The 288,358-nt window shown below is 36.5% G+C and overlaps 3 protein-coding genes, 1 long non-coding RNA gene, 1 other non-coding gene and 5 pseudogenes across 13 annotated transcripts in view; 1 reads left to right on the top strand and 9 right to left on the bottom strand.

Annotated features, from left to right (window-relative positions):
• Positions 1-6,793: 6,793 nt before the first annotated feature.
• LOC109269537 (uncharacterized) lies at positions 6,794-15,589 on the bottom strand. Its single transcript, XR_002081131.2, has 3 exons — positions 15,234-15,589; positions 11,499-11,550; positions 6,794-7,038 (listed from the first exon to the last, which is right to left on the bottom strand). It is a non-coding gene; the product is annotated as an uncharacterized LOC109269537 (long non-coding RNA).
• Positions 15,590-16,466: 877 nt separating this feature from the next.
• Positions 16,467-28,891, bottom strand: SLC7A13 (solute carrier family 7 member 13). The gene is given in 5 exon segments (XM_019453391.2): positions 16,467-17,046; positions 19,365-19,726; positions 23,770-23,901; positions 28,203-28,728; positions 28,730-28,891. Coding segments are annotated over 5 exon segments (1,440 nt in total). The 3' UTR covers positions 16,467-16,788.
• A 56,978-nt stretch (positions 28,892-85,869) lies between these two features.
• On the bottom strand, positions 85,870-87,251 carry LOC109269286 (40S ribosomal protein SA-like; annotated as a pseudogene).
• Positions 87,252-107,240: 19,989 nt separating this feature from the next.
• WWP1 (WW domain containing E3 ubiquitin protein ligase 1) lies at positions 107,241-240,907 on the top strand. 6 transcript variants are annotated; one of them, XM_019453394.2, is made up of 25 exons: positions 107,337-107,353; positions 130,902-130,997; positions 140,764-140,854; positions 151,758-151,896; positions 152,520-152,644; positions 166,631-166,768; positions 166,861-166,927; positions 172,009-172,193; positions 192,427-192,763; positions 202,352-202,447; positions 204,024-204,198; positions 206,439-206,493; positions 206,578-206,662; positions 206,792-206,920; positions 209,755-209,830; positions 209,938-210,009; positions 211,912-212,000; positions 215,485-215,644; positions 219,170-219,303; positions 219,392-219,532; positions 223,862-223,982; positions 230,299-230,403; positions 233,257-233,353; positions 233,787-233,859; positions 239,336-240,907. In XM_019453394.2, exons 3-25 carry the CDS (start codon positions 140,785-140,787, stop codon positions 239,433-239,435), a joined length of 2,769 nt encoding a protein of 922 aa, XP_019308939.1. In that variant the 5' UTR covers positions 107,337-107,353; positions 130,902-130,997; positions 140,764-140,784; the 3' UTR covers positions 239,436-240,907. The 6 variants fall into 6 exon arrangements, with proteins under 6 accessions (XP_019308940.1, XP_019308937.2, XP_019308938.2 ...); XM_019453396.2 differs by lacking the exon at positions 107,337-107,353 and adding an exon at positions 132,770-132,872 and having other exon boundaries at positions 130,914-130,997; XM_019453395.2 differs by lacking the exon at positions 130,902-130,997 and having other exon boundaries at positions 107,241-107,353.
• LOC109269272 (eukaryotic translation initiation factor 4B-like) lies at positions 135,601-137,222 on the bottom strand (annotated as a pseudogene).
• On the bottom strand, positions 186,674-190,780 carry LOC128775348 (60S ribosomal protein L6-like; annotated as a pseudogene).
• On the bottom strand, positions 200,819-201,254 carry LOC128775321 (60S ribosomal protein L26-like; annotated as a pseudogene).
• On the bottom strand, positions 238,103-238,206 carry LOC128775411 (U6 spliceosomal RNA). Its single transcript, XR_008420132.1, has one exon. It is a non-coding gene; the product is annotated as a U6 spliceosomal RNA (small nuclear RNA).
• Positions 240,908-245,186: 4,279 nt separating the features above from the next.
• Positions 245,187-288,358, bottom strand: part of RMDN1 (regulator of microtubule dynamics 1) — a 56,360-nt gene continuing 13,188 nt past the window's right edge. For 2 of the 4 annotated variants that reach the window (XM_019453399.2, XM_053896390.1), the window contains exons 2-10: positions 282,532-282,649; positions 274,239-274,335; positions 272,029-272,188; positions 254,863-254,952; positions 251,183-251,238; positions 249,590-249,677; positions 248,329-248,359; positions 246,573-246,706; positions 245,187-246,131 (exon numbers count right to left, since the gene is read on the bottom strand). In XM_019453399.2, the coding sequence (XP_019308944.1) occupies positions 246,081-246,131; positions 246,573-246,706; positions 248,329-248,359; positions 249,590-249,677; positions 251,183-251,238; positions 254,863-254,952; positions 272,029-272,188; positions 274,239-274,335; positions 282,532-282,649 (825 nt within the window). In that variant the 3' untranslated portion in view covers positions 245,187-246,080. Of the gene's footprint in view, positions 246,132-246,572; positions 246,707-248,328; positions 248,360-249,426; positions 249,678-251,182; positions 251,239-254,862; positions 254,953-272,028; positions 272,189-274,238; positions 274,336-282,531; positions 282,650-288,358 lie in introns of those variants that run through there. The other 2 variants (XM_019453400.2, XR_008419968.1) reach the window with 2 other exon arrangements.
• Positions 278,362-280,561, bottom strand: LOC109269444 (L-lactate dehydrogenase A-like 6A; annotated as a pseudogene).

Raw genomic sequence — 288,358 nt, forward strand, 5'->3', positions numbered from 1 at the left:
AATATTTCTTAAATGAAAGAATCATCTTTTTTTTATATTTTATAGGATAAAAATTTTTTCATTTATTATTTTATACATAGGTTTTCCAAATTGTGTACTCTTTTGCTTTAATAAGTAGGACAATTAAAGGGCTTCAAGAAGCTGCAAGTAGGGTAATGTTAGAAAAGTTTATTTATTGAATCATTTGGGAGAACTGGATTGTTTAATTTATAATAATCAAAATAAGGTATTTTGCAAATGTCCACGATATGATTTATTTTATTCCCAAAAATTCAGTGTTAATTTTTCATTGACCATCATAATTCAATATGTCCTGGCTAAGCTAATTAAAACCAGATAATCTGGGTTTCCAACTACTAGGTTTCAAACCAAGAGTTTTCAAATATGACTAAAAATCATTCTAAAGTTAAAGACCTGATAAGTTAAACTTTAAATCATTCTAAAATTAAAGGCCTGATGAGTTAAAGTAGCCTAGATTTATTAGAAAATATAATAAATGTACCTCTAGGAGTTATCTAATTGTGGGTTTTCTTTTTCCAGATTTCTAATTTGTTTTATATTTTCTACACAGCAGTAATCATATTTATTCAATGATATACTGTTTTCTAGTATGATATTTGCAAGGCACTGGTTCTTGGTATTTTATAAGAAATGAAGATGGCTAATATGAGGAAAATTTATCAAAGACCTGGAGATGGCCAGGAGGTACTACTGGTGTCTTTTGAGTGGAGACATTGGTATTAACAGGAAGACTCTCTAGGGATTATCTGATTGTATAGAGGTGTGACCTTTGACTCTGTTTGGTTGACTAATGTTTTGCAACTCTGTGAAGACAGAGTGGAGATGTAGAAAACTGATTACAATGTAAATAATTTATGTTCTTGCCAATGCAAATTAGTTTTGTCCTGTAAAAATGTAAATCTCTGCAAACCAAATTCTTATTTGAAACAGTTTTAACATCTTAGTGGTTCATTAATGACTTAAGTAATTTTTGATACATGTTCAGTTTTCATTGGTATAGGGTCAGTGATTTCACTATTTTAAAAATTATACCTTAACAATTAAATACATCCCTGCCCTTTAGAAGTTTATAATCTGAAGTGAGGAAATATATATATGTATCATATCTATAACATACATGTCAAATATTGGTAAATTCCCTGTAAGAATTGTGTGTTCAGTAGAGAGATTATTTTTACTTGGAGAACAGAGATTTCAAGCAAAGATTCAGGCTGGTATATTCTGATGACAAAGATAGAAATAGAGGAAAACATTTCAGGTAACAATACTATAAACAAATACACAAAGATAGACAAAATGAAGGTAATGTTGAAGTAACAGTAACCAGGTCAGTTTAATTAGAGCATGACTGTATATAAGGAAGTTGTAAAATTAAAGGCAGTAAAGGGGAGATGGCTATTTATCGGAAGAAGAGGCAGGAGGGAAAGAGCAACTGTTTTGGGGGGACATTCCTCTACAGTCATACTATTTTACAGTGTTTAAGGTAACAGGTTCACATGATGACTTTTAAGATTGAGATAAAAATACATTAGAGGGAGAAATGTGAAAGCAGTAGCGGTATGGGACACTTAAAAGTCCAAAGTGTTGCCATTTTTATATACAACCCATCCGCTTACTTGTGCCCTTGACCTGCCCCCCACTGGCAGTGCAGCCTCTTTCTCCTGGCCCAGGCTCTCCCTCTCTGATGTTAGAATGTGGCCATTTCAAGGTAAAAGTAACACTGTGATAGCAAATTCTTGGCGCCCAGGAAAACACAAGCGACAAGCGACAAACACTCAGGGAATCAGAAAAGACTGTTTATTTCGCACTGGTGCCTGCCCAGTGGAGTCCCCTCCAAAGACTGAGCATCTGACTCAGGCTTTACTGGTCTTTTATACATTTGTGCTTCTGCGATGGGCGGGGCTAGTACAGTCAAGCTTCTGGTTCCTGGCTACAGGCTGATAAAAGAGGCAAGCAAGATTTGAAGAAGCCAAAAGCATGCAAGGGGAGTATCTGGCATCAGACATCTGGCTGCCCCTTTTTATCTGCTTTTTTACCAGCTTTCCTTCTCAACACCATGATGGAAATATTATGAGTGTTGACACAGATAGATTTAGGTTCAACTCTTGACTCTGCCACTTAGTAACTCTGGTGTTGAGAGCTTCAGGATCTTCTGTAAAATAGTTGCATCTGAGTCTTAAGGTCAATACCTCTGGCCTTAGGGTGGGAAGTCTGAGGGATAGGGGGGTTAGGGAACGAGAAGATGTAAAGACATTTGGCATTATTTTTCTCCTAGCTCAGCTTTCTCACACAAAAACTGAAAGAGTCTCAGTAACCTGCTATTGAATTGGCCCATAGGTGAGGAGTTTTGTTACTCTACACAGAAAATTCCAAGCCAAGTTCCAGAAGCCCTATCTATGCTCAAGGTTCTAAAGATAAAATCCAAATGACACAGACTTAGGGAGAGGGGGTGGCATTTCACACTCTATTCTAGTTATTAAAGAAATAAGGAGTTGACCAAATGTCCATCCATAAATGAATGGATAAACAAAGCATGGCATATACATACAAGAGAATATTATTCAGTCCTAAAAAGAAAAGAAATTCTAGCGGACCTGGATGGCTCAGTCAGTTAAGCATCTGATTTGATTTTAGCTCAGGTCGTGATCTCTCAGTTCATGAGATCGAGCCCCATGTTGGGCTCTCTGCTGACAGCATGGAGCCTGCTTGGAATTCTCTCTCTCCCTCTCTCTCTCTGCCCCTCCCCTGCTCTACTCTCTCTCTTTCAAAATAAATACATAAGCTTAAAAAAAAAAAAGAAAAGAAAAAAGAAAGAAATTCTAACATAGGCTACAACATGGATGAACCTTGAAGACGTTATGCTAAGTGAAATAAGCCAGTCACAAAAGGACAAATATTGTGTGATTCCACTTACATGAGGTAACTAGAAAAATCTAGAGGTGGATGGTGGTAATAATGGTTGCACAACAATGTGAAATGTACTTAATGCCTCAGAACTATACATTTTTAAAATGGTTAAAATGGTAAATTTTATGTTATGTAGATTTTACCACAGTAAATAGAAAACAGTATAGAGTTGAGCTGCCCAGTTCTTCAGGATGCCCTCAAATGCATACTTCCTAAGTTAGAGATCATTCTATAGTAACCCTCTCTCTGTTTCTAATGCTCCTATCATCTCTCCACCAAAGTCTCCAGTTTCTTCATCATGTTGCTCTTCCCCCCTCCCCACTTCCTGGGTACTGCAATTTCCCCAGCAGCTAGCTGTTCATAAGCTTTCTTTAGCACCTGGGAAATTTTGTTTTCTTCCAGCATTAGTTGTGAATCATAGTCATTTCCTTCCTTCTCCCGGTTTTCACTGCCGGGTACTGAAGAAGAGGAAGCTTCAAGCTTCAGGATGGGGGAGGAAAGGAAAATAATCCTCCAGTGTGAACCAGAGTTTGGGTCTTTGGTTTGTTTTTCTTTGGTTGTCCCAAAGAACATGAAACAAGTTAGATAGCCTCCCTGAAGCTACATAAGAGATTCATATCTCTCCTACTAGCACAACTTCAAACCCTTGTGTTAAAAGAAGAGCTTCATCTTTCCTTGGTTGCATTTCAAAAGTCTCTTCCATTGATTCAGCATGGGAGGACTCCATGACCAACTGTACCTTCCCAATAACTATAAAACACCCACCCACCCCACCCAAGTCAAGGGATAAGGGATTTTTGGTAGTGTCTTACCACACTGACCTAAGAATGAGAATAAAAGATAACACAGGTGAAGTCTCCACCTGTTCTTAACATGGAAGCTCAATAAATGATACATATTTTAAAGACCAGAACCACATGTAAGTATCATGGAAGAACTTTAAACATTACCTGAATCTTTTTAGGATCAATGAAGTTGGATGAACAAGGGAATGACATGTTCGTAGCTGTCCTTCAGGAAGATGAAATTAGCACCAGTGAGGAAGGTGGGTTGGAAAAGAATGCAACTAGATGCTGAAAAAGTAATTGGAAGGTAAGGGGTTTTTCATGTAACACTTCTGACACTAATGCTAGAATGTTTTCCAAAACATGAAGCAGCCAATTCTCAGATTCTCTGGACACCAACTGGATGTTCAACAATTCAATTCAATACTGATATGTGACCAAAGTTCGTGCAGCCTCCACAGGTTAAGGGTTCAGTACCATAAGGCTGTCCCCTACTTCAGATGCTAATCACAAATCCTGAGCCTCCCCCCATACTTGTGACCAACAGGCTACGAAACCATCGTTGCCACTATACCTCTTCAGGTTTGATAATTTGCTAGAACAGCTCACAGAACTCAGAACACACCTTACTTATATTTACTGGTATATTACAAAGGACATTTTAAAAGATACAAATGAATAACCAGATAAAGAGGCACATAGGGCAAGATCTGGAAGGGTCCTGCCCAGGAGTTTCTGTCAACCCTAGAGATGCAGCGTTCCATTCTCCTGGCATGTGGATGTGTTTCGCAACCTAGAAATTCTCTGAACTCCATCATGCAGGGGTTTTTACGGAGGTTTTATTACATAGATACAGTTGAGAAAATCATTGGCCATTAGTGATTAATTCAATCTCCAGCCACCCTCCCCTTACCAGATTGGAAAGGTGAGGCTGAAAAGTATAAGCTTCCAAGTAAGGCTTGATGTTTCCAGTGACCAGCCCCCATCCTGAAGCTACCTAGGGTCTCACCAAGAGTCACCTTTTTAGAACAAAAGAAGCTCCTATCACCTTATCACTCAGGAAATTCCAAGGGTTTAGGAAGAATGCCAAGAATGGGGGACAAAGACCAAATATCTTTCTATGATACCAAAGGAGAGTATTGCAGAAGCTTCTAGGGAAAAAAAAAAAAAGAACTTTGGTTGTTGGTGTTGGAAAATACCGCAGCACTGATGGTTAGAAGTTAAGGACTTGTCCTAAAAAAGTAGATGCAGTAATGGAAAGGAGAAAAGCAATGTGAGAAACACTGTCAAGGTAGCATTAATAGAATGAGATTGCCCATTAAATATGAGGAAGTGGGGGACTCAAAGATGACCCTTAAGTATGAGTCTACATTGCTAGGAAGATATTAATGCTGCCTACTGAGAGGTAAAAATAGAGTAGACTACTCTAAAGATATTCAATTTTATACATGCTGAGTTTGAAATATCAGTAAAAGATTCTAGTGCAACAGCTCAAGTTGGGAAATGAAAATATTAGGGTACAGTTAAGTAACAATTTTATACTGTATTGAAAGAACTGCTTCTTTGAGATTGGATCAACCCAGATAAAACTTTGGGACATGTTGATATTTTTTCCTCTCCATGTGATATCCTCTCCATCTTCAACTTTTGAAAGAAACGCACACATTTGGAAATAATTTTCACTACTAAGTTGAGAAACAGGCATACCCCAAATAAGAAGAAAATATAAAATATAAATGAATCCTTAAAACACTTACCTTTAGACACTTTCCAGAGAAATGTCTATCACTGACCTAGGGGCTGGAGAATGCTTTTGTCTGTGCGGTATGCTAATTATAGTCATGTTTCTGAAGATGGGTTCATATTTACCTTTGCCCTTTCATTTAGTTTTGAGAGGTTTTCTTTTCTTTCTGATTTTCTGTATTCTGAAATGTACCCCTTCAAAACTTGAAAAGAACACGTAGCTTGGCCATGTTCTTTAGTATACTTAACTTTTTGAGTTGTCAACCATTTCTAATAGAAATAGAAAGTTGGCAGTAGAGAGCTGGCAAGATGTAGTGGGAAGGGGAGAGAGGAGAGGAGAGGAGAGGTTTTGAGGCACACGAGGCTGGTGGGTAACTTCTGCACAATCTCAGACATACTATTTGGCAACAAGCTCTGGTTCTAGTAATTAGCATTAATGTTTTCAACTTTGCTGAACATTATCTAAGGCTGTTTAAGAAGCCTTGACAGTTGTGGAATGAAAGGTAATTCTCTCCTAACATGTCAGAAATTCTTTCATCCATTCTATCTTGTTATAAAAATAAGAATCAGTAAAGCATGGATCCCTGAGATTGAATGGCTGACTTGCTCATTTCATAGTTGCCTGATTTAGAGTAGCATCCAAAAATAATCTAAATAATTTGCCTCTGTAGAACAGCTATTTTTACTGCACATATATAACAATTGCTGGGTACTTATTCTAGGCTCCACAACTTACATGCACAATTTTGTGTAGGCCTCACAACAATCCTATGAGAATGGGATATTGTCATGCACACCTCCATCGTCAGTGTTAACCTGAAAACGAAATCTCCAGAGACTGATAATTGTCACTCTCAAACTTTCTCTATACCCTAATTTAGAAACTCTGGCTGGATATTCTCTCACACTTGAGCTTGAGCCCTCATTTTACTAGTTTTACCACAGTTAAAATCTCCTTGATGTAGTCAGTCCCTAAATCTGCCATTCTGTCCCTCTGTCATTACTGATACACAAGTTTGTGAATGAATATTTTCCCTCATCAGACCAGAGGCTAAGTCTTCCACTGACTGGGGATTGAAGACTACTAATCCCATGAGACTCAACAAAGGCCATTTTTCAACTCATATATAAGATGAAGAAAGCATATGGCACTGCCCCATTAGTGGCTTTTTTCCCTCAACCACAGATGCATGCCCATAATCTTTCAGTGGCTTTCTAGAAGAGCAACAAAAGAAACTACAGCATTGATTCTTCGATGACTTTGGCTTTTCAAAACCGTATGTCTCAGATTCAGCCTTTAGGCTCATAAAATATTTAGACATAAATCATTGACTTGTTTCCAGTGGACTTTACACAAATTTAATCATTGGTTTAAGTCATTTCCTTTATATTGACCTAAAGTAACTTGGATTCTGTTGAACCAGCATCAAAACATCACAAAGTTTTGAGTTCTTATGATTTCTGCAGAACTTGCAATCAGGCTTTTAAAAAATTCCAAAACAAGAATGAGTTTTGAGTTCAGTTGTGACATCAAGAATTATGTGAGCCAGAATTTTTCAGTGAAAAACACAATTCGTGTTTCCTGTAAGCAAAAGAAAATAATATTATCTTTCAATTTTATGTATGTCTTTTAAAAGTACAAAATGCTATGGTAAGATTGAGACCAACAGATGATGAAATTCAAGTAGAAACTCTGGTTGCTGACCAGAATGAACCCATCAATTCAGAAAGGGAAGAGAATTATAGAGGCCACAGGCTTTTATAAGGAACACCTTGTTCTGTAGAAACCTCTCTGCTGCACTCAATTTGTTTTAATTAGTTCTGTTTATGGCAAAACACTAAATGCATATAATATAAATTGAAATTTGATACTTCAGGAGCCTGTAAGATTTTCAGATAAAATCCCAGACAGAATGAGAGACAAGGTCTGTCCTTAACACAGTTCAAAGAGATTTCTCATGAGGAACTCCAGGATAATTTCCCATGATGAGATGGGCTACTTTATTAGCGGTAAGTAGCACAACACAATGTTCTATGGAGAGTTCATATTTTTCCATGTAGCATGTTGTCATAAGTTCTCTAGAAGAACTATATCTACTAAGTTTTTTTTCTACTAAGATTTTTACAGAATTTGTTTAAATACTATTTTACCATTTCTAGCAATTTAGAGTCAACAACAGTCACTAGAAACTCATTTGTACACTTATTTATTCCTCTAATAAAAATGTATTACATACCTACTATGTTTAGTTGTTTTATAAATTTTATGGATTATTTACCATGTGTCACATGTTGAACATAAAATATATGTGTGTGTGTGTGTGTGTGTGTGTGTGTGTGTGTGTGTATACATATATATATATGGCTATATATAAGGCTGTGCCCGCCTCCAATTTACATAGTCTCATTAGGCCAAATCATGAGTGTTATTAAGACAGTTTTTAAAATAAAAGAAGGTAGGAGTGCCTGGGTGGCTCAGTCGGTTAACTGTCTGACTTCGGCTCAGGTCATGATCTCACAGTTTGTGGGTTTGAGCCCTCATCAGGCTCTGTGCTGGCAGCTTAGAGTCTGGACCGTGCTTCGAATTCTGTGTCTCCCTCTCTCTCTGTTCCTCCCCTGCTCATTCTCTGTCTCTCTCTCCTTCAAAAATAAATAAAAACATTAATAAAAATTTTTTTAATAAAAGAAGGTAGAGGTCTTAATTTAAAATAATGTTAACTACTATTTATTTAGATTTTGTCATATGCCAGTCACTGAGAAAAATATCTTGTTTTTTTTAAAATACAATTTATTGTCAAGTTGGCTAATATATAGTGTATACAAGTGTGCTCTTGGTTTTGGGGGTAAATTCCCATGGTTCATCGCTTATGTACAACACCCAGTGCTCATCCCAACAAGTGCCCTCCTCAGTGCCCATTACCCATTTTCCCCTCTTCCCCCACCCCCAACCCTCAGTTTATTCTCTGTATTTAAGAGCTTATGGTTTGCCTCCCTTCCTCCCTGTTTGTAACTATTTTTCCCCTTCCCCTCCCCCAAGGTCTTCTGTTAATTCTCTCATGTTCCACATATGAGCAAAACATATGATATCTGTCTTTCTCTCACTGACTTATTTCACTTAGCATAATACCCTCCAGTTCCATCCACATGGCTGCAGATGGCAGGATTTCATTCTTTCTCATTGCCAAGTAGTATTCCATTTTATATATAAACCACAGTATTCATCAGTTGATGGACATTTAGGCTCTTTCCATAATTTGGCTATTGTTGAAAGGACTGCAATAAACATTGGGGGTACATGTGCCCCTATGAATCAGCACTCCTATATCCTTTGTATATAAATTCCTAGTAGTGCTATTGTTGGGTCATAGGATAGTTTTTATTTTTAATTTTTTAAGGAACCTCCACACTGTTTTCCAGAGCATCTGCACCATTTTAATATGACTTCCATACAAACTTAAGTGGTAAGTTTAACTCTAGTTTGTAAATGATAAAACAGATTTAAACAGATTTATTACCATCTTTCTTCACTTAGTGACCACCACCAAGCACCCTGCATTTTACCACTTTTGCCAGTTAAAATATTTTTAGCTTAAAGTAGAATAACTGGTAAAAGTGTCTTAAATCATAAGCATGTTCAATTAAAGTCTGGAGACAAGCAGTTGCAGGGGAGGTTAAATTTTCAGCTTAACAACATGAGGGTTCTGTCTGTTTCTCCATGGTTCTCCTACCTTTCACCTCAAGCCCACAAGATGGCTGGAACAGGTTCAAGTATCACATCTTTACAGGACAAAATCCATGAAAGGAAAGGATGGAAAAATTTTTCTGGTTTCTGGTTTCGCTTTTTTTTTTTTTTTAATGTTTATTTTTTAGTGTGGGGGAGGGCCAGAGAGAAGGAGTCACAGAATCCCAAGCAGGTTTCGTGCTGTCAGTACAGAGCCAATCTCCAGGTGAGATCATGTGAGATCATGACCTGAGCTGAAATCAAGAGCTCAAACTCATGAATTGTGAGATCATGACCAGAGCCCAAATCAAAAGTTGGTCACTTAACCAACTGAGCCACCCCGGCACCCTTGGTTTCTGTCTTTTAACTGAGGAGAACAATCTTTCTTAGAAACTCTACACCAGATTTTCCCTTACATTTCATTGGCAAAAACTAGATCACATGCCCACCCCTAGGTTAATCACAGCCAAGAAGCATAGGATTACAGTGATTAGCTAAGATCAATTATGATTCATCCCCTGAAGTTGGAAATGATTTTGCTTTTTACTTAAAATTGGTTTTTGCTTAGCAAGGGAGAAGGGAACAAGCAATAGGATCTCCCTTGTGCTGAAGTGCCCATAGATTCTATGTAATGAAGACTTTTCTAGCTTGCCACAACACATATCTTCCTCCATAGGACTAACACAGACAGGAATTTTGAATGACCAATTAACCTAAAAATGTAGGACTGGAGAGTAATAAAGATATAGGGCATCTTTGTAGATTTTAAGTTGTGAATGGGGTCAGCCATTGAAAAAGAAGATTTCGCATTATACCATGAAACACAATGAAATGTCACATTTTTGTTTTAAAACAATTTATGTCATTAAGACAAAGATTTATAAGTCAATCTCTTTCCACACCTTTCCTTTAAATTTTTTAAAAGTAAACAGTCTTATCAATTCAGATTTTTTTTTTCTTGCCTGCCACTGGCTCCAATTCAGATTTCTTGACTGACATAGTATTTATTTTTAAAAATCTTTGCAACATATATTTTAAAATTCTTAAATGTATTGGGGTGCCTGGGTGGCTCAATCGATTAAGTATCCAACTTTGGCTCAGGTCATGGTTCATGAGTTCGAGCCCCATATCGGGCTCTGTTCTGACAGCTCAGCCTGCTTCAGATTCTGTATCTCCCTCTCTCTCTGCTCCTCTCCTGTTCGTACTCTGTGTCTCTCTCAGAAATAAAAATAAACATTAAAAAATAAAAATAAGTAAAAATAAGTTCTTAAATGTATTGAAACTTAAGCTTCTAAGATAAGATGCCAGACTGAACAAAGCCCCTCTATTTAAGCCCCTCTTCTGGAATCCAACTAAAACTATCGCAGAGGAAATTTTTACATAAATAACTCCATAAGGAAGGAGGGAAAGAGGAAAGCAATAAAATATTAGAAACTGGAAAGTGAATTCATGAAAGGTAACTGATTAGCACACTCAAGAGAGTGGGTCCCTAAACTAAAAGTGGAAAAGCTGAGAAGCAATCTGGCTTCTAACGCAGACTGCTCAGAGCATCACATAAAGTCATGGAATTACACAGGCCTGGAGAAGGGGGCGGAAGTTGCAGCACTTTAATAGGGAGGATAAGTGAAAATAATGTCTAGCTTCCCCATTCTACTCTTCACCCATAGTAACTGCTCCTATCCTATGCTACTACTGATTTCTGGGAGACATCAGCACAGTTGGGATTCTACGCACCATGTGAAAATAAGAGATTTAAATGTAATTATATGTACCTATTACTAAGTGCTGAGACTGTGCTTTCTAGTCCTTTTCCAGCTCAGCTCCCAGTAACCAGCAGTCAGAACCTTGCCCTGAGAAGATTAGATTTCCTTGGGGAACCTGACCAGCCCAAGATGACAGATACACAGATTTTAACTTTGGGAAGTCCTCAACAAGTAGCCCACCCATATCACCATATATAGTAATCCCCCCTAATCCATAAGGTATTCATTCCAAGACCCCCACTGGCTGCCTGAAACCACAGATAGTACTAAACCTTACATATACGATTTTTTTCCTATATGCACACACCGATGATAAAGTTTAATTTATAAATAAGACACCTTAAGGTATTAACAACAATATCTAAGAAAATGGAATAATTTTAACAACATACTGTAATAAAAGCAATGTGAATGTGGTCCCCCTTTCTCTCTTAAAATCTCTTATTGTACTGTATCCACCCTTCTTCTTGTGATGTGAGATGATAAAATGCCTATGTGATGAGATGAAACTAGGTGAGTGACATAGGCATTGTGACTTAGTGTTAGGCTACTACTGACCTTCTGTCAACATGCAGGAGGTTGCTTCCAGACTGTGGTTGACTGCAGGTAACTGAAAACATAGAAATTGAAACTATAGATAAGAGGGACTACTCTAGTCAGTTTTCAATTTCATAAACCTCATGCACACATTCAGAATTCCCATCAACTTTTTGATTCATTAATCATAAGCAGACAGTGAAGGCTTACAAAACATCTGAGAAAAGCCCTACTTCAACATGGACAACAGAAATACAAGTATAGATATTGAATCTATGAGCCAAAGAACATGTTACTAAAAAGTAATGCAAATAAGACCTTGGAAATTAAAAATATAATAATTAAAATGAAAGAAGAGGGAGGCATGAGGAAATCTCCAGAGTGTAGATTAAAAATAGGGAAGAAAGAATAGACTCAGAAGACCAGTCCAGGAGGTCCAACACCAAAATAATAAAAACTCTAGAAAAAGAAAACAACAGAAACAGAGAGTAAGAACTTACCAATGTAATGATCCAGAAAAATTTCCCCAAACCAAAAAAAAATATTTTCTATAGTGAAAAGGCTCATTGAAGTTCCAACACCATAAGTGAAAATAAAGGGAAGCTTAATTTTTTCCCTCATCTTAACGTTTCAGAAGTGCCTTACTTAGAAATATAATGCTGAAGCTTTATTCTCTACAAACTTATTGTGTGACTTTTCTACATTCAAGTAGTTTGTTTCTCATGCTTCTAAATGAGCCCTTAACTATAAGCTGGGAAACATCCCAACATGCCTAAGGCATTGGCATAGAGCTGACACTTAAGCAAAATGACTTTTCTTACCTTCCTACTAGCTTCACATACAAGAAATTGAACAAGGCAACTGAGAGGGATATCATCTCCAAAAACCCCGTCTTTTAAGCCTAATGGAAAGACACAAACAGAGCCACTGCAGCACAATTATTTCCTTCACAACCACATCATTAGCTTAGACAACAAAACATGGCATAAATAGCAACATCAAGGCTCTTGCTTGTCCGGACATCTGGTGGCTCTCAGGTCATGATCTCACAGTTCGTGAATTTGAGCCCCACATTGGGCTCGCTGCTGTCAGCCTGTCAGCACAGAGCCCACTTTGGATCTTCTGTCCCCCTCTCCCTACCCTTCCTCCTCACGTGCTCTCCCCAAAATAAATAAATATTTAAGGGAAAAAAAAAGATTCTTGCTTGTCAAGAATTCCCAGGGCTTTCTTTGTCTGCTAGGGTCTCTGACATCAGGATCATAATAATCCAGCTCTGGAGATTACCTGGCTACGTCTAGTTTATGGTCTCTTGTGAAATACTGATCCTGTCCTTTCAGGACAAGTTGCTAATATGGAGGCTCACAGTATGACATCCTGGGATAGAGTTTGAGATCCTTCCAGATTGCACATTTTAGCTCCAATTCTAGCATGGAGATGAGTTGATACCCACAGAAAGAAGTAAAAAAGGGTGGCCTTCATGAATGGGCCTGCATGGCTTTAAGAGATTACCACACAAACCAGGAATTGAATTTATTAACTAGGAAGACCTAGCTTCGTGGGTTGAATATTAGCTCCCCTAAAGAATATCTACTTGGAACACTAGAATGAGATCTTATTTGGAATAAGGGTCTTTGTGATGTAATTAAGGATCTCAAGATGAAATTGTCCTGGATTTAAGGTGAGTTTCCTTTTAAAAGAGAGGAGAAGGAGATTTGACATACAGAGAGATAAGGGGAAGAAGACAGAGGCCAATACCAGAGTGATGCAGCTACAAGCCAAGCAAAGTCAAGGATTTCAGCCATCACTAGATCACATCCTCCCCAGAAAGAACCAATCTTGCCCATACCTTGATTTCGGACTTCTATCCCCAAAGCTGTGAGAGAATAAATTTCTATTTTTTTTAAGCTACCAAATTTGTGATAATTTGTTATGGCAACCAACCCTAGGAAGCTAATACACCCTCTCAGAGATATTCTGAACCTGCTCTGGCTAGAGAGAAAGTGAAAGTTCCTCAGGTGTCATCTGCTGGGCTGATTTCATGAAACAAGAGTTAATATCTCTAAGGCCCTATTTATACAATAGAGATGGATTACTTTTAAACTTCAAAGTACAGTCATACCAACTAATTAATTTCCATAATTCACTTGGGTCAAATAGGCAGGTGTCATTAACTGCACTTCAGAGTATAGCAAATAAGCCCCTTGCATAACATCATCAAAGGAATTCTTGACAGATGACTTCAAAACAGACACTACCTAAAGTAAATATTATAGGAAAGTAAAGCACTCATGGTCAGGAGTGGTACAAAAAGAATTGAAAAGCAGAAGATTTGCTATACACACATTCTAGAAGACCTTATTTCCATATATGTATATGTATATACATACATATATATGTATGTATATATAATGTTAATACATATAATAGGAAAAAAATATATATCATAGAAAAAAAATATATATATATATATTACAGAAAATTCATGCTGCAATTTTCCCTTGAAAGACAAATGTTAAAATCCTGGCTTTTGCTACCATCAGCCTGTTGTGGAACAAATGTCAAAAGTTTCCCTGAGAAGTTTTATTGACCTGACAGACTTGTAGAGGGGATATCTATCCCACATTGTCTTAGAGTAGGCATGTCTCAAGCCATAATTTATAGGAAAGACTTAGGAGGTTGAATTGTGCTATGGTTCCAAAACAACAAACAAAACTATAATATTTAGAATAAGGGACATGATAGCTGGGTTCTACTCTGCCACAATCAGACCATATCTGGAAAGTCTACATTGTCTACAGCATAAAAATCGGGGGTTTCTTAACATAAAAAGATCCTAGTGAGGGGTTAAGGAATCAAGGTTTTCAAAAGTAGCAACTCCTGAATACTGGGCAGGGCAGCACATGGGGGGTGAGGGCAGCAGTGTGTAAATCTGGAGAAGTGAAGACTCAGAACCATGAGATGGCTATCACCAAAAATCTGAAAGGATGTAATGTGAAGAGAAGTTTACTTGATAGGTAGAAATCACATTTCATCTTCTTGTTAAGAAATGTTTTTGAAAGGCAAAACTCTCCAAAGATAAGACCAATGTCTTTAACGAATAGTGACCCCCTACCCTTGGGACTATACAAGCATAGGCAGGTGAGTTACTTTATGGGAGTGCTGTAGACATTTAAGCTTTTCTCTAATTCTAATATTAATCAATTCTCTAAATCTAATATTAATCTAAATCTAATATTAATATTAATTAATCTAATATTAATCTAATCTCTAATTCTAATTATTAATCAAATCTGTGGTCTTCTCATCTACAATTTAAATATCTACTAGGTCCCCAGAATCTGAAGTTCTGATGCTGAATCTGAAAAATGTAAATGACTCCTATGGAAATAAATCCAGGAATTACTTTGCCACATACTGTGTTGCTGTACCTATCCTGCTAAGTTGAATATGTTATTGTGTAAGTGTGAATAATGTTTAACAATATGCCAAAATGAGATGGAACATGAAGACCTGCAAGGGGTGGTCCTTAGTTGACAAGAATAGGGTATATGAGTTGGCTGAGAAAAATCGGAGTTCTACAGAGAAACAGAACCAATAGGACATATATATATATACGTATATATATATATATATATATACGTATATATATATATCATATAGGAAGACGAATAGAGGAGAGAGAGATGGGGGCGGGAGAGAGAGAGAGAGAGAGAGAGAGAGAGAGATTGATTGATTTACTTTAAGGAATTGGCTCACATGATTATGGGGGCTGGTGAGTCCAAATTCTTCTGTGGACTGGCAGGCTAGAGAGTCACTGTTGCAGTTCAAGTCCAAAGGCCATCTGCTGACAGAATTCCTTCTTGCTCAGAAGAAGTCAGTGTTTCTATTAAAGTCTTCAACTAATTGGATGAGGTCTAAACACATTATGGAAGGGTACATGCTTTATTCAAAGTCCACTGATTTTAATGTTAATCTCATCCAAGGAACACTTTCACAGAAACTTCCAGAATAATGTTTGGCCAAATATCTGGGCATCATGACTCAGCTAAATTGACACATAAAATTAGTCATCACATCAGGGGATGGATCCTCACAAGTGGGAAGTCCTTTGATGTATATGGGTATCAACTTGGAAGGATGAGGAGAGATGGGGAGAAGAGTTGGCTAACAAATGTCACTAAACACCTTCCCACATTGCCCCTATGCTTTCTGAAAGGACATCTCCAAACCCAGGTCCTTTAAAAGTCTAAGTTAAATAGACATATTTTGTATATTGATTGATAGTGGGTGGGTGCCATAACTGGGATACAGTCCACTCTGCCACCTGTTACCCACACTTTATACACACAATTACGTAGTTACAGATAAGTCACATTTTTTAAAGTTTATTTAATTATTTTGAGAGACAGAGAGAGAGAGCAGGGAAGGGGCAGAGAGAGAGAGAGAGAGGGAGAGAGAGAATACCAAGCAGGCTCCTCGCTGATAGCACAGGGCTCGATCCCACCAACCATGAGATCATGACTCTGTGAGACCATGACCTCAGCTGAAACCAAGATTCAGATGCCTAACCCACTGAGCCACCCAGGTGCCTTGGTAAGTCACATTAAAAAAAAAAAAATTTATCATTTATTTATTTATTTTTGAGATATATAGCACGAATTGGGGAAGGGGGGGGGGCTCTGTCAGCACAAAGCCCGATGTGGGGCGTGAACTCACGAACAGTGTGATCATGACCTGAACCAAAGTTGGATGCTCAACTGACTGAGCCACTCAGGCGTCCCTTGATAAGTCACATTTTAATCAAATGAAAACATAGTAAACTTGTTCTTCGAAAGCATCTCAGAATTTAGAAGAAGGAGTACAAAAGAAAATAAACTAAAAACTCATGCTTCAAATAGCTTTTAGGTTGAAAAAATACAAATAGGGAAAAGCTAATCAGACAAATGGGGTTATTCTTTTATCTTCAGCACCAATGTAAGGACTCAGGAATGAAGACGAGAACGCTTTTTTATTTTAATTGTTAACTTTTATCACAAAATCACCACAAATTCAGCAGTAAAGGGTGGGTGCAGAAAAAAATGGAAGAAAGGGGGAAATATCATCAATGTATCAAACCATGCAAACCAAAACAGAGCTTTGGCTTTACACAACAATTTTTGTGTGATTTTTAAAACTAAGTACTATCATGGGCACTTATTTATACACTATCTCATTCAAGAAAGAAAGTTACCATGGGCATTTCATCATTAATGTTCCATAATGTGCTTGATTTTTTTTTTTTAATTTGGGAGTGCTTTTAAAAGGCTACTTTTTAAAAAGTTTGTACTTCTGACATCTGTTCTTCAGCCACATCAGGGATGCAAATATTAAACAGCAATTGTAAATGACATGTCATTTTCTCAAACCAAACCAACCTCAATTTGAGATATATTAAAGGTATGTAAAATAGAAGTCCACTGAGAACAAAGAGGCACACATAAATATAATGCATATGTGGAGACTTCACCAAAGGGACCAAAACCAAGTATAGGCTGATGGCCATTGTTACCAAAGGTAATGGAAAAAACACCTGAAAAAAAAATTCAAAAAATAAAATTAGATGTGAAAACCTATATAAAGTACTGCATATTTATATAAACAAAAATAAGATATAAGTGAATGAAAGAAAATGGGTTAAATTATCTGAGTTTAGAATGTTGAAGACTCTCAACGTCAAGGCAATGGTTGAAGGGAATGAACATCTAGTGTTTGCCTGTTCATGAGTGGAAATAATCATGATCATTGGCTAGTAAGATAACCATCTTCTGATCTAGGCAGCATGAATTCATTAAAAGGGAGTTCCTAAAGCTCAGAAAGTCACAATTTTCCCAAGAAAATATCTCAAGGCAATAAGAAAGTCATATCAAAAACACAGAATATCCCTAGGCACTCTGTTATTCAGGCAGATATTAACAGGTAAATATTATGACTTTGTAGGCTCAGTACATTAAAAAAAATTCAAAACAAAAACTTTGGCCAAGACAATTCTACTTTTGGTGGGTTTTTGTTTTTGTTTTTGTTTTAGCCAAAAAACTTGAAGCCCTATTCTTGGTACCTGCTTTGCATTAGGATTGTTAAGGGTCCTGCACCAATATTACCCAACCTAGGGAGCAAATTCAATAGGCAGTCACTTTTGATATATATCTTTAATAAATAGATATGAATCTATATCCCCAAAATATAACATAGCTATATTCATATTTATGAAACCCTTTAATTAAAAGATCATTCCCTTAGGGACTTAATTAAAAATTGCTTCTTGGGGCACCTGGCTGCCTCCGTCAGTAGAGCATGCAACACTTGATCTCACGGTGGTAAGTTCAAGCCCCAAGTTGGGCATAGAGCTTACATTAAAAAAATAAATAAATAAAAAAATTTAAAAAAAAAAGAATCTCCTCCTAATTTGTAAAACACCCCTAGGAAAGATGAAAGATAATTTGTCATCTCACAACTCAGTATCAATTATCAGATAACTGAGGGAAAAGAGCATTCATGTGGCATTCAAGACAAATGTTAATTACTTATACTTGTGGTTGCCCTTGCCTTCTTTTTAATGCAAACATGTATCAAATAATGATATAAACCATAATAACTATCAATGTCAGACTCTGGATTGTTTGCATGTCTTAGCTCATTTAATATATTCCACATTCCTAGGAGGTAGGCGTTATTTATTCCCATTTGAGACCTGAAGACACTGAGGATCAGAGATTAAAGAACAAAATGATCCCTCCTTCCCCATGTATTTTTTTTTTGAACACCTTCTGGAGGCCACCATATGGCAATAATCATACTATGAATTTTGGTTCACCTGACTGTTCAGATAGATTATACCCTGCCTAAGGGCAGAAGCCAAGTCTTACTCCTTTTTGCACCCAGAATACTTAGTAAGGTGCTTAAAATATAGTTGCTTTCAATAACTGATACTCAAATACGCAACAGTTAGGGGATGGCTGGATGGAAGAAGTAGAAGGGAGGATGGAAAAGGAAGGTTGGTTGTAAGTCATTGGAACATTGCTTTCTTTCTCCCTGTGTTCTTTATTAAATTGTTTATAGTATATATTTCTTATATTTATTTGTATGTTCTAAAAGGCAAACACTCCAAAGGGACTGCCTAGATTTCAATCTTGACTCTACCACGCAGTGTGAGGTTGGGCAAGTAACAACTTTTCTAAACCTGTTTCCTCATCTGTAAAATGGGGATAAGAGTAGTATCTGCCTTTGGTATTACTGAGAGGATTAAATGTGATAATCCAAGAAAAGCTTTTAACATGAAGCCTAGCTCACCAAGACTATTCTGATAATCAGAGCATCAAGGTCACTTTTCTCCAATAGTATCACTACACTGCCAAGTTTTTGTTTATTTTCTTTCCTACCATTAAAGGGCTCTCCTGTAAAACTCCTCCTCATCCAAAATGAAAGTAAGTTTAAAAGAAGTAAAGTGGAACAGATGGAATTTGTTGGTGATCAAATTAAGTTAGGTCGATGTTTCAGGACAGGAGATGTTATCACTTGCCTCTTCTATTTCCCACCTGCTAAATCTGACCCTGACTGTACAAGATACCAGTGTGCATAGGTAGCTACATTAGTAAATTAAATAGTCTCTGGTCAAAAGACTCATAATGATCTGCCTCACCACCCAGAGGTTTATCTTTCTCTCTAGTAAACCTAATGGAACCCAAGAGATTTTAAACTGAGTAAAATCTACCCAATAAAAACTAAGACCAGATTACCTTTATGGGCTTCACAATTTGTTACTAATAAAAAGACCTACCCATATATGTTCTGAATATAGTCTTGAAACATGGTTACACCCAGTATATTTTATTTCACATGGAAAAAAATTACCTTGTAAGGTCTAGGTAGATTTGGCTCCTGGTATCTCAGTTTTAGTATTCCTATCATTGATAATACAGACCAAATAAAAACTACAAAATAAAGATAGTTTATCAGGTCAGTGAGGTTTGTTGAGACAATGGCAATTGATGCCATGGTGACAAGTACTAGCACAGATATAAATGGAGAGGAGTGAATATTAAGCATATTAAATAGCAAAGGCAGTTGGCCCTCTTGGCCAGCCATATATGTTACTCTTGATGATTCAAGTACATTAGCCAGAAGGTTGCTAAATATTGAGGCAGAAACACCAAAAGGAATAACCCATGTTAATGAGGGGATTACTCTATCAGTCCACGTGATAGCCACAGCATCTGCAGAAAAATAAGAACACACAAAAGACAATGTATTAAAAATAAGAAATTAATGATAAACCTTTAAAGATTATCTCTAAATGAAAGCAGGAAATTCAAAAGGGAATTAAGAAAGTTAAATTTTGTTTAATTTCATTATTTACTTTACATGTACCTAACACCATTTGCATGTGTCCATTTTAGCCCTATCACACTGTATCATAAATGGTTACCATCTCATGCATCATCCCCAAGAGACCAGAAACTTCACTTCTTGAGGTCAAGTATCATTCATTTCTTTACTAGAAAGGCTTGTACTTCAATAAGTCTCAGAAATGTTTAAGTTTTCAATAATAATTGTGAAATGAAAGGTTGAATTGATGATTGCATGCTTATTTTCTAAAACTACAGAGTGCTAAGAGTTGCAATCAGAGTAAAAAAAAAAAAAAAAAGCAACATTGCTGACACAGGAATGAGCCTTACAAAGCCCCCATGTTGTGGTGCAATTTTAAATACTTAATAGGAATTTAAAAATCAACCCTGTAGACAGAGAAAACAAATTACACACAGATTAAAACACTCAAGACATTTGGGTGCTTGTCTAAACTATAGACCAGTGGTTCGCAATGGGAAGTGATTTTGCTCCTCAGGGATCTTTTGGCAATATCTGGAGGCATATTTTGGTTGTCACAACTGAAGAGGTTGTGAAGAGATCTTCTATTATAAACACTAACTCGTTACAAGTCAGTAGATTAAAAAAGGTGCCAGTGAAGAAATGCACCCACTGCCTATGAGAAACTGAGTCCAATTCATATTATGTAGACATAAGGTAGGACAGATCATTTAGACACAGAGAACAAAGGTCTCAGTCTTTCAGTGGAATGAGCACACGAAGACCTAGTGTCCTTGGCAGTCATGCTCTGGGGCGTTGCTCTGGGGCAGATGTTGCCTCTATGGCATCAACATAATGGCTTATAACAAATAGTAAAACTTGTTCAAAATGACAAAATTAAATTATCATCAATGGTCCTTGTTCTTAAAAATATTTATTTTTGAACCCATTTTAAACAGCCTTAAGTGCGTGCCTACTTCAGCAGCACATATATTAAACAGCCTTAAATGCTATTGTCACTTCTCTCTTTAGTGCTATTCTACAATGTTGGGTCTTGTTTTAAAGTATTTCCTGTCTCACGTATTGTTCATTTCAAATAAAGTATTATTAGTTGTTCCTCCTGGACACCCACACCTCCACACATTTTCCATTTTCAAACACATATCAGAAATACTTATTTCTGGTAGTAAAGTCCTCATTTCCTGGTCTTTATTTCCTGTCATGCATTCTACAAACCCGGTTATAATTAGAGGAGGTTCTAGTTCAACTCTGCTACATAATCTTTATCTTTATTCCACAACTAATTTTTTTCTTTTTTTATTCTCTTCTTCATGTCATTTATTTTCTTTTATAATTGTATTATATATGCTTTTGGTAAGAAGTAAAATAAATAGCACTGAAGCACATAAAGTAAAAAGTAAATGTCCCTCTCCTCACCAATCCTTCATTCATGCACCCCAGATGTAACTACTGTTAGTATCTTTTTGGATATGCCTTCAGAAAGTTTCTATGCCTATATAAGCATTCATGCAAGGGGTGTGTGTGTGTGTGTGTGTGTGTGTGTGTGTGTAGGCACACTTAGGCTTGATTTTTTTACTTTCCAATATATCTTGATCATATTGGTACATATGCATCCATCTAGCTATTTTAAAGAATGCTCAATATTCTATTATATAACTGTAAGTTAAATTAGTTACCAATTGGTGGATTTTTTAAATTTATTTAACATTTATTTATTTTTGAGAGATAGAGAGACAGAGCATGAGTGGGGGATGGGCAGAGATCGAGGGAGACACAGAATCTGAAACAGTCTTCAGGCTCTGAGCTGTCAGCACAGAGCTGGATGCAGGGCTTGAACCCACAAACCACGAGATCATGACCTGAGCCAAAGTCGAACGTGTAACTGACTGAGCCACCCAGGTGCCCCTGCACACACCTCATTCTAGAAACATCCTTCCCACTGTGTTGTAAAACTTATTTAAAATTATGCCCATTTTTTTTCTAAGAGAACAATCAGCAAAGAAGCAGGTCAGAGCTCTAACACTGATCAAAAAAAAAACAATACATGATTAATAGCACTGGTTCTTTCTCCATATAAACCACAGAATCTAATATGTATCACAGCTTGGTATAATTTTTTTCAGTGTTCATCAAAGAAAATGTAGCATCCAATTCACACCACATCTTAGATACTCTATATTCCTCTGGAACTTTTCATGTCTTTTAAACACACTCATTTGATTGAAAACACTCCTTAATCCTTACATTTCCTTAATTTAGAAATCTATTTCTTTCACTTATAATTTATTTATTTCACTATATAAATTATACAGTTCATTAAAGAAAAATTGGGAAATCCAGGAAAGAACCAAGCAAAAATCACCCACAATATCATTCCAACAGATCTCCACCATTAACTATATACTTTCTGTTTTATATCATAATATAGATCCTGCTTTTCCATCACTGTTACATTATAAACATTGTCCCTTTACTTTAAGTATTTACAACAATATGGTCTTTGAAAAAACTCAGAATGGGCCTATTATTTGGATTTCGCTAAATTTTTTATTTATTTCAAATTTATTGGATACTTTGGTGATCTTTAATTTTTTGCCCTCATATGTAATGCTATGATGGTCGTTCCTATACATACGTTTTTAATGTATAGCTCTAATTATTTTCTTAACTTAAATTCCTAATACAATAGAAGATAGATATTTGAATTCCAGAAAATTATTACAGGATCTAAACAAGGTCTGAGGATTATACGCCTAGAAGAGTAAGCATTAAAAACCAAATTACAAGTAACTATAGTCAAAACACTTCATTGGTCTTCCTTCATGGGACTTCCACACGTGTGGAACAATTGTGCCACCCATAAAATTGCTGCAACTATTAGGACACCTCAGAGAAGATAATCATAATTTTTTAACAATGAGTGTGACCAGAGAAATGATAGTCATAACCAATGCCAGATTCAATGAACCATAACATCTGGGTCACCTGGGCAACACCTGACCACACCCTAATTAATTTTATAAATTTATTCTCTGCATAATCAAAGTAGTTAATAAATCACTACTTGTTCTTATCTAACTTAGCCTTTGGTTTGTTCCCACAAATACTCAAAATCTTGATCATATCTAGTTTACATGTCCCTAAGACAACTAGAGCATTGTGAATCAATACTGATACCATTCAGGCAGATTCCTGAATGGCAGTAACACAAGAATCAAGGCAAAGTGTGTTAAGACTTTTTATTAAACCTCTCTTAGATTTACCTCCAGTGCCTCAAAGATTTATCAAACAGTAATAGCTACTCAAAAGAGATTATTCCTAAAGGTACTGGATGATAGTTTATATCGGAAGTTTATGTCATATTTCCAATATGTTCAGGACCCCTTTGCCACCATAAACTTTAGAGTAATTTATAATAAACATTATTATATTACATATTAATACTATTAATTATATCCAGTAATTGACCCTAACTTCTACCCTTTTAACTGCTAATGTCCCACATTTCAAGTTTATCATTCTTTATATCACCTAGAAGAATATTTAGAAAATCATTGTTGTAAAAGTTACGGGCTTTTTTGTAAAAGTTTTAACAGACCTAAGCACTGATTGTATGGTGTCACTCTGGTGAGGAAAGATCATGAAAGGGATACAGATATTTTGAACCTAGTCTGCATCATATATCAGCATTATGGATATTTTTCCATATCATCAGAAACATGGTTTTCCATAGTATCATGCTTAAATCTAAAACTCTTTCCTAAGCCAAATCATATTCTTTGGCCCCTTCAATATTTTGAAAATTACAAGGTGACTCTATATAAAATAATGAAAAGCAAACAGTAGTCTGACTGGTAAAGTGATACTTACTTATACTAAATGGACTAGAACTGTCATTATTATTTATTGCCTTAGTCACTTGCATACAAACCTGAAGAAAGAATTTCCCTGGGTGTCAGAACAGTCAGGTAGGAAATGTTAACCAGCAGATAAATGATAGTTACCAGAGGTAACGCAGTAAATATGCATCTTGGGATTGTCTTTCTGGGTTTCTTCAGCTCCCCTATAACATATAAAAGAGAAAAATAACAAGTGGTAAAAAATTATGTCTTAAATTTATCTTTAAAACTGCTTCCTGCATTACCAATGGGGCTGAATTCTTCCTATCCACTCTGGCGACTATCACACTTATTCATACACATAGGCACAAACACATTGATGAACTGCTACACACCTATCTCCTTTCTTGGATGATCTTGGTGTTAAGTGTAAAAAGGGGGAAATTTTCTTCCTTTTCCTTATAGATGATAACATTTCTGAAGAAAGTCACAAGAATGAAAATCAAAGATGAGTCCATAAGACCCTGTATAGGTTTGGAGACTACCTGTGTCTTCAGCCTTATCTGTTAGGTACAAGGCACTTAATCTGGGTAGTGGAATACGATAGTGAGCAAAAACAAACATAAAGTCTAACCTCAAGAAGAGCTATATACAAATTAAATAATCATATAAATAAAAGTTATAATAGTGACTGTGGTAACTGTCCATATGAAAAGAAATACAGGGCTATGAAAATATATAACATGATAATTTGATGGTGCCCTGTGCTATCTGTGTCATAGGCCTACAGGTTTCAGTTTTTCAAAAATGTCATGCCCCCTATACCCATACTCTCATGTGGAATGTTCTTTCCTTTCCTAGTTGCCTGGTTTACCCTTACTCTTATTTTAGATTTCAGCAAAATTATAACTTGGGAACATAGGAGAGGAAGCTCTCCTCGGCTGGCAAAATTGTCCTATTATACATTCTCACAGCAGGGCGCCTGGGTGACTCAGTCAGTTAAGCGTCCAACTGTGGCTCAGGTCATGATCTCATGGCTCTTGTGAGTTTGAGCCCTGCATTGGGGTCTCTGCTGTCACCACAGGAGCCTACTTTGGATCCTCTGTCCCCCTCTCTCTCTGGCCCTCCCCTGCTTGCTCTCTCTCTCTCTCTCTCAAACAATAAACATTAAAAAAAAAGAAAATGGACATTCTCATAGCATATATGTAAAAAGTAAAAGAGTAAATCATAAATTCTCTTTCCCTGTAGGATCTTTGCCTTCCCTTTATGTCAGTATTAAGTGCAAAAAAGAAAAGGTCATGATTTAGCATCATAGATAATGGATTTTCTAAGACAATCTTATTCTCAAATATTGTTCCATTTGTCACATTGTTTTCCCAAATTTTGCCATTCTCTGAGAATTATCCCTGACATAAATAATTGAGCATTATAGTTCTGTGTATATAATGTGACCCTATGTCCTGGCTGCTGGTGAGAGAACCAAGTAAGACCTCTGACTCACTGGAAGCCAATCGTTGTCACTACACAAGAAGATTCCTCTCAAGAATTTGAGCCAAATGTTGACAAAACTGAGAGAATCAGGAAAAAAAGCATCATAATGGTGGCAAAAAGAAGAAAGGTGACTGATAGATCTAGTTTTTAAGTCCTAGAGCTTCCCTATCTCCTGTTGCTCCTGAAGATTGATTACTCAGGTCTTCCTTAAAATACAGCATTATTCTTCCAGCAGGTTCCTCTTTTATTGTTTAAGCCACTGTGTGTGGGTTTCTGTTACTCAAAGCCAAATCCCTCTGGTTAATAACTATCTATCCTTCAATATATGTCAAATCTGTTTCATCTGTATCTGCCCAGGGGTGGAATATAATGCCCATGATATATAATAATATGAACTGCTTAAGCACTTAAAGAGTAAAGAATTAGAAAGTTCTCATTTAAATGCTGCCTGAACCATTTACTAGGTGTGGCCTTCTGGACAATTTATTGACTGCTAAGTTTTCAATTTCCTGACCTGTATTTTGGGGAGAATGGAAAATATAGAGACAATAAAATTCCAATCAAATGCCTAGCACTCAATAAGTTATTAATGACTATGGTTATTAGTCAAAGATTTTGAACAAGCAAAAAGGCAACTTTTAGGATTAACTATACTTTCCTCTGGGCCTTTTACTCTTTCTTATTGTGTATCAGATTTATAGAGAGAAGGTAAGGAATATAACATAACATAACATAACATAACATAACATAACATAACATAATTCAAAGTTATTATGGCCAGACAGTGAATATCCTTAGTCTTGAACTTAGAAGTAGATGTTCCTACAGTGTGCTAAGTCAGCTGCCTATGTATCATCTTTTTACAGGTAAAAGAGTTACTTAGAGCTTAGCTGTATTTAAAGTTTATTAAGTGAATTAACATCCCAGCATACACTGAAATTCCTTCACCTTTGTTTACTGCCAGCTGCTTGTGAAGAATTCTATAATAGTTTATAGGTAAGTAAATTTTGTGAATCATTTTCAGCAGAGAAAAATTATCCAGCAGTGAAACATCTCTGGCAATGGAACAAGATGAATAAAATCAAAACCAGAGATATCTCTTCTATCCTTATAAGAGAGAGAAAGATGAAGTGAGACACAGAAAGGGAAAGTTGAGCTAATTATCCTAGTCTTTTCAATTGCAGTGGCACATTTAATCACAAACTGCTTAAGACAGTAATCTCATCCCATAGCTTCCTTTTCTCAATACTTCACATTTTAACTCAATGCAGACTGACTTTCCTCTTGTATCCAAAGTTCACCAATGATTTCTTAGTGAAATGGCTTCTGCTCAATCCTCATACTCCTCAACTTCTGGAAGCACTTCACCATGTTGATTACACCCTCTTCCTGGAACATGTAGTGATTTTCTTTTATAATTCTCTAAACCTCCTCTGACTTCTTCATTGCATCTTCTTTCTCCACCTACCCTCTAAATTTGGACTTCTCCAGTCATCTGTCTCCACTCCTATGTCATTTTGTTCTACTTCTCTTTATATGCTTCCCTTAGTAATCATATCTATTATCCAGCCCATCAGATGGAAACCATTTTTAAGTCACCCAAAGTTACGTGCTCTGTCTTATACGCACCTTCATACTTCTGGTCTCCACAGCCTCACTCATTTATTTTTACTGGTGGACTTTTTTGAGTTCAGTGAAAGTTGCCACCTTTTTGATGACACAGCTAAAGGTGATTTTACCATCTACTGAATTCTCATAGTAGTCATACTGTTCCCCCTTAAAACCACTTATTAAATACTATCATGCTGTTACTTATAAGCACAAAATCATAGTGATTTTAAGTCATAATGACCATTTTTTGGATGGAGAAAAAAAAAAAAAGTAAGTCCAGACAGGTAAAGATACCTGCCACAGTTCATAAGTGCTACAGGTCAGACCAAAATCTAGATTTTACCTCTTCCATTAGACTTTAGCCTCTTTAGGATAAAGCGTCCATATTACTCATCTTAAGGCACTACTACAGGGCTTCAAAAATAGTCAGTGTTTAATAAGATATTTGCTGACCAAATTATTTAATGAGTAATGGACACATTAGTGACTCGGGGTCCTAAGATTAAAGGAAATATCACATGTGTTTTAAGAGTAGAACCCACTTCACATTGAAAGGTTAAGGAAAAGAACTGGTAAAAAGGTTGAAGTTGAAAAAAATTAATAAATGGGGAAGATCCCTTAGGAGGTGAGAGGGAAAGGATAGAATTCAAGGGAAGAGACTGATTTTATTTTATTTTTTATTTTTTATTTTGTAATGTTTATTTATTTTTGAGAGAGAGAGAAACAGTCCAAATACAGAGGGGCAGAGAGAGAGGGAGACACAGATTCTGAAGCAGGCTCCAGGCTCCAAGCGGTCAGCACAGAGCCCAACGCAGGGCTCAAACTCTGAACTGAACTGCGAGATGACCTGAGCCTAAGTCAGACACTCAAACAACCGAGCGACCCAGTCACCCTGAGACTGCATTTTAAAAATGCAGAGAGAAATCTTCTGTCTTGACACTGAAGGAAAGAGCATTAAATCCAGCCTCAGAGTAATTTAGTCCATCTATGATTCTCTTCTCTTTAAAAGTACTTCAGAGCATAAGTATGTCACACCCACTCACAACACAAACACAGTCTGGCATTGGATCATTTCTGGATTCACAGTTTCATGGGAGGGGACTATTTCCACAATCCCAGAATTCATCCGTTAACAGAAAGGAAACTAGATTGACATGGAGATCCCATATTTATGGCCCCAGAAAAGAAAGTGGAAAAAAAGAAGTCATTCAATAAAATAAGCACCTTTGAATGAAGGGGGGAAAACATTAAGACTGGGTGATAAGTGCAAGACTGCCATATTCTGACTCAATTTAGTAAGAATAAACATTGAATCATCATGTATTTAAAGTAAAACTCAAAATATACAAAAAGAAAGTACATTTCACATTGCATGCAGTAAGTCATGACTTGAGATTTTCTTTCTCAATGAATTGTTAATTACCTGCTATATATGTAAAACATCCCCCGCCTGAAAACGCAAAATATCCTTGGAAAATGGCTTCTATAAACTCAGAAGCTTCTGGAAAATCAGTATCAAAAGAGTTCTGGAATCTTTCTACATTCTCCTTCCTTCCTCTCACCAGCAGCATGACTCCACTCAGGGAAATAAGGCCGAGTATAGCCATTTTCAGCACTAGACTGGCTGTCTGAAGCCAAGTCACCTCTTTCACACCACGAGAATTCAGAATTCCCACGGTCCACAATACGGCTAGCGCCAGACATTTCTTTGGCAGCTTTGGAGCAGAGCAGCTGGGATAAAAAGGCTCGATGCTGTACTCGGCGAGGAGTAAGGCTTGGCTGGCAGCTAACCCTGGTCCCAGAAACAAGCTTGTCCAGAGATTCAGGAAAGAGATTAAGTTGCCGAAACATCTTTTGAGAAAATAGTAGTGAGCTCCACTGCGTGGGAAGGTTATATCTATCTCTGCTGAGCAGAGAGTGGTCATCATGGACAACAGGGCACAGGGCACAGACAGTCCAAATACACAGGGAGAGCCCCACATTCATGCAAGAGTATTTCAGTACCCCTTTGGGGGCCACAAAAATTCCTGTCCCAATTACATTAGTGATTAAAAAACTTGTGCCCCAGCAATATCCAAATATTCTCTTGAGTTGTATCTTCTCTTTATCCATTGTAATTGAGGTATTTTTTTAAATATAAAAATGTATATAAATTATAATTTCTGAATTTTCCTGCCCATCGTGCTGAAAAGGATATTCATGGATTCTCTGAATTAAAACAGTCCTGTCCTTTTTGTTCCACCTTGTTAAATAGAGCCTATTTTCAATCATTAACAAAATATATGCGATGCATCCAAGTAAAATAGTGTGAAGTTACTTGGAAGTGTTTACTTTGACTTCCTTCTTAATTATTATCAAAATAATACATTCAGATGGAAAAAAAGGAATTTCAAAAAACAGGGTATTACAAAAACAAAAACAAAAACAAAAAAAAACCAAAACAGGGTTTCTTGCTCTACTTCACTCTTTCCCAAATACATTTCCAGTTCTTCCCTCTGGAAACAATAATTCATGTATGGTTTTAGTTCTTTTTGGTAGTTACATCCATAACTCTAAATAATATGAGAAGACTTTTATTCTTAAATAACTCAACTTTAGAAAGCATCTAATGATTTCCTCCCAGAAACATGGAGGAATTAGCTCACTTACTTTCCTATTACTTAATCTATTTCCTCTTCCTCCCATTTTTAATCATCAGGCTCTCAAGATACAAAGTATTTACCTTTCATCAGGCTCATGGAAGCCAATTAACAAGGTAGGAAAGTGAAATACCCTGCAAGACAAGACTGTCCTTTAAACAGCCGTCATTCTGGTAGCCTGGGTCATATTCAGAACAATGTGAACAGGAAATACAGGAGAAAGCCTGACCCCACAAACAGAAGGATGGAAATTTCTGAATATCTGAGCAAGGCCTGGGCCTTAGTAGCTCTTAAGTATATTGACAATGCAAAGCATTGTTCTGAGTATCTCCAAAGTCTTATGAGCTTGGGGCACACCCCCAGCCTTGGAAGTAAATTATTTCCCAATTATCCTTTAAGAGTAAATGAAAATGAAATTGTTTATGTTTTTGCTTTGGTTGTAGCTATTTTCTGGCAGATTGCATCCAAGAAAATCCACTGATAACACTGTACAGATCTCAATAAACATGACCAGGTCCCCTCCCAAATGAAACCATGCCTCTAATCCCATATAAGAGAGCAAAGACCTGGGAGTGAGGGAAGGAGACCAGAAAGTTTACCCTAAGAGAGAAGCAAAGAATGAGAAGTAAACCAGACACAGAGAGACAAGTACTACATGATTTCACTTATATAAGGTATCTAAAATAGCCAAATTTGTAAAACCAAAGACTGGAATGGTGGTTACCAGAGGCTGAGGGAGAAATGCAGAGTTATTAAGCAATAGTCAATGTTTAAGCTAAATAAAATGAATAAACTCTAAAGATCTGCTGTACCACTATGGTCAACAATAATGTACACTGAAAATTTGTTAAGGGGATAGATCCCATATTAATTGCTCTTATCATAATAAACTATTTTTTTAAGTAAAATACAATTTAACTCATGGGGGGAAAAACACAAAGTAGAAATAGGAGGCAGAGTTAGCCAATGTCCTGCCCATCAATATCCCACCTACCTATTGTTTTAAGAAGAGGCAGTGAGGGAATCCATTACCCATGACCTGAATCTCACAGCAGGAAAATAAGATCCAAGGAAGAACCATGGCCTCCAAATAGGAGTGTGGTAGCTCTGCAGTATGTCACTTTGGCTAACCTGAACTACATTTCCCAAATTTCTCAGTTAGAATAGACCATCGGGACAATTCTTCTATGAGATTTGAAGTACACAAGTGTAATAGCAGTTATTTTGATAGTTCATATTGACAAGGAACCCCTCCTTGACCAAACTTTAATCAGGCTCTGTTGAGCCCTCTTCTCAACTAAGCTGCCTCCCTGGCCTGTTCAGCATAGTTTAGAAGAATGCCCACACCCTTGATATCTAATCAAGTTCCTCTTAGTTATCTTCCATCCACTGACACCCTCATTCTGCCTATAGGCAGAATCCTCAGCTGTCTTTGCTATATTTGGAGTTAGGCTCAGTTCTAGACTGAAGTCTCTCTTTTCCCTATATAATCTTGAATATAATCTGTCCTGCCATTTTTTAAAAAATTTTATTTTTAAGTAATCTCTACATCCAATGTGGGTCTCGAACTCACAACCCTGAGGTCAAGAGTTGCATGTTCCATGGACGGACCCAGCCAGGTGGCCCTGTCCTGCCATTTTTAATAAGCATTTTGTGCAATTTTTCTGTTACCACTTACATTGTCTTCTATACAATGGCCTACCCCTTTACTGTAATTATAATGTAACTGCTGGCTTACTTCATTGGTGAGATGATGACCAAGCCTTCAAGGGCTCCACCTTCACCAAGATCTTCTTTCAGCTTCACCACCTTCAGGTGTGTGTTTAGCTCCGTGATGAAGGACCCCAACTTCTGCAGTATAGCCACACCATCAAGGTTAGTGGTAATGAGAACTGACACAGATTTCAGTCTGTTCTCGTGGGCTCCAACTCATGCCTGTACATTCCCGCCTGTCCTTGTTTTCCTCTACTTTTACACTCATTATTCCTTTTGGATTACTTGAACTTTAACTTTCCCAGCAGCTCCCACAACTGCATAAAGTCAGATCTCCATAACAAATAAATCCTTGTAATTATATGGATATGTGATTAGATAGAGATAGAGATTCAGATATAGACACAGCTAAAGATAGAGAGATAAATAGATACAGATGTACATGTAGATAAACAAAGATATAGATATAGATGTTCTAGTGATTCTGTTGCTTTGATTGATACAAAGAGCAAAAGCTATGCTATCTCATGCATTCCTGGAGTCCTACAGTATTCAGGTATGTTTGTGATTCTAAAAATGAGGAATGTAAAACAAGAGACTTGGTCTGGGTCTCTTTTGGTTTTCTCAGGACTATCAGAGATTCTCCAAACTCAAGAGAAGCACTCTCTAAACAGTACCCCTGGTCTGGGGGGGTGGGGTTGGGGGGGTGGATGCACTTGAAAATTCTATGTGGAGCTACTACATCAAAAGGGAAAATGTGCACATCATCCAATATTAGGCTCACTGACATCACTCTTGCAGTGCCCAAAGGAGTGTCTTACACACACACACACACACACTATATATATATATATATATATATATATATATATATATATATATAAGCTCAGCCATTGAATAGAAACTCTAGAAGGCTAATGAGAAACTGCCATGCTTGTGCCCTCTTACACATAACTTAAGAAACAGGAGACTGAGAACAGCAGAGGAGACATTTTGAAGAACATTCAATTTTACAGTGACATGCCACCCTGAATGACTTACAGCTTGTCTTTATTGTTCTTTCTCTATAATTGATCCACTAAGAGAAGATCTGTCATATGACAGATCAAAAGGTGTCAGTCTTATTGAGTGTATATCATTAACTCAATTGTACAGATATGCAAAAAAAAGGCTTATAGAAGTTAAGGAATATGTCCAATTCATGTGCTTCCAGTCCTATCTTATTCCACAGTTCATGATAGTAATGTCTAAAGTATACTTTTTGTAGTCCTGACTTAAATATAAATATGATATTGGGGTGTCTGCATGGCTCAGTCGGTTAAGCTTCCGACTTCGGCTCACATCATAATCTCATGGCTCACGAGTTTGAGTCCCGTGTCTGGCTCCATGCTGACAGCCACACAGCCTGCTTTGGATCTTCTGTCTCCCTCTCACTTCCCTTCCCCACTCATTCTCAATCTCTCTCTCTCTCTCAAATAAATAAATATGATATAACATATATTTTATATATATAATAAAAATGATATATATATATGTATATATATTTGTCAAAATCAACCTTTTCTTTAGTTTAGAAACTAATCCAAGATTTGTAACAATCTGAGGAGAATTTATTCAGGAAAAACATCTGAACTTTGTGGATTTTTTAACTTGGCCTACTCCCATCCTATGGAGGCCAGAAGCAATGGGATGACATATTTGAAGTACCAGGGGTTTGAGGGGAAGACCATCAACCAAGAATTCTACATCCAGCAAAATATTCTGCAAAATTGTGGGAAAAATTAAGATACTCCACTGTAAACAAAAGCTAAAGGAATTCACAACCATCACTTCTGTCCTAATGGGAGTCTTTTCAGTCTAAAATGAAAAAACACTACAGGGTAATTGAAATCCACATAAAGAAATAGAGTATCAGTAAGGTAACTACATAGATAAATATAAAAAAAATACAAATGAAATTTTTGTAGCTTTTTTCTTCTCCTGTCTGATTTAGAAGACACCTGTATAAAGCAATTAATATAAACCTGTGTTGACGGTCCTATAATGTATAAAGATATAATTTGTATAATGATAATATCACATAGAAGGGAGGGAATGGAGCTGTATTAAAGCAAATTTCTGTATACTATTGAAATTAAGTTAATATTAATCTAAGCTAGATTACTTTAAATTGGGAGGCTAGCTATAATGCCCCAGGTAACCACTAAGAAAATAACTTTAAGAAAAGAGTAAAAGAAGCACGGTGTGACCCTGGTATCTGAGCAAGGGTGGAGTAGGGTGAACTGACCTCACAGTTTCCTTCTCTCCTCTTCTCGTGGGGCCAGCTTGAGCTTCATCACTTTCAAAGGTCCGGTGAATGGAGCCTAAATCATGGAGCCCAGGAGAGCAACAATGGAGCAAAGACCATGGGAGAGGTTGTAGGGTAGCAAGTGTTCAGTATCCCCATGTCCAAGCCCACCACAGGTCTTCCAAGCATATAGCTCTGGCTATTTCCCAGTGCCAGGGACCTTTGCAGGGCACTGACCCAGAGGATGGTTGTGACTCGCCTGATGTGCTACACCCACAGATGCCTGGTAAAATATTTTTTAAAAAGGTGGGAGGAGGGAATTTAAATCGTACACTTGAAAATAGCTATTTAACACAACAAAAGGCAGTAATGGAGGAACATAGGGATAAAAAAGACATACAGAAAACAAAACAAGGGGTGCCTGGGTGGCTCAGTCGGTTAAGCATCTGACTTCACCTCAGGTCATGATCTTACAGTTTGTTAGTTTGAGCCCCGCGTGGGGCTCTGTGTTGACAGCTCAGAGCCTGGAGCCTTCTTCGGATTCTGTGTCTCCTTCTCTCTCTGCCCCTCCACAACTTGTGCTCTGTCTCTCTATGTCTCTCTATAAATAAATAAATGTAAGAAAAACATTTTTTAAAATACAAAACAAAACAAATAATGAAATGGAGGGCATAGATCCTACATTATGGGTAGTACATTAAATGTAAAGAATTAAATGCCCTGATCCAAAATGCAGAAACAAGTAGAATGGATTAATAATAATTAAAAAAAAACCCATGATCCAATTATATATAAAAAACACCTTATATTAAAAAAAATAGGTTAAAAGTAAAAAGATAGAAAAAAACCATGTAATAGTAACAGTACCCAAAATAAGAGGTGAAGAGCTATAATAATAAACAGATGTTGAGAAAAAGTTGTTACTAGACAGAAAAGACATTTTACAATGATAGATGAATCCACTTAGTAGAAACAAATAATAAACTATATACACCTAACAACTGAGTCGCAAATATATGAAACTAAAATTGACAGAATTAGAGGTAGAAACAGAAAATTCACTGATAGTTGTAGCGTTCAATACTCTGCTTTCAAAAATTGATAGAAAAACTAGGAAGAAAATCAGCAAGAGTATATACAGCTTAAAAAATATCAAGCCACTTGACTTAACACCATTAACAACAGATACAAATTCTTTTCAACCACACTTGGAGCATTCTCTAGAATAAATCATATGTTAAGCAATGAAATAAGTATTAATAAATTTAAAAGGATTTAAGTCATACAAATGGAGTTAAATTAGAAATCAAAAACAGAAGGAAGCTACAGTAATCAAGACTGTGTGGTATTGGCAAAAGAATAGACAAATAGATCAAAGGAGCAGAATAGAGAGTCCAGAAATAGACCCACACAAATATAATCAGCTGATATTTGACAAAGAAACAAAAGCAATTCAATGAAGAAAATAGAATTTTCAACAAATAGTGCTGGAACAACTAGACATCCAAATGCAAAATAAAATAAAATAAAATAAAATAAAATAAAATAAAATAAAATAAAATAAAATAAAACAAGCCAAAATATCCAGACAGAGACTATACATCTTTCACAAAAATTAACCTCAGGAGAAAATATCTGTAGATCACATATCTGATAAGGAACTTCTATCTAAAATACACAAAGAACTCTTTAAACTCATCGATAAGAAAACAAACAACCCAATTAAAAAGTGAGAAAAGAGGGGTGCCTGGCTCTCTCCTTTGAGGAGCATGTAAGTCTTGATCTCAGGGTTGTGAATTCCAGCCCCATAATGGATGTAGAGATTACTTAAAAATATAAATCTTAAAAGGAAAAAAGTGAAAAAAGAACTGATCAGATACCTTATCAAATAAGATTTACAGATGGCAAATAAGCATATGAAAAGATGTCCACATCATAAATCATTTGGGAATTGCAAATTAAGGTAATACTACACACTTATTGGAATGGCAAAAATCCAGAGCACTGACAACACCAAATGCTGGTAAGGATATGGTGCAACAGGAACTCTCATTCATTACTGGTGGAAATTAAAAAACTGGTATAGCCACACTGGAGACTGATAGCTTGACAGTTTCTTAAAAAACTAAATATTGGCCTACCATATGATCCAGGAATTGCACTCCTTGATATTTACCCAAATGAGTTGGAATCTTACCTCCACGCAAAAACCTATACATGAAGCTTTATTCATAACTTATGTAACTTGGAAGCAACCAAAATATCCTTCAATAGGTGAAAGAATAAACAAACTGTATATATTAGTACAATGGAATATTATCCAGTGGTTAAAAGAAATAAGACATGGAGAAACCTTACACGCATAATACTAAGTGAAAGGAGCCAATCTAAAAAGACTGCATAGTGCATGATTCCAACTATATGACTGTTGAGAATTTAACTAAGTTATTCCATGGTATTGCTGGCTCAGCATCCATTCTGTTTGTCAAGTGACCTTCAGGGGATTTAAACTGACATTAGACCCTCATGCAAGCTCATGCCCCATATAACAATCTGCAAAGTCACAAGTAAATTTAAGTTCCTGATACGATTCCCCAACAGCTCTTGTCATAAAGTCTCCCCTACACCTTGTGCACCCTTTAGATAAGACACTGTGTATCTTATCAAAACCCTGTTGTTTTAGTGTGAATGACCAATCTGGCCATAGCCTAGGAACCCCAAAGTACTCCACCCCTGGGCCTTAATAAAGGTATGTGCACCAGATCCTGCCACTCTCTTTCTACACTCTGCCTTGACTGCTTCAGGTAGTCCCACAAGGTATGCTGTGTACTTTCTCCATAACCTATGAGTAATAAACTTTTCTATTTGTCTTTTTCTTCACACCCAGTGTGGAGCCCAGTGTGGGGCCTGAACTCACGACCTTGAGATCAAGGCCTGAGCTGAGATCATGAGTTGGATACTTAACTGACTGAGTGACCCAGATATCCCTAAACTTCTCAATTTGAATTCTCTCGTGGTCTTTTGTTGAACCAGGTCTCACCATTCAACACCACAAGACTCTATGTAACAAATGCTCATTTTACAAAGCTACAACAAACGTTCCAGAAAAGGCAAAATTACTGAGACAGTAAAAAAGAAAAGTGTCTCAGGACTTTGGAGGGAGAAAGCTGTAGCAGGGGGGATTTTAGAACAGTGAAACTATTTGTATGATACTATAATGGTAACTGTATTTGTAAAAACCCCAAAGATAGCTGAAACTAATGTAATACTGTGTGTCAATGAAATTAATAAATTAAATTTAAAAAAGGAAGGGGCACCTGGGTGGGTCAGTCGGTTGAGTGACCAACTCTTGATATCAGCTCAGGTCATGATCTTACAGTCATGAGACCAAGCCCTGCATCTAGCTCTGCACTGAGCTTGGAGTCTGCTTGGGATTCTCCCCCTCCCTCTCTCTCTCTGCCCCCTGTCCCCTTCTTAGTCCTCATACTGTCTCTGAAAATAAATAAATAAACTTAAAAAAAAAATAGGATGTACAACACAAAGTGAACCCTAATATAAACTATGGACCTTAGTCAATAATAATGCATCGATATTGGCTTATCAAATATAACAAATGTATCACACTAATACAAGTTGTTAATAATAGGGAAAACTGTAGGAAGGGTGGGGAGGTGATAGGTAGACGAGGTACATGGGAACTGTATTTTCTGCTCAATTTCCTGTAAACCTAAAACTACTCTAAAAAATAAACTCTATTAATTAAAAATAAAGTACAGCATCAGGCACCTGGGTAGCTCAGTCGGTTAAGCACCTGACTTCAGCTTAGGTCATGATATCACAGTTCATGAGTTCAAGTCCCACATTGGGCTCTGTGTTGACAGCCCAAAGCCTAGAGCCTGCTTCAGATTCTCTCTCTCTCTCTCTCTCTCTCTCTCTCCTCTGCTCACGCTCTGTCTCAATCTCTCAAAAATAAAAGTAAACTTAAAAAAATTTTTTTTAAAAGTACAGCAAAGTTGCTAGACAGAAGATCAAAATACAAAAATCAATTGTATTCCTATATATGAACAAAATTAAGAATATAATTTCATTCACAACAGTACTAAAAAAAATAAAATATTTAAGAATAAATTTTACAAAATAAATTCAAAACATACACTGAAAATTATGAAACTTTGCTGAAGTAAATTTAAGAAGACCTAAATCAATAGAGAGAGGCATTTTGTGTTTATGAATTAGAAGAGTCAATATTGTTAAGATGACAATTCTCTCCCAAATTTATCTATATATTCAACACAATCCCTATCAAAATTCAATAATGTGATAGAGATGCTAATTATGACTACAATTGCAGTCCTATTAAAATATATAAATGAATCAAATTAACATGTTGAACACCTTAAATTTACACAATATTACATGTCAAATATATATCAATAAGAAAAACTTCTGGCAGCATTTTTTTTTTTTTTTAGAAATTGACAAGCAAATCCTAAAATTTGTATGAAAATGCAAAACACCTAAAATAGTCAAAGTAATTTTGAAAAATAAGAACAAATGGGGCACCTGGGTGGCTGAGTTGATTGAGCATTCATCTCTTGATTTTGGCTCAGGTCATGATCTCATGGTTCAAGAGATTGAGCCCTGCATCAGGCTTCATACTGACAGCATGGAGCCTGCTTGGGATTCTCTCTCCTTCCCTCTCTGCCCCTCCCCTGCTCATGTGCTCTGCCTCTCTCTCTCTCTCTCTCTCAAAATAAATTAACTTTTAAAAAAAGGACAAAGTTAAAAACAACAACAAAGTTTGAAGACTTCTACTTTCTAAGTTCAAAACTTATTATAAAAGATAGAATAGGGGTGCCTGGGTGGCTCAATCAGTTAAGTGTCCAACTCTTGATTTCAGCTCAGATCATGATCTCATTGTTCTGTGAGTTCAAGCCCTGCGTAGAGCTCTGCACTAACAGCACAGAGCCTGCTTTGGATTCCCTCTCTCTCTCTCTCTCTGCCCCCAGGCTGCTTGTGCTCTCTCTCTCTCTCTTTCTCTCTCTCTCTCTCTCTCTCAAAATAAATAAACTTGAAACAAATAAAAAGATAGTGTAATCAAGACAGTCTGATACTGGTATACAGACATGTAATTATATAGATTTTTAGAATAGAATTGAGGACTGCAAAATAAAGCTTTCTATTTTAGTCAGCGATTTTTTTTTACAAAGATGCCAAAGCAATTCATTTAGTGAAAGGATAGTCTATTCAATGAATGGTGCTGGGACCATTAGATATCCACATATGAAAAGATTGACTTATATCTTCATCTCAGACCATAAACAAAAATTAACTCAAAATGGATCATATACTTGAATGTAGGAGTCAAAATAATAAAACATTTAGAAGAATATGTAGAAGAGAACTTTCAAGAACTTGTGTTAGACAAAGACCAAAAGCATAGGTCATAATAGAAAAAATTGTTAAAATGGACCTCACCAAAGATTAAACCTTTTGCACTTCAAAGACACCATTAACAAAATGAAAAGACAAGCAATAAATAGGAAGTAAATATTATCAAAACACATACCCAACAAAGGACTTATACCCAGAATTTACAAAGAATGCTTACAACTCAATAATATGAAGATAGCCCATCAAAAATAGGCAAACATGTGTACAGATATTTAGAAAAGAAGATACATGAATGGTTAATGCAAAAATGGCACAAGAAAAGATACTGAATAATATTAATTGTTAGGGAAATGCAAATTAAAACCAGAATAAGATATCATTTCACACCTACCAGAATGGCTATAAGTCAGGCAGGCAATAACAAGCATTGGCAAGGATGTGGATAAACAGGAACCTTCCTACATTGCTGATGGAAATGTAAAATAATGTAGTCATTTTGGAAAACAGTTTGGTCATTTCTCAAAATATTAAACATTAAACTACCATTTAACCCAGAATTCTACTCCTAAACCCAAGAGAAATGAAAATACATATCAGCACAAAGACTTGCACAAAAATGCTTATAGCAACATTTATAATAACCAAAACTTGGGATGCCTAGATGGCTCAGTCAGTTCAGCCTCCAACTTCAGCTCAGGTCATGATCTCATGGTTCATGACAACTCAGGTGAGTTCAAGCCCCACATCAGGCTCCCTGCTGTCAACACAGAGCCTGCTTTGGATCCTCTGTACCCCCCACCGCCCTTCCCTGCTTGCACTCTCTCTCTCTCTCTCTCAAAAATAAATAAACATTTAAAAAAATAACCAATCAGTTGCATTTCTATAGGCCAATAATGAAACAGCAGAAAGAGAAATCAAGGAATTAATTCCACTTACAATTGCACCAAAAACCATAAAATACCTAGGTGAAAAATCTATACAATGAAAACCACAGAAAGCTTATGAAAGAAATTGAAGACACAAAGAAATGGAAAAACATTCCATGCTCAGGCGTTGGAAGAACAAATATTGTTAATATGTCGATACTACCCAAAGCAATCTACATATTTCGTGCAATCTCTGTCAAAATAACACCAGTATTCTTCACAGAGCTATAACAGACAGTCCTAAAATTTGTATGGAACCAGAAAACACCCCAAATAGCCAAAGAAATCTTGAAAAAGAAAACCAAAGCTGGAGGCATCACAATTCCAGACTTCAAGCTATATTACAAAGCTGTAATCATCAAGACAGCATGGTACTGGCACAAAAACAGACACTCACATCAATGGAACAGAATAGAGAACCCAGAAATGGACCCACAGACCTATGGCCAACTAATCTTTGACAAAGCAAGAAAGAATATCCAATGGAAGAAAGACAGTCTCTTCAGCAAGTGGTGCTGGGAAAATGGACAGCAACATGCAGAAGAATGAACCTGGACCACCTTCTTATACCATACACAAAAGTAAATTCAAAATGGATGAAAGATCTATGTAATACAGGAAGCCATCAAAATCCTAAAGGAGAAAATAGGCAAAAACCTCTTTGACCTTGGCTTCAGCAACTTCTTACTTGACATGTCTCCAGAGGCAAGGGAAACAAATGCAAAAAATGAACCATTGGGACCTCATCAAGATAAAAAGTCTCTCTACAGCAAAGGAAACAATCACCAAAACTAAAAGGCAACTGACAGAATGGGAGAAAGATATTTGTAAATGACATATCAGATAAAAGGTTAGTATCCAAAATCTATAAAGAACTTATCAAACTCAACATCCAAAAAACAAATAATCCAATTAAAAATGGGCAGAAGACATGAAAAGACACTTTTCCAAAGAAGACATCCAGATGGCTAACAGACACGTGAAAAGATGCTCAACATCACTTGTCATCAGCAAAATACAAATCAAAACCACAATAAGATACCACCTCACACCTGTCAGAATGGCTAACATTAACAACTCAGGCAACAACCGATGTTGGCAAGGATGTGGAGAAAGAGGATCTCTTTTGCACTGCCGGTGGGAACACAAACTGGTGTGGCCATTCTGGAAAACAGGATGGAGGTTCCTCAAAAAATTAAAAATAAAACTACCCTATGACCCAGCAATTGCACTACTAGGTATCTGTCCAACGGATACAGGTGTGCTGTTTCAAAGGGACACATGCACCCCAGTGTTTATAGCAGCACTATCAACAATAGCCAAAGTATTGAAAGAACCCAAATGTCCATCGATGGATGAATGGATAAGGAAGAGGTGGTATATATATACAATGGACTATTACTCGGCAATCAAAAAGAATGAAATCTTTCCATTTGCAACTACACGGATGGAACTAGAGGGTATTATGCCAAGCGAAATTAGTCAGTCAGAGAAACACAAATATCATATGCCTTCACTCATATGAGGACTTTAAGATACAAAACAGATGAGTATAAGGGAAGGGAAGCAAAAATAATATAAAAACAGGGAGGGAGACAAACCATAAGAGACTCTTAAATACAGAGAACAAACTGAGGGTGCTGGAGAGGTTTTGGGTGGGGGGATTCGCTAAATGGGCAAGGGACATTTAGGAGGGCACTTTTTGGGATAAGCACTGGGTGTTATATGAAAGTGATGAATCACTAAATTCTATTCCTGAAATCATTATTACACTATATGTTAACTAACTTGGATGTAAAGTAAAAGCAATAATAATACAAATAAATAAATAAATAAAAATAAAAAAATAAGTACAATTATCCTATTTGAAAATAAAAATAAAAAATAATAAAAAATAAATAAAATAAAAATTTCAGACAAGCAATAAAAAAATAACAAAAGTTGGAAACAACTTAAGTGTCCATCAGCTGGTATGTAGATAGGGAAAAAGGTGGTATATCCATACAATGAAATACTATTCAGCAATAAGGAGGACAACCTACTGATACATGATCTGTCATGCATGAACCTCAAATACATTATGCTATATGAAAGAAGCTAACCAAAGAGAGCACGTATCATATGATATGAGTGTTTAGAATGTCTTTGTTTATACGAAATGTCTAGAAAAGAGAAATTTAAAGAGATAAAGAGTAGATTAGTGGTTTTCTGGGGCTAAGGGTGGGAAAAAGAACAAACTATATATAAGCATGAAGGATCTTATTGGGGAAAAGGAACATGTTCTGTAACTATTTTATGGGAATGGTAACACTACTTGATAAAATTGCTAAAAACCATTGAATTGTACACTTGAAATAGATGAATTTTATGATAAGTAACACACACCTCAATAAAGTTGAAAAAAAGAACAAAGTATGGTAATGTGACATGTGAAGTATTAATTGGTATTTTCCCTTATCCTTCCTGGTTTCCTATTGATCCTTCCAAATATAACTACATGTGGAAAAAAGTGTGTATTTCAAGAGATTTTGGAGGTGAAAGGGAAAAAAATGGATGTCAAATTCTCATTTCTAAGCTGCAAAGACCATTTCCAGACAGAAAATATTTTAAAGGAGAAAAAGTGATCTGAACAAGCCCTCATTAGATACAGAATCTTCTGAGCAAGAAGTAGGAGACTTTGGACAGGAAAAAGAGAATTACACTGAGAAAAAGAGAATTACACTGTCTACAGAGTGTCTACAGTGACCATCTCCAGGACTTTCTGTATTTTCAAACTGAAACTCCTGCATCCTGGGAACCCTTTCATTCTCATCCAAATCCGGAGATTTAGTCACGCTACTTTTAGTTCATACCTTCTGAGTCAAGTCCTGGGGGATTGGTGTTGGGGTGTTGGTGGGAAGCCAAGAATGAAAGAAACTTATGTTCTGGTCTCTACTTGGGATCTCTGAAAGTCAGGAGCTTATTACACCCTCAAGGACATAGAAAAACGATGGGGAACTAGACATGGTAGTGTGGCACACTTAGGTATGAAAGAGACATACACACCATCCCAAGATACCTATGGCAACTGTGGGGTGCAGAAGGGGTTCCAAAAGTTCCTTTTGGCCCTGCACATGGCATGGAAGCTAACTCATTGTTACCCTTGCAGATGTCCTACAACTGGGATGAAGAAGAGGTGTATCCAACGGGGCCTATGGGAGCCACCCTCAAAAGAGAAGTGATAAGAATGGGCTCAGGGAGTCACCAGTGGTATGAAGCAGAGGAGATGCCAGGATAGTGCTGCATTCTACCCAGGTTGCCATTTGAGAAAGGATCATACTTAGCTTTTGCCATGAATCTGATAGGATAAATTATTATGTAGAAAGTAAAGATCCAATTTGGGACTGAGCAAATCAAGACCTGGATGAAATCAATCCTCTCTCACACCACCCAGAATGGCATATGCATAAGCCCTTAAAATTGAAAAATCCACCCAGGGTAAAGGATAACAAGAAAAAACTGAAGGCAGGGGAGGGGAACATCCTAAATATAATTAAATTTCAAAATTCAATGACTAAAAAACGTCTGAATTTATTTTTACTTCAAAATGACTAACCTAACATTTCTGCCTCAGGCAAAATAAGGACTTTGAGACAAAAACCAAAGTGAATTATACAGACAATAAAAGAATGGACATTTGAGAAGCTTCTAAAGTAAGAACTCTGCCCTCCACTGAGGTTCTCAAACTTTAACTTTTAGAGAACGTGGCAGAACAGTTGGCTTGTCATTTGCATGAAGACAAGTTCTGGCAGTCATTGAATCCCTGTGTATCCTTTGCAAATAAATCTCAAAGTGCCAGCACCATCGCTAGTAATGAGGTACCAGAGAGTGAAATACACCGGGAAACAGCTCATTGCATGTACGAGAAGATTTAATGAGGAGACCTGGGAACTCATTATATACTCATTTTAATAATTTACAGACTGGGAACAAAGGTTTACTTCTACAAACAGTGATTTTAGAATTAGAGATCTTTCAACAATCTTGCCCCTGAACTTTGGATTCTGGTTAAATAATGTCTGTTCGGGTTTTCAAATTAATATGAGCAGAGAAACATTGTTTTCATGCATTATTCTAAGCTTTCTTGAATTTAGTGAAAACTGGAAAATATGTTCTGTTTCTCTTATTAATATACTAAGTGACTGTTCTTGTGCAATGAAATGGTATGGGCTTGCTTTCAATATGTTTTATTGAGTATTAAGCATTTTTTTCTGATCCTTTTCGGTTTAAAACATTTAAACATACCAAATTATGTTGCTAAATCCTATCTTGTTTCTCAGACACCGATGGAGTTATATCTTTTAGCCAGTATGTATAACATTAAAATACATGGTATTTTTGTACATGTGAGTGGAAAAATTTTGGCAAATAATCCAATATAATTATCATTTGTGATCTCATATTTTGGCTTGGATCAAAAATCCACAACTGTCACATAATGGTATGTACTTCAAACAAGGATTGTGTTTCTACAGAAAAAAAAATGGGGGAAATTATTTGAAACTAAAAAATTTTCAAACTTTTCCATTACTGGTTCTTTTGTATAACATGTTGGCAAAATCCCCACAAAATGCATAAGAAAAAATGTCTGCCACAAAGGGACATAAGTACTAAGAAAAATATTGATATTCTTTATGAAAAATATATCACATTACACTGGTAATCAAAGAAAGATAGAAAGGTGGAGAGTGAGAAGATTAAATAAAGAAACCACTGAGAGAGGAAGGAAAGAGTTGAAGAAAAAGAAATTAAAAAGAAAGAATGGGGAAAGGAAGGAGATCTAATTTATCCTTTTGCTATTAATTACATTTTACTATTCAAATCTCAGGAGTTCTTTCAAAGTTTCTTTCATTTTATATTGATTTATAATAATGTTTTGAGGGAAATGGCCAATTTATAAAAAACCACTGCCTATAAAACAAATACAATTTGCCCAGTTCATATAGGTGGTACTTACAATTAGACTTAAAAAGACAAAAATGGTAAATGGAGGGGTGCCTGAGTGGCTCAGCTGGTTGAGCATCTGACTTTAGCTCAGGTCAGGATTTCACGGTTCATGAATTTGAGCCCTGCATCGGGCTTTCCGTCAGCACAGAGCCTACTTCAGATCATCTGTCCCCCTCTCTCTCTGCTCCTCCCCCCCTCATGCTCTCTCTTTCTCTCTCTCAAAAATAAACATTTTTGAAAAATAGTAAATAGAAAGGGGAAATGGCAAACTAGTAAATGCACTTTTCAATTTTGACACTGGTATAGAAATGTTTCATTGCATTGAAAAAAATGGGACAATATCATCATGCTTTAAGTCTTTGGTATATCATCATGCTTCAATATCATCATGCTTTAAGTCTTTGGTATAGTGATATTTGGTATAATTATATTTTATTGTATGAGTTAGGAGTATATACAAATCAAATTCTAGGAAATCTGAGTGGCTTTTAAAAATATAGTCTTCTTTCTGCTGGCATCAGAGGAAAACTGAGGTAGACATCAATTTAGTGGCTTACCTCCGTCAAGTTTCCTAATGGTCACAAGATGGCTGCTAGAGCTTGGGCGCAGTGCCAGCAACAAGGGCAAGAGGAAGAGGAGAGTAGCAGTGCTCCCTCACATGTTTCTTTCGCCAGAGAATCAAGAAAATTCATGAAAATTCTCCAACTCCAGGGGTAGGAAGAACTGTTGGATCAGCCAACCAACAGTTGTCAGCAATAGTTTTTTAAGATCTGTTTTTAATTCTTTGTGCTAAGATCCTAACTGTGAAGCAAATCAAGTTCAAGAGCTCCACAATAAATTATAAGAAATCTATTTCAAAAGAAGTAAATATTCTAGGAAGTAAGTTAACCTTTAGGTTCCCTAAATGCCAATTATACCTAGTGTTGCAAACCTCTTTCTATGAGAACTCGCTTTCCCTCAACATCTGTGTCTACTAGGAAAATACCTATCAGCAGAATAAATAGTGTTAAATTCCAACCAACTCACCTAGAAAATTAAACCAAGTCCCTTGTTGATTAACAATGGTATTAAGAAGATCAAGGCCCAGTATTTCATATGAATATACCAAGTTCTACCAGGTGGGAACTTAAAAAATCCTTTTATGGAAAAGAACATTGAAACGTATTTTTTTCTGGACCAAAGTAGTATTAATTTTTTAAGTAGAGAATAATGCCAAAGTTTGGCTCCCTAAGTATTTTGAATATTTATCCTTAGTTTTATTTCATTTCTTTTTCATGTTTTACAATATTTCCACATGATTAGCATTCTAGAAAATATCTCAGCATTGCAATCATTTTTCTTCTTCTCCACTAGTTTCACATACACATATTGGTCAGAACTGTTCTCAGGGGGAAAGTTCATAAAATAGATTTAGAAATGCTGGAACCTATCTTCCAGACCTACCAAGAAGTGAGCAGAGCCATTGGATTGTATTGGTACTTCTTCCAGTAAACTATTAGACAAGTTAGGTAAAACAAGTTAATGAACAATATCAAAGTTTCTTAAGTTGTCTATAGAGGAGTCCTCAGGCCTCTCTCCATGGCTGTCTCTGATTCTGGCTAAATATTCTAATGGAGGCAGGACTTGGCCACTGAGGCCCCGGCCCTATTCCTCATCTTAGAAGTATTTTGTAGAAAGAGTGATTCCACTGAATTCAGGGAAATCCATGGGCCTCACAGGGTTGTATACTAACCCTATGTTATTTAGATTTTTAAAGTGTAGTTCATATTTGAACAAATCATGAGTTTTGCTCTTGTCTCCAGAGACAGGCAAAGGCAGAATAGTCTTTATGGCTCAGTTTCTGTGGCCAGGGAAGGTCACACACATAAACTAGGAAACTATTTTTGATAACTTGGACTTGGAAAGACCAGCTGAGCTCTCTGTAAGCTATTTAAAACCTGCTCTGGATTCTCAGGCAGCACCAGATCTTCTGATTACATGTTTACAAGCCAGTCCTTAAAGATCTGTGTGGCTCTCCAGTCCACAGCCAGGACACCTAATGCTATTCACCTTTAAAGTGAAATCCAGATACTAATGGAATAATCTCCATAAATATCTATGTATGTAAATGAGTGCACTATTTTAGAGACCAGCCAATAAGCTCTTCGTCTAGTGTTACCAGGAGGATCCACATTAAATCTGAGTTCAAATCTTACACTTTTCCAACTTAGTCAAAATGCTCAGCATGAACTTGATGTCCTGGAAATAAAATATTTGAAGAAATATAAGATAGATCCTGAGGAGCATGAGAAGGTGGTAGTTAAGTTCATAGACTCCAGAATCAGACTGACTGTGACCATTGGCAGTTTGCTTGCTCTTCCTTTGACTTAGTTTCCCCATTTTTAAATGGGACAGATGGTAATAAGCATGCAATAAATTTGTTGTTAGAACAGAATGAGTTTAATGTTTGTAAAATGGTAAGAACAACTCCCTGGAACGTTGTGACTGCATCACAAGTATTAGCCATCATTAGCACAAAGCAAGAGATCTTGTTCTCAAAAATTACTTATTTCCCAAAAATAATTTAGTTACATATTCTCTCTGAACAAAGAGAGAATTGCTTTTCTGTGACACCGATGATCTATTTCTTTTATCTTGCTCTGGAATAAAGATGTTCCTATCAATTGTGAAATAGTGGGTGTGAAGATTTGTAACTACAAATATTTCAAAAGTCTATAAATAACATTTACTTCTCCACAACTGAAATTAATTTTACTCTCAAGCCCTAATTTGCATCTGTGGTAGAAAGTTCATTCTTGTCCATTCAAGGTAACTTTAATCACTTTTAGTTTAAAACTCAGTCTCTTATGACTATCTCATCTTTCTCTTCTCCTTTGCCCCCCTTACCCCTGTGTAAAGTTTCGAAGATTTTTTAAGTTCCTGAGATATTTGTCTGCGCTTGTGGGAGAGGAAGGGTGTTCTGAGCTCTCTCTGGTGTGACTTCAGTGAGGGTAAAGCTTGGGCTACTTTACCTTGGGCATTGCTTTTGTCTCACTTTTTTCCATACTGTCCTCATCTGGTGTAACATGCAGCCCGTTGCCTTGGCACAGCTAGTCCATCCTGCGGACCCTGTTACAGGCTCCATAACTCCCGCCCTGGATTCCTCTCTCAGATCTTAGTGCTTAACCAAAAAGCACTAAAGGGTGGGGATGAACTAGCTCATGCTGTTTTCGCTCAAGCATGCCACATCACCATTTCTGTTGAAACCATCTCTTGTTGGTGCGACACTACATTAGTCGTCTATGGCTGCATAACTCATTATCCCAACACTTAGTGGTTTCAAACAACAAATACATATTATCTCACTTTCTGTTGGTCAGGAATTCAAGAGCAACTTAGCTGGATGGTTGTTGTTCAGGGTCTCTCACGAAGCTGCAGTGAAGAGGTCAGTAGGGCTGCAGTTATCTGAAAGTTTGGCTGAGGTTAGAGGACCCATTTCCAAGGTCACTCATGTCATTGTTGGCAGGAGGCCTCAGTCCTCACTGACTATTGGCTAAAAACCTCAGTTCCTCTGAAGATTCCCTAGGACATGGCAGTCAGCTTATCCCAGAGCAAGTGATGTGAGAGACACAACAACAATCTTAAAAGACTAACATGTTTTACTTGTAAAATAATGTTACACAGGACTCAATGGTTTATGTGGCTTCCAAAGCTTTTAAGGGAAGTTTGATATCTAGAATTAAAGAGATGATAACCCTGCTCTATGATTAGTCTCATTTGTTATTTACTTATTTATTTATTAAAGTTTATTTTGAGAGAAAGAGACAGCACAAGTGGGGGAGGGGCAGAGAGAGAGACTCCCAAGCAGGCTCTGCACTGCCAGCATGGAGCCCAACAGAGGCTCGAACCCACAAAGAAGCGATGAGATCATGACCTAAGCCAAAACCAAGAGTCAGAAGCTCAATCCATTGAACCACCTAGGCGCCCCTCCATTCATTATTTAAATAACTGCCAGACATTGTGAATTTGAAGCTGTAAGACTGAATCTGCAAAAATGGGGATAATAATGACAAACTTTAAATCACAAAAATCAAATTTTGCCGTATAATTATGGTACTTGAGCAGGAAATTGAGATGAGTATTATTTTAAACTGAATATATACACAAAATAACATTGTTTCTATAAGGCATTTGAAATTTTTTTTTTTTAATGCACACACAAAAAAATAGAGATAAATATCCTAACATATCAGCCTTCTTCCAGGAATGAAGTAAGGGGAAAATGTTGATTGGGCATGGCATTACCCTCATCCTAGTATCAGTAGAACCATTCAGGAAACCTGAGAGAACATTTCATTTTTTTGTAATTATTTTCTTTTAATCAAGCATAATTGAATTTACAAATTCAACAGAGAAAATACAGGAAGAGAGAGCTGAATATGAGCAACTCTTATTTAACAAAATAATCTTGCAGATCAATATTAAAGAGATACATATTGCTTAAAATAATATGAATCTACAATAGAGGTATGAATTTAGGTCTCATTATACTATTTTCACCATTATTGATTTAGCACACACTTAATCTTTCTTAGGAATTTGGACCATCCTCACAAAGCTGTGTTGTTGTTTTTTTACAGCTTTCTGTTCTGGTAGCAATTTATCAGCTACATCAGATAAAGAAGCATTTGAAAGCAATTATAAATCAATGATTTTCATCAAAACAAAATGAAATAGAGTTTAAATATACTAAAAGTAAATAAAACATATCCCACAGAGAAAATATTACACATAGATCATCTGGAGACGTGATCATTGGTATCCAAAACAAAATAGGTGAACAGCTTAAATAGGAAAGCCCATAGAAAAATATCTGCATATTTCTCTGATGATACAGAAAATGGCATCTGGGTTAATGACCTAAAGCAACTGAAGCCATGTCTGAAGTTGTGCAATGAAACTGAATAGAAGGAGATGATTTCAGAGGGCATCTTTGTCAGAATTTTGGTTAAAAGGAAGGAGCACTCCTAAGTCATTAAACCCCATGCATGTGTCAGGATTATGACCACTTGCTGCCCTCGCCAGCTTGTGCTTAAGGAGATTTTCTTCAAGGCAGCACAAGCAATCAAATCTCATGCTAGAAAAAGTTCAGGTTATAAACCCATAGACATCATCCTGCTGTGTGACAGTCCGGATGTAGCAGGTTATTGGTGTGATTTAAGAGGCGTGTGGTGGGAGGTGGAGAATACAAAGAGGTGCTTGGACCAACAATTCGCTGAGTCAGTTCTGAGCTTCATTAATTCCCCTCCCCCAAACACCTCCACTGCTGGTGCCACTGTTTCAGCTGCTAATCTCAAACGACACAATTAAGGATTTATCCTTCTGGTGTTGAGTCATTCTGCATGCAGGCATTTTCTCTTCATTTTGAAATAACAGTGTGAAAGGTAAACCTTTCACCTAATAACTTTTAGGGGAGTCCAAAACTGAGAATAACAAAGAAACAGGAATGGACAGACGATAACTAAATAAGGGTGCACAAGACAAAGGTTAGCTAATTTTCTCTTATAACTAAGGCTAGCTTTGCCACTTAAAAAATTTTTTTTAATGTTTATTTATTTTGGGGGGCGGAGGGCGGAGAGAGAGGAAGACACTGAATCTGAAGCAGGCTCCAGGTTCTGAGCTGTCAGCACAGAGCCAGACTTGGGGCTCAAAGCCATGGATTGCGAGATCATGACATGAGCCAAAGTTGGATGCTTAACTGACTGAGCTACCTAGGCACCCTGCTTTGCCACTTTCAAAATGCAAATGTATGTCAGGTAATAATCATAATCATAAAAATTCATCTTTATTGAATGTATACAATGAGCACTATACTAAGTGCTTTGTTGTTATTTATTTATTTATTTATTTATTCAATTACTAAGTGCCAAACACTATTCTTCGTACATGGGTTATAGTAATGAAGAAAGCAGATACTATCCCTGTTTTCCCAGAATGTAGAGGAAGACAGACAAGCTGATAAACCATGTATCAATAGGTGGTAAAGGCTATGTTGAAAATAAAGGGAAAGATGGTTACAAAACAATGTCATTATCTCATTTAATATTCACAGCAAACCTAAGAAGTACAAATGAGAAAACATGAGGTTCTGAGAGGTTAAGCAACTATACCAAAGTCACAAAATATTTTTTTGACAGTGGTTTAACAAAATTCTTTAATAAAATTTATAAAAATGAATATTTAAGAATTTTCTCAGCTTGAATCATTTTGCTTTCCCACCCCCAAAGAAAATACAAAAGTATTGGCACCCACACACATATACACTCAAAGGACAGTGAGTGACATTCCCTACACAGGAGTCTAAATTGCTGAAAAGCCAAAACAATTCCAAGAAGTGATTAAAGGAATTTTTTTTTCTTTGAAAAACAGCTGACAGTAAAGCTATTTACATAAAATTATTTTCTGTGGTTTTCAAGTTTCCTAAAGGTTACATTTCAACCAAAATTAAATCCAAATCAAAATTCTCCCTCCCCTCCCCTTGTTAACACCCTTTAGGGCTATATTTTCTTCCTACTTCTAAGGGAAAATAATTGGATTTCCTCATATTTTCAGTTCTCTATGCACATATGAAATTTGGGGCAGATGTGTCCCAGATCAATGTGAACTTGACTCTTAACCATTGTATGGCTTTCATGGTTATTGTTATGTAATTATGTTCACTATTTGATGAAGAAATGGGACGAAGAATAGCGAAGAAAGGGAGGGACAATACTGTACCTCTTAGAATTTCTAAAGAAGGATAAATGATAGTGTAGTGTCCCCACTGCCAGTGATAAAAACTTCTCCACTGCTAGATGTGGGGTACCTAGCACTCTTTGCTTGTCCCTAGATGGTCCTTACCATGCTATATTTTCAATTCTTTATTTTCTAACGGTTCATTGAAGTACTTGATGGAAGGGATTATTTTTCATTCATGTTTATATTCACAATATCTAACCAAGACCAAATTTGGTGGCCAGTAAATAACTGTTGGATGAATAAATTAGCAATTAAGTTAGAATTTGAGAGAAACCATTTTTGAAGCAGATAATCTACAAAATCTTTGTTCCAGCTCTTCTTTCCTGCAGCCCAGAATACTTACAGAGATTAGGTTAAGAGCTCTGACAACAAAGTCAGAAATCCAAGGTTAGATTCTCGGCCACAGGACTTGTTAGTTGTATGCCCATGGCTCTTTACTCAATTTCTCTAAGCCTCAGTTTCTTTATCTGCAAAATATAGATAATAAAAGCATCTAACTTTTTGCTGATGTATTAGATATAATAGTTCATCTTAAATTCTTAGCAATGTATCTGATATTTTGTAACTGCTTCATACATATTTCTTGTTATTTTAGGTACTTGACACAAGCTTATAATTAGAGCATCTTGTCCTAACTAGTTTAAGTCAAGAACTTTTTAAGCAATAATTCTCCATAATAAAACCATTGTTACCCACTCGTTCTTTCTGTTGAAATCCTCCTATCTTTGAAGCACTAAAGACCAGATAGTTTTCCAGGCCCTATGGAAGAAGACTAAGATGGAAACTGTAAGTTGGCAGGTTGACATTTTGGGGTAGTTCTCAGAGCACCACTACGATTCTACTTGCTATATGATGAAGAAGAAACACAGGGTGCTAATTCATGAGTGACCCATTAGTGCTTTTCAAACTTCTATACATGACTAGCTGCATAACTGTTCTTCAGAAATAGAGTTAGACCCTAGGTTACAGAGTTTCCCCGGGGGTGTTTTGGCTCTGTATGGTCCTCTGAGGAATTCAGAGGCCCTAGTTTGTCTTTGATGGCATCAACATATTGGCCGCTAATAAAAATATAAAAATTTTAGCATGATGAAATTTAAATGACATCATATAGCTCAGACACTTTAATAGCTTCATTGAGTTCAATTCTTAAAAGCTTATGAGTTATTTTTGTTCTCTTTCTAATGCAGTATACAATAGTCGCATTCTTATTTAGGATTTTCTCCTTTCTTACTTGTTCATGTCCAATAATGATATCAATGCTGGCTGCTCCTGGATATCTTTATTTCTACACTTTGCCCTTCTACACTTTTCTACAAGATCATTGTCTACAAAGAATTTTGAAACAAAACAAAGTGACTTCAAAACTGTGTCTCTACAACATTTAACTACTTGAACCCCCCAAAAAAGGAACACAATTAAACCAGACAATGAAACAGATCCCATCTAATATTCTGTTCTTAACAAAAATGATGAGAAAAAAAAAATCACAAGATACTGAAGCAAAATTGGGCAATGCACTGTGGTAAGCCTCATAACCCTCCTGTTCTAACCATTTCCTATTCATTTCCTTGGTAAAGGAGGGATCCTTTAACCCAAATAGTATGATATGGGGGTGCATGAGTGGCTCAGTTGGCTAAGCATCCAGTTCTTGGTCTCAACTTGGGTCATGATCTCACAGTTTGTGAGATCAAGCCCCATGTCAGGCTCTGCACTAACAGTGCATAGCCTGCTTGGGATTCTCTCTCTCCCTCTCTCTCTCTACCCCACCCCACTCACTCTTTATCTCTCAAAATGAATACATTTAAAAAAATAATTTAAATAGTATGAGATGGCTAAACACATGACACCTAAGACTGGACAGATGTGATTGACAGCAGTTATCGGTCATGTAACTCACACCCCAGGGGAGGGGGACACCATATGCCCTGCAGGGCCACAGGGATTGCACTCAGGAACAGAGTGAACCAACAAGAGCTGTGGGAGTCAGGTTCTATAATAACAAGTGGATGAGGTACCATCTGTTTTCCACTGGAGGATGTGATTGTCTTGTTGGAAAAATTTTGCAGGCTGACATGAAAGTAAAATCATTAAGTTGATGACTAGGTGTGGCACCACTGGTCCAGTTGGAAGGGGGACTAGTCAAGTTGGAAGCCTCTCCTGTTAGATGGGAGACCTATCTAATGAGAACAGGAGAACTCACAGTAAGGCCTTTGGGGTTCATTGATGTCATGAAAGCACTTGAAATTTTATGTCTTACCCCTCTATACTACTAAGTCAACAAATCCCTTAGAATTCTCTCTAACACTCCAATACTTAACTTTTGGAGTAAAACTAAGTGAGTCATCTTGTTTTGTCATAGAAATGAGTGATGGCAGAAACAGGTTCAGTAGGGGAAACCATCCATGGTGAATCACATTGGATTGAAGAACTGATCAGCAGCCTGATGGTACTCACTCTTCACAATTATTTTGTGATCACCAAAGCAGGGGGTGAACCCACGTTCACCAAAACCATCTAATGCTCCTCTGGAGCACACATTTTCTCTGCATCTTCAAGCCACTCTGCAACTACCTTGGGGTCATGAAACTGAGATTCAGCCAATGGAATGTGGGCAAAAGTTACAAATGCCACTTCCAGACCTGTATTTTCTCTTCCCTTTCCATAATGACCATAAAAGTCACAGGTTGAAGATCACAGTCTCACAAGATAAGAGGAGTTTAGTCCCTGAACAACTATGATTCTCTTCTCCCACAATATCCTCATTGGACTAGGACATACTGAACTATCATCACAAACTTTTATTGTATTAAATCTCCAAGGTTTGAGAGTTGCTTGTTACAGCAGATAGTTTATCCTAATAGATAAGCCCAGTACAGAACATGAAGAAAACAAAAGATATAAGAGCACAGCCTAGGTATTGTTGCAAATACTGGATACCATTTCTTCTGATACTGATACCATTTTCTCCCACCATGCTTTGTGCTATACAAAGCATCTCTAACCAGTATCACAGAAAAGAAAGTCAATTCCTCATAGGGAAAGTGGAAAGAGAATCAAGAATTAAATATAATACAGCAAAGATAAGTTCTGAACAATACTACCCAAACAAGAATAAGGTGAAAAGATATGGGAAGACAGTCTACTATATTAATAAACAAAATAAGAACTAAAAACCAAATGATAGGAAAAGGACCGGAGAATAAAGAAGAGATTATAAGAATTTAACTGAGGGTCAAAATAGCATGATTATAGATAAAGCAAATAAATTAGAAACAGAATAGACAGAGACGAAAATTGAATTACTGAGACAAAAGATTTGAGCAAATCACCAGTAAAATCAATCACCAGATAAAAAAATAAGAGAGGGGAGATGGGTATTAAAACAGTCAAATGTAAACAAATAGATAAGGAGCATACATATCCACAATTCAACAGAAGGCTCCTGAAAGTAGAGAACTTAACAAACACGACCAAAAAGCCTCCAAAGAAGTACTACCAGCAAATAACCCTCAAAAAAAGAAAGAATGATTCCAGCACACTGAACACACATAATCGACACTAATCAAGCCATAGCTTAGTACAATCACCATATTTTAAAGATTAAAAACCAAAAAAAACAAAAAACAAACAAAAAAAACAGATAAAAAGGCGGGGAGGAAGAGGTAGAGAAAGAGAGGAACAAAGAAAGGAAAATTTTGGAAAAGAAGAAATTCTTCAGGCATCAGGCAGAAAACAAAAAAAATCTCTGAAAAGAAAAAACAAAATGAGGGACAACATGACCCAAGCCAAAATATAGGGGGGAAACATATGAAAACAATTTCTAAAGAAAAAACAAAACAAAACAAAACATATAGCCCAAGGAGATTATACTTAACCAAGATGTCAGAATATCAAACAGACAGTACAAATTTGAAGGAATTCTAGGAATATAGGACTCCCAGGCTCTTACTGGAAGGGAAGAAAAAAGAAAGAAACAGTAAAAAAACAAAATCGAATTACTGAACTCAGAAATGGAAAATCCATATAAAGGGCCGTCGGATGGGATGAAATTCACCTAATCATGGAATAAATACTAAAGTAGTGTGGTCAAAAAACAATGGCATGTAAAACAGTATAAGTAATATACATTCTGACCGTAGGAAACAAAAGAGTTGCACGAACGAGTGGGGATGCAGGCACCAATGTGGAAGGAAGCAGTGGGAGTTAGCACCCAGGGCTCTGGGCCCAGATCTGAATTCTCACCCTGCTGCTTTCTTTGTTGTGTGGCCCGGGGCAATTATGTGAATCTTCCTTACCATAGTTTTCTCATCTAAAAATGAGGATGATATGTCTACCTCATGGGGCTGTTTTAGGGATGACATGATTTAATACACTTAAGGTGTTCAGAATAGTGCTTGGCACATTGTAATCACTCAGTAAGTGTTAGCTATTGTTAGTAATGACCTCATTTCCCATAGCAGGGACTGCAATCGATACTGTTTAAAATGGAAATAAGTAATTTTTAAGAATGACTCTGACTTCTTAATGTGTTTTATTATCTCTTTTGAGCTTAGAGAAATCTTAGAATATAATATTCCAGCAATTTGATTTCTCTTAAACTCAAATTTAAATTTAATATTTTAATTTAGACTATAATCTCATTACAAAATTACTTCCATCAATTTATATACCTATGCTTCCCTCTGTATATATATGTACAAAGACCTCTGGGGTAGTTATTTTTATATAGCAGGATTGGTAGTAATTTTTTTTTCTAATTTTTTTTTTTTTTTGAGAGAGAGAGGGAGTGCACTTGTGGGTGCGTGAGTTGGGGAGGGGCAGAGGGAGAGAGAGAATCTTAAGCAGGCTCCATACCTAGTGCAGAGCCCACATGGGCTCAGTCTCACCACAGTGAGATCCTGACCTGAGCTGAAATCAAGAGTCAGAGGCTTGACCGAATCAGCCACCCAGGGCGCCTCAGTAGTAATTTTTGTTAAGCTTTTTTCATTATCTAACTTCTTTATATTAACCCCGTGTTATTAAAATAAAAATAATATTACAATGAGAATAAGAAAAGCTGTTTGTTGCACTCCTTAGATTATGTATCTTTGGGTATTATATACCTAGGTATGTTTAGTGTTGAAATATTAAGGGATTTATGCAATCAAACACTATGCCCTTGGCAATATTACTTGGTTTATAGTCAATAGATCTTTTGTTCACCTCTTTATCCTAGTAGCTCCTTCCCTTCAGGAGCTTCTTATCACATTTGTTTTTGTCTTTTAAAGAAATCTTTTTAAAAGTGCTTTACTAGAAAGTAATGTAAACTCTTGGAAAATTTCAAAGAAAAGAAAACGTATTGAGAAAAGTAAATCCTATCCCTGACAATCCTCTTATTCTCATTTCTATCACAACAAGTTCTTACTATATCATTTCAGAAGTTTTCTAGGCATGTACAAGTACGCAAATGTGTGTGTAGAAAACATATGTTGGTTCACCACTATTTACATATATAAGATAAAACTACACATATGGTTTGCTGCCTTAAGATCACAGAGGAGTGGGGCGCCTGGGTGGCGCAGTCGGCTAGGCGTCCGACTTCAGCCAGGTCACGATCTCGCGGTCCGTGAGTTCGAGCCCCGCGTCAGGCTCTGGGCTGATGGCTCAGAGCCTGGAGCCTGTTTCCGATTCTGTGTCTCCCTCTCTCTCTGCCCCTCCCCCATTCATGCTCTGTCTCTCTCTGTGCCAAAAATAAATAAAAAACGTTGAAAAAAAAAAAAAAAAAAAAGATCACAGAGGAGTGATCTCAGGAACACCTGTGGGAGGATAACGGAAACAGATTGACCAGAGTGGGGAGTTGAACTCTGATACTGAAAGCATTGGCATACAAGCCACTCTTGGCAACCACAATGATTCTACACAATTTTATCCTGACCTAACCTATACCACCGTTGCTACCAGAATTTACTTGTGCATTAGATTAATATTCGATTCCATTAACGAAGCAATGTGTGAACAAACAGGTCACAGTTCAGATCCTGTGCCATATAAAAATCCACAAGAATGACCTTGTATCTTTTCTTTTCAATCTTGTTTATTTATTATAGCTTTAGATAAGCTGATCAAGAGAAACACACTATGTATTAGTTATTGCTACTATAACAATATATAACAAATCAAACCAAATTCAATGGCTTACAAAAAGAGGCACTTACTCTCATGTCCAAAGATTTACTAAAGATCAACTACAATTCATCTGTTTAAACTGGACTCCACTGGGTGGCTCTACTCCTGGCTTGGGTTCAGGCTGTAGGATAAGTTCAGGTTTGTCCTATATGTTTGTTCTACCTGAGGTGTCCTCCCCTCATGGCATGTAACTGTAATGTCAGGACAAAGACATTTAAAGCTTTTACTCACATCATGACTGCTAGCATTCTATTGGTCAAAGCAAATCACAAGGCCGAGCCCAACATCGTGAGACGAGTGAAATATACTCCACCCACAGTGTGAGGGGGAGGAGAGTGAACACTTGCTGAACAACTATTCAAATCACCACAGACTATTTCACTCAACATTATAGATGCCACCTCACAGTTCTTTGATGTCATTGGTTGTTTGAAAACATTCACTCCAGCATTTTTTTAAATTTGAGGAAAAACTGGATTGGAAATACCTTTTCCAAAATAAGAAAATAATGTATGAATAATTTAAAATTATAGTATATGGACACCTGGGTGGCTTAGTTGGTTAAGCATCCAACTTTGGGTCACGTCATGAACTTACAGTTTGTGGGTTTGAGCCCCACATCAGGCTCTGTGCTGACAGCTCAGAGTCTGGAGCCTGTTTTACATTCTCCCTCTCTCTCTGCCCCTCCCCTGCTCATGTTCTGTCTCTGTCTCTCTCAAAAATAAATAAACATTAAAAACATTTTTTTAATAAAAATAAAAATACAGCAGAAATAAAAATTGCCCATAATAACATGAACAACAGGTCATTACTCTTAAGTTTGGTAAATCTATTCTATATCTTTGTTTATATATTTTATGGCACATCTCAGTTATCATTATGACTATTTTATTAGATCATTAAATATTTTTCATTAACATGGGCTGTATAATATTCCATCACATGTTGATCCCTAATGTCTTCAATAATTCCCATTATTGGACATCAATGTGCATAAATTGTGCACCTTTCATTTTTTTTTTTTTTTTTTTTTTTTACTACCTATTGCCTTCTCACTCCTTACTCTCTTTGCTCCAGCCACACTTGTCTCCTTGCTTTTCCTCAAAATTCCGGGCACATTCCAGCCTGAAGTACACTGCATTGGCTGTTTTCTACATCTGGAATACTCTTCCCTGAGATACCTCACATGACTTCATCTCTTACTTCATTAAAGCTTTTTCTCAAATGTCAGCTTCCCTATAAAGCCTCTTGTTACACCCCTTCCATTTGAAACTGTAACCCAAGCTTTGTCATTTTCCCCATTTCTTCTATCTTGCTCTTTTTAAAAAAAATAATACTTAATATATCCTAATCCCATAAATAATGTATTTATTTGCTATATTGACTATATGTCTCTTTCAGCTAAAATGTAAGTTCCACATGGGGCACCTAGGTAGCTCAGTTGGTGGAGCAATCCGACTTCAGCTCAGGTCACAATCTCACAGTTTGTGGGTTTGAGCCCCCCGTTGGGCTCTGTGCTGACAGCTCGGACCTTGAAACCTGCTTCGGATTCTGTGTCTCCCTCTCTCTGACCCTCCCCCACTCATGCTCTGCCTCTCAAAAATAAATTAAAATGTTAAAAAAATTTTTTTTAATGTAAGTTCCATGAAAACAAATATTTTAATCTATTTTTATCACTTATTGATCCCCAGTGCCTAGGAAAGAGTCTAGCATACAGTAGGCACTCAATAAAGATTATGAATTAATAAACATCCAGAAGTAGAATCAAAGACTATACTTTAAACTTCTAAAAATTTAATTATGGCCAAACTTGGTCATTAGGCATTTTAAATAAAAGTAAGCTAGGTCACATTTTATTCACTATACTTTATAGTGTTTCTATATCCAAATAAAACTCTTGTACTATATAAAAATTATTTTCTATTCACAATTCATTCTTCTTGGAAGTTAGTTGATCATTATTCATACATAAATGCTTTCAAATTTTGTTACCAGAAAAATCGATCCAGCTTTTATCTTGTTGAACATGTTCCTAGCATGGCCAAATTATTAAAATCCAACATCTTCTACTCTTCACATAATTTAAGAACAGAGATAAAACAAAGCCATTATTAAAGTCTCACATAAACTTTCTCAAACCTCTTAAACATTCACTGAAGAAGTAACAGTCATGTATTAAAAGGAATTTGCTTTCACTGTTCATAGCAGATAAGTAAATGAGATTTAGTGTTTTATTTAGGAAATTACTAATTTCCTACTTCCTTAGTTCTCTCTCTTTTCCAAATTTCCTTATCTTCCTTGGATGTGTTACTCCTACTTTTTTTTTTTTTTTTAATGTTTATTTTTGGGAGAGAGGAGACTGAGTACGAGTGGGGGAGGGGCAGACAGAGAGGGCAACACGGATCCCAAAGCAGGTTCCAGGCTCTGAGCTGTCAGCACGGAGCCCCATGTAATGTTCCAACTCGTGAACCACGATCATGACCTGAGACAAAGTCAGATGCTCGCTTAAGCGACTGAGCCACCCAGGCGTTCCACTCTTATTCCTTTTTTTTTTAATTTTTAAATTTTATTTATTCTGAGGGAGAGATAGAGGGCATGAGCCAGGGAGGGGCAGAGAGAGGGAGAGAGAGAATCCCAAGCAAGTTCCACACTGATAGCCCAGAGCCCTATTCGGGCCTCAAACTCATGAACTGTGAGATCATGACCTGAGCTGAAATCAAGAGTCAGACGCCTAATTGACTGAGCCATCTAGGTGCCCCACCCCACTCCCATTCTTAATATATGTTCTTACCTTTGAAATTTTTGTGGTGCACATTCTTATTTTTTGCTCATTTTCTATACTTAACAGGGACTCAAATACTGCTCTGATTGTCCTTATTTTAAAGACTCATTGTCAAACTGAGTTTACATTAAATACCCACAAAAATATCAGGAATTATTGATTGTTTACATGTGTTTCTATTAGTCTTCAGTATACACTCTTTCAAAAGCAAACTTTTAAGAAGTAATAACTTAGAGCTGTTGTTAATAATGGATAATAAAACAGTTTCATATATCCTTGGAGCTTGAACCTAAGGGACAATAGAATAAATGCTTTTTTTTTCTTTCTTTTTTTTTTTTTTTGTATCTCAAAAACTACCTTTAAATTATCTTTGTACAGGAAACATTTTATTTCAAATGAAAAATGCCACCCATGCCAACAGTGAACACAGACATTTTTCCAACTGCAGGTCTCTGACAGGTTCATTCTCACTGAAACAGCAGTAGTGGGGAACAGACTAGAGGAAAACTTGTCTGTTAATAACTTTTCTAAAACGGTCTTTAGGGAAAGTGATGTTGACTTCCATTCTGCCCCATCTAGCAGTGGAACTAGAAGAAATTGGCTCTGATTGTAGCCCAAAAGATTTACTGTTATTATGGAAGTTTTCTTCATTCTGCTCTCCCCTCAAATTACCATCCTATCATGCCTTTCTTTCATCACAAATGTCACAAAAATAACTCCCTCTTTACACCATGTAATCCATGCAATGTGGCTTCCTTCTCCTTCATTCTCAGAGATCACTAGAATCTCAAAACAGTCCCAAATGCCCTTCTCCTATTTCAACCTCTTTAATTTCTCTGTGGCATGTGACTCATTTGACCTTCCTTCATGGAACTAGACTAGTTCTCTCTGAACATAATTGTCTACTGTCTTGACTGGATCTGTGTCTTAAGAGTAGGCATTCCCTAACCTATGTCATCTTCCCTTTGTCTCCTTCATCATACACTTCCTTCAGGACTTTAGTCATTTCCATGGCATTATAGATGCCCTATATTATAGCCAGCTTGGTTATATGACAATTTCAGTACACATCCTGTTGTTGTTTTTTCTTGTTTCCACAGCCTCACTTCTATTGTTTGTTCTGGCTCAAAAGATCTCTTTAAGATTATTTTTCAAAACTCAGCTTAAGTAGGCACCTTCTCCACGAAGCCTTCTCCAAATGAAAGTGAACATTCCTTTCCACGAATGTCCATAGTAATTTCTTCCACTTTTTTATTTTTTATTTATTTATTTATTTATTTATTTTATTTTTTTTTTTAGTGAGAACATGTAAGTTCTGTCTTAAAAACTTTCTATTACAGGGCCTCTGGGTGACTCAGTCACTCAAGCCTTTGACTCTTGATTTTGGCTCAGGTCATGATCATGCAGTCACAGGTTCAGACCTCAGGTGAGCTCTGGAACCTGCTTGGGATTCTCTCTTGCCCTCTCTCTCTCTGCCCCTCTCCTGCATGCACACACACACACACTCTCTCTCTCAGCATAATAAATAAACTTTTAAAAAAAGAAAATTTTCTATTATACAATACAGTATTATCAACTATGTTCACCATATTATACATTAGATCATCAGACCTTATGTGAACCATTACAAATTGGGCATGCTGGGACCTGAACATCATCGCTGCTTGCAAGTTTTTTCTGAGCAAGGCTTTCTCAAATCAGGGAACTCCATTATGAGAAAGTGCCCAAAATACAGATGGCAAAGTGAAAATATCACCTGGCTCTCTCCAGAGACTTGGGCAGCCACAGAGGCAAGCAGGAGATGGTGGAGATGGAAAGCTGGGTCTCCCTTTCCACGGTGGGAGCAGGGCAAGAAGGCAAAAATGTGTGAGGCCCATCTGAGCCCTCAGGGGGTGCAGCCAGGATTTCTTTCTATTTTAAGGTTAAAGAATATTCCATTGCACATATACCACATTTTCTTTATTCATTCATCTGTGAGCGAAAGCTTAGATTGTTCCCCTGGCTATTGTGAAAATTCTACAATGAACATGAGAATACAGATAATTCTTCAAGATAACAGCTTCATTTCCTTCGGATACATACCCAGAAGTGGGATTGCTGGATCATAAGGAAGTTTTACTTTTGATTTCTTGAATATCCTTTGCACTATTTTCCATAGTAGTTGTACCAATTTACATTCTTACCACCAATGTACAAGAGGTGCTTTTTCTCCACATCCTTGCCAGCATTTGTTATAATTTGTCTTTTTCATACTAGATATCCTAAAAGGTATGATGTGATATCTCACTGTGGTTTTGATTTGCATTCTTCTGGAGATTAATGATGTTGAACACATTTTCATGTACTTTTGGCTAATGGAAAAATGTCCATTCCATTCCTTTGCCCCCCCATTTTAAAATTGGATTATTTGTTTTTGGTGTTGAATTACATGATTTCCTTATATATTTTGGATATTAACCCCCTTATTAGTGGTTTCTAAATATTTTCTCCCATTACATAGACGTCTTTTCATCTTGTTGCTGGTTTCCTTTTCTGTACAGAAGATATGTAATCTGAAGCAGTCCTATTTGTTTATTTTCACTTTTGTTGCCTTTGTTTTTGGTGTCAAATCCAAAAAAAAAACATTGCCTAGACCAATGTCAAGGATCTGAACCTCTATATTTTCTTCTAAAACTTTTATGGTTTCAGGTCTTACATTAAAGTCTTTAATACATTTTGAGTTAATTTTTGTGTATAAGATAGGAGTCCAATTTCATTATTCTTGCATGTGGCTATCCAGTTTTTCCAACACTATTTATTGAGGACAATCTTTCCCCATTGTGTATGCATGGGTTTATTTCTGGACTCTCTCTTCTGTTCCACTGATTTATATGTCTTTTTTTAAATGCCAATATCACAACGTTTGATTACTGTAGCTTTGTAGTATAGTTTGAAATCAAGAGATATGCCTCAAGCTTTATTCTTCTTTCTCAGTATTGCTTTGGCTTTTCAGGGTCTTTTTAAGCTGCATACAAATTATAGGGTTATTTGTTCTGTTACTATGAAAAATGTCATTGGAATTTTGATATAGATTGCATTTAATGTAGTACTGACATTTTAACAATCTGTTAGCATGGAATATATTTACATTTATTTGTGTCTTCTTCAATTTTTTCCATCAACATTTTATAGTTCTCAGGGTAGAGACTCATTACTTCCTTGATTAAATTTATTTCCATTTTCCAGCAACCCAATCTGTGGTAGTTTGTTATGGCAGACTAGCAAATTAGTACAGTACCATGGTATTAAAATAGAAGGTACCAATATTATTTAATTACAGAAAAAAATGCCTAAATGATAAAAGTTAATTATTTTTTCTTATCCCTTCCTTTTGACTTAGACTAAAAATTTATAATTGTAATAGCCAACATATGCTCCAAAAAAGAATTCATTTTCTCCAGGAGAGATATTCAAAGAAAGTGGGTAGAAGTTGGAAATCTGGAAATTCTTCTGCTATTGCATCTGCTTCATAGTATGCTGGTAAGAGCTCCTAAACCATCAGAGAAATACCTGTCTGATAAAAAGACAGATGGTGTCAGAGAAAAAAGCTGGGGGAAAACATATATACATATACATATATATGTATATGTATATATATGTATACATACATATATATATATGGAAAATAGTCACAATGTATCATAGAATGAGCCAAATAAAAGCAAGACTAAAAGTTGGAGCTTAAGATAGAAGAATAAAGGAAAGAAGGAAGGAAGAAAAGGAAAAAAGAGAGTGAAAGGAAAGGGAAAAAAGAAAAGGGAGAAGAGAGAGAGGAAAAAAAGAAGAAAAGAGCAGGTTAGGAAAGTGAGAGAGAAAAAGTCTATTAAATAATTTTTCTTCTTCATTTAATGTTACTAATAAAATGCCATGGAGTTCTTCCAGAGTGGAAGTGTTTGTATGGGTTGATAACACTGTTTTGGAGAAAGTGGCCAATGTGCAAAAAAATAATTTTGTGAATGTTTATAAAATAACACATCTAGTTTGCTCAGTTTTTTTGCAGAGGTATTCATAACAGCGATAAAGGGTGGGAAAAAATTGTGAGTGGAGAAGCAGAAGGTCTCAAATATGATGATTTTCCAAAAAATTATAATGCATAGAAAACCAGAGAGGGGTTTATCCTGTCATTAATTGGTTTCCGCAGTATTGTGCCTTCCAAGCACTTGTTAATACTGTTGCCAATACTGTTTAAATTTTTGTTACTGGATGATAACAACTCATGGATGTCTCCTTTTCCAGAGTGTTGCCCTCAGCCAAACAAGAGCCACCTTGCCTAGAAAGATATAAAAAAGGAGACATTAATTATAACACAATTTCTGCTCGAGAGCTCCCCTAGGGGAGACTGAAGTTGAGACCATAATTTTGCTTAGCTTTTTATCCTCTGCCCTATCCTGCTTCCTTCCTTCCCCTTATCCTGAGCATATTCCTGCAGTAAATCACTTCAGTAAGATCCTCAGTCTCAGGTTCTGTTTGTGTTTTAAGATATGGTCCTAAGAAGCAGCCTCTAAGGATGAGATGCTGGAGTTGGACCATTGCTGAAAGGCAATGAGGACACATCATGGGTAAGATGTAAAATACTCATAGTCACGGGCTTGCTATAGCTGTGCCATTGTTAAATTTCACTTTTGGTAAACTGTAAAGATTTGTAAGGGCATACAAAAGCTGATGCTATGTTTTGAGCAGTTGAGAAGCATTAGAGAAACAGCAGATAAAAAGACTGGAATGAATTGCTAAGTGCTATTGATTCATTGAAAAGAAAAACTAACAGTCTTAGATTTATTAATCAACAACTTAAAGCAAAACAAGAAAGTCAAAGGACTTCCTTGGACGTCTTTAAAGAGAACTTCATTTCCTGTTGCTGAAACACTGAAAATTGGGTACAAGATTCGATTATAAAGTGTCAGGGCTAAAGGGAAGGCTAAATTCTCATTCTGGCAAATCCCCTATGAGCAAGTCTGGGTCTGTTGGGGAAGTAGAATCAAAATTTGGGATGGGTATATCTGGGTAGATGCACTTCAGAACCTTCTGCCTCTAAATTCCCCTGAACCCTTTGGGCGCACAGAATTGACCTATGTTCTCTTATCTGAAAGATAGATCCACCTTCAGTTCCTTGCTTGAAGCCTATGTGGAAGACTCATTTGAGGCTGAAGGCTTAGACGACCATATTGCCGTCCTCAAGATCTGCTTCCACCTCCCTAGCTACAGACACATAACTAGGGTCAAATCTCTATATAACCAGACTGGAGATATAGAGGACCTGCTGAGGGAGGAGAGAGAGTATATGTTGAAGGGGCTCTATAGGACCTGACTAATATGTTCCAGCAGGAACTGAAAAAGTGAGTGTATCTGGAGAGGGTTGAATCAAGAGAGATGGAATATAAAACTGGATATGGGTGTTTGTCAACATGGAGGACATTCTCCTGCAAGGCAGAACTGATTATCTTGGTCAGGGCTATGTGTGGCTCCTCCAATATGCTACTGGGATAGTTCCTGGAAGCTTAGAAAAAATAATGGCCCATATTAAACAAAGTAAAGATGTCAGATCTGCCATGTCATTTTAATAGAGGAAGAGACTGAAAGGCTCAGAGAAGTGGGCACACTAGAATGGGCTCACTATATAAGACTGAAAAACCCACCATGTGACCATGTTCAATTCTAGGTACTTCTGATTTTAAAAGAAGTAAATTCAGAATTTAATCTCAGCCATTGCAAGACTCTCAGTTTCCCTTTGATCTTGCATTGTTCCCAGTAACAGTGTGAGAGAGATGGCAATGCATAAAAGGGGGATACTTTTTATAGCTTTATATAGAAGGGGCATGAGGAGCAGGTGTCCCATCCCAATGCCTTCTTCTGGTCCTTAAATGTGTCCACTGCAATATAGCTTCACTAGATTGCTCTTCAGGTTTTCAGATTACTGTCTGAAAAAAAAATCTATTTTTTCCCCCCACAATTAACTGGAAAAGGCTTTAAAAATACTCCTCTATTATCTGTTTGTGTAAAACCAAATTTTCTTTATATACTTCAACTGAAACAATATACTGCAAAAGCTTGAATACAGAATAGATATGAGAATTATCTGTCTTCTATCAATCCAAACATGAAAGATATTTATAAAAATATAAATACTATTATTTTTGTTTGGGACAAAATAGTTGTTTTTCATAAGAGTATGCTATCTATGTTAACATGTAATAAGCCTATTATTGATATTTTAAAATAAATTAATAAACAAATGTTTTTAAATGTGTCACTTTTAGCTTATAATACAGTAAATACAAATGGATATAACCCATATTAACAAAAGTTCTTTGGAGTCCTCATAATCTTTAAGAATGTAAAGAGTTCTTAAGAACAAAAAGCTTGAGAACCATTGATCTATAGGATAGTGATCAGGGTCCTCCTTCTTCCATAAACAAGCTGAACCAAACAGAACCTTGAGCAGAGGATCATAGATTCTGAAAATGAAGAGCATGCATCCCGTTGGATCAATAGCATCCTGACAAGACAATTCCTGCCATGAGCCCATTAACGTGTGGCCTCACTTCTTGCCCATTCTCAAGTCCAGTTATTCAGAATAATGTCCCATATCTTTCCAAAAAGTTGACTTTGCTTAAGTTAGCAGGGGTTAATTTCTCTTTTTTTAATTTTATTTTTTAAATTTACATCCAAATTAGTTAGCATATAGTGCAACAATGATTTCAGGAGATTTCTTAATGTCCCTTACCCATTTAGCCCATCCTCCCCCCCCCCACAACCCCTCCAGTAACCCTCTGTTTGTTATCCATATTTATGAGTTTCTTATGTTTTGTCCCACTCCCTGCTTTTATATTATTTTTGCTTCCTTTCCCTTACGTTCATCTGTTCTGTGTCTTAAGTCCTCATATGAGTGAAGTCATATGATATTTGTCTTCCTCTCACTGACTAATTTCACTTAGCGTAATACCCTCTAGTTCCATCCACATAGTCACAAATGGCAAGATTTCATTCTTTTTGATTGCCGAGTAATACTCCGTTACATATATATATATATATATATATATATATATATATATATATATATATATATAAAACTTCTTCTTCATCCATTCATCCATCAATGGACATTTGGGCTCTTTCCATACTTTGACTATTGTTGATAATGCTGCCATAAATATTGGGGTGCACGTGCCCCTTTGAAACAGCACACCTGTATCTGTTGGACAAATACCTAGTAGTGCAATTGCTGGGTCATAGAGTAGTTCTATTTTTAATTTTTTGAGGAACCTCCATCCTGTTTTCCCAAGTGGCTGCACCAGTTTGCATTCCCACCAGCAGTGCAAAAGAGATCCTCTTTCTCCACATCCTCGCCAACATCTGTTGTTGCCTAAGTTGTTAATGTTAGCCATTCTGACAGGTGTGAGGTGGTATCTCATTGTGGTTTTGATTTGTATTTCCCTGATGATGAGTGATGTTGAGCATCTTTTCATGTGTCGGTTGGCCATCTGGATGTCTTCTTTGGAAAAGTGTCTATTCATGTCCTCTGCCCATTTCTTCACTGGATTGTTTTTTGGGTGTTGAGTTTGATAAGTTCTTTATAGATTTTGGATACTAACCCTTTATCTGATATGTCATTTGCAAATATCTTCTCCCATTCTGTTGGTTGCCTTTTAGTTTTGCTGATTGTTTCCTTCGCTGTGCAGAAGCTTTTTATTTTGATGAGGTCCCAGTAGTTCATTTTTTGCTTTTGTTTCCCTTGCCTCTGGAGACATGTTGAGTAAGAAGCTGCTGCAGCCAAGATCAAAGAGGTTTTTGCCTGCTTTCTCCTCGAGGATTTTGATGGCTTCCTGTCTTACATTTAGGTCTTTCATCCATTTTGAGTTTGTTTTTGTGTTTGGTATAAGAACGTGGTCCAGGTTCATTCTTCTGCATTTTGCTGTCCATTTTTCCCAGCACCACTTGCTGAAGAGACTGCCTTTATTCCATTGGATAGTCTTTCCTGCTTTGTTAAGATGAGTTGGCCATAGGTTTGTGGGTCTATTTCTGGGTTCTCTATTCTGTTCCATTGATCTGAGTGTCTGTTTTTGTGCCATTAGCAGGGGTTAATTTCTGTTAGCTGCAATCAACTCGCGCTAACAGATAAAGTGTCTAATAATACTCCTTTATTAGGTTCTGAGTCTAAAATCTTTCAGTTATAGTTCAAACTCTATTGTGTCAATGAGTTTCTGCCTATGGAGGCAAGCATCTGTGACACCAGGGGATCCAAACAACAAATGAGGGATTTAATTGAAAAACTTGGAAAACCCAATTTTGTTCTCCCTGGACTATTTTAAACCAATAATGAACTGTAAGCTCACAAGACCTTACCTTTTTTTTAATTATTATTATTACATGTTGACAAACCAGTGATTAAATATCTACTTAGCCCTTTACCCCAGAGTTAGGGTGTCTGTTACATTTTATCTTCAAAGCCTGGTATACACATCAGTGGAATAATCTACACAACAAATATGGGTATTGCTGGAAATGCTATTAGCCCCATTTTGGAAAGTGTAGCAATTAAATCTTTTCCCTCAGGTCCTCAAGAGGATTCATATTTAAAAACTCTGGCTGCAAAGCCCACATCACTCAACATAATCGTGGCTCCCTGAACAAACATGAATGTTCAGTATCTGTACAGAAAGAATTTGAAGACAACAATTTTTCTGAACAAATTTTCTGTAAGGTCTTATTTTAAAATACAATGGGCAATTCATATTGCAAATTTGCTCCAAGACCAATTTTATATTGCTATTTTCTAACATCGTCATCTAATTTCTATATTTTTCTGAAAGCAGTTGTTTCATGGGAGAACTTATTTACTAATTTTGGCTAACTTAACAATCATGCTATAGATTTGGTAAAAGATTTGTAAAGTCTATAAACCTATACATGATCTAAGGATCAAAACACTTAATATAAAGAATTAGCAAGATATAATCTTGCTGTAAACCCCCTTTGTCAGACTATGTATAAAGAAATTGCATTCATTCTTAGGCAAGACACATTTAAAAAGTGTATAAAGAAAATTGAACAGGTTGATAAATCAGACCAAAAGTAGATATTTACAGAGAAATTTGGAATGATTAGCCTAGAGAAATGTGGACTAAGGAGCATGATAATGATTGCCTTAAGCTAATTAAATGAAAAAGTCATTAGAGCTCACAAATTCATCACCAATTTATGAAAGCTACAAGCTTTCACAACTTTCTGAAAATAGAGAATTCCTCATCACTGGGAATATACAAGCTGGTCATGCTATAGAAATGTAAGAATCCTTCCAATTCTCAGATGCTTTTACTCTAATTCTTCTTGTTTGTTGTTTAAATGCCTTCCACATCTGGGGGTGCCTGGGTAGCTCAGTTGGTTGAGTGCCCAATTCTGGCTCAGGTCCATATCTCATGGTTCATGAGTTCAAGCCCCACTTCAGGCTCTCTGCTGTCAGCACAGAAGCCTCATCGGATCCTCTGTCTCCCTCTCTCTCTGCCCCTCCCCCGCTCTCGCTCTCTTTTTCTCTCTCTCTCTCTCAAAAATAAAAATAAACATTTAAAACAAATAAATACCTTCCACATCTGAATCCTAAACAAACTGATGTTGAGTTAATGGGAGCAACTATCCAACTTACATCACACAAAATAATTTGGGGCTTAAAGTTAGTAATCTATAAGAATAAAATAGCTCTAAGTATATATCTTATTTGTAATTGTATAAAAATATAGTAATGCTTTTCTCAGACATTTAATACAAGGAAATACACCCAGAACAAATAAATTAAGGTTTAAGGTGGTGGTACTAGAAATTTAACAAGCCAACAGAGCAACTGAAGTTGCCCTCTTAACTTGAAATCAGAGCCCAAAATAGGTTTTCAGAAAGAGAAAAAGATTTTATTTTCAGTAATTTTTAGTAAGAGTGTTGTATAGATTTAATAGAGACAGGAAAGAGAACAGAAGGAACAAATGAGTGGAAGAGGCAGGATATAATTTATTAAGATATGAAAATGGAAGGTCTATGCCATTAAAAAAGGCACCCTTTCTGGGCAGGTGCAGCCTCTACTTGTGGTCAACAAAGCAAATGTGCATGCCAGCTGTTTGGATTGCTGCCCCCAGTAACCTGCACATCCTTAAGAAGTAGTCCTGTGAATAAAGGCATTCGATTTTCATTTTAACGAAAGAAAGTGCTCTCTAAGTATAGATTCTGTGCAGTGCTTAAAAATATACCTGTTACCATATGCTTGACAGCACATATTGTTAAAACAACAAAAAGAAGGACAACAGGCCCAAAATGGAGTCACTTGTACTAAGCCCCATGTCAGCAAACCTTGAATTAATACTTAACTTCATTGAGTTTCAGCCTTTCCCAAGAATGTAACCTTTACCAGTCAGTCTGGTATTACCTGGTCGGCACTAGTGAGGTAATACACTGGATAGTCTGCTCCTGTCCCCAGTAGGAATGTGACTTTGCCTGAAATAATCAATCCACTCTGGGCCAGGAACTCCCTTTTCCCACCCGCTTCTGCCTATAAAAGCCTTCCATCTTGTATAGATCCTTGGATCTCCTTTCTATTTGTTAGATGATATGCTGCCCAACTCATGAATCGTTGAGTTAATTAGATCTTCAAATTTACTCAGTTGAATTTTATTGTTTAACAACATTTAGGTATATAATACACCTAATATAAAATTATAAAATACCTATATATAAAATTACAATATTTAGGTATATCTATAATCTCACTCTTTAAAAAAAAATGTATAGAACTTTCACACCAGTGGTTTCACCAAGGATTTATCTTTATGTAGAATTGGAGAATCCATTTCCAGATACTTCAGAGAGGAAAGCATTCACTAGGAATTTTAAATATTAAGTGGATTTTCCAAACTAAGTGGAATAAAATTGAAAACACTTTAAGTTAATTACAATAAAAATTCTTCTAGGGGCGCCTGGGTGGCTCAGTCGGTTAAGCATCCAACTTCAGCTCAGGTCGTGATCTCGAGGTCTGTGAGTTCAAGCCCTGCATCAGGCTCTGTGCTGACAGCTCAAAGCCTGGAGCCTGTTTCAGATTCTGTGTGTGTGTGTCTCTCTCTCTCTGACCCTCCCCCGTTCATGCTCTGTCTCTGTCTCAAAAATAAATAAACGTTAAAAAAAAATTTTTTTTTAATTCTTCTAGAAAAAGGAGAAAAGCAAAGATTAAAATATATCTAGGAGACCTGATCATTAGGATCAAAGCCAAGAAGAAATTAAGGCATTCTGGCCAATAGAATAAAAACAGTTTGTTTGGTTTTTTTAAATGCTATTTATCCAAATCCAGACATCATTTTATGTATCCCCTCCTGAAGATATAGGAAACAGCAAATGATTTAATAGCTCATTTAATAAAATGAGCTAATATTAAGTTGTCAGCTAAGACTAATTTTCAAAGAGATATTATAGGTTATTTTTTTAAAGAATGTTGGTCCAAACATAACATTTAAGAATCAGATTCATGAAGCAGCATCTCTCTTTTGGAACTAAACATTTTACCGACCAAAGTAGAATGATCATTTATGAGAGTTCCTGTGGAGCCTGTATACTAAGTATCAATATGTTTCATAGGACAAATCTCAAGGCAGGAAAACATCAATGATGAAAAACACAAGTAATATATTTGTGTCTATTATCATTCACAGTTGAAAAAGATCAACAGCAAGTGGTATAATTTCAGGCCTGTGAAAAGATGGACTGTAGAGAGGAAATTTGGAAACCTGGCCAAAATAACTTTCCCTAATACGCTGCCTATAAAAGTCCCTAAAGTCTGTCTGCAGAAGCATAAATCTCCACTATTACTCTCGCCTTTGATTTTGCACTTAGAGAATCTTGCATTAAACTGTGCAGCCTGGGAAAAAAAACAATGTAGGCAGATACTCCCACATATAATTTGAGAAAAGCAAGCCCTCTCCTCTACCCCAAAATATCTCCACAGTTAGTCTCAGATTTTGTACCCCATAATTAGATGTGCATTCTTTCTGGGTCCTGAAGGGCTTTTGTGTTTTGTTGTCTTGTGCAACTGGAAAATATTACTGGGAAGAGTAAATCAATTAACACTTTAGAGAGAATTAGTTACTAAATAAGGGAGTGAGAGGTCTGAAGCAACACAAAAGGAAGGCGCTAAGCAGGAGACACCTGAGCCAGATTTCAAATCCTTCTCAGTTGTTTCCAAGGCTTTGTAAATTTATGTGCATAATATGGTTAGTAACAATAAATAATGCTAATTGAACACATTCTATGTGGCAATGTACCAACCCCTCACGTGGGTAGCAGATTTGAAATTCACCAGTTGCAATGACCTCAGATGCTCCAAAAATGCTTCATTAATTTTTCTAGAATTAAATACAAACTAGTCCGTAAGTACCTATGTCCACTAATTGAGGAAAAATATAAACATTCCCAATCAAAGTAATTCTAGGCACTTCTAATTTTAAAAGAAGTAAATTCAGAATTTAATCTCAGTTGGTATAAACTTTCATCCTCCCCTTTGATCTCATCTTTTCTCTATTAATGGTGTGAGACGAAGATGGGCTCAACCCAATGCTTTGAGCCATATGGGGCTCAAAAGCCTCCACTATGAAAGTACAGTTTCTCTGGCCTAGTTTTCAGGTTCTCAGGTTATTGTCTCTATTATAGACACTAACTTGCCATTTGGAAACTTGAAGAAAAGCAATACTCTTTAAATCTTGACTGAATCCTCCATCTCTACAACTTCAAGGGTGAAGCCCAGACCAAGTAGGTAAATACCAGGAAATACCAGGAATGCAGAATGTCTCTGTCAGTACTTCACAAGGATTCTTCCATTGCACATGCATTATTTTACTTAAAATTGTCCATGGCTTGGGGCACCTTGGTGGCTCAGTCAGTTGAATGCCTGACTCTATATTTCATCTCAGGTCATGATCCCAGGATCATGGAATCCAGCATGGACCCTGCTTGGGACTCTCTCTCTCTCCCTGTCCTTCTCCCCCATTTGTGTGCTCTCCCTCTCTCTGTAAAATAAAATTTAAAAATTTTTTTTAAATAAATAAATAAAATAAAATTTTCCATGATCACGGGTAGTGAGTGAAAATCTGGGATTTTCCTCACGTAGGACTGACAGCAAAGTCTGAGCAGTTACCTAGCCCTATTTATATTGTCACTTAGAGGAACAACAAAACCACCATCCACTATTAACACCTCAATTTTTATTTCACTAAGTTCAATGGCTGGTTAAGTTTGATGATCTAACAAAGGTCTAGGACACAGAAAAGCAAAAAAAAAAAAGGGGGGGGGAATATTATGTGTTACTCTTAAAGAGAGACCCTAGAAATACACTAAAATGGGGGAGCATGAAAACCTTCCTGTCAAGATTAGGTGCTCTTCAGGGACTGTATCCATTTGGGGAGACAATTCTCTAAGGGTCTCTCATAATTCTGCACTTGTGTACAGAACCACTGATGGCCTTTTTTCTGGTTTGTTTTTCAAGAATTTTGCATAGTAAACAGCCTAGGAAGATAGAAATGGTGTCTTCCTCTACAGAGGGCAGGTTTGTTTGTTGTCAAATACAATGAAGATAATGTCTCCCCTCAGGGTGAAAGTTGGAGAGATTTGCTTGCAGTGCATTAACAAAGTTTTCTTAGCTTGAGTTTCCTTAGCAGTGACACAAACTCATTGTATGTGCAGCATCTACCTGGGCTGTTCCACTTCCCTTGTGACTTTGGGAACAAGAGTAACATATATGAACATGAAGCTTATGCTGCATTTTGTGCTGTGAGTTAGTCCATTGTCTCTGATGCAGGAATCTCATGTCCTCTGCCAACATCCACGAAATTGGCAGGCTAATCTGTTAGCTTGCAAGAAGGGTAAAATCTCAGAACATCCACAGTCCCTAACACCCATAAAATCTTGCTCTTGCCTTAAGGTAGCCTCTACTATAGTGTTATTCTGTTTTAGCCTATTAATATCTACCATGGGTTATAAACTGTTTGAGAATAGTGTATCAGACAGCTTAGGCAAAGTTGTGAAATGGTAACAAACAACCTAAACTCTTAGTGACTTTAAACACTGGAGTATTGGGAAACCTGGGTAACTCAGTCAGTTTCCGACTCTTGATTTCAGCTCAGCTCATGATCTCACGATTCATGAGTTTGAGCCCTGAGCCAGGCTCTGTGTTGATAGTGCAGGGCCTGCTTGGGACTCTCTGTCTCCTCTCTCTCTGCCCCTCCCCTGCTTGTTCTCTCTCTATCCCTCTCTCTCAAAATAAATAAATATTTTAAAAAATAAAAGAAATAAACATTGGAGTATTGATATATATTTAACAATAAGCTTTCCAGGAATAAAGTCTTGATTTGTAGTATTTGGCAATTTCCATAATGTAAATACTCCTACCTTGGCCAATTTTAAGCTGCTAATATGGCATCCTAATGCAGAATTGTGAGGAGATGAGTACAATCATTTTCCACAAGCCAGTGCAAGCCAACTCTAGTACACTACTGGCTTTATTAACAAAGGCTTATTTCTTACTCATGGTACATACTTTTTGCAGTTCAGCTTCAATTCTGCCTAAGGTCATTTTCATTCCAAGATATAGGCTGAAAGAGCTGCCTTTATTTGGGATAGGCCAATTAGTGGTAGAGGAAAAAGAGTAAGAGTGGAGCTGTAGGATGACTCAATGAATCTGCTGGGAATTGATGTAAGTCACTGCTACTCACATTTTATTGGCCAAAGCACATCATGAGGTCAGTGGGCTGGGAAGTATACTCTTCCTGTCAAGATAGATCCAGTAAGGAGGGACAGCAAGTACTTTGACACTAATAAAATCAATAATAATATGTATCATATTATATCTTATTTATATTATATCTTATTTCTCTTTAAATTCACACCACCTGAGACAATACTTTGCACATAGTTAGTGCTAGGTTAATGATAAGACTAAATAAGCAGTTAGTGATCACTGAGTCTTAATGATAACATTAGAAGGGTAGGCTAATGTGTTTGCTGTAATACTAATATTGTGACTTAAACTTGTTTTCCTTTTCCCAATGTCTTCCCAGAGGACTACACAGTGCTCTCCAAGGAATGCAGTATATCTAGTAGTTCAGGCTGTTAATTGTCTTAGTATTTTACATTAAACAAAAATTTCTTGAACTCATACTTTTGGGACAAGCATTGTTTTGGACTTGTGAATAGATAGCAATATGAAGAAAAATGAAGACAAAGGCAATGTGAAGACAAAATTATTGCTCTCATTGAACTTAAAATCTATCAGGAAACCTATCATAAACAAATTAATAGACATATAATATGCTATTCCATGATAAGTTCTATGAAGAAAAATAATATTTCATTAACATTTATGAAACCATTTTTATGAACTTATGAAACCACAGCAAGAGTACAAAGGGAGACTCACCTATATTGTGTCTTTAATTAGTAATTAAAGCTCTATTTAGCAAAGAATATGACATTGTACAGATTAATGACATGTATAAGTTGTGAATTTGATAAAAATAATTTTCCTACTTGTTTTTATTGTTTTGATCATTAATTACATCTTTATTTAATAAAGAATTTGTAATGTGTTTTCACAGATTTTATGTGGCTTGTACTAGATTCATTGTTTCTAGGTTTAAAAATTTTAAGCAGTATGCTTTTTTGGAGTTTTGCTATTTCAGTTTTCTTTTACTTTGGAGGATCGGTTTTGTATTTTCAAATTTCTATTATGTTTTAAACCTGTCCTCATTCTTAATGGTATAAAGAATAAAAATATATAATTGTATTCAATGTACTCATAATTTGAATTTATATTCTATCTAAAAACATAAAAAATACAAAAATTAAAATTATTTGCATTCATGTTTTCAAAAGTGCCCTAGTTTTTTCTGAAATGTTTAGAATTATCCATTAAAATTAAAGGACAAAATTTTAACTATGGTTAATGAATATAAAATTTTAAATTACACTACATGTAGTGCCTTGTAGGCTTTAGTAAAGAATTTAGAGTTTATTTTAGATGGAAAATCTTTGAAGAGTTTTGAGCAAAAGACTGACCTGATCTTATGTCAATTTTAAAATTATTTTTCTGAATGCAATGTGAAGAATGAATTACGAAACAGCAAAAATAGCTACAAGAAGATCAGTTTAAAAGCTATTGCAAAGGTCAGGTGGAAAATGAAGATGGTTTAGATGGTCTAACCACCATGGTTAGACATGATGGATGTGGTAAAAGTGGTCCAATTCCAGAAATATTTTGAAGACAAAGCCCAAAGGATTGGTGGACTCACACCTCCATATTTTTTTTTTTAATTACAAAAAAAATTTTTTTTTAAGTTTATTCATTTTTGAGAAACAGAGTGCAAGAGACAGGGAGACACAAAATCTGAAGCAGGCTCCAGGCTCTGAGCTGTCAGCACAACATGGTATTGGCACAAAAACAGACACATAGACCAGTGGAATAGAATAGAGACTTTAGAATTGGACCCACAAATGTATGGTCAACTAATCTTTGACAAAGAGGGAAAGAATATCCAATGGAAAAAAGACAGTCTCTTTAACAAATGGTGCTGGGAGAACTGGACAGCAACATGCAGAAGAATGAAACTAGACCACTTTCTTACACTATTCACAAAAATAAACTCAAAATGGATGAAGGACCTGAATGTGAGACAGGAAATCATCAAAATCCTAGAGGAGAAAGCAGGAAAAAACCTCTCTGACCTCAGCCGCAGCAATTTCTTACTTGACACATCTCCAAAGGCAAGGGAATTAAAAGCAAAAAAAATGAGCTATTGGGACCTCATCAAGATAAAAGCCTTCTGCACTGCAAAGGAAACAATCAACAAAACTAAAAGGCAACCGACGAAATAGGACAAGATATTTGCAAATGACATATCAGACAAAGGGCTAGTATCCAAAATCTATAAAAACCTCACCAAACTCCACACCTGAAAAACAAACAATCCAGTGAGGAAATGGGCAGAAAACATGAATAGACACTTCTCTACAGAAGACATCCAGATGGCCAGCAGGCAAATGAAAAGATGCTCAACATCACTCCTCATCAGGGAAATACAAATCAAAACCACACTCATATCACCTCACGCCAGCCAGAGTGGCTAAAATGAATAAATCAGGAGACTATAGATGCTGGTGAGGATGTGGAGAAACGGTAACCCTCTTGCACTGTTGGTGGGGATGCAAACTGGTGCAGCCACTCTAGAAAACAGTGTGGAGTTTCCTCAAAAAATTAAAAATAGATTTACCCTATGACCCAGCAATAGCACCACTAGGAATTTACCCAAGGGATACAGGAGTGCTGATGCATAGGGGCACTTGTACCCCAATGTTTAGAGCAGCACTTTCAACAATAGCCAAATTATGGAAAGAGCCTAAATGTCCATCAATTGATGAATATTGTGGTTTATATATACAATGGAATGCTATTTGGCAATGAGAAAGAATGAAATATGGCCTTTTGTAGCAACGTGGATGGAACCTGAGAGTGTTATGCTGAGTGAAATAAGTCATACAGAGAAAGACAGATACCATATGTTTTCACTCTTATGTGGATCCTGAAAAACTTAACAGAAGACCATGGGGGAGGGGGAGGGGGAAAAAAAGTTACAGAGAGGGAAGGAGGCAAACCATAAGAGACTCTTAAAAACTGAGAATAAACTGAGGGTTGATGGGGGGGCGGGAGGGAGGGGAAAGTGGGTGATAGGCATTGAGGAGGGCACCTGTTGGAATGAGCACTGGGTGTTGTATGGAAACCAATTTGACAATAAATTTCATATTAAAAAAAATAATCACTTTTCTCAAATATTCTTTTTCACACCTCTAAATTTTTGCACATTTATATTTCTATAATTAAGAACTCATTGATCCTATTATTTTTCTGCCAAATATTCCTATCTATCAAGGCTTTGAATACCAAAAACCTTTCCAGTCTCAATAGAATGAAGATAAAATGCTGAAAATGGTAGGAGGTTAGTTGATGTTTGGGGGACAGGAGATTTTAATCTCCACAAGCAGGTATCTATTCTACTTATTACCTTCTAAATATGAAACTGACTATTGAGTACTACAGAATACATATTCATTAGCAATTCATTAATTTTTTTTCAATCTCACCTGTATGCATGAATAGATCCACAAAAATAAAAACTAATCTTCTTGTCAAGAGAGACTAGTAATGATCTTTGCCTAACTGCTCCAGGAAACATCTCCCCTCTCATGAGAAAATATTTTGCAGTGAATTACAGAGAACTTATATTGACTAGGGCTTATATATGCTACACACCAATACACTGGAAAATTATACCCTGACTACATTATCACTATTTGTTTTACAACTGGTAGAGTTGTAAATAATTCTCAATATTGAGGTTCTGAATATATTCTTTCAATATTATAGAACTAAAATTGTCTTTTCAAGCAACTAAAATTGTCTTTTTCCACATAAAGCCTATTATGTCCTAAAACTAGTTTCTCAGTTTTAACAGTCCTTTCATTAATTATATAGTCCAAAAGGGATTTGCGAAGTGAAGATAATTTATCAAAGCAAGTAAACTGATATCATAATCAAAATGGTTGCTACAATAGTCATTAGTGATACACTCTTAACTAGGGAAGAAGGAACTTTAAACTTTGTGAATAGTAAAAGCAGCTGGTCCTTTGGGCTAGCAGTTCAATTCAGTTTTGTAAGGAAAATACATGAGTCAGAAAGGCAGTAAATTCTCAGGTGGAAACACCAAAAAGAATGACCCATGTTATTAAGGGGATAACTCTATTAGCCCATAAGACACACAGAATTGCAGAGAAGAAAAAAGATATATTTAAAAAGAATCACAAGTGATGGTTGCTTTGATCTATTGTTAAATGACTGCAGGTAATTCTCCTCTGATGAAGAATACTGACTTCTACTTTCCATGGCATTTAGTTGCATTTAATGCTTCTTCTTAACCACATATCTTGTGCCTAACTCCATTAAAACACTCATATTGTGTCATAAATGTTGATTTTTATCTATTTCTTCTACTAGATTGTGAACCACTTATTGAAATAAGGAGCACTAAGAAAGGTCCTAATAAGGATGTGAGTGGTTCAGTTCTGAACATGTTAAGTTTGGGATGCCAGTGAGGTAGCGGCTTATTTTACTAAAAAGATCTTCCAAGTCTAGGATACATTCATGTTTCCGTGTATGTTGATTAGATGTCTCAGATCATTTTATATAGTAGATGTTCAATAAATATGTTGATTGATTTAATCACTAATGAAAATTTCATTACTAGGTTTTAAAGCTGATTGTTTCATTCTGCAACTTAATAAAATTCACTCTAACTTCCTACTTTCAAAGAAAGAGATCACATCATCATGATGATCAGATAGAGTAGATCATCTTTTACTGTCTACAAAACATACTTTTGTTAAGAGAATGCTCTTTTCACTTTGATTACACCATCTAAAGAAAAGTGCTCTTCAAGAGGGCAGTGTTCATGCTAACAAATACAGTCATACTACACGTCAAGAAGTGCTAGGCCAAGTTGTAGTCATGCAAACAATTTTCTAAGAAAGGAAAAGGAAATAGGGAGAGGAAGGAGGCTGACTCAGTGGGAGGCTGTTTGTTAATTAGTAAATATGTGCTGTACACATATTGAGCCATGTGGCTGCTTTTCAAAAAAGCAAAGTACATGGAGAAATGTGGCTGTTTCCTGAAAATATGCTCACTTACACTTCCCCAAAAGAGAGATTGTTTATTGCCTGTGAGAACGAGGACTTTGTTTTATTGAGAAGAAAGAAAGAAAATGGGGAAGTGAGAAGTAGATACTGTGGAGTCAGCCTGAAAAAGAGAAAAGGTTTATGGCTGAGGGTTTGTTCAACAGAAACAAGTAGATACATATTCTTCTTACCAGAATGTCACAGTCACATTTTTTCTTCCTAGAAAATTTGCAAAATAGAGTTGAAGACAGAATTTGGGCGTGGATGGGGTAGGAGGCTGGTGACAGTTGTTGGCACCCAGTTAAGTTTTCTAAGTATGTTTAAAATGTAGACAGTTTAATCAAGGGCTCTCAGGATCACTAGGGCTTGGACTGTTGTCCAGGTCCTTGGCCCATGACCATGTCACTGAGTTCATGGACTTTTGTTTATTTATTCAGCAAATATTTACTGAGAACATACTAAGAGCCAAATATTGTTCAAGGTGCTAAGAACATAGCAATGGAAAAAAAAACAGATTAATGTCTCTGCTCTAAAGGAATTTACGTTTTACTGCAGGAGACAGGACAATAAGCAAATAAATAGGATTTTCAGATGGTGATAAGTGCCATGAAAAAAACTAAACTAGGGTGATATGATAGGAGTGACCTTGACATTCAGTAGAATAAAATCCTCTCCACGGTGCCAGACTGGCTGTATTGGGGTGTGACCCATTAGAGTCTCTGTAGGGATCATGGACCACTCAAAATCCAAGTCTATGCAGAAGACAGCATATTCACCCATATTGGACAACTGCTCTAAAGGCTCCTGACTGGTCCTAGACCTATGCTGGCTAAAGGCTCTTCATGATCCAGAAGCAACTGCTGTCCAATAGCTCTGAGTTGCTCTGAAATTATAGGCCTCTTTAAGCAGATGCTCTTGACTAAAATAACTGCTCCCTCCAAGCATGCCCTGATTTATGGCCGGCTTAGTTTTCTTGATGGCCTTAATGTTGTTGATATCAAATTCCATTTAACCTTGAACCTCATCTCCTTTCTCTACTGCTATACCTAGACTATCCTGCTTGCTTTCTGTAAGAAGACAAACTTACTTTATCCTATCTAAGGCCTAACTCTGTCTAGTTGTAACTTGGATGAAACACGCTACTGACATGCCCCACAATGATGACATCCTGGCAGAACCTGGTCTTTGCTCTCCCTGTGCCAGCACCAGGACTTTTGCCAACTTGCCTATTCTTACAAATGCTCTAGCAATGCCTCTTAAATCTATATATCTAGGATATTTTGCCAACTGAGGTTAAGATGTTATGCTTTGAACACTTCGTAGTAAATGGGCCGGAATAAGATATCTAAACCAAGATTGTGAATTGGCAGATAAAAACTCTACGTATCAATACCAAAAATGTCAACTGTCTGAGAGGCATACCTGTGGGCACAAGAATTCAAACTAAGTGACAGAAAAGTCTGACTCAGAAAGCAGTAGTTGTTACCAGAGCAGTAGCATCAAGTCTATGCCAAAATGGCTCCAGAGCAAAGCAGAGGCTCATGTTAAACTGAACTTACTCAGAAACAGAAACTCAGAGCCATTTGAAATAAACCTGGCTGCCTAACAGAGAACAAAATGTAGGTATGGATAGAAAGATGCAGAGAAGAGAAATGGTACAACTTGAGAGAAAAAAGAAGAAAGGGGGCTGGTCTGAAGTTTTGGGTTTTTTTCCTCCAGTATTTACGAAGCCTAGTGGTACTATCTGCAGTTGGAGTGTGTGAGATTTCCACATAGCCTTCCAATAAACTCCTTTTCACTTGGTCTATTGGAAAGTTTTTCTCAGTACCCTAGGCATGTAACATTGGAGTGAGAAGCTACATAGCTCTTTCAGGGTATCTCAAATTCTTTGGTATAATAATCAGTCTTGGGGAGTTATTCCCATGCTACCTGTACTTCCTCTACCTGTGCCCATAGGTATACCTCTCAGACAGATGACATTTTTGGTACTAAGGATAGGTAGTTTCTCTCCACCAACTAGCAGACCTAGAGTTCACATATGTTATTCAAGACCCTTTACCATCAAGTATTCAAAGCATAACATCTTAACCTCAGAGTCTCAGAAAGAGAATCTGGTTGGCTCAACTGTACTTTTGATTGTTTTCCTATGAGTTATCTGTCCAGTCAGCTGTGGCAAGACCCTAGAGGTGAGGATCTAAAGACTCTGTGCTACAAACGTGGCAACCATGAGTGTGATCAGAGGAGAGATTTTCTTAGATGGAGGGCAGGGTGAGGTGCTAATGATTAGCCAACAGGTCCAGTCATCACTCACAACTATCAATAAGGCTATACTTTCCAGGCCAATGGCCATAAAGAATCTGTGTCTCCAACTTATATGAATGCTTAAATTGCCCATTGTTAGTGAGAATGTAGTTCTAAGTTAATTCACTTTCCAAAGACAAATCAGACTGTAGATGCTGAAGATAGACATTTTGTAAATCTTGATCTAACATAATTAGTCTAGCTAAGCAAGAAGTTGCAAAGTAATGAACAAGAATGTGAATAGAAAAGAATTATAAGGCGGAGTGCCGGGTGGCACAGTCAGTTAGGTGTCCGACTTCAGCTCAGGTCATGATTCCGTGGTTTGTGAGTTTGAGCCCCGCGTCAGGCTCTGTGCAGGCAGCTTGGAGCCTGGAGCCTGCTTCAGATTTTGTGCCCTGCTCTCTCTCTGCCCCTCCCCAGCTCCCGCTCTGTCTCTCTGTCTCTCAAAAATGAATAAATATTAAAAAAAAAAAAAAGGTAAGAAAAGAATTATAAGGGGCTAGAAAATGGTGGCAAGCTTCCTTTGCACTTGCATATGTTGTTTCTTCTCCCTAGATTGTCTTTCCTTCCACCGCCTTGGCAAAGTCTTACTCACTCTTCAAGACCTAGATTAACCATCATTTCATCTGGAAAGCTTTACTGACATGGCCCACTTTCTTCTCTTTCAGGCAAAGATCATCAGTCTCCCCTTTGATCAATTGCAACGTGCACATCATGTCAATCTTTATTTCAGCAATTCTCACAATAACTTACATGTATTGCTTTACAACACTGCATCTACAATGCTACTTTAAGTCCCTTGAAGGCAGAAACACCATTTTATTTGACTGTGTATTCCTGGGCACCTGCTGGGTGCCTGAAACAGAGTTGGTATTCAAGAATTGTTGACTGAATGAGGAAGACTAAAAGAAAGTATATTATTGATTTGGCACAAGTGTAGTCTGAGGAATGTTCCAGATAATTGAAGTTTACACTTTCAGCAATCAAAACTTTTAAAATGTTTTATAAAGATGGAAATCTTTCAGATTTTTCTGTCTGATTTAAAAAAAATGAAACAATATCATGAATACTTTCTAATTTATTCAAATTCCTCATTTTGAATAAATTATACTTTAATGTATTCTCAAGAAAGCTTCGTTCAGGCACCACCTCCACTAAGAAGCCTTCTCTAACTCTAATAATATATCATCTTATATTATTCATGGGGCTGCCTTGCATACTCTTACAATACTTTATGGAAACAAAAAAATCCAAACTCATATTTACAGAAAACAGATTGCCAGAGAGGTGAGGGGCTTGAGAGTGGAATTGGTGAAGGGGATTATGAAGTACAAACTTCCAGTTATAAAATGAATAAGTCACAGGGATATAATTTATAGCATGTGGGATATAGTTAGTAATATTGTACTAAATTTGTATGATGAAAGATGGTAACTAGAGTTATTGTGGTGATCATTTTGTAATGTATAGAAATGCCTAATCACTGTTATACACCTGAAATTAATATAATATTGTATGTCAATTATACCTCATAATAAAAAATATTGTAGTTTGCAACTATAAGCATTCTTATAGGTGACATACTTGCATCATTTTTCAGCAACAATATCACATATTAATAAATATATTTTCAAACGTTTGTTTTTTAAGTACCTTTTCCATAATACTATTTTTTTAAAAAAATTTTTTTACTGTTTATTTATTTTTGAGACACAGAGAGAGACAGAGCATGAGCAGGAGAGGGGCAGAGAGAGAGGGAGACACAGAATCCAAAGCAGGCTCCAGGCTCTGAGCTGTCAGCACAGAGCCCGACGCTGGGCTAGAACTCACAAACTGCAAGATCAAGACACCAGCCAAAGTCAGATGTTCAACCGATTGAGCCACCCAGGTGCCCCTCCATAATACAATTTTCCCCAAAAATGTTTACTTTCTCATTTTTTTAAATATGAAATTTATTGTCAAATTGGTTTCCATACAACACCCAGTGCTCATCCCAACAGGTGCCCTCCTCAATACCCATCACCCATCCCCCCCCCCTCCCACCCCCATCAACCCTCAGTTTATTCTCAGTTTTTAAGAGTCTTTTATGGTTTGGCTCCCTCCCTAACTTTTTTTTTTCCTTCCCCTCCCCTATGGTCTTCTGTTAAGTTTTTCAGGATCCACATAAGAGTGAAAACATATGGTATCTGTCTTTCTCTGTATGACTTCTGGAAAGAGCCTAAAAGTCCATCAACTGATGAATGGATAAAGAAATTGTGGTTTATATACACAATGGAATACTATGTGGTAATGAGAAAGAATGAAATATGGCTTTTTGGAGCAACGTGGATGGAACCGGAGAGTGCTATGCTAAGTAAAATAAGTCATACAGAGAAAGACAGATACTTTCTCATTTACTGTGAAAAAAAAAGTTTTCTTTGCTTTAATGATACCTAAAGGATAAGCAACTTGTTTTTAAATATTTGCTAAGTAGCACTTTATTGTTAAGTCTTTTGTCATCAGTGAAAAAATAAGAAAATTTTAAACACCTTTTTGTAAATAAAATACCCAATTTGTCTCTAAATTCAACAGCAGTTTTAAGTAATTTTCAATGAAGTAACCAGTAAAATTCTCTATGGTGGCAAATATTATCATTGTTATTCTCCATTTCATTACAAAGTCATGTAAATACTTGACAATATTTTAAAGGGTCATGTTTTTATGAAATTAAAAACAGTGTTGATGCACTTCTGATGAAAAGCTTTCCTGTCAATGATGCAGTTAAGAGATTTCCCATATAAAAATATTACCTAGAATATTTTTGGATTTTCAGCTGCAGGCAAAGCATCAAAGCTTCAGTTCCATCATAATATATATTTCCCATAAACATTTTTAAAAGAAAGTCAGTAAGGATTCTCTCTCTGCTGAGAATTTATCTTTTTCAGTAAATTCTTCTTCTTTTTAAAGTTTTTATTTAAATTCCAGTTAATTAACATACAGTGTTCAGGTATATAGTAAATTCTTCCTTTAAAGGCACAAAATCGTGATCAATTTTGAATCTCCTTTTTGAAATACAATCTAGCAAATAGATTGAGACACAGTAGAAATGCCAATATATCCATCCAATTCTATCACTACATAAATTCTAATGCTACATAATTTGTCTTAGCTGTTTCTCAAAGTCTTCAGCAAAGTTTTCTATGTAACTTCCAGCACTAGTGATAAAGGAATGAATATAACTTTGTGGCTTATTACTTCATGAATTATTTCAGTCTTATTCACTCTGGAAGGAAAAACAGTTTTCCAATTGGTCTCTCTCTCTTTTTTATTTTTTATATTTAGAAATTCTTTATTTTCTGTCAACCTTATTTCCATTTTGTTTGCCTTTGTGGAAGAGCAGCGTAAGACCATTCAGTGGTTGTTCCTACCTATCCAGTGGCCTGAGCAGTGGGAGCTGCAGACCAGTCTTCAGTGGCAGGCTGAGTGCTCTCGTCTTCGGTAGGAACTGCTAACAGGCACAGAGGACACCTGCATGCCTTCACACCAGTCTGCAACTTCAGGTTGAGTAGCGATGAACCCAGGAGCTACAACAGTCCATTCACCCTGAAATTCTTCCTTGGTCACAGCCTTTTCAGCAGCAGCCCGCTCTTTCCTTTCAATATCTTCAGAATCTCTGTAGAAGTAGAGATCAGGCATTGGGTATTGTATGTAAGTGATGAACCACGGGAATCTATCCCAAAAACCAAGAGCACACTTTACACACAGCATGTTAGCCAAGTTGACAATAAATTATATTAAAATAATTTAGAATTAACCAAGAATGAATTCCAGGTTACTTTCAAATACAAATACTTACAAATAATAGGAGAAATTCACAACATTTATTAAACAAAACATATATATATATATATTTATTATATACATTTCCATATATATTTTATATATATTATATACATTTCCATATATATTTTATATATATCCATATAATATATATGGAAATGCCAATAGTAAGTGTATCTGGGTAATGGGAGGGTGTGTAATTTATAATTATTATAAAACCTGTATTTTCCATTTTTCTAGATGAGTATGTGTTACTTGTGTAATTAAAACATTATAAGGACAAAAAAAAAAAAAAGGAGAGATAAAGCATGACCTCCCATGGGTGTTCACAGGAAATGGTGCCACACTTGTGCAGAACTTCCTGGGTCTGCATCCACCACATCAGACCCACTGAGTGAGCTCCCTTGTTGTTGCAAGGGATGGCAATGTCCACATAGCGCAGAGGACAGTCTGTGTTACACAGAACAATGGTAGGCAGATTAACATAAGATGTCTCTGTGAGAGGCTGGTGGTCAAGTAACCACCTGGGATCAATAACCACCAAAAGTCTCAGCTCCCAGAAGGCTGCCTGGATTTGGTTAGTGAAGGTTCCAGAGGTGAAATGGCCAGCAGTCCAAGTGGCTCTGGTAGCAGTAGCAAACTTCAGCACAGTTTACTGACCAGTATTCCTGGGTGATATGACACAGACATGAGCCAGGTTTTCCATGGCAACAATGGCATCAGCTGCCAGCAGAAGCTTCTCCCAGGTTCTCTTCAGATTTATGATGTAGAGGCCATCAATTTTCCTTTTGTAGATGTACTGTTCCATTTGGAAGTCAAGGTTGGTGCCAGCTCAGTGTGTTCCTGCTGCAAGGATTTTGAGGACATCCTCCTCCTCCATTTGCATGACATTGAGGGCTCTGGACATCAGGAAAGTTTCCCTTTAAGTTATGATGGGAACACAGAACAATGTTGTATGGACCCCTGGAAAGTCCAAGTGGTCTTTTTTTATAAGTAAACTTCTAAACATTTGTTATTAAACTAGTGAAATTTCACTAAATGCCAGATTGAGTAACTCTTACCTTTGAAAACTTCTGAAAAATGCAAAAGACTGTCCTTATGTTTTGGATCCTTAATTGCTTTTTAAAAAATGTTTTTTAATGTTTTCATTTATTTATCTTGAGAGACAGAGAGAGTGCTCACGAGCAGGGGAAGGGCAGAGAGAATCCCAAGCAGGCTCCATGCTGTCAGCTCAGAGTCTGACGCGGGGCTCAATCTCAAGAACTGAGGGATCATGCCTTGAGCTGAAATCAAGAGTCGAGTGCTTAACTGATTGAGCCACACAGGCGCCCCGGGATGCTTAGTCTTTTAAAGTCTTGCTAATTTCTCAAGGCACAATATATGCAGATGAGGTTATTCATTAACAATAATAACACACACAAAAACCCTTGGAAAAAAACTTGGAATAGTTTCATCATAAATTTGAACATGAGGACAGGTGACTTTTTGTCATATCTGATTAGATCTTGTTTAATAATGTAGTTGCCAAAAAGCATGTTCACAAAGAGAAGCGTCACGGCTAAGATTTTCTTTTTAGTCCAGTTGTGCTTGTATTATTAATTTTATCTGCTGTTTCTTTGGAGGACTTTTTAAGTCACTTGTCCATTTCCTGAAGGCTAAGTTTAGTAAAAACTTAAAGCAGCCCAGATAACCCACAATAACTCATGATGAAGAAACGGGAAGAGGTGCCACTTTTGTTCTGGGGAATGCAATTCCCACTCCTTTGCTTCCATGTGATACCATGTTAAATCCTAACACCAGACATCCATGGGCTACTGACTATGATGGCCCATTGTCAATCCTTTTTATTAAATGTTAGTAAGGACTGATTTCCTTTTTTTTTTTTTTTTTTTTTAATTTTTTTTTTAACGTTTATTTATTTTTGAGACAGAGAGAGACAGAGCATGAATGGGGGAGGGTCAGAGAGAGGGAGACACAGAATTGAAACAGGCTCCGGGCTCTGAGCTGTCAGCACAGGGGCCCGATGCGGGGCTCGAACTCATGGACCGCGAGATCGTGACCTAAGCCGAAGTCGGCGCTCAACCGACTGAGCCACCCAGGCGCCCCAGGACTGATTTCCTTTTAAATTATTTTTAAATAAATAGAAGTTTTAATATTTTCTTCCCACACTACAGTGGATTGCCTGGTGCTCCCTGAAGTATACACACCTCACTTTGGAGTAACTGTTCTAATATTTGCTTGAATGAGAAAAGATGTCAAACCTTTGAAAGATTTCCATTTACTGAAGTCCTGAGATTCTTACTATCTTGAGTACCAGAATGTACCATTTATCGTTTGGTGTTATTTTCATTTTAAATATATTTGTCTTGTCTCCTCAGCTAAATTATAAGCAACATGAAATCATGGCTATACTCTTTTCTTTCATTCTTCATGTTACCTAGCATAGTAATTTGTCTAGAAGATGTATGATTCATATGTTTTCTTGTGCTAAATGTTTAGCTTCTCATATACTGTTATCTTGTGTGCCTGAATTGCAGTTTCTGTAAGGACAGGAAACTTTTTATTCTTCTTTGGATTTCCCACATCTGCCACATAACTTATATGAGCTTTTAATGAATATTTGTTGACTAAAACCAGATAACCAAATAGATTTGACTAATGACCCCATTTTATCCAGAAATTATGCCAATAAACTATGGATCAGGACTCTGATAAAATGAATTTATTCTTTCATTTATTCAATCAAGTAATGTTTACAGTGCATTTTCTATGTGCCACACATTAATTATAACTGTGGTATAGTAAAACAGAAAGTAGAGAACACAAACTAAAAGCATGATAAAGTAAACCTGTTATATAATAATCATATGATAATCAATATTGGATAGAGGATAAAAGACAATGTTACACACTCTTGTAAAACTATTCAATTCGGTATATAACACCCTATGTGCTTGTAAATTAGTTATCCAATATTGGTCTGTTTTCCTCACTGGAAAATAAGTTCCACTGAGGCCCAGACCAGGTCTGACTTGTTACTACTCCACCCCTGGGGTGTAGCACAATGCTGACACATAATCAAGTATTAAATAATCATATGTTGGATGAATACATAGATGAATGTATAGGGAGAAAAACAACACTGACAGTTGCATATGTTTTTTAATCCCTAAATAGGGAGAATTGTAAAACAGAAGATTAACCTTTGATTGAAGACAATTTGAGAAAGACAAATTATTCAAGTAAATTAGCCTATAAGTAAACTTAAAAGACTAATTTAAAAAATAAGTTTCTATTGGATTTTGGCAGAGGCTGACAAGTTCAAGAATTCAGTAATTTGCTCAACAAATATGTATTGAATTCATATGAAATGTTAGGCACTGTACTGGGTGCTGAGATGCAGAAGAGTAAAATAAATGTGTTCTCTGTGCATGTGGAATTTACAGATATGCAGAAGGTACTAAAAAGCACAAAGACTACTTTTCCAATATGTAAAATGAAACAAAAATTCTCTATTACCAAAAAGAATTGCATATTTGATAACATAAGCAAATACCTAACAAGTCTTTGATTATACTTTGGCATACATACATATTTTAGTTATATATGTGTAACTTCTGGTCTCACATTATGTTCTGTGGTTTCCTGTATAATTGATGTTATTCCACACTCCAAATCATTGCTCATACTTTGCTCCTTGCTAGAATCCTTTCCCACCTAAGGCCTTCTTTTACTTCTCTACATCTACTTATCCTTTAAATTTCTTGGACAAACGTAGCCCCCCAACCACCACCTCACACTCTTCAACCACATTTGTGTGTGTGGCTCATCATTGTACTTACCATAGTATTTATTTCCCTGTCATGATTTCTTCGTCTCTTTTCTGAACTCTAAATCTCTCTAGGACAGAGGCTAATTTTCACTGATTTTGTATTTATAATGCCTAGTACATAACAGATGATCAATAAATGTTAACTGGAGCTGAAGCTATTTTCTATGTAGAAACCTGTATCTACCTAATATAAGAGTAAGGACTTCACCTGACAGTCTATATTTCCAAGATTTCTTACAAAGGCATTCTACAATCTACTAGCTATCAGGAAAAATCACAGCTACAAGCATTCACAAACCTGATTACATTCTTATTTCTTCTCACCAACAACTTAAATCCACATGAGAATTTGAGGCAGAGAATATAATGGGTCTTTACCATCCTGATCACATAAAATCCATTTATCTTCTTAACACTTCAAGTACCAAAAGACTACATGATAAGCAAAGTCACATTTCTTCTTTGGCAAGTCTAGTGTCTAAAATGCTGCTAAAATGCTACAGGGGAATATTCTCTGTACCATTATCACTCCTGGGGTAATAGATGAGTTTTTCCAGAGACAGAAGAATACAAAAAAAGCTATCAATATATGAAAATATCTACCATCTGTGAATATTATCTCTGACTTGGTACCTCAGATACACAGTGAGGTCCTCTCATCAATTAATTATCATGTTGGTATCTCTGTATTATCTGTTGCCACAATAATGTTTCAAAACAAACCATTGAAACCCAGTGTCTTAAAATAATAAACATTTATTTAGTTCACTGCAGGTTGTCAATATTGAATAGGTTTAGCTGGAAGCATCTTCTGATCTCTAGATTTTCTCATATACCTGAGGGCTGGGTGACAATTGGCTGAACCAGGATTGCCCTGGCTCAGATGTCTGGAACAACTTAGCTTTGTTTTACATGCCTGTCACATCCTCCCTGCAGAACAGCCAGACATGTTCTCATAGCACGGCAGAGGGGAATAGTGAGCAGGCCCAGTCATGCAAAAAGGCAACAAAAAAGTACATGCACCATTCAAGCCTCTGCTTGTGTCATGTTGGCTAACATCCTATTGACAAAAGCACGTCACATGCTCAAGTATAGTCAGAGTAAGAGGAACGTTAAAGTTATAGGACAGAGACGCTTGGGTGGCTAGTTGGTTAAGCATCTGACTCTTGGTTTCGGCTCAGGTCATGATCTCACAGTTTGTGGGTTCAAGCCCTGCATTGGGCTTTGCACTGATAGCATGGAGCCTGCTTGAGATTCTTTCTCTCCTCTCTCTGCCCCTCTCCCGCTTATGCTCTCTCTCTCTCTCTCAAAATAAATAAACTTTACAAAAATAAAGTTATGGGACAAACATTGTGGATTCAAAGAAGTCATTAAGTGAGGCCATTAATACAACCCATCTATGGACACCTGGATTCCTGAACCTACCACAAAATTTTAATGACACAAAAATTTAAAAGCCTGTATAAGAGAAATTGCATAACATTTCCATATAATGAATTCAGAATACTTCAGAAAGTAAAGTTCTCCAAGAAATATACTGCAGGGTTTTAAATATACTGCAGGGTGTATTTGGAGTTTGACACTCAGGTTCACAAAAGTATACATTTTTAAAAATATATTCTCCATCTGACATACTCGCATTAAACATAAGGTAAAGGAAAACTATGCAATAATAGTAATTATAAATTTCAAGTAATTTTGTGAAGTCCAGAAAAGTACAACTGTTAAGACAGATAATATAGAGGGTCCACTAAAGAAAGAAATAGGATGGGGGCACCTGATGGGCTCAGTCAGTTAAGCATTGACTACAGTTCAGGTAATGATCTCGCGGCTTGTTCGTGAGTTCAAGCCCCATATCAGGCTCTCTGCTGTCAGTGTAGAATCCACTCCAAATCCTCTATCCCCCTCTCTGTGCCCCTCTCCCCCCCCAAAATTAATAAAACCGTTTTGCAGAAAAAGAAGAAAATAGGATGTAACAAAAAGAAAACAAAACCTACAAAGATATATGCACACACACATAAAAAATAGTATAGCCAAATCTTCCAAATGAATACTGAAAAAAAATTGCTTAAACTAGAAAATTGGATCTAGCAATATTTTAAGAAAATAATAGCATTAGTTGGGTTTTTCTGGCAGCAAAAAAGCCACATGTAGGTTAACTTGAGTTGATTTATGGGAACATATGCAAAAACGGTTTCTCAACAGTCATATGGTCAGGCCTCCAGAAAAACTGGAATGTCATTCAAGATGCTTAGGTACTCTATATCTCTGCAACTACAGTGATCCAGCCAGAGTGTTGTTCACCCTGTTGTTTGTTCCTCAGCAGCAAGTATCTGCTGCTTTTTACTCTAGGTTCTCTCCCATATGGCTAAACTTATCTATGCTTCTGCAACAACTATTTCTATCTCACTGCCACTTCCATCTACCTGTTTTTACTTTTACCTCATTACTTCTGACTACTGCTTTTTTGAATATATATAAAAGCCTCTTTGTTTCCATGTCATTCTGCTACCTGTATCTCTCTTGGGGTGTCTAATCCCACCATTATCACCTTTCATCACCTATTGGCAAAGCCTTTATTCCAGGCCATGTCTGAAGCTACAGGCTAATTTTTAATGTTTATTTATTTTTGAGAGAAAGAGAGAGACAGAGCACTAGCAGGGGAGGGATAGAGACAGAGGGAGACAAAGAAACCGAAGCAGGCTCCAGGCTTTGTCAGCACAGAGCCTGATGCAGGGCTTGAACTCACAAACCCTGAGATCATGACCTGAGCCGAAGTCAGATGCTTAACGGACTGAGCCACCCAGGTGCCCCAGGCTAATTTTTAAATGAACGTCTTTGGCTCTAGACCCTACCATTGTTCTGCTCAGCTATTGTTAAGTGTTGGTGTTATTGGACAAAAACAAATCCCTCAGTTAAGACTATTAGTGTTCCCTGCACTCTAAGGCCTCTCAGAAGAGGGTAGCCTAAAATGTCAAGTGCTTTCAATAGACTGTTTAATATAAAAACACTACAAACAAGAAAAAACGAATCCAGGAATGCAAGGATATATCACTATAAGGAAATCTACGATACAATTCCAGTGTGTGTTTTATTTTCAACACCAAGCAATTCTCCAATTCTCAGGGGGCACTGACAGGATGTCTGGCGATTTAACTCAATTCTGAAATTATCTTCCTGGAGATAGCATCAGATCCCACAGGTTATGAGGTGAGCCCTATAAGATGGCCCCTGCTCTTCCACAGATGCCATTTGCAAGTCCAGGTGGTCACCCGTGCTTCTCACCTACTGGCTTTAGACTGGAGGTTCCCATGATCCCCTTTCGGGGTTTGATTAATAGGCAAGAGTGGCTCACAGAACTTAGAGAAACATTTTACTTACTATTTTACCAGTTTATTATAAAATAACATAGCTCCAGAATAGCCAGATGGAAGAGATGCATAGGGCAAGGTATGTAGGAAGTGGTGTGGAGCTTCCATGCCCTCTTCAGGCATGCCACTCTTTCCAAATCTTCATGTGTTCACCAACCAGAATCCCTCCCATCTCTGTCCTTTGGGTTTTTATGGAGGCTTCATTATATAGACACAATTGATTAAATCATTGGTCATTGGCAATTGATTCAACCTCCAGCCCTTCTGCCTTTCTCACATGTCAGGAGAATGTTTATGGTTTTGGTTTTTTATTTTCTCAAATTAATCTATAGGTTTAGTGCAATCCCAACTGCACTCTTGATGAGTTTTTTTTTTAATTAGACAAAAGTACCAATATAGCTGATAATAACAATCATGTGAGAAAAAAACTAGAAATTTTGAAAAGGAAGAATAATGAACATTTTCCTTAAAGGTAGCCTGTACATACACCCTATGGTTATACCCTGCGATCTGTGTTCAGCCCTTTGTTATGATTGCTCAGTTCATTTGATTCATGCTTGTGCCTTACCAGTTGTTAAACGTTTGGTACATTTGCGCTGTTTATAGATATTAAACCATATCCTATAGCTATAGTAATTAAAAGTGTGATACCAATGGTTGCAAAAATAGATAGATAAAAGGAAGAGAGTCGATGGCCCAGAAATAGATTATTGTTTAGTGGAATGAAAAAAAAAACAACCCTAATTTTAACATTTTTTCTTGGGGAAAAAAAATCCTTGTGTTGAGAAAGATATCAATATATTGCAGAAGGGTAAAAGATGAGACCCTAGGGGCATAGGTTGGAAGAAGATAATGTAACAAAGAGATAGAAAAACTACTCTGCCCAAAAAATAAAAAGTGACAAATTTGACGAAAAGAGAGTGAATACAGGAGAAAATCACCATGCTTGTAGAAAGGTGGTCAATGAGAAACTCCTGGCTATAGATTGGCTGCAGACTTTTTGAGAGCAGAGAGTTTTTAAGATAAATTTTAAATTGTTTTCATTGGTACATGAAAATCCCCTTTGTCTCCCTTTAACTGTCGGTGAAGAATGCTACATGAGTGAGGTTTTCTTTTTCTGAGGGGCTGGATGTTGTATACATGTGTTTGTATGTGTCTTGAAATTCATGTCTAGTGTGAAGCAGAGAAGAGACCAGCCATGTAGGATGAGATGTGTGTAAAAGCAGAAGTTAATTGGTATCTGATTCATAAAACAAGAAGAGATCATGTGAACATATTCCCTTGGGGATTCAGAGAATTTGGGAGTGAGATTGGACTTCTCACAGAATGTTGACTAAGGGGTTGGAAACAATTTTATTTAAATATCAAAGAGTGAGCCAGCCTCAACTGACAACTGGGTTAATTCAGCCTATGATAATAATAATTTTTAAAGGTGGCATTATGAATCAGTGGGAAAAGACAGCATAAATGAAAGAAAGAACACACCTCTTTATAGGTTTAGCAAGGGAGGGATAAAGTTTTACCTTAGAGTTTAATCAGATGGTAACTTTGTATAGTCAAAGGATCATCCATTAAGAGAAACATATCTTAGAACTTACTCTATGCTAGGCTCTGTCTTAGGCAATGGGGATATAGTAGTGAACATAGCAGACAAAACACCTGCTCTTAAAAACTTTTCATTCTAGAGGGTGGAGAAAGCCATTTTTAAAGTGAAGTATATACATCTTAGTGATGGGTTATTTTTGGTCCACTGAAAAATATACTTTGAAAGCAGAGAAAATGAATGAGAAAATATACATTGTCAGCAAAATGATATGAAAAGCTACCTCAAGGTAGCAAGGGAGATGGCCTTGAAATTATGGAGTAATTAATTTATGTTTTAGAAGAAGGGTCAGCAAACTTATTCTGTAAAGGGCTAGATAATAAATATTTTGGGGTTTGTATATCATACAGTCTATGTTGAAACTACTCACCTCTGCCATTGTAGCTCAAATGTAGCCATAGACACTACAAAAGTGAATAAGCATATGCCTGTCTTGATATAGAACTTCATTTACAAAAATGCATGTCAGTTTGCAGACCATAGTTTACCAACTCCACCTCTAGAGTTAGGCTGCCTGTAGTCAAGTTTGACTTCATCTGGTACTGGATGTAAGATTTTGTACAAATTACTCAAATTCTCTAAACCTCATACTACATATGAGGAACATGAGATAATGCATATAAGTGGGGTTTTTTTTTTTTTTACTGTTGCTGGCTCATAATAAATTCTCAAAAAGTGTTAGCCACTGTTACCAAATTAATGTTTTAGTTATATATTTACAGCCCTGATAATAAATTTTGTCCTTGATGAGTGCATGTGTGTATACATGTGTTTATATGTGTATTCATGCATACATGGAAATGAGTGTTTGTGTGAGACTGATCTAATATCCACTTCCTGGGTTATAAAAAGATTTAAAGTGTGTAAATCACACTGGTGAAATGACCATCCAAAGTGAAGGTATTGGATTTTTCATGGCCACAGTTGACTGAGTACCAATCTCATATCACCTTCTGAGACAATTTTACTGGCTTTGGAAGACCAAAAACTAACATGGATGGAACTTCAGGAGTGCCAGGACATTACTGTGGACTGAACAATTTATGCTTGGGAATTTTACTGCTTCAGGAGTAGTAGTAGGGAAATACTGAATGGATACTAAGGTGAAATTAACCCTCTGAGTTGAAGAGATAGAAAATATAGCTCAGAAAGATTACTGGACTTTGTGGAGTAGAGAAGTGGAGAGGAGAAAGCGATATTTCTTTCATGAAGAAAGAGATATTGAATTCTGCATAGCAGCCCCCTTGAGACTGCTATTGAATACAATTGACACATGCATAAGGTGAAACTCTCCAAGGCTGGACAAAAGATGGATCAGGGAGCTATAAAGTGAATATTTCTCAAAGCTCACAAACAGCTTGGAGATGTTTGAGTTTTGCCAGCCAGATTGTGTGAGCCTTATTGAATACCCAGAGTACAGTCTACTCTAAATCAGCCCATTAAAAAAAGCTTAAAAACAAGATTCAAGAGAATCTAGCTGATTACCAAGTAACTTAGCTAATATATGAAAGTTTCAAAGTTTGGCATTCTTAGAAAACAAGCCAGTACTCAGCAAGCATACATTGACAATGTCCAGCATGCAATAAAAAATTTCCAGACATGCAAAGGAGCATAAACATGTTTCTCACACCAGAAGAATAATCTGTCAATAGAAAAAACATGAAATTATATAAATCATGGAATTAACAGACTAGAACGATAAAAGAGTTACTATAAACCTGTTAAAGTATTTAAAGGAAAAATAAATACAATGAAGAAAGAAGACATTTTTTAAAAGTCAAATGTACTTTCTAGAGTTGAAAAATATAATATCTGAAACAAGAAATTTGCTAAATGATCTTAATAGTAGATTAGATATTAAAAAAGTAAAAATCAAGACAGAGCAATGGAAACCATCCAAACTGAAGTATAAACAGAAAAAAGTCTCCAATTAAATTAAATTAAATTAATTAAATAAATTAAAATACCAACAACAAAAAAGCAGTAATTAAACAGTAATTATGTAATATATGTTATATATGTTTAATTACAATATGAGTAATCAGAGTTCTAGAAGGAGGAGAGAGCAACAGTAGGCAGGAAAAAAGCATTTGAAGAAACAACAGCCCAAACTTTTCTAAATATAATAAAGCATATAAACCCACAAATCCAAGAAGTTCAACAAACCTCATGCAGGGTAAATACAGAGCAAATCACATAAAGACACATCATAATTAAATTGCTCAAAACCATTTATAAATAAAAATATTTAAAAAAAACAATAACAAAAAGGAGCAACCCCCCCCCCCCACAACAAAAAGATGTATTACTACAGAGAAACAAAAAATTTAAATTATTTCAGATTTTTCATCAGAAACTGAAGGCCAGAGGACAAAGCACATCTTTAAAAAACAGTAGGGGAAAAAAAGCAATCCAAATAGAATTCTTTACCCAGCAAAAATTCCTTAAAAAATGAAAGTGAAATAAAATTTTTTTGGACAAATAAAATCTGAGATAATTATTGGCAGAATTTTACTACAAGAAATATTAAAAGAAGACTTTCAGGCTTAAGGAAATTGAAATCAATTTGTAATCCAGATCCACACAAAGAAATGGATATCACTGGAAATATACGTATGTGGGTAAATATAAAACTTTTTTATTTTTTAAGAAAAAAGTTTCTTTAAAAATTTTTCAATATTTATTTATTTTTGAGAGAAAGAGAGTGCGAGCAGAAGTAGGGGAGGGGCAAAGAGAGAGGGAGACACAGAATCTGAAGCAGCCTCTAGGTTCTGAGCTGTCAGCATAGAGTCCAACATGGGGCTCAAACTCATGAATCATGAGATCATGACCTGAGCCAAAGTCAGACACTTCACTGAGCCACCCAGGCACCCCAAGGAAAATGATTCTTTAAAGTAAAAATGCTAATAATGTATTTTAGAGGATATAACATGCAGAGCTTAAACTTATGACAACAATAGCACTTAGAAAAAGAAGGGAGAAATGGAAGTATATTGCCATAAGGTTCTTACGTTAAATATGAAGCAGTATAATATTATTTGGACTTAAACTGTGTAAGTTAAAGATGTATTCTATAAGCCTTAAAACAAACACTAAAAAACAACTTAGAGCTATAACTAATAAGTCAGTAGTGGAGATAAAATGAAACATTAAAAAATACTCATCTAATCCAATGTAATGCAGTTAAAGAAGGGAAAGAAGCAAGAAGAGATGGTGCAAAAATAAAGAAAATTTAAAAGACAAATAAATGTGAAGCTCATTGTTTCAAAAATTATTAAATTTAAATTGTCTAAACACTCCAATTAAAAGGCAGAGATTGTCCCAACTAGATTAAAAAAAAAAAAAATCAAGTTTCAACCAATGCTGTCTACAACAAAACTACTTTGAAATATAAAGATACAGATACATAAAGGTAAAATATGGAAAATATACTACACAAACACTCATCATAAAAAAGCTGGAGTGGGTAAATTAATATTATCATTAACTCAAAACAAATAAGACTAACAGATTAAGAGGGAAATTTTGTAATAAAGAAGATAAAACAATCCTAAATGTATATACACCTAATAATAGACCTTCAAAATTCATGAATGAATTGCTGACAGAACAGAAAGGCAAAAATGATACATCTACAATTATAGTTAGGGTCTTCAATATTCCTTAGTAATTGATAGAGCAAGTAGATGAAATTCACTAAAGCTACAGAATGCTTGAAAAATACTATCATTCAAATTGACCTAAGTACCATCTATAGAACAATTTTCATTCTTCCCCACAACAGCAGAAAATACACTATTCATGTCCAAATGAAAAATTCACCTAGAAGCTGGGGGCTGTAAAAGCATCAATAATTTCAAAAGATAGAAATAATAGAGTATGTTCTCTGACCATAATGGAATTAAATTAGAAAACAATGACAGAAAGATATCTGGTAAGTTCCCAAATATTTAAAAATTATGCAACATACCTTCTAATACCTCATGGGCCAAAGAAGAAATCACATAAAATATCAGAAAATACCTAGGACTAATGAAAATAAACTATATAAAAATGTTGAGGATTAAGCTAAAGCAGTACTCAGAAGGAAATTTATGCTCCAAATGCTTATACTAGAAAAGAAGTAAGGTCCTGTGATGCTTGGCTGGCTCAGGCAGAAGAACATGCAACTCTTGATCTCAGGGTTGTGAGTTTGAGCCCCATGTTGGGGATAGAGATTACTAAAATAATAAATAAATACTTAAAAAAAAAAAAAAAAGGTAAGATCCCAAAGAATAATGTACACTTTCACTTTCAGGAACTAGAAAAGAAAGAGGAAACAAACCCAAAATAAGTCTAAATATGGCAATAATAAAGATGAAAGCTAAAATAAATGAAACAGAAAATGGACAAATTAATGAAAGCAAAGCTTCTGCTTTGAAGAGATGAGTCAAACTGGAGGACATTTATTAAACTGATGAAGTGAAAAAGACAGATAAGACATCACTATAATCCTACAAATATTAAAGAATAATAAGGGAATCTTATGGACAATTTTAGGCCAATAAATCAGACAACCTAAGTGAAATAGAAAAACATTTTGAAAAACACAAATTGCCAAAACCAGCACAAGAAGATATGAAAAATTGAATTGTATTTTATCTACAAACAAAATTAAATTCATAATTTAAACTCTCACAAAAAGAAAACTCCTGCCCTAGATAGCTTCACTGGTAAAATCTTTCAAACATTTAAGGAATAAATAATAAACATCTTATGCAACTTTTTAAAAACAATTTTTCAATGTTTATTTATTTTTGAGAGAGAGAGAGAGAGAGAGGGCATGAGCAGGAGAGAGACAAAGAGAGAGGGAGACACAGAATCTGAAGCAGGCTCCAGGCTGTGAGCTGTCAGCACAGCTCAAACCCACAAACCATGAGATCATTACCTGAGCCAAAGTCAGATGCTTAACCAACTAAGCTACCCAGACACCCCTCATACAACTTCTTACAAAAGTAGATAAAGAGGTTACAGTTCCAAGCTTATTTTATTAGGCCAGCCTTACTGTGATAACAAACCCAGACAAAGACATTATGAACAAACAAACAAACAAACAAACACAACTACACCAATATCCTTAATGAACTTAAGTTCTTTAAAATCTCTTAAAATTAGCAAATAGAACCTAGCAACATATAAGATGTCTAATACACCATGGTCAAAAATGGTTTATTTCAAGAATGTAAGGTTTGTTTAACATTTGAAAATCAATCAGTTTAACCCACCATATCAGGATGAGTTCATATCAAGATGAACCCATCAAAAGCTCATCTCAATGGATGCTCCCTCCTAAAGCATTTGATAAAATTTAACATTCATTCATGATAAGAACTCTCAGCAAACTAGGAAAGAAGGGAACTTCCTCAACCTGGTAAAGGGCACACACGAAAAAAAAAATGTATGTATAACATATTACTTAATGGTAAAACTCTGAATAATTTCCTTAAAATCAGGAGCAAGGCAAGGATGTCCTTTCTTACCACTTCTGTTCAGCACTGTCCTGGATGTGTTAGTGCAATAAAGCAAGAAAAGGAAATAAAAGCATATAGAATGAAAAGGGAAAAAATAAAAGTCTTTATTTGCAAAGGCATGAATGTGTACGTGAAAACTCTCAAGAAATCTGTAAAGTATTAGTAGAACCAATAAATTCATTAGCAAAAGTTTCACAATACAAGGCCAATATTCAAATCAATTTAAAAATACTATCAATGAGCCATTAGAAAATGAAATTTAAAACATCATTTATAATAGCATCAAAAGCATGAAATATTTAAGGATAAGTATATGGATTACCAATACTATAGGAAATACAAAATATTGCTAACAGAATTTAGAGGCCATCTAAATAAACTGAAATCTATGCCTGGGATTGGAGGATGAAATACTACCAACAGGTCAATCTTCCTAAATTGATCTACATACTCACTATTCCAAGCAAACCCCTGTAGGTATGTTCTAAAAAAAATAAAAATTAATGAGTTACTTCTCACATTTATATGGAGATGCAAACAATCTGGAAGAGTCAAACTTATTGTGAGAAAAAAGAACAAACTCAGAATATTTATATTGCTGATTTTCAAGTCTTTCTAAAGTTACAGTGATCAGTATAGTGTGATGCTTTCATAAAGATAGACATATAGTTAAATGAAACAGGAGTCCTGAAATAGACATTGAGTTTTTACTAAAGTTGCCAAAGTAATTCAATGGGGAAAAGAATTGTCTTTTCAACAAATGGTGTTGAAACAACTGCATATATTTGGGAAAAAATTAACATTGACTCTTTCCTCACAACATTTCCAAAAATTAATCATAAATGTATTATAGATCAAAATATGAAAGCTAAAAGTATAAAATTTAAGAAGAAAGCATATTAAAAATCTTCATTATCCTAGAGTAGGTAAAATTTCTAAAATATGTCATAGAAAGTGTAAGTCACAAAACAAACAATTGATAAATTGAACTTCATCAAAAACTGTTCTTTAAAAGACATTGTTAAAAAATTAAAATGCAAGTTTATCTGTTGTGTAAAAAAATTCTTCAAGACATAGTGGTTGTAAACAAAAATAAACATTTATTATCTCTCACAGTTTTTGTAGATCAAAAATTCGTGACTTGTGTGGCTGACCATGTTGCAGTCATCTTAAAGTTTGTCAGAGGCTGAAGGATCCACTTCTAAGGTACCACCCATGGCTGGCAAGTTGTTGTTACCTGTTTATCGACAGGCCTCAGTTCCACTCTATATGGGTCTTTCTAAAGACTGAGTTTCTCTAGAACAAGCACTATAAGAGGGCAAGATGGATGCTGCAATCTTTTTTATAACCTAGCCTCAGATGTCACATACCATCATTTCGACAATTTCCTCTTGGTCACACAGGTCAGCTATATAGGGGAAGGGACTCTACAACAGTGTTGATACAGGGAGGCCAGGGTCAATGGGGTCCATCTTGGATGGGCATATAGTTTACAGATGTCTATATATATGGTTTGACCACCACAGTAAGCCACAATTTGTGAGAAAAGATTTTATACATATACATATCTCACAATCTAGAACATATATAGAATAGATAAAAACAATTTGAAATGGAGAAAAGATTTGAACAGACACTTCACAAAAGAAAACATACAAATGATCTATAAGCAAATGAAAAGATGCTCAACATCATTAGTTATCAGTGAAATATGAGAGAAAAATACAGTGACTCACCAATACACATCTACCAGAATGGCTAAGATCAGAAAGGACTGACATTACCAAGTGTTGGAGAGGAAATGGAACAACTGGAACATACCTTGCTGGTGAGAACGTAAAATAGTACAACCACTTTGAAAAGCAGGTTGGCAATTTCTTATAAGGTTAAATATAAACTTACCATACAGCTCAGCAATTCCACTCCTAGCCATTATTTACCCAAGAAAAATAAAAACATGTGTCAACACAAAGATTTTTAGCCACATATTCAAGGAATCTTTAGTCATAATAGCCAAACACTGGAAATAAACAAAATGTCCATGGTAATAGAACAAAAATTTTAAAAATTTGGCAAATCCATAGAATAGAATAGTAGTGAACAGTAAAGGAGAAGGAACATTGCTACACACAACATGAATGAATCTCTAAAATATTTTGAACTAAAGAAGCCAGACACAAAAAAGTATATAGTGAGTGATTCCATATATACCAAATCCTTGAAAAAGTAAAATTATTATCCAGTGACAGAAAGCAGATTGGTGGGATCTGCGATAAATAAGGTGAAGCAGCACACAAATGAGCAAAGGATATGAAGCAAACCCACGTCTTTCACAAGTACACATGAAAGACGGGAATTTTAAGGGGCAGGGAAAACAAGTTAGTGCAAGGTTTCTCACTTTTGGCACTATATTGTCATTTGACTCATACTTCTTTGTTGCTGCAGGTGTGTGTGCACATGTGTGTGTGTGCGTGTGTGTGTGTGTGTGTGTGTGTGTGCTGTCTTATGCGCCAAAAGATATTTAGCAGTCTCTGGTCTCTCCTCACAAGATGCCAAAAACATTTCTCACCCTATCCCCTCCACCAGTTGTGATAATCAAAAAGGTCTCATAACATTGCCAAATGAACCTGGGATGCAAAGTTGTCCCCACTTGAAAACCACTGGGTTAGTGTATTTGTTATCTATTGCTGTGTAACAAATTATCCCTCGAATTTGGTGTTTCAGAACAATAAGCATTTATTATCTCACAGTTACTATGGGTTGGGTATTTGAGAGTGACTTAGTTGGGGGATCTGACTCAACTTTTCTAATGAGGTTGAAATCAAGATGTTTGCATCATCTAAATGCCTGACTGCGGCTGGAGAAACTGCTTCCAAGATGATTTAATCACATGGAGATTGGCAGGAGGCTCAGATCCTTGCTGGGTTTTGGCAGGATATTCTATTCCTTGCTGTGTGGGCATCTGATAAGGTTACCTGACATGTCCTCACGACATGGTGATTGCCTTTCCCAGAGCAAGTGAACTGACAGGGAGTAGGGAGCGGTCATAATACCTTTTTAAGACTTACTCTTGGAACTACCTGTCACTTCTGATGTATTGTATCCATTAGAAGCAAGTCACTGAGTACAACTCATATTCACTTGGAAGTTAATAAGTCTCTACTTTTTAAATTTTTTTTAATGTTCATTTTTTTTTTTTTTGGGGGGGGGGTGGGCAGAGAGAGAGGGAGACACAGAATCCAAAGCAGGCTCCAGGATCTGAGCTGTCAACACAGAGCCTGACGTGGGGCCTGAACTCACAAGCTGCAAGATCATGACCTGAGCTGAAGCTGGATGCTTAACCGACTGTGCTACCCAGGCACCCCGAGTCTCTACGTTATAAAGGCAGGCATATCAATAAATTTGTGGGCACATTTTAAAATAATCATGGTTGGAGAAGGATTCTTTAACAAACAAGCTGGGGAAGATCACAGAGAAAATACAAAATAGATCATCATTCCATAATACATCTGAAAGGATTAAATTATTTAATGAAAAAACTGAAATTATCAAACATTAGAAAAATATAAAGATAGGTGAATGATATAATCTAAGGATGAGAAAGGACTTGTGAAGCAACAAATAATAGAAGAAAACAAAGATGGAAAAGATCAATCGTTTTATCTGGGATCAATATCTGCATACATATAAGTTGCCTTTTTGTGAATACCCCAGTAAGAAAATGAACAATGGACTAACAGTAGGATACATATTTACACATATGAAAATATACTATCATGACTTTGGCACAGTGAAGGACAATCATATACTCTCAAGCAGTGCTTTGGGAAAATTGACAATAGCAATGTAACAACAGTAATTTATTGATTATGTGCCACAAAATTTTAGGTATTTTATTTATAGCAATTCATTTGATTTTTACTACATCACATAGCATTATACCAATTTTCTGGTTAAGGCACTGTCAGATGAAGGAATTTGGCCAAATCTCATAGTTTGTAGGTGGCAGCAAAATTGACCTATCCAATCGTCAGTAGGCATGGTGCCTCAGGATTGCCATACTTTAGGGGCCCATAAAAATGTTTTATTTTCTTTTAAAATCAGAAAGGAAAAAAATGAATGGTTTGGTTGAAGAAAATGTTTTAATGTATAATATTAATGTTATTAATATGTTTGTCATTATATCAATGTAGTTATGAATGTAATTTTTGATATTGCTTTATGGAGGAAGAGGTCCACAAAGACCCATGGAAGTCTGAATGTGGCCTTCCTGGGTGGCAGAAATGCATTTTGATCCCAGGCAATGTGACACCCAAGCCTATGTTCTTTCTGGAAGGCAACTTGCCAATGTGTTTCAAAAGGGCTAAAAGTGTTCACACATCTGATTACTTTTAAGGGTTTAAACTAAGAATAAGTAAGGACAAAGACAATGATTTATTTAAAAATATTTTTTTAGTGTTTATTTTTGAAAGAGAGAGACAGAGCGCGAGTAGGGGAGGGGCAGAAAGATAGGAGACACAGAATCTGAAGCAGGCTCCAGGCTCTGAGCTGTTAGCACAGAGCCCTACGTGGGGTTCAAACTCATGAACTGTGAGATCATGACCTGAGCTGAAGTTGGACACTTAATCAACTGAGCCACCCAGGTGCCCTAAAGACAATGATTTATAAAAAGATACTTATTTATAATAGTATTCATTTGAAACCAAAGAAATGTTGAATAATGAAAAGCTGATTCAATATTGGCTATCAATTTAGGGGCCTAGGTGACTGTTAGGAGCTTCTGAATGGAAGTAAACCAAGGGGAAACTAAGACTCAGGGTTGCTGAACATGGGAGAGTAGAGCAGGAAGTGGAAGGAGGTCTATAGGCATCCTGGAGATGGAGTGCAGACCTCTGCTGAGTATGTGTATGTAGTATCAGAGATTACACTTGTAAGCATGTTCCTGAATTTATTTTTAAAGGGATTAGACAAGCAAAATGGTGAGGAAAAGGTTAGAAGAATCAGTACTCATTACAGCAGAGATCAGTGAACACAATCAGGAAACTCTGAAGATAGAGCTCTGAACCCCAAAGACAGAGGAACCAAGCATGCAAGAGTAAAGAGGCCTTGAAGATCATGTTAATCTTTCTCTTGAAAGCTCTGAAGAGCCAATGAAAGATTTTAAACAGTGAAGTGACATGTTCAGATGTATATTTTAGAATAATCATAGTGGATTATTGTACATTGAACCCTGGTAGGAATTCAGTGTGTAGAAACTGATGGAATGGAGAGGAAGAGAATGTACATTCATTCAATCAAGAGTTATTCAATCCTACAATTGTTCATGGGGTGTTGATGTTGTTCTTGGTATACAATTCTTTTAAAAGCTTAATTAGGATGGAAGAAGAGAGTGAACTAGAAACAGGTTTTAAAGTCAAGGAAAAATTTACAACAGAAAAGACTTAAAACATGATCATGCTGAGGGGGTCACAGAAAGGAGCAGACAGTAAAGAGGTTTGCTTTGGAGAGGAGCAGGGATACCCAGCTTTTTAGACAGAAGGAAAACTAATAAGCTTTGGTGTGGATGTAGGTAATTTGTGGGGTTTGGGTGAGGAAATCAAGCAAAAATTGTAGAAACCCGTGCTCAATGGCCTTTATTATTTCTTAAGGAGAAGACCAGGTCATCTGGTGAGTAATGTGGTCACCACTGACTTCTATTTGCAGGGTGGCCTTTCTTCTAAAAGCAATACACTGTACCAACATCACTCCTCCGGACTAGTTGATTCGTTTGTATAAATGGGAATAACAGACACTTTTCCATGGTATTGCTGTGTGAATTTGTTGCATTGACACACGCACTTGCTTAGTATTGATTTATCTTTGTACTCACACTGGAGTAGGGGGAGTGAATGTTTTGATTACTCATAAAAATAAAGTAAAAGTCTTCCAGTATGATCATCTAATCTGTTAAATGCAATATTTACTCTTGCAATGGGTTCTAAGTCAGATACTGAGGTCAAGGAGTATAATTGCTGTAAAGCATTCAACAAAAGAACGCCAGTGTCCCGAGGACTTAACTTGAGGTCATTCACGGGTTCTGCCCTGAACCGGAAAGTCAGGTCAGCAGCACCTACCTCTAGTTTAGAACAGGCTCTTCCCAAATCTCAACGGCAGCCCCGCCCCTTCCACAGGTTCGGGCCCCGCCCCCTTCTCCCATTGGCTGGCCCTCTACCTCTTCTCGACCGCTCCAAAGACCCGGAGGAGCGGAGTTTTCCAAAAGCATCATCAGGGCGCCCTCGCTGCGCATGCTCGCGGGAAGCCGGATTCCGCGTCCGGAGTTGGAGGTTTTAGGCGGCCGCGGCGCAGCGCGCTGTGCGGGGCCGGCGGGGAGGCGCGCGCTCGCGGCGCGGCGCCGGCGACGCGAGCACGCGGCGCGCTCTTGAGGAGGGAGGTGTGGGGTCTGCTGGGGGTGGCGCGTGGCCGGGGTGGGGGTGGGGGGAGGGTCGGGTGTCGGCGAGCGCGGCGAGCGGGTTCCCAGTGGCTGCAGGCGGCCTGGGCTGCCGGGGCCGACGCCTGGGTGGCTGTTGCCGCCGCCGCCGCCGCGCCTGCTGCGAGATGGCGATCTTGGGTGCGGAAGGGTGAGGGCGCCCGCCGCTGGAGGAGGCGCCGCTGCTTTGGTCGCTCGACCGCCGGGAGCCGACAGCTTCGCGCCGGGTAAGGACGCTTCGGCAGGGGACTGGGGGTGCGGGCAGGGCGGGGGCGCGGGCCCAGAGCCTTCTCGGCGGTGCCGGTAGCCCGGCACTGGCAGCCCCGGGGCGGGACCCTCTGAGGGGCCGTCGGGGACGGTCCGCGCCGCCCTGGCTGCCTTCTCCAGCCCAGGGGCCGGGAGTTTTCTGGGGTGGGGTCACGGGTCTTGCCCCGAGTTGGCCTTGGCACAGGCCCGAGCTAATGATACTGGAGCGAAGTGTTTCCGTGACTCTGCAGCCGCGCTTCTCAAGCTTCCTTAGCCTTCTCAGCGTTCTACCTTCTTTTCCTTTGCTTAACACCTCTCCGAAAAACACCAGTGTATGGACTTACTGCCCGTGCCCTGACTTTCACCGCAATTCTGCCGTCCCAAACCAAGGACTCCCAGGCTTCGAACGTCTTTTAATGACGTGTTTTGTTTTGTTTTGTTTTGTTTAAATCACTCCGGCTTCTTCACTGACTCTGCAGTACCCCCCCCCCCAACACAACCCCCACCTCCACCTTTGTGACCCGGTAGATCCCAGTGACCTTGCAGTTTTTAGTAGTCCTTATCTGTGACTTGGACCGTCTTTCATCTTTGATTTTTTTTTTTTAATTTTGTAGTTTGCCCATTGCTTTTACAGCCCTTAAATGATCAGTCTTCTCTTTACTCCATCGTTTAGAGTTGAGCGTCCAATGCTCCCATAATTATATGAAACCTTCCTTACCAAAGACAAGTATCTATTATTTTGACATTTTTACTTTCCAGGTTAAAATATTTCCCAGGGGCTTGATATGGCTTTCTTTTTCTGCTTGGCAAATTTTTATCTTTTTGTGTAGGCTAATGTGCAAGAAGATTTGAGTTTCTGCTTTAAAAAGCTATTGGTAATAGTGGAAAAGAATAATGTACAAAGTTATCTTTTATCCCCCTTTGGTTTTTTACCTGAAGTGCCTGGTGTGCAATGTTTGCGGATTTCTGCAAGAATTCATCCTGATGTATAAATCCACTTTACCTAAGTCTCTGTATTATACAAGCAAAATGCACCTTTTAAAAAACAAAGGCATTCTTTTATTTGTGACTTGTTTTTAGCCATTAAGTAGGTACGTAGCTGTGATTGGAAATTATCACTTTTCGTAAATAGTTAATATATTTTTTAAGTGAAACCTTAGTGACCAAGTGTTGGGAGCTACTCAAATTGAGAAGTGTAAAGTATGTGGAATAGTTACTTGATATGTAGCTTATTAATGTTTTCAAGTAGTCCTTTCCGTAAAATGCAAAACTGTTTATAAGACATCCAACACCAGGACTTAAAAAAGGTTATGTTTTTTGGAAGCCTGGTGTGATAAAGGATGTCGCAAGTAGGTTCTCTGCCTGCAAAGAGATAGTAATTTTTGCTGTTTACCCCATGAAGGCTGAAATTTCTTTTACTTCCTTGCATCTACTGCATGACTGTGTGAGGTATTAGGGGGAATGTAAAGGTGCGAATTATAGCAGTTTCTGCCTTCACAGACTAGTTAGGCAGGTAGGACTATACACAAATGCTCCATGTGTCTTTTAATACATAGCTAAATTTCATATGGAATTCAGATTGGGAGGGGGTAGAGCTCACATCATATTTAGCAAGGTGGGGTGAGAGGTGTTAATTCATAGAGCCTTCAGGCTTCTGAAGTCTTTGTTTTGAAGGATGATTATGACTTTTGATAAGCTGAGAGGGGCGCCTGGGTGGCTCGGTCGGTTAAGCGTCCGACTTCGGCTCAGGTCATGATCTCTCGGTCCGTGAGTTCGAGCCCCGCGTTGGGCTCTGTGCTGACAGCTCAGAGCCTGGAGCCTGTTTCGGATTCTATGTCTCTCTCTCTGACCCTCCCCCGTTCATGCTCTGTCTCTCTCTGTCTCAAAAATAAATAAATGTTAAAAAAAAAAAATTTAAAAAAAAGATAAGCTGAGAAAGGTAATCCAAGCAGAGAGAAGGGACTGAGAGAAAAGAGCACAGAGTTCATATATTTGGGGAGAGGCAAGTAATTCTATTTGGATGGAACATAAAGTATTTGTGCTAACATAAAGGGTGATAAAAATTGAAGTAAAAGTTTGAACCAGTTTATGATTGCTTTTAATGCAAGGCTGATGACCTTGGATTTAGTAGGCATTGGGGGTTTAACAGATGATTTTTGAGTTGCGAATGAAATGATTAAACTTTTGTTTTTAGAGGATGAATTTGGCAGCAATGTGTAGTGTGAATTGAGGTAGATATCTGGAGGGAGAAAGACCTCTTGATTGCTGTGGTCATAAATAATAGGGGTATGAACTATGGCTGTCATAATAGTAATGGAAAGGAGGAAGGAAGTTGAATGGACAGAATTTGATGATGAGAGAGAAATGAAGAAAGTAAAAATAACTAAGATTCTGATCTAGGTTGGGAAAATACCATTTTGAGCAACATCTTTGGAAGCTTTATCTTTGGCAAACGTATGTTACTTTACAGCAGTTCTCAACCTTTTGATAATTACTAATCCTTGGTTAAACTAAAAAAATCTGGCCTGGAAAACTTCCGTATGAACCTGTGCTTTGTGAATGTAATTTTATTTATTTATTTTTTAAATTATTTATTTATTTTTTTAACATTTATTTATTTTTGAGACAGAGAGAGAGAGAGAGAGAGAGAGAGAGAGAACGAACATGAACAGGGGAGGGTCAGAGAAAGAGGGAGACACAGAATCTGAAACAGGCTCCAGGCTCCGAGCTGTCAGCACAGAGCCCGACGCAGGGCTCGAACCCATAGACCGCGAGATCATGACCTGAGCCGAAGTCGGACGCTTAACCGACTGAGCCACTCAGGTGCCCCTGTGAATGTAATTTTAGAGAAGTCCATGAACCTGAACTCACCTGAAGCTTATCCATGGAACCTGTGGGTCAATGGGTTGGGCTAGGAGCAACTCTCAGAATTAACTGCGGCTTTTAAAACCATTGAATCTTCAAATTCTTTCATTTACTGATAACCCTTACTATAGAGACTTACCTCATATACACTTATGTATATATCTCTTTACATTTGTGTTGTGGTTTATGGCTTACAAAGAATTTTGACTATGCTGTTATTTGCTATTATATAATGACAAATTAACCCAAGGGGTTAAATGATTTGCCCTAAGTGTTTCAGTTAGTATAAAGTGGAATCAGCAGCTGATTGACACTGATGGTTTTCTTTCTTGTTAGATGTATGATTTAGCATTAGTTGCATATAGTTACTGCCTTTAAGTGACCTCATCAGTAAGACTAAATGATCCTGGAGGTTCCTTCTGGTTTTTAACCTTCTGTGATTCTTGGGTCTTTGATTTTCATTGAACTGTCTGTACCCTTCTTGTTTTCCATGTGCTTGAGTGCTAGTGAGACAGAATGAATGGGGTGTATGGAGAGCAGCAGATAGCAATTTCAGACCAGTCATTTACTTTTTAATTTCCTTTGTATCTCAGTTTGGGTTTGTGGGTAGGGGAAGGTAAATGAAATAAGAAACCTTAAGAACTTTTATCTTTATTCTGTCTTCTGTATTCAGGTATGCCTTACTTAAGAATACTCATTTTACTTCATTCATGAAGCCTTATCAAGTGAAAATAGAAACTTTACAAAAGAAGTGTGGGGTCCTAATCAGTGCATTTTTTCATTTGATTAAGTTGCTAACTCTTCCTAGTATGGTTAAAGCATAATTTGATTAGTAAATAATTGACTTTTCTCCACCTATAAGATTATCTTCCTGGAAGGGAACCTGAACAAGTTATTATTTAGTGTCTTGCATAGCTCTAGAAACTTTGATTCCATAATTATTAGAAAGACTGGGGTCTTTTTTACCATTTCTATAAAAATATGATGTAATAACAAGTAGTGGAAAAAATAAATTGGCCTTTTTAGTGGTGTTGAAGGAAGTAGTTGCTAATACTTAATGGAGGAAAAATGTCTAGCAAAAGCACATACATAGATGATTTTTCTTCTCTGCTGGCATTAAGAAGAGTATCATATCTTACATTTGTATAGCATTTGACATTTTTCCATAATGGCTATATAGACTATCATTTGATTCTCATGACAGCTGAGCAGTAGATGTGTCAGGAGATAATTATTGCTTTTTAGATGAATACATTGATGCTCAAAGAAGTTAAAACATTTTTTCAAGTGTATGACTTGTAGGTAGCTAAAATTAGAACTAGAGCTAAAACTCATATTTTTGTTCCTAGGTCAGCAATTTTTTTTTTTTTTTTTTTTTTTTTTTGCACTAACTCTTCATCTACAATGAAAATTTAGCTGAAGGCTATATGTGAGGAGTTAGAATTTATCTGTTTGGAATCTGTGTTAAACTTTTGTACTATGTACATGTGAACTTGTCTACTTCCTTTGTGTTAAAATGGTAACCTCATAGCAGTGGCTGTTGTTGGGTAATTTTGAAATTTGTAAGTATTCATCACAAAATAGTTAACCTGTCAAGAAAAGAGCTAAAGTTGATTTTTTTTTTTTTGAAAAAGTACATTGGTGAAATATAAATATTAATTTCTTTCTGAAAATTTGATTTTTTTCTCTGTCTTTTTTTGTTTTTTTGTTTTTTTTTTGAGAGAGGGCGCAAATGAGTGAGGGGCAGAGAGAGAAAATCCCAAGACTGGCAGAGAGAGAGAAGCAGGGCTCACCTGAAGTGGGGCTTGAGCTAACCTGATGTGGGGCTCGAACACATGAACCACAAGATCATGAACTGCGAGACCATGACCTGAGCTGAAGTCACATGCTTAGCCAGCTGAGCCACCCAGGCGCCCCTGAAAATTTGATTTTAATTCAGCTGTTTTTACAGATGAAGTTTGTTCTTCCTTTATAAAAGCCCAGTTTCTGAAAATTTGTATTTTTGGAGCATATAAATCAAGACGTGATTTCCAAAAGTGTCATGATGTTTCGTGATTTTTACTATTACATAAAAAGCTTTATCATTAAAAAAAGATTTGCCATTAAAGCTCTTGTATACACTTCAGATTCACATGATTAAGCAACTTTTGGAATATATTATGTGAAACCATATGCCAGATAATTCCTAAGTTAGAAGGAAAACCAACATTTGTCTTGACATTCCCTAAACCTATTGTTTATTCATAATAACAGCCTATTTAACTATTACATGCCAGGTATTGTGCTGGGTGCTGGGGTACAGTGCTGAGAGGAAAAACATGAAGCCTGTACTCTTGGAACTCAGAGTTTAGTAGACTCACTAACATTAAGAAAGGCATAAGACTTTATCTTACATGGTTGTGTGGATGTTTGGGACTATAATTAATTTCATCTCTCTCCTTTTCTCTGAGTTTTGAACAAATTAGGTAAAAACACAAGGAACCAGGGGCTCCTGGGTGGCTCAGTCGGTTGAGTGTCTGACTTTGGCTCAGGTCATGATCTCACGGCTCGTAAGTTCGAGCCCCATATCGGGCTCTGTGCTGACAGCTCAGAGCCTGGAGCCTGCTTCATATTCTGGGTCTCTCTCTCTCTCTCTCTCTGTCTCTCTCTCTGTCTCTCTCTCTCTGCCCCTCTCCCACTCATGCTGTCTCTCTCTGTCTCTCAAAAATAAACAGTAAAAAAAAAAAAAAAAAAAAATTAAAACACAAGGAACCAGGTAAACATCGTTTTGGTCATTTATTGCTGTGTGACAATCCTAAAACTAAGTGACTTAAAACAACCACCTTTTTTTTTTAAATTTTTTTTTTAAATGTTTTATTTATTTTTGAGACAGAGACAGAGCATGAGCAGGAGAGGGGCAGAGAGAGAGGGAGACACAGAATCCAAAGCAGGCTCTAGGCTCTGAGCTGTCAGCACAGAGCCCGACACGGGGCTCGAACTCACAAACTGCGAGATCATGACCTGACCTGAAATCGGATGCTCAATGGACTGAGCCACCCAGGTGCCCCAGAACAACCATCTTATTTGCTTACTGTTTTACTATCCTGCACTGGACTTATTTGAGGATTTTGAGTTTTGCTGATGGCCGCTCTAAAGGCTGCATTCAGCTGGCAGTTCAGCTGGGAGCTGGTCTTCTCTCTTTTTTTCTCTTACTCTCTTTTTCTTCATGTTTCTCATAGTGTCAATTCCCCGCCCCCCCCCCCCCCCACGGCCTTTCCAGCAGTTTTGCTGGCCTTACGTGGTGGCTTAGGACTCACAACAAGTGCAAAAGAAGAAGCAACCAGGCCTTCTTAAGGCATAGGCTTGAGATGAGCATAGCATCATTTCTGCCACCTCTGTTGATTAAAGCAATTCATGGGTCCAGCCCAGATTCAAGGGAAAGAGATGAGACAAGTATGTGAATCCCAGGATTGTACCAGACAGCTGTATTACACCAAAATGGGGCTTCTGGAAAACTGTTTATGAAACTGAGACTTAGGCTGCCTAGTACTTTCAGTACTAGGCCTGTCAGTGGGAAAATGGAGTCTGAAATGCAAAAACAATAGCATATTTGGCTTATTATACAAATGGAAATAGCTGGCAATATCCTTGGGTAGAAAAGAAAATTTTGGAACTCTGGGGTTTCACCCATAATGGAGCAGAATTGACTTGCTCTACTTGAGGGCAGTGGTGTCTAAAAAAGTGCAGAACCCAGAGCCCAGGCTGCTCCGAAGCAGTGATTTACCCAAGTCTCCCAAATTGGATAAGACAAATGTCCTAGTCAGCACACTGTGCAGAGTGGGTTATGGTGGGCAGAGAGCCCTCCTCTTAGCCCTTGTGATTAGATGTGAGGCTTAACAGTAGCAGAGCTCCTTGGTGAGTCACTCTGGCCTTGACAAACCTTGAGCAACCTGGTGCCTCACAAATACTATTTTCTGTTTGCAGTGTCTTGGGGAAAGGTTAGGATAAGCCACTCTTCCTTGGAGAGGAGTTGTTACAGTGGAGAGCATACACTTATAGAGACTGGGATGGGACTTTTCTCTCATTCGGGAATGGTAAGACAGAAAGTAATGCTTTTATCCTTTCTAGGAACAAGTAGAGTCTGAGTGCTTAGCTGGGTTTTTCCTCACTTTATCTTCATTGCTTTATCAGTTTATCTTAGTCTCAGTGGTATTTTCTTTTTTTATAGTTCACGTTATCTACTGTATAACGTTATGGCTAACAGTGGGATGAAGAAGATGAATGTTACATTATTATTACAGTATAGTTTCTGGATGGAATAATGAATCAATGTATTTCATTTAAAGAATTTAGGTAGATTTGAAGCATTTCATGTATACTGAGAAATGAACTCCTGCATCCTAGTGTAAATAAATCTCTGCACATTTCTGAAAATATTATGTTGGCTGTTGTGGGGAGGAGTTTGGTAATTGAATGTACTGAGAAACAATTTATATAAATAGGAAAGGGTAGAGCACAAAGAAGGGAACAGATAGAATTACCTTAAGGTGTTTCTCTATGACTCTTCAGGGTAGTTCAGAAATGTACTAGCATTAACAGAATTGTAGGTGTGATAGCTTTTTTATTTAACTAATGAAAAAAGTTCTTTTGATAGCTGTTTAGTATACCCATAATTATGATTAAATAGGGTGGGTGGAAGCAAACTGTTGAGTCCTGACTTGAAGTAGGATACTCCAGTCATATGTTAACCCCAGCTTGCCAAGTTGTACTATTTTTTGTGCTTAGTGTGGGAAGGAGAATTAAATGAACTTGCTCTGTATAAAGTAGGACATACTTTACCAAAGTAATAAACTAGATCGTGGCACTTCTAAAGTTTAAGAATTAAAGGCATTTTGGCATGTGTGTTAAGAACTGTAGCTTTAAAGTCAGGTGTAACTGACTTCTGTCAATGCTTTTTAATAGCATTGTTGCTTCAGTTTCTTCTGTAAAATGTAGTGAATATTTTTGTTACTGGATTTTTGTAAGGATTAATTGAGATAATGTTTGTAAAGCTGAAAGCTGGTCCCTGAGACATAAGCAGCTCTTAAGTCATTTTTATTGCTCTTCACAATTACTAATAAGCAAAATTCAAACAATCCACTTTTCTGTGAACCACTCATTTCAACTCAAAGATAGTTTTAGATTAGTTTTGGCATGAGCAGAGCAGTATGTCTGATCTTACCTTTTAACTTAAAAAAATAAGTTGCTAAAAGGTTAAGAATGAATCTGAGAAGGACACTGACTCAACATGGCTGGCAGTTTCTCAGCTGGTGATGGTTTGGCTGCACAGTTTGGGAGCAAGAAATTGTTAATACCATCAATAGATGAATTACAGTATAGAACAGTGTTTATCAGTGCGCAGCGCCTTCATCAGAGTCATCCGGGGTATTTGTTAAACAAGATGTCTGAATACTTTTTGAGAACTATGGTATGGTCCTTGACAGTGGAGTTCAAGAATCTTCATTATTAACAAATATCTCAGATGATTTTATACATATTAGTTTTAGAACTGCTGGTAGAGACTGAATCAGTAATTTGGGGGTTCTGGTGTTCTCAGAGACTGTTTTTAAAGCTACAGTGTTCAGTAAACACATGTATAATGTAAACAGAGAGCTTACCATCTGAACCTTTCAGATGTTTAAAGAGGCTTAAGATAATTGCCAATGACTTGATCCAAACAAACTATAGAAACCTGATACAGGGTGATTATGTAAGTAGTAGGCAGGAGAAGTAGCCATGCAAGAAGCATCCATTAGGCTTCCTTGTTCAATAAAACTTCCCCATGCTTCTACAAAAGAAGATACTCTTTTGAGTAAAGATATTTCTTCTTGGGATGCCTGGGTAGCTCTGTCAGTTAAGAGTCTGACTCTTGATTTCAGCTCAGGTCATGATCTCATGGTTCTTGAGTTCAAGTCCTGCACTGGACTCTATGCTGATGGTGCAGAGCCTGCTTGGCATTCTGTCTCTCCTTCTCTCTGCCTCTCACCTGCTTGTGTGTTCTCTCTCTCCCTCCCTCCCTCCCTCCCTCTCAAATAAACTTAGAGATATTGCTTCTATAAAAATGCCTATGAAACAGTTAAATTAGATATTGTAATTTTCAGATAGTCTGATTGCTTTTCATTTAGCGAAAATAACTCAAAATAGAGAGATTGAAGTATGCCTACTTTAGAATTTGGTCATTTGGGTAGAAAGTAGGTTGGATGAAGACCATAATTTATAATCTGTCTCTTGTGGGGAAAGCCATTGCTTAGCTTAAGGGTGTTGACTTGGGAAAAATGTTGTGAGAAAAGATTTAATTTTAAATCGTCAAGAAAAAAAAGTTGATGCTTGTTTTCTCTAACTTTTGTTTAAGGCAGTGGTTTGAGACAGCCTGGGTTTTTTTTCATTTAAACCTTCCTCAGTCCTGTGACCATATCTGATAATGGAAGAGCAGATCTTTAAGTTTGGGCTATTCCTGGAAAAACTTAACCTGTGTTTATATTAACCATATTTTTATTGTGTTAGTGCATTTTTGCGGTAAAAAAAAAAAAAACAAACATGCCAGACCCATGATTCTTTCTAAATTTGAGTGGAAAGGATTAGTTGGCATTTGTTTGGGGAACATACTGTTTTTGTGTTTGATTGCACTGACTTTGTGGCCAGTGCTTTGGGGAGAAAAACAATAATAAACTCATTTCTTGTCCTATGAGCTGTGAAATAATATTGTCAATATTTACATGTGAATACCCAGGATGGAAAATGTACATTATACTCCAGAATTTCATTGTTCTAAGTTAAAAGTTTTGGTAATTATAACTTGTTTAAACTTTTGTGTGATTTTTCCTTTAAAGTGTTAGCTATTTAATTGGTTAGGCCTTAAAGTAAGACAAACTTAGATTTGAGTTTTCCAAATTCTTTTTTTTTTTTTTTAAGTTTATTTATTTATTTTGAGAGAGGGCACAAGCAGGTGAGGGGCAGAGAAGGAGAGACAGAATGCCAGGCATGTTCTGTGCCATCAGCGTGGAGCTTGATGAGGGACTTGAACTCAAGAACTGTGAGATCATGACCTGAACCGAGATCTAGAGTCCTATGCTTAACTAACTGAGCCACCCAGGTACCTCCCCTCTTTTTTTTATTTTATGCTATGTTATGTTATGTTATGTTATGTTATGTTATGTTATGTTATTTTGAGAGAGAGCTTGTGGTGAAGGGACAGAGAGGGAAAGAGAACCTCCAGTGTAGAGCTGACAAAGGGCTCGATTCCACAACCAACCCTGGGATCCAGGACCTGAGCTGAAATCAAGAAGAGTCAGATGCTTAACTCGAGGTTGTTATTGGCTAAGTGATCTTGGTCATATTAACCTTGGATTAAGCCCTCATATTATCATATGTAAACTAGGTATTCATATGTAAAGTAGTAGTAATACCTAATTCATAGTTTTCTTGTGTGACTTAAAACTGGCACTTAGAAACAAGTAAATAGGATGCGTTCATAATACCTTGTTGATGACAGATAGGTTTCAGAATTTATATTTAATTTAGAATGGTAATGGACTCCATACACTATGTTAGGTAAAACCCCAGTGAAATATAGGACAGTAGCCTCTACTTTCTTCAGCAGTGTTTAAGTATGGATAAAATAATGAATGACCACACATCCAGTCGGATTTGGCTATTAAATGAGTCCAAGTCAGTTTAGTTTTTGACACCAAATGAGTTATGAAGTAGCTTTATGATTTTATAGTTTTCTGGGTTTTAGATTTGTGGATAAAGGACTGTGTCCCTGTATTTCTACTGTATTTTAAACATGAGAAGACTTACATTATTCTAAGAGTAAAGTTTTAGCTGTTTAGTTGATTTTCTCATTTTGGAAAGTTTCTGTGTATTTTAGATTCTGATATTTTTCTCTAAGAGTGAGAATATCTGATGGAAGTTTATACTTAGCAGCCTGCTTTAAAATTCTTAGGAAGAGTAATAGTAAATTAACATTGTGTGTCAGTTACTTGAGTAGCTTTAAAAATCCTGAAATTGTGTATTTATAACAAAAATTTACCATTATTTCTCTTGAGTGGTTAAATGTAATTTTGATCTTTACTGCAGATTCAGGGGGTTTTGCTGTGTATCATTTCGCAGCATGGCCATGTGACTGAAATGCCTTTCTTATCCTCTTATCCTCTACAGTTGTGGAAGTATGGTAGAACAGTATTGGAGTTTCTCTGCCTCAGAATCTTGAGAATATGGCTAGAGTGGTGGTGGTGAAGGAATAGGGTTAGGAAATAAATACTCATTGCACATCCTCTGTATTCCAGATTCTACAAACAGTTCTAGTTTCCTAGAGTTGATGCTAATTAATACTTCCTTTTTGCTTCTCAAAACCATGTTAGTATCCTCATTTTACAGATGAGAAAACTGAGACTCAGAGGGGTTAATTATATACAAATAGAGTTGAAGTTTGACCTTAGGTGTGTCCTACTCTATAAGTAGTTCTTTATATTACATTACCTCAGTGTGCTCTTCTTACACTAGAAATTGGCACTTTGGAATTGAAGCATTAGCACATTTCCATGGCTACTTAAATGCTAGTAAATTAGAATCTTTAATGTATTAAGAAGAATCAGGAACCGTTTTGGTGTGAACTTAACTTTGGGTCATAATATCTTATCAGCGCAATGCAGAAGAGCACTAACCTCATCAGCAGGCCTGGGTTGGGACTGCCATTAAGAAGCTTTGTGTCCCTGAGTAAGTCTGTTAATCACCTCTCAGCTTTAGCTCTAAACTTTCATGAGATGTAGCACATACTGTATATTTGAAGAATATCAAACGTTAAAAAATTTTGGATTCAAAGGAAAAAAGTCTGGAAATCAAGTATTATACTATTAAAATACAGTGCTTTGAAACAACCAACCAATTATTTCTGGAAATCTTTTTGTCATTTTGAAATACGAGATTGTACATAATATAATTACATTAAGTTTGATCCTTGCAAAAGTAGGAATGTTATGTTGCCCTGGATGTTTTTCCCAGAATACATGGAAGTGATTTACTAACCGTGATTCCACAGTTTACCTCTTTCATTGTTAGCATGTTTACGCTTTACACATTATCTTTTTTAGATTACTTGTTCTTTTTCAGTTTTTAGGAAAAGCATTTTTTAATGACTAGCTTAAAAGCCCCAGAAACCACCCTACTTGAAGTTGCTTAATCTTTAAGTGATAAAATAAGAGAATAGTACTGTCAGGTTGATATAGCAAAATGCTCAGTTTAAGGCATGGGTTTAGCTCAGCATTTTTTTTTTTTTTTAAGGTTTTATTTTTGAGAGAGAGGGAGGGAGATGGTGGGGGCAGGGGGGAACAGAGAGAGAGGGAGACACAGAATCTGAAGCAGGCTCTATCCAGGCTCTGAGCTGTCAACACAGAGCCAGATGCGGGGCTCCATTTCACAAACTGTGAGATCATGACTTGAGCCGAAGTTGGATGCTTAACCAATTGAGCCACCCAGGCACCCCAACATTCTTTTTTTCTTTAGTTTATTTATTTTGAGAAAGATACAGGGCTCAAGCTGGGGAGGAGCAGCGAGAGAAGGAGACAGAATCCCAAGCAGGCCTCGCTGTCAGTGCAGATCGCTGTGAGATCATGACCTGTGCCGAAATCAAGAGTTGGATGCTTAGCCAGCTGAGCTACCCAGGTGCCCCGGCATTTTGTTTTTTATATTCTGTTTTTGTAGTGAAACGTAGTAAAAAGAACATTGACTTTGAGCCCAAGAGATCAGAGTTCAAAATCCTGACTTTCACTAGTCTTATGGCCGTGGGCAATAAATTCTTAAAGCCTAATTTTCTTCATTTGTCAGTAGGAATAATTAATGACTCTGAAGGATAATTGAAAACATTAGAGATAGTTTTTTGGTTTTTTCTGTTTGTTTCTTTTGTTATGTGACTGACAAATAATAGGAGTCCAATAAATGGTCACTGTTATTTTTACTGGTTTTGAAGTCAGAGACCTGATTCAGATCCCAGGTTTAAAACTGGCTTTGTTTCTGTGTCACTTAGACACCCCATGTAAGTGCACATGGTCCCAGGTAGTTACACTGTATCATCTTAGACTTCCACTTAGGAAGTATTTACTCAGCTCTTTTTATTCCTGTAAGCTGATGATGTAAGTTTGGAACTCAAGTTTTGAGATGCTCTTTGTTACTTAAATTTTATTTTCTTAATTAATGTAATCCAGCACACGAGTGGGAAATTTGTTTTCTACTGATATTCAGTAAGATGGGGAAAAAATTATCAAATACAAAAATTTTTTGCTTGAAAAGTTTTGGTGTTTTGCCATTGTAAACAATACTGTATATTATGAGAAATTGAGAAATTATAATTAGAAAAGAAGCTATCTCATTCTCATTATTGATATCATTTTGGTGTAGTTTTCCTTTGTTGATGTAAATAAATATTAATGTCAGTTCTTTTAAAACAAAAATAGGAATCATCTCTCTAAATTAAGAATAACTGTGAAAAATAAAGTAAAAATGTGTTTCACTTTATGATGACCTGAGGAGGAGGAAGGCAATGGAGCAAGGAGAGAAGGAAAGTTAGTGTGATAAAAGATAGAATAACAGTGCCAAAATCCTGTGTTTTTGTTTTGTTTTTAAGGGCCATCATTGCTTAGCTTAATTAGAATAATTTCTGCTAAATTTCATATGTTTTTGTCCTCACTAATGTTTTCTAGTAAATGAAGTACAAGCATTTTTGATATCCCTTGCTTCCAGCAGAATAAACTGTTAATTTCATTTTTGGGGAAGTTTGTATAATGTATTCAATTATATATATATTTTTAAAGATGCATTTTTGTGGAGCAATATCACCATCTTGTGGCCTTCAAGAAAATTGTTGCCAAAGTTATGTTTTTACAACTGTAAGCATAAGTTAGCTTTCTCTGTTGTTTGTCACAGCTCAGTCAAGTTTGTAATAGGCAGTTCTTACTGTAAATGGGGGTGGGGAGTAGAAAACAAAATGACTTGTACACTAGGATTGCAACTTCGTAAAAAAAAAAGTGTATTGGAGGAAAATAATACTTTGAAAACAGTTGTGGGTTGGGTTGGTGAGAAGATTATGGATGATTGCTACTCTTATGTTCTCATGAAATATGCAGTGTTTTACAAGCAATTGTGAGCTAGAAAATCTCAGAATGTCCTGTGCTCTTTTAATAGGATTTCCAGGGCCCAGAGAAATTTAGATGTCCTGTCCCACTGTACCATTTAGTGAGACTGTTGCCTAGAGCAGTGTTTTCTGAGCTAGTGACTCTTGAAGGAATATTTTCTATGGGAACTTTTACACTTTTTCTTTCATTTTGATGATAATTTTAAAAGGGAAAAAGTCAATTCGAGAAGTATGGTGTTTCATTTAAAAGAGCACCTAAAAACTAAATGAGACCATTTGGTTTTAAGTCTGGGTTTATTTAATTGTTTTTGAGATTCGGTTGATACTAATTATCTTTCATTGGTAAATAAGTATTAAGCACTCTGTGTGCCAGGCTTTGTGGTAGGCAGAGTAGGTAAGATGGTGAGAATTTGTCCTGTACTCTTGGAATTTACAGTCGCAGATGCAGTGAGAAAAATAAAGCTATTTCAAGAAACACACAAGGTAGAAATCAAGAATTCTGGATAAAAATAGCTATAACTTTTTGAGCATTTACTGTGTGTCAGGCACCATGCAAAATGCTCTCAGTACTTTTTCTCTATGTCAGAAATTTATTTTGGAATTTTGCTTTGATTTTTGCAGGAACAATGAGTATACACACAAATAAGTATTTGTGGAAGCTCAGAAACATCTGTGTGGAACAATAGTTTCCTTATACAGTGCAAGTGGTTCAGCTGTTATGGGTCCAGTAGGCTTTTGTGGCTTGGTTTTGGTATCTTACCACCATTTATAACATTTCTGTGGGAAAATTTGTGCTGTGTTCTAAGCAGCTATCTTTCTCCCAGACTTTTAGAGTCCAATCGATGTGTAATTTGGTGATTAGCATATAACTTCTGAATTATTTTGAATAGTTAGGGCTTGAAGTTTTCAAGTTTAATGAACCGTCATTAAAATTTATATACTTTTGGATGTTGGAGTATTTAATAAATCAAATGAGCATTTTAGTTAACATTATGTTTTACTTTTGTATTGGGTATTTTTGTATTGAGCTGTTATTGTGGACTGTGGCAATGAAATCACATTGGTAAGGCAGACATGGATTACCAGGGCAAAGATGGGAGAGGATATAGAGGTTTATAGGCTCTTATAGGATTTTCTTTATAATATTTTAAAGTTTTAGTTCTGTTCTATATGAGTACTTTTTTTTTTAACCTACCCACACTAGCCAATTCTACAGGGTTAATGTTTTATTAATTGTGAATTTTTATTTAACATGAATTTATTGAGTGTTCAGTAAGGGCTGAGCACTAGGCCACAGGCTGGAATTATAAAGATAAGTTTTAACAAAAAAATTTACTGTGTAATAGGGGAGATAAAGAAATAAACATGATTCCAGTGCTATGAAACACAAAGCAGCTAACTAGTCCAAAATTGGAGGTGTGACACTTGAACTAAATCATGAAGAATGGTTAGAAATTAAGTAGATGAGGGTTTGAGAGTACCCAAATGTTTCTGTGAGAATTACCTTGAGCCCCCAGTGTGCATAGTCAGTCCCCCAGATGATTCTGACATGCAGCCAGGGTACGGGAGACTAGTAGTGAATTAGAAATATTTGTCATTAGGGGTACCTGGGTGGCTCAGGCGATTGAGCATCTGATTTCAGCTAAGGTCATGATCTCACGGTTCGTGAGTTCGAGCCCCAAGCCAGGCTCAGAGCCTGGAGCCTGCTTCTGATTCTGTGCCTCCCTCTCTCTGCCCCTCCCCTACTTGTGTTCTCTTTCTTTCTCTCTCTCTCTCTCTCTCTCTCTCTCTCTCTCAAAAATAAATTAGCATTAAAAATTTTTAAAAAAGAAAAATATTTGTCATTAGTGAGGTTTGGGTAAAGAGCTTTTCTTGAGACTACCAATTATCTTGTTTTCTCTAGCTGAATTTTAATAAATAAAGGTGGCAAGAGTATGTATATACATGATACATTTGAATAACCAGAAGTAGTTTGATAGTAGCTAGAGTATATGCCCTTTTCTCTTTTGGAACCTAAACTCTAAACGACTCTAACAATCAGTGTCATCGCTTCTAAGCATGAACTGTTAAAAACGAGTTGGAAAAAAATTCACATGTCTGTGGGGATTGGTGCTACTGCTCCCCTGGGCCCAAGTCTCTGCTCTGTTTGTCTTAAATTCCTTACCTAGCTGCATCCCTTTTCAAACAGAATGCCTTGTATTCCCAGTGTCTCAAGAAGTGCCTACTTTATTGGGGAAATGGGTTGGCCTTCTCACCTGTTCTTTTCTCTGTCTATCCTCAGTGTGAGCTACGTCTATACCTCTGTGTTAAATCTCAACTAGCCCTGCCTTCTCAGAGATCTTGTCTAGTACTCATCATTTCTTCTATGACTTCAGCTTCTTCCTGTCTGAAAATATATTCAAGTCTCTTCCATCTTCAAAAACAAACCTATGAATACACCCCTTTAAGCCTGTATATGTCTTTTCCTTCACAAACATCTAAACAATGGTTTCTTAAGCCATTAGCTTCTGGTCCTACCACTCTGTTAAAATTATTCTTGCTAAGTGCCTGCTGACATTCATATTGTGCAGTATACAGTTTTCTCTTTTTACCTATCTTACTGTTAACCATCTCTTAGAAGCTTTTCCTGACACCTCTTCTCACCAAATCTAATTTAGGTGCTCCTCTTTTGTACTTCTGTAATACTCTGCAATGAGCTTAAAGCTGCTGATTTCTGTGTCTGTTTCCACTGCTAAATTATAAACTCATTGAGGGCAAAGAGCTTATCTTAGATGATTTAACACACTACTGTTTAACACATTACCTGAAGACACATCTGGTGTGTGTGTGTGTGTGTGTGTGTGTGTGTGTGTGTGTGTGTATATATATATATATATATATATATATATATATATATATATATGCTGAATGACTTAATTCACAAAAATTGTTAAAAGAAATGCCTAACATTTATTGATAGATAGCTCCTTTTTGCCCCATGGTAAGTTGCTTTTCTTATGCTGGAAATATTAAATGAGAGGCTTAGGTCAGGATTTTGTGGGGAGAACATGGAGGCCCAGTCAGTGTTTATTGAATGAACCATTATCTGATGATACAGAGAGGTCCTGGAAGGAATAGGTAGGAGGTAGCCACATTTTGGACATGGAAGATGAGGGGAGATACTTCAGTAGACTGCTGAGGCAGCAACCAAATTGCCTGGGTAGAGAAGTGAGTAGGAGGTGAGAAGGAAGGGTGGCTATTCTTTTGAGAAGACAGGGGTTTTTTTCCCCCCCTTTTTTTATTGCCATTCTTTTTTTTTTTTTCTTATTGCACTTGTTTCATCTGGTTTGCTTTTTGTTTGTTTTAATAAAACATGAGCCCCATGCTCATGCTAAAGGAGAGTTGGTTATGAATGCGAAGTGGGGGGAAGCACTATCCTAGGAAGTGAAAGTGGTGTTAAGCACTTAATCACTTTGGAAAGTAGGAGGGTATATTTCATTTTTAAAAACAGAACTTGGACAGGATTGCATGTAGTATAATTTTATAAGAATCTCTGTCAGAAGTTATTTAAAGTAGGTGGGGTAAGGGTCTCAAAAGGCTATAGTATTAAGTTTGAAAAGGGTAATCTCAGTGTTCAGAAAAATTAACTGATAAATTGCAGTAAATATAGTAGGACTATATATATTTTTCTGTAAATGTCTTTTTTTTTTTTTTTACTGTTTCTCATATTTAATATTGCTTTTTTAAAGTTTATTTTTGAGAGACAGAGAGAGAGAGAGCGAGTGGGAGAGGGGCAGAGAGAGATGAGGAGGGAGAGAATTCCAAGCAGGCTCTGTACTGTCAGCACAGAGTCTGATGTGGGGCTGCTCCAGCTCATGAACTGTTGAGATCATGACCTGAGCCAAAACCAAGAGTTGGACGCTTAACTGACTGAGCCACCCAGTCCTCCCTCTCATATGTTATATTTTTAATAATTTGGCATTTATACAGCACTTTGTAATTCATAAAATACTTACATGGATCTCACCTAGGCCATTTGCTACTTAGGTTAAATTACTTGTCCAAGGTCTTGTCAGTTTATTTATTAAGCATTAATTGTGTGCTGGGTATTTTTCTTAGTGCTTTGTCAATGTTAACTCGTTAACTCAAGGTAGGTATTGTTACCTTCTTCATTTTATAGACGTAAAAACTGAGGCATTATGAGGTAAAGGAGCTTGCCAAAAGTTGAACATAGTAGTCAAGTGGAGCTAAGATTTGAATCTAGGCAGTCTGGTTGCAGAATTTACACTCTTAACCACCGTTTCACTGCCTCTTAGTAAATGTGGGAGTAGAAATTCAAATCCAAATTCAAACTAGACTTTGGTAAATGATAGTTTCTTATTTTCAGTCTCCCCCTATGTACCCCTTCTTCACCTTATTAGAAATAATTGGACCACCAGGCACACTGAAAGCCTTCTATAAGTGACAGTTTAGTTGTTGACAGGACTGGATTTGTGTTTCTTGTAACTTCAAACATTACTAGGTATTTAGAGTTTTATATTAAGTTTGTAGTAAAGGTACTTTTTAAAAAAGTTGTTAACCTGTGACTTTGAAAAGAGCAAAATGGTACTTTTATCAGCTCAAGATAGAAATATCTTTGATATTTGATCCTCTGGACTGGGCTTTGCTGTGGTGTGTCATAGCTACTAATTTAACCTCTAGTTTACTGTTTAAATTCTCTTTTTAATTATTTATTACCTTTTTTGGAAGGAATTTGCACTCCATATAGACAAGAAGACTCTGTACATTTTGCTGGCTGGAACTTTATATGAAACACATTTTGTTTGAAAGGATGGGTGGTTTGTTTTGCCTTGGATAGGTAACTATCTTGTAATTATTTCTCAGATTAAGTTACTGTGATCATGGTTGTGCTTTGACTGGAGGCTTGCTACCTGTGATATACAAGGCTGATTTGAAGGCAAGGATGGAATTTGAATTAACCAGAATCCAGAAGGAACTTAATCAGAATGAGAAAGACAATTGAGTCAAATAGTTTAACTAGCTCTTGGACCTGAATTTCTGTAAATAGAGTGAATTTTATGTGAAGAGCAATGAGGAAGTAAATTGCAGGAAATTAATGGGCAGCTGTTAGTAAGGGTGTGTGCCATGATAATATGAGGAGACATAGGTTAAATTCAGCAAGGCTGCTGACTACCTCATAACATTCACATTGTTAACTATGAATGTTTGTTGATCTGAAGAAGGGAAGGAAGTTTGTATTAACCATATAACCATGACTTTAGATTGGTCACAGAGTAATTTTGAGAGCAAGGAATTCACAGAGTTTGGAAATGGTTAAATTTGGTGATAAGAGAATCTACAGATAGATCAAGGTTTAGTGCTTAGAAAATTAAAATTATGTGTATAGTACATTTCAATGTAAGATTTTTATTTTGTTTTTGTTTATTAGCTTGAAGTGGCAGCAGAAAACATTAATGAGAGCATTTTGAGAAGTTTATTGTAAAGCAGATTTTCTGTGTAATTGAGAGAAATAACACTTAAAAGGTACAGTTGAATATAAACTCACTGTACACAAGAAAATGAGATAATAAAATAGGGAGAGAATGAATTTATGAAAGGGGAGATGTGAGATATATCTAGGGGGAATAAAGCCAAGAAAAGAGGACTAGATTTGTGTTGGTGGAAAAGTAGAGGTACAAATGGGAGGATAAATGAAAACAGAACCAAAAAGTTTGGGGAAAATTAATGTATTTGCCTCCTCTGGTTGAAAATCTGAAATTGAGTGGAGATATCAAATAATGAGCTGGAGATACTCATTGAGGAAATTTGACACTTTGAACATAAATACATTTTTCTCATTAAAAAAAACAACAAAAAACTTCTTGTGCTCCTGTAAAGTTCCATAATACAGTGCACTAAAAGGAACTTTGAAATTGAAAGTACAGAAGGATGGAGGAAAGATGAGTTTATTAGAGCCTGTGATTAGATAGTCATTTTTAGATTAAAATAAACCCCAAACTATAGTCAGAAATTAAAAAGTACATGTAGATGCCCATCTTTATTTGTCCTTTGGCAGATACTGCCAAGTGTTTTTAAAGTCACTGGAATGACACAGTTTAAAAGTGTTAATTCTTTATTACTCAGTGGCACTTGTAAATTATCAGGAGTGTGTTGTTTTGCATTAAAGAGGATTAGTGAGTGATACTTACATAGGTCTGTGTGGACAAGTAAACTTATTAAGAAATCAGCTAGCTTTCATGGGGCAACTGGGTGGCTCAATTAGTTAAGCGATTTTTTGTCTCTTTGTGTGGACTCCTGGTTTTGGCTCAGGTCATGATCTCATGGTTCATAAGTTTGAGCCCATGTTGGGCTCTGTGCTGACAGCATGGAGCCTGCTTTGGATTCTCTCCGCACCCCACCCCCCTCCGCCCCTCCGTGGTGCGCGCACTCTCTCTCTCTCAAAATAAATAAATAAGCTTAAAAAAAAAAAAAACAAAACCAGTCAGCTTCCATCCCAAATAGAAATGTATGTGAAAGTTTGAAACTGTGAAGTGCTATGAAAACATAAAATAGTGATGATACTATTGCAGGATTTTTTTTTTTACCTCAATAGCTGAGTTCATTGTCTCACTGCTTTGATGAATGAAGAGGTGGACACAAAATGAGCAGCAGGCAAAATTTTATTAGAGTATAAGATCAGAAGGAAAGCTCTCTAAGGTTCTAGTTGCCTCCCCATGTCCCCCCCCCCCCCCTTTCCTTCCCCTTTGTTCCTTCTCAGGTTTTACCTTTATTGGCTGGATAACTCTAGGTGCTAGGTTGTCCATTCCTGATTGGCTCAATTGCATTGTATGAGGGGTGGTCTATGGCCATACCGTTCCTTGTTGGTCATAGGTTTTATGGTCCACTTATTTTTAGTCAGGTCTTTTGTCAAATTTCTGAGGAAAACCTGAGGGGGAGTAGGTGGTGTCTGTTATATTCTTAAGAAGGACCTTACGCCTCAGGGGGTTTGCTGTAGTCCGACATTCCCAGCATTGTTCCAAAAAATGTGTTTTTCCCCACCCAGGGATGTCAGGTCCTCATCTTTCCCTCTCTGCCTATTTTATCCTGTCTTTTCCCTATCATAATATTGCCACTAGGCACTGGTGGGAAAAAGGGGAGCTGGAGGGACTGGAGGCAGATTGTTAAGTGGACAGATTGTAGAGGGAGCATGCAGTGGTACAGCTATGGGGTCAGCCCTGCTGGTCAGTGGAATGAGATCGACTTGTGGGATACAAGGCCAAGGTGTTGTTGGCATAGATGTTGAGACAGGAGTGGGGATGATGGTGTAGTATGGGGAAGAACTGTGGGCCTGAATAGGAACTTGGAAATGCCTTTAAATGCCTTTGAATCCTTACGAGACCACAGGGGCAGTTATTTGGAGTTTAGTGAAACTAAACAATTCTGAGGGCTAAAAGGCACTGGGTATCAAGAAAGCTTCTTGCTCCTTCCTCTACCCTTTGCCCAACATGTAGTCCCAGTGGCATTGAAGCCCACTGATGAGTTGTCCCTGTAAAGTTGATTTTTCCTTTCTAATTATTTAGGTCATACAGAAATATAAAATTTAATGGGATTGTGCTTTATTGTAACAGGATTCTTTAAGAACAATCTCTTTGAGGTACATGAAAAAAGCTGCCTACACAGAACCATTATACTGTTTACTAAGGTTACCAAATACCCACCCCAGTGTGTCCTGAAGCAAGAGGTTTCCCAGGGAGCAGAACTAAACACTGGATGGTCCTGGAAAGTCAGTATGAGTCACCTTCTTATTTACTCTCTCCCATTTTATAAATTCATTGAAATGACCAATAATATCTTTTTATGAATGATCCTTATGTAGAAGTAACATTCTTGTATTATTTAAAATTAAATCTTCTATTTTGTAGCTTACGCTTTTATGAAATACTTATTTCTGTTTTAGAGTTGCTAAATCTTGGATATTTTAGGGGCAGGGAAGCTGTTTTTTTCATCTATATCTTTGCCACTTCCAGTGAGTTTTAGATTTTGTGCAGTTGATATAATAGCTTTGCCTGAATACAGGCTTTCGAACCTTCCAGGTTCCACATTCATTAGATGAAACATCTCTGGCATCTGATTATGTACCATCCTATCTTGTTACTGAAGTGTTTAGTATGTGTTAATATTGTCTTCAAAACTAGGCTAAGTATTCACTGGAACTTTGTCTTCTACAGTTTTTGTGTTCTTGCCATGCCCACTTTGCAGACTAGGTGGTATGTAAGCGCGTTTATTAATTGATTCAGGTAGATAGATATGTGACAGTTTTCTGGCTTTTCCAAGCCTTGATGCTGTGTGTAGCATGCAAAATGGATCAGATTTGTTGTTCTTTTTTCTTAAAAGTTGCTTTCTAAGTCAGTTGCTTCTGACTTAAGGATGACATCTTGAAGTAAGCAGGCAATTGAGATATATCTTCTAAGTGAGGATTTGATAGGCCTATAACCTTGGAGGACTGGAAGCATAGTTTGTTATCTACATTCTGGACTCTTCTTTTCTTTGCAGTCGAATAATAATGAACTCTTCTATAATTCTGTGGCATTTTTAAAGGATTGAGCTGGACATAATCAGCTTCCATATAATTGGCCATATCCTCTGGGTATAACTTGTAACCTAAATTCATTTGGATGAATAACCAGTTTGCTCAAAAATTTGTTAACAAACTCAAAGTTTTGTTTTTGCCTTTTGCCACAACTGGCCACACAGATGTTAAGTGGTAGAATTGGAAACGAAATCAAAATAGTATGACTGTGGAATTGGCTCTTAAGCTTTGTACTGTATTGTCTCCCACAATTTGTTCTTCTTATCCTTATCCTGGTTATGGCACCCTCATCCACCCAGATAGTGAAATGGGAAGTTTTGGTAGTTCAGAATCCTTTGTAACCCTCAGCTATCCCATGACCATCTGGTTAAAGATCTTATATATAGCCTGAGTACCTACCCCCCCCCCCCCCCCCCCCCCCGCCTCCTCCCGCCCCGCCCACCACCACTCCCAGTGCTCTGATTCAGATAAACTCAATATTTTAGATCTAACCCTGCTGCTGCCAGAGTTATTCCCCTCAAATGTGATTCTTGTTATTGAAACCCTTTGGTGTCTTATCAGTTACCTTTATGATAAACTTTAAACTACTACGCTTGGTATATTTTGAATACCATGTAAACTATTCCATAGGATCCTGTGCAGTTTAGATTACTCAGTTTGCCTGTTAACCTTATCACTTGACACTATCCCTACCTTCCATTCTCCAGCCATTCTAATAGTTCTCCAAATGCACCATAATTTCTGTAATTTTCTCTTGGAGAATTATACTTCAAGAAACAGTTCATTCAAAGGAAGACACAGTTCATTCAAAGATACCTTCTCTGTGAACTGTCTCCTGATTCTGATAGTTTGGATTATCCACTTTTTCTTGTGTGCCCCAGATGTTCTACTTTACATTTTGCATCTATTTTAGTAACTGTAACACTGAAAGGTATTTATTTGTTTACAGGTTTGTCTCCTCACTAGACTATGAGCTCCTTGAAAGAAGGAATCCTGTCTTACTCATCTTTATATCCCCAGTGTCTAGCACAGCTCCTGGTACATAGTAAGTGATTAGCAACTTCTTTTTTGAGTAAGACTCTTATTTTAACACTCTTAACTCCACATATTGACGGTTACTTATACTGATCTAGACCTATATTGTCATAACAAAATATGATTGTAGACTTTTAACACTTTTGAGGCACAATTTTCTCATCCATAAGATGAGACTAGTACCCCCCCACTCATACAACATTATTGTAATACCAGATTAAAGACTATATATAGCAGTGCATTATATTTTAAGTGTCATACAACTTTATGTTGTTAAGTGTGGGAACTAATCGTATGTTGAAATTGATCATTTTATTTGCTGTGTTCCTTTTAAGGCAAAATGGTACCATTTTTGAACCATTTCTGTCATGTTTTGCAGTTACTGATTACCAGAAGCATGTACTCAAAATAACGAATCCTATGCCTGTTTATCTTTTTTGCTCTGCAGTTACCTTTCTATCTAATTGACTAATAAAGTCTCTCAATTTTCTTTTAATCTGCTTCCAAATGAATTAACATCTTCACCTTTCCTTAGATCCCTCATCCATTGTTCAGAGGAAGAAGTGTCTTTTTCTTGGAAGACTAATCACATCATCTGTGACAGCTATGCCTTTCCCTTTTTTTTCCCTCACAGGCTGTAGACATCATACTTGATGGATTAGTGATCTACACTTTACCTACTTTCTTGCCTTCCATGCATTCTTTAAATTTTTAGAAGTTCTGTAATTTTAACATGCCAGATTATATGTAACATATGGAAGTTAATAATAAAAACAAACATTTGGGAACCAACCACTTAAGAAGTAGGTCAGTACCTACACAGTTAAAGAGCTACCTGTGAGCACGTCTGTAACTGCATGGTCCTGTCTTTCTCCCATCCCTGAAGTAACTGCTGTTCTGAATTTTTTTTTATTCCGATTTTTTTATCTCTTCTTTTCCTTAGTTGCATTACCACAAATGTATTTTTTTTTTGTTTTGAGTATAATAAATGTTCTTTTTATAGCCTTTGTAAACCTTGCACAAAAGGCATTTTAGTATAGAGGAAAACCTAATTTACAAATCTTTATACGTTCCAGAGAAAATATTCAAGTATCATAAAAGAATACATAGAAAAATTTCAGTGTGCACATTCATATTTATAATTAAATAATCATGGAGACTTACTTTTGGGCTGTGCTTATTGCCTCACCATATACAAAATGAAGTGCCTTATCCAGAGGACAGAAATATAGCAGAAGTATTCTCACATATTAGTTTCTTTAGTTTGTGCAGAAATGTTTCCATTAGATTCATAGTGTACTCCTTGGAAGAGTGACAGTTTGTCATTTGATTGCCTTTGGACCTTAGCAGTTCTTTAATGGGCTTCATTCAGTTTGTTGATTGTATAAGCATTTGAGACTCAGAATCCACAATGCCACCATGTTTTTGGATTTCTTTTTCTTTTTTTTTTTAATTTTTTTTTTTCAACGTTTTTTATTTATTTTTGGGACAGAGAGAGACAGAGCATGAACGGGGGAGGGGCAGAGAGAGAGGGAGACACAGAATCAGAAACAGGCTCCAGGCTCCGAGCCATCAGCCCAGAGCCTGACGCGGGGCTCGAACTCACGGACCGCGAGATCGTGACCTGGCTGAAGTCGGACGCTTAACCGACTGCGCCACCCAGGCGCCCCTGGATTGCTTTTTCAATCATGGAAGCGTGGCATTTTCAAAGGAATTGCATAGCAAAAGATGAAGTCATGATAGCTGCCAAAAGAATTCATTTCTTTCTTCTTTGTGTTTAAGAGTTGGAAGTATTTCTTGATGACCTTAGTTTAGAATGTTAAATCTTAGACGTGGGACTGAGTAAGAGGAAGATGACCTCAGTGGAGAGTGTTAAATCTTAAAGGTGGGACTGAGTGAGGCTCAGAACTCCATTTGTATTTTTTTTTCATTCACTATTACATTTCTAAGACCCATTCAATGTTGTTGCCTGCAACTGTAGTTCATTCATTCTCATTGCTGTATAATGTTCCATTATTTGAGTTAGCCTAATTAACTTAACCATTTTTCTACCAGTGGACATTTGACTATCAGGTTTTTTTGTTGTTATTTTGAAGTATGTTTACACTTGGCACACAGGTAAAAAATTTTCGTATTCTATATCTAGAATTGTTCATTGAAGGATATGCAAATGTTCAACTTTATATGATAATGCCAAATTGTTTTCCAGTGATTGTACCAATTTTAACACCTACCAGCAGGATTTTACCAATTTAAACACCTAGTCACAGTGGGGCACCTGAGTGGCTCAGTTGGTTAAGCCTTTACTTCTGCTCAGGTCATGATCGCATGGCTCATAAGTTCGAGCCCCACATCAGGCTCTGTGCTGACAGCTCAGAGCCTGGAGCCTGCTTTGGATTCTGTGTCTCCTTTTCTCTCTACCCCTGTCATGCTCATGATCTTTCTCTCTCTCAAAAATAAACAAACATTTGAAAAAAAAAAATGAAACACCTGGCAGCAGTGTATAAGAGCCACCATTGCTTTACTCTTTTTTTTTTTTTGCCATTATTTGGTACTGTCAACATTTCTAGTTTTTATCATTCTAGTGAGTTTAAAAATAACATTTCGTGTGGTCTTGAGTTTCTCTGATGAATAATAAGATTCTGCATCTTTTCACGTACAAATTGACCTTACAAGTTTCCTTATTCTATAAAATTCCTGTTCAGGCTTTTTGCCCATTTGACTACTTGTGTTGTTTTATCTTATTTTTTATAGAAGTTCTCATATAGTTTAAATACTAATCTTTAATCAGCTTTATGTTTTATAAATATCTTATAATTTATAGATTGTCTTTTAGTTTGGTTTATAATATTTTATGATAAACAGAAGTTCTTGGTTTCTACATAGTAAAAATATTTACACTTTGCTTTTTTGGTTAGTAAGTTTAAGAAATCCTTCTGTTCTGGGAGGGCACAAAACAGTTTTCTGCTCTAATTTCTTCTAAAAATTTTAAAGTTTTCCTTTCGTATGTACATCACTAGTCCATCTTGAATTGATTTTGTATATGATGTAAAGTGAGGATCCAATTTAATTTTTTCATATAGGTAATTTCAGTCTTATTTAGTAGTCCCTCTTTTCCACAGATCTGCATTGTTATGTCTGTTACATGAGGATGTCCTTACATACCTTGGTCTATTTTGGGGCTTCCATTTCATTTCATTTATTTCATCTTGTTTATCTTGTTTTATTTACCTTCTATCAGTCTTGGCAGGCATTTGTTTGTTTTAGTGTTCTTTTATTAAAATAATTTTTTTAATGTTTATTTATTTTTGAGAGAGACAAAGAGAGACAGAGCACAAACAGGGGAGGGGTAGAGAGAGAGGGAGACACAGAATCTGAGGCAGGCTCCAGGCTCTGAGCTGTCAGCACAGAGCCAGACACAGGGCTGAAAATCACGAACTGCAAGATTATGACCTGAGGCGGGGTCAGACACTCAACTGACTGAGCCACCCAGGTGCCCCTGTTTTAGTGTTTTCTAAGAACTCTGACTCTGTCGATTCTTTCTGTCACCTTTTTTCTATTTCATCAGTTTCTGTTCTTTATTATTCCATACTTTTTTGGGGTTTTTTGCTGTTAATTTCTTTCTAACTTAACAGATTGACCTTACTAATTGAAAGTTGAAAACTTACTAATTTTCAACCATTTTTCTTTCCCTAGTATAAGTTTTTAAGGCTATAGATTTGCCTCTAAGTTGACTTTTCTTGTATCCCACAAATTTTTATATGGTATGTTTGTTATCTTCCAGTTCTTGCTTGTTTGTTTTTTTTTTTTTAATTTTTCAGCATGACTTCTTCTAACCTATGAAATATTTAGAAGTTTTTTTTTTCTCTATTTGTGTTTTTTAAAATTTTTCTTCCATTATTGATTTTTGAACTTAATTGTATATGATCAAAGCCTGGGAACAATATGATTGATATATATTCTTTGAAATTCAGTGAGATTTTCATTATCTTCCAGTATATGTATTAGTTTTCTGTATGCCTCATATATGCTTGAGAAATGTTTCTTCTTTCTTTCTTTCTTTCTTTCTTTCTTTCTTTCTTTCTTTCTTTCTTTTTCAAGAGTGAGCACGGAGGGGGGGAGAGAGGGAGAGAGAACCTTAAGCAGGCTCTGCGCCCAACATGAAACCTGGGCGGGGCTTGATCTTGCCACCTTGAGATCACGACCTGAGCCAAAATCGAGTTGGACACCTAACTGAGCCACCCAGGTGCCCCAAGAATGTTTATTTTCTAATTGTTTGGTATATGATTCTGTTTAAGTTCTGCTTATTCATTTTGTTTTTATTTTTATTTTTGACCTATGAAAAATTGGAGTGTGTTGAAATCACCCATGACAATGCCAATATGTCAGTTTCATCCTGTAGTTCTAAAAATCCTTTGAGGCTTTTTTTTCCCTTGCCAAGAGATGGTGAATTTTGTTTTGTCTTGTCTGGATAAATATTTGATTTGCTCAGGAATGTTTCAGGGCAGTAAGAGTAGGAAAAAGCACAGGATGTAGAGGTCTATTCTGAATAATCCTTTCCCCTCATTTTAATCTTATTCATCAGAGAGAGTGGCATATTTTCAGTACTGCACTTATAGGCTGGATTCTTCAGGTTTCTTTGGCTCAGGTGCAGAGTTGGAATTTTGATCCTTTTAGCATGTTTCCTTTCAGACTCCTTCCATTTGTCTTTGTTCCCTTCCTATCTTAGGCCATGATGGAGTTCCCACTTCTACCTTTTTGGACACTCACCCCATCTAGTTTATTTTCATCTTCCCAGGTTCATCCTTCCTGAGATGATAGAGCTGGAGCTACTTTCCCCCCATGCCTTGTAGGAGATTGCTGCTCTGTTTGAGCTCTGAAATCAGCACAAGGATTAGCACTTCACCAAGCTTCCTCTTTTAATGGAGGGGACAGCATTACCTTCAGCAGCTAATCAGGTTTGGGTGGATTAGAAGTTGGAGAGTGGCAGTCTTCTGCCTTACTGTTTTATTTTCCAGACATCTCACTTTCTCTCCTTCATGCATCCTGCTCTGACTTCTGACAGATGCAGCTGAAGTCCCAGTTTGAGATGACTCACTTCCTGTCCTTGACCATTCTTGTTCTGGAGTTTCTTTGCCTTGCCAGTTTGAGTGTCTCTCCTAGGGCTGTCATTCTAGTTTGGGTTCATCTAACTGATGCTGCATTGTCTCCTGTTACTTGTGTAGCTGCTTTTTTTACTTCTTATTATTCTGTTATAGCTGGGTCAATAGGCTTTGCTGCTCCAAACATAGAATCTGCTCCACTAAACTGGGAGGTGCCAGCCAAGGAGTCCTCTTCCTTAGGAATACTCTGCAGCTTTAGATTCAGTTTGGTTCTTTGGGAGAGACCTCTGTCATCATGTCTCTAATCATCCCCAGAATAATTGTCTTTGGAGCTCCTCACTGACCATCATGTCTATCATATTGGTCTTCATGGTGGTCCCACTCCCTCTGTAGTCATCATCCCTTAGTAGCCACTACCACATTCACTTCTGCTGTTTATCCTGGAGCCATAGCTTCAATCATAGTCTCTGCTGTGTTGGTCATTTTAGCAATCCTGGCCTCCATAATGATCATATTTGTCTTCACAGCGGTCATCACCTCTTCTAGGTAGTCATCCAAGCTGTGTGTTTGGATGTTTTCTGAGAATCCTGATTTCTTCCTCAGCCAGAAGAAAAACCATCCTTGTCTTTAACTTGAGCTTAATCAGGAGTATCCATTGGAATTTTAACCAGAAACTCTTCATTGAGGGCATTGAGCAAAGAAGGCAAGTTCTCAAACTCCACATAGTCAAAACCTTTCAATCTCTTTGAGTTGCTGGGTTCACATGGTAAATGCACTGCACTGATAGTTAATCCTCTAAAGAATTCCTTAATGGAGACTTCTGTCACATCACCAGTTGTGTTTCCTAGAAAAGTGGTATAGAGTAGCAATTTGGGAAGATGGCTCTGGTCAATAATGGGTTGCCAGGCAGCCTGTAGAGCAGTGGTCAGGATGCAGTGATTCGTTGGAGGTGCCTTATACATGCTGTTATCATTACTGTATCAAGTGGTTGATACATCTTCCAGATCAGTCCCACTTAGTGGTTTGGAGACAGGGATGCTTCCCCTACCAGTGCTATCATCCTCAGCCAGAAAGTCTGTTGGGGAAATGGTCTTCCCCTTCTTTTTTGCTGAGGCTGCTATGTTGGGGAGCATTTTCTTTTAAACATGCAAATTAAAAATTTTATGTCTATTTACTGAATTGAACGTCTTGTCATTTTCTTTGTTCTCCTTAATAATGCTGTTTGTCTGCTTTCATAACTAATCCCACCTGTCTTTTTGTTTATATTTGTCTCATATGCTATTTTCCATATTTTTAAAAATTCTGTTAGTATCTTTACTAAGTGTCTTTTTTGAAATTATCCATATATATTTGTTGTGATTATTTCTGTATTTGGATTCTCTTTGTGCTTTCTTATAGTTCTGGTTATTTATGCTTTTAAAAATCTGTCTAGACTTTTATGGATTAGTTGAATTCTTGGGTTTTTTAAATTCTTTTCTACTCTACTAGCTTGGAAATTATACTGTCATTTCTATTTTATGATTACCCTTGAAATTCTGCTGAGAGTGCAGTACAGTCTAAAATTAAACCAGATTATAATCCCTCTGCAAGGGATTTACATAATTAGCTCCTATAATAAAATGTTGTTGTTATTTTACTCAGACAATATTTATTTAGATTTACTTGTATGGTTACCAATTTCTTTGTCCTTCTTTCCCTTGCCTCTTAGAGCATCCTTCTGTGGTAATTTTATTCGTATATGAAACATGTTCTTTAGATTTTCTTAAGGTAAAGGTCTACTGTTGATAAACTCTCTTGGTTTTTCTGGCAATGTCTTAATGTCTTCCATATTCTCCAAAGAGAGTTTTAGTGGTTGAATAATTTTTGTCTCAGTTCTTTGTAGATATGCTTGTTGTACCTTCTATGCTTTCATTGTTGTTAAGAATTCTGTCACATTATTCTCTTCCTTTGTAATGTCTTCTCTCTGGCTGCTTTTATTTAACATGGTCCTTTGTTGGTGTCCTGCAGTTTCACTACTGTGTGGCCACATGTGAATGTCTTTATTTTTATCCCACCTCTTTTACATATACATATACATATACATATACATATACATATACATATACATATACACATGCTGTATTTCTTAGAATTGTGGATAAATGTCTTTCATTGTTTCTAGAAAATTAAGTCACTTTCTCTCCTAGTATGACCTCCTCTTTCTTCATTTTCTGGAATATGAGTAGAAATATATGTCAGATTACTTTCATGTCTTTTAGCCTTTCTTTGGTATTTTCCATCTGTTTATTTCAGTACTTACTTGTTAATGACTTTTGCAGATTTATATTCAAATTTACTGATTCTTAAGTTCTATCTGGTCTGAATAAACTATAGAATTTAATAATAATATATTGAGATCATCTCATTAGTTATGACGAATGTGGCATACTGATGTGAGTTTTTATATACCCCACATGGAAGCTGAGTGTGGGGTATATGAGAGCTCCATTATCTTCTCAACTTGTATAAATCTGAAACCATTCTAAAAGAAGGAGTTTAAGCAAATTCTGTCAGGTTTATTTTTCAAATATGCAATGCTATTTTTCCAAGTCTTTTTGCTTGACCGTGTTTTATCTTTTATTGTTAAAACTAAATTTTTAAAAATTTATACTTAATCTGTACTATTAATCATCATAATATGTAAAGTCCATGTAGGCTCAGAGAGTATTATTTTTTGTTTCTACTCATGGTGACTTGTTTTCTTATAAGTTTGATTTTTTTTTTTTTTTTAAACCGTAAGCTCATAACTGGTTGCTCTTTATCTTGGGTAATCACAGTGGCTTAAATTGGGGTCCATTCCTGCGAGCATATGTATATTTCTGCTGTGTTACAGGTTATAGCAGACTTGGGTTCTTGCTTCTTGTGGGAGTCTCTGCTCCCTTACCTGCAGCAGACCGAGTGCTTTATCTCTTGATCCCAGCGCTGCTATCAGCATGCACATCCAGGGCAATATTCTAGTTAAAAAAAATGTATTTTTTGCTTACTACTCGCTGTTATATTTCAGCTTAGTTAAAAGGTTTTTTTGTTGTTGTTTTTTTGGTTTTTGTTTTGTTTGTTTTTTTGCTATTATATGGGGTGGGAGCAAGCTTGATAATTTTTTATACTTCTTGAAAATATAACAGTGTTTGAAAACTATACTGGTTTTAATTTATCCAGGATCTTTTACACTGACGCAGGAGGACCTTTCAAAATATTTAGTATACCAGCTACTTAAAATTAAAAGCCTTCAGTTTCAAACCTTCACCATTGATTTTCTTCATTGTCCATGGATTATTGAAAGTTTCTATTCCCATTGATTTTCTTCTATGAATATGACACCTGACGTACCTGCAGGTGATATAATCCTTGAGTTGGTTTTCTCACCTGCAGAATAACAGCATTGGCCTAGATGAGGTTGCAGAATCTGTGAATAAATGTTAACCAAAGTTAATTAATCAAATAGTAAGCAACTGTTTATCTTTTTTTTTTTTAATTTTTTTTAATGTTTTTATTTTATTTTTGAGAGAGAGAGACACACAGTGAGAGTAGGGGAGGGGCAGACAGAGATAGAGACAGAATCTAAAGCAGGCTCCAGGCTCTGAGCTGTCAGCACAGAGCCCAACATGGGGCTTGAACTCACAGACTGCAAGATCATGATCTGAGTCGAAGTCAGACGCCCAACTGACTGAGCCACCCAGGTGCCCCAACTGTTTACCTTTTTATACACATACACACATATATACAGACACATAATATATGCAACTATAAATAAGTGAAGAGAGAGTATAATGATTTTGAGAGTGTTAGATTCCTGAATTTGGGGGAATGATCTAAATGGAGCATAAAAAAGACTACAAACAGGGAAAAACAAGATAAACATTATGTTCATTAATTTCTCTTCATCTTGAGTAGAATGTTCCATTTTATCCTTCCTTTAGTGGGTTAAAGGTGGATAGAAATTTAGTCTTAAAATATTTGCCATGTAGAGAAAAGGTGAAGTAGCTCAGCTTTGTATTTTACTTTAAAAAGTAAAAACTGAGGTGAAGGAATGAAGTAGAACATGGAAAAAATTAACTAAAGAAATGTAAGATTTACTGGAGACAGGATAACAAATGCAATATATAAATCTAAACTAGGTCCTATAGTGAAAAAATATGATAATGCCTTGTTTGTGACAGTCGAAATTATAGAATATGGACTGTATAATAGAGAATAGTAATGTACTAGTTAAATCCCTGAATTTGGTCGTTGTTCTTGTGTTATTTAAGAGCTTTGTATTAGGAAATACACATTGAAGTATTAAAAGGTGAAGTGCCAATTTACTTAGGTGGTTCAGATAAGTAAGCAAGTAAATAAATGAAGTATATCTTATATAATAAAAACTATTTGTATGTTTATTTTTTTTATAGACTAACCCTGGATTCTTAGTATCATCATTTATTTTGTCCAAATTGACCTAAATTTGGTTTATTGGCCATATTCTTCTTTAATGCTTATAGTACTAAGTTTTCATTTTAAATGGAAGACAACTGTGAATATGTCATTTGATGAGTTGAAAATAATGTATTAGGTACAGTTTCCTAATTGATTTAAACTGTTTTAATCATATTGAAAGTTACACTCCCTTGTCTAACACCTGAATACACTTTTTAATAGGTTTAAGCTGAATATTGGGACATGGCCACTGCTTCACCACGTTCTGATACTAGTAATAACCACAGTGGGAGGTCACAGTTACAGGTAACTGGTAAGTTATTTTCATAATAACTTAATATAGCAATTCCCTGCTGAACCTTCCTTTTTAATACGCAATTCAGCAAACTTATTCCATAAGTGTCTTTTCTTTTAGTTTCATACTGTGGTGTGTTTGTTGCAATAGGCCTTAAAGGTAGAGACCTTCTAAAGTATTTTATTTACTCAGTAAATATTTATTGACCCTGTGCTGAATGCAGGGAAGATATATCCTCTTTGGTAGTGGGAAAATTTGGGTATTAGAAAAAACATCATTGAAATGGTTGTTCTTAAATGGTTACTAGAGTAGAGAAGGATGTTGAAGGCTGTTTTTCATTTATTTAGCCATCCAATCATTGGCCAGAATTTAATTAGAATTACATATAAGAAAACATAAGGCCCTAGTTCTCCAGGAATTTACTGTGTAGTATTAAGACAGGTTTGTTTTATATGGACAATTATCATTCAGAGTGATTATTAACTAGATGCAGTGAGAACTTAGAGGAACGTGTCTTTACTCTGCTTGGGATCGGAGATGGCCTGCAGACACAGGAGAATAGGGTAAGAGAAGGACTCAGAGCATAATACTTTAACTCTTGCAGGAGGAGTCAAAATTCATCTCAAATTAGATTGGAAGCAAAGAGCATTAGAGGGAGAGGGAACAGCATTTGCAGAAGATTAGAGTCTTGGTTAGCAGGTGAATTCATTCATTATATATCAACAATATAAATAACTGCAAGATAAAAAATTCCTGGAGGTAAAATATATATTGGGGAGAGGGAGAGGGAGGGAAGAAAGTTTATAATAGCAAGATTGGCAGTGGAATTCTAGTTAGACAATGAAATGAAATAAATATATGTACCCAAAGGAACCAAGTTCTAAAATAATAAGTGAAAGATGTGGAGTAGTGTGCATAGTATACAACCATATGGATATAAAAAAGGAGGGATGTGTGTATGCAGCTCTGTGCTTAGAATATCAGAACCAGTATTTGCCTCAGGAGAGGTGGGATTGAGAAGATACTGTAAGAAGATACTGTAATTCCTATGGTACTTACGCTATGAGGTCAGTTGTTCCTAGGGTTTTCAGTGACCAGGGCTAGGAAATGTTTATGTCTTAGAAAGCAAAAACCAAATCCTGAGTTCATGCTGATATTTCAAATTCAAAATGGCTGTAGTCTCTACATACCATTTTCCACTAAAAGGAGAAAAATGATATTTTTACTTTATTTGACTTTATATTTCTATCTCTCTTTCTCTTAACCCAAAAATCTTAATTCCAGATGACATTAACATAATTATGTCTGTTTTATCCTAATGCACACATACAGATTGCCAACATTAAAATTACTAAAAACAATAGACCCAGTTTATGATTTCTTTGTAAGTTGCCCTCCTTAGGGTGTATAGTCAGAATACCATGTTTCAAAGTAACTTAAAATAGTTTCCCATTTGGTTATATCACCAAGTTGATAATCAGTTGGGCTTATTGCTTTCAGTTATTTTTATTTTTGTTTATTGCATGTAAAACATTTATATAGTTCTGGAGTTAAAACTGTTAAATCAAGGTGTATTTGGAGAGGTCTGGTTACTCCATGCCACTCCTCCCCCTTCTCTCCTTACCTAAAAATGTACATAAACATTTTTATTAGCTTTAGTTTGCTTTTCCATTACTTCTTTTTGTTTTTTTAATTTTTTTTAATGTTTATTTTTGAGAGAGAGAGAAAGAGGGAGACAGAGCACGAGCAGGGGAGGAGCAGAGAGAGAGGGAGACACAGAATCTGAAAGGTTCCAGGCTCTGAGCTGTCAGCACAGAGCCCGATGTGGGGCTCGAACTCATAAACCGTGAGATCATGACCTGAGCTGAAGCCCGACGCTCAGCCGACTGCGCCACCCAGGCGCCCCTGCTTCTTTTTGAAAATTTAAGCAGATATGTATAGTATATGTGTTCATATCTCTCCTCCCAACCCCCACTTCTTAGGCACTTTTCTTCATTTTACAGTATTATCTTGGAGCTTGCTCCATAGCAGGGTATATACCTTTCTGGTGTTGCATAGTATGTGCTCTGTTGAATAGACATACCAAAGCTAATTCAACTAGTCTCCTGTTGATGGACATCAGGATTCCATTCTTTTGCTATTACAAATAGTGCTACAATAAAGATTTATGCAAATGTCATTTCTTGTTTTTGCTCATGTGTCTTTAGGATAGAATCCTAGAATTAAATTGCTGAGTCAGGGAGTAGATACATGTAATATTGCCATTTATTGGCAAATTCCTCTCCATACGGTCTGTACCATTTAGTGTTCCTGGATATCTAAGAGAGTGCCTATTTCCCCATAGCTTCATCAAAAGATGTTATCAAGCTCTGGGTTGTTGACAGGGAAGAAGTAGTATCTTGGGAGCGCCTGGGTGGCTCAGTTGGTTAAGTGTCCGACTCGTGGTTTTGGATCAGGTCGTGATCTCATAGTTTGTGAGTTCAAACCCTGTATCGGGCTCTGTGCTGAGAGCACAGGCCTGCTTGGGATTATCTCTGCTGCTCCCCCACTTGGGCTCACTCTCTCTCTCAAAATAATTTTATTTTTTAATGTTTATTTATTTTAAAAGTAGTATCTTGGTGTCATTGTAAATATCATTTCTCTCATTATGAGTGAGGTTGAGCCATGTTTAAGGGGTATTGTATTTCATCTTCTGTGAACCATGGGGGTGTATGTTTTGAGGCAATTCCCTGGATGATTCTGATGTGTACTTCACTTCACAACCACCTAGGTAGGTAATTCCTAATATTTCTTCTTTTGCTCTACATAAGAGGCTTACAGCCACATTTTTCATTTTCAGTGTTATTTGTGCAGGACCTGTGGCTAACATATCTGAGGTGTAACTTTGTTTTTGGTCCTGACCTTTGTGTGAGTTCTTAGTTGAAATAACAAAAACTTGATCTGATTGATTTGAGCCAAAAACTAACTTACTGAACAGCTATCAAGTAGCTCATAGAATCACCATAAAGTCTAGAGAACCAATTGGAAAATAGTTGTGGACCAGAGAAGTGTAAGTAGCCAAGATAATGCCACCATGGTATTTATCATTTTGAGTATCAATTACTCTTTTGAAATACAGTGATGGTCTTGGGAAACTGAACTTGGACCTATGCTAAATGGCACCAGATTTTAGTCCTTGCTTTTCTCTTTTCCCCTTTCCTCCCCTCCCCTTTTACCTTTCTTTCATTTTGTTGATCTAATTTTTTAAAAATACGAAGCACTGTATAATCCACAATCTTAACTGATTTAACAATACCTTTTGGAATAAATATTTACTATTTTACTAGTAAAGACTGAGAATCAGATCAAGTGTCTTCTGTTAGGAAAATCCCAAGGTTTTAGAAGTCTAAGTTGTCTGTCGCTCCTTTTATTAGAGAACAGTGACCTCTGTTGATATTTCTTCTTTTTGTTTTTGTTTTGTATTGATATTTGTTTTATTTTTAAAATAATCAGTACCATGTTTAAGACCCTTCTGCTATTACAGTTTGGCAGGTATGATTTATAAACTGACATATTCTATTAACTGATTTATTTTTATTCCTATTTCTGTTCTTAACACATCTGATTGGCAGTAGCAAATAAGAATATGAACATTGATCATGGAAAGAAGGAAAACTGTAAAAAAAATTAAAAGAAAGTTACCCACCGTAATATCGTGATCTACTAGAGTAAAGCATGCACATAAGCATAGTAGCAAACATACGCATACCATCTAAAAATAGTTGAGATTTCAGGCTTTCTTTAGGAAAGGATAAGAAACAGAGTGCAAGGCATATAAAAATGTAAGACTTGAGATTGAAAAGCTACTGCACTGTTATGTTCACATTTGTAAATTTTTAGCTATTGTGTCTTCTATTACTTTCACCTTTTAAATTGTGATCATATGTATCATAATTTTGTATGAGTGTTTTAACTTTAACTTTATTTAGCTTTATTCTTTTCAAATGCTTCAACATTTATGGAATAATCTATCTTTTCCCATGGATTTGAAATGCTACCATGATCATATACAAACATCTTATTCTTTTTTTCATCTCTGCCCTTACATCGTAGATTATTTTAATTTTAATTTTTTTTTTAATTTTTTTTTTTAACGTTTATTTATTTTTGAGACAGAGAGAGACAGAGCATGAACGGGGGAGAGTCAGAGAGAGAGAGGGAGACACAGAATCTGAAACAGGCTCCAGGCTCTGAGCTGTCAGCACAGAGCCTGACGCGGGGCTTGAACTCACGAACCGCGGGATCATGACCTGAGCGAAGTCGGACGCTTAACCGACTGAGCCACCCAGGCGCCCCTTTAATTTTCATTTTTAGTACTTTACATAATATATTGGGAGAAGTCTCATTACTTGGTATTTTAAAATATATCTGCACCATTCTTTTTTTTTTTTTTTTTTTAACCTTTCATTTGAATTTTTGAGTCATGCCTTCCCTTTTCCTCTGCTGCCATGCCGTCCCAAAACTCCCTCAAAACCAATGTTAATGTTTTCATTTAGATCGTTTAAAAATAACGTATTAAGGGTCCCTGGGTGGCTCAGTCAGTTAAGCATCCATCTTCAGCTCAGGTCACAATCTCACAACTCATGAGTTTGAGCCCTGCATCAGGCTCTGTGCTGACAGCTCAGAACCTGGAGCTTGTTTCAGATTCTGTGTCTCCTTTCCCTCTCTCCCCCTCCCCTGCTCCCAGTCTGTCTCTCTCTCAAAAATAAATAAACATTAAAAAAAAATAATAATGCATTAAATTAGAGATAATTGAAATCTTTCATTGTTAAAACTGCCAAATCCAGGAATATATCATGTCATTCCCATCAAGTCTTTTATGTCTATCTGTGAGGTTTCATAGTTATCTTCATGCAGATCCTCTACATTTATTTATTACTAGATTTGGGGGGGGTGGGTAGGCATTATTATTTTTTTCCTGTTTTTAATTTAATTTATTTCTTGGGGTATTTTTAATTTATTTTTTTAATTTACATCCAAATTAGTTAGCATATAGTGCAACAATGATTTCAGGAGTAGATTCCTTAATGCCCCTTACCCATTTAGCCCATCCCCCCTCCCACCCCCTCCAGTAACCCTCTGTTTGTTCTCCATATTTAAGAGCCTTTTATGTTTTGTCGTCCTCCCTGTTTTTATATTATTTTTGCTTCCCTTTCCTTAGGTTCATCTGTTTTGTATCTTAAAGTACTCATATGAGTGAAGTCATATGATATTTGTCTTTCTCTAATTCGCTTAGCTTAATACCTTCTAGTTCCATCCATGTAGGTGCAAATGGCAAGATTTCATTCATTTTTATTGCTGACTAATACTCCACCATATGTATACGTGTGTGTGTGTGTGTGTGTGTGTGTGTGTGTGTACACACACACACACACACACACACACCACATCTTCTTTATCCATTCATCCATCGATGGACATTTGGGCTCTTTCCATACTTTGGCTATTGTTTCATGTGTCAGTTATCCATCTGGATGTTGTCTATGAAGAAGTGTCTATTCATGTCTTTTGCGCATCTCTTCACTGGATTATTTATTTTGGGAGTGTTGAGTTTGGTAAGTTCTTCATATATTTTGGTTACTAACTTTATCTGATATGTCGTTTGCAAATATCTTCTCCCATTCTGTTGGTTGCCTTTTAGTTCTGCTGATTGTTTCCTTTGCTGTGCAGAAGCTTTTTATTTTGATGAGGTCCCAGTAGTTCATTTTTGCTTTTGTTTCCCTTGCCTCTGGAGACATGTTGAGTAAGAAGCTGCTGCGGCCAAGATCAAAGAGGTTTTTGCCTGCTTTCTCCTCGAGGTTTTTGATGGCTTCCTGTCTTACGTTTAGGTCTTTCATCCATTTTGAGTTTAGTTTTTTGTGTATAGTGTAAGAAAGTGGTCCAGGTTCATTTCTCTGCATGTCGCTGTCCATTTTTCCCAGCACCACTTGCTGAAGAGACTGTCTTTATTCCATTGGATATTCTTTCCCGCTTTGTCAAAGATTAGCTGGCCATAGGTCTGTGGGTCCATTTCTGGGTTCTCTATTCTGTTCCATTGATCTGAGTGTCTGTTCTTGTGCCAGTACCATACTATCTTGATGATTACAGCTTTGTAATACATCTTGAAGTCCCGGATTGTGATGCCTCCTGCTTTGGTTTTCTTTTTAAATATTGCTTTGGCTATCCGGGGTCTTTCTGGTTCCATACAAATTTTAGGATTGTTTGTTCTAGCTCCTTAAAGAATGCTGGTGTTATTTTGATAGGTATTACATTGAATTTGTAGATTGCTTTGGGTAGTATTGACATTTTAACAATACTTGTTCTTCCTATCCATGAGCATGGAATGTTTTTCCATTTTTTTGTGTCTTCTTCAATTTCTTTCATAAGCTTTCTGTAGTTTTCAGTGTATAGATTTTTCGCCTCTTTGGTTAGATTTATCCTAGGTATTTTATGGTTTTTGGTGCAAGGAATTGATCCCTTGATTTCTCTTTCTGTTGCTTCATTATTGGTGTATAGGAATGCAACTGATTTCTGTGCATTGATTTTATATTCTGTGACTTTGCTGAATTTATGGATCAGTTCTGGCAGTTTTTTGGTGGAATCTTGGGTTTTCCGTATAGAGTATCGTGTCATATGCAGAGAGTGAAAGTTTAACCTCCTCCTGGCCGATTTGGATGCCTTTTATTTCTTTGTGTTGTCTGACTGCTGAGGCTAAGACTTCTAATACTGTGTTGAATAACAGTGGCGAGAGTGGACCTCCCTGTCTTGTTCCTGACCTTGTTCTTGAAAAGCTCTCATTTTTTCCCCGTTGAGGATGATATTAGCACTGGGTCTTGAGGTGTTATTATTATGAGTGGGTCTCTTAAATGTTGTCTCTTTAGATACACGCATACGGACTCTTTCTGATAGATTTTTCAGTATTTATGTAATCTTAGAAGAGAGGACGTTTTGTGAATAACACCAAAGGAAACTTATTAAATGGAAAAATATGTAATTCACTAATAAGAATCTTACTTGAATTAACAAGGTTATTTTTTAGTTACTTAAAATCATAGCATTTTAGTTATTTATATTAAATTTTTGCCCAAATTGTATCTTTTAAAAATCACTTTTTTTTTACCTTGCTAGCACCTAGTATTATTGAAGACTTTGCCAATAAAAGGTGTAAAATGGATAGATTTTGAATGTATCTGTAATTAACTCAGAAGAGTTAATTCTATACAGTAAATATGAATAATAATAATGATAGAGTAATAGTTACCATAAGTGGTTGCCAGGCATGCATTTATAATAATTGTACTTGCAGGCTTTTCTTCACCAATCCTAAGAATCAGATACTATTGTTCCCCTATTTTTCAAATGAGAAAATTGAGGGTCAGAGAGGTTAATTGATTTACTTAAGGTCAGGTATCTAGTAAGTGGCAGAGTTAAAATATGAACCCAGATGTGTCCACATATGACTTATTTTTTTTAAAAGCAGTTTTAGGTTCACAGCAAAATTGAGAGGAAGGTACAGAGATTTCCCATATACCTCTGATCCTACACATGCACAGCCTCCTCCATTAATAATCATTCACCAGAGTGGGGCATTCATTACAATTGATGAACCTACTTTCACACATCATAGTCACTCAAAGTGCATAGTTTACTTTAAGGCTCATTCTTGGTGTTATACCTTCTGCAGGTTTGGACAATTGTATAATGACCTGTATCCATCTTTATAGTAACATAGAGTGTTTTCACTGCCCTAAAATTCTTCTGTGCTCCATCTATTCATTCCTCACCCATTCCCCAAGCCCTGGCAACCACTGATCTTTTTACTGTCTTTCCTGGAATGTTGTATAGTTAGAATTATGCAGTATATAGCCTTTTCAGATTGACATTTTTCATTTGGTAAAACTAAATAAAACTTAAATATGCATTTAAGTTTTCTCTAGGTTTTTCTGTGGCTTGATAGCTTATTTCTTTTTAGTGCTGCATAATATTCCATTTTCTGGGTATACTACAGTTTGTTCATTCACCTACTGAAGGACATCTTGGTTGCTTCTAAGTTTTGGCAGTTATGAATAAAACTGCTGTAAATATCCATGTGTGGTTTTTTGTGTAGATACAACTTTTCACCTCCTTTGGATAAATACCAAGGAGTACAATTCCTGGCTCATATGGTAAGCCTGTGTCTAGTTTATAAGAAACCAACAAACTGTTTTTCAAAGTGGCTGTACCATTTTGCATTCCCACCAGCAATGAGTAAGAGTTCCTGTTCCTCCACATCCTCCGCAACATTTAGTGTTGCTGGTGTTCCAGAGTTTGGCTGTTCTAATATGTATGTGTAGTGGTATCTCATGGTTGCTTAAATTTGTTTTTTTCAGATAACATTTTAAACAGCTTTTCATATGCTTACTTGCTGTCCACATACTTATTTGGTAAAGTGCTGTTAAGGTCTTTGCCCATTTTTTAAAAATAAGGTTGTTTTCTTATTGTTGAGTTTTAAGAGTCCTGTATATATTTTGGACAATAGTTCTTTATCAGATGTGTCTTTTGCATATATTTTCTCTTATTCTGTGGTATGTCTTCTTATTCTCTTGACATTGTCTTTTGCAGAGCAGAAGTTTTTAATATTAATGAAGTACAACTTATCAGTTGTTTCTTTCATGGATCATGCCTTTGGTGTTGTATTTAAGAAAGCATCACTATACCCAAGGTCATGTAGATTTTCTTATCTTCTAAAGAGTTTTATGGTTTTATGTTTTATTTAGGTCTGTGATACATTTTGAGTTAATTTTTATGAAGGATGTTAGGTTTGTGCTTGCATTAATATTTTTGCATGTGGATGTCCAATTGTGCCAACACCATTTGTTGAAAAGACACCTTTTGCTTTTAACACCATGCAGTATTGCCTTCCCCTTCTAGTGTATTGATAAGCCCTGCTTATTTTGAGGAAATCACTCTTCAATTTGGAGTGAAGAATCTTGGGTGGGGGACTTTTTGAGAGAGAGATGTCTGTGCCTTCTATGTCACTACAGTGGTGTTGAACTTAGAGCAATTTGCAACAGAAGGATGGGAATGAGTTTTGCCAAGACCCTGATAATAGCACTTCAGGCATTCCATTGAACACTCTGATTGTTTTATGTTACCAGTACTTAATTATAGTATTTCTTTGAGTCTCTCTTGCTGTATTTCAGATATTAATTAAAGATATACTATATTTCAAATACTTGTGGCAGTATTTATCACTTTGTATTTCAGTGATTTATTTGTGTGACTGTTTGTTACTATTTTCTCACAGTAGAATGGAAGGCATTAGCTTATGTTCCTATCCTTAACATGTGATACAGATACGGCATGGAGGAAGTGTTCCACTTTCTCATCTCAGACCCATGTATTCATAGGTAATAGATGATAGAGGTGATCTTGATAAGTTGTTATTACTGCTGGCAGTCGTAGTTTGCGCTGAAAATACATACTCCTTATTTGAATTAGTAGTTGTAAAAATTATTTAAAATTAATTGCTTAGCTTAAATTAAATAGGTCTTCCTCCAAATCAGGTCAATTTGATATAAAATTCACTTTCTGTGAAGGGTTATGGTTAATTTTTCAAATGACATTTTGATATTAATGTTTTTATTTGAAAAAGCAAATACTTCCCTTTTTTTGGAAACCAAAAAACCAGATAAAGCATTTTTTTAAATATTGCCCAAGTTCATATAATTTTCAGTAGGCAAGTATGAAACACTACCTGTAGTGCACAGGTTAATAGGTATGTTGAATCTGAAGATACTTACCTTTCTCTTGATGCTTGATGCAGTTCATTATTAAATTCAAATGGTTGGCAAGGATGTGGAGAAATTGGAACCCTTATATCCTGCTGGGGGATGTAAAATGGTACAACTACTTTGGAAAACAGTCTGGCATTATTCAACAGAGTTATCATATGACCCAGTAGTTCCACTCCTAGGTGTGTGCCAAGAGAAATGAAAACATATGTCCACACAAAAACTTGTGCATGAATGTTTATAGTAGTATTATGCACAATAGACAACAACCCAACAACAACAACCCAGTAGAAACAACCCAGATCTCTATCAACTGATGAATGGGCAGATAAAAAGGATACCTGTACAGTGGAATATTATTTGTCAATAAAAGGAATGAAGTACTGATACATGCTACAGCATGGATGAACCTTGAAAGCATGCTAAGTGTGAAAGAAGACAGTCACAAAAAACCATATGTTATATGAATCCATTTCTGTGAAATGTCCAGAATAGGCAAATCTATAGAAATGGAGAGTAATTGGTAGTTGCCTAGGGCCAAGGGGGAGGGACTGGGAGGAAATAGGGTGACTATGTGGGGTTTCTTTTTGGGGTGATGAATATGTTTTTAATTTGCTTATGGTGATGGTTGCACAACTGTGAATATATTAAAACCATTGAATTATAGGGGCGCCTGGGTGGCTCAGTCAGTTAAGCATCTGACTGGCTCAGGTCATGATCTTGCGGTTTGTGAGTTTGAGCCCCGCGTCGGGCTCTGTGCTGACAGTTCGGAGGCTGAAGGTGCTTCAGATTCTGTCTCCCTCTCTCTCTGCCCCTTCCCCCGCTTGTGCTGTCTCTCTCTGTCTCTCAAAAATGAATAAATGTAAAAAAATAAAAAAATAAAAAAACCATTGAATTATACAGATTAAATGGGTGAATTATATGGTATGTGAATTTTATTTCTGTAAAACTGTCAAGAATTCAAATGATTCTTGGGCATTATCAATAATAGCCCTTTTGTATTGTTTCTTCATTCTCCAAGGAAAAGAGTTTAAGTTGCTTAAGAAGCACAGTTCCGTTTTTATTGATTTATTACTACAAAATACTATTTGTTTACATGTATTCACTACTGATTATCATGTTTCTGTTAGTTTCTAGTGCCAAACTAAAAAGAAAAAAGAACTGGTTTGGAACAGCAATATATACAGAAGTAGTTGTAGATGGAGAAATTAAGAAAACAGCAAAATCCAGTAGTTCTTCTAATCCAAAATGGGATGAACAACTAACCGTGTAAGTACCTTGCATAGAGAATGCAAAATTTCCAAAAGGGAAAGTATGCTTGAAAATCTTTTGTGATTTTGTTGTTGTAGTTGTAGGATGACTTCAAAGTAGGAGTGCAATTTTCTAGTGTGAATATACAATTTTAAGTATGATGAGACTTTTGGTTAATTTTATTTTCTTTAGAGAGGAAGTATAATAATTCTTGCTTTTTGCTTTATTAACTGAATTATTCCATATACCCATATTTTCTGTTACTGTCTTGTAAAAATAGTGTAAAAAATCAGTTATCCTTAATTTTGTCATTTGAAACATAATGTTGGCATAGTAGAAGTGTTAAAAAATAATGCCATCAGTTGTCTTAAATCTTTAGGAATTTGTTCAAATAGAAATAGTGTTATTGTGAAATCTCAACAGGACTCTTGATCTATTGCTGCTATTTTGGTTTGCTAATTATAAAAATTCTTAGTTACTGAAGTCCTAATATACGTGAAAGCAAATCATTGTTTTTATTCATAATTCAGATAGTTTACTGTTTCATACAGTATTTTTTCTCAAACTGAATTCATGGCTTTTTAAAAATTATTGAAGTAAATGTATACTCCTGTATTTTTGTTATAATTTTACCCATACAGAAATGTGACCCCACAGACTACATTGGAATTTCGAGTTTGGAGTCATTATACTTTAAAGGCAGATGCTTTATTAGGAAGAGCAACCATAGATCTGAAACAAGCTCTGTTAATACACAATAGAAAATGTAAGTTTTTGTTCTGATCTTTGTTTCTTTAAAAACTTATTTTAGACTCTTTACAAAGTATCCCGAAGTCCAACAGCAAAAAATAGTTTTGTATTTACAAAAGAGAACTTTTAGTTATTGCCTGTGATTGCTTTTAAGTTTGTGGTATTACATGAAATAGGAAGTACTGTGACCTTTCTCCATCTAGCAGATTTACATTATCCGTGAGTACCCTGTTATCAGTGATCATCAGTGATTTATTATTTTCTTATTACATACTTTAAAACTTGACAAAATGATCATAATTTGAGCCTGTTGCTAACTTTGTTAGTAATTTGTACAGGATAAATTCTTACTCACATTTTCTTATTATATAACTAGTTCATTATAGAAAATACAGAGAATATACAAAATCATAGAGGAATATAAAATATCTGTAATTCTATCCGAGGATAACCACTCCTAATAACTTGGTCTCTTGTCTTTTTACTGTTCATAGATACATATTTCTTTTTTTGCATCTACTGGTTTATCCCCTGCTTTTTTCATTTAACAATGTAATATGAACATAATGTTTACATGATACTAAATATTTCTAGCCTGGGTAAGGTGGTTTAAGCTTCAGTTATTTGTAAATCTCCTTCATTGCATGCAAAAATTTTGGGGTATCCTTATGTTCATAATTCTGGGATAAGAGTTCATTTCTTTTAGCAAAATCTCAAAATATTGGGTGGTCCAAAGAGTCTGGTTTATGATTTAACTTATCCCTTATTATTTAACATTTAGGCAGTTCCTAATAGTTCACTCAAACCAGTGCCCCTGTTCAGATATGTAAATCTTCCTGTGCACTCCTTTATTTCTTTAGAAATTTTCTCATTTCCAAAAGATGTGCTGAGTTACAGGCTAAAATGCTAATGTTTTAAATAATGAGTTGATTTTTTAAAGTTTTTTTCTGTTTTTAACAAAAATCCACATACAACCTAAAAATCCGTGTTTGATGTAGTTTTTGGACATAGGAGTTATGAGTCAAGAAAATGTATAAGCCTTACCAATTTTTATGTGTACAGATGTTTTAAAAAAATACTCTTTTGAAGCAATGAAAGTTTAATTCCCTGCTATGCCATGGCTTTTGGTCATGCAATTCTCTCTTGGTTATAGAAATAAGTAGTAGGTCTTTTAAGCATATAATACCCTGCCTGGTCTGATGGTGGCTGGATTTGTGCTTTTTTTCTTGGCTATATGGCATTATTGGTGTAAATATATAATACCTCAGTTAACTTCTGTTATTTCAGAATTATGTTTGGTTTTGCCAATTTATATTAGCTCTTTCTGCATTTGATTAAGTTTTGCATGAGACTTTTATTTTTATTTTGAGTATACTTGATGTACAATGCTACATTAGTTTCAGATATACAACATAGTGATTTAACAACTCTATATTTAGGCTGTGCTCACCACAAGTGTAGCCACGGTTACCATTCAAAGCCATTATAACACCACTGACTATATTCCCCATGCTGTACCTTGTATGCTTGTGACTTATTCCATAACTTGGAGCCTATGTCTCCCACTTCTTCACCCATTTTTGTCCATCCCGAATCCTTCCCCTCTGGCCACCATCAGTTTGTTCTCTGTATTTGTGTGTCTATTTTCTCCACATGTAAGTGAAATCATATGTTATTTGTCTTTCTCTGACTTGTTTCACTTAGCCTCTAGGTCTGTCCATGTTGTCGCAGATGGCAGGATCTCGTTCTTTTTTAGGGTTGAGTAATATCCCTCTGTGTGTGTGTGTGTGTGTGTGTGTGTGTGTGTGTGTATGCGCACGCACACACACACACGTGTGTATAGATACATATACACATATATATGTATATATGTACATATATACACACGTATATACATATATACACACACACACTCCACATCGTTTGATTTTTTTTAACTTTTTTTTTTTTTTAAGTTTTATTTATTTTGGGAGGAAGGACTGAGATAGAGGGAGAGACAGAATTCCAAGCAGTCCCCACACTGTTAGCCTGACCCAGGGTTGAACTCACAAACTGAGATCATGACCTGAGTCCGAATCAAGAGTTGGACACTTAGCTGACTGAGCCACACAGGTGCCCCCACATCTTTTTTATCCATTCATCTATTGATAGACATGGGTTCTTCCATATCTTGGCAGTTGCAAATAATGCTGCAGTAAACATAGGGATGCATGTATCTCTTCGAGTCAGTGTTTTCGTTTTCTTTGGGTAAATACCCAGTAGTAGAATTACTGGATCATATGGTATTTCTATTTTTAATGTTTTGACAAACCTCCATACTGTTTTCCACAGTGGCTGCATCAATTTATATTCCCACAACAGTGCACATTCCCACAACAATACATTCTCCACATTCTCCCCAATACTTGTTATTTCTTGTTATTTCCACATTCTGACAGGTGTGAGGTGATACCTCATTGTGGTTTTGCTTTGTATTTCCCTGATGATTAGTGATGTTGAGCATCTTTACATGTCTGTTGGCTATCTGTACGTTTTCTTTAGAAAGATGTCTGTTTAGATCCTCTGCCCATTTTAAATGTTTATTTATTTTGAGAGAAATAGAACAGGCCAGGGAGGGGCAGAGAGAAAGAAAATCTGAAGCAGACTTTGCTGTCAGCTCAAAGCCCCGACATGGGCCTCACAAACTGAGATCATGACCTGAGCTGAAACCAAGAGTTGGACACTTAAGTAAGCCACCCATGCTCCCCTCTACCCATTTAAAATCAGATTATTTGGGGTTTTTTGGTGTTGAGTTTAGAAGTTTTTTGTTTTTGTTTTTATTTGTTTTTTTTTTTATCAGTCCCTTATTGGATAGATCATTTGCAAATATCTCCTCCCATTTACTAGTTCCCTTTTTGTTTTGTTGATGGTTCCTTTGTTGTGCAAAAGGTTTTTCGTTTGGTGTGGTCCCAATAGTTTACTTTTGCTTTTGCTTCCCTTGCCTGAGGAGACCTTTCTAGAAAAATGTTGCTAAGGCCAGTGTCAAAGAGATTACTCCCTTTATTTTCTTCTGGGAATTTATGATTTCAGATGTCACATTTGGGTCTTTAATTCATTTTGAGTTTATGTGTGTGGTTTAAGAAAGGGGTTCAGTTTCATTTTTTTGCATGTAGTTAGCCAGTTCTTCCAGTACCATTTATTGAACAGACTGTCTTTCCCCCTGTGAATTCTTGCCTCCTTGGTCATAGAAAAACCATATAAGTGTGGGTTTATTTCTCGGCTCTGTATTCTGTTCCATTAATCTATGTGTCTATTTTTGTGCCAGAACCATACTGTTTGATTATTATTGCCTTGTAGTATATCTTGGAAGTCTGTGATTATGATACCTCCAGGCTTTGTTCTTTTTCAAGATTGCTTTGGCTGTTTGGGCTCTTTTGTAGTTCCATACAAATTTTAGGACAATTTGTTTTAGGTCTGTGGAAAATACTATTGATATTTTGATAGGGATTGCATTAAATCTGCAGATTGCTTTGGGTAGTATGGACATTTTAACAGTATTCTTCCAACCGATGAATATGGTAATGTCTTTCCATTTCTGTCATCTTCAATTTGCTCATTAGTATTTTATAATTTTCACAATATCAGTCTTTTACCTCCTTGGTTAAGTTTATTCCTAGATATTTTATTCTTTTGGTATAATTATAAATGGAATTGTTTTCTTTTTCTCTTAATTTTGTAAAAAAAATTTATTTACTTAAAAATTTTTTTAATGTTTATTTATTTTGAGAGAGAGAGCGCACGAGCCGGGAGAGACAGAAAGAGAGAGAGAGAGAGACAGACAGACAGAAACCGAAGTAGGCCCCAGGCTCCATGCTGTCAGCACAGAGCCCAACATGGGGCTTGAACCCATTGGCTATGAGATTATGACCTGAGCCAAAGTCAGATGCTTAACCTACTGAGCCACGCTGTTGCCCCAGAATTGTTTTGTTAATGTCTCTTTCCCCTACTTCACTATTAGTGTATAGAAATGTAACAGATTTCTGTATGTTAATTTTGTATCCTGAAAGTTTACTGCATTCATCTATTAGTTCTGATAGATTTTTGGTGGAGTCCTTAGGGTTTTCTGTGTGTGGTATCATGTCACCTCCAAATAGTGACAGTTTGACTTTTTTCTTGCCATTTTGGATATCTTCTCTTCTTTTTCTTGTTTGATTGCTTTACCAAGGATTTTAAATACTATGTTGAATAAAAGTGGCAAGAGTGAACATCCTTGTCTTGTTCCTGATCTTAGAGGAAAAGCTCTCAGTTTTTACAGTGAGTATGATATTATTAGGTGTGGGGTTTTCGTATATGGCCTTTATTAAACCCACTTTGTTTAATTTTTATTATGAATGTATATTGAACGTTGTCATAAGCCTTTTCTGCATCTATTGAGATGATCATATGGTTTTTATCTTTGATTTTGTTAATGTGGTGTATCACATTGATTTGTGAATATTGAACCATCCCTACATCCCCAGGATAAATCCCACTTGATTGTGGTCAATGATCCTTTTAATGTATTGTTGAATACAGTTTGCTAAAATTTTGTTGAGGTGTTTTGCATTTGTGTTCATCAGGAATATTGGCCTGTAGTTTTCTTTTTTTGTAGTGTCTTTGGTTTTGGTATCAGAGTAATTTTGGCCTTGTTGAATGTATTTGTAAGTTTTCCCTCCTCTTCTATTTTTTGGAATAGTCTGAGGAGAACAGGTATTAACTCCTCTTTAAGTGTTTGGTAGAGTTCTATGAATCCATCTGGTTCTTTGTTTTTGGGGAATTTTTTCCCCAATTTCGTTACTAGTAATTGGTCTGTTCTGATTTTCTGTTTTTTTCCTTATTCACTTTGGAATATCTTATATTTCTAGAATTTATCCATTTCTTCTAGGTTATCCAATTTGTTGGCATATAATTTTTATTTTTTATTTTTTAACGTTTATTTAATATTGAGAGACACAGAGAGACAGAGCATGAGCATGGGAGGGGCAGGGAGAGAGGGAGACACAGAATCGGAAGCAGGCTCCAGGCTCTGAGCTGTCAGCACAGAGCCCGATGTAGGGCTCAAAGTTGTGAACCGTGAGATCATGACCTGAGCTGAAATTGGACACTTAACCAACTAAGCCACCCAGGCACCCCTGATATGTTAATTTTTATGTGTTGTGGCATGGATCCCCTCGGGTCATCTTGTTTAGAACCCTCTGTGCTTCCTGAAACCATGATGTCTATTTCCTTCTCCAGGTTGGGGAAGTTTTCAGCTGTTATTTCTCAAATAACAGGGACAGAAAACTGTCCCTTTCTCTCTTTTCCTTCTGGAACCTATATAATGTAAATGATTGCTTGATTTTGTCCAAGAGATCCCATAGCTTATCCTCAATTTTAAAAATTTCAGTTTTCTTTTTGTTGTTCAGCCTGGGTGCTGTTACCCTTCCTTCCAGATCACTGAGTTTTTCTTCATTGTCTAATCTGTTTATTCCCTCTAGTGTATTTTTCATTTTTGTTTTTGTATTCTTCAACCCAGATTAGTTCTGTTTTATATTTTCTTTTTTGTTGTTGTTGTTTTTAATTTTTTTAGATATTTATTTTTGAGAGAGAGAGAGAGACAGAGTGGGAGCTGGGGAGGAATAGAGAGAGAGGGAGACACAAATCTGAAGCAGTCTCCAGACGCTATGAGCCATCAGCATAGAGCCTGACGTGGGGCTCAAACTCACGAACTGCGAGTTCACAACCTGAGCTGAAGTCGGACTCTTAACGGACTAAGCCGCCCAGGTGCCCCAGTTCAGTTTTATATTTTCTGTCTTTGTTGAAATTGTCACTAAGTTCATCCACTTTGCTCTCCAGTCCAGTGAGCATCTTTATGACCCTTACTTTCAGTTCTTTATCAGGTGGATTGGTTGTCTCTATTTCATTTAGTTCTTTTTCTGAGGTTTTGTCTTGTTCTTGTTTGGAGCATATTCTTCTGTCTCCTCATTGTGCTTGACTTTCTTTTTTTCTATGAATTAGGCAAAACAGCTCCTCTCCTAAACTTGAAGGAATGATTTTGTGTATGGTCATGCATGGCACCTCTTTTTTAGTGCACATGATCATTTCTCTTAACTCACAACCCAGAGATAATAATGACTAAAAATTGGTGAATTTTGTTTGTGTGTGTATAAGAATTGGGATTGTATTCAGTTTTGCATTCTGCGTAGCTCTCTTAATGTTATGTGTTTTTCCCTGTATCATTCAGTGGTATTCTTTGTAAGCTAATGTAGTAATTCTGTATTTTATCACATACTATAATTTATTTAACCACACTTCTATCCTTGCTGTCTAGATACTTTCCAATTTTATTATATTAGACTGTATTGAACCTTCATATAAAGACTATAATTTTCCTCCCCACAAAGATTATCATATTTATCTGCCAAAATGACTTTGTAGGAAGGCTGTAATGTTCAACATTCTTTGAAAGGAAACTTTTATAAATGGTATAAATTTGAAGTTATCTCTTGTAATTTAATTGAGCAGAGTATGCACAGAGGAAAAATAAAATTTTGTAAACATTCATACATTTCTGAAGTTGATGGATTCAGAAATGCTGGTAGCAGCATCCTATAGACCCTAGGCAATCTATTTTTTTTTTTTTTTAATAACTTAAAGGTGTATTAGTTTACCAGGGCTGCCATACCCAAATAATAAAGACTGGATGTCTTAAAGACCAGAAATGTGTTTTCTCTCACAATTCTGGCAGCTAGAAGGCTGAAATCAAGGTGTCAACAAGGTTAGTTTCTTCTGGGGACTCCTCTCTTTTTGGCTTATAGATGGCCATCTTTTTATAATCATATGGTCTTCCCTCTGTGCACGTGTCTGTATCCAGGTTTTCTCCTTTTACAAAGGCATCAGTCATTATTGGATGAAGAGCACCCTAGTAATATCATTTTAATTGAATTACCTTTATTTAAAGATGCTATTTCCAAATAGAGTCACTTCTGAGGTACCAGGGATTAGGACTTAAACATTTGAATTTGGGGGCAGGGGGAAATAACTCAGCCTACAACAAAAAGTAAATTAATTTTTAAAATTAAAGCTTGTGAATCATGTTTTAAAGGTAGAAGAAACCTGTGAGTCCTGTAATCCCAATGACTCATTTATTAAATAACTTTTAAGGTAAGTGGCTTGCTCAAGAACAGAAGTAATAGCAGAGTTTTGACTAGAACACAGGTTTTCTGATCATTATTTTTTATTTTTAATTAGAATAATGGAGAGTTAATGTTCTAAAATTAAGATGGCTTTGTAGGATTTAAAAGTACACTCATAATTGATCACATTCTTGAGTGCACTTGATTTAGCCTGTTGGCTTGGCACTTGGACATTGTCCCTCTTGAAATTTATAAGTCTAATTTCTTCCTGTTCTCAAGGCCTTGACATTTTCTTCTCATAAATTCATGTTTTTACTATCCCTTTTCCTCATATGTTTTAGTTAAGGGTGGAGGCTTCATTCATTTGAATAGGTATTTTTCCCAGTTTTGAAGATAATTACTTTTTCAGCTTTCATGGTGTAATATGAGTTGTTATAGCCTTAAATAAAACCCACAACTAACAACATAAAATCATCTCCTCTCCCCCCTCTTCCCTAATCTAACTGTGGCTTACTAGGTAAATTCTTTCACTTCACATTTATATCCCAGTGAGCCTTGCAGTTCTTAACCTTCATTTTTTTCTTGTTGTAAGCTAGTTGGATGGTGTCCAGAGTTTTTGCTCATGTGATCCTCTGAAATATTGTTTCATTGCTTTTGTGGATTTAAGCCTCATTTGCCCTCCAACCTTTAGTTATGTGTTCAGATCACCAGAATGCCATTCTGAATTTTGGAAATTATTTCGTTGGCTCTGCAGAGATATGTGGTATATTACCAGCCGTGGATACTGATATCTGAGATGTATTTCCTTCTATCAATTCCACTATTTCTTAAATCGCAAAGGAAAAATCCCTCTATTATCAAAGATAAACACGCCTAATACTAGTTAAAGTGGGAAGGACAGATTTTAATCAGTAAGATGCTATTGCAGTAAGGAAGAAGGTTCAGTTTAATCTGAACTCCTTTTTGTACAGAAGTAACTGGGCATTTCAAATGGAGAATGAGGGAGTAGAGAGGTGGGTGGAAGCTAAGTAGAGTCAGAGAAGTGAAAAATTATGAAGTGTTGATTGGTGTAAATGTGATTAGGCCAGTTTTCTCTACTAGTTAGAATTCTGTTCTCCCACTTGGACTGAGAGTCCTAGGCCCTGTCCTTCCTGATGATTACATTTCATAAGAGTGGCTTTCAGGTCTTTAACAAAGACACTCCTGAGTTATAGGAGATGACATATACAGTTGACCTTTGAACAACACAGATTTGGATGCTGTTTTCTCTTCCTTGTGATTTTCTTAGTAATATTTTTCTTTCTTCCTAGCTTACTTTACAGTAAGAATACAGTATATAATACATATATCATTTTAAATATGTATTAGCTGACTGTTTCTGTTATCAGTAAGGCTTCTGGTTATCAGTAGGCTATTAATAGTTAAATTTGGGGAGAGTCAAAAATTCTAGGTGGATTTTCAACCGCACTGGGAGTCAGCACCCTTAAACCCTGCTTTGTTCAAAGGTCAACCTACATCTCAAAGAGACAGAGGAAGGATTTACCATTGTAAATTGTCTACAGGTGTACTGGAACAAACAGTAAATTCTTTAAGCAGCCCTGAGCTTTCTCAGGCAGACACTTTAAGTGGGGCCATGGTCATTCCTGAGTTGTTAGAACCAACATAGTGTGTATTCAAGTTTTTTTAATTTGCAGAAGAGGTGGTGGATGAGATCATTTGTGCTGTTTGGAGTTTTTATAGGCCAGAGTTGAGCCCTACTTGAGAAGATGGCTCAGAGGAACTTGACTAGAGTTGGTTTAAGGAAAGAATCTTTGTGCACCATGGGTGAAAAGTATATACATCAGAGTGTATATAGACTCTTTGTATAGAGTCTTTGTTTTGTATTTCAATTGTGAGACTGACAGAGCTACTTTAAACACCCAAAAGAGGAGTGAGATGGCTGCTACTCAAACACTGGGGACCACACTGAGTTTTTTTATGGTATTAGTAGAACTAAGAACTTTGCTTTTGTTGAGGAAAGCATTTAGAAATCCATTAAGTTCACTTTAAATTGAATTATGTCACAAATGTTTTACAATAATCAAATAATTTGAAAATTATTTCCTTATATCAAATGGTAGGGAAACACAGTAGAGAAATGTGCCACTTATGATAGAGGACAGAGCATAAGTCAAATATAATATTAGTTAAAAATTTGCTTTAGTCATATATACTTAGCTAATACTAATTTGTTTAGTTTACTAAGTCTCAAGTTCTCTTCTTTAAAACTCCCTTAGTATCAGTGCAGACTAAGATATATTAAAACAAGGTTTTGAACAAATAGTATTCTCATACCTAGTGATATAACCATATTTATGTTCTTCTAGAAAGATTTTTATGATTGAAATTACTAGGTGAGAGGGAATGAGCAGTTTGAAGCCTCCAGCTATGCATAGCTGTCTCACTTGCCTTCCTGAAATATTATGCTAATTTGTACACACAACAAAGTATATGAGAGTGCCCATTTGGAAATATTTGCCATACTAATAGATTTAAAAAATGAATGCTATTCTTATCAAAGCTTTCTTTAATAATTGAAAAACTCACATATTTATTGATCATCCATATTTTATCGTTTGTGTCTGATTATCTTATAATCTGTACATTTTTTATTGGTTGTTCCTTTTTTTCTCACTGATTTATAAGAGCTCTTTTTTCTGCTAATAATTTGCCACTTTTTTATTCTTGGTTTTGACTTACAGACATTTAATATTTTTTCTGTCATTAAAGTTTTTCCAACTTCCATTTTTTTGTGTGTGTTCAGAATATTTTCTATACTCTATTATTTCCATTATTTTCTTCTTATACTTTCATTATGTAATTTTTTATTTCTTTTGTAAATTTTGAAATTAATTTTGTTACACCATAGGAGATGGGAACTTTGTGAGTTATTGCACATTGACTCATAGTGTGATATAATGGAAGGACTTGGGATTTAGAACACCTGGTTATTCTTGGGACTGTTACAACTTGTAACCTAATACACTCATTTTGTTTCTAAAATTCTGTTGTAAACATACATAGCTGTATGTTGGCCATCCTCCAGAATGGTCCCAAGCATTCTTACCTTCTGGTGTTTGCACCTTGTGTGGTCCTTCCCACATTGAATCAGAGATGGTCTGTGACAGAATATGGTAGAAATAATGGTACAGGACCTCAAAGACTTGGTCCTAAAAGACGTTTCAGCTTTTGCTCTTGTCTCTTGGATTATATACTCACAAGTCACTAAGGTGAAGACTGAAGAAGCCCTATAAAAAACGTAAATGGAGAGGAACTGAGGCCTCTTTTCAGCTCTCGGCACCAGCTTGTTAGCTATGCATATGAATCATTATTTAAGGGGATTTTCTAGTGCCTCCCAAATTTCTATCCCATAGGAACTGAGCAGTAATAAACGGTTATCGTTATTTTAAGTGACTAAACTTTAGGATAATTTGTGGCTTTTTTTAATCTTTATTTTTGAGAGAGAAAGAGAGAGAGTATGCATGCTGGGAGGGGCAGAGACAGGGAGATAAAATCCTAAGCGGGCTCCAGGCTCTGAGCTGTCAGCAGAGAGCCCAACGTGGGGCTCGAACCCACGAACGAACTGTGAGATCATGACCTGAGCCAAAGTTGGACGCTTAACTGACTGAGCCACCCAGGCATCTCAGGATAATTTGTTTCTTAGCAATAGATAATACAGTGTGCAAGCAATTTTTTTAATGTTTTATTTATTTTCTTGAGAGAGAGAGACAGAGTACGAGTGGTAGAGGGGCAGAGAGAGATGGAGACACAGAATCTGAGGCAGGTTCCAGGCTCTGAGCTGTCAGCACAGAGCCTGACACAGGGCTTGAACTCAAGAACCACGAAATCATGACCTGAGCCGAAGTCAGACACTTAACTGAGCCACCTAGGTGCCCGGCAATTTTTTTAAATGGCTTCAATTTGACTCTTGAGTTAAATCTAAATATGTGAAACACCTTAAAAAACAAGATTTTTGAAGATCTTTATTTTCTGTAGAGATAGAGTGTATTTTTTCAACAAACCTGTGATGGATAAATTATGTAGTTATATTATCTAGCTTCTCAGAGACTCCGATTGTTCTGTTGCCCTATTAAAACTAAGAAAGAATGTCTAGGATGGAAGAAAAATCAGATTCTGCCTTCTAAGTTTCCTGAGGACAGTCCTATCATAATAATTTAAACATTTATTAAATACCTACCTTTTTTCAGATACTGAGGATACATGACTAAATTAGATGTACACAATTTCGGCTCTTTTGGAGACTGCAGTTTTAGGTTGGGGAGGTGAGTCCCACCCCTCACCCGCACCCCCCAAAAAAATTCTGGTGATAAGTCTGTTAAAAGAAATAAGTGGAATAAGTAGGTAGGTTTACTTTAGGCTGGTCAAGGTTTATCCTGCTTTCTCAGTATAATATCTGGCACACATTAGGCATTTACATGTTGAATAAATGAATATGTCTGAGTTGGTTTGTTTATATGTTAACATAATACTCTCATCCCCCCTGCCAACATACATATATGTACATGTAGATGGAAATATTATTATTCCCAGTTTTATGACTCAGATGTTATATCCCAATTTTCCATGATCGGAATTGTGAAAGACTAGATGCTGTAAACAGCTTCCTGCTGCATAGTTATGTCCCTGATAGAACAAATTTTTGTGGCATTAATGATCTTTGCAAAGAGGCAAAGTGATCTTCAAGGCCTCCCTTCTTCCAAATAAAGAAAGAAAAAGCAAAATCTTACAAATTGGAGTTAGAATAGTAGATGATGCTGATAGCAGTTTTCAAGGTACTAAGCTTTTGGCTCACAGCAAGATAGGGGAGCTGTGGTTGGATTCCTGTAGTCTAGACTCTTTGGGGTGCCCTCGAATCACTACCAGCATTAGAAACAGACCTGACTGTACTAACGCCCAAAGACTACCCTTGGTCTAATATCAGAGAATGAACTCACCATCAAAGATTATAAATTATAAGAAGCCATCATAAGCAGAGGTTGATAAATGTGTTCTGTAAATGGCCAGATAGTAAATATTCAAGCTTTGCAGTCTCTATTGTGTACCTATTCAGTTCTTCCATTGTAGTGGGAAAGCAGCTATAGAAGATCTATAAATGAATGAGCATGACCGTTGAAATAAAACTATTTACAAAAACAGGTAACAGGCCAGATTTGGCCTGCAACCAGTTTGCTAACCCCTACAATGGAAGGTGGAGTAAAGGAGGTATTTTAAGAGATAATGGCTGTTTGAATACTGATGAAAAATAAATTCTTAGGTCCATAATCTCCCTAGTAAGATGATAAAGAGAAAGTCATGTTTTCATCAAGTGAAATGCATGACACCAAAGTCAAAAAAAGCAGCTGTAGAGAAAAACAGATCATTTGAATGGAAATTATGAATTAGAATTACAGAATTAACAGTAATAGAAGATAGTAGAAAAATATCTTCAAAGAGTTGAGAGATTATCATCAATATAAAATAGTATGCTCAACAAATCTTTTGAAGATGAGAATCCAGGCATTTACAGATTAAAAAATGAGAGCATTTACCATCGAGAGACCTACATTAAAGGGATTTTGAGAGGTTATTTTTAAGAATCTACTCAAGCTAATGTTAGGAACAAGAGCTAAATCTCCACATTGCATAGTTTCAATGGAGAGTAATGACAAAAATGAAATAGAATGGTAGTCAGTATAGTTTTCTTCAGCTACAGATTGTTAGAATCTAGGTAAAGCTGAAATTCATGCTTTTGTAGGTTTTCCCCCCTATACTGTTGTTTTCCTCCTAGTCTCTAATTGTTTTAATTAATATTTTTGTGATGTGGGGTGAGGTTTATAGTGGTATAATTCTATAAGATCTTTTATTATATAGTTCTTAAATTTTCTGCAAAGAATTTCTGTTGTGATTATAGTGGTCTCAGGTATTTTTTTTGTCTTTTCTGTACTTGGATAATTGGTTATGCTTACGCTGGACATTTGATAAATGGGGAAAAATCACCCAAATTCATTAAATGTAGAGAAGACCAAAATCAAGGATGTGATCTAAGAAGAAATATGTTCCATGGTTTCAAAAGCTGCAGAAAGCCAGTGACAATCAGACTGAAGAATTTGGATAATAAAGGGATCACTAAAAACTTAATATACTTCTCTGGGATAGCTGTTGAAGCAAAATGACCTCAAGCTTAAATAAGAACTAGATATCCTAATAACAGGAAGGAAATATTTGGTCTCCTATGAAAAAGAAAAAAACTATTGTCATAGTACTTACTATTTATTGAGTACTCAACATGTGTCAAGCATAGTGCTAAGAACTTTCTGGGTGATTTTTGCATTTGGGCCTTAGGATAATCCCTTCTAGTTTGATGCCTTCATTATCTCCGTTTTGTAATGACAGGAACTGAGGCTGTATATAGTTTGACTACTTAAAGTACAGCAGTAAGTTCCAGAGCTGGAATTAGTAACCAGACCACCTGACTCCCATGCAGAAATTATGCCTTAACCACAAACGTTGTGGGCTGAAGAGCAAGTTTAGGTAGTTGTGATTATTATCTGTGTTTATTTATATGTTCTCTGTGCTTTTTACTGTGCAAAGGAGCAATTAAAGATGATATTGAAAGCATGTGGTGAGGGGCAAAGAGTTTTTCAACTTGGTGTGATAGGGATTGAGTGTGGTGTAGTATAGAAAGATCTACTGATATAAGTGCAAACAGTTCTTTCCGCTTGTAGCTGTGAAGTACTGAGCTAGAGTAATTCTTGATAGGTAGTTTTGATTTCTAGCACATAATTTTGTATGTGGCAAAAGCTTTTAAATTAGAATTTTTTTTTTCCTAGTGGAAAGAGTGAAAGAACAATTAAAACTTTCTTTGGAAAATAAGAACGGCATAGTGCAAACTGGTGAATTAACAGTTGTGCTGGATGGATTGGCGATTGAGCAAGAAAATCTAACAAACTGCAACTCATCTCCAACCAGTAAGCCAACTTTATGTGTTTTTAAAGTTTGAAGTGGGAAAAAAAACCTGAAAGAAGTATATAAAAACCTGCTTTATTTCTTTCTTGTTTAGTAGAAATACAGCAAAATGGTGATGCCTTACATGAAAATGGAGACCCTTCAACAAGACCAACCTCCAGGTAGAATATTTTATTTTAGTATTTGTGGCAAGGTAATGTAACATTTCCCATATATGAAGTTTTACATTTTAACCTTAGAGTTTGCCATAGAATTTAAAAGCTTGTATCTGTACATATCATTTGTTTAAATTCTTTTAAAAGTAGTTTTTAAAGAGATAAACTACATTGAGATATAATACACATACCAAAAGGGTTACCTTCTATATATTGCAGTAGATTTGGGTATAACAATCACGACTATCTAATTTCAGAAATTCTCATCACTCAAAAAGAGACTGGGGGCACCTAGGTGTCTCAGTCAGTTAAGTGTCCCAACTCTCGATTTTGGCTCAGGTCATGATCTCACGGTTGGTGGGACAGAGACTGCCTTGGGTTCTGCACTGACAGCTCAGGGCCTGCTTGGGATTCTCTTGTCTTCTCTCTCTGCCCCTCCCCTGCTTGTGTGCACGTCCTTTCTCTCGCTCTCTTTCAGAATGAATAAACATTTAAAAAAGCGTGGTGGGGGGGCGGGGGTGGAAACCTGGGTGGCTCAGTCCGTTAAGGGTTAGACTCTTGGTTTCAGCTAAGGTCATGATCTCATGCTTGGTAGGTTCAAGCTCCACATTAGGCTCTGTGCTGAGCCTGCTTGGGATTCCCTCCCTCCCTTCCTTCCTCCTCCTCCTCCTCCTCCTCCTCCTCCTTCTCTCTCTCTCTCTCTGCCTCTCCCATGCATGTGTGCATTCTCTCTCTCTTACTGTCTCTCTCAAAAATAAATAAACATTAAAAGAGAGAGAGAGAGAGAGACTCTGTAGCCATGAGCAGTCTCTCCCCATTCCTCTCTCCCAGCTCCTGGCAGCCCTAACTTACTTTTTGTCCAGTGGCTTGGCCTGTTCTGGCCTTTTCTTAGAAATGGACATATATGTCACTTTCTATTACTGGCTGTTTTTACTTAGCATGAGATTCATTCATGTTGTAGCGTGTGTCATTAATTCATTCTTTTCTTTGTCACCTTCTATTACTGGCCGTTTTTACCTAGCATGAGATTCATTCGTGTTGTAGCATGTGTCAGTACATCATTCTTTTTTATTGGAAATGGCTTCTTAAAATCTGTATTTAGGCATATTATATCAGTAAATAGATAGGTGCAGATAATGTGGGAAAATTGGCATCTTTTTGCTATCTGAATTGGCAGCTTCCAGTAGATCACTAGAAGGTACATGCTCCACAGATTGTAGTCTTTCCTCAGAAATCATCCTGCCATCTCAGAAATTCCCTTTGCTTACAGTTTGATGACCATAAAAGCTTTCTCTTTGGAATAGTTTAAATTAGAATAAAAACATATAATAGACTGGTTATAATGAATCCTTCAAAATATAAAAATACATTGCCATAAAAGTGACTTGTTAATGTCTGAAAAATATGCTGGTATATGACAAGTGTGACCTCTATTAATATATAAAATTACTAACATCATTACTCCTAAATTGTTATTAAATGATTCTCATAGAGCACAGATAAGTATATTTTCTGAATATGTATTTGGCTTAAATAAATCTATTTAGTTTCCATAGGAAAAAACTAAGAGCTAAAAGGGTACAACACTAGGTAGATTAAAATATTTTGTCTTTGTGTATCTAAAATATGTATCTGTTTTTATAATCTTTGTAATACAATCTTAGATGGGTAAAGAAGATTGAGTCATGACCAATCTGAAAACTAATTTATTGCATAGTAAGACATTTTGAATGAAAGATTAGATCTATAGCACCAGGAGAACTTCACATGAATTCTTCTACTTAGACTCTTGGATCACTGATTTCTTCCTGAGTGGCTGGGGAGGGCTGTGCAATCAGAAGAATCACTTGGGAACTTCCTTTCCTTGTCCAAACTTCCTGAAGACATCTCATTCCAAATACACAGGTAACAAAGGAAAGGAGAGTTTCATTCATTCATTCATCATCAGATACTTATTGAGTGCCTGTTTGGTGCTCGACACTAGTCCAAGCACTAAGAATACTGGCCCTGTTCCTGTGAAATTTCATTCTGGTGGGATAAAGGTAAAGAGTAAGTAAGTGAAGAAATGAATTAGCTAATTGGAAATAGTATTAAGAACTGTGAAGTCATTGAAATAGGACAAGGTGACAGGAATGAAAGGGAGTCTGTTTTAAAGAGAGATGTTGGGGGAATTACCTCTGAAAAAGTGTCATTTGAGCTACAATTAAAAAGCCAAAAATGTACTATCCATGCAGAGTTCTGACAGGAGAGCATTATTCTAGGCAGAGGACATAGCAAGTGCAAAGACCGTGAGTTTATTTTTAGTTAATTCATGCTCTACAAATTCTTCCAACTCGAGAATATAATATTTATCCTTTTTTTTTGGATAATCCTATAGTCATTATAATATTACTGCTTGCGTATGATAATTTGTAATAAACAGGAAGGCTTTACAGCATGTTTTCATGTTCAGTAAAATTGATATATGGTATATATATCAAGGTAAGAAAGGAGGAACTTGGAGACAAAGATAGCTAGACACAATCTGATTGATATATTTTTAGAAACATTAGGCTGCTTTGTGGAGAGTAGATATTTGGAAAAACTCTCCTGTTTATTTACATGATATCACCCAACTTCCTATCCATTGCCAATAAGGTTTAAAATATTTGATTTTGTAGTTGTAGATTTATTTATTTATTTACAGCTCATGTATTTGCTATAAATTCTTCTAACTGTGATATAATATTTAGCTTTTCTGATTATCATGTCCTCATTATTTTAGTACCTAGTACACTGTAATTTGTAATCAATATTTGAAGACCTTTTCAGCTTATTTTCCAGTGTTTAATAAAATTACAATAGGTTGGCAATCCCTATCAAAATAACACCAGCATTCTTCACAGAGCTGTAACAAATAATCCTAAAATTTGTGGAACCAGAAAAGACCCTGAATAGCGAAAGCAGTCTTGAAAGAGAAAACCAAAGCTGGAGGCATCACAATCCCGGACTTCAAGATGTATTACAAAGCTGTTATCATCAAGACAGTATGGTACTGGCACAAGAACAGACACTCAGATCAATGGAACAGAATAGAGAACCCAGAAATGGACCCACAGACTTATGGCCAACTAATCTTTGGCAAAGCAGGAAAGAATATCCAATGGAATAAAGACAGTCTCTTCAGCAAGTGGTGCTGGGAAAACTGGACAGCGACATGCAGAGAAATGAACCTGGACCACTTTCTTACACCATACACAAAAAAAAACTCAGAATGGATGAAAGACCTAAACGTAAGACAGGAAGCCATCAAAATCCTCGACGAGAAAGCAAGCATAAACCTCTTTGACCTAGGCCGTAGCAACTTCTTACTCAACACATCTCCGGAGGCAAGGGAAACAAAAGCAAAAATGAACTATTGGGACCTCATCAAAATAAAAAGCTTCTGCACAGCAAAGGAAACAAATAGCAAAACTAAAAGGTAACCAACGGAATGGGAGAAGATGTTTGCAAACAACATACAAGATAAGGGGTTGGTAACCAAAATCTATAAAGAACTTAACAAACTCAACACCCAAAAAACAAATAATCCAGTGAAGAAATGGGCAAAAGACATGAATAGACACTTTTCCAAAGAAGACATCCAGATGGCCATCTGACACATGAAAAAATGCTCAATGTCACTCATCATCAGGGAAATATAAATAAAAACCGCCATGAGATATCACCTCACACCTGTCAGAATGGCTAACATTAACAACTCAGACAACAACCGATGTTGGCAAGGATGTGGAGAAAGAGGATCTCTTTTGCACTGCTGGTGGGAATGCAAACTGGTGCAGCCATTCTGGAAAACAGGATGGAGGTTCCTCAACAAATTAAAAATAGAACTACCCTATGACCCAGCAATTGCACTACTAGGTATTTATCCAAGGGATACAGGTGTGCTGTTTTGAAGGGGCACATGTACCCCAATGTTTATAGCAGCACTATCAACGATGGCCAAAGTATGGAAAGAGCCCATATGTCCATTGACAGACGAATGGATAAAGAAGATGTGGTCTATATATATATACAATGCAGTATTACCCAGCAATCAAAAAGAATGAAATCTGGCCATTTGCAACTACGTGGATGGAACCTAGAGGGTATTATGCTAAGCAAAATTAATCAGTCCGAGAAAAACAAGTATCTTTTGACTTCACTCACATGAGGACTTTAAGATACAAAACGGATGACCATAAGGAAAGGGAAGCAAAAATAATATAAAAACAGGGAGGAGGACAAAACATGAGACTCTTAAATTTACAGAACAAACAGAGGGTTACTGGAGGGGTTGTGGGTGGGGGGGTGGGCTAAATGGGTAAGGGGCATTAAGGAATCTACTCCTGAAATCGTTGTTGCACTATATACTAACTAACTTGGAAGTAAGTTAAAAAATAAATTATTTAAAAAATTATAATGGTTGGAATTGATTTTTAAAAGTTCCTTGAGCTTTTTGAAAATGCTTTTTAGAAATGCTTTTTAAAGAGCACTTTAAAGATTATTCTTAGATTAAATATTTAAATACATATACACACACACATTTTGTTGTTGTTGTTACATTTATTTATTTTTGAGAGAGAAGCAGAGATAAAGGGGGACAGAGAATGAGAGGGGGAGGGTCAGAGAAAGAGAGAGATATCAGAATTCAAAGCAGGCGCCAGGCACAGAGCCTGACACGGGGCTCAAGCTCATGAACCATGAGATCATGACCTGAGCCAAAGTTGGACGCTTAACTGACTGAGCCACCCAGGAGCCCCTTAGACTTAAATATTTAAAAGGTACAACTTGATCATTACTTTGAGGGACTGAAATTATTTTGATTTAATATATTTATATATCTGAGTATATATATAGTTATCTGCTAGTGTGGATACACTTAGAACTGAAAGTAATTTAAACTTTAATGTAGTAAAAGCATGCTATATCTTGTGTTCATTACTCTTTCTACCTATCACTTTGCTTGAGTACTAAGAATTTGGTAAATCTTTCTTACGACAATTCTGATGGAAAGTCACTTAATTGCACTTATTGAAGTAAAGCATCTTTTTTTTCTTTTTTTTAAGGTTGGTTGTTGAAGGTACCAGTGGAATAGATAATCATACACCTACAAGCACTCTAGTTCAAAACTCATGCTGTTCATATGTAGTTAATGGAGACAACACACCTTCATCTCCGTCTCAGGTTGCTGCCAGACCCAAAAATACACCAGCTCCAAAACCACTCACATCTGAGCCTGCCAATGACACTGGTAAGTATGGTGATTTATGACTCATTGTTTAAATGGAAACTAAATTAAACTTTATGCCTACACTTCTCTTACTGTACTATCTTTCTTAATCTTCAGTTCTGCGATAGGAATCTAAAGATCTAAATAACTGAAATCTTTCCTAATGTTTTGAATTTTTCTAGATTATTTAGGAGGATATTCCAAATATATATTTAGTTTAGAAATAACAATACATTTCATTGGGGATCCTGGGCAACTCAGTTAGTTAAGCATCTGAATTTGGCTCAGGTCATGATCTCGCGGTCCATGAGTTTGAGCCCCACATCGGGCTCTGTGATGACAGCTCGGAGCCTGGAGCCTATTTCAGATTCTGTGTCTCCCTCTCTCTATGCCCCTTTCCCCACTCACAGTCTGTCTGTCTGTCTGTCTGTCTGTCTGTCTCTCTCTCTCTCAAAAATAAATAAACATTAAAAAAATTAAAAAAAAATAACAATACATTTCACTAAGCATGTACTTATAGATTCTTAGGCTTTATGCCACATGCAAAAAAAGTTCATTATATAATATTTCTAAAAGAACTTTTGTGAGTTTATTAATTTGTTAGTAATAAGTGGTTTCTCTTGGGGGTGGAGAGAGGAAGGGAGTGGGGGGCAGAGACAGAGGGAGAGAGGGAGAGAGGGAGGGAGGGAGAGAGGGAGAGAGAGAGACAGAATGAGAAAGGGAGAATGAATCCCAAGCAGGCTCCACACTGTGAGCGCAGACCCTGATGCAGGGCTCAAGCTCATGAACCATGAGATCATGACCTGAGCCAAAATCAAGAATCAGACACCTAACTGACTGAGCAACCCAGGTGCCCCAATAAATGGTTTCTTTAACCTGTCTTCAGTACACAAATAATTTATTTCTTTGTATTACAAGTTGTTAGAAAAATGTAGTTTGAGCTGAGAGAGCTCTCAAAGTTCTAGATTTTTCAGGAGTATTATTCCATTACAGAAGGAATGCCTATGGAAGATTTTTTTCTATAATCCTGTATTCCAATGGACTCAGCTGTAAAAATTCATAAGTAATTTTCTTGTTTCATCTTTATATATTCTCTTAGATGAATCTCTTCAAACTCAAACATCTTAAGGTTGATTATGTTTGGGAGCTAGAGTTGTAATACTGGTCTTTTATTTCCAGAGTCTATATTTTTTCCTGTGTTTTGTGTATCTATGGGAAAGTATTCAAAAGTAGAAAAAAGTAAGGAATCAATTCAGGAATTGAATGAAAATACATGGGATTATAGATAAGACAACTGTATATTTATACCCAGGATTGGAGGGAGACTTACTCTGCTCTATCTTGAGAGTTTTTATAAACGTAGGAATTGACCTCTGAATGTTTTTGTTTTTTGTTTTTTTTTAATTTTTGTCTATTTTTGAAAGAGAGAGAGAAAGAGAGAGAGAGACAGACAGACAGTGTGAGCACTGGAGGGGCAGAGAGAGAATTGAAGTAGGCTCCAGGCTCCGAGCTGTCAGCACAGCACCCGATGCAGGGTCCAAACTCACAAACTATGAGATAGGACCTGTGCTGAAGTCAGACACTTGCTGATTGAGCCACCCAGGTGCCCCTCTGAATTTTTTTGTTTAATATAATTTCTTGTCAAATTGGTTTCCATACAACACCCAGTGCTCATCCCAACAAGTGCCCTCCTCCTTGCCATCACCCGCTTTCCCCTCTCCCCTACCCCCCATCTATCCTTAGTTTGTTCTCCGTCCTTAAGAGTCTCTTATGGTTTGCCTCCCTCCTCTCTGTTACTTTTTCTCCCCCCCCCCCCTTCCTCTCCCCCATGGTCTTCTGTTAAGTTTCTCAAGATCCACATGAGTGAAAACATATATATCTGTCTTTCTCTGACTGACCTATTTCACTTAGCATAAATCTTCCAATTCCATACATGTTGCTGCAAATGGCCAGATTTCATTCTGTCTCATTGCCAAGTAGTATACCATTGTATATATAAACCACATCTTCTTTATCCAATCGTCAGTTGATGGACATTTAGGCTCTTTCCATAATTTGGCTATTGTTGAGAGTGCTGCTATAAACATTGGGGTACAAGTGCCCTTATGCATCAGCGCTCCTGTATCCCTTGGGTAAATTCCTAGCAGTGTTATTGCTGGGTCTTAGGGTAGATCTATTTTTAATTTTTTGAGGAACCTCCACAGTTTCCAGAGTGGCTGCACCATTTTGCATTCCCACCAGCAGTGCAAAAGGGTTCCCGTTTCTCCACATCCTTGCCAGCATCTATAGTCTCCTGATTTGTTCATTTTAGCCACTCTGACTGGCATGAGGTGATATCTGAGTGTGGTTTTGATTTGTATTTCCCTAATGAGGAGTGACGTTGAGCATCTTTTCATGTGCCTGTTGGTCATCTGGATGTCTTCTTTAGAGAAGTGTCTATTCATGTCTTCTGCCCATTTCTTCACTGGATTATTTGTTTTTCGGGTGTGGAGTTTGGTGAGTTCTTTGTAGATTTTGGATACTAGCCCTTTGTCCAATATGTCATTTGCAAATATCTTTTCCCATTCCGTTGGTTGCCTTTTAGTTTTGTTCATTGTTTCCTTTGCAGTGCAGAAGCTTTTTATCTTGAGGAGGTCCCAGTACTTCATTTTTGCTTTTAATTCCCTTGCCTTTGGAGATGTGTCAAGTAAGAAATTGCTGCGGCTGAGATTAAAGAGTTTTTTTTTCTGCTTTCTCCTCTAGGGTTTTGATGATTTCCTATCTCACATTCAGGTCCTTCATCCATTTTGAGCTTATTTTTGTGTATGGTATAAGAAAGTGGTCTAGTTTCATTCTTCTGCATGTTGCTGTCCAGTTCTCCCAGCACCATTTGTTAAAGAGACTGTCTTTTTTCCACTGGATACTCTTTCCTGCTTTGTCAAAGGTTAGTTGGCCATACATTTGTGGGTCCAGTTCTGCGGTCTCTATTCTATTTCATTGGTCTATGTGTCTGTTTCTGTGCCAGTACCATATTGTCCTGATGATTACAGCTTTGTAGTAGAGGCTAAAGTCTGGGATTGTCATGCCTCCCACTTTGGTTTTCTTCTTCAATATTACTTTGGCTATTCGGGGTCTTTTATGGTTCCATACAAATTTTAGGATTATTTGTTCTAGCTTTGAGAAGAATGCTGGTGCAATTTTGATTGGGATTGTGTTGAATGTGTAGATTGCTTTGGTAGTATTGACATTTTAACAATATTCTTCCAATCCATGAGCATGGAATGTTTTTCCATTTCTTTGTATCTTCTTCAGTTTCCTTCATAAGCTTTCTATAGTTTTCAGCATACAGATCTTTTACATGTTTGGTTAGGTTTATTCCTAGGTATTTTATGGTTCTGTTGCAATTGAGAATGGTATCAGTTTATTTGTCTTTCTGTTGCTTCATTATTGGTGTATAAAAATGCAACCGATTTTTGTACATTAATTTTGTACCCTGCAACTTGCTGAATTTATGTATCTGTTCTGTCAGACTTTTGGTGGAATCTGTCAGGTTTTCCATGTAGGGTATCATGTCATCTGCAAAAAGTGAAAGTTTGACTTCATCTTTGCCAGTTTTGATGCCTTTTATTTCATTTTGTTGTCTGATTGCTGACACTAGGACTTCCAATACTATGTTAAACAACAGTGGTGAGAGTGGACATCCCTGTCGTGTTCTTGCTCTCAGGGGGAAAGCTCTCAGTTTTTCCCCATGATATTAGCTGTGGGCTTTTCCTAAATGGCTTCTATGATGTTTAAGCATGCTCCTTCTATCCTGACTTTCTTGAGGGTTTTCATTAAGAAAGGGTGCTGCATTTTGTCAAATGCTTTTTCTGCATCTATTGACAGGACCAGACCATATGGTTCTTATTGTTTATTTTATTAATGTGATGTATCACATTGATTTGTGAATATTGAACCAGCCCTACAGCCCAAGAATGAATCCCACTTGATCATGGTGAATAATACTTTTTATATGCTGTTGAATTCAATTCGCTAGTATCTTGTTGAGATTTTTTTGCATCCATATTCATCAGGGATATTGGCCTGTAGTTCTCTTTTTTTGCTAGGTCTCTGTCTGATTTTGGAATCAAACTAACGCTGGCTTCATAGAATGAGTCTGGAAGTTTTCCTTCCCTTGTATTTTTTTTGGAACAGCTTGAGAAGGATAGGTATTAACTCTGCTTTAAATGTCTGGTAGAATTCGCCAGGGAAGCCATGTGGTCCAGGACTCTTATTTGTTGGGAGATTTTTGATAACTGATTCAATTTCTTCTCTAGTTAGGGTCTGTTAGTTTTGGTAGTGTGTGGGTGGTAGGAATTTGTCTATTTCTTCCATGTTGTCCAGTGTGTTGGCATATAATTTTTCATAATATTACCTGATAATTGCTGGTATTTATGAGGGATTGGTTGTAATAATTCCATTTTCATTCATGATTTTATCTATTTGGGTCCTCTCTCTTTTCTTTTGAGAAGCATTACTAGACGTTTATCAATTTTGTTTATTTTTTCAAAAAACCAACTCTTGGTTTCATTGATCTGCTCTACTGTTTTTTTAGATTCTGTATTGTTTATTTCTGCTCTGATCTTTATTATTTCTCTTCTTCTGCTGGGTTTGGGGTATCTTGCTGTTCTGCTTCTATTTCCTTTAGGTGTACTGTTAGATTTTGTATTTGGGATTTTTCTTGTTTCTTGAGATAGGCCTGGATTGCAGTGTATTTTCCTCTTAGGATTGCCTTTGCTGCATCCTAGAGGGTTTGGATTGTTGTGTTTTCATTTTCATTTGTTTCCATGTATTTTAATTTCTTCTCTAATTGCCTCATTGACCTGTTCATTCTTTTGTAAGATGTTCTTTAACTTCCATGCTTTTGGAGGTTTTCCAGACTTTTTCATGTGGTTGTTCTCAAGTTTCATAGCATTGTGATCTAAAAGTGTGCATGGTATGATCTCAATTCTTTTATATTTATTGAGGGCTGTTTTGTGATCCAGTATATGATTTATCTTGGAGAATGTTCCATGTGCACTTGAGAAGAAAGTATGTTCTTCTGCTTTGGGATGTAGAGTTCTAATTATGTGTGTCAGGTCCATCTGGTCCAACGTATCTTTCAGGATCTTTGTTTCTTTACTGGTTCTGTGTCTAGATGATCTGTCCATTGTTGTAAGTGGAGTATTAAGGTCCCCTGCAATTACCACATTCTTATCAATAAGATGCTTATGTTTGTGATTAATTGTTTTAAATATATGGGTGCTTCGAATTCGGTGCATAGACATTTATAATTGTTAGCTCTTCCTGATGAATAGACTATTATATAATGCCCTTCTTCATCTCTTGTTACAGCCTTTTATTTAAAGTCTAGTTTGTCTCATATAAGTATGGCTACTCCAGCTTTCTTTTGACTTCAGTAGCATGATAGATAGTTCTCCATCCCCTCACTTTCAATCTGAAAGTGTCCTCAGGTCTAAAATGAGTCTCTTGTAGACAGCAAATAGATGGGTCTTGTTTTTTTAATCCATTCTGATACTTTATGTGTTTCGATTGGAGATTTTAGTACATTTACATTAATGTTATTATTGAAAGGTGTGGGTTTAGAGTCATTGGGTTATCTGTAGGTTTCATGCGTGTAGTGATGTCTCTGGTACTTTGTGGTCCTTGCAACATTTCACTCACAGAATCCCCCTTAGGATCTGTTGTAGTGCTGGTTTAGTGTGATGAATTCCTTCAGCTTTTGTTTGGGAAAACTTTTATCTCTCCTTCTATTCTGAATGACAGGCTTGCTGCATACTTTTCCTGTTCATCACATTGAAGATTTCCTGCCATTCCTTTCTGGCCTGCCAAGTTTCAGTAGATATGTCTGCTACTACCCTTATGCTTCTACCTTTGTATGTTAAGGCCCATTTATTCCTAGCTGCTTTCTGAATTCTCTCTTTATGCTTGTATTTTGCCAGTTTCACTATGATATGTCATGCAGAAGATCAATTCAAGTTACATCTGAAGGGAGTTCTCTGTGCCTCTTGGATTTCAGTGTCTGTTTCCTTCCCCGGATTGGGGAAGTTCTCAGCTATGATTTGTTCAAGTACACCTTCAGCCCCTTTCTGTCTCTCTTCTTCATCTGGAATTCCTATGATACGTATATTGTTCCATTTGATTGCATCACTTAGTTCTCTAGTTTTCACCTCTTGATCCTGTATTTTTTTCTCTCTTTTTCTCAGCTTCCTCTTTTTCCATAATTTTATCTTCTAATTCACTTATTCTCCTCTCTGCCTTTTCAATCCGCACTGTGACTGCCTCCATTTTATTTACACTTCATTTATAGCATTTTTTAATTCATCATGACTATTTTTTAGTTCCTTGATCTCTGCAGTACCAGATTCTCTGCTGTCTTCTATGCCTTTTTCAAGCCCAGCAATTAATCTTATGACTATTATTTTAAGTTATTGTTCAGTTATATTGCTTATATCTGTTTTGATTAATTCTTTGGTTGTCACTTCTTCCTGGAATTTCTTTTGAGGGGAATTCTTTCATTTCATCATTTTGGCTAGTTTTCTGTTCCTTATGAATTTTAAAAGCTCGTTATGCGCTTGGCACCTGCGAGCACTGCTATATTAAAGGGGGGGTCACACACTGTCCAGGGCCTGGCCCTTCAGGAAGTGTTTTTTTGGAGAGTGTTACTTGCTCTCTGTTGTTGTGACTTTGGTTATTTTATTTCTCTACTGCTAGTGATGTTTTGGACCCTCTACGAGGTGTGCTTTGATTTGTTCCTTGAAGTAGTCCTGTAAAGGAAAACAAACAGGAAACAAAGACACATAAACACACATACAGATAAAACAAACAGACAAAAAAAACCCACACACAAACAAACATACAAACAAAAACAATCCAAAAGCAAAAAAACAGAATCACCAGCTACAAGTAAAGAACAAGGTAGAGGCAGTGCTGATGGAGGAGCACATGCAAAGAGAGAAATGACAGGGGCGGGGACAAAGAGAAAATAAACATTGACCGGGCAGAGAGACTAAATGACTTAATCCAGAGAGAGAGAAAGGAAAATAAAGAAGGAGGTCGCGGGGGTGGGGGGACAAAGATAAAGTTACCCAGGCAGAGAAAGTATATGGCTTGATTATTCCAGAGAGAAAGGAAAGTACAGAAGGAGATGTAGAACATGTATCAAGGGAATGCATTAAATATGTCTGCTTCAACAAACCAACAACCAGAGCAACCAGCCTAGAGGAGGGAAGAGATAGGAAGGGAGAATATATCTAAATAAGAATTGTCCTGGAATTAAAGAATTGTCCTGGAATTAATCCAGGCTATGCAGCATCACTGGTCTGGATTATGGAGCCCTCTGGTTGCACAGTATGTATCTGGCTCCAGCAGATAAGCTGTTACCTGCACGGAGGGGCGTGGTTTGGTGTAGGCTGGTCTCACCTCCACTATCTGTCCCACCCCGGACTGATCCCTGAGGTCCTGCCTTGGTGGTGATGGTGGGAGGGAATGGTAATCCCCCAGTCTCTTCCCTGTGACCCAGTGGACTCCATTCCAGTTGTCCTCACTGTGCCACAGGCACAGACTGGGCGGTCCTTCTCGCTCCCCCAACTCCCCTGGCCCAGTGCTTGGCTAGGGTTCAAAGACCCGCTCCAGGTGCTCTGGCACTGAGGAAGTGCCTCTCTGTGCAGCTTGATATGTGGTCCTGCCTGGCTTTGCCTGTGCTGCCGGACTTCAGGGAGGACTGCCTTTTCCTGCTGTGGACTGCGCTGCTGACCTCGCTGAGGTGCATGGGGGTGGTATACGCAGGCAGCAGACAGGCTTTATTCTCTCCCAGCACACTCCAGGGAGGGGGCCGGTTTCTCCTTCTGCAGACTGCACCCTCAACCTAGCCACTGAGCCCCAGGGGGTGGAGGACACAGGCAGGCTTTGTTCTGTCACACAGCCCTCCAGGGAGGGGTCCACTTTCTCCTGTGGACTGTGCCCCTGATCTACCACCGAACCCGGGGCTGGCTCCCCTCCTCCCCAGGTGCATGAACAGGGAGATGGCCCCAGTCTGAAGAAAGCCCCACAGTTAGAGATAGGATCCCTCTCAGTCCCAGTCCTGGGACAAGAGACTGTATCTCTTGTCCAGATACAGTCAGTCCTACACTTCCCCAGCCATGCTTTCTCTTCTCTTCGTCTCTCAACAGAAGGGGATCTCTCCCCTCCGTGCCTACTCTGTGGGTTTTATTTCCCCCAGTTCACAATCACCCACCTGTCCTTTCTCAAGTTTCTTCCTGGTAGATTTCAGCCTCTTTTCCTCCCGGACTCTTGAGGTTTAAAGTCCTTTGGCTTCAGCACTTCTTTGTTTGAGAGACGCGGGAAGTATGGATCCCCCTACTTCTCTACCATGTTGGCCCATGAATCTGAATGGGTTTTTAAATTTTAATTTATTAATGCCTTTTTTTTTTTTTAAGATGGACTTAAAGATCCTGAGTGGTCACAATAAGTAGAACTCTTTGGTCATTAATTTAAGGTGGCTGGAAAATGAAGAGAAGAGAAATACATATAACAAGAGTGACATTAGTGAGGCAAATGCATTTATTTTCTGATTTCTGATCTGCTTTGTAGTAGGAACATTTGTCTCAGAGTTATTAGCAAAGCAGAAAAGGAAACATCACCTTATTTTATTTGGAACTGTGTCTAAATTAAGAACAGACCAGTTAAAACAGCTACTGTTTCTGATATTCTATCTTTTATGGATTGTATGAAAAAACCGCATAGTGTGAGCAACATCCTCAATAATTCTAGGAGAGTAAATGTAATAGTGAGTTTCAGAGAACTGTGATTTATGTTATCTATCCTAAATTAAATATTACGATTTTTAAAAATAGTCTGAGTACCTATAGAAAGGACCAATAATTTATTTTTTTAAGGTTTATTTATTTATTTTGAGAGAGAGAGAGAGAATGACCAGGGAAGGGCAGAAAGAGAGGGGGACAGAGGATGTGAAGCAGATTCCATTCCGATAGTGGAGAGCGTGATGCGTGGCCCAAACACAAAAACCACGAGATCGTGACCTGAGCTGAAGTTGGATGCTTAACTGACTGAACCACCCAGGCACCTCAGTAATTTATTTTTTAAAAATGTAAACACATAGAGGTACTTGGGAGGCTCAGTTGGCTTGACATGACTCTTGATTTCCCCTCTCCCTGGCTTGTGTGTGCTCACTCTCTCTTAAAAAAAAAAAAAAAAAAAAAAAAATTCAAAAAATACATATCAACACATAGAAAAGTGGTTTATCTGAACCAGAGTTTTTCACAATGAAGCTTAAATCTAGTGCTTTTTGGTCATGAATTTTTAAGTTATTAAGTAATTATCCATACCAAAAAATTTCAAGGAAAACCTAATTCATAAATTTGCATTATATTTTAATTTTTTTTTAACATTTATTTTTGAGAGAGAGAGACAGAGCACAAGCAGTGGATGGGCAGAGAGTGAGGGTGACAGAATCCAAAGCAGGCTCCAGGCTCCGGGCTCCAAGCTGCCAACACAGAGCCTGACGTGGGGCTTGAACTCACGAGCTGTGAGATTGTGACCTGAGCCGAAGTCAGATGCTCAACTGAGCCACCTGGGTGCCCCAAAATTTGCATTTTAAACAATATAACTTCCTTAACAACACTCCAAAGAAGTTGTGAAAAATAAAAATAACACTGTTATATAACAGGATTGATTTGTTATATGGGATTATCATTACATTCAGAATGTAGTTCCAGTTCCATCATTTCTGAAACTAATTAGATAAAAGGCCAATTATTTGTAAAGTTCAGTCCTGATTCATGAAAAGAATAAGAAGGATGAATGATCATTTCAGAAAGGCTTATACCGCCATTCTATCTCATTCTTGTCATCATCCTCCATTTAAAATCTATGGAATTTGGTGAGTTAACTCTTCTTCCTAAAATATTTAGCTGTTTGAGTAGATTGGTGAAAGTGTCCATTGACCACTGGTTAGTTGCATGTTTTAATGTTTGGGTATATTCAGATGCTGGTACAAAAGGGAGGAAGACTTACGGAGGCTTTTCAGAAATCTCAGAATCTCTTACACTCCATGGTTTCTCGGGTTCTCTATAGACTCTTCCATTGAGAACAAGTACACTTCCCATGTTTTTTTTGTTTTTTGCCTTTTTGATATTTATTTTAGAGAGAGAGCATGAGCAGGGGAAGGGCAGAGAGAGAGAGAGGGAGACAGAGGATACAAAGTGGGCTCTGTGCTGACAGCAGAGAGCCCGATGCAGGGCTCGAACTCACTGTGAGATCATGACCTGAGGCAAAGTTGGATGCTTAAATAACTGAGCCACCTAGATGCCCCACTTCCCACGTTCTTATTTATCCTTGCCCAAAATTTCAAGGTGAATATAACACATATGAGGAACTAGAATTGAAGGCTCCATTGTAAGTAATTCCCATAACATTCACAGTAGCTATTAGGAAACCTAGGATAATCATAATAGCTAACATTTGTGCTATATATGTTGTAAACACTGTATATCTATTTACTGATTGAACTTTCACCATAACTAATTGAAATAAATACCAATATCTTTCCCTTTTTCCCAAGAGGAACGGAAACACAGATCACAGCTAGGGAGTAGAAAAGCTGTAATTGACATCCAGTTATATCTCTCTGAGCTCTCTCTGCCTTCTGCTTCTCTGTTCACTTTGATGTGTGTGATTTTTATAGTGTCTCAAAGGTATACTGTTCAGCTTTTATACTTTGATAGACTTCAAATAATATTTCATCATCCAACTTAGCGATTGTGTTTTCACCTCCTCTGATAATTGTTGGCGACATCTGACAAAACAATCTGTCATCATTCTATTGGCCAGTTTAAAAAGGCTTCCAGAACCTATTCTGTTGGTAGTAACCACTCTGCCAGTGCCTTTAGTGTGATCTGTCATCCCTTGGTAGGAGGATGAATTCAGGTACTTTTCAAGGATTGGGATAATCTTTAAGGCCTTAGTACAAAAATGGTATTCCTTTTTCTAATCATGGACTTTTAAAATCAGTTTTCATGTTACAGAGGGGATACGGATGGGAGTGTGCATATTCTGTATATAACACATTGCATGTTTTTAGTCCCTTACCTACAATTCAGAATCCTAAAATCTTTAAAACCAAAGGTTTTTTGGTGAACTCCTTTGATGTCAGAGTGACTACAACTGACTTAAATGTATTCATAGTTTATCATGCTTAGTGTATCTCTACATTTTGCCACAGAAATAGTATTGTGTTTAATTACAATGTGTAGCCCTCAAATCTGCTCAGTTATTAGTGTAATATACAGTACACATGCCATATTACTTTTCTAAATTTCGAAAACTAATGGATTCTGGAACATACTTGACCCCAAGGATTTCAGACAAGGGATTATAGCCCTGTGCTAAGGAGTTTAAGACAAATGATTTCATTTCACCAGAGACAGTATCAATACAAGAAGGCTTTTTGGTGGGAATTTTTTTTCTCCCTCCCTTTAGATCAGGAGGCTCCATTTGAAGGGCACCTGGGTAGCTCAGTTGGTTGAGCATCCAATTTTTGATTTCGACTCAGGTCATGATTCCAGGGTTGTGGGATCAAGCCCCTGGTCGGGCTCTGCACTGAGCATGCTGCCTGCTTAAGATATTCAATCTCTCTCTCTCTCTCTCTCTCTCTCTCTCTCTCTCTCTCTCCCTCCCTCCCTCCCTCCCTCTCTCCCTCCCTCTCTCCACCTCTCCCTCCAATATGCATTCTCTCTAAAATTAAAAAAAAAGCTCCTTTGATAAGTTTAGTTGCTATAAATATTGATAGTTTTTTAAAGCTAAAATGGGAGGCAATCCTGGCATCTAATAGGACTAAGTTCAAATCCAGCTCTACTGTTTAATGTGTTAACTGTGTGATCTTAGACAAACTTAATATTCTTAAAATCTAGCTCCTCCATTTATAAAAAGAGGATAATCCTCAGTTAACCACCTGATAGGATTGTTTCAAAGGTTAAATGAGATAATAAAAAACATCTACCATATTCCTTGGACAGTGATAGATATTTAAGAACAATACTATTTTCTTCTCCACTTCCCACTATCTGTAACTTCCAGTGTGAAATGACTTTTTCTAACACATAATTTTTCTTTTATTAATAGATCAGAGCTCTGTATGGTTTCAGGCAGAACTGATTTCACAAGTTTATTAGACTTTTGTTTATAGCTTTTTATTTTGAAATAATAGAAAGTTGCCAAGAAATGTATAGGGAGCTCTCCCTGTGTGAACATACAGTGTGTAACTGCAGTACAATATAAAAATCAGGAAATTGGCGTTGACAAAATCTCCACTTTGCCTATTGTACCTGCACTGTGTGTGCATTCTGTGCGGTTTTATCATGTATTACTTCATGTAGCTGCTACTGTGATCAAGATACAGAACTATCCCATCATCAAAGCCTCCCTCGAACACTACCCCCTTTATAGCCACCCACTTAGAAGTGTGAATTGACTTTAAAGAAACTTAAGATGCATATACACCAGTAGTTCTTTGTGTCACACCTTTTAATTTTATTTATTTACTTTGAAAGAGAGAGAGAGCAGGCTGGGGGAGGGGCAGAGAGGAGAGAGAGAATCCCAAGCAGGCTTTGCTGCCAGCGCAGAGCCTGACGTGGGGCTCAAACTCAAGAACTGTGAGATCCTGAATGACCAGAGCCGAAATCCAAAGTTGGATGCTTAACCGACTGAGCCACCCAGGTGCCCCCATTCATGTCACACTTTTAAAAAGGAGTAAAAATGATACTCAAATCTTGAGTATTTCTGCCTTTTTTTGCTTTATTTGAACAGTTATAGTAAGGACAAATGTGTGGTGCTTTGAGATGTACATATCATAAAGTACAAGGAAAACTTCTCAAGGATTAAACACGAAAGTAGGGAGGTGTGTCCTGTAACTTAAATGTCATAATGGCTGAAAGTAAGGGTTTGGATACATTCATTAAGAAACCAAGTCTGTAGAGAAGAAAAATGCTTTGCATAAACTTCCAATTTCCCACCTGTTACACATTTCAAATACTAGCTTACGTGTAATTCTCCATATTCTTTCACGAGCAAGGAGCCTATGATTCTGACCTCCCTCTCTCTCTGCCTTCCCTTTTTGTCTTTTTTGTTAGTTTGTCCTTTCACTCATCCTTATACCATTTGTTAACAGATGTTTGTATTGCAGCTACCGTAGACAGATGTTTATTTTGCAGGACACTGCCTGGTGGCTGGGTATGCACACATAAGAGTTTCTCAACTTCACACTGTTGACATGGTGGGCCAGATAATCCTTTGTTGTGGGTGGCTGTCCAGTGTATTGTATATTCCTGACCTGTACCCACTAGATGCCAGTAACATCTCCCTTTCCCCTGGCTGTGACAACCAAACATAGCTCCAGATGTTGCTAACTGTCTTTGAAGTGGGGGGCAAATTTGTGTCCAGTTGAGAACCACTGACGTGTATCAGTAATAATCTCTAATCAAAGATATGCCGTCCTACCCCACTCAGAATTTCCCATTATTAACACCTTGCATTACTGTGCTACATTTGTTAGAATTAATGAACCAGTATAAATACGTTATTGTTAACTATAGTCCATAGTTGACATCAAGGCTCACTCTTTGTGTTGTATGGGTCCTGTGAGATTTAAGAAATTCATGTTGTCGTGGACCCAACATTACAGTATCCTGCAGAATTGTTTTACCACTCTCCAAATCCCCTGTGCTCCATCTATTTATCCTTTACCCCACACTCCTAACAACCACTGATCTTTTTGCTGTCTCTGTAGTTTGGCCTCTATAGTTGGAATCTTCTTTCACTTAGCAATATGCATTTAAGGCTCCTCCATGTCTTTTTATGGCTTGACGTCTCATTTCTGATACTGTCAAATAATATTCCATTGTATGAATGAATGTACCCCAATTTTCTTACCCATCTTGGTTGCTTCCATTTTTGCCATTATGAATATAGCTGATATAAACATTCATGTGCAGGTTTTTGTGTGGACGTAAGATTTCAACTTAACTGGATTGAAAACCAGGACTGCTTTATTATATAATAAGAGTATGGTTATTTTTGTAAGAAACTGTTCAAACTGTCTTCCAAAGTGGCTGGACCCTTTTGTTTTCCCACCAGCAATAATGAGAATTTCTCATGCTCTGCTTCCTTACCAGTATTTTTACCAGTTAATTATTACTTTTTTTTGCAGTGCTGAATCTTCCCATCCAGAGATATTTTATGTGCCTCTCCATTCATTCCGTGTTTTAAAATGTCTCTTAAAAATGTTTTTTAGTTTTGTTTAGATAAGTCTTGAGTGTAATTTTGATGTTGAACTTCTATCTGGTCGTTGAGCTAATACATTTTGGTCAAATTAATTGGGTACTAATAGCTTTTCAGTTGACTCTTGTGAGTGTTCTTTTTTTATTATTTTTTTTAATGGATCAGTTATTAGGGTCTTTTTAAGAAACTTAGAACACCAATTTGTGAGGGTGAACTCCATTTGTGAGAGAAAACACAGAACGGATATAGCCCTGAAGCTAAGGGACAGCTTTGATTTGTGGGAGCATTTGCGAGTCTGCAGCTTTCTGATCAACTCTGTGCTGTTCTGTAATCTCATATTTCCGTTTCTCCATGTTGAAGATCTCACCTTCCTGGTGTCTGGGTTTACTCAGCTGCTGCTTCTTGAAGTAAGCATCAGTGAGATGTTTTGGGATTTTCACACTGCTGATACCAGTTTTGGAGGAGGTGGCAATGACAGATTTCTGGTGTGTTCTACACAGAGGAAGTCGATTGAGGGCCAGAGGTCCGATCACAAGTAGCAAGCCACTGCTCAGTTACTTCAGGAAAACCACCCTCTTGCCTCTGTGGAGCACAGTGAAGGTGATCAAAATGAACCCAGGAGTGATGCTAGCTTGCATTTTCCTCACATGCTGACTGAAAGGGTTGTTGTTTTTTGCCATGGCTCAATAGCTTTCCAGGAACATCTTCAGTAGGATAATACCTAGGCACTTTGTGAATTTTAACCACTCAGGTACCACCATTCCCGTTAACCACCAACTGGTTTTGTGACAGTAGCAAGAACCTTCTCCTTTTTCTTTTCAACTCTGTATTTAGCTGCTGAATACTTCTTCCTCTTGTACATGGCCTTTCATAGCTGATCAGGAATATCTGCCAATTCCTTTGCCTAGGCCAGGGTTTTGGCTGCAGTGGGGCTTCCTGTTCTTTGGCATTTTAGCCCTGAGGTTACTCTTCTTAACCTTGCACTAGTCTGACCTTCTTGGCTTTGATTTTTTTCTCCTTAGTATTTGGCTTCTCGGCTTTTTTTGCCTGCCATCTTGCAAGATGGGTCAGAGATCCTGTCGAGTGTTCTAAATAAACTTATCCTCTGTGAGTGAGCATTTTATTTCCAGTATTTTTCACTTCTTGTCTTAATGCATCATCAAAGTAATCAGCAGTATTGGAGTGGTGGTTGTGATCTTCCTTGTTTTGTTCCTGACTTTAATTTGTTCCTGACCTTAATAGAAATTCTTCTAATATTTTATAGTTAATATACGATGCTTACTGTGGGTTTCTGGTAATCTAGACTATTTATTTTTCTTGATTCCTCTTATCAAGTGTTTTATCAAGGTTTTATTGAATTATTTTTGGTTTGTATTGAAAATAGTCATGGCTTTTATCTTTTAATATGTTAGCATAGTCAATTTCCTAACATAATATCCTAATATTGAACCATCTTAGAATTTATTGAGTTTCAACTTTAGGGTTAACTTACCCTTACAAGAGTAAACTAAGAAACTCCTTTTTACTCCTTGTTACTTTAAATAACATTGAGAGTGATCTGTTCATTGAAGGCTTCATAGGATTTTCTCAGAACACTAAGTGAGCCTTGTGCCCTTTGGTGGAGTGCTATGATCTTTTATCACCTTTTCAATTTCTACTCTGATGAGTCCTTTCTTTCTTTTTATTTTATTTTTAAAGATTTTATTTTTAAATAATCTCTATATCCAATGTGGGGTTTGAACTCAACCCCAAGATCAAGAGTCACATGCTCCACTGACTGAGCCAACCCATGATGAGCCTTTTCAATTTTTCTTTCTCTTGATTTAGATTAGTTAATATGGTTCAGACTTACAAAGTTGTATGTGGCATTCCTAATGTTATTCATATTATATATTCTTTATAAAACTTGGAAAGGTATATTTCATGGTTTCTCCATATTACTGGTAAGAATTCATCTGAAGCATTTGTTAAAAATACAGATTCCCAAACCTTCCTTAGAGATTTCCCCTAGAGATTCAGTAAATCTAGAATGGGAACTGAGATCTATACTTCCAACAAGATCCCAACAGGATCCCATTTCTTATCAGTAAGTTTGGAAATTCTGATCTGTTTTATTGGTTTTTAAATTCCTTCTACCATTGCCCCCCACCCCCAATGGACCCTCAGCTCTGGAATTGAGTGCTAAGCTCATTTATTGCCATTCTTTCTTATATTCGTGGATACTTGTTAGGCTTTGTCCAATAGCCTTTGATACAAGTGTTTTCATTGCCATTAATTTCCCTAAAGTCTATAATTTCATTATTTCCTCTTTAACTCAATAATTATTTAGTTTATCTTCTAAGCATATTGATTGTGAATTGGGGGAGAGTACTATCATTTTTATGGACATAAAAGTATCTGTCTTCTGGGGCATCTGGGTGGCTTAGTGAGTTAAGTGTCTGACTCTTAATCTCACCTCAGGTCGTGGTCTCACAATTTGTGAGATTGAGACCCACATTGGGCTCTGTACTGACAGCTTGGAGCTTGCTTAGGATTCTCTCTCTCTCTCTCTCTCTCTCTCTCTCTCTGTCCATCCCTAGCTTGCACATGCATGCATTCTCTCTCTCTCTCTCAAAATAAATAAACATTTAAAAAGAAAGTTACCAGTTTCCTCACCAGTAAAGTGGAGATAATGCTGGTATCTGTCTCAGCATGGTTCTGTGAAGATTATTACATAAGATAACCCTTAAAAAGTGTTTAACAGATTCTGCCAGACTTTCAGTAAACATTTTAATAAGTTGTATTTTGTATTGCTTGTTTCTAGTTTTATTGCATTGTAATTAGAATGTGGCCTCCTTATTATATAATGGAGGATTTTCCTTTGGTCTTTTATATTGGTTTTCTAAAAATTCTCAGCGTGTTTGGATGGAATATGTACATAGTAGAAACTCAAAGCTACCTCTTTGTAATTTAAGTCAGATGTATTGTGTTATTAAATTTTTCATATAGTTAATATTTCTACTGATGCTCTTTAATCTGCATAGTTTTGGGAGAGGTATGTTCAGTTCATTTCTTCCTCTATGATTTGTCTTTAATTTATTGATTCAACAAATATTTATTGTGTTCGTATGCAAAGCATTTTTAACAGTTGGGAAATGCAAGAGTGACAAAGTTTTTGTACCATTCTGAACTTAAAGAAATGAAAACAAATAAAATGATTTCAGAACATGAGAAATAAAACAGGTTAGGGTGTGGTGGAAACAACAGTAAATAAGGTACTCAAGCACTGCCTCAAGTACATTCTGAAGTTATAATTGGGCATGCACTCTAAATGATAAGAAGCCAGTCATGAGGTATTAGGAGGCCACAGGAACAGCAAGTGCACATCCCTTAAGTGGGAAGGAGTTTGCTATTCAGGGAACAGAAGGAAGGCCATCGTGAGAAGTCAGGCATAACTGTGGAGCAGATTAACATAGTCATTGTCATAGGCTGTGGTAAAAGAGTTTGGAATTTATTCTGGTGGTAATGGGAATCCACTGATGTGTTTAATTAGGGGAATGAAAAAATCTTATATGTTGTGAAAAAGATTACTCTGAGCCGTCATTTGGAGAATAGCTTGTAGCTGGACATGAGAAAAACCAGCAGACTAAAATTAGGAGGCTGTTGATAGTAGTAAAAGCAAGAAACGATGGACCAGAAGGTAGTGGTACAGATGGAGAGAAGAGCTGAGAGCACTCACCTGCTGTTGAATTATTGTAGGAGAGGAGTTTTTGCCTTGAACAACTGAACAGTGCTCTTTAATATCTCATTTTATTCCTCTCTAACAGTTCGTTTTTGTGTGCTGTGTTTTAGTATGCAAAAGATTTATGACTTTTTTCTTGGACTGGATTATCTTATCTCAGTTATTCCTCTTTTCCCATTTAGTGTTATTTTGCTTTGAAAAGACTGCTGCTAACTAAGCTTTTTTGTTTTTGGAAATTAATTTCTGCACTATTGAAGAGTAAATATTAAATGAGGTAATTATTTAAGTGAGCATTATATAGGAGACACCAGAAGTTAGCCTCTCTATGCACATTCTTTTTTCATTTCACTGTGTTATCTAATAGTATTTGGTACAGGGTAACTGTAAATACTTTATTTCTTTTATGTATTTTTTTTTCCCCAAAGCCATTCTCTTCCTCATATTTAGACAGTACTTGACTCATTCTCTTATTATTTTGTGCTTACCATTCAATTCCTTTTAATAGTACACTTTCCACCATTTAAGTCTTCCCTCTGAAGATGCCATTACCTTTAATTAGGTCTCCCTTCCCCATTTCAATTAGAACGTTATGTGGAATTTTCTAATACGTTTTACTCAATAATCTATGTCTCTTTCCAGTTTTAATTTGACTTCATTTTAATAGTGACACATAATTGAAATGCTTTGATCACATTTAAAATGAACATTAAGGGGCTCCTTGGTGGCTCAGTCGGTTAAGCATCCGACTTTGACTCAGGTCATGATCTCATGTTTTGTGGGTTTGACCCCTATGTCAGGCCCTGTGCTGACAAGCTCAGAGCCTGGAGCCTGCTTCAAATTCTGTGTCTCCGTGTCTCTCTGTCCCTCCCATGCTTGCATGTGCTCACTCGCTCTCTCTCAAAAATAAATAAAAACATAGAAAAAAAATTTTTAAATGAACATTAAGAGGGTGCCTGGGTGGCTCAGTTGGTTAAGTGTCCGACTTCAGCTCAGGTCATGATCTCATAGTTCGTGAGTTTGAGCCCCGTGTCGGGCTGTGTGCTGACAGCTCAGAGCCTGGAGCCTGCTTCAAAATCTGTGTCTCCCTCTGTCTCTGTTCCTTCCTCACTTGCACTCTGTCTCTAACATTAATAAAGCAACCAAAAAATTTTTAAATGAGCATTAAATTGTATTAGTGGATCCCAGTAGTGAGTCATTTCTTTAGAAGGTGTAGAATGAATTTCTGTATCTTCTGGCAGTCCACTATAGTACTATCTAAATGCCACTGTTTCCCCCCATTGACATTTTTGATATTAGCTACCATTTGCATAGGAGAAGGAGATTGAAAGGGATCTTTAAAAGTTTTTATATATAGGGGCACCTCGGTGGCTTAGTCGGTTAAGTGTCCAACTCTGGCTCAGGTCATGATCTTGCAGTCCGTGAGTTCGAGCCCCGCGTCAGGCTCTGTGCTGACCGCGCGGAGCCTGGAGCCTGCTTTGGATTCTGTGTCTCCTTCTCTCTTTGCCCCTCCCCCACTTGTGCTCTGTCTCTATCAAAAATAAATAAATGTAAAAATTTTTTTTAAAGTTTTTTATATAAACCATGCAGACTTTCAGAATTGATCATTTGGAAAAAAAACCCAAAAAACATGTTATCCTCATACTGGTTTTTCTTTTCCTTAAGTTAAAGTTATTAGTGTGTGTGTATACAATTTACCCTTGAACAGTAAGGATTGGAACACCAACATCACCCCCCCCCCCCAACAATTGAATGATTTTGTATAACTTTGGACTCCATCCCCCTCCCTGCCGCCAGGTTTTGACTACTAATTGCCTATTGTTGACTGAAGCCTTACTAGTAACATAGTCAATTAACACATATTTTGTAGATCTGTTATATACTGTCTTCTTACCATACAGTAAGCTAGAGAAAATGTTAAGAAAACCAGAGAAGGAAAAAATACATTTACAGGTTTTACTGTTTTTATTGGAAAAAATCTACATATAAGTGGACCTGTGAAGTTCAAACCTGTGTTGTTCAAGGGTCAACTGTATTCTTAAATTTTTATTATTTATATATTCATCCCTAAATATAAGCAAGAAAAAATATAATCTGCCTTATTTATTTTCATCAGTATCTGATACATTACTCACCGTCAGTTAGGTACTGAATCAGTGTAACTGGTGAGTTGTTTGCTTTGTCATTTCCTGATAGTTCGTCTTATTGATTTTCTCTTTTCAGTTAATGGAGAATCATCCTCATCTGCACCAACTGATAACGCTTCCACTATGGATACTGTAATAGTATCTGAAGAAACCGCCTTGTCTTCAAATTGCACTAATACTACTGTTGAAGATCCTCCAGTTCAAGAAATAATGACTTCCTCAGAAAACAGTGAATGTATTCTCTCTACTAGTGCAGCATTTGGATCTGAAGCTAGAAGTACTTTAGACCCTGCCACCTCTAATTCTGGAAGTAGTTCTGCTTTTGAGGCAGCCAAATTAAGACAGCCAGATGGCTGTGTGGAACCTGTACGGCAACAGTCTGGAAATGCCAACACAGAAACCTTGCCATCAGGGTATGTTAAATATATTTTTTAGAAGTTTGACTTAATTTGAATAGCAACTTTTTGATAATACGACTCTTGAATGTGTATGTAAAATTTTTCAGTTGTTTAGTAATTTGAAATCAAAGCTGGAATCTGATTGATACAATTTGTGTATTTGCCACAAAGTACTTTTTAAAACTAAGAATGCTCACTTATGAAATATGTGCATTATAAAGGGAAAAGAAAAAACCTAGGGTTAGTTTGCAGGACACTCTTGATTTGATTCTTGGTTTATTTTTACTTTTAGATAAGAATGATCATAACACTATGTAATTACCTCAGTTTTCCAGCTTCCTTTATGGTCTGCTCCCCAGGCCCTAACATAGCCATCCTTTTTCTTCGTACTGAGTGCTGGGGAAAGTCACTTAACCCTGCTGATTAGCTCTGTTACAAACTCAGGTTTTCATTGCTGCTTAATAATTCTTAGTCTCTTTTAAATTTCCCATTGCAATTATTCAGCTTCCCAAGATTTCCTTTAAAGAGTATTCTGTGTGTGTGTTCCATTTGGTCACCTATTCCAGCTTTACTTAACATGTTTTTTTGATTCTTTTCTTGGTTCTGATGATACTAATATTACTGAGTCTTTCTTTGTCCCCGACTTCAAAAAGCTTATTTATAGTGGCTCAGACTTGTAAACATATATGCAGTACAATTTGACAACACTGTACTAGAAGTATGGGCACAGCACTTTCCTACACAGCTTACAGCAGTTAGAATGTCTTCTCTTAGAGATATTGAAACTGCACTTCTAGAAGGTCTTATTGCCCTCATTTTGTCACCAGTCACTGTGTTCACAGCCCTGTCTTATTTTCTGAACTGTTTTTCTCAGTGCTCTCTACTGGCTCATCTGATTTTGGTCACTGCCTAATCGTGGTTTCAGACTTTGGTCTTCTGCCTGTGCTTCTTCCTCTTGGATCTCACACTGTCCCAACTTTATTAAATCTGTATGTCCAGGCCAGACCTTGCTCTGAGCTTATTTTCAGCTACTTACTTACAATCCCCTCTTGTTTCCTGCCAGCATTTCAGACTGTACAGTATCTTCCTTCTCTCTCAAAAATTTCTCATTGTCCCTTTGTTTTCTATCTTTGGCAGCCTAGTCATTTATCCTCATTTCATATGTCTGCCACTGTGATATATACATGTAAGAAGCTGTTCTATTAACCTCATGGTCTGATAGGAGGATAAAGATAAGTAAACACCAACTATACAGTACAGTTAAAGCCAGGCTAGAGGTAAGTTTAGCAGGCTGTGGGTGGGAATATATACAGAGAGAGCTTGCAAGGGAGTAGCTTACACTTTTGAGATCAAAGAAAACTTTTAGGAAGAGATGACCCTTAAGTGGATTCCTGAAAGAGGAGTAGGAGTTAGCACAGCAATAATGGAGGCACCGATAATGGAAGGCTGACTGCATGTTCAGATCTCTAGCATTTACAAAAACGTGTAAGTGAAGCTCAGGAAGTAGTATTTTGTTACAGTTTGAGTTCAGCATTTGAGGAAGTGACCTTTGTAGCACTGAAGAGTAAATAATCCTATGAAGAATTTTGTTTGCTTTTCTAGGAGTGTGGGAGTTTTTCCTTGAAAACTGTGGATAAACATTAATGAATTTTGAGCAGGGGAGTGGCAGAGTTATGTTTGCATTTTAGTTAGGTTATTAATTCTAGCAGTGGTATAGATAGATTAGGAGTTAAGGAGACAATTGGGGTGCCTGGATGGCTCATTCTCTTGAGCATCTGATTCTTGGTTTCAGCTCAGGTCATGATCCCAGGGTCATGGGATTAGCCTCGCATCTGGCTGAGCATGGATTGTGCTTTGGATTCTCTCTGTCTCTCTCCTCCTTTCACATGCACTCTATTTCTAAATTAAAAAAAAAAAAAAAAAAAAAAAAGAGTTGAGACAAGTAAGTAAAGATAGCAGCCAGACTGTTTTATAAATGAGAGAAGCAGGGGGGTACCTGGGTGGCTCAGTCGGTTGAGCGTCCGACTTCGGCTCATGTCATGGTCTCACACTCCGTGAGTTCAAGCCCCATGTCAGGATCTGTGCTGACAGCTCAGAGCCTGGAGCCTGCTTCAGATTCTGTGTCTTCCTATCTCTCTGCCCCTCCCCCGCTCATGCGCTCTCTGTCAAAAATAAATAAACATTAAAAAAAAAAAAATGAGAGAAGCAGGCATTATGATTTAAAGTGATAATAAGTATATATATTTAATTTTGTGGGGGCCAAATAAATGCTTCAGCATGTCTGTAGCTATCATGTGATCTTTGTGGTAACCTATGTGATTTTCAAATTGCAGGTTGCAACCCATTAGATTATGATCAGCATTTGAACACATAATTTAAGTAAATCAATATAGACAAGAACAGAAAATACTGAAAAAGTATTAGGTGTAGTAAGAGCAAACATTTCCAGAAAGTTTATTTTTCTGGTGTGTGTTTGTGTGTATAAAATCTGTAGGGAAATAGCAATCTCTAGTACACACAGATGTTCATGTAAAACATATTTCTTACTCTGTTAGCTGTCATCAGAAAAGTTTAGAAGTTATTAATCCAGGTGAGAAATTAAAAGAACCTGCAGTAAGAGATGCTAGTCTCTTAGGGTGATGATAAGATATGTCCTGGTAATTAGTTGTAAGGAGGTAGAAGAAAAGAAGAGTGGAACCAAGGTTGATTCCTCTGGCTTAGGCAGTATTCTTTGTGTAACTGAGTTAGCAGTTTTCAAAACTACGTCGTTTCTCTTTCCTCAAACATCTTAGTTCCTGTGTTTCCTCTCTTTGGTAACTTGCTCAGTAATTCAGATAACTACCAGTGGAATCAGAGTGCCTGGAATCACGAGTGTTCTCAAGGAACAGTGTTCCATCCTGGAGATGAATTTTGAGTGTTATGCCAAGCATGATCTCACCCAAAGACCTTTGCATTTGCCCAAACTTTTGTGTGGAGTGTTATACCTCTGATATCTGCACAATTCATCCAGGTCTCTGCTCAAATGTTATCTCATTACAGGGGCCTTTCCTGATTTTCTCTGTTTAAATCAGGCCCCTCTGCACCCATCCCTTTACTTTGCCTTATTTTTTCCTAACCTTTTCTTAGGAAAATTTATAAACATGCAGAAAACTTTAAAGAATTTTTCAGTGAACATTCCAATGTCTACCACTGCATTCTGTAATTTACATTTTACCCTATTTGCTTTATCTCCTATCTCTGCCTCTCTCTATCCATCTAATTTTTAAATGTAATTCAATAAGTTGCAGACATCAGTACATTTAGTTCCCTCAGTACTTTAGCTTGTATGTCATTAACTGGAGTTCAATATTTGTGTAAAGTTTTTTAGGTAAAGTTTACATAGAAGGACATGCCCAAGTCTTAACCATACTATTTTGATGGGTTTCAACAAACACATACATCGATTAACCCAAATCCTTACTAAGATTTCAGATATTACCATTACCCCAGAAAGTTCTCTAAAGTACCTTTTTCAGTCAATCACCGTTCTGATTTTTTTTTTTCCACTATAGGTTTTAGTTTTTCCTGTTACAGAATTAATATAAATGAAATCAGTGTGAACGCTTTTGAGTAGGGTTCTTCTAATCAGCATAACTTGTGTTATGTTAATCACCACATGACACATATTTGTTTGTTGTCAATTTTCTTTCCACTAGACTAGAAAGGGCTTAAGTTTGTCCGTTTCAGTATTCTTTGTACCCAAAACCATCCCTGCTATGTAGCAGGTACTTGATAAATACTTGTTAAATAAGTGAGTTAGTGCTTGATTAAATGATTTTCAGTGAGTGAACAATTGGGCAAAAGCCCTGGCTTGTAAATGCTTCTGAGGAAATGATTAACAAGGTCAAAAACTACTGAAAAATTCAAGTAAGATAAGAACTGAAAGTCACCAATTGAATGTAACTACAAAGAGATTATTTATTGTTGACCTTTGACAAGCAGTTTCTGGGAAATAGAGCTGTATTCAGAGTGCTGTGTGATGGAGTGAATGGGAGGGGTAGAAGTGTGTAGTAAACTTTTAAGGAGTAAGAGCTAGTGGACACAGAGAAAGAGGAATGTTTGGGGGAAATTGCAGGAAAAGATACAGAGCTGAGGGTCAGTTTTTCTTTCATAAAAGGAGAGAGACTTTAAAGTAGTGAGCTTCTGATGGGTAGGAGTTTGTGGACATAGGTTAGCAGTAGAGGAGAGAGGTAACCATTCTTCATGGTTTATGAGTAGGCAAGTCTTACTATCTACCCCATTATACAAGTTTGAAATCAGCAGTTATTCAAGAAGTAACTAAATTCTCTTATTGTAATATATTTCACAAAATTCTTCCACATTTACTTATTGTTTTAAAGCAAGTTCCTTGTTCAGTGGTAGGTTTGGAAATTTTATATACAATGTCTTAGTGAGACTATATCTAAATACTAGAAAGGAGAGTATTATGGTTGGGTGAAGTGTGGCATTTATAAATTAGCACCTAAATCTATGAAATTAAAGAATTCTATTGAGAAGTCTTATTCAGCCAGGTAATTTGCACTTACTGGGAAGTATTCATGAATTTTCACTACTGGGATGTTCTGATCTCTTGCCAATTCCAGCCCACCACTTGTATATGACCCACAGGCACAGCTCTAGTGGGCTGTCACTGTGAGTCACCCAGACCAATCCAGAATATCACCCTTTGCTCTGTACCATCCTTTCTCCCCACCAGTACCTTCTTCTGTCCTTGCTGCCCAATGCCTTAGTCACCACCTACACATTGGGGACTCACTTGTGACAACTGCCATGCCCCAAGCAGTAAGAATCTCACTTTGGGAGTGACAGCTCAGCAAGTTGCCTCCCCTTGGACTGGCTGCTAGGAAAATGAGGTGGGGCCACGACAGGAGTTTTTGCTCTTATTATGTAAGTACTTACAAATATTATTGACTTTGCCTTTTCACCCACAAAGCCTAAAATATTTACTCTCTGGCACTTTACAGAAAAAATTTAAGAAAGGTAAATTCTGTTAAGAGCAAAAACACTGAAATCTGGAAGTGAACCCGTTTTGGAAAAATTAAGAACCAGTGGCTAGCATTATGCTTGGAACGTGAGTGCTTACTGAGTATTTGTTGAGTGTTAAGTTGGGAATATTTGCCGTTTATCTGAGATAAACCTAGAAAAGGACTTTGTAGCCCATTATATAGATGGAATACTTGGTTATGTTTATTTTTTCCCTCAATCTTAAAATTTGTTTCTGATCACAAAGCTAAGACATGACCAAATAAAATACTTAAGTCATACAGAAACACTCAGAGAGTGGTGTCTATATTTTATTCCGGTAGTAAATATTTGAGAGCTTCTCTGTATCAGACTTTATTCCAGGCCTGGGATATTCAGAGGGCCAAGAGAGCCTAAGTCTCTGCTGCTGTGAAGGGTGTGTAACAGCAGGCTGAGCAGCTGGGGCCTTGCATACATAACCTACTCAGTAATGTCATATAGTGACAGATTCTATGAGGAAAGATCGAAGTAGGTGAAGAGGTTAGAGAGTAACTGTGTAAATTACTGTTTTGCATACATTTATAGAATTACTTTAAGAAACTGGTATCACATTCTACATGGTGTTTTTCAGTTGGTTTTTATTTATTTTTTCAAGCTTTCATTTTAATTCCAGTTAGTTAACATATAATATAATATTAGTTTCAGAAAGATTTTTTTTAAGTCTATTTATTTATTTTAAGAGAGAGTGAGAGCACAGGAAGGGTAATGAGAGACGGAGGGATAGAGAATCCCAACCAGTCTCCTCACTGTCAGTGTGGAACTCGAACCCATGAACTGTGAAATCATGACCTGAGCTGAAACGAAGAGTCAGATGCTTAACTGACCAAGCCACCCAGGCAGCCACCCTTTTTTAGAAAGATTTTTTTTTTTAAGTCTATTTATTTATTTTGAGAGAGAGAGCTAGAACGCAGGAGTGGGAAGAGAGAGAGGGAGAGATAGAGAATACTAGTTTCAAGTGTAGGGTTTAGTGATTTATCACTTATATGTAACACCCAGTGCTCATCACAGTAAGTGCCCTTCTTAGTACCCATCACTCATTTAACCTATCCCCCCACCCACCTCCCCTCCAGCAAACCTTAGTTTTTTCTCTGTAGAGATTTTAAAAAGGGACTGAAAGCACATCTCATACTCATCAGAATGGCATTAGAGTTCTTAGAATCAATGCAAAAAGCTGTTAAGCCAACTTAAAATGCTGAGGGAAACTAAATGCAACCTGATTTCTGTAATCAGCCAAACTGTTGAGTGTGTGCACAGAATAAATACATTTTCGGATATCATTGGTTTCCAAAGTTCATTTCCTGTGTATCCTTTGTTAAGAAGCTACCAGGACTCGTGTTTCTCTAAAATTAGCTACTGAGGGGTGCCTGGGTGGCTTAGTCGATTAAGCCTCTAACTCTTGGTTTCAACTCAGGTCTTAATCTCGCGGTTTCCTGAGTTCGAGCCCCACGTTGGGCTCTTCCCTGGTGGTACAGAGTCTGCTTGAGATTCCCCGTCTCCCTCTCTCTCTGCCCTTCTCTCACTCATGCTGTTTCTGTCCCTCTTAAAATGAATAAATGAACTTCAAAAAAAATAATAAATAAAATTAGCTACTGAATGTGAAAGGCATGGGCTTCAGATCTCAGGTGTCTGATAGAAAGGGAGTGAAAGGAATCACCAGCATGATGGTAAAAGGGGGCCCAAGATGGCAGATGTGCCGCAGGCTTCTCAGTTGGCCAGACAGGATCAGCAGCTCATTGTGAGGCACAGCTGTGATTGGTAAATACCTGATGAGTCTGAATATTTTGAGAGGACATATATACAGGTGGAGAAGTTTTGGGAGTGAAATTAATAAATACATAGAAACTAAGAAAATGGGAAGAAAGGAGACAAAAGAAATATTATGTTCCATGACTCAGCTGTCAGGAGAGTTTTACATCATATAAGGGAAGGACACAATACGTGTGTATGTGGAATGGTCGAAGGAGGGTAAGTGTTACAGTGTGTGTGTAGATGGATGCAGGAGAGAGACTTCAGCTGAATCTCTCATAGTGAGAAATCAATATACAATGTTTGAGATGAAATCTAAAATAGTAAAATAAGCTTATTAATATAAAAAGAGGTAAATACTAAAAGAATTGGCTGAAACAGTTGAAAATGTTGCTTTTGTGGAATGGAAAATGAAGTTAAGGGGACAGTAGGCACTGTTTTTTGTAGTGAGCCCTGTAGACTGTATGTGTGAAGGTGTATGTATATCATTATACAACTATGAATGTATAAAATTATGTGAAAGTATGTATAATTTTGATAAAAATCTTTGTAAAAGATGGAAATCTGGAAGTTTTGCTATAGAATTGCAATAAAAATTCAAGAACTGATTATAGGAATTAATACCTAAAAATAACAAAACTACCATTATCAGGAGGTTCTTGAAATTTCGTGTGTGTGTGTGTGTGTGTGTATATATATATATATATATTTTTTTTTTTTTTTTTTTTTAACGTTTATTTATTTTTGAGACAGAGAGAGACAGAGCATGAACAGGGGAAGGTCAGAGAGAGAGGGAGACACAGAATCGGAAATAGGCTCCAGGCTCTGAGCTGTCAGCACAGAGCCTGACGCGGGGCTTGAACTCACGGACCGTGAGATCATGACCTGAGCCGAAGTCGGACGCTTAACCGACTGAGCCACCCAGGCGCCCCGAAATTTCGTATATTTTTAAGACATTTGTTTTTGGCTGTTGAGCTTTCATACAAATCAATAGCCCATTGATAGTGTTACAGATATTCCCAAAATGTCTTTAAAATGAAATTCCATATTGGAATCCTGCCTTCCAATGAACTTTTATTATTAAGTGAAAATACATAAAATCTGAAGTTTCAGAGGTTTTTTTTTAGTGAAATGTTTTTTTGTAAGAAATATTTGAATTTTTATAGTATAGGGTAGCATGAATATTCCAAAGTAGGATTTTATACAGCAGAGATTTTTTTTCATTTTAACAGTTTTTTATTTAAAGTTGTATATCAGGTTACTTTATTCTTGCATCTTCTCAATTGCCCTATTTCTCAATTTGCCCTATTCCTTTCCTAACATGGCAAGATTTGGCTTTACGTTCAAGGATCTTTTTGTAGTCTTTGTCCAGTTTTAATCTAGTGATAACCAGCTCGCTTGGGTGAGTGCCCACAAGGACAGTTGTGCCTTTTGCCTTCTCTTGCTGAACTCGTTAAATGTAAATGATGTATTTCTTCTGTAAACCTGGACTACTTTGCCAAATTGCTGACCTTTATAGTGTCCTCGCACAACCTTACTTTATCATCCTTTCGGATGGGCGTGGATCGAATGTTGTACTTCTGTCTCAGCTCTTTGGAAAGAGGGGAGGATAAAATCTTCTCCGAATGTGGGGAGGTGCATTGAAATGTCTTTCATGGTTCTTGCTCTGGTCAGAAGTCACAAAGGGATTGAACTTCATTTTGGCCACTGGTGCTTCAGCAGTGGCCACAAAAGGGAAGAGAGCAACAGGGATTTTTTTAATAGATCGATTTAACAACTTACATGATTCTGAGTCAGTTGTGAAGTTGGGCATTTTTATTCATAATTCTGTTGAAACATTTTGTGACTTGTTTGTCGATTAGCTTAATTAAGCAAACTATTAAATTTTTTTGCATGTCTTTTTAAAGTAAATGTGTGTGTATGTGTATACCTTGCTTAGGGAATAGCTTAATATGTATGGTCATTGTGTAAGAAAATAATAATGACCTCTGTAATCTAAAAAGAATCAAATTGGGCCCCTGAGTTTAAGAGAAAACAAAATTCTTCCATTTAGTCTACTTTCAATTGAAAACAAGAATGTTAAACTCAGAAATATTATGTTTTATATTTAACATTTTTCTTCTATACCATATTACAGAAAGAACAGAGAAGAAACAGGAATCACAGAGAAGAAAATGAGAGTAGGGAAAATAAGAGATTGAGAGTCTTTGAGATAAAACAGGAAAAGATGAAATTGGAATGTTCATAAACAGAGTTTTACTGAAAACAAGAGGGAGATAGCTGTACACAAAAAGAAGACACTATGCATATAGAAGAATTTTCATGGAGCAGTGTCACCACATACTTCTTTAATGCAATATCTATAAAATCTTATAGATGTGTATTTTTTAAATTGCAGGCAGAAGTGGATATTACCTCATTAACATTTTGTGCCTTGAGTGTGGTAATAGGCTGAAAGTTCCTCTACCTTTAATTAAATTTGTCTTTTCTGATGAATTTCTGATAATTTTCTGGTGATAAATTATATAAATTAGTAACTTTTAAAAACATTAGGTATTTATCCTCCTGTACTGACTATATATCTACTGAGTTGCCAGTACTGGTAATAAAAAGGTAATAATTAAGAACTGAAAAGACACTAATAATTGGGAAAAGAAATTTTGTATGCGTGTGTATATATTATATAACCTTTTAAAGTAAAACTTATTTGCAATTTTCCTGAATATAAGAAGGAATTATTTTTCAGGTTGTCTTATTTTGGTATCTTTTAGTTTCATTTTTGCATTTTTATTAAAGGTGGGAACAGAGAAAAGATCCTCATGGTAGAACCTATTACGTGGATCATAACACTCGAACAACCACATGGGAGAGGCCGCAACCTTTACCTCCAGGGTAATGTGGCATCTTTATTCATCTCCAGTTGTGTTTTATCATACATTTGATTTCTTAAATTTATTACAACATAAAATGATTCTTTCCTTGTACATGTTATATTTTCCTTCATTTATTTGTGAATAATGACTGTTCAGTAAATGAGATTTGTTATATTGTATCTCTTTTACTATTAGTCTGAAGGGGCTTCCTCAAGAGGTTATCAAACACTGGCATGTGTTACTGTAGAGTAGCTGTAGAATTTTGGTTCAGTTTTAGTGCTTGTCATTCATTATATTTTAAGGAATGAAAAGCATATTTAGGAAAATTTATGTGTGTGTTCTCCAAAGGTAGTGATCTAAGCTGTATTATTTCATGAGATCTAATGACATAAGAGACGTTAGAGTAGTTCAAAGTTATGATCTAAAAGATTGCTGCAAGTAAAATTATATTACATTATGGCTAAAATTATAGACAGTCTTAATAAAAATATTTCTATTACACACTATATAAATTCATGCCGTTCTGTATTCACAAAATTGGTCTTCCTTTTCATTTGTGCTCTTATCTTTAATAGCTCTTCATACATATTGTGCTGATAGCTAGTTGAATTATACTGTTTATATTCTCCTTGAACTCTCTGCCTGGACTGGCAGTATCTCCTTATTGTCTTTGCTTCTTAGAATATGTCCTTCCAGATGCAACTTAAAGTCCACCAATATAAAACACATTCAAAGTCCAGAATATTCACAAAAATACGTTATTTTTATGTGATGGGTTGCTGATAGGATTCCTAAATCATTGTATAAGTTAATGGCTTATAGAAGTGTTTGTGAGAGAGGGGATGGGGGCATAAAGGAGGACCCTAGGCTTGCCTCGTCCCTCGAACATAGCTAGATAACTAAGTTAATGGCATGAATTGGCTTTAGGGTTAACTGAACCCTGGAGGATGGGGAGAACTCTGGTTGGTGGAGAAATAGGGAAGGGCATTTTGTTTTGAGGGAATATTCAGAAAAAAAAGGGATGACAAAATGAAACATATACATTTAAGACCAGCAAGTAGTTGATTTGGCTATTATGTGGGCCTCGTAAAAGATCTTAGGGGAGAGGAGGCTGAAATGGTGAATGGGTTCATTTTTATGCTGTGCCGGAGAGCCATGATAGGTGGAATGACATGATTCGATCTGCATTTGTGTTCAGCAGCTGTGTAACAGCAGGATGTTGAAGACCTGTAAGAACTGAGTTACAACCCTGAATGTAGGCAGTGGTTAGAGGGACAGATTACTAGGTATATAGTAAGCGCTCAGTAACTTATCAAGAAAAAGAAGGTGGTCAGATTGAACAGAGACTGTTCAGTCTTTGGCCCCCTTTTTAGAAATCATGTAGTGGTAGAATGGGAAGATAATTCACCTAAAAAGCAAGTTACATGTTTGTAATTTCTCTGAAGAATATCAATGTTTACATTTTTTTGAAGTTGTTTGCTCATGTCTCAGACTTGATTTTTAAATCATGTGAGTTAGGTGTTAACTAATTACTTTCCAGTTTCTTGTATTAAGACATTCTTGCTTACTTTTTATTAATGCTTATCCTGTGGTAGTTGGGAAAGAAGAGTTGATGATCGTGGAAGAGTTTATTATGTGGATCACAACACCAGAACAACAACCTGGCAGCGGCCTACCATGGAGTCTGTTCGAAATTTTGAACAGTGGCAGTCTCAGCGGAACCAATTGCAGGGAGCTATGCAACAGTTCAACCAACGATACCTCTATTCGGTAATTAGCACATTGTACGATATCAACACAACTTTTTCCTTCAGGCATTTGCTCTTTTCGACTTTGGTGGTTTTTAAATGTTACAGACTACATTGCAAGATATTTTTTATTTACTCTTTAATAAGATATAAGTATTTTTGATACACATACACACTTTAAGCTTTTTTTTTTTTAATTCTAGTTTACTAACATTAAATACATACTGTTTTTGTCTTTACTAAATGGTAGTTTTCATAAATGAATTTCTTAATGAAATAATTTGTCTTTACTAACTCCCCAATCCTCCACCTTTAATTAGAATCATTTTGCTTGCTTTAAACCAAACCAGTTACCTCCTGATTTTACTTAAGGGCAGTCTTGCCATTTTCCAGCTGTTCTCATTCCCATCTCAGAATCTCAGAAACAACACTTTCATGTGTTTTGGCCTACCGAAGATATTCCTGGGATTGGAGATGGCTTTGTCCAAAAAATCTAATGCTGTCTGAAAATTTGACCAATTGATGGTTCATTTATTGCTGTAAACAAACATCTACAAGAAGACTTGGGGTAGCGGGTAATCTCTGTTAAATAGGTTTGATTACAGGAAGTGGAAAATACAAATTTTAAGTACTGGGCATCTCTGGATAGTGTTTTGAGGCAACTTGAAAACCCAAAATGTGGAGGCTAGCAAATAGGAATTAGGGAAGACACAAAAAGAAAACCTAAATAACTTTTTTCAGAATCCTGCCTCAGGCTGGCTCTTTCAACTCCCATTTTCTTTAGAGGTTAAGTAATAAGTTCTCATTTGCAGTCTGACCCACTCACCTGGTTTTCTGTGGCCAGCAGAGAGGGACAGGGCCAGCCCAGCCTTCATAGCATCTCCTGCTGCCACCAGTTTCTGGTCCTTCGGTAACTTGTACAGAAATCTGTGCTAAGATTTCACTGTTCAGCTGTATGTAGTAAACAAGAAATTATGTACTTTGTGCTTTTGTACATTATGTACTGTGTGCTTTTGCTGTCTGTATACATGAAAACCTTAGGGAAACAGGGCAAAATTAGGTCAGAGGGATGTATTAGAAATGTGTTCTCTTGCATAGAACACCTTTAAACAGATTGAGATGTAATTATCTAAGTATATACAAGTCTGGGGTGAAAGTCCAGAGCTAACACTACATTGGCTCAGTAATGCCACCTGGTACCCAGGTTCTTGGTACATCCTTATCATGCTTCATGCTTCACCTTTATCATACAGAGCTGTTGCCCTTTGGACTTCATTCTCTGTTGTAGGCAAGAAGAAAGGGAAAGGGGAATGAGAAGGGCAGATGACTTTTATCTAGTAAGCCCTGCCTTTTTGCTTGGAAAGGGATGCCCTTACCAGGGACTTCTGACAGTAGCTCGCTGGCCAGAATTGGTCATTCTACCAACCCAGCTGGGAATGGAATATTAGATGGATACATTTCTGCCTTGAAGAAAACAGTGGTTTGGGTGTCAAGGAAGGAGGAGTGGGAAATTGATGGTAAAATTAACAGTATCTGTTATAAGGTTATAAAATATGTATCATTTTATCATATACTTTATCATTAAATAATTTTTCAGGTGATAGTTTTTGTATTTGTCATTCTTACAGTATGTAAGCATGAATGTGTTTTGTAGATGAATACACAAAAGATGCTAATATTAAAAGTATTTGTATAAAGATGATACTGGATTTTAATATTGGTTTTATTAATAGGCATGTGTTTAAAAACATTTTTTTAATGTTTGTTTATTTTTGAGAGAAAGAGGCAGAGCACAAGTGGGGGAGGGACAGAGAGAGAGGGAGACACAGAATCCGAAGCAGGCTCCAGGCTCTGAGCTGTCAGCACAGAATTAGGCATTTGTTTTAAGAAGAACTGATTAGTATTGTATTTCTAAACAAGTAGTTTTCATTTAAACACAATTTTCTATATGCTCTTCTCTCATTTCACTCCTGTAGATTATTATAGAAGGGCTAAGAAATTAAAATATTGATGTCAGAATTAGTTATTTCTAAGTCATCTTTAAAAAACTAGTAACTTTATCAACTGATTGACTCCTCTTAACTCATGACATGTTTAAATGTACTTTGTGTCTTGAAATGACTGTATTCACATTCCTTTATCATTTTTTAGAAAATTATTATAAAATGTGGTTCTATCAAGTGTTCGGTTTATCTCTGCTTTTATATTAAAGTACTGTTCTTTTTTTTTTTTTTTTTCCCCTCGAACCCTTTCTCCAATCAGGCTTCAATGTTAGCTGCAGAAAATGACCCATATGGGCCTTTGCCACCAGGCTGGGGTAAGCTGATATGTTGTTGGTAAAAATATCTGAAGATATATGTAATAATTAGTTATTAAATGCTGTGCTCACTCTATTTTTTAGAAAAAAGAGTGGATTCAACTGACAGGGTTTACTTTGTGAATCATAACACAAAAACAACCCAGTGGGAAGATCCAAGAACTCAAGGGTATGTGTGTACTACAGCCTTACTTAAGTAATATTACATGCATCTGTAGGTAAAATCAAGTAAACCTTGATTCAGATGTTTTTAGTACCTAGAAAATGTTCACCCTGTGATTATAACTTTATATATTAGCTTACAGAATGAAGAACCCCTGCCAGAAGGGTGGGAAATCAGGTATACTCGGGAAGGCGTTAGGTACTTTGTTGATCATAATACAAGAACAACAACATTCAAAGATCCTCGCAATGGGAAGTCATCTGTGTAAGTGAAAACCTAAAGTACTTAAGTGTTGTTTAATGACATAAAAATTTAGCCTCAACTTCAGCAACAGATTGTACTCTGTCAATCAAGAAAACCTAGACAAGTAATAGCTCAGTATGCGTACATCTTTGCTTTATGTTACTACAGACTGAATTTGTAGTACATAATGTGTTAATGATGGCAAATATTTATCTAGTGATTACTGTATGTGGGGGATTGTTCTAAGCACTTTGTATAAACTAGCTCATTTTATTTCCCAACAGCCCCTTGAGGTGGATACTATTATTTTCCCTTTTTCAGTGCAGAAACTGAGGCTTAGGGGACATAACTAACTTGCGCAAAATCAGATGGCAAGTAATGGAGCTGGTTTCAGACCGAGGTAGTCTGTGCACAGATTTAACAGTCACATCGTGCCACTGCAGTGTGAAGGAATGAGATGTCAACAAATTTGAGTCTTCCAGATAAAAAGACCTTAAAGTAGAGCTCACCTTCATCCTTACTCTTAAGTGTGGTATCTTTGCATCACTAAGAAAATAGTTTTATGAAAGGTTTTTTTCAAATTTCCTACTGTCATATCTACCCACCTACCAGCATCTGTCTTCCCTCTTAATCCTATAGGTGAACTATCATTGTTCCTATCAAAGGCCAGTGCCTTTACTGGCACACTAGATCTTTCTCCCTCTTCCCATTTAATTGTTGTAGCAATTGTCATCTTTCTATCTTCCATCATCAGTTTTTCTTCCTCTACTGAATTATTCTCATCACCCGTGATTTCTCCTAGACTGAAAACAAATAAACAGGGGTCCCTGGGTGGCACTCAATTGGTTAAGCAACAGACTCTTGATTCCAGCTCAGGTCATGATCTCACGGTTTGTGGGATCAACCCCTGCGTCGGGCTCTGCACTGATAGCACAGAGCCTGCTTATAATTCTCTCTCTCCTCCCTGCCCACCTGCCCCCCCTCCCCACTCTCTGTGCCTCTACTGCATACACGCTGTCTCTCTAAATAAAGAAATAAACCTTTGAAAATAAAATTTAAAAAAACACAACTTTTTACCTTTCAAATTCATTCCGTGAAAATTCATTTTTATTGTTGCCCCTTATGGGAAAAGTACCTGAAAGCATTGTCTCTATATTGCTGTTTCTAATTACTCTTTCAAACAGATTACAAGGAGTTTTACTGACCCTGAACTTGTTAAGGGCACCAGCAACCTCCACATTGTTAATTGTTAATCCAGGGGTGGGTTGCAGTCCTGTCTCATTTGATTTAGGAGCATTTGACACAGTACGTTTTTAGCCATCTCAACTTCAGAGTGTGTCCAGAATCCCGTTATGTCTTGCCATGTCCACTGCCACTACTTTGGTCAACTGGAGTGCACGGTGCCTCTCTGCTTTCTGTCCACACCTCATATAATGTTATTCTCCATAGAGCAGCAAGTAGTAAAAAGTCATTCCTTTGCACAAAACTTTCCAGTGATTTCCATCTCAGTGAAAAGCAGATTCCTCACAATGGCCTCCAAGGCCTTAAAAAATGTGATCCCCGTTACCCCTTCAACTTCATCTCTTTTTTTCTCTCCTTATTCACACTGCTTCAGCTTCACTGGCCACGTAGCTCTGCCTCAAGCACCTGGACTTTTACTTCTGGGTTGTAGCTGTTATTCTGCTCTTTCTTCAAATATGTACATGGCTTATGCCCTCCATGTTTTTGTTCAAATATTGATTTGTGAACCCAACTCTGTTCACCCTTTTCAGGATTAAAACATCTCCCTATACACTCTGTGTCCTTTTACATTGCCTTTTCCTCTCTCTCTTTAAAAAAATTTTTTTTAATGTTTATTTTTGAGAGAGAGACAAAGCATGAGTGGGGGAGGGGCAGAGAGAGCGGGAGACACAGAACCTGAGGCAGGCTCCAGGCTCTGAGCTGTCAGCACAGAGTCCGACGTGGGGCTTGAACTCACAGACTGTGAGAACATGACCTGAGCCGAAGTCAGATGCTTAACCGACTGAGCCACCCAGGCACCATTCTTGTTTTTTCTTTTTGAGGAGGAGTGGTAAGACATTTATCCCCTTCTAACACACTTCGTATATAATTTACTTATTTATTCTGTTTCTTGTTTTTCCACTTCACTGGAATATAACCTCCACAAAAACACATTATCATTACCTGTTAACACATAACACTCTCATCAACTAGAAGAGTGCCAGGTAGTAGTATGTCTTACATAAATATTTGTTGAATGAATTCACTTGAACCTGACAACATAAGAGAACATTTTGCATCCATTACAAAATGTTCCCTAAGATCATGAAAGTTCTTTATGTATGTATCTTAGGCTCTCCGTCAGTAGGCAGAAGACCCAGGCCTTCCCAGTGTGACTCACACCTGTCCCTTACATGCCACCCACTCTGTCTCTTCCCTCATTTACCAGTTGAGCTGTGTGACCTAGATGTCACTCGTTCTTAGAAATTGATTTTGCTTTGCATACTTTCTCACCAATGTTTAGTTTGAATTGGGCTTAAGATGTGGTAGAATTTCCTTCCCTGTCTTTTCTGTCTAGAGCCTCTATCCTCCTTAGATTTAAGTTATTATCAAAGTTTTTTTTTAATAGTAACAGACTTTAATATTTCATTTAACTTTGTTACAAAAGATCCACCCCTATATATAGTCTTACTTTTGTGTGTGTCCTCATTTTTCAGGCCTCTTAGCCCACTAAATTTATCTTCTTTCCCAGCAAATAGCTTTCCTGTGGTCATTTGTAGGACTCTGGTATACTCCACAATATTATATATCCAACTCTATTGTGAACTAACATGTTTGTTTTGTTTTTCCTTTAGAACTAAAGGTGGTCCACAGATTGCTTATGAACGCAGCTTTAGGTGGAAACTTGCTCACTTCCGTTATTTGTGCCAGGTACTACAGTGGTAAATAAATCTTATGTTTGTAATCATTTAGTCTTATCTTTGTACTATACAAATACTATAACTTACATGATATCACGATACTATTTTTGTTTTTAGTCTAACGCACTACCCAGTCACGTAAAGATCAATGTATCCCGGCAGACATTGTTCGAAGATTCCTTCCAACAGGTAAGGAAGATTTTATCAGGATAAATAGTACAGCTTGTCAGATTATATTCTATATATCTGAAGGGAGTTACAGTTTAGAAATTTTAAACCATGAACTGCCACTCACTGAGCGTGCATTATAATAATAATCATAATAAACTCCATCATGTATACAGTGATTACCAGATGCTTGACACTGGCATCTTAGGTTTATCATTTCATTTAATTCATCCTCACAACATCCCTTTGAGATAGCTATTATCATTGTGTCCATTTTAAATAAACAGCTTCCGGAGCAAGTTGACACACTTTGACATTTATTTACTTTTCTAAGACTTTATTAACTCAAACAAGTCTTGGTAAATACTACCAAATTAAAATTAAATCAGTATAGATACTCTCTTTCATTCAAGTTTTCCTTCAGTAACCTTAATGTTTATTCTTATCTCTTGTAGCTTTCTGTTTAAAGGTTGTGATCTAAAAGAGACCTCATCTGAGCACACTAGTTTAAAATGGCAGTACCTGCTCTCCTCTGAGACTTTATTCTTTTCTGTAACACTTATCTGACCCATTTTATTTGTCTCCCTTGTTAGAATGTAAGCTCCATGGTAGCACAGACTACTTCATTTACTGCTGTTATGCTAGTGCCTTGCACATAGCAGGTATTCAGTAAACATTTGGTGAATGAATGAACGAATGGAATATGTCTACCTTTCCTGGATCATCTGCAGAATATTTAAAGATGATAAATCGAGGGTACTTGGGTAGCTCAGTTGGTTAAGGGCCTGACTCTTGATTTCTGCTCAAGTCATGATCTCATGATTGTGAGATACAGCCCTGTGTGGAGCTCTGCACTCAGTATGGAGCCTGCTTAAGATTCTCCCTCTCCCTTTCTTTCTGCCCCTCCCCCACTTGAGCATGCTCATACCCTGCCCCCCAGTATTACAATGATAAAGTAAAATTCCTTTTGTATACAGGCACACAAGGACTTTTACATAAACAAGCCCAAATAGAATAACAGCATTCCAGACTCAACAACATGCAGATCCTAGCTGAATTTTACTAGCTGTTGGAATTTGGGCATGATATTTAATATAGCTACTATCAAAAAATTTTTTGGTTTGAGTTAAGTTTTTGGTTTGAGTTAATAAATTCTTAGCTTGTTCTAAGCTCTGTTTGAGCTTTATTTTAGCAAGTATACATCCAAGTTCATGGAAGATTTACTTTGCTCTGTCCTCTGGTGTGGGGAGAATCATGGTCAATTTGATGTGCATGGTTGCCTACCAAGCGAAGTCCTGCTGGTAAGCTGTGCCATCACCCAGACACGCCAGTCTTGGCTTCGGTTTTGTCATATGTGTGGTGGAATAATTCATTTTTATTCAGAAGTAAAGCCTGTTTACTAGTATCGCTAATGTAAGCCATTAAAGATTATGAAAATTGGGTATCTGTAAATAACTCTTTGCTTTAGCTGAGTTCCTTTCCTACTGATAAATGAAATCCGTGGTATAAGGAGGACCTACAACAAGCTCTTCTCATCAAATGTTGCTAGTTACAAAAATTTATAAGTCAGCTTTTACAAGATTTTGGTAAAATTTGGAGATTGACAGGGGACTGAATATTTTCTAAGCTTAAAAACTTTCTGTGTCACTCTTCCTCTTGCCACTAACCCAAAGTAGAACTACCATTTAATACTAGACGAGGGGAAAGAGATTTTAGAAAGTGAATCACAGGAGGCATAATAGAGTAAGGTACATCTCTACTAGTTTGTGGAACACATCAATAGATCTCTTTAATTAAAGGCATTGTATGAGATAAGGAAATGTATAATTCTGGAAATACAAATGAAATTTAAGTTGAATGATTTTGGAAGAAACTTGCACTGTATATGAGTGTTAAAATATCCATGTTTTTGTTTTTAATTAGATTATGGCATTAAAACCCTATGACTTGAGGAGACGATTATATGTAATATTTAGAGGAGAAGAAGGACTTGATTATGGTGGTCTAGCAAGGTAAAATAAAAACACATATCTGCTTTGCAATAAATATATCTCCGTTGTAGTGGATGTATTCTTGAAAAGATACAAACGTTTTTTCAGTAGCAATCCAGAGTTATTTTTAGAAACAAAAATTAAAATATTAGCACAATTCTAGAGGTAACCATTATTATTCCTGTCTTGGTTATCCTTTACATTTTCTCTGCATAGGAATAAATTTGTATGTATGTGTGATATAGTACATATGCTGTTTTTTGTTTTTTTTAACAGTTTTAATATAACATGCACAATGTAGTAACTTGATTTTATCATTTTATATCGACATATTTTCATATCATATATGGAGATAATACTCTCCTTTATTTTAATGGCACTGATACTCTTATTTAATGTCTGCATAATATTACATTGTATGCAGATATCATAATTAATAGATCAACATGCATAAGGTTAATTTTTACTATTCTAACAGTGTATGTTGGTTTTATGTTTGTGTTTTAATACAGTGTGAATCCTTTTGAGAATAGTTTTACATTTATTAAATACATTGTTAACAGAAAATGTGAAGCAATATGATGGGAAATCCTTTTAATTTCAATTTTTTTTAATGAAAACCTTAAAAAATTTTTGCTTCACCCAAACCTAATTTGAAAGCAATTTATTTTTCAGCAGAACACACCTTCCTTAAATCTTTTAAAAGACTTAAACTTGCTTTTCATAGAAACACATCTTTTAAACCAATATGTCATAGTTGTACAGAATTACAAAATCACAACTTTAGTACAGTGAACAAAAACAAATAGGTGGGAGCATATATGTGGAGTTATCAGATTTGGTTAGTTAGCATATTTTCTCATCCAGTGAATTATTAAGCTTTTTCAGAAAGGAAACTAAATGTTCATATTACATCTATTTTGATTTATCTCAATTTCAGAAATTTTCAGACATTAAAAAGAAAGGTAGACGTTAGAAATGAAATGTATTATTTTTAAAATGTCTGACTTTATAATACTCCTATTCTTGTCTGCACTCATACTTACCTCATTGGTTGGGTTTAGTTTTATATTTTGACATTTTAATGCATTTAGCCAGTTACTCCATAGTATGATTTTCTCATTCCCAAATTCTTAATTTTGATTCATGTATTAGTTTTGGTTTATTCAAGAGTTTACAAGGGTGATATACTCCTTTAGTTTTGCATATTTGAAAATGTGTTTTTGTGCTTTTGTATATAAACAACGTCACTAGATATAAATGTCTTATGCAACACTAGTTTGTCCCCTTCTCTGTAGACCTCGCTTCACTGTCTTCTAGCATTGAATGGTACAGCACTGTGAAGTGGAAAGCCAGCACCTTATAGGAAACTTTTTTCTTTGGATGCCCACACAGTCCTTTTCCTTGAAGTTCATTAATTCATTAATTGTTGATTGTTTTATATCTTTTCTTAGGAACCTATTAAGATCTTTCTTAATTTAAGGGAAATTTTCTTCTATTATGTCTTTGAATATTTTTTCTGTTCCATTTGTTCCATTTTTCTTCAGGAACATCAGTCATGGGTATGTGGAATCTTCTTCGTCAGTCCTACCTGTCTGTCATCTTATCTCTGATTATTTTTATCTTTGTGCTTTTCTATTTTGTTTTGATTTTCTCAAACCTATCCTCATGTCACTGTTTGCAGTACTGCCCTACATTTTGTTGCTTCTAATGTGATTTTTCTTCATTAGTGGCTTTACTGTTTTCTTCATTTTCTTCTCTAGGCTCTGCTAGCTCATCTGTTGTCTCATAATTTTTTTAACCTCTTGTATCTCTTTAGTTTATTAGAAAGTATAGAAAAGGATATGTTGAAAGTGAACTCTTCCACCTCTTATTAATTAGAATTTTTTCTTCTTTTCTTTTAATGTCAGGGTATATAGGTCAGATACCATGTTATACATAAACATTCTTCTTTTAAATGTATTCCGTTTTCTCTGGGCTTCTAGTTTGCTAAAAGTGATCTGCCGCAACTGGAAATTCTATTTCTGGTTTTTCTGTGTCTAAACACGTTCTCACAGATCCGTCAGCCCTTTTCCCTGGGGACATGTCTTACCTCAGCCTTGTCACAGTGGGAAGTCACTTAGTTCAACTACTATGTTGGGACTGGATTTAGTTTTGTGGATTAGTGTTTATCATTTCTTAGTTGATTTTGTTTAGCGAAAGACTACCTTCTCTACCTGTCAGACAGTTTCTGAGATTGTATTTTTAAAGCTTTAGAACAGTGTTTGTAAAAAGGCTTCCAGGCCAGATCTAGCCTGCCTAGTAATGGCCCCCACTGTGATTTAAAATTTTTTTTTTCAATTATTTGATACATTAAAGAAAATCACTAAATTATGCTTAAGAATCAAGATTTCTGGGTTCTCTTTAAAAACCGTAGACCCATGTTGGCAGCTTCTCACGTGGCATCAATTGGCTGAATCTGAGTAGCTGATTCATTCCTATAGAGTAGTATACACTCTTTTTCACTCTGTGCCCACCATTCCCCTGTCATCTAAGGACAATGATTATATGCCGAGAAATAATTCTTCCTTAAAACTGGTAATAACTTTTATTAGGGATACAGTGAAGAATGGGAGATTGGGGCTAGGTAGAGCATTGGAGGCTGTGTACAGAAGGAAGCCACTTGCTAATCACTGTAAGCATTTGAGCTTGGAACCCTGCTTTAGAAGCAGTTACCGTTGAAGAGAATCTTGCAAATTGGGTTTATTTTGATATGTAAATTATTAATCTCTTATCTATTTGGATCTCATATGTATTGGACTTTGCTACATGAGGCAAAATTGATGGTAAAAAGTTAGAGAATGCTTATCACATTTAAAGGTTTCATCTTTTAAATTTTTGTTTCATTTGTAATACATTGACAATAAAAACCATTCCTTAGCATCAGTGCTGTGTCTGTCAGTATCAACAGCAAATACTTATTAAAGCCTATTGCGTATAGATCCTAAAATGCCTGTGAGTCAGTTACAAAAATATATGTAAAGACGTGGCTTTTGCTTTTGAGGAGCTTATAGTCTAGTGGATGGGCAGGTCATGTATAGGAAAATGAATAATATTGTGGTTGTTACCACAATACCACAGAGTACTCAGTGATTGATACAAATAAATATGTTGAAAATTGCTTCGAAAAATTGCTTAAATGGGATGGATCTACGTTGTGCTGAAAGAAAAAGTGGGACCTACATAGGCTGGCTTGACACTGAGGAGACATAGCCAGATGAAAGTATGGCATAAAAATAAGCATGTTATCTGTGAGTGGCATTGAGTTTGTAGTCTGGCATCATAAGAACTGCAGGTAACTGACTGGAGGGCCAGATCATAGGAAGACTTAACTGGAGGGCTGAGGAATTGGGCAGCCAAGTTACTACAGGCTGTTGAGCAGAGGTATGATATGTACATGAGTGTATTTAGGTTTGTTTTTAAATTCATGTATGTATGAATGCTAAAAAATTATCTTTTCTTTTAGAGAATGGTTTTTCTTGCTTTCACATGAAGTTTTGAACCCCATGTATTGCTTATTTGAGTATGCTGGCAAGAACAACTATTGTCTACAAATAAATCCAGCATCAACCATTAATCCAGACCATCTTTCGTACTTCTGTTTTATTGGCCGCTTTATTGCTATGGTGAGTCCTGATTTTCCATTATTTATTTATTCATTTATTTACTTAAACTTGTTTATCTCAAAAGTATTTTAGAGAAGACTAAAAAATGATCCGCATTATCCCTTATATATATTCCCAAACTTTGTTACCAAGGAAGTCTGCCTAGAAAGGAGAATACCAAAATACAATTTATTTTTTGAGTACCTATATGAAACCAAGATTATGAATACAAGGATTATTGATGTAGCCTTTTGGTCTTTAAAAGTCCTTTTATTTTATAAATTAAAGCATAATTATAGTGTGACTACTTTTGTATAAAAGGAAAATCTGAGTTGTATAACATTTGGACTTGACTGATGTGCTGGGAATTTTCAGAGCTTTACAGAAGCTCTTGTGGTGTGGAACTGTTATCTTTTCAGAAGTGTTTGTACTTTCTTACCTGTTTATTCACTCAGCAAATATTTATTGAGCACCTACTATAGCATGGTAGTATGACAGAGGTGAGACCATGATAAAAAGACATTGTCCCCGTTCTCTCTGTAACCCTTCTGTTAGAAGAGTTAACACATAAAAAATACAGAATAACACATAAGTATGTGCCGAGGAAAAAGGAGTGTTGCTTTTTTATATGGCACGATTAGAAGTGGCCTCTCTGAGGGGTCACACATGAACATAAAAGTGAAAGCAAAGAATTGAATGATGCATATATCTTGGAGAATAACATTCTAGACATAAGGAAGAGCAAGAAAAAGTCTCCAAAGTGTAGTTACATTTTTGATTGGGAAATGGCATGCCTGGAGCAGAGTATATGAGAGAGAATGTGGTGGGAGATGGGGTTGAAAGGTACTGTGTGGGACCTCTAGGAAATGCACTTAAGGGTTGTGAGCAGGAAATAACATGATCAAAATAACATGATCTGACTTAGCTTTTATGAAGTTTATCTTGCTGCTGTGTAGGAAAGAGACTATAATTGCGTGCAGAGGAGAGCAACATAGAAGCAGAGAGACCATTTATGACAATCCACGTGAGAGATGATAGTGGCTTTGGACCTAAGTGGTGTAGCAGTTGAGATCGTCGTGAGAAGTGGTTTGGATTCGGGGATATATTCTGTAGTTAGAGTTAACAGGGTTTTCAGACAGCTTAGATGCATAGTGTGAGAGAGTCAGGTATGGCGTCAAAATGTGTCTGGTTGCAGTGGCTGTCTCCTAAGGTGGCACAGCTGTGGCAAGAGCAAATTTGGGGGATTGGGAAAAATCAAGAAACTGGATTTGGTTTGTTAAGTTTTAGATACCTATAGATCCAAATGGAGATGTAGAGTAGGTGGCTATAGAAGTCTGGTGATGAGAGGGTATCTAGATAGATAGGGCTTTGTGATCTTTTAAGGAATAAGTGTGGACAGAGAAGAAGGTTAAGGACATTGCAGGTCAAGGAGATGAGAAGGAACCAGCAAAAGAGCCGAGGCCGTGGAGGAGGTAGGAGACTCAAATAAGAACCTTGCTAGAAGATGAGGGGAGATGATCAGCTATGTTTGGTTCTGGTAGGCTGAGCAAGATGAGGTATGGGAAGCAACCATTTGATTTGGCCAGGGGAAAGGCATTCCGGAGCAGTACAGAGGAATGGTTGGTGGGGGTGAAATCCAGAGAGAATGGAAGAGGAAATGGAGACAACAAATATAAACCTTTTAAGGAAGTTTGCTTCCATTTAGGGAATTGGGCAGTGTCTAGAAATAAATAAGGAATGGGTGGGGAATAAACGATTTATCTGCAGATGATGATGGCCAAGTAAGAGGAAAGAATTTGGTGAGGTCAAAGAGATAGGGACTATGGGAGCAATGACCTTGAGTAGGAGAGATGAAGAGATCTGTGTAGTCCACATAGAAGTAATAGATAACTTAATACAGTAAATAGATTCAGTTGCTTATAGTGAGCAGATCTGATGGAATACACAAAAATTCTCTTCTGATGGCTTCTTTTCCCTCACTGAAATAGACGGCAAAATCATAGGCTCAGTGGGAGTGGGGAAAAGAAGTATTTGAGGAATGAAATAGTCATCTGGGAGAGTGAATGTAGTGGGGCATTAGGATTACCAGGTAGCACTAAGCTCCCACTCGAGGTTGTTGGTCATGAACCAGTCACCATGGTTGTATATGCATTTCTAGCATGTTTCAGCGCCCAGACACAGGCAGGGAGTAGGTTAAGAGTTGTGTTTAGCAGGGTTTTATATTTTGCCAGAAATTCATTGAAGGGAAGCTGGGTTTGGAGGTATACGAGGGAGTAATTTTAACGACTGATGGTGGAATCAAAATTGAATAAGGGGAGAAATAACTTTTTTGAGAAGCTGAGAAACAGTGATAAGTTTCTATGTATTTTTTAGATCCCAGTGGGGTCAAAAGTTGTAGGTATCACTGCAAAAGGCAGTGAGCTGGCAAATTAGGTGGTGGTTGAAATTGAGTTTGTGAAGAAATACAGTGGTTGCTAATAACAGTATCTAAGGTATGATGTCAAGAACGTTTAGCTAAATGAAAAACTAAGATCACTGAAAGGACTAAAAAGTCAGGAAAGTAAGAGAATCATCATTATAGATGTTAGACTGTCCAAAATTATTTATGACGGTAGCACAGAAGAACACAGCATTGATGGAGTAACAAGGAGAAACCCAGAGATCTAGGGATGATAGTGAAATGCGGACAGGGGTGGGGTGGTTAGCCACCAATGACAGTGTGAAGGCATGAGCTTAAAGACAGGCAGATTTAGGGAGGAGGAAATAGTAATGAAGAGCAACATATGCCTTACTTCCAGGCCTGGTGACATGAGGGGGATGGGAGAGAAACAGCACCCCTTTGGGAGGACTTAGAAGCGGAGTCCTCAGAAAAACACTAGATTTTTGTTAAGCAAGATGCTAAAGGATCTTCAAAGAATGATTTGAGTATATGAGCGATTTTGCTGATGGATCACGAGCCTCACAGGGTAGAGCATAGAGATGGTTTTGGGAGTTAGGGGAGGTGTGAGAAATGGAATTAGATTTTTAGATAGATGGGCAGTTGGTGGCGAGAATTGGGGTGCTGAGGGGATCTGGCGCTTCCTGCTTTGGCTGTTGTGAGCAGATGTGAAAGCAAATGCTGTTAGTCCTGGAAATCTCTTAGGCAACTGTGGTCAGAAGAGGCGTGAAGAAGGGGTCTTGCCAGGTGCGTGCATGGGAGTGCTGAGGCTCCTTCTGTATTTCTGCATCCAATTAGGTTAATTTAATTTATAAAACACTAGAAAGAGTGGGGGTTTTGGTACTGTTCTTTTATTTTCCTTATAGTTATCAATAGGACATGATATAGTTAAGTGTTTGTTATTTAACTCTGTCATTTGTTTTTCATACTTAGCATTTTATATAATTGGTTTTCATGATTTACGCTGGTTACTTATTTAAGTGCTTATTTTGGCCTGTGAAAATCTCATGGCCTGAGAAATCTCATGATTTCTCTGTTATTGTGTGCTTTGAATAAGAAAATTACTGTTTTATAAATTTTTAAGTAAAATTTTTTGTTTTTCTTGGCAGGCACTTTTTCATGGGAAGTTTATTGATACTGGTTTCTCTTTACCATTCTACAAGCGTATGCTAAGCAAAAAACTGACTATTAAGGATTTGGAGTCTATTGATACTGAATTTTATAACTCCCTTATCTGGATAAGGTTTGAAGATTTGTCTTTCAGTAAGGCATTTTCTTGAAGACAATTTAGATATCTGGTTAATTAGTCCATATATGTTTTTATCACCCAGAGACAACAACATTGAAGAATGTGGCTTAGAAATGTACTTTTCTGTTGACATGGAAATTTTGGGAAAGGTTACTTCACATGACCTGAAGTTGGGAGGTTCCAATATCCTCGTGACTGAGGAGAACAAAGATGAATATATTGGGTAAGGTGATATACTTGGTTGGCCTTAATTTCTAGAACTTCTAAAGCATGTCAGAACTAACAACTCTGTCTGTACCCTTCATTTGATTCCACGTTCACTCCTCTGGGAAGCTGTTCCGCATTCATTCCCCCTTTCACGTATCCTTTTCTGTCATTTGCTCTCTACTCAATCTTCATCTCAGTTTATAAACATGCTCTCACAGGACTAAAAAATTCAAATGTACTAAAATAACTTCCCTTGCCTCTCATGGCTTAACATTTATTTAAGTTCTTCTCAACAGTACCAATCAGTGTTCTAGAAATGAGAATAGTGACCTTCAGTTTCCCACTCCCACTTGCATTCCCATCTTTGTCCAGATCAAAAATTATAGAACATTGGTGCTAAAAAGGACTTTGCAAAGACTGTGCAGTTTCATTATTTCTAGATGAAGAACCTAGGGTGCTCTGTTGTAACGGTAGTAGCAAAGCCCAGCCTGTAGCCCAAGCCGTGACCAGTAATCTAATGCTCGATTCTTCTTCCATCTCACGTTTCCTCTCTAACTTTTTTCACAGTGCCCACCACAGCCTCTGTTTTGAAACTGTTCCTTTGAATCCCGTGATCTGCACCTCATGGATTTTCTTTAATTTCTCTTTAACGATGGTTATCTAAAACTCCTTTTCCTAAATGTGGATATTTTTCCAAGGTTCTTTATTCAACCTGCTTCTCTAAATAGACTGGCACCATGGCTTCAGTTTTCTAATAAAGTAATATCTGAACTTTAGAAATAATTTCCAGGTAGATCCATACTTTTCCGTGAAAGAACCAGATAATATTTTAGGCTTGTGAGCCGCATACAATCTCTCTTGGAACTATTCCACTCTGCTGTTGCAGCACAAAAGCACATAGACAAAATATGAACAGATACATGTTGCTGTCTATGTTTCCAACAAAATTACTGTGGACTCTGAAATTTGATTTCATATAATTTTCAAGTCAGATAATCTTTGAATATTTTCTCAATCATTTTTAAAAAGTAAAGACTATTCTTAGCTTACATGCTGTACAGAAAACAGGTGATGGGCTGGATTGGGTCCATGGGCCATAGTTTGTCAACTCCTCAACTACTAAATCAAGTTAAAATCAAATTTCTTTCTGTTATTTTTCCTATTGCCTTACTTGGCCTTGTTATCTCTATTAATGGTACTACCCTTGGATTCTTGGTGCCATCATCGTCTCAGACTTTATGTTCTTGATATTTGTTTCAAAAATGGGATCGTATCATACTCTCTAGCTTGCTTTTTCCATCCTCTAGGTCAGTAGAGATAGACCTAACACATTTTCTAATAGCTAGATAAATTATGGTATACCCATACTATAGTAGTCCTTTCTGCTAGTAAGTGTCATTCAGATTGTGTCCAGTTTGGGCCACTGCAAACAAAGGCAAAGAAAACTTCCTTAAGTAAAGCTGTGTATATCTGCTGCTTTTGTCTTTGTGGCATAGATTTCTAAAGTGAGGTAATTTCGTCAAAGACTGTTTAATTGATGTATTGCTTTTGCAAAAGGACATAGCTAACAATCCTTTCTTCCCTTTTTAACCCATAAAATTGCTATGGCCTTTCAATTTCACATCCTTAATGTCTCTTTGCTTATTAAGTTAATGCAGCTATTCCAGTGTGGCATTCTAGGCCTCTTCCTATTTTTCTGCTTAATTAGTTTTCTCTGAGTGGAGAAAACCAGTTTAATAACTGATTTTCTTCTTTATGTATCTTTATATTATCTGAGGTATTTTTGTTTTGCTTCTTTGTCATATAATGAGCATTTATTACTCGTATTGTAAATAGCTAAATTGTTTTTTCCATTTTGAAAACAGTATGTTTCCAAAGATAGTTCCATAAGGCGCTGGGCTTTTTGTATTCAAGCCATAAGCTTTCCACAGAAACCAACAATAGCTATTAAATAGCACATCCGAAGCATTTTTAAAATGCTGTCAATGTTTTCAAATATCAAAAGCAGATTAAACAAAATTTCATCATATAAAGGCCATATTTAGTTTGCTACTTTGTATTTTATATTTTGTGTTAAGGTGATAACTGGTTTTTAAAGAGTTGCCCATGTAATACCTGTTATATAAGAGTTGATATCTAATCTTGAATATAACAATTTTTGCTTAATTGTTTCAGTTTCTGAAACAATAACAGACTTTAATCTTGTTTTTTTTTTTTAATCTTGCTCTTTAAAATTATGTAAGAATACTATTCTTTTTTAATTGGGATATTTTGGTTTTAGTGTACCGCAGTTAATCTCTGAGTAAACGAATGGTAGAGAGATGTATGAAATACTGTCAGAATCCAGAGTGGGATTGATTCTGCTAGGACTCAGGAAAGTTTTTCCCATGGCATTGCATGTTAGGTCTGAAAAGATGGAGTGCTTTTTGGAGGGAGGGAAATAGCAAAAGCAGAGGAATTGAGGTATTAAAGGGATTAATTTATCCCAAGAATCTACAGCCACAGAGGAGATATAGTGGCTAGCTAGGAGCCTTGAATGGTAGCCAGATTTGCATTAGTCTAAGGAAACTTTTATGTCTAAGAAACCTGGATTTTTGCTCTAATAGGAGAGTCATCAAAAACAAACGAAAACTAAGATAAAATGATCAGAATTATTTCTGGAAGGCTAATCCTAGCATCTTTGTGGAAGATGAATTGAGAGGGATGGATGGAAGGGGGAGTAGTTAGAGATCTTAACATAGTTAAAAGGCTCTTTCAAACTTCTGGTAGTTGGTATTGTAGACCTACCTGAAACAGGTGAGGTAAAAATGAGGGAATGGATTTTTGAGGATATTATAGGAATAGAATAGCTCAGATTCAATGATTGATTACATGTAGTGGGGGAAATACTAGTAAATGAAATATTTGAGGTTTCTGAATTGGTTAACAGTTGAACATGTTAATTATCTTTAAGTAGTAAAGAGCTAGAAAAGAAAAGGCAGAGAGCTCAGTGATGCCAACATTTATGGACCAGTGAAACCAATGAAAGGAACAAAGTAGCTAAGTCAGATAAGGAGCGGTGGTATTGTCAGATCAGAGAACTCTGAGGGTTGGGAATGCTAACACCCAGTGTTACAGGAAGTTCATGCAGCAGGAGTAATTTTGAAGAGGGCATTGGGCTTGGCAATTGAGACTTCTTTGGTGACATATGTGAAGGGATTTGTTTATCCCCCAGAGCGAAATCTTGAAAACCCAGACATTTACAGTGGTTTAAAATTTGGATGAATAGAGCTGAGAAGTGGAGACAGGATAGAGTACTCTTCTAATAGGAGTGGTGGTAAAGAGAGCAAAGGCAGTAGTTAAAAGCAAACACTGGGTTGAAGGGAGGGTTTTGGAAAATAATGGTCTGAGCATCCATGTGGGCAAATGGGAAGTGGGGTAGGAAGGTAGAGTTGAGGGCATGGGCAGGAGAAGGTGAGTTATTGATGAAGAAAAGTTGTAGAGGCAGCAAGGATGAAAGGTTTGCCTCAGCAGAGAATAAAATCAGCTTCCTTTGGGACACGGGAAGAGGCGTTTGGAAGGGGAGGAATGTGGATAATCGCCTTTCCCTTTGTCTGCTGTTTCTGGTGTCTTCTCCTCATCAGTAGTCTGTGCTGCTTCCACAGGGACCTCCAGACCCACCTACTGTCAGGGCCCCTTGTATAGATTCTGCGTCACTATACAGATTCTCTTCCTTACTTCTTTATATTACACTTCCCTCCTGTATGTCTGCATTATATGTCTCCTCGGAATGTTTCTTCTCGTCTTTTCTATTCTTTTAGGAAATCTTTGTGTTCTCTCTAATGAATTAACATGTAAAGAACCAGTTCCCCAGCTTTAAGCCTTCTCAGACAGAGGGATCATACTGCATTTAAGCATATGGCCTGCAGACAGACTGTTACTGAGACAGTCCCTTGCTTTCCCCGCTGTGCAAGGCTGAGTCAGAGTTCTCAAGTCTCCCTTGGCGAATGGTTTGCTGGGAGGAGAACCTGTTGAATGACTGTAGCCTTTCCCTTACTGTGTCAGCTAGACACTATCTGGAATTATTTGTTACACACGAACAGGAAATAGTAAGTGTTGAACTGTGGCTGTCTTACTGACAAATAAAGAACTTCCTATTTTGAAAAGCATCCTTGCTAGCCACAGATGTGCTAGAACTGATTTCCTCATGGAAAAACGTGTTACATACATAAACACACAAACATGTGTAGGTTACATATGTATGGTATATTTGGAAAAAGAGACGGAATTTTAGAAGTAGTTGGTGTTTCTAAGCTTTTACCTCACATGCAGATTAACTATTTTTAAATATTGTTTTTATTTTCAGTTTAATGACAGAGTGGCGTTTTTCTCGAGGAGTGCAAGAACAGACCAAAGCTTTCCTTGATGGTTTTAATGAAGTTGTTCCTCTTCAGTGGCTACAGTACTTTGATGAAAAAGAATTGGAGGTTAGGCTTTTTTATTATGCTGTTTAGAAGATGTTAATGGGAGGAGGGACTGTTTTTGCGCTTCTACAGGATGTCCACACATTTTTAAATGATGTGGCACAATCTTGAGTTCTCTTATCCATCTCAGTGTTCAGGATGTATTAAAATCCCAGCATGGGGTGATGGTCTTAAGTTCTCTAAACCATGATGATGTCATGGGCACAAAGTCATTAATCAGTGCCCCCTATCCTGAAGAATGAGTTCAACCTTGTTAATAACTTGGGGAACTTAATAAAATCCTGGGTTAGTAGTGAGTTGCCCCAAAGATCAGTTTTTTAAGTCATGAGTTCTTAGTGGTCTTAACTGTATTCAGACTTATTAGAAGTATATCAGAACTTCTTTTTTTGGAGGGATGTGGGAAAGTACACATGACAGAATTTACCATTTTGAATATTTTTAATTGTACAGTTCAGTAATGTTAAGTATATTCCCATTATTGTGCAACCAATCTCCAGCACTTTTTCATTTTGCAAAACTGAAATTCTATACAGGTCCCCATTTCTCCTTCTTGGCCCCGCCATTCTACTTTCTATGAGTTTAACTACTCTTGGTGTCTCCTGTAAGTGAAATAATGCAGTATTTGTCTTACTATGACTGGCTTATTTACTTAACATAATGTTCCTCATAGTTGATTCATATTGTAGCATGTGTAAGAATTCCTTCCCTTTTTAAGGCTGAATAGCATTCCATTGTATGTATATATCTATACATTTTGTTTATTCGTCAGTCAATGGGTATTTGGGTGGCTACTACCTTTTGGTTTACTGTAAATAAAACTGCCATGAACATGGATCTATAGATATCTCTTAGAGAGTCTGTTTTCAGTTCTTTTAGATGTATACTCAGGAGTGGTGTTGGTGAATCATATAGTAAATCTGTGTTTAATTATTTGAGGAACTACCACACTTCTGTAGTGGCTGTACCATTTTACATTCCCACCAAAAGTGTGCACAGGTTCCAGTTTCTTCACATCTTTGCCCACACTTGTTATTTTCTGTTTTATTATAGTAATGGGTATAAGGTGATATCCCATTGTGGTTGCGATTTATATTTCTCTAATGATTAGTTATGGTGAATTCTTGAAGTCTTCTTTCCCCATATAGATTAGAACACAAGGCAGGGCTGTAGGGAAGGTCCTTGGTATTTCTTCTCTGCCTGCTTTGGGTATAGTGTTTTAACTTTAGCCATCTTTGGTTCTCTGTTAAGACACCATAATCAAATGTGCATATAAAAAGTTAGCATGATGATTTATATATACAGTAATATTCCCCTATAGAAATTCGCCTTCTGGTAACTGACAAGTATATGAAAATAAGGACTCTGAGCCTGGATGACATGCAGACTCTATAAATCTGGCTAACATCTCTTTCTTAACAGCTTGACTACACAGATTAGCAGAAACACATCAGAAGAATAGAATGGAAGATAGCAGTATTTAATCTTTTTTTTAAATCACACACTTCATTAAGAATCTGAAGAAAATTAAATAATTTTGTGTCTTCAAAATGTGTACACCTAAAGTATTCCATACCATTAAGAGCTCCTATTTTAACACTTTTCCAAAGAAGACATCCAGATGGCTAACAGACACGTGAAAAGATGCTCAACATTACTCATCATCAGGAAAATACAAATCAAAACCACAATGAGATACCACCTCACACCTGTCAGAATGACTAAAATTAACAACCCAGGCAACAACAGATGTTTGTGAGGATGCAGAGAAAGAGGAAGGAACTCTTTTGTACTGCTGGTGTGAATGCAAACTGGTGCAGCCACTCTGGAAAACAGGATGGAGGTTCCTCAAAAAATTAAAAATAGAGCTACCCCACGACTCAGCAATTGCACTACTAGGTATTTATCCAAAGGATACAGGAGTGCTGATTCAAAAGGGCATATACACCCCAGTGTTCATAGCAGCACTGCTGACAATAGCCAAAGTATGGAAAAAGCCCAAATGTCCATCAACTGATGAATGGATAAATAAGATTTGGTATATCTATACAATGGAATATTACTTGGCGATGAAAAAGAATGAAATCTTGCCATTTGCAACAACATGGATGGAACTAGAGTGTATTATGCTAAGCAAAATAAGTCAGAGAAAGACAAATATCATATGATTTCTTCACTCATGTGGAATTTAAGAAGCAAAACAGATGAACATAGGAGAAGGGAAGCAAAAATAAGATAAAAACAGAAAGGGAAACAAACCATAAGAGACTCTTAAACATAGAGAACAAATTGAGGATTGCTGGTGGGGTGTTGGGTCGGGGGGATGGGCTAAATGGGCGATGGGCATTAAGGACGGCATTTGTTGGGATGAGCACTGGGTGTTATATGTAAGTGATGAATCACTAAATTCTGTTCCTGAAATCATTATTATATTATATGTTAACTAACTTGGATTTAAATTTTTTAAAAACTAATAAAAAAGCTCCTACTTTGGAGGCACACCTAGTGAAAGAGGGATATTACAGCCAGAGTCCAACATTAGAGCAGAGATGAAACTAAGACAGTAGATCTGAAAGGGTATGAAGAGACGCATACTTTCATATAGCCCTTGGTAGATACAGTTGTCTCATGCATAGCCCTGTGAAATAGTTTGACCATGTGATAGTTTCCTTTTACATATAAGGGGACTAAAGCTCTTATTGTTACTGATTTGCCTTTAGTTCATGGTACAGAACTGTGAGAAAATATAGATCTTTTTTGTTGTTATTTTTGCTTTATCTTGATTTTTATTCTTTTACATCCATTCATCATCTCTCTTAACCATGAATAATACCACAATAATGGGCATGTATACCATTATTGAAAATAATGATTATTGATAATCATGCCCCTTTACAAGTTAAAATGTTTCAACTATGAAGATGTAACAATCATTCTTTATAAAAACTCTCATCACACTAGGAATAGAAGGCCACTTTCTCAGTTTGTTAAAAGAGGATCAACGAATAAGATAAACCCTGACATCATTGTGAATGGTGGTATCTTAAATATTTCATATTGAGATTAGGAACAGGGGCAAAACTCTCATCCTTTATATTACCCACTGTACCAGATATTCCCCACTGGCCCAGCCAGTGCAGTAAGGCAAAAGTAGAAACAAAAAGCATAAAGACTGGAAAGAAGTAAAATGGCCTTTATCCATGGATAATAACATATGATAGTCAACTTAGAAACTCCTAAAGAACCTACCAAAGAAAAAAAAACACTAGAAATAACAGCAAATTTAACAAGACTGTAGGATAGAAGGCCAGTAATTAAAAAATCAAGTATATATTTTCTATGTACCGGCAACAAATGCTTAGAAATTGAAATTTTAAAGTTTTATTTACTAACGCATCAAAAAAATAAATGTAACCAAAGGCATGGAAGACCTCATTGCTCAGAAAAATTAAAGATGACTTGGGGCGCCTGCATGGTTTCAGTCAGTTAAGTGTCCAACTCCTGATTTCAGCTCAGGTCATGATCTCATGGTTCGTGAGATCAAGCCCTGTATGGGGGTCTGTGCTGATAGTGCAGAGTCTGCTTGGGAGTCTCTCTCCCTCCCTCTCTTTCAACATAAATAAACCTTTAAAAAATTATTTTTCTTTAAAAAAATTTTTTTAAGTTTGTTTTGAGAAAGACAGCACGAGTGGGGGAAGGGCAGCTAGAGAGGGAGAGAGAGAATCCCAAGCAGGCTCTGTGCTGCCAGCACTGAGCCCGATGTGGGGCTTGAACCCACAGAGCTGTGATATCATGACCTGAGCTGAAACCAAGAATCTGATCCTTAACCGACTGAGCCAGCCAGGCGCCCCAACCTTTAAAAAATTTTTAATGTTTATTTTTGAGAGAGAAAGAGACAGTGTGCGACTGGGAAGAGGGGCATAGAGAGAGGGAGACACAGAATCCATAGCAGGCTCCAGGCTCTGAGCTGTCAGTCCAGAGCCTGATGTGGGGTTCAAACTCAAACTGCAAGATTACGACCTGAGCCAAAGCCAGATGCTTAACCAACTGAGCCACCCAGGTGCCCCAATAAACATTTTTTTTTAAAGAAAAAGATGACTTAAATAGATGGGAAGATACATCATATTATGTATTGGAAGACTCTATTATAAATGTCAGTTCTCTCTAAATTGATCTGTATATTCAACACAATCCCAATCAATATCTGGAATAATTTTTTGTAGAAATTGACAAGCTGATTTTAAAAATACAAAGAAATGCAAAGGCTCTAGATAAGCTAAAACAGTTTTGAAAAAGAACAGACTTGGAGGATGTTCACTGCCTGATTTCAAAAATTATTATTAAGCCATAGTCATTATAGCAGTGTGGTGCTTTTGAAAGGATACACAAATAGATCAGTGGAACACTAGAGAGTTCAGAAATAGATCCACACATATATTGTGAATTGATTTTTAACAGAAGTCTACTATTTTTCAGTGAGGAAAGAAAAAGTCTTTTTTTTTTTTTTAAACTTTTTTTAATGTTTATTTCTGAGACAGAGACAGAGCATGAGTGGGGGAGGGGCAGAGAAAGAGGGAGACACAGAATCAGAAGCAGGCTCCAGGCTCCGAGCTATCAGCACAGAGCCCGACGCAGGGCTCAAACTCACAAACCGTGAGATCATGACCTGAGCCGAAGTCAGTCGCTCAACCGACTGAGCCACCCAGGTGCCCCCAAGAAAAAGTCTTTTAAAATGATGCTGGATCAACTAGATGTCCATATAGAAGAAAATTAACATTGACTCTACTTTAGTCTATGAAAAAAGATGAAATCATAAATGTAAATATGAAAGCTATAAAGAAAACATAGAGTAATCTTAGTATGGGCAGAAGTTTCTTAAGAATACAAAACAATAAACCACACATACACAAAAAGGATAAAGACTTCATTAAAAGTAAAACTTCTGCTCTTCAAAAGATACTGTTAAGCAAATGAAAAGGCAGTCTACACACTGGGAGTGTGTGTATGTATGTGTATGTGTGTACACACACACACACGTATTTTAACTCTTAAAACTCCGTAAAAAACAATTTTCTAGAATGGGCAAAGACCCACTTCACAAAAGAAGCTATGATGGCAAGTAAACACATGAACTATAACTCATTGTTGGGGAAATGCAAATTAAAACTAAATGAAATTAAAACTGCAAATTGAAACTGTAAATGAAAACACTTTGGGATAGTGTTGGTAGTTTCTTACAATGTTAAACATATATATCAGCTGCTTATGCTCTGGCAGTTCCACTGTTAGGTATTTATTCAAGTGCAATAAAATACATATTTATACAAAGATTTTTACATAAATGTTCATCACAACTTTATTCATCAAAGCCAAAATTTTGAAGTAACCTAAATGACCATTAAGAAATGAAAGAATAAGTAAATTGTTGTATAATGAACGCGAATCTCATAGACATGGTGTTGACGGGTGGAGGCAGGGGGTGGAGACAACAGAAGAGTGTTAATTGTGTAGTGTGTGTGTGTGTGTGTGTGTGTGTGTGTGTGTGTGTGTGTGTGCGCGCGCATGCACATGTGTGATATTCTCAAAAACTTAACCTGTGATGAAATCATTGATTACGTAGAGCCAAAGACAAAGGTGGTGTTTTTCTCTGCAAAAAGAGGCATAATGGGAATATTGTACATCTTGATTGTGGTGGCAGTTACATAGGTGTATATATCTGTCAAATCTCATCTAACTATACTTAAAATACATGCATTTTATTGCGTATACATTATAGCTCAAAGTTAACTTAGGAGAAATGAAGTATTGGACTACTTCATTATGCCAAAAATAGCTTTCATCCCCTATGTAATTCAGTGGGCTTATTTGAAAATTTCACATACAATATTTTATTCCCAAAGCCTGGAAAAATTAATAACAGGAAGTAGTATATTTTTAACTTTAAATGGAAGATAGCATAGATTAAGAAGAAAAAAAAAAAAAGAAACAGAAATTTACATTTGAAACTTAACAGTTTGGACACCTAATTTGGGATACATTTTTAGTAAGAGATTCTTCTAGCATAGCTAATGTTTTTTGAAGAATAAAAACTCTAAGTGTTTTCAGTGTGAGTTCAATAAACCTGGAAAAGATAAAGTACCAAAGAATCCTTGTTCTAAATTGCTACAAATTTCCTTGGATTTGCTGTGATCATTAGTTGTCATGCATGCAGCTGTTCACATAATTGGGCCATGTGCACAAGTGTTTGTTAGCAGATTTGAGTCCTACAGTTATTCGCTTCACTAAATCTGTACTGTGACCTGCTACTGTGTTCATTTCCCAGGTTATGTTGTGTGGCATGCAGGAGGTTGACTTGGCGGATTGGCAGAGAAATACTGTGTATCGTCATTATACAAGAAACAGCAAGCAGATCATTTGGTTTTGGCAGGTATTTGCTTTTATCTTTTTGAAACAAAGTGTTCAAAGAAAATGTTTTACCATGAAACAATAGTTTAAAAAAAGTTTATTTTTAAAATTGAACCTGCCATTTGAATTCCAAATCAGAAGTGAAGAGTTTCTGTTGTTTTTTTTGTCTTCCTAAATGGGAGAATGAATGACAGGATCTTCTTTAAGTAATAGTTTAATGGTAATACTTGTAGGTGTAGCATTTTTCCCCCAGTAGTATCATAGCATTCTAAAAATTCTACTTAGTTCTGGAAGTAAATGAGGAAGTATGGGTTTGTTTTTTGTGTTTTTTTTTTTTTAATGAGAAAGTCAGTGCAGATACATAATTCCTGTGAAGGGGATAATATGCTAGGGAATGAGAATGATCTGGAGGATAATGTCCAAGAATGACTTCCTTTTCTCTTTCCCTCCCTTGGGTCCCTTTCTTTGTTTTGTTGGTGTTTTAGCTTAAACTACAGTAGGGTGGTCTCATCCAAGTGCTGCAATACTAATATTGAAGCACAGTTTATTTTATTAGATTTTGCATTTTGTGTGTTTGAGAATTTAAAATCTTTAGGCCAGGGATTTTCTTCACATAAATCTAATTGAGACTCATTTGAGCAGTTTAGCGACGGAACTTCTTGTATACCTATGCTTAACTTTCACTTTCAAGTGAAAACTAAGCCTGGGACTTAGATTTACTAGAAGTGGAATCTTTTTGTAAGGATATGTGTCATTTATTTATTAATTAATACTTTAAAGAAGTGTAGACACTTGTAGAAATTTATATTACGTACTTCAGCATATGCAAAATGGCACATACTATTTATTGCACCATTATTGGTATACTAACAAGAGACCTGAAACACCTAAATGTCTGTTGGGAGGGAACTAAGTAAATAAATTATGATATATCTGCTCTGTAATTCTGTACCTTGTAATCATTCTTTTACTTTTTTTTTTTTAATTTGCTTATTTTTGAGAGAGAGAGGGAGAGAGAGCAAGCACAGGGGAGGGTTAGGGAAAGAGGGAGACACAGAATCCGTAGCAGGCTCCAGGCTCTAAGCTGTCAGCACAGATCCCGATGTGGGGCTTGAACCCACAGACTGAGATCATGACCTGAGCCGAAGTCGGATGCCCAACTGACTGAGCCACCCAGGCACCCTAGCATTCTTTCACTTCTTTTAATGCAAATTAATAAAAATATTGGAAAATATGTTTCAGTAGTTTTGAAGGGGAAAGGAACCTGTGTATAATGTGCTATTTGGTTAAAAGGAAAATTTACATTCTGTATATTCAAAGTGTATGTTGGTACAGCTGACCCTTGAACAATAAAGGGTTTGAGTTGTGCTAGTCTGCTTCTGTGCAAATTTTTTATAGCACAGTACTGTAAATGTTTCTGTAGCTTCTTTTATTGCAAAAATATATATATACAAAAATATGTGTTAATTGGTTATCAGTAAGGCTTCTGGTCAACAATAAGCTATTAAGTTTTGAGGAATCAAAATTTGAATGTGGATTTTCCCAAAATTTCAACTACATGGGGTATCCGCACCTCTAACTGCTGCATTGTTCAGTGGTCAACTGTATATGAATATAGCGTCTTTGAAAAAAGGTAGAGAAAACTGGCAGCAAGGTGTGAAAGCTGTTCTTGATGCTGTACCTTTTACTACCTTTCAGTTCTGTACTGGGTGCTGTGTATATCTATTACCATTTATAAAAACTAAACAAGGGCCACCTGGCTCGCTCAGTCATAGAGCATGTGATTCTTGATCCTCAGGGTCAGGAGTTCAAGCCCCACGCTGGGCACAGAGCTTAGAAGAAATAAATAAATGAATAAAAAATCAAAAGGGAATAAACCCATTTTCAAGCCTAAAATATCTGAATTGCATCACATACAGAATGTATGCAGGTGTCTGCAGTCTTCCTTTTTAGGGTCTTTACTAGCTTCCTTACTAGTCAGGGACTAGTAAGAACATGAAGTTCCCTGACTTTCCCTTTGGACATTTGTATCTGTATACCTGAGAAGCTTCAGCTTGAGGTCCTATAAATCCAAATGAGTAGTTGTGTTTTGCGAATTGAGTTTGTTTTAGGGAAAGGGTTGGTTTATGCCAGACCTGGTAATTAGCTGTTTCTTGTGTCTTGATGAAATGTGTACCTCAACACAGTTTTATGCAGAAGTGTTTTTGGTCATTATTAGCACTTTTTGTCTCATCCTTAGGTAATGTATATTCTTGTTTACTTTTTATAAATTGTATTTTTAGGATACATTTCTACTCTTAGACTGCTCCAAAAGTTGACTTGCCTTCTATTACAAGACACATCAATTCAAATCAGTATTCCACCACGTTACACATTTATGTCTGTCTTTGAAAAGATAGTAAATGAACTAAATATTTTTAACAAAATGCATCCTTGTAGTTTTCAACTTTGAAGAATCCAAAGAGTTGTGTAAATCGTATCTAGTGGGAGAAAACAGATCAAACTATTGAGAATGGCAACTGTTATAAGGGCTAAACACACAAAAAGCATATAGCACAGAGGTAGGCAGGAGCCCTAACTGGGTGCTAGCTGTGATATTGTAGCCAAACAAACAACATCTGTCCTGGTTACCTTTTAGTGGTTTGACGTTTATAAGCCTCCCGTTTCCTGTCTGTGTGATGGATGTAATAATACTGATGGACAACCAGTGTTGTAATTGTGACGATTAACTGAAGTAAGATCGCTGGTATATTTAACATGTGCCTAACCTTAATAATTCTTGAAGAAATTTAAGAACAATTTAAGTGTCTACTATTTTAATTACTGAAGATAATTTAGTATTTTATATTAAAGTAAATTTGATTTTGTTACACAGTTTGTGAAAGAGACAGACAATGAAGTAAGGATGCGACTACTACAGTTTGTCACTGGAACCTGCCGTTTGCCTCTAGGAGGATTTGCCGAGCTTATGGGTAAATGCAGTTTTTCTGCAGTTTCTCTGTAGATAACTTTGTGATGATAATGGCCTTTAGACATACAGTAGACTTGAATCTAAGGATTATTCTTCTGTGCTTTCTGTAGGGTATCTGCCAGAAGACTACTTAATGGTTACTATCAAGTACATTTGTAAGCCAATGAAAGTCTGCTTACATATTCTGGTTGGCCATTGCTTTGCTCTTTAGGGTGATTGTGAAGGAGCAAAATTCTTTAGAGCTATGTCTCTTTCCACTAATTTAATTCCTGTTGCTGAATTTCTGCAGCAATAAGAAGCTTCTCTAGGCAGAAGCGATTTACATTGTATTCTGTGTCATTCATGATAATGTGACATGTTCAGTCATTTAACTAGTTGTCAAAACCAAAAAGTTTAAAGGACCAGATAAATTTTGTCTTGTTTTCTTGATTTAGGAAGTAATGGGCCTCAAAAATTTTGTATTGAAAAAGTTGGCAAAGACACCTGGTTACCAAGAAGCCACACGTGGTAAGTTCAAGAATCCTAAATTGAAAGGTGAAAGTCAGAGAATGTTTTGGTTTTTTTTAAATACATAAGACCCAGTATTAGTGCTTATTCATTAACGTAGCCAGAATTTCAATTTTTAGAACATACTGATTAATACGGCATTCTGTAACTAAACCCTTTGAAATGATTTCTGTTTGGTTAATATACTGAGAAATATATCTAGTGATTCACCAGTTAGAGTAACCACTATGTATAATATACAGTTGAAGTGCTTCCTGCCTTTTATGAAGTTTGCACTCCCCTGGGGGAGGGAGCACAAATGACAAACAAGTAAGCTATCTGAATTCTAGGAAAGTCCTTCAAAGGAAATAAAGAGGGTGCTGTAGATAAGAACCAGAGGGAACCTCTTCTAGGTTGTGTGGTCAGGGAGATTCTCAGCATAATGTTTGAGTTGGATAAATAGCATGCTGCGGGAAGAAACGGAAAAAGGACATTCTTTGTACAGGGACATTTCCAAAGACCTTGTAGTAAGAAATCATTTTTCAAGGAAATGAATGATGACTGGTGTCATTGGAACTTAGTGAATGAGGGGAGACAGGGATAAAAAGAATTTGGAAATTTAGGCAGGGCTAAATTATGTAGAACCTTGTAGGCTGTTACAAGTCACTTGGATTTCAATCTAAGGGTAGTGAGAAACCTTTGAAGAGTTTTAAATAGCAGCTAATGAGATTCAGGAAAAATCACTCTGGCAACAGAGGAGGAACTGGATTCAAGACCAAACGCAGGGAGATTAGTTAACAGAACTGTTTTAGTCATCCAGGGAAAAGAGGAGGATAACTTAGGAGGTACATGGTTCTTTTAGGAGGTGAGAACTATTTTCCTACTGAGCAGTTATTTGCCTTTTTATTGTTTTGATACTTGCATTTATGGTGCAGAAGCAATGGTAGATAAAACTAGTGCCTCAGCACAAATCAGGGCCGTGGCACCAAAATGCTGTCTCCATTGTTCAACATCACATACCTGCAGTTTAAAGCAGAAAGCAAAAAGCAAAAAAAAAAAAAAATCTCTTTCAAGATTGTTCTTTATGAAGCAGTAAAATATACATATGTGTGTGTGTATATATATAGATATATACACACACACACACATATATACTAAATCTTGATGCTTGAGTATGTATCTCTTTAATACTCTGTATGACAAAACGAGAAGCCTGCATAAAGCACTTCTTATTCACACCAGAGAATTGTGGTTGTCTTGAGGGGAGGCTCTTTGGCAGTTGAGTTGAAAGCTGAATCAGCTTGCTCTTTTTGATGGAACACTGTTTTTGAGAGAGTGACTGACAAACTGTTTATTCAGACGTGTATTTGGCAGACATTTTCTTGAAAAGTAATGAAGGAAGCTTATCACTTCAAGGGAAACAACTGACAGCATTTGTTGGCAGTGATAAAAGTTGAGGTTTCAGGCAAAAATTAGAATTTGGGAAAACTTGTTTATACCATCATGAGCTTGAAAGCCTTCCCAAGACTTTCTGATGAGATTGGTGGTATTATTAAAAATGAGATTTTTTTCTATCATGTAATTTAATGTGTCAACATTTAGAAATACTTTATAACTTGGTGAATCACTGTTTCCAAATAACCAATGCATGATGTTATAAAATCATGCATGGTTAAAAAGAGTCCTTCAGAGTACAAGATAAACCAATGGGTTTTACATAACAGAGTAGAAAAAGTTCTTTGGTATGATTTCAGAACCCATATTACATATAATATTGTCAAATTTATTTAGTACAATAGTCAAGAATAATAGACACAATGACCTGAAAAAACTAGAGTACATCTCTGTTTTCTAACCACATATCTGTGTGGGGGCAAATTTTCATATACTGTACTTAATATAATGCAACAAAATAAATGCACATATAAATATCAGAAACCAGTTGTCTTCTATTAGGCTAGATATCAAGATTTGCAAAAATATATAACAGGGTCACTTTTTTTACCTTTTTTTTTTTTTGAAAATAGTCATTTTTATCAATAAACATAATTCACATAAACAGAGCTCGTGGGAATTTGCAATATTTTAAAGTGTGAAAAGGATCATAACCGAAAAAATTGACACCAGCCTAGATTAAATTGTTGATTTAAAGGAGAGATTGTTGAGGTAGAGGAGAGAGTTCAGAACCAAAGAAAGATGAAAAGAATTGAGATGCTGAGTAAAGGTTAAGGAATTAGCCTTTGATAAAACAGGAATACTTCCTTTGTTGTAATAGGAGAGGAAGAAATGTTGGATGTAAGCTGTAATTATCACTGTTGGTTTCTGTTTATTCAAAGTATGAAGTGAGGTCACTAAGAATGAAGAAAGTAAAAAAACTCTGAGGAGAATGAGAGTTGTCAGAGCAGACAAGTATCTACTAGAGAAATATGGCTGAGAATGATGTGCGATATTGGATTGCCTACTTGGATCTAAAGTGACACCAATCTGTCTAGTTGTAGGATTCTCCCCTCCAGGAATTTTCAGCTGTTAGGTCCAAGGAGTGAAAACTAGAAGGCTGAATTCATTCAGTTTGAGTTTTGATTAGTTAAGTTCAAAAGGAGGAAGAGACAGGGATTTGAAAGTATTTGCAAGGTAGTGGATATAAGGATGGTCTGTAGCTTAAGTACAAAATAAGGACAGGAAGAGTCTGTGGACAGCTAGGATGGTGACAAACTAATGGATTAATGGGTTAGCATTTTAATTGAAGGAAGCTGGAAAGACAGAATTGAGTTTTTGAGGGTGCCTGGGTGGCTCGGTTGGTTGAACATCTGACTCGATTTTGGCACAGGTCATGATCTCAATCATGGGATCAAGCCCTGTGTCAGGCTGTGCTGGGCATGGAGTCAGCTTGAGATTCTCTCCCTCTCCCTCTGCCCCCACCCCTTGTGCTTGTGCACTCAAAAAAAAAAAGTGGATTTTTTTAATTAGAAATTTCCTGCTGGTGATGACAAGGTTCAAGGTATGTTATCCTAAAGTCAGTAAATGAGAGGAACAGGTCACTGAAGAGGAGAACTTGGGAGGTCATGCATGGGTGTTGCGTATCATCAAGTGAATGAGAGGACAACCACGAACCCAGGTGCCAGAACTTTCAGTGAATGAAAGGAATATGACCAAGAGGTCAACAGAGGGTAGCCAAAAGTCAGAAAAAGGTTGCATAGCTAGATTGTATGTGCCTCACAGGAGGGAAGTTTTACTGCTTGGCTGCAGGGAAATGGTTATGTTTCAGACTAGCTGGGTTTTTAGTTAAGGCAAGTTATTAAGACCTTAGAAAACTGCAAATCATAAAACAGAAGTTCAGAGGAATGGAGATCTGAGGTGGAAGAAAGGGAAAAGGTGAGGATTTAATTCAGATCAGTGGAATACAGTTAACGGTATTAGGATGAGAATTTGTATGAACATAGATCCCGAGACACCAGAGTTTAGTAGTGACAAAGGTAAACACTGCTATGATCTATGGCGGAAGTCTTGATAATTCTCGGAATGAGTTCTGCTGTCCTCTCCAATGCTTTGCTTATTGAGGTGGCCACTTTCAGAGCAGAGGCTGTATACACTGGTATAGAAAACCAACAGTCCATTGCAAAAGTATGGGTAGGGTCTTCCATTTTTATAGGTTAAGTAGAAGTATCAAATTTGACTCAGCTGGAACTAAAACAAAAGCTAAACTAAAACAGTATTCTGATATCTATATAGTAAGTACCCTCTAAGATGAAGAGATTTTGGTGTGTCTCTGTCCTTTGGCTGGTATCTTAAAATAGAACCCTATTTCGGATGTTTTCAAGTAATGTACTTTCTTATGTAGGTAACTCAACATTTATTAAATGAAATGGATAAGTGTTAGTTAAAAGAGTAGGGATGACTGCCCCTCATGGGTGTTAGAACATAATGGAAGAAACTAGTCAGTCATAATACAGAGCAAAGAAAATGCTAAAAGCAAAATAAAAAGAGCTTATGGAGAGGAGAATTATTAAGTCTGTATAAGATGCTCAGGGAGAATTCTTGGAGGAAGTTTTAGCATTTGGACTGCTTCTTAGTGAATTAATATTTTCATATCGGGAAAAAGGTATTCCCGATCGTGAGAGAGCCATAAGAGCATGGTCGTGAAACAGAAAAGCATGTGATATTTTGGGAAAACATTAAATTAATTGATGGGGGCCTATACCAAACAGCTTCCTTCCCCCATACCTTCAATCCATAGTAATTAGAAAACTAAGTGGTTTTTTTTGTTTCTGTAATGGAAGGCTCCATGAATTTGTGTTGTCATTCTTGTGCAGGGGCCATGCTAACCTCTGTATAGTTCCAATTTTAGAATAGCACAACAAAGGTTTTTTAAACTGGCAAGTCTTTTTTATGAAAGGACCTCTGGCAGTGATGTAATAAGGCTAGATGGGTTGTGGAGAAGTCAGGAAAAAAATGGATGCAAGATCAGTAGACAGGAAATTTTGATGGTCCATATAAGAGATGTTGGGGAAGTAGAGACACACAAGAGTGCAGTTGCCAGCACAAACGATCTGGATGGAAGAGATACAGAGATTCAGTAAAGAGAAAGAATTTGGCAAAGGCTATATTTCAAAGATGTAAGAATTAGAAAGTGACTGGTTGTCTTAATATAGGACTGTATTGAAAAATTTTTTATTGACTTCAGCTATCAGTGTGACGGGGGCATGGGGGAGAGAAGGTACATGGTCTGCTTAATTGCTACCGTTAATAGATTTAACTTTTCATACAAAGAGAATAAAATGGTGTTCTCAGGCCATTTTAATTGGCTGCCTTGTTTCAGAAACTCAAAAGGCTCTTGATTATTAAGTTTCCTGACTCTTAAGCAGGAGTGGAGACAAGGGCAGAGGGAGAGCAGTAGGAGGGAACCTAGATAATCTATAGAAATCTTCCATGTGAGAAAATGAAAATACAGAATGGTTTTACCTACATTAGAGCTGTTTCACTAGATAGAGGGGAAACTAAAACCCTAGACCCTCCCTCCACCCAAATCTTAATCCAGCTAAACAGAGCAGCGAATTCTTTTAAGTATGGCAGGAATGGAAGCACTAAGGTATGTATTTGTTTACTGGCTTCCCTCCCCCGCCCCCAAATAGAAGTTCCACAAGGATAGGAACTTAGTTTTTTAACATTCTATCACCAGCTCCTGGACAAATATCTGATATATAATAGATTCTTAATAACTGGTAAGTGAATGAAATAAATGGACTTAAAAACCGAAGAGAAGTTAGAGGGACTTATGACAACTTGTAATGTCAGTTTTTTCTGGGAAATGTTAAAATATTTTTATGAGTAAAAAATCTGTATGTGTTAATATAATAGTAAATTGTTAGAATACCTCTGGCAAAATTTTTAGATCTCCTCTATCCATTTAGTTTGTCAAATGTGCTTTAAACAATATTGTATTAGAAATCTTTTCAGAGTTTGTTTTATTAAAAACACATCTGTTTTTGTTTTTGTTCAGTTTTAATCGCTTGGATCTACCACCATATAAGAGTTATGAACAACTAAAGGAAAAACTTCTTTTTGCAATAGAAGAGACAGAGGGATTTGGACAAGAATGAATGTGGCTTCTCGTCTTGGAGGAGCTCTTGCATTTAAATACCCCAGCCAAGAAAAATTGCACAGATAGTGTATATAAGCTGTTCATTCTGTACAGTGAATTTTCTGAACCTCTCAAAGTATAAATGTTTTCCGTTCTTCCACAGAAATATGCAAAAACAGTTCATCCTTTTCTACTTTATTTATTGTTCCCTTGAAGTGACTGACTAGGAAAAAGATCATCCTTAAATTTTGAAGCAAGCAAAAGACTTTATTAAAAAATAAGTATATATCTATATAAGCATATATGATAATGGCTCTAGTTTTATAGAGCTCTGGGTATATTAAACATGACAGCCATTCATTCAAAAATAATCTGGATTTGCTTTACCTTGTTTCTATTATCCAGAGAAAAAACTACAAATTGCTTCATGATCTTCTCCCTTACTTAACACCTCCTGAGGGTGTTTAGTTGCATGGCTGTTCAGGAAGGTATTAAGGGCTTAGGCCAAATCTTACTTTGAGTATGTTAAAAAAAATGCTGCTGGCTTTTCTGAAGACAGGCATTTGAACCTGTCAATTTGTTTTAAATAAGTACAATAGTTGAAAATTTTCCCTCTTTGCTATATCACTAATACAAAGTAATGAATGAAACCCTAACTTAAATGTAAGGCACATACTAGATCCAAAGCCATTTAGTTTATTCTAGAGATTGGAAAGAATTCATTAAGCAGCAAAGAGGTTTGTTTACATGTTACTTTGGGATGCTAGGTATTTGTGGAGTTAAAAAGAATCAGGTACTTACGTACTTTTGTTTTTAAATCTGTGATGTTCTTTAAATTTAACTCATAATAAATTGATGCAGTTTGATACTTAGGAACATATAATAAGGTAATGTGAACAATTTTGCTTTTGTGTTCAAAGTTTTGGTTTTATAAAACTGGATGGACTGAAGAGTTGTGTAAGCATTTGAACACTCAAATGAGTCTATTTTCTATTAGTGTTCGAATATCTTCATTCCTCTTAAATTCATGAAAATTTTATCTGAATTATATAAGCATATTAAAAAATCTTTTGGTTCCCCACCCCCCTTTTTACACAGATCATTATTTTTGTCCTAATAACTTTTTAATTTTTCATTATCAAGGGCATTTGCTGAACTACAAAGATGTATAACAAATTAAAATCTGATGTGAATGATATTAATGCTATTTTAGCAAACTGGGCTTCCTTACTAATACAAAAATTTTAATTTCCATTTGTATCATTTCAATATGCAGTGTAAATTTCATTAAGTTTTTTTATAACGACGGAACGGACATCTTACAATGTTATGTGTAACATATTTAACTGCTAAGTACATACGGAAAATACTATACAATTTAATTTCCCTAAACAGTTTTTGTTTTGCCAAAATTTTATTTTTCTACATATTAGATTGTGTTCTGCACTTCAGAGTTCATAGTAAAGATGAAATAAAGGCAGTGATCCACTATGTTGAATAGACTCCTTTCCCAAATCCTAGTCTGACACTGGCTGTTTTGAAGCATAAAGAATTAAAAACAAATGCTAATGTATATGGCATTATGTGACAGAGGGTGACCAATCTTCAAAAGGGCTAAATTACACCATAGAAAGCACCACTGCTGAATGAATTTTGCCATGACAGAGGTTCTCGAACATCATTCAGTGGAGGTATGTGAGAATACAATTAGCAGATTTGACTGAAGACAGGCTTTCAGGGTGCTGAACCTCTGTCCTTTCTTCAGGTAAGAAATTAGATGACGCTACACAGAACCCACAGACCAAACCAGCTTTCTGAAAAAAAGCTATTTGGGAGAACTTATTAGGGCCTTCTACCTTTCATACCCAATTGCAGAAATCCAGGCCTACAGGCAGGATTTATTATGTCTTGATTTATATACTCAGTGGCAGTGAGAGAAACCAAAGATGTAGCCATCTCTCACCTTTTCCCCTGTCTTCCCATCCTGGTCCTGTGCCACACTAGACAGGCTCACTATGCCTGAAATGAAAAAACAGGCAAAAACAATGAGGCTCAGAGACAGATTCATAGTTATTTCATTTCAGCAACACTTAACGGCACCACCAAACTGAGCCCAGTGAACGGATCACAGGAACAATAGTTTCATCAATCAGATTAGCTATCTTCCAAGGAGAGCAGCTACAAGGGTATTTTGGTTTTAGTGCTTCCTAGGCAGTTTAAGCTCAGAGTTATTAATAAACCTTTTGCACCTTGCAGCCTTCAGTTAACCACCCACCTCTTCTCTTCAAAACTAGATAGGGTGGTATGTGTCAAAATACCCTAGGCAATTTTGCTTTTGTTAAAAATGACCCCTGACTGGTAAGTTGCATCTGGACTGGGAAATCTCCAGATACTTGATGCTGCTGTAAGGTCATTTTCTGAAATGTAAGGAGTCCTGACATTGACTTTCTGGCTAGCTGTGGTTCCTATCCTTACAGCTTTCTGAGTAAACTGGTGCCACATGAAGCCTTTTGCAGACTTTGAGTCTGAGGGTTTGGTTTAACCTAAGAAGATCCCCTGGTGAACCTGCAGAAGTAAAAAAATCTTCTCGTTGAAATATGTAGATGAGAGAACAAAGGTCTTATAACACTCCCAGTTTTCTTAATCCATTGATCTTAAAAGCCAAACTTCAGATATTAACTGGGGATTTGGACATCTCAAGGGAAAAGCCCGGACCATATCAGAGCAGCTCACGAAGGTTCCTCTGTACCAAGTGTATTCTCCTCAGTCACAGGATAAAACACACTGTTCACTGCTCTCAGAGGGCAGTGCAATGGACCAGAACAGGGCATTCATTCAAATGGTGTCATGGCCCTTGACAAAGTAATCCACCCCTATTTTTTCTTCCCAACAATGCCCTGGCACATAGTCCAAAATAAATTTTACGGTGAATGTCACATGAAAGCAAAACAATACCCTCCCAAATAATGTAGTACCAAAAACACACATCAAAAAGTGGGATCTCCTAAATTCTAAAATTTCTCTTCCTAATCTCAACCAAGAACTCAGATAATACCATTTAAAAATACTGATTGGGGCGCCTGGGTGGCTCAGTCGGTTAAGTGTCCGACTTTGGCTCAGGTCATGATCTCACAGTTCATGGGTTTGAGCCCCGCGTCGGGCTCTGTGCTGACAGCTCAGAGCCTGGACCTGTCTCAGATTCTGTGTCTCCCTCTCTCTCTGCCCCTCCCCTGTTCACTCTGTCTCAAGAATAAACAAAAAAAAATTTTTCTTAACATTTACTGACAAAAGTAAATCCTTTACATGTTCTCTTTCATCGTCACAACTCCCTAAGGTTGGTGTGTCTTTTTCTTTGTTGTGGTGATGCTTATAGGTAAGAAAGTGCATCTGAAAGAAGTCATTTTTACAAAGTCCATAGCTAGTTCACAGTCTGTGATTAAACACTCGGGAAAATTTTGCTAACAAGTTAACAGAGGTTTCAGATTTTTTATAGAGTAGCCACTTTTCAAATCCATATTTATTCTCAATCCTCAAAAGAACGAAATTAGGATACCCACAAGAATAGGTAATTATCACCAACAGCCCATGTCTGTAATATGTTAAGAATACTGCAGGGGCGCCTGGGTGGCGCAGTCGGTTAAGCGTCCGACTTCAGCCAGGTCACGATCTCGCGGTCCGTGAGTTCGAGCCCCGCGTCAGGCTCTGGGCTGATGGCTCGGAGCCTGGAGCCTGCTTCCGATTCTGTGTCTCCCTCTCTCTCTGCCCCTCCCCCGTTCATGCTCTGTCTCTCTCTGTCCCAAAAATAAATAAAAAACGTTGAAAAAAAAAATTAAAAAAAAAAAAAAAAAGAATACTGCAAACATCTGTCCACATGCGTGTGGGGAAATCAGCATCTCAAACTAGCAATCACGTCTGGAACATACACAAGAACAGTTAAGTGGGGACTGCACAGGAAGAAGAATAAATGGGGTCCTAGGGTTTTTTCCCAAAAGTGGTAGGTCTCACTGTGGGTGAGGAAATGCCAAGAACCACTGTAAAACCTGGTGAATCAAACTCCTGGAAAGTCAAAAAGTAGAGACAAAGTGCACATAAATCAGAATCTTAAGAGCCATACCACATCTTGGAGAAGTGAGCTTATCCCTTATTATTAGAAGGAAGATAATAGCTCTATAAATTAGACCCAGCAACCACACACTCCTGGGTATGGATATAACTTGTACCTAATGTTCATAGGACCCAAAGATTGTAAACAGCCTAAATACTCTTCAGTGAATGGTTAAACAGGTACACTAAATACAGTGAAATAGAATCAACAGTGCAAAGGAGTCAACCACTGACTAGATTTAGATCTTAAAGGAATTAGGTCAAATGAAAAAACCAATTCTCAAAAGGTCACATACACTATGATTCCATTTTATGACACTCTTGAAGACAAAATTATAAAGGAGAGATTAGTGGTTACCAGGATTAGGGATGGTGGTAGGGAGGGAAGGTGGATGGGTGTGACCATAAAAGGATAGCACTAGAGTTTTTGGTGACTTGGTGGAACAGTTGTATAGCTTGATTGTAGTGTCAGCTAAAAATCTACATGTGACGTACTTACATAGAACACACATGTGAGAGCATTTAGAAGTAAAATCTGAATCAGGTCTGTGGGCTATACCCATTTCCTGGTTTTGATATTGTACTATAGTTCTATGTTACCTCTGGGACTGCTGTACCTTTTCCCGCTCAACTTCCTATGAATCTATGATTTCAAAGCAAAAATTTAATAGCGCTAAAAAATATCAGATGACTCCCCCCTCCCCCCGCCAAAGGCTCTCACTGAATTTCACAAAAACTACTTACCAGAAGTTATCCTTGAACGAATCAAAACCCCTCACTTCCCATTTGATTACTTGGTATGGCTGGTAACTACACACACACACACACACACACACACAAATCACAGCTTCAGAAAATATTGAAAGTCCCTCTAATGAGAAAATTAAAAATGAGAAATTTTCAGATGAAAATGCTGAAAACAATTCTTTAACACTCTATACTGATATGAGTTAAATATAAACTGTAGAAACAAAACAATTCAAATTAGAAATTCAAAAAGAACTGGACAAACTACATGAAAACGTGAAATGCCTGCTGACTGGAATCAGAAAAAAAAAAAAAAAAAAAAAAAAAAAACCAAGAAAAAGACAAACATCTCAGAAGGAATGTATCAGAGGAAGAAAACGAGACCTGGAAGAAATAAGGAACATGGGAGGAACAAACTCAAACAGACAAGAAAATGAAAGAAATAAAAAAAAAATCTGAAGTTTAAAAAATTAGGCAAAGAAGATCTAACATATAATTAAAATCACTGGAAAAAAGATGGAAAAGTTGTTCTCAAAGTGTGGTAAGATAAATCTTGAATAAGGGACAATTGAAGATAACTGGACCGTCCTCTTCAAAAAGTCAATGAATGATGTGAGGAAAAAAAAAAAAGATGGGAGAACTGTTCTGGATTTTTAAAAGTGTAAGACATTCTGGGACATTTGAGAAAATCTGAAAATAGCTGGATATTAGATGTTAAAAGAATTACTGTTAACTTTTTGTTGTGATAATGGGTTTTTGTTTAAAGGATGTCCTTATTCTAAGAAAACGCATGCTGAAATATCTAGGGATGAAATATGTTATCTACAACTCCAAAACTTTAGAAATATGTATATATAAATATGTGAATATATACACATATAAGTAAAATACAGCAAAAGATTAGCAACTGGAGATGAAGTTTTCAAGTTCGAACATACACACACATCCTGGTTTTATCGAGGATAACACAGAAACAGCCCCTACTAATAGAGTTTACTTTAACAATACAATTCCCAGATCCTTTGGGGGAAAACCCACCTCTACACATACTTTGGTTTATCTAAGTTACATTCAAGATTATCCTTTTTATAAAACAGTTCTGCAGTGGGGGCATCCCAGCCTCAAGTAGTACTGTCCTATTTAAAACATCTTCATTTCTATTTCACCCTTGAGTTCTGCGTTCCTTTCACATTAGAAAATAGAATTTGGGTTTTGTCTAGTGACAAAAATCAGTCCTCCACTTGAGGGTCTATGTCACATTAAAAGAAGAAACCACTCCCATTTTCCGTCCTCTCCTGACTTGAGTTTTTTCCTTATGCAGTTTGGTTCCAAGATCCATCATTTAACTACTTTATACCAAGAACCCTCAACATCCTAACCTCCTAATTTTCACTGCACCTTCTCTGCAAGATCTCAACTTTGCATCAGTCCAACTTGACAATGCATTCCCCCAATGCCACCTCTTAAACAAAACTTTCTTTTATTGATGTCCCATTCTGATGTGATCCATCCTCCCTTAGAAGTCTTATATACCACTTTGTATTGTTGGTGTCCTAAGTGCACAATATCTCTGCCTCTGAGCCAGGGAGATGTCCTTACCACTCTTATGGCAATTATTTCTTTTGCCTTGTTACCTGTGAAGAAACTCAGGATTTTGTATATTTAAATTTGTTAAATGGTTACATGAAAGAAACTGAGAAAACAGCCATAGAACACATTTATGGTTTATATATTATTTATGTATTATCTTTGTAATGTGATGAAAAGGCAGTGTTTCTTAGATACTTCATGTACTTTCTTCTCCGACAAATTCTCATTTCTGGTCACTGAAACCTGTAAGCAACTGAGCAGCTTCTGTCTGTATCTAAAATGGAAAAATACACGTTATAAATAAACAGCACAGCATAGATATCAACTTGTGAAATCTAAGTTCATAAAGTGGGCTCTGGTTTGTTTCTAAGAGTTCCCAAAAACCAGGATAGCACATTGTAAAAATAAAATTTAACAGTGACTGGGTAAGACTCTCCCACGTTAATACACATCCGTTGCCTTTTGTTTTAGAAATCTTATTTGATCTGTCATGTATGTCAAACAGGAATAAGGCAGCAAGTAACTCATAACATCTGTTAATAGTAACTAAACATTTGCATACAGAAATTAATGGAAATGTTAATGAACTCACATGTGAAATGAATACTCTTGTTTTCAACAATGTGCATTTAGATAGTTTTTAAAGAAGTTCTTACTTCACGTTTAATAGTGCCTCAATAGAAACCTATCTGCCTTAATTTATTAGAGATGTTACCTGTTTATCCTCCTCTGTGTGTGCTGGATAGTCCTTGGCTTTCATTAGCCAGAAGGCAGCAAGCTTTTTGTTGTGTAACTTCAAATAGGTCTTTCCTAAAAGAAGCAAGTTTTTGCTGTAGAAGTTTGGATCCACTGTACAGAAGAAAGAAAAATTTATTTCAGATGACATACTTGTAGAGGCTTAATTTTTTCAGTCTAAATTCCAATAATAAATTTATGTGGTCAGTAAAAGATTAGGCTAACTCAAATTCTCTTTTGTTCAACTATTCCTATCTCAGAAAAATGCTGGTTAAGTATGATTCATTCAGTGTCTACTATATGATGGGAGAAGTAACAGGTAATGGGAGCCTAGGAGGAGCTTCTAAACCAGATATGGTCCTTAAAGAAAGGTTGCTCAGGAGAACTGACCTGTAGAGTAAAACCTGGAGATGACTATAATTATTGAGGATTGTTTTAGCTCTGTAAGACATGACCATGCTTTTTTCTCAACACCGCAAACGCTTATTCCTTTAAGGCTCTAGGTTTTATTTGGCAATTATGCTTCTAAATCCCTCTGAGGAAATTTTATTCCCAAATTCATATTCATGATCTATAGAACTACCACCATAACAGGTTATCAGTGAAAGACAGTAACAGAGCATATCAGAATATATTACTGACACAGTTTAACATGCAGACTCAATTCTTCATAAGAAATTTTTTTTTTTAAATGCTTTGCTATCAGAAAAGCATCTGAACAAGTCCATATGAGTAGGCTCTCTAATACAGTCTTTAATATTCTTCTGATTAATTTTATAGAAATAAAATTACAGTGGTTTCTTGGGTGTATTTGGTAACATATGCTTATGTCCTTTACTTTTCTAGTTTGTGCTATTAATATTAAAAAGGAAGAACTTAGGATGGGCTGGTGTCAGTTTTGTAGGGCTGGCCATTTCTTCAAAGCAAGAGTGACATGAAACTCTTCACAAAAGAAGACAATATCTGCAACAAAACAAAAACTGGCCTGGTTTAAAAACAAGACGTCTTATTTAAGTTCTATTTGAAAGTTGCTAAAAGAGTAAATCTTAGAAAAAATTTTTTTTAAATGTGATAGTCATTAACTAGACTTACTGTAATCATTTACAACATATACAAGTATTGAATCCTTATGCTGTACACCTGAAACTAACATAATGTAGTATGTCAGTTATGTCTCAATAAAAAAATTTTAAACATTTAAATACATAATAAATGTTCCTAATCAGCTGTATAATCTTGAGTAAGAGAGTTAACATGTCAAAGCCTCCTCTCAAAAGGAAGGTTGAATTACATCAAATAAAGGACCATTCCAGAACTGTAGCTCTAAATTCAGCAGCAACCTACTTCTTACTCAGGTGATCTTTACTGAATAAAGACTAAAAAATATTTGATAATGTCTACTGCAAAAAGAAGTAGATCAGAATAAGTAACATTTTATTTTAAAAATTTCTATTATAGGGGTGGCTCATTCAGTTAAGTGTCCAACTTCAGCTCAGGTCACAATCTCATGGTTCATGAGTTTGTGCCCTACAGCGGGCTCTGTGCTGACAGCTCAGAGCCTGGAGCCTGCTTCAGATTCTGTGTCTCCCTCTCTCTGCCCCTCCCTGGCTCGTACTCTCTTTCTCTCTCTCAAAAATAAACATTTAAAAAATGAGGATTTTAAATAAAAATTTCTATTCTATATAAAGCATTCATACAATTTTAACTGTATTAGTATGTGAAATTAAAAATGTTACCTTGCTCTGCCCTGTGAAAGTAGCCTAAGGCCTGTTAAAAACACAACCCAAACATAATTAAAAGGGTTATAACAGAATCAATATTTAAAAAACTTTTGTTCAAAAGTCAGGAAGTAAATTAAAATATCTTAAAGTCCAATTCATTGACAGAGTTAACATAGCAAAATTGAACATATTATTAAATCATCGGAGCACAGATTACGGTATATGGACCACTTCAAGTAATAGCTTGATTGCTGTTCAGAACTTGTACCAACCAAGCATCAAGTGCAGAGAGGAAAGATCATCATGTGCAACAGAGCTATTCTGATCTTTCTCTTCTTAAATCATAATAGTCACTACCAGTAAAAACTTGATAAAATCAAAAGCTAAATTTACTCAGTGGTATATAGGTTGTACCAATAAATTTTTAAAACTCCTTTATTACTGAAATTCCAACATAAAATGCTATTGTGAATCTGAAACTCTTAGTTCTTTTTGTTCCACTTCGACTGTTTTTATAATGTATTAACTGATTTCTTAGAAACATAACTAACTTGTTATAGTAGAGCTGACAGTATTTTCTTAGAATATATTCTTTTTAATAGCAGTATTTCCCCACTGTGTTCTAATTTTTCAACTAAATATTTTTACATCAAATTCTACAATATTATTTCCCAGAAGAAAAACATAGCTCCTTGTTATGGTATAGGTATTATGGAAGCTTTTTCAATGGCCTTATCTCCTTACTCTGAAAATTTTAGTGATGTTAACTCAAAATATTTGCCCAGAAATCCCTTTCAAATTTTATTTTTAACAAGGAAGCAAAAGGCCTTGAAAATATAAGAGTATGATCCTTTCAACCCCACTTTTTAAAAAAAGTTACAATTACTCTTTATCTATACAAATACACACTTTCTTCTCCAGGTAAATGGTAGTGTGTAGAACACGTACCTAAAACATGCTGAACAGCAGCTGTTGAATTTCTTGTTCTATTTTATGACTTTTATATGGTATATACGTTTCAAATAGAAAATGATAAATTTTAGCCATGAGCTATTATAGCTAACAACATACCAGAGTCATCAGCCACTCACCTAAAGAAAAAAAACCACTCACCAGTCATAGATTATAAGTTTTAAGCCTTTGTGATAAGATAGTTGCATTGGATGGTTAGAAACGTGCTCAAATGCCTCACTGATCAGAGCTCCAGATCTGGACACTGTAGAATGGCACTGCAGTTAGGAAACCAGTACTAACTTAATAAAGGACAGCACACTACCTCCTCATAGGTGGAACTAGGAGGAGTTGCAAACAGCATTTTAGCAATTCTTCTTTGATACCAAGGCATTTCAGCAAATGTATAACACCTACAGAGAAATAAAATAACATCTATATATCTGAAATTCACCTTTTTTTTCTCTTAAGAAAACTAAGCATCTTAACATATAAAATGTATCTTCTCCTGTTGTAGGTTTAAATAATTTGTACTTTACATAATAATATCCAGTAGGTTAATATGCCTACTAAATTACCCAGAGACTGGTTTATATTGATCCATCAATTAAGGTATATTTTGTGATTAATATAAATAGTAAGCAATAGTACTAGTAATGATAACAGCATATATCATTCATCACTAAGTGCTCACTTTGTTTCAGGTGCTAGGTGATTATCTCTCATCCGCTCCTTACAAGGACTAAATGAGTTTGGGTCATTACCCCTATTTTTTGCATTAGAAAGACTAACTCAGAGAAGTTTTTAAAAAACTGACAAAACCATGGGGTGACTGAGTGGCTCAGTGGCTTAGGTCATGATCTTGCGGTCTGTGGGTTTGAGCCCCACAATGGACTCTGTGCTGATGGCGTAGAGCCTGGATTCAGCTTCAGATTCTCTGTCTCCCTTTCTCTCTGCCCCTCTCCTGCTCACGATCTGTCTCCCTCAAAAATAAACATTAAAAAATTTTTTAATTAAAATAAAATGACAAAACCAACATGATATGCATAAATAACAATGACAAAACACAACTTAAGCCTACCTATTTGAAAGAGTGAAGCAAATGATTAACATCCAAAGATCTTGACAACTTTCTGATAGAAGTAGCGAAAAAAGTGCTAGATCTCTGACTATGGTCTGAATTCCTTGAGGTAGACTTGTATCTCATTCATGTTTACTCCCTAACATCTGACTTAGTGACTGTCTCTCCATTATCATTAGTCCTCAGAAAGCGTTTTGTTAGTTTAATATGGCCCTGAAGGATATTTAACTCTTTTTTAAGAGTCTGATACAAGGTTTTTTACACCAAAAAGAAGACAATAAAATATTCAGATCTGCAGACTACACCCAAAGAAAACATGGCAAACCTGTCTCAAGAAAGACTCTTAAATCAGCAAGCATTTAAACAGATTGGTGTATGCTCATACCAGCAAAATAATGTTATACATTGGATAAATGGAAAGATACTAAAAGTCAAAATTATATTGTTGTTAAGATGAATCAGACTGTATTTTATACACTTTGAAGAAGCAAAGACTCTCTTAGAGCATCAAACTGTATTGCTACATAATTAGATGAATCCAATTTCATTGGATAAAAATAATCTTTCCCAACAAAAGGAATTTCAAAGTCTAGCAAGAAGTTTTAACGCCTTTTTCATCTTAATATTTACTTCTAAGTGATCTGAATAACAATGGTTAACACAATTACAATCAAATTTAGTATTTTCTAACAATACATCACAACTGCTAGTTAATATAATGAACTAAATACTCATGAATGTCAAATACTTTTAAATATTTTACATCTTGGTTTCATATACTACAAAATAAGATCATACTAAATGCCACTGAAATATTTACTTAAGAAATTTTCTTACCAAATACCCATAAGGTGAATGGAGGTAGCATCTTTTGGGTTCAGTTCAATTGCTTTCTAACAAGAAAGGAGAAGGTCAATCATATCTGTGCTCTAAACACAAATAAATAATGCTTGTGTTTCAGCAAGCATAAAGCCATGATGTAAAAAAGTTTTTTGGCAACCCTGCATTTCAATCCTTCTAGGATAATGAATATCAGCTTTCTCCCTCTTGATTCTTTAATTTGGTTAATAAATTCATTTCAATACACTGTTAATGACTTGTATTAAAGGTTCTGTTTTATAAAGTTTGGCAATAAATCCTGATAGGATTTATCAATATGAGAAAAAACATGAAATCTGTAAACAATCTCATTCTGAAAACTATAGTTCTCAATGTTTCTTCTAGATAAGAAAAGGAAGTTATTTTTGGCAAGTTCTATATGAATATTGCATTAAATAGCATTATTTCCTAAAATAAGAAAAAAGTTACATAATAATTTTACAAAGTCTCTTCTTGTATTTAGAATTTATTCAACCTCCCCATTTATCCTTAACAAAGGAAAAATGCTATTTGGTCATAGAATTTATTAGTAAAATAATTATATGCAATGTAAAATACATTGATAAAGTCTCCCTAATTTCTATTTACTATGTGAAAGTCCTATGTGAATTAATGTAAAGCATAAACTACAGATTAACCCAACTATTCCTTTTTTCAATTACTTTGTTGAACGCCACTAAGAATATCTCAGATTAATGTTAATCCTATTAAAAATAAAAGACCCTTGTTAAAAAATTGAGACCTTCTATTTTATGCTTTTCAGTAAACCCACATTTTCACTTTCAGTTAGTAATTATGAGATACGCATTTTAAAATATTTGTAACTGGTTATCAATGTGAGCTCTGAAGCCAAGACTGACAGAATTTAAATCACAGCTCAGTGACTTCTACCTTTTTGACTTTGGAAAGTTCTCTCTTCTTGCCAGGCCTGAGTTTGCTGTTTTATAGAATTGAGAGAATAATATACCTACTTTATAGGGTTGTGGTGAAAAATTAAATGAGCAAGTAATAGAAGGTACTTAACACAGTAATATCTTCTATCACCAACATCATTATTAATTTTACTTGTCAAAAGTATCAATTTACTACTGACATTGATTAATGGAAGCAGAAGTAATACCTAGAATAAGGCTGAGTAGGACTTAGAAATCTTGCTTCAATAATATGGGTAAGAATCAGCACTGACCTTATTTTACTTTTCCACTAAATATAGTAATATGATTTATAGCAAAATATGTTTTAAAGTATACACAACTTAGGGGCACCTGGATGGCTCAGTCAGTTAAGTGTCCGACTTTGGCTCAGGTCATGATCTCACAGTTCATGGGTTCAAACCCTGAGTTAGGCTCTGTGCTGACAGCTTAGAGCCTGGAGCCTGCTTCAGATTCTGTGTGTCACTCTGTCCCTCCCCTGCTCATGCCCTCTCTCACTCTCTCTCAAAATAAATAAATTAAAAAAGAAAAGTATACACAACTTATACACTAACCATCCTTTCCTAACTGGAGTTCCACTGGAAAATTAAGCCCTACAAAAAATTATATGAATAACTAACTTTCTCCAATCTACCAAGAATGGTATAGAGCTAGTACCATTCTAGATGCAAGGGAGAAAAGTTAACTTGTAACATACAATGGATGCCTAGGGGAATTTAATTTTCTTACAGGAGGGGTTGAGAGGGACTACTCTCAAGTAAACCCTTTCTTTTATAATTCTTCCTGCCATTAGTTGAAGTGTTTTTAAAAAACCATCCAAAGATAGGAGTGCCTGATTGGCTCAGTCAGTGGAGCATGCAACTCTTGATCTTGGGGGCTGTGAGTTCAAGCCTCATGTTGGGTGTAGAGATTGCTTAAAATAAAATCTTTAAAACAACAACAATCCAAAGACAGTAATTCCTTATGGCTTTGGATATAATAATGGAATTAGAAATAATAGTATAAATGATCTTTTTAGTGTGTAAATACTAAACATTATTATTTTTTATTTTTTTTTTAATTTTTTTTTTAACGTTTATTTATTTTTGAGACAGAGAGAGACAGAGCATGAACAGGGGAGGGGCAGAGAGAGAGGGAGACACAGAATCTGAAACAGGCTCCAGGCTCTGAGCTGTCAGCACAGAGCCCGACGTGGGGCTCGAACTCACGGACCACGAGATTGTGACCTGAGCCGAAGTCGGCCACTTAACCGACTGAGCCACCCAGGCGCCCCAACATTATTATTTTTTAAATATACTTACACAGACATGAACTTGCAATGCATCATTTTTAAAAAATATAGCCTTTTCTGTTTCCATTAATACAATTTTCTGCAATTTTTCATTTTTCATATTGAAGTTATTTGTCACATATTTCTACATCATATAGCACAGAATAATTTAGGCAATTTTTTTTTAATGCCACTGAGCAAACTATGGCATTTCACCGAATCTAAGATACTGTGAAAGTTACAATATATCATTATTATATGTACCACTAAAAAGAAAAAAAGCACTGCCAATTATAGGATACCATTGATTATATAATATAATCTGATTTTAAAGTTCTTAAAATGTGAAAAATGTTGCATATTATTAAATGGAAATATATATGTATATATATGCATACACACATACACGTGTGTGTGTGTGTGTGTGTGTATATATATATATATTCAGACATCGATAAATAAAATATATATATTTTATTCAGACATCGATATATATATATATATATATATATATCGATGTCTGAATAAAAAGCTAGGACTCCTGACTCCTAGCTTTTCTACTACCCATTATATAAACTATGAATTGAGACTATAACTATAAAATTCAGAAAGGCTAGTAAAGAGCTTATCTAACATTCTCCCCATGTATGTTTCCATCATATTCTCTTCCTTTGCATTTTTACAATGGTCTAAAATATCACAAGAGAAATAAATATGCTGGGTTTTTAGTGTCAGTTTTTTGGGAGTTTTTTGTTTAGTTTTGCTTAGGACAATGAAGTAGTGTTTATGCGCATCATAAAAAATACAAACTCCTAGAAAATATCTGACACCTAACAAAGAGCTTACTATAAAATAAGTAACTGGAAATATTAAAACACAAAATACCCACACAGAGATAATACTGTTAACAGTACTATTACTATTGGGTTTGTCAATTGTGTTAGATTGTTAGACTAGACCACACCTCTGGGTATTCAGGACCTTATATAGCACCCTCTCACAAACTCTTGTCTTGGCCACATGACTTGTTTAGGTCCATAGGACTTTACTAAGTGTGATACAAAACAGAAGCCTGATAAAAGTTTCCACACTGGAATTTTACCTGGAATGCCATTCTTGGAAGCCAGCTACCATGCTATAAAGAAACTTGGGCTAGACTACTAAATAATATAAAGAAAAGTGGAGAGAAACAGTCACTAACAGGATATCGTGCGCATTCCCGTCCCAGCTGAAGACAGAGGTGAACACAGCTATCTAAATGATCTCAGTTACACCAAACAGATCAAAGCACCACTACAGAGTAAACCCACAAAATTTTGAGAAATAAGCTGTCACTGCTTTAGGTCTCTAAATTTTAGATGGTTTGCTATACAGCAATAAATAAGTGAAACAGAAATCTATTAAAAAAAGTAATGACTTTTAAAATTCATCAGTACCTCAAAATGCTCCTTGATAATGTAAGCATTTGCAATTTTAGCCTTGATGCCTTCATAATCTCCAACATCACTAATACAGATTGCATACCACTAAAAAAAAAAGGAAAAAAACCATATAAGAATAATAATACCCCACTAATACTCCACTCAATACAAGGTAAAACTGAATATTTATTCCTCAGTAGTCATTCTCATTCAACAAAAACTTAGCATAAAAACTGAATAAAATATACTGTCATATACAAAGGAAAGTAGACATGGCCCTTAAGGAACTCAAGGACAGGACGTGTCTATAGAGAACTATAATACAAGGTAAAGAATACAGAATCTCTAAGGAAGTTATCAACACAATGAGGAGACAATGATTCATGTTTATAACCAGAGTATAAATTTTTAAAAATTTGCAATTGAATAACTATCATTTTATTTTCTCATCCTCTTTTCTACAAGCTGCTTCTTCTCCCACATCTGCACGGTTCTAGTAATAGGAGCCACATCTGTCAATTGTGATGTTGTCCCCATAGCCACAGATGGGACAACAGACCCAAACTGAGACAATCTGAGTTTTGTCCCTAAGGACTAAATACAAAATATCCAAGCTTCATAAATTCAAGTGCTGTAGAAAGTCATAAGATGTAGAATGAGAAAAAGAGTCTACAGAGAAAAAGATGTGCAGGTAACAGCAAAGAGATAATATAAACCTCAGAGCAATCAAGCCAGGTTTTCCTGAACCAAAAACACCCTGCCTTTAGGTTTTATTAGAAACAGTAGTTTCTAATAAACCGCCCCTCCATTTTTATTTGAGCTTATTTCTGTGGGGTTTTAAGAATTATAACCACAAAGATTTTAATTAAAACAAACTTCTGTTTAAATCTATTCTCTGCCAAAATCTTGGTAAGTTTATTGAAACTTAAAAAGTATAACTTAAAACACAATATAATTTGTGCACGTGCGCGCGCTGTGCGCGCGCGCACACACACACACACACACACACACACACACACACACACACACACACACCTACCTCTATAGGCTATGCTCACTTAATCTCCACGGAGAGTTACCCAGCTGCCTAAATCCAGGGGACTAGGTGGTTACACAGGGTTTCAAATTTGCTGTTCTGATCTCCCACATACCAGGACTCTGGATAAAAACACCTTCTCTTATGTATCTCACTATCTTCTATATGCAAAACAAACATAAGCTTATGGATGAATCCTAAACATTCTTCCCTGATTAGACTGGCAGTATTTTGAGATTTTTGACATATGTTAAAGATATATTACGATAATAGCACAAAGAGCAGTTATTAACATATGAAGTGCTATATCACTTGATGTGGACTATAAGTTAAAGATGTATGCTATAAACCTTAAAGCAACCACTAAACAACATGACACAGAGTTATAGCCATTAAGTCAATGAAATAAATAAAATGGAATCCAAAAAATTATCAATAAAAAAGGCAGAAAAAGAAGATGAACAGATGGAACAAATAGAAAGATAGGAAATTTAAACCCCAAAATATCATTAATCACATTAAATGTAAATGGTCCAAACCCCAAATGAAAAGCAGACTGCCAAATTGGATTAAAATTAACAAAAACTAAGAGTGACATAAGTGAAAAAGGCAAAGTAAAGAACTCTGAATTCTGGTTCTCCATAAAAGCACTGAAAAAAAAAAATGAGCAACAACTATCAAAATCAACTTATTTTTGGAACTCTGAAATTAACCTAAGGCTTGAGGTGACCTGGGAATGCTTATCCAAAGTATCAGATTATTCCTAATGAGAATAGTGAATTCTGTGCTGTTTTATCATCCCACACTCCCAATCTCAGCAAGAGCTATAAAACAGTACCCACCCCCCCATCCCCCGCCATTCCCAATACCTGAGGGTACAGAACAGATCTCACTCATGGAGAATGGTAATCTTTGTTCTGACTTGTTTGGTGGCTCCTTGGAAGACTGGCCTTGTACATATTTCACCTAACTTGAAAAGGCCCTAGTGATAAAACTGTCTCTGGGGTGCCAGGGCGGGGGGGGGCATTTGCTGAAAACATTTATAAACTAGTATCTTAGATTGCTGCTGTCTCCAGCAAATAAACTAATGAAAAGCTAGGGAGGAAAGGCTAGGTAAAGAGATGTCCCTAAGGGTGCTGGAAAGGTTCAATAAAGAAAAGCCAAAAGATGGGGCACCTGGGTGGCTCAGTCGGTTAAGCATCCGACTTTGGCTTTAAGCATGCGACTGACTTTCGCAGTCTGTGAGTTCAAGCCCGCGTCAGGCTCTGTGCTGACAGCTCAGAGCCTGGAGCCTGCTTCAGATTCTGTGTCTCCCTCTCTCTCTGCCCCTCCCTTGCTCATGCTCTGTCTCTCTGTCAAATAAACATTTGTCTCTCTGTTAAATAAACATTAAAATAAATAAATAAATAAATAAATAAATAAATAAATAAATAAGAAAACCCAAAAGAATATTTCATGACATACGAAAATTATGTTGAATTCAAATATCAGTGCTCACAAATAAAGCTTTACTACAACACAGTCACACTCACCACTTATGAATTGACTGGCTTTGCTCAACAATGGCAGGGTTGAATTGTGATAAGAGATCATATGTAATATTTTAACTGATTCTTACTGCTGCTCCATACACTGTAAATCACAGTGATAGTGTTATAACCTGAAAGCATTTGGAGTGCCACGCATACTCCATACCATGACACTTTATTACCAATGCATAGGTCAAAGGAAGATAAAATGGACTTCAAATGTCATGCTTTGAAAGCATCATGGAATGTGAATTATTTTGTTATTGAATTAAATGGCAAAACATTTTGCTAATTATGCAATAACACCATAGCCAAAAACAAAAACAAAAACAAAAAGCTTAGGAAAGATCTGAGAAGGCCCTGAGCTTAAGGCTCTTCACATATTGAAAGTGAAAGCCAAGGCACAGTTTAAAACTGCCCAGCTAAGGGCTAATGGTATGTCCCAACACATACAGAGAGCCCCATGACCAAGAATGGAAAGCATTTTGGCTCCAAACATTTTATAAAATGTCTGCCCAATCATTTGGTGACCACTAAACTAAGAGAACAGAGACTTCTGTGGCTACATATAACAAAGAACACAGACTTTACAGAATCTGGTCAAGAAGTTACAAGAAAAACAACACAAGCACCTGGCTGGTTCAATCGGTAGAGCATGCAACCCTTGATCTTAGGGTTGTTTGAGCCCCATGTTGTGTGTAGAGATTACTTAAAACAAAATCTTAGAAAAAAGAAAAAAAACAACACATACTAAAAGCAGCAACAACAAATTCTGGGAAAGGAGAGAACCTGATTTCCAGATTTACCGTATTATAATAGTTAACGTGTCCAGTTTTCAACAAAAAAATTACAGGGCATGCAAAACATAAGAATATATAACCCACATACAGGAGGAAAAAAATCAAAGGAAGCTAGCTATGCCTGAAGAAGCCCAGATGTTGGGCTTCCTAGACTTTATGTATGTTCAACAAGGAAATTATGTGTGAAGAACTAAAGTATACTAAGAACAATGTCTCATTAAATAGAGAATTATCAATAAAGAAGCAGAGATTATAAAATGGAACCAAACATATACTTTGAAGGTGGGAAGTACAATAAATGGAATAAAAAATTCACAACATTGAATTAAGGGCTCAAAAGTGGATGTGGACAGAAGAAAGAATTAGCTAATTTGAAGGTATCAGGTCAATTAAGATTACACTCTATGAGAAACAGAAAGTAAAAAGAAAGAAGAAAAATGAACACAGACTCAGAGGCCTGTGAGACACCCACATATCTACCAAAATACACGTAAGAGGAGTCCCAGTAGGAGAGAAGAGGAGAGAAAGGGAGTAGAATGAATACTTAAAAACATAAATGCCAAAGACTTCTCTACTTTGATGAAAACAAAGAACCCCAAATAAGATAAATTTAAGAGATCCACAACCAGAAACAGCAGAATCAAACTGTCAAAGATAAAAAAACAGATGATCTGGAAAATAGGAGAGAAATGACTTGTCATGTACAAAGAGTCCTCAATAAGATTAACAGCCAAATCAGAAACCATGGACACCTGCTTTAGTCTGTTTGTCCTGATAGAACAAAACACTAGAGTGGTCAGCTAAAATAACAGAAATGTTATTACTCATCATTTCTGGAGACTGGGAAGTCCAAGATCAAAATGCTAGCTGACTGTGTCAGAATAAGGGGATGGGAGCAGAGATATATAAGAGCAAAGTTGGTATACTACTGAAATTGACATCCAATATGAACTTGGTAATTACAAATGATGATGGTAATGGTATTACTCAGGATAACCATTAAGAGTATAACTCAAAATATACAGTATAAGAAATAAAAGAATGAAAATGGCAAAATAAAATAAATCTATGGAATACTAAATAAAGGACACTAATGGAGGACTTAAGAAACAAAAGATCGAAAACAAATACCAAAATTGCAAAAGAACTTCTTATTGTCAATTACACTTTAAATGTGAATGGGTTAAACTCTCCAATTAAAAGACAAAGATTAGCAGCAGAATGTATTAAAACACAGGATTCAACTATATACTGTCTACAATACAATTTAGATTCAGATGTATATATGTATTCAATATACATATATACATATATATATGTATATAATATATATGTATTCAAATGTATATACATTTAAAGTAAAACACAGGGAAATTTTAGGGCACCTGGGTGGCTCCGTCACTTAAGCACCTGACTTTGGCTCAGGTCATGATAGTCTGTGGGTTTGAGCCCTGCATTGGGCTCTATGCTGCAGCTCAGAGCCTGCTTCAGATTCTGTGTTTCCCTCTCTTTCTACCCCTCCCCAGCTTGTGTTCTCTCTCCCTCTTTCCAAAATAAATGAACAGTAAAAAAAACAAAAAACAGGGAAGTTTAGCACATAAACCGTACTCACAAGAAAGCTGAAGTGATATACTAATTAGAATTAGATAATGATCTAATATCAGACAAAACAGACTTTAGAATCAAACTGTTACATGAGAGACAAAGAAAAACAGTATCAAGAACATATAACAATTATAAACAAATATATGTAGAAAGAGACAATTCAACCATAATAGTTGGGGACTTCAATACTCCACTTCCAAGACTGGATAGAACTAGTCAAAAATCATCAAATTAGTTCTAGGAAAAAATCATCAAATAGAAGACTCAAACAATACTATATACTAATTAGACCTAGCTAGCATACATGTACAGAACACTCTACCCAACACCGTATTCTTCTCAATTCACATGGAATATTTTCCAGGATAGACAAGATACTAGGCCATAAAAAAGCCTCAAAGTATGTTCTCTGACCACAGTAAAATGAAAATGGAAATTAATAAAAGAAGGAAATTTGGATGATTCACAATTATGTAGAAATTAAAAAAACACATTCCCAAATAACACATTCAAATAAGAAATCACAAGAAAAAATTTTAAATTCCCTAAGAACAAAAACAACACAACACAACAAAATTTGTGGGATTTAGCAAAATTGTATTCAGAGGGAAACTTATAGCTGTAAATGGTTACCTTAAAGAAAGATATCAAGATGTGGCTGGGTGTCTCAGTTGGTTAAGCATCCCACTCTTGATTTTGGCTCAGGTCATGATCCTGTAGTTTGTGGGTTTGGGAGCCTGCCTGGGATTCTTTCTCTCCCTGTCTTATACCCCTCCCCTGCTCAATCTCACATGCTCTCTCTCAAAATAAAAAAACTTAAGAAAAAAAATAAAAAATATATATTTAAAGAAATCAAGTCAATAATCTAACCTTATACCTTAAGAAACTGGAAAAAGAAGGGGCACCTGGGTGGCTCAGTCAGTTGAATTCCCAACTCTTGATTTTGGCTCAGGTCATGATCACAGGATCATGGGTGTGAGCCCCATGTCCAGCTCCGCACTTAGCATGGTGCCTGCTTAAGATTCTCTCTCTCTCTTCCCCTGCTCCCCTCCCCTGCTCACACACTCTCTCTCTAAAATTAAAAAAAAAAAAAACCTAGAAAAAGAAGAGCAAATTAACCTAAAGTAAACAGAAGGAAGGGAATAATAAAGATTAGAGTGGAGATAAATAAAATAAAGAATAGGAAAAATGGAGAAGAGCAGCAAAACCAAGTTAATTTTCTGAAAAGATCAACAAAATTTATAAACTTTTAGCTAGACATAATAAGAGAACAAAAGTTAAATTACTAAAATCAGGAGTCAAAGAGGGCATACATTACTACTAACCTCAGTAATAAATCTAGGAATAAAAAAGATTATAAAGGAATAGTAGCAACAATCATATGGCAACAGATTAATTGACCTAGAAAACCTGAAAAATTCCTAGAAACAACAATCCAACTGATGTAAGAATAAGCAAAAAATCCGAATAAATGAATAATAAGTAGTAATAAAGAGTTAGTAATCAAAAGAATTTCCAACAAAGCGAAGGCCAGGACCAGATGGCTTCACTAGTGAATTCTACCAAATGTTTAAAAAGAATTAACACCAAGCTTCTATCAATTCTTCCAAAAAACAAACAAACAAAAAAAACCCAGAAAAAGTGAACATGCCTCTAAGTATTCTATGACACCAGTGTTACTTTGATATCAAAACCATCACAAAACATCACAACAAAAGAAACCTAATATAGTTGCAAAAACTGTCAGTAAAATACTAGCAAACCAAATTCAGTAGATCATTAAAAAAAATCATTCACGACGATCAAGTGGGATTTATCCCTGGGATGCAAAAACAATTCAACATACACAAATCAATCAAAGTGATGTATCACATTAACAGAAAGAAAAGAATCATATTTTAATACATGCAGAAAAAGAATCTGACAAAATTCAATATCCCTTCATGATAAAAAAAAAAAACAAACTCCTAACAAGTTGAATTAGACATAGAAGGAACATATCTCAACATAATAAAGACCATACATGATAAACCACAGCTAACATCATACTCAATGATGAAAGGCTTAAGATGTCCTCTAAGATCAAGAATAAGACAAGGGTACCCACTTTTACCACTCCTATTCAACACAGTACTTGAAGTCCTACCCAGAGCAATCAGGCAAGAAAAAGAAATAAAAGGTATCAAAATTGGAAAGGAAGAAGTAGAATGTCTCTATTTGTACATGACATGATTCTATATATAGAAAGTTGTAAAGATGCAACCAAATTCAAACAAAAATCTGTTTAATCAACAAATTCAGTAAAGTTGCAAGATATAAATTTAACATGTAAATATCAGTAGCATTTCTATATGCTAGCAACAAATTTTCTGACAAAGAAATAACAAGAGCCTCAAAAACAACCAAATAGGATAAGTGTATATAAGAAGGCCAAAGATTTCTACTCTGAAAACTGCAAGACAGTGATGAAAGAAAACAAAGAAGATACAAATAAATTGAAAGGTAATCACTATTTGTGCCCTGGAAGTATTAATATTGTTAAAACGTCAATACCACCAAAATCTGTGTATAGATTCAACACAATCCTCATAAAGATACCAATGGCATTTTTTTACAGATGTAGAAAACAACATACCTAAAATTTATAGGGAACCACAAAGACCCTGAATAGCCAAAGAAATCCTGTGAAAGAAGAAAAAGTATAAAGCTATAGGCATTAAAAGAGCATGGCACTGCATAAAAACAAATGAGTCAGAACTGAGAACCCAGAAATAAACCCAAGACTATACAGTCAACTAATATCTGACAATGGAGCCCCGAATATTCAATTGAGAAGGACAGACTACAAAAATGGCACTAGGGTTACTGGATATTCACATGTATAAGGAATAAACGTTGCACCACTCACAAAAATTAACTCAAAATAAGTTAAAGGCTTAAATGTAAAACCTGAAACTATGCAACTCCTAAAGACAACAGGAATAAAGCCTCTTAACATGGGTCTTGGTAACCATTTTTTGGATATGACACCTAAAGCACAGGCAACGAAATAAAAAATAAACAAGTGGGACTACATCAAACTAAAAAGCTTCAGCACAGGAAAAGAAACCATCAACAAAATGAAGTGTACCTAACGGGAGAAAATATTTGCAAATGATCTATGTAATAAGGGGTTAATATCTGAATTATAATTCATACAATTACATACAATTTAACAGCAGAAGAAAAATCAGTGCAATTAAAAAGTGGGCAGAGGACCTGAATAGACATTTCTTCAAAGATGATATATTGAGGTGCCTGGGTGGCTCAGTGGGTTGAGCGTCCGACTTCAGCTCAGGTTATGATCTCACAGTTTGTGGGTTCAGGCCCTGTGTCAGGCTCTGTGCTGACAGCTTGCTCAGAGCCTGGAGCCTGCTTCGGATTCTGTGTTTCCTTCTCTCTCTGCCCCTCCCCTGCTCACACTCTGTTTCTGTCTCTCAAAAATAAATAAATGTAAAAAAAAAAAATTAAAAAAAATTCAAAGATGATATATGAAAGACCAACAGGTGCATGAAAAGATGCTCAACATCACTAGTCATTAAAGAAATGCAAATTAAAATAGCAACGAGGCATCACCTCAAATCTGTTAGAATGGCCATCATCAAAAAGAGATAGAGGCACTTGGGTGGCTCAGATGGTTGAGCATCCTACTCTTGATTTCGGCTCAGGTCATGATCTCACAGTCATGGGATTGAGCCCCACAGAGCCTGCTTGGTATTGTCTCTCTCTCTCTCTCTCTCTGCCCCTCTCTCTCTCACACATGCGTTTTCTCTCTCTCTCTCTCAAAATAAACTTAAAAAAAAAAAAGGAAATAAATGCTGGCATGGATGTGGAGAAAAGGGAACCCTTATGCACTGTTGGTGGGATTTTAAATTGTTACAGCCCCTATGGAAAACAGTATGAAAGATGCTCAAAAAAAAATTAAAAATAGAATTACCATATGATCCATCATTTCTACTTGGGAATTTATCCCCCCAAAATGAAATTACCTATTTGAAAAGATATCTGTACCTCTATGTTCATAGTAGCATTTACAATAGCCAAGACATGGAAACAACCTAAGTACAGATCCAATAGAAGATGAATAAAGCAGTTGTGTGTGTGTATGTGTATGTGTGTGTATACACATACACAATGAAATATTATTCAGGTATTAAAAAAAAAGGAAATTCTGCCATTTGCAACAACATAGATAGACTCTGAAAGCATTATGCTAAGTGAAATAAAAGTACTGTATGATTTCACTTATATGTGGAATCTTAAACAAACAAAAAAAAGGCATAAGACTTGTGGCTACCAGAGGCGGAAGGTAGGAGAAAGGGGAATTGAAGGAAGATGGTCAAAATGTATAAACTTCTAGTTATAAAATAAATAAGTACAGCTGAAAAACACAAATTTAAACTGTGTGGATCCACTTATGCATGGATTTCTCTTGAGAAGATACAGTGTGAATTTATTTTCCTTATGATTTTTTTTTAGTAATACTTTCTTTTCTGTAATTTACTTTATAGGGAGAATACAGTATATAAGACCTATAACATACAAAATAATGTATTGATTATTTACGTTATCATTAAGGCTTCCAGTCAACAGGTTATTAGAAGTTAAGTTTTTGGAACGTCAAAAGTTTTATGTGGATTTTCAACTGCATAGGGATTAGCATCCCTTGTTGTTCAAGGGTGAACTATATTAGGGATGTAATGTACAACATGAAGACTATAGCTAAACTTGATGTATCATATATAGAGAAGTTGGTAAGAGAGTAAACCCTAAGAGTTCTCATCACAAGGAAAAAATACTTTTCTTTTTTTCTTCTCTTTCCTTTTTACTGCATCTATATTAGAAGATGGACTATCAGCTGAACCGACTGTAGTAATCACTTCACAGTATATGCAATCAAACCATCATGCTATAGACCTTAAACTTACACAGTGATGTATGTCAATTCTTCCTCAATAAAACCAGAGAAAAAGAAAAAACTAAAGACTAGTGTCTCTTATGATATAAAATTCCTCAACAAAATAATGGCAAGCTGAATTCAGCAGCCTATTAAAAGGATTACACAACGTGACCAAGTGAGATTTATCCCAAAATACAAGGTTCATTCACCATACAAAAATCAATTGAGGGAAGATACCACATTAACAGAATGAAGGGGGAAGAAACCAACATGATGATCTCAACAGACACAGAAAAAAGCATCTGACAAATTCCAACACCCTTTCATGATAAAAACACTCCACAAACTAGTTGCTGGAAGGAAACATTCTCAACTGATTAGGAGCATTTATGGAAAGCCCACAGTTAACGTCACAGTTAGTAGTGAAAGCCTAGCAGCTTTCCTCCTACAATCAGGAACAAGACAAAGATATTTGCTTTTGTCACTTCTTCTCATCATTGTACTGGAAGTTCTGGCCAGGAAAACAAAGCAAGATTAAGAAATAAAAGGTGTCCAGGGCGCCTGGGTGGCACAGTCAGTTAGGTATCTGACTTCAGCTCAGGTCATGATCTTGTGGTTTGGGGGTTCGAGCCCCGCATCAGGCTCTGTGCTGACAGCTCAGAGCCTGGAGCCTGCTTCAGATTCTGTGTCTCCCTCTCCTTCTGCCCCTCCCCTGCTCACACTCTGACTCTGTCTTGCAATAGTAAATAAACGTTAAAAAAAAAAAAAAAAAAAAAAAAAAATATATATATATATATATATATATATATATATATAAAATAAAAGGTGTCCAAATTGTAAAGAAAAAACTAAAACTATGCACAGATAGTTTATTTATATATGACATGGTCATATATAGAAAAATCTTAGGGGTTAGGGAGAGGGGAAAATGGGTGATGGGCATTTTAAGGGCACTTGCTGGGATGAGCACTGCATGTTGTATATAAGCAATGGATCACAGGAATCTACCCCCAAAACCAAAAGCATATGGTACACACTGTATGTTAGCCAACTGGACCATAAATTCTATTAAAAAAATAATAAAATTATTTTTATTGATCACAAACTGAATTAATATTTTGGCTATATTGGATTAAATTATTAAAATTTATTTTTCCTTTCACTTTTTAAAAAGAAAAGAAAAAAGAAAAACCCTAAATAGGGGCACCTGGGTGGCTAAGTTAGTTGAGTGTCCAACTCTTGATTTCGGTTCAGGTCATGACCCCATGATCATGGGATGGAGCCCCCTATCAGGCTCCCTGCTGTGCGTGGAGCCTACTTAAGATTCTCTCTTTCCCCCTCTGCCCCTCTTGTCCACTCACCTACTCTCTAAAAGAAAAAAAAGAAAAAATAAAAACCCTAAATAATCTACAAAAAAACTAGTAGATAGAACCAATAAATGAGTTTAGCAAAGCTATAGTATATAAGATCAAATATCAGTTGCACTCCTATACACTAGCAATGAACAATCTGAAAATGAAATTAAGAATTCCAATAGCATTAAAAAGAATAAAATACTTAAAGAATAAATCTAACCAAAGAAGTACAAGACTTGCACAATGAAAATTACAAAACACTGTTGGAAAAAAAAAAAGGATCTAAATAAATGGAAAGACAACACTTGTCTGTGGATTGGAAGACACAATGCTGTCAAAATGGCAAACTACTCCCCAAACTACTCTACAGACTCCATGAAATCCGTATCAAAAACCCAACTGGCTCCTTTGCAGAAATTTACAAGCTGATCCTAAAATATGTATGAAAATTGAAGAAACTCAGAATTCTCAAAATCATCTTAAAAAAGAACAGAGGACTCACAGTTACTTATTTCAAAACTTTTCACAAAGCTATAGTAATGAAGACATCGTGATACTGGCACAAAGACCAACAGGTCTACATGTAGACTGATGAAAGAGAATTGAGAATTCAAAAATAAACTCATACATTTATGTTCAACTGATTCTCATCAAGGATGAAAATGGAGAAAAAAGAGTCAACAAATGGTGCTGGGACAACTGGAAATTTACATGGAAAAGAATGGATTTGAACTCCTACCTCACCATGTATAAAGGTTAACTTTTTAGGATCAAAGACTAAATGTAAAGGCTAAAAGATATAAAACTCTTAGAAACAAATAGGTGAAAATCTGTGTAATTTTGGACTGGACAAGAGTTTAGATATGACACCAAAAGCACAAGCAATCAAAGAAAACTAAACTGGACTTCTTCAAAATTAAAAACTTATGCATCAAAGAACATCATCAAGAAAGTAAAAAGACAATCCACATAATGGGAGAAAATACTTGCACATTATATATATAACCAGAGACTTATATTCAGAAAAGACTCTTAAAACTAAATAAAGGGGCCCCTGGGTGGCTCAGTTGTGAGTGTCCAACTTCGTCTCAGGTCATGATTTCATGATTCATGAGTTTGAGTCCCACATCAGGCTCGCTGCTCTCAGTGCAGAGTGTGCTTTGGATCCTCTGTCCCCCTCTCTCTTTGCCCCTCTCCACTTGTGCTCTCTCTCAAAAATAAACAAACAAAACCCTCAACAATAAAAAGACAAACCCAGTTTAAAAATGGGCAAAGAATTTGAATAGATATTTCTCCAAAGAAGATAGACAAATGTCAAATAAGCACATGAAAAGATGCTCAACATCATTACTCATTAGAAAATGCAAATCAAAACCATAAGAAACCACTTCACACCCAGTAATTGTTAATTTTTTTTAATGGATAATTACAAGAGTTAGCAAGGTTGTGAAGCAACTGGAACCCTCTCATACATTGCTGTCAGTAATGTAAAATAGTACAGCTACTTTGAAGAACAATTTGACAGTTCCTCAAAAAGAATTACATAGAATTACATATGACCCAGCAAGTCCATTCCTAGATACATACTCAAAAGAACTGTAAACAGGTATTTAAACAAATATTTGTACATGACTGTTGATAGTTATAAACAATATCCAAAAATGTGGAAATAATCCAAATGTCCATCAACTAATCAATGGGTAAACAAAATGTGGTATATATATCCATACAATGGAATATTATTCATCCATAAAAAGGAATAAAGTACTGATACATGTTACAATGTGGATGGGCCTCAAAAACATGATAAGTGAAAGATGTCAGACACAAACGATCCCATTCTATATGACTCCACTTCTAGGAAATATCCTGAGTAGGTAAAGCCATAGCGACAGAAAGCAGATTAGTGTTTGCCAAGGGCTGGAAATAAGAGTAAATAGAAAGTGACTACTTAATGGGTACAGGGTTTCCTTCCAGGGTGATACAAGTGTTCTGGAACTACACAGAGGTAATGGTTACACCACATTGTAAATGTATTAAATGTCACTATATTGGGCACTTTAAAATGGTTAATTTTATGTTGTGTGAAGTTACCTCAATAAGAAAAAAAAGAAGTGAAAGCAGACGTTCACACAAAAACTTGTACACAATTGTTTACAGTGCTATTATTCATAATAGCAAAAAAGGAGAAACAACCTAAATGTTCACCAGTTGATGGATAAACAAAACTGGTATACCCAAACAATGAAGTATTACTCAGTCATAAAAAAATGAAGTACTGTCACATAGTATGGATAAACCTTGAAAATATTATGCTAAGGGAAAGAAGCCAAACACACAAAGGACACATATTATATGATTCCATTTATATAAAATGTCTAGAACAGGCAAATTCACAGAGACAGAAACTAGATTAGTGCTTGGCAGGGGACAGAAAGTGGAGAATTGGGATTAACTGGTAATAAATATAAGGTTTGTTTTGGGAGTAACAAAAATATTCTGGAATTAGACAGCGATGATGACTGCACAACACAGTGAAAATGCTAAAAATCCACTGCAGTGTACGTTATTACAATAATGAATTTTATATGATGCGAAATACAGAAGTAAAAATCAAAGACTTATCACCTGTTTACAAGTATATGTTAAATATAAGGACACAATCAGTTAAAAGTAAAAGGACAGAAAAGGATGTAACATGCTACAAATTCTTTCATTAATCAAAAGAAAATAAGAGTTGCTATGTTAATATCAAACAAAGTAGACTATAAAACCAAAAGAAAAAGAAAAAAACAAAAAAACCCAAGAGTTATTTCAAAGATAAAGGGGATCATTTTATAATGATAAAGAGGTCAATGCATCAAGAAAATATAATCGATCCTAAATGTTTATATTCCTAATAACAGCACTTTAAAATACATGCTGCAAAAATTAATAAATTGCAAAAAGGGGCACCTGGGTGGCTCAGTCAGTTGAGGGTCCTTGATTTCAGCTCAGGTCATGATCCCAGGGTTATGGGATCAAGCCAAGCATCAGGCTGTGTGCTGACCATGGAGCCTGCTTAGGATTCTCTCTGTCTCTCTCTCTTTCTCTCCCTGCCTCTCTTCCCCTGTTAATGCTCTCTCTCTAAAAAAATTTTTTAAATTAAAAACAAAAACAAAAACAAAAACGCAGTATCTATCAAATTAACCAGGATTCTTCACAGAGCTAGAACAAAAAATCCTAAAATTTATATGGAACCAGAAAAGACACCGATAAGCCAAAGCAATCTTGAAAAAGAAAACCAAAGCAGAAGGCATCACAATCCTGACTTCAAGATGTATTACAAAGCTGTAATCATCAAGACAGTATGGTACTGGCACAAAAACAGACACTCACATCAATGGAACAGAATAGAGAACCCAGAAATGGACCCACAAACCTATGGCCAACTAATCTTGACAAAGCAGGAAAGACTATCCAATGGAATAAAGACAGTCTCTTCAGCAAATGGTGCTGGGAAAAATAGACAGCGATATGCAGAGAAATGAACTTGGACCACTTTCTTACACCATACACAAAAATAAACTCAAAATCGATGAAAGACCTAAATGTAAGACAGAAAGCTATCAGAATCCATGAGGAGAAAGCAGGCAAAAATCTCTTTGATCTTGGCCACAGCAACTTCTTAACATCTCCAGAGGCAAGGAAAACAAAAGCAAAAATGAACTACTGGGATCCCATCAAAATAAAAAGCCTTCTGCACAGTGAAGGAAACAATCAGCAAAACTAAAAGGCAACCGACAGAATGGGAGAAGACACTTGCAAATGACATATCAGATAAAGAGTTAGTATCCAAAATCTATAAAGAACTTATCAAACTCAACACCCAAAAAACAAATAATCCAGTGAAGAAATGGGCAAAAGACATGAATAGATACTTCTTTAAAGAAGACATCCAGATGGCCAACTGACACATGAAAAAATGCTCAACATCACTCATTATCAGGGAAATACAAATCAAAACCACAATGAGATACCACCTCACACCTGTCAGAATGGCTAACATTAACAACTCAGGCACAACAGATGTTGGCAAGGATACGGAGAAAGAGGATCTCTCTTGCACTGCTGGTGGGAATGCAAACTGATGCAGCCACTCTGGAAAACAGGATGGAGGTTCCTCAAAAAATTACAAATAGAACTACCCTACAACCCAGCAATTGCACTGCTAGGTATTTATCCAACGGATACAGTTATACTGTTTTGAGTGGGCACATGCACCCCAATGTTTATAGCAGCACTATCAACAATAACCAAAGTATGGAAAGAGCCCAAATGTCCATCAATGGATGAATGGATAAAGAAGCTGTGGTCTATATACATAATGGAGTATTACCCAGCAATCAAAAAGAATGAAATCTGGCCATTTGCAACTATGTGAATGGAACTAGAAGGTACTATGCTAAGTGAAATTAGTCAAAGGAAGACAAATATCATATGACTTCACTCAGATGAGGACTTTAAGACACAGAACAGATGAACACAAGGGAAGGGAAGCAAAAGTAATATAAACACAGGGAGGGGGACAAAATATAAGCGACTCTTAAATATGGAGAACAAACAGAAGGTTACTGGAGGGGTTGCGGGAGGGTGGATGGGCTAAATGGGTAAGGAGCATTAAGGAATCTACTCCTGAAATCATTGTTGCACTATATGCTAACTAACTTGGATGTAAATTTTAAAAAGTAAAATAAAATTCAAGAGAAAAGAAAGAAAAAAATTTAAAAATACTGCAAAGAAACAAACCTACAACTATACTTGGACGTTTCAACATCCTTCTCTCAATAATTTATAGAGCAACCAGACAGAGTATCATTAAGGATACAGAAGACTCAAACAGCACTATGAACCAACTTGACCTGAATGACATTTATAAAATACTCCCAACAAGAAACTGAATAAGCATTCTTTTCATGTGCACAAAGAAAATTTACAAAGCTGGACCATATTCTGGGTTATAAAATAAATCTCAACAAACTTAAAGAATCCTTATTTTTTATTTTTAATATAAACCAGTATTAATCAGGGAGGGGGTGCTGAGGGAGACTGGCCTCTAAGAAGGGAGCATTTAGAAATGGTGGAGATGGAATTTGGCTGTCACAATGACTTTGGGGGTCTGCTGAGGATAGTCCAACATGATAACATGATGTCCTAATCAAAAGACAAATAATGTCCCCATGTCTCCCTACAGTGTCCATTGAAAAACATTATTCTAAACCAATTAGGAAATTCAGAAAGTAGCAGAGTTACATGTGAAAGTTACACTAGGTCTCAGCTGTCCAGCCACTCTACTCTCACCTCTACATAAAACAGAAATATAATGTGAGGAAAATGAGTAAACAATTGTCAAGTGCTTATACTACTAGGAATAAAGGTATAGGTAATTCATGAAACTATTAACTGTTTAAAAATAAGCATACACAGGGGCGCCTGGGTGGCTCAGTCGGTTAAGCATCCGACTTTGGCTCAGGTCATGATCTCGCAGTTTGTGGGTTCGAGCCCCACGTCGGGCTCTGTGCTGATAGCTCAGAGCCGGAGCCTGCTTCAGACTCTGTCTTCCTCTCTCTCTGCCCTTCCCATGCTCATGTTCTGTCTCTGTCTCTCAATAATAAATAAATGTTAAAAAATTTTTAAAAATAAAAAAATAAGCATTCACAAAACTAAGTTATCAACACACTAATAAAGTTAGAATAAATGTTCAAGAATGCAAAGAAAAAACTACATCTTTTTGAACAAATGTTATAAAAATAAATCTCTTCCCTACTTCTTTAATATAGACAAATTTTCTTTCCCACATAAATCAGGAATCATAGGTAGGTATAGACTAATGTACCTCTCAATAGATAGTAACAGTTTATTATATTAAGGACCTCACCTTATGAGCTGCAAAACTGCGTTCATTTTTTTCTAGTGCTCTTTTTGCATACTCTAGGGCTTCATAGACCAAGAGCTTTTTCTCCTCTTCTGAGGTTCCACTAAGCTGAGCTATATCACGTGATGCCCGTGCCAAACGCCACAGTAACTCTGCGTCTTCACTAATTTGAAATAAATATAAAATAACCAGTTTAGCTCAAATGTAAAAATTGTTAAAGGTCACAGCACTAATGAATACATAATGATGGTCTTACAGGTCAGTGAAGATTTAGCAGTGTCAAAAGTCATTATTCACAATGCTATATTCTTTCACACAAAAACTTTATTTGCTAAAATTTCCTACAAAATACTACACATAAATATTAAACTTTCTTATGATATCTAAAATACTAACTTCCTTAGAAAAGACCTTTGTATTTTAATTCTCCAAACACTTGCACTACAAATTCAACATGTAACTTAAGACTTTGGCACTTCAGACAACTCACTACCTGGTTCAGATAGTCCCATAAAATAAATAAGTTTTATAGACAGGATCATGCTTTAAAAAACAAAACTGCTATATCCGTAGACCAAAATACAGTACCTGGCACACAATAGGCATATGATAAATATGTGTTAATAAATGATTGAATATAACAAAATCTCAAGATAAATCCTATGTTTGCGTGTGTCATCCATTCCATGATGCATGAAATATTTCAAGTAAGGGCACTGGACCCCTTGAAGAACTTCCATTTGAAAATACTTTTATAAACTAAGAAATGGTTAATAAATGAAATAGTAACCATAATTAAGAGTTAGAAATATTTTTTAAAACATTAGACTTTTAATCCTTTTTATTAAATGTCTGCCCTTAAGCCCATTATATATTTCTTAACAAAAAATGGTATTCACCTGGGGGGCCTGTGTGGCTCAGTCGGTTGAGCATCCAGCTCTTGATTTCAGCTAAGGTCATGATCTCACGGTTACGGGATCAAGCCCTGCATGGGGCTCTGCACTGACAGCAGAGCCTGCTTGGGATTCTCTTTTTCCCTCTCTCTCTGCTCCTCCCCTGCTCACGTTCTCTCTCGCTTACTCTCTCAAAATAAATAAATAAACTTAAAAAAATGGTATTCACGTAAAATTTTGAAACTAAAGGTAGCAACTGTATATCTATAATTAAATATGGGGTAACTATCTTACAGCTTGCTTTTCAAGTAATTACTGAAAGGACTATAAAATACCAAACCAGCCCCTACAAGTAACTAAGGGGAACATGGAGAGGAAAAAATGGATCCTATAGACATTTGGGAAGTAAAATTGATGGGTTGTGGTGGAAAACTGGTCTTGGGAATCTAAGAAAGGTAGCTGAAAATGACTCAATATCTTTAGCTTAGAAGATTAAGTAAATATGTGGTCTGGCAATGCCATTTTAGCCTTATTTAACCTATTTAATAGGGTAGAATCTCCTTCCACTTGAATCCTCCCCCAAACTGACTACATAGTGATACTCTGGACTAAACATGTAATCTAATACTTAAAATGGAAAAAGGAGGCATTTTTAGTTTCTCTAAAAAACTGCTTCTAAATTGATACACAGGGGCGCCTGGGTGGCTTAGTCATTAAGCGTTCGACTTCAGCTCAGGTCATGATCTCACGGTTCATGAGTTCAAGCCCCGCAATGGGCTCTGTGCTGACAACTCAGAGCCTGAAGCCTGCTTCGAATTCTGCATCTCCCACTCACTCTGTCCCTCCCCTGCTTGCATTCTCTTTCCCTCTCAAAAATAAACATTAAAAAAAAAAATTTGAAGTGATACACAGATACTATTCAATGGTGGCATATGATCATCCTAATTCATTTATATCCTATGCCAGTAAGAAATTAACTTAAAAAGATGAGAAATATACAACATAGATATATGAGATAACCATATATTCAACAACTACCTCATATGATCCAAAGCAAAATAACAAATGTAAAAAAAATACTTCAACATTCTACTAGAATAACTATGGAGAATCACCTTTATTAAATCATTGAGATACATGTGGCACTTGTGAATCATTTACTGAAACATTATACTATAAATTAAACACTAAGAAACATTATTTTGCAGTAAAATTTTTTTTAAAAAATATAAAAATTTCAAGCACCAAGAACCATCTTAATTGTTAAATAACAAAAACTTTGAGGAAACTGCAAACCCAAGCCTATCATATATTGCCTACCTTTCCTTGTATTGAGTCAGCAACTGATAAAGTTTTTCTGTTTCTCCACTCTCATATAGGTAGTCTGCTTGTTCAAGAATTTCTTCAACTCTGAAGACTAAAAATGAAAAAGACACAATAAAGTAGGTCTTCCCAAGCCAGATGGCAATAATGCTAAGAAATATAAACACTTTCATATATAAGAAAAAGAAATTAGATATAGAAATCACCTATAAAGAAGTATCAGAAATTCTGAAGAACCTATATTTAAGTGTAGTAGAAATAAGTAAATGAAGCTATCGCAGTTAAGTGTTTACTGAAACCAGAGAAAAGAAAAACATAGAAAACTTATTGTGGAACTGACTATATTTTTTTAAATGCAATTTCCTGCAAGAAAGTTATGGTACCCTTACCCTCCACACACACAAACTCTCTGTTGTTGTTGCTAAATACCATTCATTGTTGAAAATGATGATGTAATATCCACTTCCAGTACTGAAAATTATTAATTTGAATGAACTGCACCACACTGTTTCACTAGACTCTATGATCTAACTTATACAGATGCTGTTATAGAAAGAGTCAAATCTGTCATCAAAAACTTACATGAATTTAACTACACAGAGAATCTGAAACTACCCTCACTGGCACTATACACCAACCAATTCATTAACTAGTTTATACATTACTACAAAACATACAAACCTTATAGACAACATGATGCTCTAAAAAAAGTTGATTAGTTCCTGAAAAAAAACAGTAAGCTTGAATTTCAGGATATTCCAATTATTACTAAGGAACAACATACTGAACTGTCTTCTATAAGGGTACAGTATTACTTAGTCCTACAGATAAGCCAACATTTCAATATGTTCAATTAAGTTTATTATTTACCTTAGTATGCTTTAATTGATAAGAATGTATTTGAGGTTTAATTTTTTTTAAAATTAAGCTCTAGACCAGAAAAAAATCTCCTGAATTTGACACTATATGAAGTATTTTTTTACTAAGTTAGCATCATGATATACTTATAACTAGCTTAAGAAAAATTAAATGAATTCGCAAATTCTTCTTTAATCCTACCTCAATCTGGTTGGGTGTTAGAATTTAATATTCACATGGCTGGTTAACTTTCTTAAGTTTGCTTCCATTTTATTGTATATTTTTATCAGTGGCTGATTGTCCAAATTTGGGTTACAACAACCCAAAGATTTTTTTTTAAGTAATCTCTACACCCAAGCTGGGGCTCAAATTCACAACCCCAAGATCGAGAGTTGTGTCCTCTACCAACTGAGCCTGCCAGGCACTCCCAACAACCCAAAGATTCTTAAAAAGTAGTAATCTTAGCATTCTTAGTCAATATTTGTGGTAGGCAGAATAATGGTCCCCAAAAGGTCTACATCTTAATCACCAGAACCTGTAAAAATGTATAGGTCTCAAGGCAAAGGGGAATTAAGTTTGTAACTAGAATTAAGGCTACTAATCAGCTAACCTTAAGATAGGAAATGATCTTGGATCATTTTAAGGACTCCCAGGAGTCCTTAAAAGTAGAAGAGGAAGGCGGAAGAAGAACGTCAGATGAGGTATAACAAAGAAAACAAGGCCAGAGTGAAATGATTGCTGGTTTGTAACATGGAGGAAAGGGGTCTTCAGTAAAGGAATGTGGAAAGCCTTTAGAAGCTGAAAATAAGAATTCTCTCCTAAAGCCTCCAGAAAGAAATACAGCCCTGCCGACTCCTTGATTTTAATCTACCGGGACCCATTTTGGGGACTTCTGAACTACAGAACTGTAAGATAATAAATCTATGTTGTTTAAGGTTACTAAATTTGTGGTAATTTGTTACAGCTGCTGTCACACAAAACTTATACAATATTAAAAATACTGATCTGGCATATTTGAATGTATACATGGTATGTGTAAATAGCAAAGCTATATTTAAATCTATTCACTGATTTTTCTCAGACTTTCCAAGAAGACTGATAGAGATTACTGTCCTTAACGTGATCTAGGAATGCTTCAACTCATCATCCACACAATTAAAAGAAGAATGTAGAAATAAAGTTAATAATTTAAAATGATTTAAATCTTTTGTGCACTATTCTTAACTTCTTAAATCACTTATTTCCTATTTCTTTATTATACAGTATAGTACCATAAGCTATAATATCCAGGGTTTAAATATGTTTTTCTTAATTCTTAAACAGAAATTTCTAAAATCATACAGTGTGCAATTTATAGGAAAAAAATGCACTTACTCTGACACTACAGACTCACATAGGCACTAGGGTGGGAGCATACTGTAGACCACTCATATCTGCAAATCAGCTGTGTTTTGTTTTGTTTTTTTTTTTTTTTTACTTGTTTAATGCTCTGTACTTTTCCTGAAAATATTTAAAAATAAGCTATGTTACTGACATAGAGAGACCATATTCTATAAAATGGACTACACTTTTAAAGTAAATTACTTTTCAACTTAATAATGAATATCCAGGATGAACTGAGATATTAATTCAGCTGTACAATGAAATCTTAAATTTAGCCTAAAATGAATATGCACAAGATCATAATTTTTAGAATTTAAAAAAATGTCACTGATGTGACCTAAGTTAGTAAATTTTGGCTTTCTGATTTTTCTTGGTACGTGTACTCTTAACCATGTGAGAGGTATCTGGACAAAAACTCTACTCCTCTAAGCAAGCAAAACAGCTCTATTTCTAGAAGTTTCTCCTTATAGAACTTACAAATGAGTATCTAGATTTTTTCAGATACTCTAGGATTTTTCTAGGGTTAGAAGGCTCTAAGTAGCAACATCATCAAAATTTAAGGCAAATTTTTCACATCAACAATACTGTGCCTAAGCAGTACTGGATGCACAGTACCTCTTTATGCCCTGCTGTAGTACAATGAAACACAGATGAAGGAGCACTAGCCTCAGTTCTGTAGATTCATCAAAGAGGAATCAATACAGGTATATGAAGAGAGACAAGTGAAGTGATATGACGAATCTTTATTTACTAATGGGCCACTTATAATTATCTTTTAGGTACTTTACAAGTGAACTTTCACACACGCACGCACACACACACACACACGAGTACTGTGACTGTATTAGCATATCTTTAGGAGTTTTAAATTTTGTCTATTTTAAGGAAATAATGAAAAACTTTCTACTGGAGTTCTTCAATTACGACCAAGTGGGTATTTGCATTATCTTGTGGTAAATATAGACATTACTATTTTAACGTTTATTTTTGAGACAGAGAGAGACAGAGCATGAACGGGGGAGGGTCAGAGAGAGGGAGACACAGAATCTGAAACAGGCTCCAGGCTCTGAGCTGTCAGCACAGAGCCCGACGCGGGGCTCGAACTCACGGACCGCGAGATCATGACCTGAGCCGAAGTCGGCCGCTCAACCGACTGAGCCACCCAGGCGCCCCTAGACATTACCATTTTAAAAATGAGTCCCACAATCCCATCCAAATGAAAGGTCAAAAAAATATATATGCCCTTAATTTCTAAAAGCATCTCACTTCAGAATAGGATTTTATCCCAGTATATTGATGAGGAAAAAAAATTTTAATTGGCTTCAATGGTGAAGCAACTCTAAAGAGAAGCAGTTTTGATGAGCAGAATTCTCTAAAGATCATTTCCTAAAAATTATAAAGACCACAGCACACCAAATGGGAGTCAGATATATGACACAGTAAAACTTGTAAGGAGTGATGGAATTAAGACTTTATAGAAACATGAATCATTTTCCAAGTTAAAAGAAAATCTGATCTCTATATTTTATCAATAATTGATTTTTTCCCCAAGGGCTATGGCCTAGTCTCACAAATTATAACGAGCATGCCAATCAACTAATTATAAAATGACATTTTATGTAAGAAAACAAAGCTAAAGAAAATCAAAGTAGGCTAAATAAATATCCATACTCCATATTTTGTATCAACGTTCTAAGTGCTCAAAATATGCTTGAAAACACAGGAAGGATTCTAAAATATAAGGCAGCTTTCATTAAAATCTTTAATAAAGACAATACATTTAGATTTCAGAATAAGTTACACCTTAGAATATTAAAAATTGTTTTTCAAGGTCAAATCAAGGTTTTATTTGGTGTTAGAATTGGAATCAACAGAGCTATTTTTGTTTGTAAATACTTTTATTTTTATATTTGTAGAGGAAGTTACAACTTTTTTTTAAAACAGCATATAAATGAATATGAAATCCAGCCAGAATGAAAGAATTGGTATATACTGGATGAAAAGAACCAGAACTTCTATAACACATTAAACACATACATCATACATTTAGACCAAATAGCAACTACTAGATATATACATATATGAATTCAAGTTTATTCAAAAGTTTGATATATAATCCTATTAACTACTATCTCTCCATCAATAACTTCATAAGGGTGGCTTTAAACAACTTAAACCTTGATCTCCTTCTGTATTTCCCAGAGCTTTTCTAAACTCTTTCAAACAGACCGCCTCTTCAGGGGTCAGGTTTATTTTTAGAACGTCTGCAATACCATCCTCTCTCAGGATACAAAGAACACTAAGGAATACCTTTTCATTTATTCCATAGAGGCCTTTAGTTATGGTGGAAATTGGATGCACTCTCCTAAGATAGTTCAAAATGCTTTCCATTAAATTAACTACAGATAGGCCAACAGCCCAATTAGTATAACATTTCATTTTAACCATCTCATAACCACAGGTTATCACTTCTTTGGGGACATTTTCCCAGTGCTCAGGATCTTTATCCATTCCTCTTTTTTTTTTTTTTTTTTTTTTTTTAATTTTTTTTTTTCAACGTTTTTTATTTATTTTTGGGACAGAGAGAGACAGAGCATGAACGGGGGAGGGGCAGAGAGAGAGAGAGACACAGAATCGGAAACAGGCTCCAGGCTCCGAGCCATCAGCCCAGAGCCTGACGCGGGGCTCGAACTCACGGACCGCGAGATCGTGACCTGGCTGAAGTCGGACGCTTAACCGACTGCGCCACCCAGGCGCCCCTATCCATTCCTATTTCTGAATTCAGATCCTTCAACGGGATACCAGCAATGTTAACTCCACTCCACACAGGTACACTTGAGTCTCCATGTTCTCCAAAGATCCATCCATGACAACTTCTGGAGTGGATACCGAGCCTTTGCCCAATAAAGAAACAGAAATGGGCAGTATCCAGATACAGCCACTTCCAATAACAGGGAAAATGCACTCAACTTCCAAGCTACATAAGTTAACATATCCACTGGACTGGAAACCACTATCATTTTGCACTGGGGACTATACTGGGTAATGTTGGGAATCATTAATTTAAAGAAGGACACATTTCTCTTGACTACATCAAGGCATGTTTCTCCTTTTCCTGGACATGCACCTGCTATAATAATCACTGGGTTGGAGTTTGCACTGACAAGGTAATCTTTGCTGGAAAATATATTTGGCATTTTCATGAAAGAGCTGCCATGTTGAAGATCCACTGTCTCACCCTTCAGTTTGCCTTCATCAACATCCACAAAGGCAACTTCATCACTCAAGCCTTTGAATAAGATGTTGATACCACAGGCCATGCCAACTGATCCAGTTCCTATAACGGAGATCTTATTGTGATGAACTGTCTCCTCTGAAGTGAAATTCTTAGTAAGTTCACACCTGACAGTTATAATCTTGGAGATTGGACTGAAGGACCAGCTGTCCCTAAAGGGGATGCATGCCACCTAGCAGGGACACAGAGCCATCCCTAGGCAAAAGAAATTCACTCCTATGGTGCCTGGTCTCTGGCTTGCCCACAGGATTCCCCCAGCCCAGCTCATGGTGTCTCATGCAAGAAGTAGAGGAAGAGAATGGGGAAAAAAGCCACACCAGTGTTCTCTGAGGCACAAAGAAACAGGTTTAACACACTAAACCCCCAATTCTCCTCCCCCACCCCACCCTGCCAGCTAGCTACTGTGGCTACGCAAGACCACACCCAGTTTGTGCGACCCTCACAAGCTGTCTAGCACATTAAAATGTTCTTTTTAATCTACTGAATACACAGTAATTTTAAATAAAAACACCTTTGAAAAAAGGAGCTATTACCATTAAAGCTAAAATTAATTTCACCTTTGCCTCTCTTTTGTTGCTCAGGGAAGCACTACAAATTTGCACTAATTTTCTGTAAGGAAATGGTGCTAAAGCACACTGAAACTGTGACAGATGAAAAAAAATTGATTAAAATTCTCATTTCTGCTCTGACACTTTGACTTTGAAGAAGTTTTAACTTTGAGCTTCTTTTCAAAAGTTAATACTATAATGGGTGGAGCCCAGCTGGCTCAGTCAGTAAAGAATGTGACTCATGATATCTCGGTCCTAAATTTAAGCCCACCTTGGGCAGAGTTCACTTTGAAAAAAATAGTAGGGGCGCCTGGGTGGTTCAGTCGGCTAAGTGTCCGACTTCAGGTCAGGTCATGATCTCACAGTTCGTGGGTTCGAGCCCCACGTCGGGCTCTGTGCTGACAGCTCAGAGCCTGGAGCCTACTTCAGATTCTGGGTCTCCTCTCTCTGCCCCTCCTCCACTCATGCTCTGTCTCATTCTGTCTCTCAAAAATAAATAAATATAAATTTAAAAAAATTTTTTTAAATACCATAATGGAATACGAACACACACACACAGACACACACACACACAGACACACACACACACACACACAAACACACAGAAAAATCTTAAAACCGCAACACCTCTCAAGGATAAGTTTTAAAAAACTATCATGTCATAATACACTTTTGTCCTAACTACTTTACAAGGTTTCTATGAGAATTGAGGTTAGGGTGAAAAGTCTACGGAATCAAATCCTCTACTTTATCCTTCATAAAAATTATCCATTAAAAAAGGAAAAGATAAAACAAAAACATAGTAATTCTCAATTATTTGCTCTTTTAAAGATAAGAATAGTCATGGGCGAATGAAATCAATAAATAACTAGTAGTTTTTGGCTAATATTCTCAAATTCTTCAACTATCACAACTTTAAAAAGAACATCTATTCAAAATAAAATCTCTGCTTCCTTCCCCAGTCACCTTCTTGATGATTAAAAGGTGGGGACTATAAAAAATAAAAAGGTTTAACTCATAAATTAAAAGTTTTTTTTCCGGGGCACCTGGGGCAGTCTGTCAGTTAAGTGTCCAACTTTGGCTTAGGTCATGGTTTCATGGATCGTGAGTTCAAGTCCCACACCAAGCTTTCTGTTGTCAGCCCAGATCCCAATTTGGATCCTGTCTCCCTTTCTCTCTGCCTCTCCTCAACTCCCTCTCTCTCTCTCTCTCTCAAAAATAAACAAACATTAAAAAAAGGGTTTTTTTCCTAATATACTGAAATTATGGCTCTCTCTACATACACAACTGGTTTAATTACATTTAATTTTTTACATATGGCAAGTCTATGTTTACTTATCTATAGAATGCCAAATAAAAAATTTGATGGCATTTTTTTACTTTTCTATCAGTTACTTGATAGTTAGTACAAAATTGCATTGTTGGTAAATAAAATACTTCTACCTCAAAGTAATTGGGCCTTTCCTAACTATACCAAGAAGAGTGTAATACCTTGGAATTAAGGAAACAAAAAAATCATTGTGTCATAAGGGCAAGATATAGTCTTTGTGGTATATATATCTCTCCCTGACAAATCCCTCAACCATTTAAAAATGTATAAAAACAGGGGCGCCTGGGTGGCTTGGTCGGTTAAGCGTCCGACTTCGGCTCAGGTCATGATCTCATGGTCCGCGAGTTTGAGCCCCGCGTCGGGCTCTGTGCTGATTGCTCAGAGCCTGGAGCCTGTTTCGGATTCTGCGTCTCCCTCTCTCTCTGCCCCTCCCCTGTTCACGCTCTGTCTCTCTCTGTCTCAAAAATAAATAAAAACGTTAAAAAAAAATTTAAATATCTGGTAGAACAAATTCTCTCTGTTTCCCTTTAAAAAAAAAAAAAGGTAAAAAAACATTCTTACCTCAAGGGTCCCATAAAACTACAAAGTATTAATAGAGTATTTCTCACTGAAGGAACTCTAATTACTAGAAGAAATTATATATATATATACAGATATATATACATATTCACACAGATATAACATACACAGATACATACATATATATACATACATATATATATTATCAGACTCACTAACAAGTAGAGAAAAGCAGAAAATAATATAGCCTTTAACAATGTTAGTTTCATTACCTATTCAAAAACAACTCTAAGTCATTGACAAAATATAAAAAACATAAATAACTCTAAGTAGTCCACATGTTTAGCTTAGGCTTACCTTTGGCTATGGCATGAACCACAGCAGCCTGGGAAAATACTTGATATGCTTCAAAACCCAAATAAGATAAGGCTGAGAATAAAAGGCTTCTTTTGAAAGCTCCTAGGTTTCCCATCACCTATGGAAACAATTATGGTCAGAGTTATCAAACACAAAATTTGCAGGAACAGCTACTCCTAGCAAAAATTAATTAAAAAAAAAAAAATCACATCAATTTTCTCCTACCCCCAAAGCAATCAATCCTAAGCATATTGGAAGTTCAGGGGTACCTGGTTGGCTCAGTCAGTTAAGCGTCCGACTCTTGACTTTGGTTCTGGTCATGGTCTGGCACAGTTCCTAGAGTTTGAGGCGTGCATCAGGTTCTGCACTGACAGTGCAGAGATTGCTTGGATTCTCTCTCTGGCTCCTCCCTGTCCCTCTCTCTCTCCCTCAAAATTAATAAACTTAAAAGAAAAAGAATATTGGAAGCTCAAAATTTATTTCATCAAATTCTTCAGTGAAACTATTTCACAAAGTTACCTTATAGGGAGAGTATATCCTTTTTCAAGAAAAGTTTCATAACAATGGCTAAGGCTAATGATAGTAACTTATCTAACAATCACAGTTATGCTGGTAAGTGCTGCATTATAAGACCTACATTTCATTTTTAAAAATTTTTTTCAAATGTTTATTTATTTTTGAGAGAGACAGAGACATAGCACCAGCAGAGAGGGGCAGAGAAAGAGGGAGACACAGAATCTGAAGTAGTCTCCAGACTCTGACCGGTCAGCACAGAGCCTGACGCGGGGCTTGAACTCACGAACTGTGAGATCATGACCTAAGCCAAAGTCAGATGCACACCCAAATGAAGCACCCAGGCACCCCAGATCTATATTTCATTTGAGGAGGCATGGATATTGTAACTGCATGAAATAAAATATAAGATTCTAACATATAAGTACCAATCTTAACAGATGAGATGAAAATTATCAAATATGGTGATTACTACACATAAAAAATGTGCATGGCTTTTAAAGATATCTTCAAAAGTGATCCACAAAACCCAGTTTTTAATTAAACAATAAAGAGCATATTCAAACATATTTATAAATTAATTTTCATAATTATGGCCAGAATTCTCAAAACCAATGGTAAAGAAGGAGTATATATATGGACATCACTCCACCAATTCTTTGCTACAACAGTTCTTCTCTTTCACATAAATAGTATCATTTTTTCCCTTTCTGTTGATTCATTCCCACTGGTATGAGCCAAGCTATACTATCTTTATAAGTTGTGGTTTTCTTTTATTAATTTTTAAAAGTTTTAATTTTAAAAGTTTTTTTTTAATTTTTTAAATTTAATTTAATTTTAATTTTTTTAATTTTAAAAGTTTTCTTAAAAGTTTTAATTTTAACTTCCTCTTGAATTCACTTCTCTCTTTAGTCTCATTTCTAACTTCTCTTTACAGCAAAAGTTTTAAAAAGTTGTCTCTACTCAGGGCGCCTGGGTGGCTTAGTCAGTTAAGTTTCCAACTCAATTTCGGCTCAGGACATGATCTCATGGTTCATGGGATGGAGCCCCATGTCAGGCCACACTAACAGTGTGGAGTCTGCTTGGGATTCTTTGTCTGATTCTCTCTGCCCCTCTCCCTGCTTGTATACGTCAGTGCACTCTCTCAATATAAATATTAAAAAAAAAAAAAAAGTTGCCTGTGCTCTGTCTCCACTTCCTCTCTTCCCATTCACTCTTGAACTCACACAAATCACTTTTATCCCCACAACTCCACTGACAGTGTTCTAGTTAAGGTAACCAAGGATGCAGCTATTTCCTATGGTCAATTCTGAATTCTCAGCTTCCTTGTCCTATCAACAGTATTGGACGGTTGATCATTTCTTTTTTTTTTTTTTTTAAAGTCATGAACGGCTCTTTAATTTTTTAAAGCAACTTTATTGAGACATAAGTGACATAAAATAAATTGCACAAACTTAACATGTACAATTCATTAAAGCATGCATATAAACCCATAAAACCATCACTATGACCACAATCAAGATAATGAAAATATCCACTACCACCACCACCCTCAATTTCCTCATGCCTCTTTCTAGTCTATCCAGCCCCTTTCCTCAGCACTTGCTGTGTTCTCTCACTCTTGGAACACTTTCCTCTTGGCTTCTGGATACTACTATCATTATCTGCAGTTTCAGCAACTGCTCCTTTGCTTTGGTTGGTTCCTCACTAGCCAGGAATATTCTGGGCTTAGTCCCAGATCGTTTCTCTACTTGTTTCATTTTGGTGATCTCATGTCTTTAAATACCATCAATGTGTTAAAAACATACAAACAAAATATGAAGTCTGGATGACTCCTCTGAATTTCAGAATCATGCATCCAGCAGCTTAATCAACATCTACCTCCACATGAAGTACAACAGGCATCTCACATTTATAAGCTAAAACAGCTACTGCTTCCTTTAACTTTACCCACCTTACAACTTCCCTTTTCAGGGTAAATGGAAACTAGAGTTTCCATTCTTCCAGATTGTTTAGGTTAAAAAAAAAAAAAAGCCAACAAAAAACCCCGTAGCCATCCTAGAGTCTCTCTCATGACTCACATCTGACCCATATTTTAACTTCTCATAAGGATCTAGGACAGGAATGAAGAATCCAACATACTCCAATTTGCTGAGTGCTTTGTTTACTTTTTTGAGCATGAATATTCAAGACACTGCACAAAACTGGATTCAAAACAAAACAGCAAAATAGGAAAACTGATTTGACAAAGTTACAATTTTAACATTTAATTTTCTGAGTTAATTCATATTTACCAAGGAGAAGCAAGATGGGGTTAGGGACAGAGGGTATGGGGATTGAGTGTGTATGGTGGTAGTGATACTTAGAAAAAGAAGGAAAAGACTAAGATTTCATCAGTAAGTCTCCTAGTTCCCTATTTTTACTGCAGATGTATCACAAGGTAGAAAAGTTTGCAGAGATTATTATAACTTGAGAAAACTATACATTTACAGTGTTCAACCTCCATGCTGATGTCATGCTCAACAAATAATATTCTAGCTTTCTGAGAGGGGAGAAAATGCAGTATTGGGCAGCTGACATTTATATTTCTTACCATAAATTAATGAAGTGACAGTTTACCAGTTGTACTCTTTTACTAGTTTGGTTAATGTGAAGCAGCTCTCTGCTCATCTGTGAGAAAATAGATAAAAATCACGTTTCTGGAACTAAAAATAAGTCAATTAAAAGAATCAGGACTCAGTGGCCCCCTAAAGACACTAACAACTTGTGAGACTCTGAGACAGTTAGAATGTGCCATTTTACTTTGCACCTCCAATACTCTGTACAATGCCTTTCATATAATGAATTCCCAAAAAATATTTATTCAACTGAAGAAGCAGGCTATGTCCTAGACAGATCTTTTCTTCAACATTGACTATACTAAGTTCAAGCTAGAAGGAATTCAAAAATACAAACTCATCACTAGATAGAAAGGAATGTGTGCCTACCATCTCCTGGTTTTCTTCCTAATTTCCCGTCAGCTCCTCCTCCTCTTAAATGTTGGAATTTCTCCATAGTATGTACTAGGCCTTCTTCTAGTCTTACTAGAAAGTACTTTCAACCTCTACCATGTCATCATTTACAACTATATGCTAAAGACTCCTGAATCTGTATCTCCAGCTCAGACTTCAGAAGGTAAACACCAGACCTATCAAACTACTGTCTATTCTATACGTCAACTTGGCTATCTCATGACAGTCACGTTAATTAGCCCAAAACATAGCCCAAAACATCTCATCTCCCTCTTTACCTCTCCAAATTGCTTCTGTCCTCCTATTCCAGCAAATAGCGTCACCATCTATCTTGTTGTTCTAGCCAGAAACTTGAAGAACTAACTCGACTCCTTCCTTTCAACTTCCACATCAAAGCTATTTTTAGGTCCACTAAGTTCGCATCCTTAATGTACTTTGAATGCATCCACTTATTTCCATTTCCATGGCTACCACTAAAGTTCAAACTACTACATTTCTCACCTGTGCTATAGCAATGATCACTTATCCGGTGTACAGAATACACTCTAACCTATCCATTCTTGGTCCTAGACAAAGTTATTTTTTGCACAAAAATCTGATCAAATAATTTCCCTGTTTAAAACTTTTTCATGGTTTCTTATAACCTTTAGAAAAAATTAGGGGTGCCTGGGTGACTCAGTCAGTTGAGCATCCAACTTTGGCTCAGGTCATGATCTCATGGTTAGTGAATTCGAGCCCCACATTGGGCTCTGTGTTGACAGCTCAGAGCCCGGAGCTTGCTTCGAATTCTGTGTCTCCTCTCTCTGCCTCTCCCCCACTCACATTCTTTCTCTCTCTCTCTCAAAAAATAAATAAACATTAAAAAATTTTAGAATAAAATCAGAAATACTTAACATCATTTATAAGGTTTTCTGAATCTGGTGTGGTAGGCAGCCTCTAAAGCAGTCCCCAGTGGGCCTGGTTCAAGATGGCAATGTGGAAGGATCCTGAACACATGTCCTCTCACAGACACACCAAATCTACAGCTACAAGTCAAACCATTTCCTCTGAAAGAAACCCAAAGATTAGCTGAGTGATTCCTTCACACTACACAAATGGGGAAAAAAATCCACACGAAAATGAGGAGAGGTGAAACAAAATCTTGCTATAAACCCCAACTGTGGTATGCTAACCCACAATCAGAAGGGAACTCACAATCCCAAGCTTCTCCCTGAAGAGCAGAATTTGAAAACCACATCAGGTACCCCAACTTTTAAGAACTACACCCAAGAGACAAGCCTCCAAACACCTAGCTTAGAAAGTGAATGGAGTTCACATCCATGAGATCTACAAGACTATATATGGGTAACCAAAAACAGTTCTTAAAGGGTTTGTGCAAATTCGCCCACCCCAGAGCCTAGCACAAATGCAACTAATTGAGAAGTACCCACACTTTCTGTGAAAAAGGCTTACTTGTGTATCTTAAAACTTCAGCCTGAAGGACAAGCATCTAATTTAATACATATCTAGAGGCCTTCAACAATTTCCTCCAGAGTCCTCGGAGGAAAGGTGCAATCATCGTGCTCTCCCTCTGCTGTGCTCCAGGTCATGGGATCAACTGAAAAAGATATGTACACTTCTAGTACTCCAGCTTATTTTGCAACTTCCACTTAGGGGATGCCACTTGATTGCCTGGCTCTGGTGGCCAACGGGGCTTACATTTGCGGGCATAATAGGATTTCAACAAATACTAAAACAGTTCTTAACAGGCTTTCCCCAAAGCCGCCGCCGCCCCCCACCCCCAAACCAGGGCACAGCAGACCAAAACACATCCCCAGTTATTCTGTTAAAGAGGCCTATTGGCTTATCTTTATAGCTATGGCCTGAGTTACAGGCTTCTACTTAAAAACACATCTTGGGGCCAACCACAGAGACTAAGGAGGCTGGTTGGTAGGCAGCATTTTCACACTCTCTCTCTGTCCCATCCCACACTGTCAATGTCTTGAAGAAAACAGCTTGTGTAGGCATCTGGCTCACAGGGTTTTGCAGCTGCAACACAGAGGAAACGGAAATATAGCCCACCAGGCCCCCCACCCGCTCTAACAGCCTGGTTCTGAGGGTCAGCAAGGCTTGTGCTCAGGGGTTCAATGGAATGGTAGCAAACAAAGAAACAGTTATTAACTAGCTATCACCCCAGAGCTCAATACAAAGGGAGCAGACAGAAAGCCCAACTCCCAGTCTTCCCCCTGAAAAAGGGATACTGGCATACTTTAAAAGCTACTGCCCTATGGTCTGGCTTCCAATCAGTTTGACTCTAGGTACTG

The sequence above is a fragment of the Panthera pardus genome, unplaced genomic scaffold (assembly GCF_024362965.1).
Source record: "Panthera pardus isolate Hobbes unplaced genomic scaffold, ASM2436296v1 HiC_scaffold_7, whole genome shotgun sequence".
NCBI classification, from domain to species: Eukaryota; Metazoa; Chordata; class Mammalia; order Carnivora; family Felidae; genus Panthera; species Panthera pardus.

Bases quoted from the DNA above. Each gene is read 5' to 3' on its own strand.
- WWP1 (XM_019453392.2), top strand. From the start codon at position 130,922: ATGAGCTCCTTGAAAGAAGGAATCCTGTCTTACTCATCTTTATATCCC. The intron at 206,663-206,791 runs GTATGTGTGTAC...TTTATATATTAG, and splicing joins GAAGATCCAAGAACTCAAGG to CTTACAGAATGAAGAACCCC. The intron at 230,404-233,256 runs GTATTTGCTTTT...TTTGTTACACAG, and splicing joins AGATCATTTGGTTTTGGCAG to TTTGTGAAAGAGACAGACAA.